General features: G+C 35.4%; 4 protein-coding genes, 1 long non-coding RNA gene and 1 other non-coding gene across 6 annotated transcripts in view; 3 read left to right on the forward strand and 3 right to left on the reverse strand.

Moving 5' to 3' along the window:
* Positions 1-4,493: 4,493 nt before the first annotated feature.
* Positions 4,494-39,633, reverse strand: LOC145695144 (uncharacterized). The gene is made up of 3 exons (XR_014133117.1): positions 39,508-39,633; positions 5,624-5,765; positions 4,494-4,949 (listed from the first exon to the last, which is right to left on the reverse strand). It is a non-coding gene; the product is annotated as an uncharacterized LOC145695144 (long non-coding RNA).
* On the forward strand, positions 11,592-42,873 carry LOC145695143 (uncharacterized). Its single transcript, XM_081772079.1, has 4 exons — positions 11,592-12,043; positions 34,042-34,255; positions 35,128-35,405; positions 42,401-42,873. The coding sequence occupies exons 2-4, from the start codon at positions 34,043-34,045 to the stop codon at positions 42,546-42,548; spliced, it is 639 nt and encodes a 212-aa protein (XP_081628205.1). The 5' UTR covers positions 11,592-12,043; position 34,042; the 3' UTR covers positions 42,549-42,873.
* Positions 42,874-65,289: 22,416 nt separating this feature from the next.
* TRNAP-UGG (transfer RNA proline (anticodon UGG)) lies at positions 65,290-65,361 on the forward strand. The gene has a single exon. It is a non-coding gene; the product is annotated as a tRNA-Pro (tRNA).
* A 34,663-nt stretch (positions 65,362-100,024) lies between these two features.
* Positions 100,025-203,919, reverse strand: LOC145695145 (uncharacterized). Its single transcript, XM_081772080.1, has 20 exons — positions 203,351-203,919; positions 194,131-194,205; positions 193,145-193,266; positions 188,237-188,319; positions 182,203-182,323; positions 178,022-178,150; positions 174,956-175,017; positions 173,307-173,480; positions 168,302-168,403; positions 164,090-164,216; positions 158,421-158,622; positions 136,606-136,750; positions 134,378-134,542; positions 131,657-131,721; positions 125,700-125,851; positions 118,135-118,360; positions 115,218-115,308; positions 105,714-105,827; positions 105,283-105,458; positions 100,025-100,853 (listed from the first exon to the last, which is right to left on the reverse strand). Exons 1-20 carry the CDS (start codon positions 203,376-203,378, stop codon positions 100,753-100,755), a joined length of 2,460 nt encoding a protein of 819 aa, XP_081628206.1. The 5' UTR covers positions 203,379-203,919; the 3' UTR covers positions 100,025-100,752.
* Positions 203,920-228,755: 24,836 nt separating this feature from the next.
* The window catches only part of LOC145694188 (homeobox protein unc-42), a 291,671-nt gene continuing 232,068 nt past the window's right edge, over positions 228,756-288,358 (reverse strand). Inside the window, exons 5-6 of the mRNA XM_081770301.1 lie at positions 270,274-270,364; positions 228,756-230,182 (exon numbers count right to left, since the gene is read on the reverse strand). Of these exons, the coding sequence (XP_081626427.1) occupies positions 230,076-230,182; positions 270,274-270,364 (198 nt within the window). The 3' untranslated portion in view covers positions 228,756-230,075. The remainder of the gene's footprint in view (positions 230,183-270,273; positions 270,365-288,358) is intronic.
* Positions 239,771-240,817, forward strand: LOC145694187 (uncharacterized). The gene has a single exon (XM_081770300.1). The coding sequence runs from the start codon at positions 239,807-239,809 to the stop codon at positions 240,518-240,520; it is 714 nt and encodes a 237-aa protein (XP_081626426.1). The 5' UTR covers positions 239,771-239,806; the 3' UTR covers positions 240,521-240,817.

Genomic DNA, 288,358 nt, shown 5'->3' on the forward strand with positions numbered 1-288,358 from the left:
ATGTACCGGGGTATTGTATTCCCACTTCTTTTCGAGTATTTGGCGAATGGTAAATATTTGGTCGATAGTTGATCCATTTCGTCTAAATCCGCACTGATAATCTCCAATAATTTCATCTGCGTATGGGGTCAATCTTGCTAACAGAATATTTGAAAGGATTTTATAGGATGTTGACAGAAGAGAAATGCCTCGATAATTATTACAGTCAGTTTTGTCGCCTTTCTTGTGAATTGGAACAATGATTGACTCTTTCCACTCTTGTGGCAATTCTTCCTTGTTCCAGATAAGGAGAATGAGTTTGTGTATCTTGTTCCACAATTTTTCGCCTCCAGCTAAAATTAACTCAGCCGGAATTTCATCTACACCCGGAGATTTGTGTTTCTTTAATTTCTTTATAGCGGCTTCCACTTCTATTCGATTGGGTTCTGGAATATACGGTTCTGCGGTATGTATCTCCTTTTCTCCACGCACATTAGTTTTTGGCTGCGTGTTCAGCAAATCGTCAAAGAAATCTTTCCATCTATTTAAGATGCTATCCGTATCAGTGAGAACTGTCCCGTCAGATTTCTTTAATATATAGGCACGAGGTTGATAGCCTTTCTTAAATTCGCTGATCCCCTTATACATGTCCCGAATATTTTTATTTTTACTATTATCTTCAAGTTCCTTAATTTTAGCTTTCAAAAAATCCCGTTTCTTTGTTCTAAAAGTTTTGGAAGTTTCCCGCCTGATATCTGCGAAATTTTGTGTAGTTATTTCATTCGGATTTTGTAGCCACCGTAATTTTGCCTGTTTTCTCTTCTCTGCTAGTTTAATGCATTCTTGGTCGAACCATGGTTTGTTCCTACGTATTTCCGCGTGTCCCAATTTTTCTATTGCTGAACTTTTAATGCTATCTCTAATTTCAATCCAAGTATCCTCAACACTAGTGCACTCCGAGTCTTCTAAAACCGCGAATCTATTCGAAACTTCAATCTGGTATTCCTCTCTTACCTGGCTCTCTTCTAATTTCTTTAAATTAAATCTCTCCGTTTTCGGACATTGAATATTCCCTTTATTCAACGATAATCTCTCCCGTATTATCGCTGCTACCAGGTAGTGATCAGTGTCACAATCAGCCCCTCTAAACGACCGGACGTCAATTATGCTAGATTGTCTTCTTCTATCTACTAAAACGTGATCAATTTGATTATGTGTTTTTCCGTCTGGTGATGTCCAAGTGTATTTATGAACGTCGCGATGTGGGAATTTTGTACTCTTCACGATTAGGTTTTTGGATGTTGCAAAGTTCACGAGTCTAACACCGTTGTCATTACTTTCCTTATGCAAACTTTCGTTCCCTATAATCGGTTTGAAAATATCCTCTCGTCCTACCTTCGCATTGAAATCCCCTAATAGAATCTTCATATGGTATCGCGGGAGTTGGTCAAATATCCGTTCCAGTTCTTCGTAAAAACTATCTTTTATATCGTCATCCTTATCTTCAGTTGGAGCATGTACATTTAAAACAATAATATCACACCACCGTCCCTTAAGAGTAATAAAAGAAAGTCTGTCAGTAACAAATTCAATCCGTTTAATTGCTGGTAATATTCGTTTGTGAACGAAAAACCCTGTTCCTAACTGGTGATTTTTATTTCCTTCCCCGTAAAAGAACGTAAAATTTCCGGAATTCTCAGATCCATTTCCTTCCCACCTAACTTCCTGAACTCCTACTAAGTCCATCCTGTATTTCTCTAACTCACTCGTTACAGATTTTAACGCGCCTGCCCTATAAAGACTTCTAATATTCCATGTTCCAAATCTCATGTCCATTTTCTTTTGCTGATGTCGTGCCAAGTTATCAGTCCTTGTCCGAGGCTTTTGTGAATGTTTCTGAACAAGTACCTTTTTTTACAGGATGAGGGTGTTAGCCTTACCCAAACCCCCAAGCTGGAGGACCACTCCTAGTCGTCTGTCCGCGACTGCTTATTCAGTATATTCGCAGCTAACCTCTATATCTAGAGGCCTTCTCCTCGATCCGCAACCTGAGGACGCGCCATGCCGTGGTGACAGGAACCCACGTTAATTACGTTATGGAAACTGTTACGAAATACTTTATTTTTAATAAAGATGTGCATATTCTGGTAAGAAAAATATTAATTATTTAAATTCTTCTTCTTCTATTATTATTATTATTATTATTATTATTATTATTATTATTATTATTATTATTATTATTATTATTATTATTATTATTATTATTATAGTCAAATCTTCGAGTCAAGTTTCACGATCTTCGCTCCTATCTACGGCTCTGAGATTTTGAAATTTTGTACAGATTTTGTACCCGATGACAATACAATATTCATACATAATTTTCGCTCTACCTTACAGATTTACTATAAAATTGAGTTGTCAATTGAATCGGTTATTGTTAAAATGAAATCCATTTAAATGCATTGCATATATTACCTTTTAATAGTGACCGATTCAATTGTTCCTCTACTATCAATATATCCTACTCAATTATGCAACCAAGAATGCTCTGAAGTTGGTATAATATCTGTACAGTATAGTATCCAACAGAAAATCGCAATTTATTGATAGTTTTGTTTATCACTAGCAGTTTTCTTACTATTATCAGCGAGTTGCTTTGGGAAAAATTCATCAGTTCCTTCTTTTTATTTCTCCCCTAAACCATATTTACCTATGATTTATTTTTATGTTCTCGTAATTTTCTTCAATTGAATAATTTATTAGTTCCAAGTTATAGGTGCTAGAAGAGGTAAAAGTTGGAAATGCTTACAATGTAGATCAAAGATGTAGATAGGAAAATATAATATCACGCATCTCTCTCTTTTTATTTTATTTTAGCCAATTGATTTACAATAGAAATAATTTTTCTGTTTTCGTTGAAATCAAGTGAAATTTTAATGGTTTGATTTTTACTGATTTCTAGTTAAATATCCCTTGCTTTGTCAAAACCAATTTGTATTATAGACTATATAAATTTAATAATATTAAATTAAATTAAATTCATAAATATTAAAATTATATAACTCAAAAATTTAATTTTCATAAAGTAAGGGACATTTAACTAGATTTAAAGAAGAAATCACTAAAATCAAACCATTAACATTTCACTTGATTTCAACGAAAACTGAAAAATAATTCCTCATGTGAATCAATGGGCTAGAAGACAAACAAATATAGTGCAGGTATTCAACATCGTTAATTAGTAGTAGATGTGTATTGCATTTGTTATATTTTAATGATACATTTTATTGAATATTTTTAAAAATATTATGACATTTCCTGTGGCTATACCCACCTTTGGCGCAGGAGTTCCGGCCTCGATTCCTGGTATGAACTCAGATGGTTTGGATTCCACGTGATTCTGTAGGTCTACGTCTCACGTATGTATCCTCGATGCTGAAAGAAACGTTCAACTCCGAACTAACTTAAAGACAATAAGGATAAAATAAAATCAATTTACTAAGAAAGATACAAAATGGAGTCAAGAAGGGAGATTAAGTAGATGGTTTAATTACAAGCAATGTGTTACATAAAAAAAAAAAAAGCATTCATTTCACTCTTAGGAAAAGGCAAATAATAATCTGCCAGCTAATGGCGTATTTTGGTGCTATACAATACCGTACTCACATAAAATAATTTGTTCCAGCAAAATAAGCATTTACAGGGCCGGATTTAGGAGTGTGCACTGATGCATCTGCACCCCCTTCGTTGTAAATATACTTTATCTAAAATGTGAAGCTATCAGTGAAAACAGCAGCATTTTCATACGAATTATGTACGATACAAGTATCCATCATGTTCCAAGTATCCATGATTAAAGTAATTCCTGATCTAAAGCAGCAAGCTAATTATTACTGAAAATTATACCGATACAAAGCAACCGTCGCTCAGTTGGGAAAGCGTTCGCATTGCTTTCGGGAAATCGTGGGTTCGATTACCAGGGCCAGACACTGAGCATTTTAAGGGCAATTTTTAATTCACACTACAGATGCCTAAAGACATTTGAAAATAATTCAAATTTAATTCAAATGTACTGGTAGTTATTGGTGCACTCCCTGTCAAAAAATTCTATGCTTGGCCCTGGTTACTTTGTCAACGAATTATCTATACTTTTTAGCGCCTCAAAAGTTTGTTTTCGATTTTCTCGAAAACTACGCATAAAAATTTATTCACAAGCATCTAAGTTTGTTCAGTTCGATGTGATCCATCGACTGATATAGTCTTATCTTTGAACAATCTTTTAATTAATAAGAAATTCAACTTTAACTCTACATTGCATGGATTAACGTACTTAAGAGAAAAAATCAAACGATAGCTAATGATATCAATATTTATGGTCTAAATAATTAGTATCGGAAAAATTATCCTACCTTGTGTATGTTACGGGGAAGGGGGTTGTGACTTCTAGGTAACATCATTCAATAATAGAAAAGACGTGATTTCTTGTCTTATTACTTTAATATAGTTATGTAAATATAAATCAATATCAAATGATAGTTTACAAATGCATTTATGTTTTGAATTGACTTCTTTCAACATGTGTTGTTAGTTTGCATGTTTATTTGAAACTTTTTTTTTTTTTTTTTTTGTTAGAGCAAAGCACAAGAACACATTACACCTTAGCACTTGACTTTTGGTAGTTTTCATTCTTACACATCCCTGTTCCTTATACAAATTCAAGCCAATGGTGTAGACCGTCCTTTCGTACTGCAGGTATTGGGTTATAGTTGTGGGTCTTTTTTCTTCTTTGTGGGAATCGGAATGTCTGTGCTGAAACTGAGGCGCCCTTGTTTCCTTTCCTGATACTTGTCTGAAATACATAGCCCTTCTGCTATCCCCAGTCGGGGTCTCATCTCATCTTGAAGATCGTCCAAGCGATGTCGACGGTTCCACTTCTGTTCCATTTCCTTCTTCAGAACAGGTATTAGACTCTACAGAAAAGGGAAACAAAATTGATGTATTTTTTGTTTTTCGATTTTAAAAAAACCTTATCTATGCACTATAGCTCATAATGTGGCCAAACCAATTGTAAAACTTCAACGTATGTTGCATGTAATACATAGGTACAAAATCTGTGCAAAATTATAACATTATTTCATATTTAATAACTCACGCTTAAAGGTTGGTATGATTTATCATATTACAGCAATTTACTGTTATTTTACAAAACTTTGAAGTATATACCATTGAAATACACTAAAACACCAGCCAATTTTTCCTCTAAGACATCATCTCAAATGAATGGCCACAAAAAATAGACTGATCTTCAGATATATTTGGAACATACGTATCGATAGAGAATATAATGGACGGTCACTTGACAAAGCCTACTAACTATATTTACTGAAAAATTAAGATAGTGCTATATTTATGTTCAGAAGTATTTCTCCAATTCCAAAGCAAACTATGACTTCAGTTTCATTGGTTTATGCCATTTCTTGACAAACCAATGAAACTAAAGCTTTGGTATTGGAGGAAAACTTCTGAATATAAATATAGCACTTCCTCAATTTTTCAACAAATATAGTTAGTACGCTTTGCCACCCTTTATATCTGTATTTTACGTGTAAAAAGAATGACTAGAACAAATGAAATTAGAACGAACTTGAATAGCTTTCGTTGTTCTCATTACGTGTCCATTCTTAATCGCTAGAAGATGAATCTAGCTCACTATCTTCACTTTCCTCGGGTAGAGGTCGCACCCGTGTTTCTCTTCATCTACTACCATAAAATAAAGATGCGTCCATCTGAAAGTGAAAAATACGTTTTTATAAGACAATATATTAATATAACATTTCAATAGGTGTGCATAATTCATTGAGCATAATAAAACCAAGAAAACATGTAGGGTACAGCGGGGTAATTTGAATAATTTCAGACATTTTCTCATATATCTCAGAAACTGTAATTGGTATTCAAATACAAAATTGTGAACAAAAACTTTGAACCTTGCTATTACTTAACAACTTTTCTTAAGATAGTATCTGAGATACATCATTGTGAAATTTGGGTATTCAATTTCCCCACCGAAAATTTCCAAAAACGTAAGTGCGAGGGGTAATTTCAATAACGAGTGGGGTAATATGCATAACCAACAAAATAAGCAAGTCTTATGGAAATAATGTATAAACTATTTAATAGTTAGATTGCAAATTCTACGGTAGTTGAAATATGCCAATTTTGAATTAAAAGAAGCACATAAATTGTAAATATGCGTCACCTGTAGCTATCTTTTTGAATGTAGGCCTACACTAAAAAGAAATGTTAGGAACACTGTCTAAGGCAAAGAGCCGTAATAGGTTAATTCCTCTTCCATAGCTCGTATTTAACGCCAACGCCAACAGATAAACTGTTTTCGACCTTCTGTACCAACACAGACTTCGTGGAACCATGCCTTACAACGCTGGCAACGAATTCAGTCTCCCTTTCTAGCAGAACGTTCTGAATAGTAATTAAGAATGCAAAAACAGCAATTCCATATTTGACTTTCATTGCTTGCAAAACCATCTTTAGACTTAGGCCAACATCTTCGTCACTGGAAGGGGTAGAGGATATCAGTTTCTTTCGAGCTTTCATTTGTTTTATTCTTGGCAGGTTCTTGTTTGTTGCACCCGATGCTTGCGTCTTTCCTCGGAGTTGTTTTATTCTCATTGCCCGAATATTTTCAGAAGTTGAGTGACGTGATTTTCTTGTAACACGACGTCTATCTTGCACACAAACTTTTTTGGGGCTGGGAAGCACTTGTTGTATGGGTTTATCTATAGGCTTCGTTGGGACAAAGTTTTGAGAGCCATGACCGAAAGAAGAAGGCGCGTTGTTAAGATCTTCTTCCCGAGAAGACTGCTTCTCAAAATGTGTAACAAGGCCATACGTTTCCAAATTGGCAAATTGAAATTCTTCAATAGCTTGTGGACTAAAGGGGTATATACCGGTACATGAAAACCCATAACTGCCAGTCCAACAGAAGCTGTCCGCTTCCAGGCTTCAGTGAACAAAATGAAGAACTGAGATTTAGTAATCACTGAGCTCGAATCCAGATAGTTGCCGCTTGGTGGTAATTGCTTTAAGGGCCTTAAAAACAGAGCGATCGAGTGGTTGTAATACGTGTGTTGTGTGTGGAGGTAGGTAAAGCATTTCGATGTCATGACTCTAGCAGAACTCTCAGGACAAAAGTTGTGAGTGGGACTTTGGGTTTTAAAGTCCGGATTTTGGAGTACGCATTTAAATATTACTACAAGAGGTATAAAAGACCCTTTGGCATTACAGCATTTTACCGTTACATTTCCCCCCGCTCAACAGATGTTAACTTATCACCTCTTTTCTACCCTTTTCTGCAAGAATTTTAGGTGTCTGTTATTTAGAGAAAGTCTACTTTCGTCCATATTATAAATACGGTTAGGATGGTTTATGGAGATCATACTTGTTCATTAATTTTCCCAGTAAGTCAAAATAAGAATTCGCGGTTTCCTTGTTAACTCCAGAAGCTCTCGCTTTTGACAAACAAATATAAAATAGTAGGCCTATAGTTCTAATTGCACTGGTATTTAAATTGCCCCGTTTTAAATTATCCAAATTGTCCCGCAGTCGAAGAATATTCTTTTCATAACGTGGTATGAAAACTGCTTATTAATTGACACCAGTGTACAGTATATCAATGCCAAACATGCTACTGAAACGATTATAATCCAGAGTGATTTCATTTTATCCAGTTAATAATGAGGAAAGCTTAAGGAAACAACGTTGAAAATTATAACGACCTAAAAATAGATATATTCGTACTTACCTTGCAGGAAGCAAAAAATCGTGTAAGCCTTCCGAACCGCAGGAATAGTTTGTATTTCTGAGAGCGACTTCTACAGACCATCACTTACAAATCCACCACAGGTTCACTAACAGGGCGAGCCGCGTTTCACTCCAGCTGGCAAAATGTTTAACATTTTTCAAATTCCCCGCCTATTCGATAAACCCTGCTGTACCCTGTGACTTAGACTGGAATTCAAGGACACGACTGTCTTATAGCTTTATCATGTAAGTATTAAATATGCATTGATATTCTCTGAAATGTGTAATCAAAGAAATCCATATGGCTAGATCAAATAAAGCGTTTCACAGGTTCAACATAGATAAGATGGAAATCCGACAGAAGTTTGTGGTAGAAGACCTTATAAAGAAGTAGATTAATACCGTGAGTCATTCTATGCAAAAGGGGTAAGTATGAGGACGACTCAACAAGTATGTTTCCTTATAATTTGTAGATCGTTTGTATATATAAGGTGCAGCAAACACGAATTGAAATATTAATTTTCCTCCTTCCCCCAAATTTAGGTACATACAACCAAGGACGTACGCAGGAATTTATTTCGGAGGGTCCAAACTCCATATAAGGGTATTTTATATTAAAATTCCTAAAATTGCCCCTAAAATTAGGCTAAATTTACACAAAGTCGAAATTTCGGGGAGTCCGTACTCCCAGGACCCACCCCCTCCGTACGTCCCTGCATATAACCCACATGAAACTTATACTGTAATTGCACAGTTTCATGTATATTTGTATTCCATAGATTTACTATTTACCAACATAGGCCTATTTTTCGAAAAAAAAAAAAGTCTTGTAATCAGGGCCTGCCGTAGGCAATTTGCCGCCCCGTACAATGGCATCATTGTCCCCTTCTTTCTCCAGAAAGAACAAATCTTAAAAGCCGCATTTTAAATATGCTATTCCATTATGAACAACGAAAGGGACGGAAAGAGCACTTGCAATCAGAAAGGCCTAAACACTACAAATATAAACTCGTCTTGTGTGGTTTTACCTTTAAATAATAATCTATTATGTTAGTAAAAGATAAAGCAAACACACCTGTAGAGGAAAGATGGTATTCCTTTTTATAGAATTCAATATCGAGCTTCAATCTCAATATATCAGTTTGCAATTGCTGTGCAACTACCTCTTTTATCTTTATTTCTTAATTTTCCTTCTACATCTGTTAATTTTTTTTTAAAAAAAAGTTTCTACTTTAAATGACAAAGAACTTGTTCGTGACAAAGACAAGACTAGTTTTTTATATCAAAACTATGATAACTAATTAAATGGAACACGTGTCTGCTACTGTTCAAGAATTGAGTTCTTGTATTTGACAACAATAAAGCAATTCATGCTGGGATTTGTTTGACCATTTGCTTTAGCATTGTCCATGTCATCTTAAACTAATGCGACCTAAACATGATTTATGAATGTAGTATTCAAATAGGTCACCTTAATAAACTTAAGTACCATCATTATGAAGTCTGTTTCCAGCAAGAAATATTAATTTTAAATAATATTCTTACGACAGATTTTGCTGTCCCTGTGAACTTGTCGCCCCGTGCAAATGCACGTGTTGCACATATAGTAGAGCCGGCCTTGCTTGTAATATGTTTTTTTCAAGTTGTAAAATGTCACGAAGGAGAAATACTAGAATAATAGTAAAAATAATTTCTAAACACTAATGCTGATACGTCTTATTTGTCATGATTTAATGGTATACACAATTGTACAGTATTTGATTTTCGAAACATTTGTACTTGTTTTATAATACTAGTAGTTTTGACAAATAGGCCCTAGGTTGCGCGGTGGCTCAGTGGTAGAGCGTTCACCTCTGGTGCTAGGGGTCCCAAGTTCGATCCCAGCCCCTGCCAAGTGAACTTTGTGGTGGACAAACACCGTGTGCATGGGTTTTCTCGGGGTTCTGCCGTTTCCTCCTACTTTCTTCATTCCACCATTTCATTCATTACTCATCATCACCGTCTCCTTTAGCCTAACCGGCATAACTGTGGGTCGTAAAACTCAAAGAACAAATAGGCCCTAGACATAACATTTAGTTTTTCTTCTTATTTATTTTACAATCTAGGGCAGTGCGTCTTAGCACTGATCTATTTAGGATTTTTTTTCCAGGGGTAATGAAGAGGGCAAAGAACCTACGCACTAGCGCAGTCGCCAATATATACAACTTTAATACAAGGGTGCACATAATACATCACATAAAACAACTATAGCTGAAATGCCTATTCTTTTCACGGGGACAATAGATATATTGAAAACATTTTAAGTTCTTGCCTCATTAGGGTACGCATTAAATGAAAATGTATTTATAAAAATCAACAAGATACTGTATTTTTGTCATAAATTTTGAACCCCATTTAGGATACGCATTAATTGAAAGTGTCTTTACAACAATCAATAAGATACTGTATTTTTTTTTTTTTTTTGCCTAAATTTGGAATTCCTCTATTCCTTAGAATACGCCCGTTAATCAATGCGACATGATATAAACCTTGAGATAAATACTATTTCCAAAACTCATTTCAAAGGGGCAAGCAGTTTTCCGTGATGCGATTGATCATAAACAATGGACAACATAGCTTCCAACAAGGTGAAAAATGTTAAAAAAAAAAAAAAGCCCCAGTTAAGCAAATCATCAAACTGAACACTTTCTCAATAAAGAAAGGAATATTTGGATGTTATAGAAATAAACCCCCGTTTCTCCCTTAGGAGCGCAATTTGAGGAAATCCTGAAACGCGTGTTTTATTATTTTTATTTACGAGTTCATATAGATACTCAATTTCATATCTTCAACTTGAAGTGAATACATAGATTCGGCACTTTATGAATAAAAAAAGGGAAATTTGAAATAGCTTCCTCTTTCCTCTTAGGAGCAAAATTTTCAGAAAAGGCGAAATACGTACGTGCTTCCTCATTTTTAATTTAAAGTCTATAAACCGAATTTCAGATCTCCAACTTAAGCGAGTCTCATTCAGTACTTTCTGATTATACAAAGGGAAATTTGGGTATTTTAGAAATGTTCCCGTTTCTACCCTTAGGAGTGAAATTTTCAAGAACATTGAAACACTTGTTCTCTTCTTTTCAATGAAGAGTTTATATGCTAAATTTCATCTCTCACACTTTTCTTGGGGAAAGATTTGCACCCTCTTTACTCCTCTTAAGTAGCGTGTTTCCAATAATCTTTCCCTATCCCTTACTTTCGTGTAGTAAAAGGAGTATTCTATCCAGTGGTGGTTGTAGCCCAGGGCAGGGGGACCTAGATCCCCAATTTTTTTTAAGTAGCTAAAATTATTTAAGTCATTATTTATATATTTTTTGAAAGTTTATAATAAACTCATGATATACTTATCATAGTCTGGGTTCTGGCTGCCTCTCCCCCCAGTTTTTACCTTCTAGAACCGCTACTGATTCTATCAAAGTTTCACATTTTTACCAATAGTAGTATGGTGTGGACGATGATAGAGTCCCTTCTTTTATTTAATAGTTTATATACACAATGTGAATTTTTACAATTGACTTCATGATAATAGTTAATCTTATATTCATCAGCTACTGGGGAATATCGGATTGTTCTTCAATATAATTTTCAGAAATGAGATACTGATATTTACTATAAAAGCGTCGATATAAACAAATGTTTTCGTTATCAACAAGCCAGAGGAAAATTGGACGTACAGACTGTCATTATGTATGCCTTCTTACTATTGAATAGATGTAGGTAATGTTAGCACGAGCAAGCCCATTGAAAAAAAAACATGGTACAGACTTTCTTCATTGAAGAAAAAGGTGGGGGAGGGGAGACGCCCTTTGTGTATGTGCATAGAGACCGAGGAACCGTGTCGTGCTATATAAGGACTCTCTCTCGGCGGCCGCTCAAATTCATTCCACTCAGTGCAATAATCTCGCCTGTTGCAGCAGCTCTCTAAAATATTCTATAGACTTTTAAAAAATCCTGTGCAACTCATTTTTTGGTGTGTAACCTGAGAAATTTGTGTGACTCAGGTAAGGATAGTTCGTGAGATTTGCCTCGTGTGCGTTAACAGTGCAAGTTTCCCTGTCGACCACTAGAGAGCTGTTTTTGTCTTTTGACTATATATAAAAGAACTCTAGTATTTCTTGTGAAGTGTTATTTCTTAACCAATCTTATTTATTAGAAGGACAGCACTTTCATCTTTCCAGATTTACGTGAAAAACAAAAATTACAGGTAAGCTATTTGCAGTTTTAATATTATTTGTAACATTTTACCGTATTTCAGAACTTTATATTATTTATTTTATAATTTAAGACTTTAAAAAAAAATCTAAAACTTGATCCAATCTTTGTTAAGGATACATACTCTGGCAAATCAAATATGAAAGCTATCTGACTAAAGTTTATGTTCAGAGGTCCATACTCCCATTCGTCCCACTTTGTGATTGACAAACACCGTGTGCGTGGGTTTCCTCGGGGTTCTTCCGTTTCCTCGCACTTTCTTCATTCCATCATTTCATTTATTTCTCAATATCACCGTCTCCTTAAGCCTAATAGGCATAACCGTGGAACGTAAAATACAAAGATTTCATTTCATTTTTAGCATTCGTCCGGCGAGAGTTAGATAAACCAGAAAACCACATTTTCTCCGTAGTTGTCAGTTCTCAGAATGTTCTCGAAAAAAAAAAGAAGAAGAAGAAGAATCTAATATAAATGTTACAGAGCTAGTGTAAAATTTATCAAATATTATTTTAAAATCGTTACACAATGAGGAAATTTTCTTTATCTTCTTTACAGTAGTATAAAATACTCTGCTTTAAAATAAACATCTGAATTTAAAATTCTTGCTGCTCACATTACACACAGAAAACACTTTGCTATATATATACAGTGGCGAATTCAGGATATGATCAAGGGGGGCTAAACCATAGTTTGCAGCTTTATCCAGTGTAAAGCAGGATTGAAGTCCATTTTATCCAGTGTATACCTGAGCGTCAAGGGGGGCTATAGCCCCCTTGGGTCAGCGCCTATATATATATATATATATATATATATATATATATATATATATATATATATATATATATATATATATATAATGGAAATGTAATAAATGATCGCCATAATATTTGAGTATGAAGGAATGAATAATTTTACTGTATAATATGATACACTCGATATCCGTTTTTTATCTATTGGAAATAGTTAATTTGTCGACTCGATTAGCATTTGTGTGTTTGCCTGTCCCACAGAAACTTTCGTAAAACTCACTCTATTTTAATTAAATCCTCCATACATAGGTTCCTCCAACCTTACCGCATCATTCTATTTTTTGGAGTTGTAATCCATGAGGAATAAGAGAGTTGATTTTACCCCATGTTGCGCGTCTAAACATACGTACATGAAACAATTTTGCAGGTTAATCTACGTAAAAATTATTCGATTCCATCAAAACATATTGCATTTTTTTTAAAGGGGGATTGCAATGAACTGCAAAGCTTGGAGTTAAAATCTGCCAATAATGAAAGGGTGAATTTACCTCCCTCCAATTTAAGAAATATGCTAGACAATTATTATTTTAAAGTTTGATTTTGATGCAATAGCCTATGACGAATAGTTTTTTTTGAGACTTCCAATTCATTCTCTCTGGAGATGGACCTAGACCACTTCTCTTCTGTCCCTTTCCAGCTTTTTTTTTTTTTTTTTTAAAAAAGTTCCCGATTTTTTCGTAAAAAAATATCCCCTTTTCGTAGAATATTATGAACATTTTCTTTAAGGCTTTCCCACAGTCCACAGAGATTGGGATTAAAAACGGTGAATGTAAGGTAACTTTCCCATTAAAACCTATATTCACAACAACTTTAATGAAAAGAAGAAATATATATACTTGGTGTAATATGGTGCACATTTTTTTGAGGCTCCACAATCATTCCCGCTACATGGATTTAAAATCAAGCGATGAAGAGAGAATGAACTCTATCCCCCCGTTCTTGCTGTAAAAATATGTTCTACGATTACCTACGTAATAGTTATTCCATTTTGATACCATACAATGTGTATGTTCATTCAGGTTCTCCACAATTCCTAGTGCAAGTCGGTCATAACTGAATAGTCACTTTATTCACCTCCTCACACGCACATATAGTAAGTTTGGGTGATTCCGGACAATCGCTGAATCCTGACACCCTGAGCTTACTATAATACTGTTCTTCGCATGTGTAATGTGGAGACTTGTTGGGATGCCTATTTGAAGCACCGTACCTTCCTATAGTTCAGTGTTATACGTAGTTTCGACGGTGGGAAAAAAAAAAGAAGAAACAGGAATGTTCATGCACTTTTTTTGACCTGATGTAACTTTTTAGTGGAATATGTTACGGTTTTACACAGCAAATGGTTAAGTAAGACATATATCGAAGCGAAGACCCTACTTTACTCGTTGAATAGGCCTACTGGAAGAATTATATTACTTTGCGCGTCCCTTCTTAACGTGTGCACAAGTTTACAGCGCTCAAAATAGGCGAATCCGGACGTTTAGGGAAGGGTGAATTCGGACACGTTTATTACGTTAAGCTGAATCCGGACAATGTGATTAATGAACTAAAGAGGATGCAGAACACTTTTCCCTCTCTTGCTTTTCACGTTTATGAGTGTGAAATAGTACGTGAGGTTTATTGCTTATATCTAGCATCTATTCATTTTTGCCATTAATGGAATCCGAGGAATCATCAGAAAAAGCTATAAAATTATCTTCGGATCTACAAACACGACTAAATTACAAAATGCTAATCATAAGGTGCTCAAAAATTCTACACTACTGAATGGCTACATAATCTGGTAGACAAAACGCCGAACTTGTTGCGGATCTTACAATCAGATTTTGAAAACAACTCCAAATAGGTCCTTTGTTATTAGAAGTTTGAGGTTCATTGTGCAGACGAAGGGAGATGTCTTGTCTGGCCAAGTACAACGGAATATCTATATTCTATTTGAAGTACCCACACAGTTTTCTGAAGTAACCTCTTTCTGTGATATTTGTGTTGCAACTGTCTGTTTTTTTTTTTTTTTAAGTTAACCTATTCCACCATAGAAAATGAGTGACTGTCACTAACTCTTATTTTTTTTTTTTCAATATTTCCCCAATCTTATTACAGATCCGCAAGCCTTTTTCAGTGAGTTTTCTTTATTATTAAAGGGAAATGTTCTACAAGCGTAACAAAACACAGCATCTTCCTTTATACTGTACTCAAGTCTATCAAATTTCTTAAAGTAAGCGGGTGTGAACGCTTATGCATTGAAGATTTAAACTCTGAAAGTGGATATGAGTCTAAAATTGGAAGGGATGGTCCCGTTACCAAATAACCGAGCAGAGGCGCACCCACGGGGGAAGGTCCTCCTCGTTAGGACCCACCAAAACTTCCTAACTTAACATATAGGTCTATTTGGACACTTTATTAATAAAACTATACTTGTTTAACAGGGAAATGATTGATGTAGCATGAACATTTGATTTTACACTTCATTTGTACTCTTTCTCTTATAAAAACAATCTAGTTCTATCACTTTTTTCTGAAAATGTAGGTGAAAGTATTTTACAATAACTAATCGGGTACAGAATAATACCCGTTCAATACTATATAGATATAGTGACTTGTAGTGTTGGACGCCCCACTCCCCCCAACAAAAATTTCTGGGTGCACGCCTATTACCGAGGTTCGATTTATGAGAACTATAAACAATAGCGAAAGTCTCTTGAACCAATTGAAATGAAATGAAATCTTGAAGTTTTATGTCCCACGGTTATGCCGGTTAGGCTAAAGGAGACGGTGATGATGAGAGATGAGTGAAATGGTGGAATGAAGAAAGTGAGAGGAAACGGGAGAACCCCGAGAAAACCCACGAAAACCCTCCAGTGTGTGGGTTTGTCCACCACAAAGTCCACACACCGTGAGCTGGGATCGAACCAGGGACTCCACACACTGGAGGTGAACGCTCTACCACTGAGCCACCGCGCTCCCCTTGAACCAATTGAGTTCCTTTATTCAACTCACCCTGCATTTTCGGCCCCTTTGGTTGAGAAGTTGTCAGTTCATTTTTACAATCGAGCCTCTTGACAGTTGCCTTTTAAAATAAATAAATAAATAAATAAATAAATAAATAAAATGAAATCTTATGTCGCTGGACTTCCTATTCATTGTTCCAAAAGTTTGTATTCACTCGAGAAAGCACGCATAAGAGAACCGCTGCAGCACACAAAATGCATTCACAGTTGCATGCTTCCACGTGGATTAAGGTTAAAATATTTGACGTGTGACTGATCGTTGATTGGTTAAGATAAAGTATTAAGGGGAAGCATAATCCACACCTCAAAGTGTTATTGTTACATGTATATTTATACGACAGGATCATTTGAAACAGAAAATCATAATATAACCAGAAATTCGGTAGCATCCACACAGAAAATGTCAAACATCACAATTGAAAAACAAATGTGGTATAAAGCGAGGTAAAAGGATATGGATTTTGCAATATGATATTATTTGTTTCATATGCGGGCCATTATTATTATTATTATTATTATTATTATTATTATTATTATTATTATTATTATTATTATTATTATTATTATTATTATTATTATTATTATTATTATTATCCTATATTAGGGTTTCTCAACCTGGAGGTTGCGAAGGTAGGCGGAAGAGATAAATATAATTAGAATCTAATACCGGAAAATATTTTTAAAAATTATTTTGAATTTTGTTCTGATAGACATATTTTTTTATTTTTATAGTACTGTTAACAAAAAAATAGGCCTACTAAACATTTTCAACAGGTGCAGAGTTGTTTAAAATTCAATTTAAATGAAAGAGGTACAATATGAAACTAATGAGCACTGCATATTGAAATACCAGAAAAATACAAATGTAACAAAACCTGCATATTGAAATACAATAGCAATTTCTTTCATTTTAGGAAATCTAATGAGATACCTGAGCATGCTGTGATTTCACTAGTGCTGCAATGCCCGGTTCAATCTTTGTGACGCACATTATCAAGTCATTTTCAACTGATAAGCGAAGCGGTTTCTTGTCTTTGTTTTAATGCTTATCATGAAAGAAAAAAACACTTTCGCAAAAGTACGATGTAGCAAATAGAATTATTACTCTTACAGCAGCAGATACCAGACCAGGATATTTTTCTCTCCTCTTCAACCAGAACTTGTTCAAGTCTTCGTTACAGAAGACCAGTTGCAAGGACTTGTCGCACGATAATTCTATTAGTTGGTCAAGAAGTTGTGGGCTTAAATCAGCTACTTTTATAGCCCTTTCAATTAAGGGGTTTAATATCCAGCTCGAACCAGCATTTTCATCGTAGGAAATATACTGCATTACTGTTACTGTATCCAATATATACAAGAAATGGATTCTACTATTACAGAAATAGATGGATATCGTGAGATCTCCGCAATAGCTATATTAAAATCCCACACAAGCTTATTATTACAAAGCAGAAATTATAAGGGGGTCGCTGGCAAGAGAATGTGATAAAATGGGGGTCGTGATAGGAATTAGGTTGAGAACCACTGTCCTATATAATACTTGATAGTGGGAGCAATTCTTTTTCAAATTTCTTTTCAGAAAGCTGGGGCCCTAAAGCCCCCATGCCCTCCATAACTCCATTCACATAGAGCTAGGAGAGCGGATTAATTTATCACGCATAAATCACTCATTCATCTGCAAGTACTTTGCCTCCATTTTCAATTTCAATTGCGAATACAGCTACTTGACTTAATGGGTGCTTGGCGAAAATCTGCAAAGATCAATAGACTTCATCCTCTTACTCAAGCGGATGCATACACATCCAAGCTTATTTATGTATGAATCCAGTGTTTTCTTTAATGGGTTGTCTACGAGACTAAGATTTTCATAGTTACCACGATTTTCATAGTTTGCTGACTTTCGTAAAAAGAAAACGTCAGCAAACACTAAAGAGTTTTAATGAATTTATTATTTATAAGGTAACAGTTTATTACAGTTTGTGAAGAAACAAACTCAGCGAATCTATATTTGTTTATCGCTCTCTCTAGAATGTCTCTTGTGTTATTTAGCTGCGTTTGTGTATTTCGTTTAAAATTAGTTTTCATTACATGAAAACAAATTGCCAGATACGCAATTGTTTTATAAAACTATTGCTGGTATTTATAAGACAGTAGAATTGTGTACAAACAAATTTACTTTGCCATTCATTATTGTAACAATGGTGGTTGTTTGAAGTCACTGAGACTTAGGAATGATCTTCTTTGCGAATAACAAAAAGAAGTGTTTCTGGTGTCAAAGCATCCGCCTATTTGTTGTGAGTGAATGTCAACTGCAGGGAAGTTCCACGTGGACGCTTCTTTTGAGTATAGTTGTCAGAGACAAAATGAAAAATAATGTAAAATAATACAGGTATAATTTTAAAAAAATATAAGTAGAGAGATTATTTAACACCACGCAAATATAGTAAACTCTTACCTGCTATTATTATTATTTTTTTCTAATAGTCTGCAAAATGCAGTTTTACTTTCTCCTTTGTGTGGCAGTTACTTCCAAGTAGTTTATGTCTTCCACGAGGCATGACATTACGTGGGTGTGCCTCTCTACATACATAATTTTAAGAATACAATAAAAAGCACGTGCAGAGGTCAATGTTGGTGGATCTTTAAAAAATAAAGCGCATAGTGTACAGTTATGTGTCATATTTTTTTCTTTCTCTCTCTCTCTCTCTCTCTTTTGATCCTATATCAAGTCTTTTCCTGAAGATAACTTTTTTTTTTCTTTCAAGTATCAATGTTCTCAGGTCGAAATTTTAACTTTTATCCCGACTTCTGATTTATTCATTTATTAGCTTATAGGAAAACATATTCTGTCAAATAAATAAAATAATGGAAAGCAATGTTACACTTAATCATTTTACGAGATTTCTGTGAACTCACTGTTAGTTTTACATTCTAAGTAGTTCTACAATATTATTGTTATTTATAGTGTTAACGAAAAAAATATCCAAAGATGAGATGTACACCAATCAATAGATTTTATTGAATTCAAAAACATTATACAGGGTGGCCCAAAAGTAGGTATACACCCCTGCATTGATCAATTGAGTTGAGTTAATTTTAGTTTGGCGTCCCTTTCAGCAGCAAGGCTATATGAGACATGGGCCTACTGTTTAACGTGGAATCCGAACCACATGAGCTCCCGCCAGGAATCGAACTCTGGTCTCCCACGCCAATGTATTGATCAAGTATAACATTCTAGCTTATAGGTTTATTTACTTTGGCTGTTCCGAGTTTAAGATAAAGTAAAAAGACATTAAAAACAAACAATAAAGAAACTAAGTCTACCTAATGGATAACAATAAGAAATGATATAAAAAGCAATGAGTTGATCAGTACGGGAGTGTATACGTACTTTTAGACCATCCTGTATGGGTGAGATTAAATTCTCATGTGTAGTTTTTGAGAAGAAACAATGTATTTGTAAACCTAAAATTTGATCTTGTACAATAACCACGCCACCAAATTAAGATGACATTGATCCTGAATTATAGGCCTACACTAACCAAGTTTTTAATTTGATTTGAGTTTAGCGTTCCTTTCGGCAGCGAAGCTATATAAGATGCGAACCCACAGCTTAACTGTCGGATCCGACCACATGAACTCCAGCCAGAAATCGAATCTGGGTCTCCGACGCCACAGGCGCGTACACTAGGCGATTAATCACGAGTGAGCTCTAACCAAGTTTGTTATTACGATATAAGGAAGATGGCAGTATACAGTATGGTTAATGATTGGTTAAGTGAAGTTTAATGATTTTTTTTTTTAATATCACTGAGACCACGAGACAAGATGTGTATATGTATATACTTTCTTCAATACAATGGTAGATTGCAAATTGGAAATCATTCTGAATTTGTAAACTTCGTTACATATAGATCTATATTGAGTTAAAGTTCAGTCGCTTGAAAATACATTACTAATGAAATGAAACCTTTCATTGTAACATCCAACGATTATGTCCTTTAGGCTAAGGGAGACAAACAATTAAGACAAGTGAATAATGATTAGAGGGTTGGTGGAATAAAAATATGGAAGCAAACCGGAGTGACCTCAGAAAACACACGAACACGATGTCGTCCACACAAATTTACTTGGCCGGGAATCGAACCAGAGATCCCCACACACAAGAAGTAAACACTCTACCACTGAGCCACTGTGCCCTAAAAAATCAGATTGAAAAAAATAAACATGCAGCACCTGCAAATCGAGTGCTTGTCGTCACTCGGACATGATTAATACTGGACTTTAAACTGTATGGCACAATAGTTAGTTACAATTATAAATAAGCATCTACATCTTTTTCTATAAATCGACGGTACTTTGCAGCTACCTCGTACCTACAAAAAAAAAAAAAAGAAAAAAAACTTTACAGGAGAAGAATAAAACGTTTGAAAAGTTTGGAAATTAGTTAAAAGTCAGTGATTTTTTATTTATTTATTTATTTATGACTTCTTTTACGTGGCGAAGTTAAAGCTCTGCAGCCTTCTCCGAGCACTTAACCACGTGCATACATTAGATATATTTTAAAAAAAAAACAATACATAGAAAATATTAACAATTACAAAAGAAGAGTATTGAACCATATATAAAAAAAGAATATACTACTTAAGTAAAAAAAATGGTTTAGAGAAGTGAATTTGTTATCGTAATTGACTTCTCCATCAGAAAGGTTGCTGACTTTCAACTAATCTCCAACCTTTCCAAACTTTTATTTCTTCTGTAAAGTAGTGTTTTGTTTTTGAGATACGAGGTAGCTGCAAAGTACCGCTAAAATGTATTTGATGCACAATATTACGTGATATTCTAACTTGTTTTGGTCCCGTGTAGTTTCTATCTCCAACACATGTAATTTCCTTAACATATAGCAGCATTAAAAAATAATTGTAAAAGAAAAAAGACTAGAACATTTGCTTTTCATTGATTCTTAGTCCAACTGTAGTAAAAATCCGATAAATTGCTATTCGCTAACAAAAATTTAGTACATGTGTAGTATTTTGCTACTGGTTATTCAGGGCCGTCGCATGGGCGGGGAGACCGGGGCAATCGCCCCGCGCGCCGTGACTAGGGGACGCCGGGACGACAAATCAACAAGATTTTTTTTAAAGTGTTAATTCAGGATCAGGTCACGGTTAAGTAAAATTTATTTATTTTATAAGAACAACACAACAGACTTAATGCCCAGTTATAGTGTCGTATATATAATTATCTGACATACACTATTATACATACATTATTATACATACACAAATATACATCGTTTAATTATGCAGAAGTTATTGCCTGACAATTGTTTTGAACTTGCTTTCGGACATATTAAATACATCCTACATGAAATCTAATCATTTCGCGAGCTCATTCATGGCTAAGTAGTTAGCGTGGGAGACCTGGGTTCGTTTCCCTGCAGGCGCTCATATGGTTCGGATTCCACGTTAATCAGTAGGTCTCATATAGCCTCGCTGCAGAAAGTGACGTTAACTCAAAATCAACTCAACTCAACTAATCATTTCGTGATATGAAGCACACATTCTACACAGAGGAGACTTGTGTAGGCCTAATATGTTAGTTTTTGCTTTTCTACAATAGAATGTCCCAATGTTTGTTGTTCTAGTCTTACCTATTGGGGCAGATACTAATGCTTCTGAAACTAATTCTGGGCAGTCAATTTTACCGTTTAATAATTTATGTAAGAACAACAGATCAAACACCTATATCCTGTTTTCTAATGTTTGAAAACTAAAATTCTTACTAACAAGCAAGGGGTGCGATATCGAGACTCGAATTGCGCAATAAGAGTTACATATACTGAAAGAGCATCAGGTAGTTAGTAAGTTACCAAATTATTAGCTGCAGTCCGCCAGTAGGGAAAAAGTTATGGAACTTTAAAGTTCAGAGCCTGGCGTACGAAAACCACACAAAAGTTAGCATTTGGCTTGTTCCTCTTTGTATTGACAAGGGATAATGAACTCTAACGTATTCACATCACAGAACATGATGTTTGACATAAGAAAATCTGTATGAGAAGAATTGTCAGTGTTGCCATCCATAGAAATTACAGTGTTGCCAGAATAAGAATACCTCGAAAAGCTTGGTTTGCAGCGAATGAAAGAGTGAGCACAACGGTGTTTTGTGACATCGTGTTTTCGTGGTTCGCACGGAACTACGTTTTACATAATACGTTATTTAGTTTGTAAGAATCAAAGTAGTTATAATATACTTGTATTAACATTACAGAATATTATTTAAACAGAAATGCAAAAGCTACCAAGAGAACACTAGTATGAAGGTGCTTTGCAAAGTAAACCTCACGATAAACCTGTTAAAATGCCATTCGGGTTCGAATCGGTTTGTTCGTTGGGCATTCATCGTGAGGCATACCAACAGACAAACAACACAAATGCCGAACATCGCGAATCGTAAAACTCGGTCGCTGGCTATCGTCGAATGTGCATATTGTACTAACTGTTTTTGTTTGAATCACTCGATACTTTCTGCTCTTCATATCAATTGTGTGGCTTAACACTGTCATTTACATAGCTATTTCCCCTTTCCAAACAAATACCATTTGCTATTGCACACACAAACAGGTTATTTTTTCTGTTTGCCATAGTCTCTCATGTTCATTTTGTAGCCCCATAATTTTGCCCTACTGGTGGACTGCAGCTAATAACGTGGTCACTTCATGATTGATGCTCTTTCAGAATATATTTTATAATCCGTATTGTGCAACGCAAGTCCCGAGCACGTACTACTTGCTTGCAAGCTTTCAGAGGTATTATTCTAGCAACACTGTAATTTCCATGGATGGCAACACTGACAATTCTTCTCATACAGATTTTCTTATGTCAAACATCATGTTCTGTGATGGGAATACGTTAGAGTTCATTATCTCTTGTCAATACAAAGAGGAACAAGCCAAATGCTAACTTTTGTGTGGTTTTCGTACGCCAGGCTCTGAACTTTACAGTCCCATAACTTTTTCCCTATTGGCGGACTGCAGCTAATAATTTGGTAACTTACTAACTACCTGATGCTCTTTCAGTATATGCAACTCTTATTGCGCAATTCGAGTCTCGATATCGCGCCCCTTGCTTGTAAGTATTCATGGGGGCATACTTTGGGCAGAAACCGGTTTTCTTGTACGCAAGTACTTTTAAAAATTCAAACTGTATATTTTCTATTGCATCAGAATATTTAATGACATTTGGTGTCCAAACAGTACAAAAGTATTTTAATTTTGACCTCACATATGAAGAATATAACCTTATAACTGTTGATTCTTTGTTGAAATCCTGCCCTATCCTATAAGTTAAACCTAGATTTCTACATGTTGTAGACAGGCACTACTCGTTATCGCGTCAATGTGTTGAGCAAAGGTTAATTTGCTATCAAATATAACTCCTAGATTTTTGATTGTATTTGTGGTAGACAAGGAAATGGCACTTATTGTGTAGGTAAAGTTAATTGGATTTGCTTTTCTCGTGAAAGATACACATTTACATTGGACACATTCAGAACTAATTTATTATCACACTATATTTTAACTCTGTAGATCCTATTGAAATTTGACGCAGTTATCAAGTGAACTTACTTTGGAGTATAATTTGAGATTGTCGGCAACATGAAGCACTTGAGAAGTTTTAATTAATACACAGAGGAATAACATTAATAAGAAGAAACAACAAGGAACCTAGATTAAATCCTTGAGGGACTCCCGATAGAGTATTGAACTTGAAAATTACCGGTAATGTAAAACATCGTCTAGGATTATTCAACTGAAACTTTCCAGCAATCTTTGAGAAGAGTTGTATTTATTTTTTTTTAGAAAATAATCTTGGAACTTAATATTTGTATATTCTGTGCTATTAATATATCGATGTGTATCAAGTTCAAAATAAACAAGAATAGCACTCGATTTCAATAATTCAAAACTATGTTTTCATTAACTTTTATGTTTTAACTACAAAAGTCATTCACTTTAAAACATTGACATAACACCAATTTCTTTAATCTTTATTTATGATCTTACATTCCATATTTAAGGGTCTTCACTACAGCGAAATTAAAATACCGCTAATTTTAGAGTTTTTCTGTAATATCTTCAAAACAAATACAAATATTCAAAAAGCAGAAACGTAGTGAACTAGATAATACGATTTTGCATATGATATCTTTACCACAATTCATCTCTCTGGTTTTGGTATGGCGCTATTTAAAGAACCCGCAAAAATGCTTAATCTATCTACAGTTTCAAATCGAAAGCAGAAAGATGAGTTGTGTTAACGGTATCACATGCGAAATCGTATTGTCCAGTTCAGTATGTTTCTGCTTTTCGAATATTTTTATTTGTTTTGAAGATATTACAGAAAACTAAAATTAGCGGTAGTTTAATTTCGCTGTAGTGAAGATCCTTAAATGTAGGAGTACAGAATAAACTCTGGTTGTTTATCATAACACGCTTGAGGGGGCGCCTAGGAATTCTTGCCCCGGGCGCTTAGAATGCGCGCGACGGCCCTGTGGTTACTTCTAGTTAGGAACCTATAAAACAATTTTATATTAACGACAAGCTGAAAAATATGTTTTAAATGTATACCTTTTTCATGGTTTTGGGTAAATAATCGTGTGTTAATATATTCTCCGTAGATGGTACACTTGAAAAAATACATTCTCAAAAAAAAAAAAAAAATTGAAATTAGTTCCGGCTTTGCCTGTGACTACATTTAACTCGAACTTGTGGAACGCTCGAAACGAGTGTTGCTGAACAAGAAAAAGTGAATAAATATGGTTCCTTGGGAATTGAACTTATAACCACAAACAGTAGCGTACCCAGGAATTTATTTCGGGGGGGGGGGTTCAAACTAAATATGAAGCTATTTTATATTAAAATTGCTAAAATTGCCCCTAAAATTAGGCTAAATTTTTAAAAAGTCGAAATTTCGGGGGGGGGGGTCCGGACCCCCGTGTCCCCCCCCTTCCGTACGTCCCTGACCACAAACATAAAAAAAAATTCTCACACTAACCATTAATATAAAAGATCATGACGTCCATATTCCTATTGAAAGTTCTTATTGAAAAACTTCTTATTAAAAGACTACAGATTCAACGCTAATCTCGCATTCAAGTGACACTACTTCTGTATTATGCGCGCGTCAAACACTTTTTTTTTTTTTTTTTTTTTTAAGGGAGGGGATCAAAATATAACATGTCTACAATTATTATGTTTCCATTTTCCACTAGATTCGAATATTAGCTTCTCAGGATATGCTTTTGTGTCTGCAGTACATGCTAACAGAAAGAATGACTAAATTTCTTTCCGTTATGTTGGTACTTCAAAATTACAGTGTTACCGATCAATGGCAGGCAGATTTAAAACCACTGATTAAACCCCTAAATCTATATTAGGCTTCTATTTTTTATCTTCTCCATTTTTTTTTTTTTTTTACAAAAAATAAATAAACACAAATACACCCAACCAACAATGGGTGCAAATTGTGCTACTTTGAACACACACACAAACTATTGCTATTATAGTATTGGTTTATTTGTAATGAACAAAGAAAGATTTAAGAATTTATATTGGTCAATCAGTCAGGGCAATAATTTCTTGTATTTGTCAATCAGTCAATCGAATAATTCTCGTTTTCCCTTTTTGGTAAATTTACCTACGAAATTTCCCTCAAACTACGAATACTACGCTTCATGCAGATTCAGGTATTTAAACTTTTTTTTTTTTTTGAAACACTCCAATGCTTGTTTGAGTATTTATAATATACTAGCAGAAGTTCCCGGCTTTGTGTGGAAAGAATAATGTTTAAGCTTAATATTTGAGTTGAGTTGATTTTGGTTTAGCGTCCCTTTCAGCAGCGAGACTATATGAGACGTGGACCTACTGATTAACGTGGAATCCGAACCACATGAGCTCCCGCCGGGAATCGAACCCAGGTCTCCCACGCCAAAGGCGCGTACGCTAACCACTTAGCCATGGATGAGCTCAACACAATATTTGAAAATAAAGAACTGATTAAAATAAATAACGATAAACAATGACTTTGGCGTTGTCCCTGTCAAAACTAAAGAATTCAGTAAAAATAAATAACCAGAAACAACGCCTTCGGCGCTGCTCCTATCAATTTCTGACATGCACATTCTTGACTAAACTTATGTTAGACTTAAATGTAATTGAGACTGTCGCCAATCACACTGAGAAAAATCCGTTCTCCGGACAGCGGTATATTGGACAAATACGTATAAGGAGCCCCCTTGCTTACTACACAAATCAGTACGGAGCATACGTTATCCATATGCTACATACACACTGCCCTTAGATGTTACATCATGCCGTTGCAGGATGTCTGATATCTAACAGTTTTCCGTATGTTACATACATATATGTGTTACCTTCGTCAGCTATATGTTTTGTACCTCCATTTGTATGTGAGATCCTGACCGCCTATATTGTTTCATATGGAAAGTACGTATAAATGGAACACTTATACGGAAAGTATTATAAAACATGGGTTTTCATTTATACATCTGCTGTACGTTGAGCAAAAACTACAGGAATTACGCATGTAACCTATCTTTTTAAGTACGCCACCTACTTTTTTTTCTCTCAGTGCAGCTTAGCGACTCCTAACAGACTACAGATTCGACGCTAATCTCGCTCATTTCGGATTTTTTTTTTTTTTATTTCTCACTCCCTCTTAGCCTCACCTCATGCAAATAGGAGCTGAACTTGGATTTAGGTCGCATTAGAGGTGTCACTATTCATCGCAGCGATCCCGAAAACTATGGATTCGACACTGATATCAGTCGTGTTCGATATTTTTACATATCATCCCTTCCTACCTAGGAGATCTTACCACACAATATTTTTTTTTTTTTTTTTTTAGTTGTAGACTAATTCATAAGTATATGTCAACTTGTTTTTAGTAAATGAGTTTACATACTGAGTTTCGTATTCCTAAAACCAATAGATTCCTAGATTATTTTCTAAACGTGAATTTTTAATCACCTTTTTCCTTTGAAACCCTTTTTACCCCTTAGTATATGAATTAAATTCCAAACTGTGGCCTCTTTAACAAAATTACCTTAAATAATACTAATTCAACAATGAGGATTTTTTATCGGACAAATACATACACATTAATTTGTATGTAAACTACTGTATTCCTAATAGAAATAAAAGTATAATTTCAAATTTCATGCCTTGAAGATGTTGTCGTTCTTGATATATGGGAGAAGATCATGCCTGATTCGCCAAGTAGGGGTCTCTGTGGGTTATTTCATAACAGGGAAGTTCTTAGTTCGAAATCCGTATACGAAGGCTGATTTTTTTTTTCAAAAAAATCTTTATTCTCCAAATGTAAAAATCTTTCTCTTTCTGTGCGGTGATCTGATATTCTAAAAATTGTTCTTCACCTTCATTCCACAACTTAGGGTGTGATGGTCGTAGGTTCAACTTGGAAACTTTCATTCTTCTACTTGACAAAATCACAATTTTCCTCAGAATATGGATACTGTCCAATCATTTGTTTCTGCAATTCTAACCTTGCGTGTGTGAATGGACATCTCTGTCCCCATACTTGAATCTCTCTTCCCTCCCTTTCTCCTTCTCTCTCTCTCTCTCTCAATGTTGTCCACCATGAACGCACATGACTTGAAATCAAATCTCAGATTCTTGAAATCAGATGCAAGCGCACCACCAATGATCCATCGTGACTTCCTATAAGTTTGTTGTTGGTAGGCTGTAGATATTTAAGGACTTCTAATAGGAAAAATAGACACAGAAATCAGTAAAAGAGGAACTAAAAATTGGCATATAAAATAGACAGTATTCAATAACTATATGCACGTTTACATGTAATTACAGAGAAAGAAAGGGCATTAATCATTGAAGGATACTATTCGCTTCTTTCAGTAGTTTTTCAGTAAATTAACTCAATACCGATCCAGAGTGTAGCTATAGGCTTCACACGCTAACCAATTCATACACAAACAGTAATAATAATAATACATAAAATAAAACAAATTATTTTCGCGTTTCTAAACAGCTGAAAACGGAAAGCCACTAGGTGACTTGTGATAACGGTACCTCACGCAAAATAATATTGTCTAGGGCGCTCTTGTTTCATATTTCAATTATCTTTTATTTATTTGAAGATATCACATAATTACTGTAAAATTAGCGGTATTTTAATTTCGCCGGGATGAAGACTCTTAAGAAAAAACTAAAGAGACATCTTTAGGCGTCATAAAACTGGTAAACATCCTTCGTTTTTTTTAAGGTTTTCCATCCCTTTTTAGCAGCAAGAATGTATGCACTCCCACCAGGAATCAAACTAGGGTCCCCTGCATTGGAGGAGAGTATACTAACCATCTCGGCACAGGAATCTAAAGAGTGTTCATTAATGACCCAAAACGGATTTATTACCAAACAGCCTAAGTTTATTACCCTTGGAACAAACGACGCATTTTCGAAACAAATCAACAGTTTAGATATTACACAAACCTCGTTAACATTGTCTTTATTCACTGCTGTCAGAAAAGTGTGAACTTTTCTTTCATACTTTGCAATTATATTCATGTTTTTGATTTTTCACTCGTGTCTTTGTTTAGACATCATTTAGTAAGTGTTGAGAGTAACGTACGTTTCTTCTCGAGTTTGTACTCTAGGTAATACTGCTCTTTTAAGAGAAAACCTTTTTGTTCGGAAACAGTTTCTCAAACGCAACAAAATCACTTTACATTTAATTACGTGCAAATCTGATGAACACATTGTAACGCTCGATTCAAAAATGTCTCCAAGTGAATTTCTCTCTGAACTGAAGAGGTACATTACATCACAGCAACAATGAGTTGTCAAAGTCTGCTTTAGATAAGAAAGAGAATGGGAGAAATTGATAACCAGACGTGACTAATCATTCGAGGATGTAAGTTTGCTTGCCTATGCACCTGTGGTACAACCTGTTGCAGCAATTTCAATGGCAAAGTCTTGTAGCATTTTCAGTGACGTTTTTCGTACATCTGAAAGAGGATGATATGAGGACAATCAAAACAAATGCAGAGGTTTTATGCAGAGAAATAGAGGAAACTTCATAATGAGATACTGTATAATTACACCATTTACCTGATATTTTTAAGATCATGAAGTCTAGAAAGCTGAGGTGGACAGGCCACTGTAGGCAGAATGGAAGAAACTAAGGACGATTTCAAAATTTTAACTGCAAATCCAATTTGAAAAAGACCATTAGGAAGACCTAGGCGCAGATGGGGGACAATATTAAAATGGATGTCGTGGAAATGGGAACACAAAATACACTGAGGAAAAAGATTATGTGTGGCGTACGTAAAATCGTATGTTACTTTGTAAATCCTGTAGTTTTTGGACTTAACGTACAGAAACGTTTAACTGAAAACGCATGTTTTATAATACTTTCTGTATAAGTGTTCCATCTGTACGTACTTTCCATATGAAACAATATAGGCTTTCAGGATCTCACATACAAATGGACGTATATAACATATAGCTGAGGAATGTAATATAAGTATATGCATGTGATACACGGAAAAATGTTGGATGTCAGACATCCTGCAACGGTATGATGTAATAGGTAAGAGCAGTGCCTATGCAGCATACGGATAACGTATGCTCCATACTGATTTCTGTAGTAAGCAAAAGGATTCCGCATATTTGTACAATATACCGCTGTCCGGATAATGGATTTTTCTCAGTGTAAAAACTGGAACCAGTTAGCCAAGAATAAACGTCAGTGGATTTTTTTTTTTTTTTTTTTTTTGTGAATACGGGATTAAACTTTTGAGTTTCATAGGTTATGGAAATTAGTTAATAAATATATTAGCAGCACATTTCACTAAGTTTAGAGTTTATTCTAAATGTCATAAATGACATGACATGAATATGATATAAATGAACGTTTATCATCTGTTATTATTTGAAAATCAATGGGTTACCAACAAAGGAGCACCCATTGCATATAATTAGGTCTGTTGGATATTGTAAACGTTTTTATATATGACTATGAGCGTACATCATCCATTTATATGTTATTTATGCATAGAAATTAGCCAGAGGTATGCAGCGCGAATAACAATCTCGCATGGTCCAGTCTCCATCGGCTGCGGGCCACAGAATCTTCAGTGTTGAATCAGCAACGTGAATCAAGTTGCGAACTAGAGCCCAAGCACAATGATTTGATATCTGAAAGCAAGAAGTTATTATGTTTGCTTATTATACCCGAAGCTGACACAAGACTGAATTAGAATGTATGTACGAGTTACAAAAGTCTATCTAGAAAAAGTCACTATTGCGCTCAAGACTCGATTATGTAATGTTTAATTATTGCATTTTTTTTATTTTATTTTCTAACTCTGTCAGCGATGAAATCATTGTGGTTGAGCTGTACTTAAGGCTCCCAGATTTTCAGACTAAGAAATTGGGACACCCTATGAAAATTTACACTAAAAATCAGAACAACCTATGAATATTTTCAGTAGTGATGAGCAAATGCAAGACCAAGACCAAGACCCGGCTGGTCTTGGTCTTGGTCTTGCACACCCAGTCTTGGTCTTGGTCTTGCTGCAAGAGTCTTGCAAGTCTTGCTTTTTAGAAATCTTACGCTTTTCATAGATAAATTTTACTCTGGATAAATTCTACAATATGCCAACAGTAACGGAAATACAATGTATGTTTCTAAATGTAGTAATATAGTTTACCATCGTGTAAGTATGATGCTAGTGTACAACATTAGCAATAACCTTTATTTTTTTCAATGGGTCCCCACGCTTCACTACTTATAAGATAAATTACAACGTTTTTGTAATCCTTTTATATTTTTTTTAACATATCCAATACTCCACTGGTTCCCAAAAATTGGAGAGGCCACTCCTAAGACGCATGAAAGAAAATCAAGACGGCACAGATTACTGAAATAGTATGAATTGCTAAATTATTTTTACACTCTAAAGACATCAGATAGTTTTTATTTTCAACCAAGATTAGCTAATCTTTGTATTGAACAAACTTCCAATTAAATATAGAGATTTAGATTTACTGATTCCAATATGTACTCTATGGAATAGGAACATAGACATTACGCAAAAGCGATGAAAAATATATTGGAGGATTTCGAAAAAAGGAGAGAATTAGCTGGGTTGAACGGAAAACGAATGAGAAGGTGTTAGAAATAGTAGCAGTAGGTGGGGAAGAGAAGGATTTTAGATATAATTAAGAGGAGGAAAAGGAACTGGTTCGGACATTTTCTGAGGAGGAACTTTATTATGAGGGACATGTTAGAGGGTATGGTGGAAGGAAAGAGAGGGAGGAGACAAAGGAGACTGTAGTTGAAGGAAGGTATTAAAACGGAAAATTGCTACGTCAAGACGAAGAGACTAGCTGAGGACCACCGTACATCGAAGCTTCTGAGTTGCAAGTGACCTGCCAATAATGACAGAATAGCTATGATGATGATGATATGTTAGCAATATTGGCCAAAAAAGAAAGAGAAAAAATAAAATAATAATGATTATAATCAAACTTCTTAATATTTTAAAATAATTTGAGTGAAAACTGAAAATGACTCAACTGTCCATGTCTTTTGTGTAAACTCAATTTATACAAATACTTTTGACCTATATTACAAATACAAAAACACAGCATCAAACTCCAAGTTATTTGAAATAACGGTACAAAATCACTCTCACATGTGAATATGGATTATTATTGTTGTATAATGTTATGTCGCTCAATCGTCGTGTGCCATATACTTGAGAAGGCTAAAAGTTATATTGATAAACAATTATTCAACGTATAAGCACTTGCCCATGAAAATCAAACTTGCGGTCACATACACTAAGTTTTTGTCAATGTCATGAAAATGTTATTTCGATATTAATTTTTTGAGCACACATTAAAATTCTCTAACGGATGCTTGATCCTTGGAACCAAGGCCATACCCATGTAGTCGGCACCTATGGTGTACGGAATTACCGATGTTTAATACTACATTTCTCTTTAGTTTTGGAAGAAGAACACCACTAATATGTTTTGAAATGATATAATATCTAGTTTTACGTGCCACGGTTATACATCGAGGAGGCCTACACACACGGTCTCTATCCACCAAAAATGCTCACATGGTTTCAACTGGGATCGAACCAGGGACTACAGCACCAGAGGTGAACGCTCTACCACTGACCGGTACTTGTGCAAGGCTCTTGCGCAAGAGTCTTGGTCTTGGTCTTGGTCTTGCAGGTATGGCCTTGGTCTTGCACCCCTTGGTCTTAGTCTTGGTCTTGCATCGGGATTCCTGGTCTTGGTCTTGGTCTTGCATGCAAGACTCTTGCAAAAACTGCAAGAGAAAGACTCTTGCGCTCACCACTAATTTTCAGAATAGTCATAACTATGCAGTTTTTTTTTTGCTTAAATATTAAAATTAACTAAATGATACGTCAAAATTCGTCAAAAGTGAGTAACAGAGATTATTCCTATTAGCTGAATATCGATGACTAACAAAGTCAATACTTAAAAAAAAAAATATCGTGTGAATGACATTAACATCTGTTTGGGAGATTTACATTTAAAGTTCGATACATTGTATTAATTTTTAGAGGGACAAATTATATGTAAATCCAACTATGTCCCGGCTGAATCGGGGCTTGTAGCAGCCCTACCCATACTTGAATTTAGAAATAGTGTACTATTATGTCAAAGAAACTGAAAATAATGGTGTTGGGGAGTAGTCAATATACTAAACACGCATGAACTAAGTGAATATAGCTATAATTTCGGCAAGAAGCTTCCTCGGTTGGAAATGTCATAGCCCATGACATTATTATTATTATTATTATTATTATTATTATTATTATTATTATTATTATTATTATTATTATTATTATTATTATTATTATTATTATTATTATTATTAATGGTGGTGGTGATCTAGGAACCCATACATTCTACATTAGGATTTCACAGGGAACATTTTGTCCAAAAAATAAATAAATAAATAAATAAAATAAAAAAATAAAAAAGACATAACTTTAATGCCACTCTCAATAGAGCTACCCATGCTAAATAAAATTATATGAGCGAGTGCAAATCTTTATGTGTAGTTTTAGAGAAAATCTAAAACGAAAAATTTTGTACACCTAAAAATTAATAAAAATTAATAGGTGCACGATAACCAAACTACCTATTAAGATGAAGATGTCATTGAAGTATACTCTTATCAATTTCTTCATTATAACACGAGCAAGATGATAGGACATAGCATGGTTAATTAGATATAAACCAAAATTAACATTAACTCTTTTACTTCAGTTTTAGTTTAGCTATAACATTATTCAACTACGAAGGATATATCAATTGATAGAACACATCCAGCTAAACAACATGACATGATTAAGGATGAATTCTCATGCTTAGTTTTCGAAAAATATACAAAAATGAATTTTTCTGGTGTTAAAGGTATGTCGTTCGTTGTCAATAATAAATAATGGATAATTTTTATTATGCTAGAATAGACTGCTTATTGTCTTTGTCTTCTTTGATGCACATGCTCCTAACAGTGACACTGAGTTATAATCAGGGGTAAAAGTACGGGGGACGCCGTCCCCCAGTTTCTAAAAAAATACAATGGGTAAAGATAGTTTGTGGGGACGACGAGACGTCATGCCGCTATCTAGCGTCCCCCTACCTTTTCAGATCCACTTTTACCTCTGGTTCTAACAGTGACACAAATAATTTTAGCAATGCTATACATACTACTTGTAGGAGCCGATGTACAACTAAAAAGATACACGGCCGGCCATAACACTTTATGAGCTGTAACGAACAGAGTTTAATTTTACTATGTACGACTAGTATGCTAGTTTATTGTTAGTAAATGACATTTTAAAACATCCATTGAATATGCTTTTGTTCATGGATGTCTGTGCATAAACGTTCATTGACATTGTCAAAATATCCTCATCTAATTATATTGTCCTACGAAGATCCTGTGAATATGATATAGCCATTCACTTAACGTTCTGAATGTTCATTGTATGTATTGTTTAGTAAAGTTCTAGATTATTCTAACTACTTGCCAATATGTTTTTATTTTTCATTGTTTCAGGATGAGATCATACTTGCTGCTTTCGCTACTGGTCATATGGGTATCCTTAGCATTTGCTGCTCCAGGCGCTCAAGAACAGGCTCGCAGCTATGACTCCACTCCTCCAGACAATCAACTAGCAGGATCAAGTAAGCCATCCTTCGCCAAAAATTTTAGAACGGCTCTTCTAGACATTGCCAAAGAGATGATCACACGATCGACTTCCAGCAGCCAAGTAAGTTCTGAATTGTCTATGTAGCGATAAATAGTTCAAAGCCATAATTAATATTAATACCAGCAAAAGAAAAAATATGTCCGCCATGTCATGGAAATGAGTTCTATTATTCGATCCAATACCTTTATTAAGTTTCCTATTGATCGGTGTTTTCTTAGCAATAAATAAGTCTTTAGCTCATTTTCATTATAATAGAATTCATCGGCATAACAATAATGTGTCACACCTTTAAGGACAGTTAGTTATTCTGGTCTCCTAATGAGCCATGGTTCTCCCGTCTTGTTATACATATACAAGATAGTATCCCTAATCTGTCCTTTCATTTCTGTTCCTCAATTTCCAGTTAGATAAATGAGCTAATACAATCACTCCAGTTCCCTTGTTTCCTGTTGCGTAAATTGAGCAAATTCCTGGCTTTTCGAAGATAATCACTCCAGTTTCCTAGTTCGATAAATAAGTTAAGACTCTTGCACTTGCACTTGCTTCTTGCAATTTCTTGCATATAATCACTGCAGTTTTCTAATTTCCAGTTAAATAAATGAGCTAGTAGCTGACATTTTGTACGAGTAGTCTCATACATACGTGTAATCACATCAACTGGAATGAATCCCTAAGTTTCAGTTCGACAAATAAGCTATTACCCGGCTTCTTGTAGTCCTTTGTACATAATAACTCCAGTTCCCTCATTCGTAATCAGCAAATGAGCTAATACCAGGGTTCTTGAACTCTCTTGCCTATAATCACTCGTCTCCTGATTTCCAACTCGATAAATGAGCTAGTACTTGGCTTCTTGTAATCCTTTGCAGATAACAATCTTGTCTAGTAAAATATTTGAATCTAATGTGTGTATCATTTAATAATTTCCGTTACAGGTGCTGAGTTTGAACTTGACTAATCTGGTGATCCTTTTAGTGCTGAAGGCGTTGCTATTCGGCGCAGGGCTATTCTCTTTTGGTTATTTCAAGAGGAGTTCAGATGAGAGTTTTATTTCAGAGAGTGAGACATTGCTTCTTCTCAGCTACCTGCTTAGCGATGCTTCCAACGACGGCTATCAGTGCATGTATCGTGTTGCCTGCGAAGACCCTGGAAAAGCCAGAGAATACCTTACTGCTTCTAAGATGGTCATGAAAGGAGCCAAAATGCTCAAAGAGTAAGTTCTAGTCTTCGCAATTTTATCGAATTTCCATTGTGGAAGTGAGATCAGATTTGATCAATATCGCTTTGATTAAATTTAATTCACCTGGGTAAAGGTATAAGTATTGCAAATGAACTTATTTTCTTTCGTTTTTCCAGTACTAAAAGAAAAAAAAACTTCATTTTTGAGAATATACCTTCTCCCATTCGAGAGTATAAATTTAATCCAAGACTGAGAAAACTTTGCTTAATTTTGTACAAGATCTAAACAAACTAGCTATATTCGACCAGAACATTTGACCCTACAATTTTTATATTAGCTAATGAACGTCGAAAAAATTTATAGATAAGATGGCCGGGGGGCAAAACTTAATGATGAATTCCAAATCAAGCATTTATCAAGCTTAAGGAACAAAATAGGAAAATTAACAATAGTTTTTCAGATCATTGTTTTCTTTTATTAGAATTTATTTTTGAAATTTCAGTTCGAAAGATACAGTGTGGTGGATAACTACAGGATGTCATTGAGTGAAAATGTCTTACTTATTCCGAGACTGAGGGGACAAATGCTATATAAGTAAAATATCCTCATTTCTCTATCTAGAATTTCTTAAGTGAATAATTTTTACCATCATGAGACACACAGCTTAAATACGCCTCTTTAAAATAAATTATTATAATTTAATATCTTTGCTTGTAGACTCAATATTAAAGAAGCATTAAGTAAAAATCATTAAGAGAAAATAAACATAAACAAATATTAAAACAATAGACATTTTTTATGTTTAGTGTTATTGCAGTTTAATTTAGTTTTGTTACATCAGAAAAATATAACCTCACACTGCAATAAACTATAGATATATTTAATTATTAATCATTGGCTTGTTTCTGAATTTTTACTCTCGAAAAATGTAATTCTGAAAGAAACTAATGAATATGTTCTCGTGTTCTAATACGTCTAACCAGTGAAATTAATCAGGCTCGGAAACTGTTAGCCTAGCAGTAAGCTGATTGGTTCTCAAACAGTAGACTTTTTTTTACTTCAACTTCTCCAGTTACCTTTTGAAATCAAGTAAGCTTCTGTTTCTTTCAACATGAGCAATAAAACGAAACTTGAAGTAACTTCCATTGTTTCAATATGTGAAATATACGAAGAACGAAGACCCAATAATATCAATTCTAGCAAAAGCAAGTTTTGTCTGCTATTCCCAACTATGGCAATATTTTTGAACTATTATTCTTTTAACCATCCTCTACAAATCTTATGATTAGGGTTCGGAAGATGAAGACCTAAAGAATGCTAAAAAGGACCTATAAAAAGACGTAAAAATATCTTTAAAACAAAGACCTAAAAACTGAAAAAAAAGGATGTAAAAATAAGACCCAATTTAATTAGAATTACATATTTAATGAATATAATGCTCAAGAAATACAAGCTTCTGGAAGGTTAATTGTCTGTGCTTCTTTCTCACGGCTCTGTTTTCCCGGCCAGAAGGCAGAGAAAAATGAGATACTACAGGTTAAATTGTGTCTAGGGATTTAGGGATCAAGATACACCCATCTGGTTGTACCCTTCACTGCATCAGTAAACAAACACTGATGGCTTATATTCTTCTATGTCCTGAATTCTAAAGATCGACCAAGCATCATCGTCTAAAGTCTCTTTTTCAACATTGTTGTTTGTTGGACTTTGTGATTGTTTATCTTTCATCTGATCTTGGGTAGACGTGTAATCCCTTGACTTACTCTGGGTTAGACTACTCCTCGAATTTATTTTCCGCTGTGGTCTTTGCCATTTATTTCCTCTTCTAGTGGAGTTTTTGGTTCGATTCCTACTGGTGGTGATCACATTGGAATCATTGCGTGCATTTATGTCAGGAGGTCCCCGTGGTAAACCTGAACGTGTGAAGTAGTAAACACGTGATAAGTTTAACCTGGGTCTAAACCTAGACTTGGTACATTTGCGGTTTGTCCAGAAATAAACTCGTCTCTTGGGTTGACCTGCAGGGGTTTTCAACAGCAAATAGTTTGGGTGGATGGCAAGTGAATACTTTTGGATAAAATCATTACCTAGAATAACACTATGTTCGTTTTGGCGACCTTTCAACAAAGCCATATTTAACCACATACGGTTGGTATAGCCTTGATGATCCTTTAAATAGAAACATAACCGAACAACTGGAAGTACTTCGGTCAGGTTTCCACCTATAGTCTGGATTCGAACTGTGGATTTAAGACGATTTGCTATAGAAAGCTTGGGTGATATTAAACTTTCGTGACACACGGAGACTTCACTTCCCGTATCCAAAAGAGCATTTGCCAATCGCCCTCCTAACTTAAGACGAACCGTGGGGAGTGATGTACCTAATTGTGGACCTTTGACAACACCAACGGCAGATAATTTAGTTTTCGTGTTAGGACTACCATCCCTTATCGAGGGAGTCAACGTACTACGTGTTTTCAGATTGTCAACACTTTTTAAAATTCGTAATTTCCTAATAACATCCTCTACTGATCTCACTTCAAATAACATAAGAGTCTCAGCATATGGGAGAGGGAGAGCTCGAAGCAAATAAAGTAGCCATTCCCGTTCGGTAATGTCAGGTCTTACTAGCAGCCAATCTCGTTTGTAAGTGTAAACGAAAGAATCCACTGCATCATCGGGTCGGAGTTTTCGCTTCAGAAGATCCCGATGCAGATAGGATAAATACTGGTCGTCTGGAAATGCTGTTATCAAGAGTTTTTTCAACTCTGCAAACGTTTGCATTTCTGCTATGCGTGGTCGTACTACGTACTCCCATGCTTGAGCACTTTCTCGAAGACATGATGAGAAACAGGAGAGTTTCTTTTCTTCAGACCATTGGTATGCTTGAGATAACAGCTCATAGTCTGCCAGAAAACGAGTAACTGATTCACCTTTGGCTCCCTTAAAGACAGGAAAGTTTAAAGTAGGAGCCCACACTAACTTAGATTCCTGGGTACCTAACTCAACACGAGGTGTGAAAGGTGAAGCCTCAGGGATTTCTTCTTTAGGATGTTCATCCTGATTGGGGATGTCACCTGGTTGTACTTGTATCTGTAGAGGAGATGCAACTTCCTCTTTTAGTATTTTTAGAGGGTCCTGAGGAGTTGAAGTAGCCATTGGGTTATGAAATTCATAACTACTTGACATGTTCCCAGGGGAATCCGAGGATGAATCTGAGAATACGGTGCGTGGTTTCGGTGCGGGTTTCGACACCGTCTTATATTCAGTAGTGTCCAAAGGTTCCTCATGAATTGCTTGAGGGAGGAATGACCCAACCATAGGCCTTCCTGGGCATGGCGTTCTCTGCAATTCCTCATCATTCTTAGCAATAGCTCCACATTGCAAACAGTGCACTTGTGAACATTGCGGCCGAACACTCGATGAATGTGAGGTTTTTGACTTTTTGACCTTAGTCCGCTGCATAAAGAAAGACATGACCGAAACAGAATGGAACTTCAAATTCTAGTGACAAAAATACAGCCCATATGCTGAATAATGATTAACATATTCTCACAAAATATTCATGGAATACAATATGGATGGACAATAACATTCTTACACTAAAATAGAGGCAGGCATACTCTAAACAAAAACAATTAGGCAATGGGAAAGGTACAAGGGCGTAATCCCGGACGAGCCCCCAAAGATCTCACGGCTCTGTTTTCCCGGCCAGAAGGCAGAGAAAAATGAGATACTACAGGATAAATTGTGTCTAGGGATATAGGGATCAAGATACACCCATCTAGTTGTACCCTTCACTGCTATCCTAGAAAGGATGGGTTTAGATCTAGTATAAAGGAAGAACTCTCCTTCTTCATTTAACAAAATACAATTTATTAAAATAAAATAAAGATAACAAGAAAAGAGAAAGAAGAAAACATAGTTTGCAAAACTCAGAATATATCAAAGGAGTACTAAGACAATACTGTGACATCCTTGACAAATTATGACATCTTGTCTGTCTTCAGGTTTAAGTTATAACAGAATAAAATAAAGATCAAAATTACCAATTACAATGACAGAAGGCAGAGAAAAATGAGATACTACAGGTTAAATTTGCATAAAAAATTACTTAAAACAGAAACATATTTACCTGAAAAACTGATGGTAGGCTTCGTACAAGGTGTTGACACTTGACGAACACTATACTTTCAATCGCACTCAACTATATCACTGTTTCACGGGTTCGGTCATTTTATTATGCCCGACTCCGTCACTGGTGACGCAGGTGGTGGTGTGATATTCTGGATTTTTCCAGAAAGAAGGATGAGTCTCCTCTTCACGTGTCAGTGTGAGGAGGGAAGAAAGATAGGACAAGAGACATATGCAATTGCTTATCCGGAATATGTTTACTGCAACAATCAAAATAAGTGATTGACTAAGGAGGGAGAGGGAGAAGTCGGATATTAGGGAGATGGTATCTCACTTGATCGGAAGCATCACATCACTCCTCTCCCAAACTCTATGACATTATCATACTGATATTTCCTGAATTGTGGGATTATTTGATTCATATCGAGCCAATGTCCTGTTTCTTGCAAACTAGGTCACGTATGCACTGGTCGTGCAACATAACCTTGAGTGGTTTGTTGTTTGCGTTTTCTTGACTAATCATCCGATGTTTTGCGTCAAAAAGAAAACGAAGTGTTTACATAATTTCCAGGTTTTGATGAAACTAGAATGCATTAGTCAACCAATCGTTATCTCTCTATTTCCTCTCTCCTTGAATCACTCACTCCTTGGAGGTAAATTGGACAATTTAAAGGAAATAGCAATCAAACATTAAGATTGTTGTTCCTATAAGCAATGCATATGTAGAACAAAGAAAGAAATTATAAAATTTTTGTTTCCAAATAAGTTAAGGAGAATCGAACTAAGGACCTAGGGGTATATAGAATGGTCACGAAATATAGCCCGTGACATCTTCCACAAATTGAAGTACAAACTACAATAATAAAACTCCCCCCTTGCTGGAGGACATTGTTACACCTCCTTATCTGACTTGTGATTGTTGCATATCTGGTCTTATCAGTTCAGTTGTTGAAGAATATCTTATCTTTTGAATTTTCTTTACTAAAGAAGAAGTGTTTAAGAGGTGGTGGTGATTCGAGTTAATGGCCAGTAAATTTATTGTCGAAAGATGAAGTGAAAAAAGACGTTAAGACCTATGAAAAGTTTTTAAAAAGACCAATAAACAAAATAACGCCGAAAAAGGCAAAGCAGGACAAATAAAATTCACCATTTTCTGGTAAACAATGACCCAAAATGAACATATATTATGTTAAGCCTCGTCTTCGGGCACTCGTAAAAAAGAGGATTTTTTCCCCCAATTTCCGGACCTTACTTATGATATTTACAATAACACGTACTGTATCTATTAATGTCAGAAGACAATTAGAAGATAACGCTGATAACATGCATTGTTGTTAGAAGTTCAAGGGAATGCATCGGTGTAGCTTTATGTCTCGTGGAATCAAGGGTATTTCACAACGGATCGATGTCCTCACCTCTTTGGTCATGTGCAAACCAATTTCTGCCTTTCAAATTCCCCCAAAATAGACAAAATTTCCGTAATCAGGGATGGCAATTGGTAAATACCATGACGACATGAGAAATTTTGCATCTGTTTCGTTCGTATTTTCCAATAGTTTGATCTACAGTTTTGTAACTTCACTTTACATCTCACTCCTGGATTTAACAGGTCCATACTAATTCCTTCTTTGAAAACTTCACTGCTTGCACATGGTCTAGTTGTGGAGATCATGATCCCAGCCGATTCTATAGGACATGATATTAGCATTTCCAATCCATTTCCAAAAATGCATCCATGTCTGCAGGGGACGTTTAGTGAACATTAGTTTCAAGGTTGAACATCATATTATGTGAATGCATATTACCCAACAAAACTATCACACGTTCTATCGTTCTTTAACCCATTTGGGACGGCAATTTTAAATAAGTCTTTCTTCAGGGAAGAAATAAATAAAGAAATTAAATAAAAATTTGAAAAAAAAATCAAACTGGTTTTATTTTATATTGGAACATATAGAAATACTTGTTTCACAAACTGAACGTAAATGATTTTTATAAACCACGCCTGTCCTCTCCGTCCTGATGAGTTTATAAACTACAGTCGTTATCAACAGAAGATCAACTGTGTGTTCATATGCCATACCTTATCTAAAGAGTTAAAATATTCTGAAATTAATATGACATGCGTAATTATAGCTAGATTTCGTACTGTCATTTAAATAAAAATTAGACCTACATCTTTATTTTCTTGTACTTTTCAATTCCTTTTAAAATGACTAATATATGTGTATTTGTATGTATACGTGTATATATATATATATATATATATATATGTGTGTGTGTGTGTGTGTGTGTGTGTATGTGTGTGCAATGTACTATACTTGACTTCCGAGTTAACATTTGGGGTGAACCAATGAGTTTGTATTATCAAATCTTCTGTGAGAAATTCACTTTCAATGAGCGAATATTGCAATATGTCGATAAGGTTCTCTACTCGCTAAGAACATATCGCATGTCAATTCAATCAGATTTTCATATTGCAACGCTGCGCTGACAACGTCGCTGTAAGCAGAGTCAGTGACGGGCGTAAAGGCAGCGCTCAAGATCAAATCAAATCTCAATTCAGCAGCCATGAACAATAGTATTATACAGGGTGGCCCAAAAGTAGATATACGCCCCTGCATTAAGTATAATATTCTAGTTTAAGTGTTTATTTGCTTCGGCTCTTCCGAGCTCAAGATGTAAGTAAAAACACATTAAGAACAAATAATAATGAAACTAAGTCTACCTGATGGATAACAATAAGAAATGATATAAAATGCAATGAGATGATCAGTATTTTACTGTATACCTACTTTTGGGCCACCCTGTACAAATGTTTGACTATTTTAATTCTTCTTAACATACTAGTAAATATGGACGAGATAATAATTATTATTTTTCTTTCATTTCAGTATTGTTCCATTTGATTCAAAATATGAAGGAATAGTGTATGGACTACAACAAGCGGTAGAGTATAGTATGTCTGGAGGAGATTGTGCCAACAGATATACGTGCAGGCACATAGGAGCACAAAAACAACCAGAACCACCTATTTCGTAGAATTGAACAAATGTTCATATACCGAAATGACATCACGTAACTAAATTACACATTGTACTTCGTTTTGAACGGAAAACTCATACTGATTTCATTCATTAATCGAATTTGGACACTTTTCAAATAACCTAGATAGAGTAATGCGCTTGAAATAAATTTTCACTCTTAAAGCCAAAATCTCCATGGAAGTCATATTATTCCGCACTACTAATAAATAATAGCAATAACATATGCTCGTATAGGACGTGGTTCTAAACAACGTGGCGGTCAAGTTAACGAATTTGTCTATATTTAAAAAATAAATATACTAGGTTTTATATATATATATATATATATATATATATATATATATATATATATATATATTACATAAAATAACATCCAATTGGTTATTATCTGTTAACAAGAACCAGAGTAAGAGCATTTTATTTACCTTTTAATAAGAAAAAACTGTTTACAATATAATATGTGCCTTAAAATATTGTTATCTGTATATAATTACACATTTTTTTTAAAAAAATATTACCATAGAAATAACTTATATAATGTAATTTTGTACTGAATTTTGTTTTCATGTTGACTACATTACTTATTGTCCTTTTTGTACTATTTAAAGAAATCATGTATTTAATTATATATGTTTACATATCTACATAGGTAAGAAATGCATTTATTATATATGTTAACTAATACAAATTAGTTTGATCATAAATATGTCTGCAATACATCGTTAAATTTGATAATATCCATCATATTTCAGTAGATATCTTTAGAATGTTCATGAGGTTGTATATGAAGTATTAATGTACTTGCTACCTGGTCATATTTACCTAATGTTGAACGCAAGTACATCTCAGGTAGATGTTTTTGACCTTCCTGGAAAAGTGGGAAATATAATACGGTATATTGATAGTTTTTAAAATCTAAAATATCGGTTCACATTACTACGTTGCAATCTCCCTGAGAACAAAGTCTGAATCCAACATTCCAAGAATCTGAAAGCTAAACACAAGCTTTGGTTAAGTTCCTCATGTTCAAATTATTTTTTAATGAAGGAGTTAGGGCAAGTATTTACTGTGGTTATTTCATTCATTCTTTTTCGATTCTTCAATTCAGTGATTTGTTTCTTCGGTTCCGTACAATTTTATAAAAACGGGTCAAAACTTCCCTAACCTTAAAGTAAACCGTTCTTACCCCTACCCTACTTATCTCTAGCTTGCTCTACTCTATCCTATTCTAGTACACTATACCCTTTTAAAGCGGTCCAATTTATCGATGTGGAGCTGGAGCATCGGAACCGAAAGAACAAATCACTGAATCGAAGAAGCTGAATAATGAATGAAAAATTGCCGAAGTAAAGACTTCCTCGGAGTTAGTAAGTCAGCACAAATTATTATCAAGGGTTATAAGATTAATCACAGCAAGAAAATACTAATATCAATGAAAGTTACAGGAAAGAAGTATTTTTTTAAAATCAAAAATGAGCATTCTGTAAGTGGCACTAGCATAAAATTATTGAGCTGAGCGAAGCGAAGCTCTTATACTCGGGTTAGCCGTTTGGTTGTCCGCGAACTCCTCCTAGACCGTTTGGCCGATCTCAACCAAACTTAGCACGCTGATAGAATATGTCGTGCTGAGTGACAACATAGGTCGAAATCAAAAATCTGATGTACCATCGAGGAATAATGACCGAAAAACGCTTGCATAGACTTAACATGGGGGAAAAGTTTTCACGCGAATTTTTTGTCGACAATTAAAAATGACATTTATTGGGTGATATCAATAAAAATAAGTAACTACTCCTGAGAAGTCCTGCTCGAGAATCGGAGTAACTACGCCTGGAGTAATCTCCTCCCTCAATTTCGTATCAATAAAACAAGCCACTACTCAGGTCTAGTCTGCTTCAGATTTATGAACGTTTACTCGCGCTTCCTCTGCACGTAGCACTGAGTCGTATCAATAAAAGAAATGATTACTCATTTCTTCCATTCATCGCGCAGTCATTTCGTTGTTTTTAACCTATGGCGTAGTATCTTAAAAGCCATGAAACGGGCAAGTAGCAACGATAGCTTCAATCAAAGTGCATTTGTGGATATTGTAAAAGAGTTTCCAGTGGTACTTTCAAAGTCACAGTTACCAGAAAGTAAACGAAGGAAAGCCGAAACTTTGAAGGTAATTACAGTGAAATTCAACGAAATATCAAATACATCTACGACTGAGACACAAATTCAAAAGAGAATCTTTAATATTCGAGCGAGAATAAAACAAAAATAAAAAAGAAGAAAGTAATACTGAAACCACGGGAACGAACCTCTTGGAATGATGGATGTTGATTGGAATCCAGCAATATCGAGATTAACACGACAAGCGCATATCACGTGTTGTCCAAGGTCTTTGTAGATTGTTTGGCTTTAAGAACGAAATCAAGACACTTGGCTCCTTTGTTTTCTTTTTTAAAAAGTCCAGCCACCCACGTCATAAATCACGTCCATCTGATTGCGTTTTCCACACCATACGTGTCCCCTTTCGCCTTGACATAAACAAAATACATTCTCATGTATACACCCTTTCTATCAACGTTGAGTTAAGTTGATTATTAGTTTAACGTCCTTTTCAGTAGCGTGCCTATATGAGACAGAACCCACTGATTAACATGGAATCCAAACCACATGAGCTCCTGCCGGAAATCGAACGCGGGACTCCTATGCCAAAGGCATGTACGCTAACCGCTTAGCCACGAAATAGCTCTTCCTATTAACGTATTACTCTCCAAAATACTAGGTTTCTTTAATGCCACTTGTATATAGTCAAGTGTTCCGATAGCACCCGGAAATGTATATTGTTCTTGCCACTCTGCCTTTGCTGTTTGTATATTACGCACACTTCCGGAAACAATCCATTTTCAGGTAGTCATAGACAGTACTTTGAGCCACACCAGAATCCCCTGACATTCCGACCTGGAATCCCGGATCACTCACGTAACGCAAGAAAACCAAGGGCACCGATTTCTCTGTAAATTTGGGGGGAGGGCATTCAGATGCAGAAGATATATATATCAGGATTTTAAGACAAATTGCACTCTAATTATGCAAAATATTGTATATTCATAAATACAATAGGAGGCCCACATGAACTTTGGGGGGCCCGGGCTCCCACAGGATCGGCGCCCTTGAAGAAAACCCGCATCTTTTCAGTCCAACACCCCGAATTTCGGTTGATTCTCCTTTAAAAATGTTGTGCTAATCACTACATTTTCTTTCATAAACTTATAATGCTTTTTGTAATCTCCATTTCCAACATTTCTATGCAGTTTATAAGTTTTTCTACGTAGTAAAACAATCATATACTCTGCCATATTTCGCACGGAGTCACCTATTTAGCTTGCTCCACAAATTTGGAGAAGTTACTAGCATCACAGAGGAGTCTTTGATTTTTATTGATATCAAACGCGGAGTAGTTACTCGGCTCGAGAATAGAGGTGTGGTTACTTCAAAAGGGCGGGGCTTCTTCGAGGTCAGCCGAGACGACTAGTGCTCAGTTCTCTTTTTATTGATACCAATGCGAGTAACTACTTCAAAATTGGACGTAATGAGTAACTTCTCCGTTTTATTGATATCACCCATTTATTATTGCATAATGGCCAGGAATGATTACGTAGTTTAAGCTCGCTCAGCTCATTTCATTGCAGTCGGGTACATCCATTGCATTCCTAGTTTGTATAATAATATCACACATTAGTAAATTATGTAGTGCACAGTTAATTGTTATGAAGGTAACATCTCCAAAATGTTATGGTCAAAGAAATAACATTGGGAAATTACTGACTGAAGAAATATAAGTCATCATAATGATAAAAACTCAAATATCAAATGCACATTATCGTGTTTTATGGGAAAATGTCTGAACTCTCAGTCTTCCTTAGATTTGACTTTGTACCGCCGTTTTCAGTTTCGTTCAATATTGTTTTATACATGTTTGTTTTTAAATGTTGTTAACGTATTGATAGTTTTGATGTGACCGTTGATTTTTATAGTTTTGTTATAAACATTTTTGTAACAGTTTTTTTGAATACAATAAATCTAATATATATATATTTATATTTAATATTTATGAATTAATTTTCCTTTCAATTTATATATTTCTTTATTTGAAGCATTCAATCTTTAGCTTTAGCTGGGAGCCATGGAGGCTCAGTAGTAGAGTGTTTATCTCTGGTGTGTGGGGTTCTTGGTTCGATCTCTGAATAAGTAAGTTTGTGCTTCCCTCTCACATTTCCATTCTCCACCAATTCTTCCATCATCATTCGCTTGCTTTAATCTCCCGTTTCCCTTAGCCAAAACGGACATAATCGTAGGACGTTAAACTGAAAGGTTTCATTTCATCTTTTCTCAAATTTAGTCAGGCTGGTGGCATGATCATATAATCTAGCTCTGTTAGAGGTGAGATAGTATGGTAGGGAATGTTCTTGAGAGTTGATCTTGTCACCCGCTAACGTCTTCTCCACCACCATCAGTTTCCTTTAGTATGACCAATACGGCTTCATCTTCTGTTCGCTTCCCACATTCTATGTTTCTTATAACGCATAGCTCCCTCGTAGCTAGAGATGCAAAAAAGCCGGCTTTTTTGAATCGATGGTTTTTTTCACATAAAAAGCCGGCTTTTTTGGGAAAAAAACGAGAATTTTGGAAATTTTGGCTTTTTTCATTTTCATGATTTTTCTATCTAAATAGCTTTCTTATAGTATATTCTGTAGTTAGATAAGAATTCCATGACCTAAATGCCATATTTCGCTCTGAAATTCACTATCAAGATGGATAGAGCACATGTTTTACGAATTAAAGCTAACATGAAGAATGTAGTATTTGAGGGCAATTTTAGAGGCTATTTAACTTTTGAGTTATCGACATTTTTCTTCTCTAGATCATTATAATTTGCCATCCGTGTTTCATTTCTAAGAGCTTAGTACTCTAGCTTCTAGTGCAAAAGTTAAACTTATGTTTTTCTATATATCCGTCAAAGCGCACGTTTTTCAATATATCCGTCAAACCGTACTTCCACATTTCTGTTATACTGTAATTGTGCAACGATTTAGCAATAATTTTCCGGATACAATCTTGAGTACTAACTTATACAAATAATCAGTAGCGGATTTTGAGAAAAGTACTTTGGGAGGGGTTTCTCTGTTTCGTTTTCTAAAATGTCCTAATTTTATTTAGGAGGAGCTTGAAGTTTATGAATACAGGCATAATATTTCGTTTCGTTGATATATTTAGCGATAATCTTCCGAATACAATCTTGAAGATCATTTTATACTGAGAATCAGTGGCGGATTTAAAAGACTATTTTGGGAGGGTTTTTTCTTACTAATGTTTAGTTTTTCTAAACATTCGTAATTTTTATTTGACGGGAGCTTAAAGTTTAGGAGTAAAGGCATAACTAATAGATATTTCCTTTGTTTTAGACATTCTGTAATTTTGGGGAACAGGCTTCAGTCCGAAAGACCGCCCCTATAACCTTCGCAAAACCGTCGCTGCTGGTAATTAATAATAACGATTTAAAAACAATAAGAAAGGAAGTCGGCCAACTCACAGTACACGCACTATTTCTACTTCACAGATGGAATGAAGAAAAGCTTTGTCAGAATGGTCGAATGCTGGGTTGAATCCCGAACTTCCCGATAGAAGCGTAAAAGCTCCACTCAGTCATATTTGTTATGCAGTTGTATTTATCTTAACTTAAATATATTCCGCAGTCCTTTTTTTTATATTTTTTTTGGTGCTGGTGGGGTGGGGAGAGTTCCGTAATGATATGAAGGGTGTGAGCCAAGAACATGGTAACCAACAAATTTTCAATTGCTGAGTTATGAGTTATAGACAGCAACGCATACCGCTTTGTTTCATGTGTACTCTTATGTGAAAAATCAGCTTTCCGACTTTCAAAATGGATTGTGCAGCAGAAAATCTCTAATTTCTTAAAATAGTAAAATTGTGGGTTACCATTTTCTTGCCTCACACCCTTCATATGATGAATCCCTCTTCTTAAAAGTTCAGAAAACTTGAGGACTGAGTAAACCGTGATGGTGGTTATATAAAACTATAGAATTTCAAGAATATACAGAACCAAAAGCTCTAGATGTGCAGCCTTTAAGTGTATCATATGAATCTAAGTATTTCTCTTATGTTTTATTTTAATTTTATTTTGTTCCAAAAAGAGGGTATGGAATATTTTGAAGTAAAAATACTACATAGAATTTTGCTAGTTATTTGTGTATTTTTTTAAAGAAGTATTTAATTTTAGGGTTGGCTGGTTTACACCAGCTGTTTTCTTTTCTTTTTTTAAAAAATAAACAACTGATTTAACCCCCCCCCCCAAAAAAAAGAACGAAAAATGCGAATCGTGTGAACCTCATGGTGACGTTTCCACATATCAAACAATCTGCATTAGTTTTATTTCCTTTTCACCTTTTAATCAAAGTGTCCCATGTTCAATTCTCGGTTGAACCACAACCCTTTTTTCATGCGTAAACAAAGTAGCGGTTCGGATGTAACTTTAAGCGAGTCCTCTCCTTGATAGATAACCTCGGTATTACGTAAGAATGTTAAGCCTGAACATACGAAACGAAACCAAATTGTATATTTCTGCATGCCTGAATGCCTGTTTTATAAAGAAGCCAAGGTTGCTTAAATATATTGATAGAAATTGGCATAATTTATCGATTGCCTACGTAGCTTCCAACATTAGCTTGGATTGTATTTTCAATGATATGTACGCACTACGCACTAAATTTGTAATTTAATACCTCAGTTTTAGCGTACTGATTATGATACGTTGACCTTGAAATTTTACATGAAAAGAAATACCAGGATTTTTCCGTTATTGTTTTACATTTAGAGTAATGGCGGGATTTTCCCGATGGCTAGGGCGAGAGTTTCCCAATTTAAGAAATTTACTGACCGGACTGCTTTAAGCTTATTTGACCTCTTCCAGTATAATCCCGTTGTTGCATAATAACACCAAGGCGAAACCAACTTATTTCTGTCCATATGTAATATAAATACATAAAGCAAAATATCTAAACCCAAAAAAACTGGTTTAAGCCAAAAAAGCCTAGTTTAAACTTCCCCCCAAAAAACGGGTTTTTGGCATTTTCAAAAACAACCATGGTTCTTCCCAACCCTGCTTACTTTGTATATAGGAGGTTAAAAAATCTTATTATATGCATTGGTTAATCCTTTGAAATCCATAATGTAAATATGTTGAGAAGTAAAATTGTTTGCAATATCTTTTCGAAATTCATGGTTTATTTTCGAGGTTTTATATTATTATCGGCATCAACCACTAATTAAATGACTTTTTGTGTTATAGAGAAGAGAAACAAAAACTGCTTTATCAATTTAAAGCAGAATTTTGAAAAAAGCCCAAAATTTCCCAAGCAAAAAAGCGAAGCAGAAAAAACCGAGTTTTTTTCCAAAAAGCCGGTTTTTTCCGAGCCCTTGCATCTCTACTCGTAGCTAAGCGGTTAGCGTACGCGCCTTTGGCTTGGGAGACCCGGGTTCGATTCCCGGCGGGAGCTCATGTGGTTCGGATTCCACGTTAATCAGTAGGTCCACGTCTCATATAGTCTCGCTACTGAAACGTACGCTAAACTAAAAAAAAGTCAATCATCATCGTCTTATATCGCATGTTTCGTTTAATTTCTTACGTGTTTTGCGAGGGTTTTTTGTATTCTACAGGATGGTCCAGACTAAATTAGGCACTTTTGAATAGATTGGTTTCGATTTTCAACATAGTGATCGACCTGGATACCACCTAAATCAATGTAGGCTTGCAGACGCACAGAAACATTTTGACATGCTTTCCCACACATATTCACCGGAACATTGTTGAACTGCTAAACTACTGGTTCTCAACCTAATTCCTATCACGACCCCCATTTTATCACATTTTCTTGCCAGCGACCCCTTATAATTTGTGGTTTGTAATAAGCTTGTGTGTGAGATTTTTAATATAGATACCTATTGCGGAGATTTCACGATATCCATCTACTTCTATAATAGTGGATACAGTAAATTCATTAAAAGCGAATGGATTAAAACCAAATTTGGTCAGTTCATTCATATTACAAATATCGAATCCGATCCGTCATACTATTTCAAAATGGAGGCCGTTTGAACTTTATAACTCCCTTAATTTTGGGTTATATGATTAAAAAAAATAAAGATTTCTAATTTTGGTTAAAAAAAAAACTTGGACAGTTGTTTAAAAAGTTATTGGGCATTTTAATTTTCGAGAGGCTACCACTTTGAGTTACTTCCTCATATTGTTGTAAATATGATACATTGTTGTTCATGTGTTCAGTATTGCCAAAAACTTAAAAGCAAGTTGTTTACAATTAAAATTTAGGAAACAAATAAAATCCCACACCAAAAGTGTACCTTCATTGTGGGCAGCTTGCCGGAAAAAAGACTATTCACTCATCACATACGTAGACTATCTCACTAGATTTCAATTTTAATTGTAGGCCTATTTCAATATGCATATTTTGTCGTATTTCTATTTTCTGGTATTTCAAAATGCAGTTCTCATTAGTTTCATATCGTATCTCTTTCATTTAAATTAATTTTTAAACAACTCTGCACCTGTTGAAAACGTTTAATAGACCTATTTTTTGTTGTTCTTAACACTATCTCTGAAAAATATGTAAGTCAGAACTGAAATTCAAAATAACATTTAAAAATATTTTCCGGTACTAGATTCTAATCATATTTCTCTCTTCCGCTTATCTTTGCGACCCCCCTGGGGATCGCGGCCCCAGGTTGAGAAACCATGTCCTAAACAATTACTTCACGCAGATGTTACTCAATTCAATAGGATCAGCATAAACTTTGTTTTTGAGATGACTAAAGAAAAAAAGTAAGGTGGGGTTATGTCGGATGATCTGGTTACCTACTTCACAGACCCTCTATAGCCAATCCATCGTTGAAGAAAAACTTCTTGCAAGAAAGCCCGAATAATTTTTGGCGAACAATGTCACTCAAAACTCTACATAGAGTTGTCCTCGAAATGTCCAGCAGGTCAGACAAACGGCAGGAAGACTTCGATTTGTGAGGAAATGATGCCAGTCTCGCAGCAACACATGCTTGCATCTCCGCAGTTCGCATAGTTTTCAGCTGACCAAGGTACTTGGGACTCAAAGTATTGGCAGTTTCATCGAACTGTTTATTTATTTGAGCGGTTGTCTGCTTGGGGATTGCTGGCAGTTCAAACTCTTCGATCATTATACGCTGGGCTTCTGACACTTTGTTAATACGGTAACAGAGAACAGGAGCATACATTTTACATGCTGCTCTATAGACAATTGCGTTCCGGGCATGTTTTCCTAATGGTTCTAAAGAAGTAGAGAATTGGTCTCGTTCCCAGCCTTGGTTCCCAGTATATTGTATGATGGTGCCATCTATCGACAATAAAAGTTACTTCCACATTTTTTTCGTGTGTTGCTGAATTGATTGGTTTATCAATGATCAAAAACTGCCTCATCGAGTCTGGTTCAGCCGATCTTGCATCGTTTGGCCTAATCCTCGTTTCGCCTAACCAATTATCTGACATTTTTATGGCACATAAATGATAAGATTTGTGTCCGCCATTTTAGGCGAAATAAGTATCCTCGTTTGGCCTAAAATGGCGGACTATAAAAAAATTCGCGGAAGTAAGACTGGAGGTAAATTTCGAAAGATTATTCCCTACTATATGAAGAACTGAGAAATATTTTATTTCCCCAAAACTAATTTGTAGTACGAGCATTTGCTTTAGGGAAAATGCTTCGACATTTGTGTTATGGTTATTTTTCCTTTTCATTTTGAGAACATTAACATTCGATATACCTTTCATATAAACTTAACGCCCTCACAGCATCTATAGTGGCTATATTTCAGATGAGAGAAAAACAAGTTACACATACTTTTTCCCTATTATTAATTTCTTTTAAAGGTGTGTGTTTTAGTTTGCAGTTTGTTTCCAAATATCTGATATTGTCAAATGGTACTGCTAATAGGCATCTTAAAGGAAATATAGTTTGCGTGAGTATTACGAAAATATGGATTTTATATTTCTGTTTCGTACTAATGTGGATACACAAGTTATATTATTGTAGGTTTTGCTGCTTTTTCAGAGGATTTCATTCCAATTTCAATGCTTTTTTAAAACTGTTAATCCATTATAAGAGATCCTATTGTGATTCTATATTATTTTAATTAATATGAAATTTGTAAACATTTCGAGCTAGATCTGACAAGTAGAGATGCAAAAAAGCCGGCTTTTTTGAATCGATGGTTTTTTTCACATAAAAAGCCGGCTTTTTTGGGAAAAAAACGAGAATTTTGGAAATTTTGGCTTTTTTCAACTTCATGATTTTTCTATCTAAATAGCTTTCTTATAGTATATTCTATAGTTAGATAAAAATTCCATGACCTGAATGTGATATTTCGCTCTGAAATTAACCATCAAGATGGATGGAGCACATGTTTTACGAATTAAAGCTAACATGAAGAATGTAGTATTTGAGGGTAATTTTAGAGGCTATTTAACTTTATTTTAACTTTTGAGTTATCGACATCTTTTTTCTTCTCTAGTTTGTCATCCGTGTTTCATTTCTAAGAGCTTTTAGTACTCTAGCTTCTAGCGCAAAAGTTAAACTTGCCCGTTTTTCTATTTATCCGTCAAAGCGTACGTTTTTCAATATATCCGTCAAACCGTACTTCCACATTTCTGTTATACTGTAGCTGTGAAGTGATTTAGCAATAATTTTCCGGACACAACCTTGAATACCAATTTATACAAATAATCAGTAGCGGATTTAGAAAAGTACTTTAGGAGGGTTTTTTCTGATTGTTTCGTTTCCTAAAAAGTCCTAATTTTATTTGGGAAGTGCTTGAAGTTTATGAGTACAGGCATAACTAATATTTCGTTTCGTTTATATGTTTAGCAATAATCTTCCGGATACAACTTTAAAAATCATTTTATACTGAGAATCAGTGGCGGATTTAGAAAAGTATTTTGGGAAGGGTTTCTTACTAATGTTTAGTTTTTTTAAACATTCGTAATTTTTATTTGACGGGAGCTTAAAGTTTATGAGTAAAGACATAAATAATAGATATTTCGTTTGTTGCAGACATTCCGTAACTTTGGGGAACGGGCTTCAGTCCGAAAGACCGCCCCCCTAACCTTCGCAAAACCGTCACTGCTGGTAATTAGTAATAATAACGATTTAAAAACAATAAAAAAGGAAGTCGCCCAACTCACAGTACACGCACTATTTCTACATTCACAGATGGAATGAAGAAAAGCTTTGTCAGAATAGTCGAATGCTGGTTGAATCCCGGACTTACCGATGGAAGCGCAAAAGCTAATCACTCAGTCATGTTTGTTGTGCAGTTGTATTTAGCTTAACTTAAATATATTCCGTAGTCATTTTTTTGGGGGGGGGGAGTTCCGTAATGATATGTTGAATCCCTCTTGTTAAAAATTCAGAAAACTTGAGGATTGGGTAAACTGTGATGGTGGTTCTATAAAACTTAACTGTAGAATTTCAAGAATATACAGAACCAAAAGCTCTAGATGTGCAGCCTTTAAGTGTATCATATAAATCTAAGTATTTCTATAATGTTTTATTTTAATTTTATTTTGTTTCAAAAAGAGGGTATGGAATATTTTGAAGTAAAAATACTACATACTATTTTGCTAGTTATTTGTGTATTCTTTAAAAAGAAGTGTTTACTTTTAGGGTTGGCTGATTTACACCAACTTTTTTTTTAAATAACTGGTTTAAACCACAAAAATAAAAAGAATGAAAAATGCGAATCGTGTGAACTTCATGGTAACGTTTCCAGATATCAAACCACCTGCAATAGTTTTATTTCCCTTTCACCTTTTAATCAAGGTGTCCCATGTTCAATTCTCGGTCGAACCACAATCCTTCTTTCATGCGTAACCCAAGTAGCGGTTCGGATGTCAGTTTAAGCGAAAGTCTTCTCCTTGATAATCTCGGTATTTCGTAAGGATGTTAAGCCTAAATATACGAAACAAACCAAATTGTATATTTCTACATGCCTAAATGCGTGTTGTTTTATAAAGAAGCCAATATTGCTTAAATATATTGATAGAAATTGGCAAAATTTATCGATTGCCTACGTAGCTTCCAACATTAGCTTGGATTGGACTTTCAATGATATCTACGTACCGGTACTAAATTTGTAATTTAATACCTCAGGTTTAGCGTACTGATTATGGTACGTTGACCTTTAAATTTTACATGCAAAGCAATAACAGGATTTTCCCGTTATTGTCTTACATTTCAAGTAATGACGGGATTTTCCCAATGGCTAGGACGGGAGATTCTCAAGAAATTTACTGACCGCACTTCTTTAAGCTTATGGGAGTTCTTCCGGCATAACCCCGCTGTTGCATAATAACATCAAGGCGAAACAAACTTAGGCTATTTCTGTGAATATGTAATATAAATACATAAAGCAAAAAATCTAAGTCAAAAAAGCCTGGTTTAAACCAAAAAAGCCTGGTTTAAACATCCCCCAAAAAACGGGTTTTTGGCATATTCAAAAACAACCACGGTTCTTGCCAACTCTGCTTACTTTTGTATATAGGAGGTTAAAAAATTCTTATTATATACATTGGTTAATCCTGCGGAATTCATAATGTAAATATGTTGAAGAAAAATTGTTTGAAATATTTTTTCGAAATTCATAGTTTATTTTCGATGTTTTATATTATTATCAGCATCAACCACTAATTAAATGATTTTTTGTGTTATAGAGAAGCGATACAAAGTCTGTTTTATCAATTTAAAGCAGTATTTTGAAAAAAGCCCAAAATTTCCGAAGCAAAAAAGCAAAGCAGAAAAAACCGAGTTTTTTTCCAAAAAAGCCGGTTTTTTTCCGAGCCCTTGCATCTCTACTGACAAGAGATATCTAAATTAGCTCATAAAAATGGACAACTGTGATTGAAATGAGTGATTTGGACAAATCGCTCTACTGGCAAGTTGATCTTTACATAATTCCACAATCCAAATATCTCAATGTGTTACTAGAGGGGCGGTGGCTCAGTGGTAGAGCGTTCACCTCCGGTGCTTGGGGTCCCTGGTTCGATCCAAGCTCACGCCGTGTGGACTTTGTTGTGGACAAACACCGTGCTCGTGGGTTTTCTCGGGGTTCTCCCGTTTCCTCCCACTTTCTTCATTCCATTCATTTCTCATCATCACCGTCTCCTTTAGCCTAACCGGCATAACCGTGGGACGTAAAACTTAAAGATTTACTAATAAAGAAAAAATAAAAATGCATTTGAATTCTAAGTAACCATTAGCAAATAGCTATTGAAAAAATCTGTTAAGGAAATAAAATTGTATAAACAACTAGCAGCGTTCACCCCGCTTCGCTGCGGTCACCCCGGAACGCAATAAACTTTGTTACTTAGATAATTTTTACTTTTTCGCTTTCAAGTGATATGATAAAAACCATAGAAGATTGCAGTAAATGTTAACATTATATCGCCTGTCATTTATGTTAACCCGCCCCGCTTCGCTGCGGTCACCCCGGAACGCAATAAACTTTGTTACTTAGATAATTTTTACTTTTTCGCTTTCAAGTGATATGATAAAAACCATAGTAGATTCCAGTAAATGTTAACATTATATCGCCTGTCATTTATGTTAACCCGCCGAGTGACACGGTCATGCGGGTTGCATATAAATACGTTTATTTTTATACCTATGATGAACTAACAAAGGATTTGTACGTTATGGACACTTGAATGGTCAATTATCTCAAGACACTGGTAATTAAAAATTAAAGTGATATGATAAAAACCATCTAGGGTCCAAATCCTAATAACCCCCCAAAAATGAAAGAAATTGGTTCAGCCGTATTAGCGTGATGAGCTAACAAAGGATTTGTGCGTTCTCTTTTATATAATATATATAAGTATTCCTAGACATTCCCTTCAAATATCGTGAAAAGGCATTCGCACAATCACAATTTCCAGTTTTGGACAATCAGAAGTATTTGCTTACATCTTTCAGGCGTGTCTATCATGTATTCAAGTAACTGTCCTTTTCGTTTTCTATAAATAATCAATCTTAATTACTGTTCTTGGGATCTATGAAAAATATTTCTTATATATTGTTATTGTATAAATTGTTGTTTAAAATAATATTAAGTTTTAAAAGCAATATTATCAATTACTGATGATAGTATTATTTATTTTCTTATTTGGATGCATGTTTAAATGAATCCCAAGGTGAAGTCCGGGAAGGAAAATTTTTGTCCACGAGCTTTCACGTCGAAAATGGCCTGAAACAAGGAGATGCTCTTTCGCTATTATCATTCAACTTTGTTCTGGAATAAGCTATAGGGAAAATCAAAGATAGCAGCCAGAGCCTAGAGTTGAACGGTATTCACCAGGTTATCGCATACGCTGATGATATAAATTTAATAGGGGATGAATAGAAAGGAGGGAACAGACAGGACAGACAGACAAGGAGAACAATAGAAAGAAATGCAGAGATCTTATTAAAAGCTTGCAGGAACATGGGTTTAGAAGTAAATGCAGAGAAAACTAAATACATGGAAGTGCGTCGCGACCGTAATACGGCAAATTATGGATGCGTTAAAATATTAAATAATACTTTTGATAAAGTGGATAATTTCAAATATCTAAGATCAATGTTAACAGAGGAAAATCATATTCACGGAGAAATTAAATGCCGATTAAAAGTAGGGAATTCGTGGTATTATTCAGTTCAAAATCTCTTGTTGTCGCGAATTCTGTTTAAAATATATAAAACGACAATCATACCTGTTGTTCTATATGGTTGCGAAACATGGTTGCTTACTCTGAGAGAAGAACATAGACTGAAAGTATTTGAGAACAAGATCCTGAGACGAATATTCGGACCCAACAGGAACGGAAATGGGGAATGGCGGAAACTTCATAACGAGGAACTACCTAATTTATATGGTTTACCCAACATTGTTAGGATCGTCAAGTCTAGGAGGCTTGGTCATGTAGCTAGAATGGATGAAAGTAGAAACGCTTTCAAAGTCTTAACTGGAAGACCAATCGGAAAACTACCATTAGGAAGACCTAGGCGCAGATGGGAGAACAATATTTAGATCTCGCAGAGATAAGAATACAAAGTAGAAACTGGATTCAGTTGGCTAAGGATAGAGGTCGGTGGAGAGCTTTTGTGGACGAGGCATTGAACCTCCGGGTTCCATAAGCCATAGAATTAGTTTCTTATTTGGATACTATGTCGTATTGCTGTCATTTAGAATGTTAGATGACTGAAATGCTAAGTTGTATTTCACTTGTTTACTTTTAATGCAAACTTTATTTTTTAGTTACTCATTTTACATAAAATTTTGGGAAATAAAAGTAACGTTCATTCTGAAAAAAATAATAGGTTTCTCATTTTCCTTTCAACATTTCTGAGAATTCATTATTGAAAATAAGCGTAATATTTTATTTTTTCTTTTGGTTTAAATCTCATTTTTATGCTCCAAGGCTAAAAGAGGCGGTGATGATGACAATGAACGAAACTGGTGGGGTGAAGAAAGTGGAAGGAAACGCATGAAGCCCAAGATAACCCTTAAACAAAATTTGTAACGTGCATTTAAACATGGTATTAGTCATATGATGTCCCATTATAGATTTATTTATTTTTTTTTTTGGTAGCAAGTGATTTCAACATTTGTATTTGTTATTGCAAAATGTTCTGAAGTACACTAAGGTCAGATATGCAAGAACACGTCTGAAAGAAGCTCAAGATAAACAAGTATTCTTTATACTCTAGCAGTTTTTTATACGTCTCTGCTTCATTTATAGTTTTGTCGTCCCAAGACATTACAATTTGATTTTTCTCAAAGAACTTAATCAACTAGTTTTTTTTTTTTTATATATATATATATTTGCATTGGTGAAATTATAACTTTTGAATTCAAATTTCACTCGTTTGACATACTACCGGAACGTCCATAGCATAAGTCTCTGATTAAGATTGCTATGTCTCGGAGATGGTGTAAAAATTGAACAAATTTTAATGATACTAGTTAAGGATAATCCGGAGTTGAAGACACGCATGATACAACCAAATTTAATTGTGTGCATAATAGTGAATCTAACATCCTTATTGCATAGTAGTGATCTTTTCGTCTCCCGGGCGGACTCACTCTCTCTCTCATACAGATACACACATACACATTATATATACGGACATGGTAAATACATAAAGGAGTTTTGCTAATCCTAACTGCTTGAAAATACTGACCGCGGGTTAATATAATATCAATATTAGTTTTTTAAAAAATGCATTTCTTTCTAGGGAATTTTCTTTTGTAATTTCCCTCTACTTGAATTTCCGTGATTTTTTTTATTGTCCGCCATTTTAGGCGTAACAAGGATTAGGCCAAACGAGGATCCTTTTTTCGCCTAAAATGGCGAACTGAAATCCTATCATTTATCTGTCATAAAAGCGTCAGATAATTGGTTAGGCGAAACGAGGATTAGGCAAAACGTGGCAACACGGGTTCAGCCACCACAATATTTTAGTTACTACATTTTGACATGGTTATACCTTACAAGTGAGATCATTTTTCTAAATAACATAAATTTGGGTATTTAGTACCAAACTCTTTTGAGAAACAGATAATATTGAGTTATATAATGGGGTGAAGTTTTTGTTTCATAAGACTCGCTACTAATACTTTCAACTGTATCTTTAATTACAAAGTAGAAAACCACTAGAGTTGCAATATATTTTTTTCGCTATACTTTATGCACAGAGACACCTTTCCCTTGCTTTTGATTTTTGGACTCCTTTTAGGATCTGACCCCAAAGAATTTAAAAAAAAGATTTACCAATTCGAGTCATTATACTGTAACACATACCCAGGGCTGGCTCTACCATATGTGCAACACGTGAATTTGCGCGGCAAGTTTCGAGGGGCAGCAAAATCTGTCATAACTACATTATTTAAAATAATTATTTCTTGGTGGAAACCTACTTCATGATTATGGCAGTTTATCTTACTAAGCTGACCTATTTGAATACTACATTCATAAACATGTTTGGGCCGCATTAGATTAAGGTTACATGGACAGTGCCAAAGCAAATGGTCAAACAAATCTCAGCATGAATTCCTGGATTTTTGTCAAATACAAGAACTCGATTGTCGAACAATAGCGAAAACCTGTTCTATTTAGCTAGTTATCATAGTCTTGATAAGAAAAGTAGTCTTGTCTTTGTCACAAACAAGTTCCTTATCACTGAGAAGGTGGAAACAATTAAAAAAAATAACAGATGTAGAAGGAAAATCAAGGAATAAAAGATAAATGAGCTAGCTGCACTGGAATTGCAAACTGATATATTGAGATTGAAGCTTAATATTGAATTCTATAATAAGGATTACCATGTTTTTTCTGGAGGTGTATTTGCTTTATGTTTCACTAACATAATAAATCATTATTTAAAGGAAAAAAGAGACACAACGAGATTGTATTTTTAGTGTTTATGTCTATCTGAGTGCGAGTGGTATTTCACTTTCCTTCGTTGTTCATGATGCGGTAGCTTAGTTAAAATCGTGGCTTTTAAGATTTGTTCTTTCTGGAGAAAGGGGGCGGCAAATGATGCCATTGCACGGGGCGGCAAATTCTCTAGGGCCGGCCCTACATATCACATATTTTTTAATCCAAGACGACCCCATATTTTAAACAAAGGATTACAAAGAAATGCGTCTACAGCACACACTGAGTATATTTTCAGAACTCATTGTAAAATTACGCTAAAAATCAAATCAGGAACAAATTCATTAGCATTCTTCACTGAAGAAATCCGCTGAATCTGAGAACGCTCAAAGCTAAAGCGGTAGGCGAGGAAGAAGGTACAATCAGGGGATTCTGTTTAATAAAGAAAAATTCCACACCATACGACCCCATAGTTTGGGCACGAAACTGAAAAAAAAAAAACTCGTCTTGGATTCAGAATTAATAAAGTGTGTGGTCGCCGCGACATCACACCAAAGCAATTACAAGAAACTATAAAGCTACCTCTATTTGCATTGCAATCCCGTATGCACACAATCACAATTGGATTAGCGTGCGGCAGACAGGGGCGGATCCAGGACGGACTTCTGGGGGGAGGGGAAGGTCGGTAGCAATACTGCTACTTAGAGCTACTTTTAAGAGCTCCAAACTTTTTATGGATGGGTTTATTTATATATAAAATAAAAGTTTCCTCTTCTGGTGGGGGGGGGGGGAGCGATCGCCTGGCGGCAGATGTGATGAAGGAAAATTGAAGGTGTACCAAAATATAATTTCTATCGACAAAATCACATGGCCACGGAAGATCAAAAAAGATCGGAAGAAGCGAAAAACCAACACAGAAGTTGAAGAAGTAGTTTAAAGAAAGCGAGAAAAATTTGTTCATTGAATACAACAAAACTTCATTTTGAGCATACAATACAATAAAAGACTAATCAACATAGGCAATGTTCATTCATACGTGTAAAAGTGTACTATTTCCCACCCTGCAGGTAACATTGGCAGAATCTTCACATGAATTTGAAATTAGAGTTCCATATAGTATGCCTCCCTTCCATCATTTGGATTGTTTCTTTACATTGCACACGTTCTATATCCTAATGCATTCAATGGCTGTCAACAAAAAAATTTCACATGCATAGAGTCTACTAAGCAGGTCGAGGTCTACAACATAGCTGACTTCGATCAAAATTGGATGAGTTTCTTCTATCGCGTGTAAGTGAAATTGCTTGATGTCGTTGAGTTTAAACCCAAATTTGATGGCCAATAACTCGGTAACAAAAGTTCTGCACACCCTAATAATTTATATGCTTACATATCTTTTCAAAATCTACCATCGTGCCAAGTTTGGTCAAGATCTACTGAGTTTCGATTACAGCATGCGATATATACCGAGTGTATGAAAAGTCCGAGGCCAAAGCTAATTCTGTTATGAGTAAAGATATGAAAAAATGGAAAGAAATGAAAGAGGTGAAAAGTGTTTTTCCAATCTGAAGTGGTTAAATTTTTCCAATCCCCTGGAGAACAACGTTTCCAGTTCAGCAGACTCTTCGAACAGAACGTAAGGGCACTCGGAAATAACACTATAAATGTGCACATTGTAAGGTCAGGGGGATCTAGAACACCTCGAATGCTATTATGAACAACGCTGTATTGTTGCTATAATTAGGGCCCCAGGAAACCACCTCCTGGACTGGCAACGATTCGTTTTCATTTAACATAGGGCACCTTCCTAGTGTGGAGACCAAACGGCTGTTGCGATTGAAAAAATTCCACCATTTTAGATTGAAAACTGTCTATTTAAACAACTTTCTTCTATTTCCATTTTGGCGTGGGAGACCCGGATTCGATTCCCGGTGGGAGCTCATGTGGTTCGGATTCCACGTTAATCAGTAGGTCCACGTTTCATATAGCCTCGCTGCTGAACGGGACGTAAAACTCAAAATCAACTCAACTCAACTCTATTTCCATTTTATTGTATACTTACTTATAATGAATTGGTCCATAGCCCCCTCCTGACTTTTGATTCACCCGATATAATATACCTTTACTAAGTTCAAATCCAATTTTCATGGCCAGTAACTAAGCAACCAAAGATTTGCACTTCAAACTAAACGCTCATGCGTACTATGCTCGTTAAGGTCTACTACAAGACCAAATTTGGTCGAGATAGGGTAAGTTTCTTAGCTCCTTCGTGGCTAAGCGGTTAGCGTACGTGCCTTTGATGTAGGAGTTCATGTGGTTTGGATTCCACGTTATTCAGTAGGTCCACGTCTCATATAGCCTCGACTCGACATTAAACTCAACTCGAATTAAATGAAGAACAACTAACGAAATACAACCAGACAATAAACAAAAAGTCAGTACACTTACACTCAAGCAAATCTAAGACAAGTGCATGTCAGGCGCCACCCATTTTTTTTTTCTTTCTTGGGAGGAGTCTAAAGTTTGTGAGGTCTAATACTGCAAGATATTACTTCTAATCTACATCCGAAGAAACCATAAGTAGCTAATTGTTAAATATTACCACCTATATTCCAGGCACGTAGCCAAGGGGGGGGGGGTCCGGGACCAGAAATAAAAAAATTAAGGAAGGATAAAACAAAATGAAATGACGAAAAGAAAGATCAGCGTTAAAAATTAAAAAGAAAACTACAGGAAGCTTCTGCTTCCTCTTTCTTATGAGGAGATTTGTATACTTGCAATATGGTAGCGAGGTAAGCGAGATATTCTGGAGGAGTCAGAGAATTTGAAATTTCTAGAAAAGTTATGGGATTCTCGGAATTCCTGCTACTAGTCAGGGAGATTTCAAGCTTTCGAAAGCATAATGGCGTTGTGTAACAGCGTGGACATTTTAAATCATATTTTTTCGTCATCGCATCCTTGCAGTATCAAACATGTTATTTCAAGGACAATTTTCTATTGCTCCTTTAACCTGTCATTTGGAACCGACAATAGTTGATGAAATAATAAAAACAAAAATTTATGTTGAAAGAAAGTTCTGTTAGCATTTGATTCAACAGAGAAAGGAACGTATATATTGTAAAACTAGTTGAACATACACATGCTTCGCCACAGGGGCAGTATTTGGAAGTCAACGCCTGTGGGAGTATCACCATGGATCTCAGCGACTGCGAAAACTATGGATTTGATACTAATATCGGTCATTTTGGGCTATTTTTTTTTTTTTTTTACGTCTCGGTATCCACACCCTTCTGACTCCCAGCCCGCATACAATTGTAACTAAATTTGCAAGTCATCGGTAATGGAAATGTCACCATTGATTTCAACGACCGAGAAAATATGAATTCGACACTAATAGCTCAAGTGGTAGAGCGTTGGCTTCGCATTCGAGAGGTCGTGGCTTCGAATCCCGCTGCCGACCATCCTGACTGAGATTTTCCAGGGTTTCCCTCAGTCCTACCAGGTAAATGCCGGAATGGTACCTACTAAACAGCCCCTGGCCGATACCTTCCCAAATCCTTTCCATTGTTAATGTTGTTGGATATCCAGTGTAAAATGGCCTCTGAGCTGTATCTGGTGATTGTTAAATAAATAAATAAATATCGGTCATTTTCTACTACTTTTACATGTCCCGGTAAACGCCTCCCTGAGACCCCCCTGGTTCGAATTTCGACAAATCGTTTAACTCTAGTCTGGAGCCTGGACCAAGGTATTCGTGACTAAAATTTGGTAACTCTCGGTCAATATCTCTGGTTCCCAAGCCGGTTCCGGTAAACGCCCCCTGAGACACCCCTGTTTAGAAATTTAAAAGAAAGCTTCGTCTTAATCTAGGGCCTGGGCCAAGGTACCCCTGACCAAAATTTGGTAACTCTCGGTCCACTCGACTGGTCCCCAGGCCGCACACAGACAGACAAACACACAAACAAACTCCTTATTTTATTTATATTAGAAGATAGTTTACAAGACAGTATTGAGTATGTACTTTTTATAATAATTGAGTCATAACGAAAGGAAAATTGTTATATTTGAATAAAGAGGGGAAGGACGTAAATATTGTAAAATCCTTTTCAATACTTTTTTTTCATTATTTTGCTCGAAATTTCTTCATAGTTTGTTATTAAAATACTTGCCAACATATCCTCAATTTATTGTCCTAAGAACTCAATATATGTTGATAGTAAAGTAGTTTAGATTGATCGAGCTCCTGTGCCTTCAGAATTTCATGTCACTCTGCTCCCCCCCCCTCCCCGTTATGAAATCCTGGCTAAACGAACCAATATATGTTCCAGTAAAATAGTTTGAGAATGATTGAGCACCTTTTGGGGTGATCACAGTATTTCATGTCACGCCCCCCCCCCCCCCTTCACGAAATCCTGGCTACGTGCCTGTATATTCTCAACAAAAATGATAAAATTAGCTTGTTTAGTAAGGAAAGAAAGAGTACAAATCGTCGCATGAGAATCAGAGGAAAGATTTCATTAGGCCTAACTCCATTTTCGTAGGTTTTGCAGGCGAGAGAACAAAAATATTAGTTTCTGAGAAAAATATGTTTTTAATAGCATGGTAATTGAGCTACATTACAACAGATGATCGACAAGGAGAACAGATGGCGTTCCGTTCCATTTACACCAAGTAGGGCTTTCATAATTATATCCAAACATAAAGAACACGAAACCCGCATTTTTGGAGTAACGTACCTTTGGTTCTCATGCGACGAAATGAAGTGTAAGATTAACATCTTTAGACTACTACATCAATCATTTCTCTTCTAAACAAATGTCGTTTTATTAAGAAAGAGTGCAAATAAATGTCGAGTTACCAAGTTGTGGGGGAAGGACATCCCAAGTGGATACGCCCCTGTGAACACGGTTGTGGTTAGGAGCCCACGTTAGCAGTAGGCGTGGTCCTTCCTAACCTCGCTGTTGAACGACGTAAAACACAAAAACTGATATAACAATAATAATATCCAATTTTATTAAATAAACATCATACAAATTTGTTTCAGTTGTAATCCATAAGCAGTTTCAGTTCTATCCGCCAGAGCGAGTCACAGTTACTGATGTTGATCGCTCTCACTTACTATTGGAATGTGTGACGTCATTGCACGACAAGTTATTATCACCTGTCACTATATTGCTCCCGTCGAGTGAATAGGATGAACACCATCTTACATATTGGCTCGTTGGTCTAGGGGTATGATTCTCGCTTTGGGTGCGAGAGGTCCCGGGTTCAAATCCCGGACGAGCCCGTTTTTCATATTTTTTTCGTAACTTCTTAACTGATACTACTATTTTTACGTAATTTATACAAACTTGTATAATAGGGTCGTCATTTAAGAAAAGCATGGGGATGCAATTGTCCCCTTTGAGTTTGGGAGATACATTATTTTAAATTTAAATTTATATTTCTGAATTTAGCGTCCCTTTCAGTAGCGAGGCAGCCTTCTTCCTCCCCTGGCAAAATCTGACATGACGCTACTGTGTAGTAGAAGGTTGAAGGAAATCACATCGGTAAAAATTACAGTACTACTTTATTTCTACAAGGTAAGAAAGGAGAACTTACCTAATTAAATGTAATTATTGTGTACAAGAATATAGGACAGTTGGTTAGAAAGAAAAAGGAAGACAAATGTTGAAATTGGTGAACGATGTTAAAAAGGGCATATCATTGTCAAAAGTCTGAACACACGACTGATTTTTTTTTTTATTTTTTTTTTTTAGAATTTTCCCAAAAAAAGTCATATCTATATACCTATTTTTAATTTTTTTTCTTGGACTTGTTCAGTAAAATAATCATCATTGCTCATATAAAAAAAATAAAACATATGGTTCTTTTTCCACTGTGACAACTTTATTGAGTATGTTTCCGTCCAATGAAATGCCGACCCTTAGCATTGATAAGGGCTTTACAAATTCCAAGCATTTGTTTCATTAATTTATCTAACTTTTGCGAAGTTGCGTGATTCCAGTAGATCTGATGAGCCTTCCAAGACGTTCAGCATTCCTTGCCATCTATTTACGGACTGTCCTGTCAAATTCATCTTACAAGAGCTCGCTGGGTAACAAATCCGGTGACTATTCCACTTGTTGGTGATGTAAGCGTCTTCTTTGCATTCTAGATAATTACTGCATAGCTCAGAAGAATATTTGGCATGGCAATCCTGTTGCAATATGAAGTTTCTGCCTCAAAATTTGCAATCCTGATAGAATTCAATATTTCAATTAATCGTTGTGAAATATGCTCTGTCCAATATTTCATTAATTCGAACTAAATTATCAACTTAATAGGCTGTAAAGCATCCTCAAACAGCGACGTTACTTTCTCCATAATTTGCTTTAGGTAGGATATTACCCTGTGAGGTTGAAACTGTAATTCGGGACGACGACACACAAACTTCTAGCATTTGAAGGTGAAAAGTTGGAATTTAGATTCGTCAGTCCAGAGTACCCTCTTCCATTTTTATTTATTTTATTTTATTTTATTTTTTTTTTATTTTTTGGTCAAGAAATCTCTTTTCGTAATGTTGAAGAAATTGTTTCTTTACCGCAATTCTACCCCCCGAGACTTTATATCTGAAGGTGCTGGACCACTGTCCTACATGATACCGAGTGGAAATAGCTCTTCCATAGCTGAGGGCACCCCTGAACAAGTATCTTTCATTAGTGTATACGTACAGATTTATATTGTTTTTATTTAATATCAGCACTCGCGTTATTAGAAGTCAGCCATCCTTTCTCTAACAGCACAATTACATAGCAGGCATATGTCTATCATGTTCCCTGAGGTACTAGTACATGGGCATGTGTGCAGTATGTGCCTTATATACTTCTGAGAAAGAAATCACATAGATGACGAGTGATAGTCACAGTCTATGTCTGCCTCTAGGCACATGCCTGACATGTTCTAGGTATGTTCCCCATGCCGTAAGCGGCAATGAACCACAAAATTACTCCCCCAAAATATGTTAAATCGCCTCTATGCGTAACGTATTTACATTAGGATCAGTCTAAACAACGCTTTAAACAAGTAAAAAAAAATGCAGGGCTACCCTACAGTGGATGCGAACTACCAACCTTTGAATTATTAGCCGTGTACCCTTCTGACTTGGCCACAGAGGCGACGAAGAGAATAATGCTTGTAGAGGGATAAATTATTGACGTCTTTTGCATTTGGCTAATCAGAGTGCTCCTTTAACCGCATATATTCGACTATAAACGATAAAATCTGCTCACCATGTAATTTTATAACAAATTGACGAGTGTCTATTTACTTTATTTCATGATTCTTCCATATTCACTTTCAAATGATCGGCGACAGTTGCCATCTAATAAAGTTGATGCGTTTATTGCTTCTAGTACACAATCGCTTAGAAAAAGAAGCAACAAATGCATAAAACGTGGGAGATGAATTTAGAACTCCTAAATGGCGAATGCCTAACATATCTTGTGCTGTTAGGGTATCTGAAACAATGTGTACCTAAAGGACGTACCTAGGACATAACAGATATATGTCCCAAGTGACGACATAAAAACAAATGACTGTTAGAGTGCGAAACTGAGCCAGGTATAAAATGCTATATTTGTGGTACGTAGTTGCAAATATCAATTAGGTGTAACAAGTACCTAAAACTGTAGGTAGCTGAGGTACATATTTAGCACATGAATATCATATGTGCTAAGTGTCGGGTACCTAAAAAGTAGCTGGGACACCTAAATGGCGCATGCCTAGCACATCTTGTGCTGTTAGGGTTCAACTTAAAAACAGAATACAATTAAGCTGGAAATCTATAATCATACAACATACACATAATATTTTTATTATTTCATTGAGTGTATTTGATTACAATAGGCTATTGTTACGTAAATTCGATCTCATTATTTTTCTACTGCCTTTCATTATATTGTTCTAGTTTCATCAGGATTCCCGGCATGATAATGCGGATAGCGACATCTATTAGCGTTAAGCAATAGCATCAGGTAGCGACATCTATTAGCGTTGTGCAATAGCATTAGGTAATGACATCTACTAGAGTCAAGCAGGCTAATTAGCAGACTTATTTAGCACTAACGTTATATGAGTACCAGCCTTTTTAAAAAGTTGATTAGAGCTCCTTCATGGCTAAGCGGTTAGGTGTAGGGATGCGCTCGAGTCGAGACATGTCTCGAATCTCGACTCGACTCGACTCGAATTCGAGTCGAGATTCGAGTCGAGACACACTTTGTAAAATTCGAGACGAGTCGAGACAAACGTATTTCTCGACTCGAATTTTCGAGTCGAGACACGAGTCGAGTCGAGACGGCTCTTAAAAATCTCGGCTCGACTCGAATGTCTCGAAAATCTTTCTATAATTTTTAATATTATTTTGAAGAAAGTATTCACTCAGAAACAGCCTTGAAACCAATTCCAGCTTTTATTCCTTCAGAAAGGTACAGAACGCATAAAATTAATAGTTAATCTTTAAAGATCAAGATTTAATTTTCAGCTCAATTCAGTTAATTAGAACTAATAGTTAATGTCGTTGTATTTGGTTGTACTGCAAATATAATGATAATAATAATAATAATTGATTATCTAGTTTGTATAAAACTATTATCCGTAGTCTAAATCTAGTTTGTATAAAACTATTGCGATAAAGTTAACTTCATAAATTCTCTGAATGAGCAGTTGGTAGTCTATAGTAATTTAGCATAGTTATAATTATTGTGTTTTCGTTCCCATGAACTCAATAGGGTTACGTAACTTCTGGATTATTCGCTTGCCCAACTATTCTGAGGCTTTAATATGTTGCAGCATATCACGAGCTAAGGATAATATATAATGTAACATTTGTTGTAAATCACATATTATGATACGAGACTATTTTACATAGTATATCTTATCTAATATAAAGAAAATAAAGAATTTGTTTGTGTGTTTGTCTGTCTGCCTGTGTGCGACCTGGGGACCAGACGAGTGGACCGAGAGTTCCCAAAATTTGGTCACGGGAACCTTAGTCCAGGCCCCAGATCAAGACGAAGCGTTTTTTTTTTAAATTTCGAACCAGGGGGGGTCTCGGGGGGGACGTTTACTGGGACCGACCTGGGGACCAGACAAGTTGACCGAGAGTTACCAAATTTTGGTCACGGATACCTTGGTCCAGGTCCCAGTCTAAGGCGAAACGTTTGTGTCAAAATTGGAACCAGGGGGTCTCAGGGGGGCGTTTAGCTAGACATGTAGTAAAAGTAATCCAAATTGATCGACATTAGTGTCAAATCCATAGTTTTCACGGTCGCTGAGATCAATGGTGACACTTCCATCAGCGATGACTTGCAAATTCAGCTACTACTGTATGCGGGCCGGATGTCAGCGGATGAGGAATACCGAGACATGTATAAATAGCCCATATTGATTGATACTAGTGTCAAATCCATAGTTTTCGCGGTCACTGAAATGAATGGTGATACTTCCACAGGTGTTGATTTCCAAATACAGCCCCCATGCGAAGAATGGGTATATTAAGCTAGTATTACAATAAATGGACTGCTTCGATGCCAAGAACTAGTACAGATAAGTACCATTCACTTCTATGAATAGGTATTTTTTAAAAGGATTTTTGTAAACACTAAGTTATAAAACAATGAACTACATACAGTAGTTATAGTTTTGGTTCCCAACATAAAAGAAATATGGATTGTTCATGAGATATTGAACTTCAACTTTCACTCCTGGAAAATTTCAATTTTGGAGTTAGGCCACTTGGCATCAAAGCAGTTCACTGTAAGATAAATACATTCCGCACATTAGTAACATAGTTGTTCAGGGGCCTTCGATTTCCATCCTCTCGAATGAAAGCTGAACAATTGCTTGATACATGGTGACTATATAGGAGAAATAGTGTATTAAGTTTTCGAGCTTTGGTGCGTATCCGTATTTACACTCTGATATAACTTTAAGTTCACACTCAAATCGAGCTAATTGTTTAATGCATTTCGAAAGCTTTTGTTTTTATGCAGCTCATTAAGGAAAATCTATTTCATAATCGTAACATTTATGTACTAAGAAACTATGAACGTAAAGTGGACTCGACCTAGCCTCGTGGCTGCTGTGACTCAGTGGCACAGCTTTCACCCTTGGTGTGTGAGGACTCTGATTCTGTGTGTGTGTGTGTGTGAACTCCGTGGCTAGTGTACGCGTCTTTGTCGTGGAAGACTCGGGTTCAATTAACGGCGCGAGCTCATGTAGTTCGGATTCCACGTTAATCAGTAGGTCTACATTTCATATATCATCGCTGCTGAAAGAGACGGTAAAGTCAAAATCAACTCAACAATATATATGTGTGTGTGCTTATGTGAATTTCCTCGTGGCTGTATGGTTAACACATACGCCTTGATCGCGGGAGACTCTGGTTCGATTTACGGTGGAAGCTCATGAAGTTGTTCCGGTATCCCACTTTAAACTGTAGATCCATGCCTCATATAACCATAGATATAATATATATGCCTTTGATACACTTATTTTCCGACTTGGAAGCCATCGAAAATTTCCGGACACAGAGTCCCGTGGACCGAAAATGAGAAACATGGGTACAGAGTAAAACAGCCATAGAAATTTAAGCTTTTTAGGCTAACTTAATCCTTACATATAATGCAACTAGCTTGGCCAAGTTATAATGGAGGAAATGCTATCATTGCAACACTCTGAGAATAGAAAATGTTCGTCAGGTATTACTATCCCCCCTCTCCTGCAGAATGAAAACCCTGTCTAAAACTCAATATATATATATAAAACTATTTTGTGTAATGTAACAAACAGTGGCGGATAGTATTCATGTTTCCTTGCAGAGGTCCTTACGAGGGTTCGCTTCCATCTTCCTCTCCCCAAGAACTAAAATAAATTAAAAAAATGCTATTACTTGTTAATCTTGTACAAAGGACGCAATTAAAGTCCCAGTGTAACACCCCTTCACATTTAGATTTTTCCCCTGGAAGAAAACCAGTTATTATTGTTTCTTGATTTCTCAGTCTCACCTACATAAACATACGAATAGAATTACAGGATAGGACATGTTTAGAGTGCTTGCACGTGACATCTAACTATATTTCTCATCAAATGTGTCACAGATGAAAATTTCCGTTTGTACTGCCTCTATTTTCTGGTACATATGTTTCATTTATGTTATGTTGCTAAAATTTGTTAGGAAACAAGTACAGACTGCGCCTGTGTGACTGACAAAACGTAAATGTACTGGATAATTATTTCTTCACTTTCTTCCAGAAAAAAAGTAACCCATCTCATGTCGGCTAACAAAAGGAGGTAGCGGACCAAAGATAGCCGTTGTTTACCTAAGGTCGTTACACAGCAGGGGTTTCATTCAGTCAGAGGGAAAAGAAAAAATAATTTAAGGTTTCTACATTTGTTTTGAACTGCAATATACTTTTTCCTTTTATTTTAAGAACCATTTCCTTCTCATTTGTCTGCATCAGAAAAAAATGCAAAAAAATCACTAGAATGTTTCTATTTACCCAAAGTACGTACTAGATCACTAGTGCAATAGTAAAATCACTAAATCTAGTACGAAATCATAAATGCGTTCTGTTGTTGAATTCACAGAAATGTTCAAAAATAAATTCAAAAAGAAAAACACGATCCTACAAAAGACTGTTTACTTGCTCACTGGTTTTCGTATTGTGAACTGAAACTCAAGTACGCAGTCATGTTGAATACTTCTGTCCCTTTCTACTTTACAACTTGAGGTGGAATGAGGGTCAGGATAGATCTAGTGATATACCGCTAAAGGAAGTGCTTCAGTACAGAGTCGGAAGCGGTATGTATTGTTTATACTACTTACAACGTTACCCCCACATAAAATATAAATTCACCCTTTCTCCCTTCTCTTTTTCGAATTGACTATTTCGAACCGACCATTTTGCTGAAGAAAGATGCTAAAAGAAAATTGAAACATCTGTGTCTAAACTTTCTTTGAAGCGCAGTCTTTTGTATTTGTAAGGTTTTGCGAGTGTTTTCGAGATAGCCAAATCTTTTACCATGGACTCCTGCTGCGAACTGACCGTGAGTAAACACCCGATCTCGCTGAGCTCAATTTCTCTCGCACACGTGAAATGGGTTTGTTGTTTCCAAACCAAATAGGAAGTTACCTTGTGCTTTTGCATTTCTGCACGCACACAGGTACCATTGTTGTTTTAATGATCAGAAGAAATATCAAAACCATCGGATATATACGATACAAAACAGCTAACAGAGGGAGGCAAAGATAAAAGTAGGCCTATACCAAGTTTTCCGCTTGGTACCATTATGGAGAATAAATATTTGATAAAGTCACGTAGATGAGCTTAAACCTATTCCATCTGTCCTTATAACTTTTCTGGTCTCAACAATTTCTCAGGAGAATACGTACAACACATGTCCAAATTCCATATATACTCTTTCTAAACTAATGAGTAAACTCATTAAGAACACCAACTGATATCAATAAACAGGAAAGAAAACAATGCTTTATACTTCTATCATTTGGTACACATCTCTATGAAGCACAGCTTGTTTCTTTTCGAAATAGCTCCTTCGTGTCACAGCTGTGGTTAGTTTTGTTTTGTGTTAGGATGAAAGAGAGAAATGCAACATTTGCTTCGCGGTGAAGTTATATATATTATTAAGATGAGCGGTGATAAGCGAGGTTTAACAAAGAGTGCCTTTCGGATGCACAATTTAACGGGTAGTTGCAGTCCGTGTTGAGAATCGAACCAAAGCTATGTAAGACATGTTATGACAAATCCAAAAGGTGTGTTGTATCGGTGCAGTACCAGTTTTTCACGTTGTTCAAAATGTTCCAAAACCCAAAGAATAATCTTTAATTTCTGATATTTTAGTCGTCACAAATTACAATTTTATAAAGTAGTCAATGTTTATAATTACTGGGCAGTTGGGCGTTTAAACTAATGACATCATAATAAAGTCAAAACCATAATTTTGAGTTGAATTGATTCTGAGTTTAACGTCCCGTTCAGCAGCGAGGCTATGTGAGACGTGGACCTACTGATTAACGTGGAATCCGAACCACATGAACTCCCACCGGGAATCAAGCCCAGGTTTCCCACGCCAAAGGCAAGTATGCTAACCGTTAGCCACGAAGGAGCTCCACCATAATTTTAGTGGGCGATAAGAAATATCTCGCCAGTGCTTTTACAATAAATAAAATTTTATAAGTATTAAAGAATAGTGGTAAGAGATTTTATAATAGCTCTTTTATTTATGAGATATGAGTATTTTGAAAAAAAAACAACTAAAGAATAGGTTGGCGGAACCACAAAAGACTCGTAAAATAAACTTTCTTATAAATACATACGCACCTTACTCACATTTTATAATTGCCATGCTTACGTTCTCCATAAAAACAGAAATTCTCTTTTAGTGATACTTTATACAAGATCATGAAGTGGGTTCAAATTTAATTAAAGGCAAAATACAATACAATAATCTATAAATATTGTCTCAAGTGAGTTTAAAGATTTCTAAACACTAGTGCGAAACCGGGCTCTGCCGTTGCGATCGATTTACAGGTCTTGAGACGAAAGTAAGAAGGGACTTACGCACACTTACGTAAGTAAAAACAATTAATATGCCTGTAACTTTCCCCCAAATGGGTGTATCTTAAAACTAACCTCACCATTATTTTTCTAATTAAATTCTAGCCCGAAATTATGTATCATATTACCCTATTCCCATTTTGAAAACTTGACCTTAATTCAAAATGGCGGATTTCAAGATGGCTGCCATCAAGGTCATATCTACCATACTACTTCCCCCCAGGACTTACATGTGTCCACATGGTTTTTCTTCACTTTTCTTCATTAACACTCCGTTTACAAAGGGTAGTAAGGGACTTCTGTAGTAATCTCTAATAACCACATCACAATTCTTAAAAGTTATTTTTAAAAAAATAGAAAACATGCATCATGGCAAAAATTTGTCATCACAAGTAATGATGCATACATGCCTTCTATCAGCAAAAAAAGTTTCATTGAAATTAAAGCCGGACATTTGAGTGGTGTCCCTTGTGGGATGTGATTGAACGTGACGTCAGAACACATCGCCCCCCTTCCCGGAATTTACGGGAATTAGGTGACCTGAGTGAGCACATGTGGTGCCAGCTCTCTCCAGCGACCTATCAAGGATCATTGCGTGTATGCCAAGACGTGTCGAACATTTTTTTATACATGACAAAAGTCGGAATACTGACAATTAGGTAGGTGGTCATAATGGTCTGGGTGATGTGTGCGTATATTTTAACTCGTACATTTTGTCTCGACTCGAATTTCGAGACGTCTCGACTCGAATTCGAGTCGAGTCGAGACAGAGACTGTCGAGTCGAGACAGAAACATATTTTCGAGTCGAGACAACATTTTCTCGAGACGAGTCGAGACAGGCTTAAATCTCGACTCGACTCGACTCGAATGCATCCCTAGTTAGGTGAAGCCCATTGGGGGTTCGAGTCCCTCTGTAGTAGCAAGGGTGGAATTTTAACTGTCCTCAATGTTTCTGTGTTCGTGTCCCTGTCGTGTCTAGTAGTCCTGAACAGTAGTTGCAGTAGAAAATAAGTCAGGAAGTTTAAAAAAAAGCGGTTAGCGTACGCGCCTTTGGCGCGGGAGACCCGGGTTCGATTCCCGGCGGGAGCTCATGTGGTTCGGATTCCACGTTAATCAGTAGGTCCACGTCTCATATAGCCTCGCTGCTGAACGGGACGTAAAACTCAAAATCATTCAATCAAAAAAGTTGATTAAATAAAAACGAAGAAAAGCAAAATGGCCATATAATAATAATATCCCAGTGGTTCTCAATCTCGTTGTCATTGTGACCCACGTTAAATAATAAAAAGTATTTTGTGGCCCACCTACTTTTATTCAAATACACATTGACATTCTATGTAATGGTGGTGTATTTCAAAGCAGTTAAATTTTGTAAATCATATCTCTAATTCCAGTTTTTCATAATAGTTCGTGTGAGTAATTAATATGAAATTTATCAAATAGCTTTGTATCCTTTAGCCTAATCGGCATAATCGTGGGACGTAAAACTCGAATATTTCATTTCATTTTTCTTTACCTTGGCACAAATGACAAAAACTCACAATAACTGTTTTTTTTCTTTCTGTATGTTAAATTCCGGAAGATACTCGGGAACCGGTCAAAATCCCCACAGCCAAAACCCCCACACTCAAGAAATGTCAAAACGCCCACACAAACGGTCATAACCCCCACACAAATGGACAAATCTCCCAAACACACGAACGGTCATAACCCCCACAGCCAAAACCCCCACACTCAAGAAATGTCAAAACGCCCACACAATCGGTCATAACCCCCACACAAATGGACAAATCTCCCAAATACACGAACGGTCATAACCCCCACAGCCAAAACCCCCACACTGGTAATCGGTCATAACCTCCAACGGTCATAACTCCCACACAAATGGACAAAACAGCCACACATAGCAACGGTCACAATCCCCACATAAATGGACAAAACCCCCACACAAATGGACAAAACTCCCACACAATCGGTCAAATCTCCCACACTCTGAAATGATCCTGGCTGTATGTTTTGCCCTTGTACTTTTTAATAACATTTTTTATTCCACTTAAACCGATGTTGCAACTATTCTTCTTGCACTGTTTTGTAATGACAGAAACACTAAAGTGGGCGTCGTAAAGAGCCGCAACAAAGACGTGCAATTACGGTATTTTCAGAGTGTGGGGGATTTGTCAGATTGTGTGGGGGTTTTGTCCATTTGTGTGGGGGTTTTGTCCATTTATGTGGAGATTGTGACCGTTGCTATGTGTGGGAGTTTTGTCCATTTGTGTGGGAGTTTTGACCGATCGTGTGGGCGTTTTGACATTTCTTGAGTGTGGGGGTTTTGGCTGTGGGGGTTTTGACCGTTCGTGCGTTTGGGGGATTTGTCCATTTGTGTGGGGGTTATGACCGATCGTGTGGGCGTTTTGACATTTCTTGAGTGTGGGGGTTTTGGCTGTGGGGGTTATGACCGTTCGTGCATTTGGGAGATTTGTCCATTTGTGTGGGAGTTATGACCGTTTGTGTGGGCGTTTTGACATTTCTTGAGTGTGGGGGTTTTGACCTAGACCCAGATACTCTGGTGAGAGTTTTGTCAGGGATGTGATTATGTAGTACTGAAAACGACTAATAGAGGGCACTGAAAGACTGGAACATGAAAAGTATCAAGATAGTAATTACTCGTGGCACTACACACAGTTTTCCTCATTCAGAACAGAAGGTTGTCTCACTAGTCAGTGAAGGAGCCTGGTTCGGTGGTTTAGAAATATTTTTAGAGTGTGATCTGGGTTCAAATCTGGGACGAGACCATCAGTTTAAATATGTATATCGAATCAAATAGCTTTGTATCACCAACAACGTATGTTACACAACACATTTACGTTGTTTATAAACAGACATGATTTTCTGACAAGTTTGTGACGTAATTAATAAGAGAAAGTTTGATTCCTTCTATGCAGATATGACACCAGAGGCGGATATAGGAGGCGAGCGCCCCCTGATCGCTACACCTGCTCCCCAGACACGTTGTAGTGAAAATGTAAGTTAATCAAATTTTTGAGAAACATTTTATATGATATATCTATTGTTTGAAAGTATGATGAGAATATTCTCACTCAGATTTAGAAAAAAAATCTTGAAATTTTGTATCTCGGCAGCCCCTGTCCTTTGAGCCAATATTAAACTCAAATATATTTCATTTTCTTAACTTTAATAAGTTAGTGTTACTCTCTCACATTAAATTAACATAATAATAATACTACATAATAGTTACAAAATCTCAATTTTGATATTCAAATTACAGTAGGACGTCGATAACCCGAACGTCAAAAATCCGAACGCGGTCTCTAGACATAGTGTGGTATGTTAGCGTAAGTATCCTGCATTTCCGGTTACCAGCACGAAAGTTCGCCATTTTGTTGCATGTCCAATCAAGGTTGGAAAATTACCGGGAGACAGTTCGTAGGATCATTATGGTCGACACTAGACGCCATATTGGAAAATGACTAACTTCTAGCAACTGAATCTAAATATTTACATGAAAACTTTAGAAAACACTTCTCTTCTTCTCCAGTCTGCTGCCAAACGGAATAAGAAACAGTTAATAGCAAAAATTTTCCGATTTTAGTCATTTAACCCTTTAGGGACCGATGGAACCTAGTGCACCGATGTACCCTACTTTACCATAGCGTTGACCTTTGGAATTTGCATTATAAGTCTCAAGTTAAGCTTTTCACACCATTTTTTGCATTTATTTAAGCGTGGAAGCATGAAAGAACGTGTTTCATGGGCATTTTCCAGTCACGCGTGCGATGCTTACGGGTGGTGACGTCACGAACATTGAAGAAGAAAAAAATTGGGTAAATTTTACAGCTTTTTTTGGGAATTTTTTAACACGTTCCTATTTATTACCATGGTTCGTACGTCGTTGTGTTCGTAATGAAGTACTGTTTCCAACGTACTATTACAATTTCCCTATTGTGTATCAGAAGCGAGAAAATCGCGTCCATTTTTTTTTTAAATTAGATTTTTCAGGAAAAAATTTCCCTTTTTCTTGATTTTCCCCCCTCAGGGACGTGTGAGTGGTACCATTTGACAGCTACCCTAATTTGACACGAAATCGTTTTCGAATTATGATCCTCGGATAGATAGGGACGTGTCAGGGATTTTTTTGATTTTCCCTTAAAGTAGTACGGGTTATGCTTTCCACGTGGGGAATTTTCTTTACCGCCCTTAGTTTTCAAGATATGAGATTGATATTTTCCACAGATATTACATACACCACGTAGTATGTTTTAGGCGATTTTGAGAACCAAACGTTAACACAGGGGGGAGAGGGACCCAAACTTGAAAAAGAGTGATTTTTCTGACAAAATTTCCCTTTGGAGGTAATTTTCCATGCATAGGCACATGATATCCATTCCAAAGCAAGTACAGGACACATGTGAAGAACCTAACTGATGTACTTTGTAATACTGGTAATCCTTTTGAAGAAGAGCATCTGTCTACAGTTGGGTTCACCAGACGTATAGCGCCAGAAGATTAGTGCCAGTCTGTCCGCATCGCAGCTACCACAGGAGCCAAAATGTATGAGGACTTCGTTTGTAACCGTCTAATGACATGCAAGCAGTTCATACACGATGCTATAAAGAAAGTTAATATGCAGCTTTTCAACTGTAACTTGTTGAAAGTTCGTTGCAAAGATAAATTGAAACTTGCTAGTGCGCACAAAGATTCTAACCTATTCTGCAAGATGTTCATAGCATGTCAGGAAAGGGAAAGCGATATCAGAGAATTCTTTTCTCATGAGAACACAACTTATCCTCCATCAATATCTGAATTTGGAGATCTCAGACTTCCTACCTCTAAATCAGATATTTTGAAATGTTTTGAAAAATTTGATGGGTGTACAAGTACTATCATCCCCCAATCCTCTTGTCTTGTCGTCGATGGAGCTATGCTGGTACACCAACTGCAACCAGGAGTAGCGAAAACATTTGCAGAATATGCCGCAGTTGTTAATAACTGCGTTTCTTTCACACTGCGAGACACTAAACGCTTAGACGTGGTCTTTGACCGCTACATTGAAAAGAACTTGAAAACACAGACGCGTCAGAAGCGTGTGCAGGGCGACCGCTTTGTTGTCAAGTCAACGGGACCGCTTCCAAACAATTTCCAGAAGTTCCTTGCAAACGATGACAACACGGAAAGGCTATTTCATTACCTCGCCGAAATAATAACTGCAGCTGATACTTCAGAAAGAGAAATATTCTGCACAAGAGGAAATCAAGTCTTATCCTCTTCCTCAGACTTAGATATTACTGGTATCTCTCCCTCATCCCACATAGAAGCTGATGGAAGAATCCTTCTGCACGTCCGTCATGCCGCAGAGAAGGGACACAAAAGTACAGTTGACTTTATTTGCGTTTCTGTATCTGTCACCTACTCTGGAGAAACTATGGATTGATTTTGGTTCTGAAAAAATGCGACGTTTCATTCCTATACGCACCATGTGCACGAACTTACCTTCTGGAACGATAGATATACTGTTGTTTTATCACAGTTTTAAGGGCTGTAACACAGTGTAAGCCTTCCTTGGCGTTGGCAAGACAAGTGCATGGAATACGTGTATGGCGTTTAGAGAAGTGGATACAGATTTCCGGGAACTGTCAGTCGTTTATTCTCACGATGTTGTAAGCTACTAATCTCGTATGCTAATCCAGCGATTTGTGACGCTCATGTACGACATATCAAGTACTAGCGAGGAAGTCAACGAAACCAGACGTATTCTATTCAGCAAGAAAAATCACACAATAGACAGAATACCTTCAACTGAAGACGCATTGAATCTCCATACAAGAAGATCAACTCTTCAGTGCAAGATGTGGCGACAGTGCCTCGAAAAAGATGTGCATGATGTTGAACCCCTCAACTGGGGTTGGAAGGAAACAGATGACGAACTCAGTTACCAACCTGTGTGGATTACGTTGAGGAGTATGTCTGATAATAGTCGACAATTAGTGACATGAAGTTGTAAACTGCGCTGTATTGGGAAATGTACTTGTATTAAGAACGGTCTCGTCTGTACGTTGCTTTGCGAATGTGAAGGACAATGCTCACAGTGATATCACTATGAACGCAGCAGCTGAACTTTTTTTTTAAAATGTGAAATGTATATGAGTTATGTAGATATGTAACATTGTAGCAAACGTATTAAAGTTGTATAATTATTAACTGTATTAGATTGTACTTGATATACAATACCTCTACAATAAAAACTCACAGTGAGGTCGGGTGACCGGGGAGGCCATTCATGCAGTTAACCCTTAATGGACCTTGCCTTTTTAGATAAATTTTAGAGTTTTAAGCAGCTATTGCAACGAGACTATTTATCGTAGGATGGTCCTGGTTCACACCTCGTTTTTTGTAATAAAGCTGCGTTTCCAACTGTACTAGTCAAATTTCCTTATTGTGTACCTAAAGCGGGAAATTCCCGCCCAAAGTGGGAAAAACGGAAATTACAAAAAAAAAAAAAAAAAAACAAAACAAAAAAAATTGGCACCAATATATGCCCTTGAACATGCAAGTGGTACATGACACGAACATGCAAGTGGTATCAAAAAACTTTGCTTATAGTGAATGGAATGAGGTATGAAGAATTGTGCTCCCAAAATTAGAGTAGATGCTCTAGCCGATTTGCCAATTTCCCCCAAGAATACATTGTCAGTCAATTGTTTTTCAATGAGCTTCAGCATAAAGACTATTCTTTGCAGGAACATGAATCGTACCTTGTTATCTTTGGAGTGAATCAGCCTTTCGAGTGATCTCGATACGTGCAACTCAGCAGAGTAGCTATCTTCATACTCAGCCAGTAAACGAGCAACTTCGGGACAACTGACTATTTTCTTCAAAAGAGTAAATGGGTTATCGGAAGCTCCCCATAGAGAACCACTTTTTTTCATCAGTTTGTTGTTCTGTTCGTGAAGCTGGTCGTCTGACATACGACCGGTGAAAAGTGCCGGTAAGATTTCCTACTGGTGAAATGTCCCTTAGTGAATTCCTTAAATACATCAGGATGACGAACTGGAAGTTGCTTCAGAGTATGAAGAAAGACTGGTAACCATCGCCCGTAGTGTACGTGGTCCAAAGCTAAGTACCAAGGACACATAGACTGGAGTACTTCTACATAAAGCATGAAATTACCATCACGCATACTTTTCATAAACAGTAATAACAGTGCTGTAACAGTAACAACAGTAACAACAGATATTAACTGTAATATCTGCTCTTGCAAGCCTACCGTGAAAACTTTAGGGGGCAGTAGAAATTTAGGGGGTGACCCCCATGACCCCCGTGGATACGGGCCTGTCGTGAGTCCCCTTCCCAGAGATGCTGACTTGATATATAGGTCAAGTAACACAATAGTCTTATTTTTGGTGTACACAAAATAACTGCCCCCCTCCAGAATACCTGTGCCCTTTCACTAGCCCCCCTCAAGAAATTAAAGTTCTTGCCGTTATTGTCTAGCAGTTCACAGTCTTCTATAGTCGTTTTGCCTGTGAATTTGAGCCCAAAGACAGTGTAAATCGGACAAAATTTGGGGAACTTGTGAAAAGTAGGCCATTTTTCAAGATGGCGCCCAGAGTCACACGAAACATATTGAGAAGCTGTCTCCCGGCTTTTTTCTCATTTACATGTCACGTTAAACGCTCTGACCAAATTTCGTGCTGGTAACCGGAAATGCACGATCCATACAAATTATTGCACTTACGGACCGCACTAACAAGGTTACTAGAGAACAGAAGCTTTTTACATTTTGTCTTAGCGCTAGCGATAAATTAATAATAGGGTTGCCCATCGGCGTTGTGTGAAGTCAGTGTTTTTACAAAAGCTCATAATTGTTTATCATACTTATTTTTCTTTGTTTTTTCTTTAGGCATATTCAAGTTAAGTTTTAACTGTGAGTTACAAGAACAGTGTAATTTAGTGTACGAGCAGTAAATGTAAGTAGCCTTATGTACGGTATTGTAATTCCTGTAGGCCTATGTATTAATACTGTATAACCACTGTATCGATAAAAGAGCATACCGTGGTATTTTCTTAGTCATTTTCGAAAATCCTAACTACATGTGGTTCCAATTAGTTCGGATTTTCGACTTCCTACTGTATTATATAGGAATATTACCAAAATAAAATATAAATTTCCATATCAAAACGTAAATTAGGCACAGTATAGGTACTATACACCGGTGGCGTCGCCTTGTGCAGTTCGCAAGAGCACGTGAACCACCAAGTATCGTGGGCTGTTTGTTACTCCTTAAGATATTTAATAATATTTAGAATATTATTATATTGTCGTTTCGTTTCTATTCTTAGCTTGCTTTACCCCTTGCGTATATGCATTCCATCATAACACCACGTTCACAAGAGAGCAGCGAGCATAGACTGCTCTGTGTGTAGTACAGAAGGGAAACGCGGGTAGTTGAGAGGACGAACTGCGGTGTCCTGAGGTTCAAATCAAGATTTGCACGAGCAGCGTTGACAGTACTGTTACTGACTTATTTGCAGTAAATAATGTGGCGCTTTAAACAGAATCAAAGAATAAACTTCTGCGTTGACAGCTGTTGTTGACTAATTTCCAGTAACGTGGCGCTTTAAACAGAATCAAACAATGAACTACAACTTAAAATATATAGAAGAATATAGTAGTACTATATAACTCATTCTTTCAGTTATCTACATTTCTTTTTATCTCAATTTCTCGCAATGAAAATACACTAATGGAATAAACAAAATTACGGCTTTCCGGGCTCATACCAAGGGGAATGGGAGGTTTAAAGCCCTTCTCTAGAGATTTTTAAGTTAATGCAGAATAAAATTAAATTTTAATTTATTTAAAAAAAACTTTTTAAAATATACGCTGATTTAATCTCTGATTTTTCTTTAGGCTCCGGTTTTTTCTACCTAAATAAACTATCAAAACATGCTGTACATAGTAATATTGCTACAATGATAAAATCTTACCTTCTGTATTGTGGGAACGTGAAGGAAATTTTGGAATTGATTTTTTTTTTAACATTCATCTTTAACACATGCAAAATAGAAAAAGACGAGTATTGAGATTTACAGTAACGTACGTTCAGCTGTAACCGGAAAGTTTTTTTTTTTTTCTTTGAAGGAGGACGGAACAGTAATGAAGTGTCTTGAGATAACAATAAAAAAAAGCACATGGACAAAGCGTTCCTAATTAAAGGTGATTCTGCAACTATTATAATTTGATACATTCCATGCTTCGTGTATACTGTTGACATTTCACTAAAGAGTATACATGGCAATTCAAATATACGAGTAGCGTTGAGTTTAATGTCCCTTTCAGCAGCGAAGCTATATGAGACGTGGACCTACTGATTAACGTGTAATCCGAACCACATGAGCTCCCGCCGGGAATCGAATCCGGGTCTCCCACGACAAAGGCACGTACGCTAACCGCTTAGCCAAGAAGAAGCTCTTCAAATATACGAGATAGCAGACATTTACAGTCTTGATACTAATGGAGATTACATTTAGTATATTATGAGATTGATGGTGAGTCTGTAGAAAGAGAATGGCATACAACAAAATTCGTGAAATCATAGCAAATAATCCGAAATTGACTTCAGAAACTGAAAGTTGTGTTACCATATTAAAGAATATGAAAGCATTTAAAGGAGTACGGTAGCTCAAAATAGTCTCACTGTCAGTGCGTTAGCTATAGTATCAACAGAGAAAAAAATGAAAAAACTAAATTTCAGAAGAGTTATTGACAAGTTGATTGCCCAGAAGAACATGAGAAGTAATTTCATATACGAATGAAATGGAGCATTTGTTTATAAATTGGTACTTTTCACTATGTGTAAATATATATATAGTTACTTTCATTGATTAGGCCTATTTATAGTTTTTCTTATTTAGAATACTGAAAGAATTCTAGAATAGAATTTTCTAACGACTGTGAACTACCGAAAAATTGTCACGAGACGCAACTGCTATACACCACTTTGTATAAAAGATATTTGGCAAACCAAGCTTCTTTAAAATTGTAGGTTCAACATGTTAGAAGTACGTAAGATGTTGTAGTTCAGATACGTGTATGCAATACGGTAATCGTTGGTGGTACGGTATAAAATGAAATACCTTTGTGATTTTCATGAAGAACTAATTGTGGGTGTGTTTATTGGAGTATATTGTATATCCAAGACTATCAATATGTTAGATGTATCGAGAGTAACGGTGTTTAAAGTGGTGACTGCATAAGAACTCATGGCAAGGCAAGACATCATGATAGAAGAGAAATAATAGACGGAAACCAAGGTAGGTGATAGTGAGTGAATAACTGAAGCGGTTCGTTACAAAGCTAATACGGCACGATTGACGATAGAATAGAATTTTCTAACGATCTGAACCCGCCCTATTTCTACACAATACGACGAGAGTTGCATCACTTAGGGCAACCAGATTTAAAGTTTTTTTTTTTTTTTTTTAAGAGAGAGACTCGGAGAACTGGCATAATTTGGCAGTCTATCTAGATGTAGTTATCGTTATTATTTATTATTATTGTCATTATTCATGCCAGTGAGGTACAAGTTTCTATCTTTTCAAAAATAACCAGACTTTTATTTTTAAAACCTTATTCCAATTTAAGTTTTTATATTACCTTTCAACATTTAACAGGAACGAGGATTGGTGGCATTGAATTCACTTAAGTATCATACATTTTTGATTATTGAATTTCTGATCGAGGTCCTCCCTAAAATGATATACTTTGTGATTATACTAGTAACTACGATCCAAAAGACCAACGCAACATTTTGCGTTCCGTTTGCATTCTTCTCGAGACACCGGAAGACTTTTCTGAAAAAAGGTAACAATACGCGATCAGAGATCGATTTCGAAACCTTTGATCTCTACGGAAAATGCGAAAACATAGGATGGATCACCGAGAACTGGAAGAGGTTAATATCGCCAAATCAGTGTTCTTCTTATTTCCAATGAAAGATTAAATTTATTTGGCGAACTCCCAAAGACATGTATTTGTTCCCAACTAGTGCTTGCGGGCACTCAGTCGAAAAGGTGTAGGAACGCTTTCTCAGGCCTGCCACACTGAATGAGGTTTTCCTCATTCACACCAGGCAAATGCCGGGGTGGTACCTAACTTATAGGTCCCAGGCCGCTTCCTTCCTTCCCCAATCCTTTCTTCCTTCCCTTTCCCCTGGTAGTGTGCTCGCCGAGGGACGTCATCCCTCAAAACGTGACGGGCTAAATGGCCTTAGATGCCGAGAGCCCAGAAATCTAAAATCCTAATCCAACTAATGCTGTTAAAATTAGCCGAATAGTATTCGGATATTTTAATTGCTATTCGTATATATTTATTTTCAATATTCGAAATTATTCGAATAAATTATTTATTATTCAAACAATCGTTCGAATCTTTAAATGGAAGAAATCTTCACTGACTGACTGATCAATGCTCACGCCAAACTACGTAAGCTAAAAATTTCAAATTTAAGCAATGAAGCAGGATTTTTTTTTTTACGAAATTCGACGAGGAAGGAGGGGAAATAGTGGTGGCAATTATTGATTATATTAAAATATCTATTATCTCAGGATGTCTCAAGGTTACAAAGATGAAGTTTGGTTCATATATGGACTTCTCATTCAAAATAATTACACACATGTAACAGAGTTTTTTTCACATTTAATCTAGAAAAGAAAAAAAGGGTGGGGGAAACTGGGAATCTTTTAAGGTCAGAGACATAAAATTCGGTTTTTAGAGTTCTTATTTAAAATAATTAAACACGTGTTTCATTATTATTATTATTATTATTATTATTATTATTATTATTATTATTATTATTATTATTATTATTATTATTATTATTATTATTACATTTAGCCTAGATGGGAAGAAAATGGGATGAGCAAGGGAAAAGGATGGGATTATAATTATAATTATTATGGAAAAAGGATTATAATTATTATAATAAAATGTCAATATCTCGAGGTTCTTTAACGTCTGATACATCAAATTTGGGATTTGGAATTCTCATTTAAAATAATTAAACACCTGTTTCATTTTCTTAATGATTTTCCTTAATAAGGGGAAGAAAAGATTTAGAAAGAAAGAAGAGTGAAGGTTGCAATTATCGGAATTTCTTAAGGTTAAAGGTATTAAATTTTGCGTTTGAACCTTTTATTTAAAATAATTAAACATGTTATTCATCTTATGAGAAGAAAAAAATGAGAAGGAAAAGGTATGGGATTGAGATTATTACAATAAGATGTCCGTATTTTGGAATCTCTTAACGTTAGAGACATTAGTTTAGTGTCGAACTTTTCATCTAGAATAACTAAATAGGTATTTTTGATGTTTTGCATAGAATGGAAGAAGAATTGATAAGGCCTCCATAGATGCCCATAGAGGCCACGGTGGCTCAGTGGTAGAGCGTTCACCTCTGGTGTTTGGCGTCCCGGGTTTAATCCCAGCTACCGCCAAGTAAACTTTGTGGTGGGCAAACACCATGTGCATGGGTTTCCTCGGGGTTCTTGCATTTCCTCCAACTTTCTTCATTCCACCATTTCATTCATTTATCATCATCACCGTTTCCTTTAGCATAGCCGGCATAAACCTGGGACGTAAAACTCAAACATTTCATTTCTTACATGCCCATACGAGACACTTGCATTTATAGCGCGACTTCGTTTCAGACAAATTCTATATGAAAGGCGCAGAACGAAGAACGCAACATATTGGCCACAGTAACATGTGGAGGATTTGCTAGCAAATGTTAGTCTGAATTATCAAAAATATGCCTTTTTATTGGCCAAAATTTGTCCTTGAAGATGTGGAGGAAGCAATCAGCCCAATATTACTAGAAAACAATAATCATGAACGATCGCAGCGGGAGGCAGTTGCCCGCCCCTATGTTTTCGGCACGGATTCGGTTTTCCGAAATAAATGTCAAAACATGTTAGATTTGCTTATTCATCCACTACAGTACTTAATATACTGTATATTTACTATTGTGCAATGTGCAACAAAAATAATTGTTTTACATAAAGTATTGTGTGCATCAAGGTGTTTCTATTCGCGAATTTGCTTGTTTCAAAAGATCCTTTCTGTATGTATATAAAAATCGTTTCTGATAATATTACTAATAATAAATTCATGGCTACAGAAGGAAGTTAACGAAAATCAGTGTCGTGCCGTGAAAAATCAGTGCCTGGGGCGAGAGTATATGGCGGCGCACCCGTAGTGGAGTTATGACGGGTCGACAGATCAGCCGCGAAGCGCCACCATGGTTGGCGCGGAACGTACTAAAATTTTCAAAAACAAACCCTGCTTTTCCTTGATTTTGAGCACTTTCTATTACTTTTTCTTTACATTTTATATATGGGTGGGGCACTTTTAGCAAGTGTCTAGGGACGCATAAAGTATAAATCTGACCCTGGTCAAATTAAATATTAGATTGGAAATCACAGCTGTTGATCTAAAATATTCCAAGTAAATTGTCCTCTCTCTTTTTTCCTTCCGAATTTTGCGCCCGGGGCCGTCGCCCTGCTTGCCCCCAAGCACGGCACTGGCAAAATAAACTAACAGGCCGTATTCTTAAATAAATAGCACATTCATGTAAACAATTTTGGTTGGACTCAATGCATGCTGTTAAGGATATTATTAATAGTTGCATTCAAAGAACTGCTTAGTTCTCACTTGGTGCTACCACAATAATCTGACATCATTTCCCTTTATTTCAGTGTTTGTAGGACGACATTGTTATGTACTTCTGTTCTTGAATACAGTCATTTGTTCACTGCACTTCCAACATCAAGCAGGAGCATAAACTTTTTTATTATTATTATTTTATTATTTCCCTCTGTGCATATCATAGAAGCATTCAACACGCCCAGACACAATACTTCCGCGTTAACACCCAAAAATATTATTGTGAAAAGATCCGGTATGTTATGTTTTGAAAAGCACACGTGCATCCAGCACATTTCGTTTATTACGCTTTAATTAAACAAAGTTCATGGTATTGTTATGCAGTCATTTCTTCATTACTCCATACATCCTGATAGTGTTGTTTGTTATATGTTCCTTAGATGGATTACCGTTTTCAATAATAATAATAATAATAATAATAATAATAATAATAATAATAATAATAATAATAATAATAATAATAATAATAATAATAATAATAATAATAATAATGATAATAATAATAATAATATTTAAGATGCAACAACGAATTGAGACAGTTTCCTATAGCTCTCTCCTGCTAATGTATGTTAGACTTTAATGTCTGATGAGGGTGTTTGTCTAGGATAAAAATCCAAATAACGGTTCGAACCACACTTTAGGCAGAAATCTTAGTTTCATCTAACTTTGATGCTAACTGTAAGACGAGACATTAAACTTAAATCAATTCACCTTCATCTTCAAGCTTAAGAGTTCAGAAATGTTCTGTTCTTCAGAGCAGAAATTTTAGTCTGATGAGACAGTAATTTTCGCGCACGTTTTACAATCTTGTTTTAGTGTTGATTATTTTTTTCTTATTGCATTATAAAATCTGATTGAAGACTTTTCTTATGCATTAACTTTACATCGAATATATTTTGATCCGAGAGCACATTAAAACCATTTACTATAAACACAAACAGTCATTTATCATATTAAGCACGAACTCATAATTAACTTCTAATAGTAATTAAAAAAAACAGATATAAAATTGATGAAGTATCGCAGTCATGTAATAACATTTTAATTGGAATTTGCAATAATTTTACTTAATATCTTTCAACAAATTACAATAAAAGCATTATACCAAACTAAATAAACATTAATGAAACCAAATGATGCTTTACATTTCAAAGATTTCCTTACGTTTCGATCACAACTTATTCTACGGGATGTAAACCGAATTGAAATTCTGCAAAACAAGCAATAAGGTTCGATTCCATCGTTCAGTCATTAACACAGTATAAGATCTAACTAACGCTGTGGCCTATGGAACCCAGAGGTTCAATGAGGTGTTCACAAATGCTCTCCATTGACTTAGTCAACTGGATCTAGTTTCCACTTTGTACTCCTATTTCTGCGAGATCTATCTCCCATCTGCGCCAAGGTCATCCTAATGGACGTTTTCAGATTGGATTTCTAGTCAAAACTTTGAAAGCTTTCCTACTTTCTTCCATTCTGGCTACATGACCTGCCCACCTGAGCCTTCTAAACTTGACGACCCTAATAACGTTGGTGAACGGTATCAATTATGCAGTTCCTCGTCATAAAGTTTCTGCAATTCCCCATCCTCGTTTCTCTTGGGTCCGAATATTCATTTCAGGATTTTATGCTCAAATATTTTCAGTCTGCGTTCTTACCTCATAGTAAGCGATCATGTTTCACAACCATACAGCGCAACAGGCATTATTATCGTTTTATAACACAGTATAAGATTGTCTGACATTATCATCCCATTACATGTTTCTCAACTTTGGCGCTACAATTGTAAATATGAGTTTTAGTTCTTCCGTTACTATATGGCAGTTAAAAAGTAACTCCACTTCTCACTTTATCGAAGTAAGCTGAAAAAGCTTTCGTAACATCAGCACAGTTTTGAGGATTAAAAATTCCATAACAGATTAGTGACCTCTTCCTGAGTGCAGAGTGCATCAGAGTTCGTAGACCCTTCCCGTAATCAAATGACTAGATCGGTCTCATTCGGTATGTTTTCAAATTCAAGTCTTGCTGTGAGTTAAAAAAAAAAAAAAAAAAAGCCTCGCATACAAACCCAAATAGTGGTCCAGATCCTATTTTCCCATAATTCATGACCTAGTCATTAAACAAACGACGTAAAATCAAAGCCTCCCAAATTTCTTTGAGCATTAATTTTCCAGCGTAAAAAGTATTTAGTTTGTGCGTATTACTATTTTTCTCCATTTCACTAGTACGATCACCGATCGATTTTACTACCCAATCACCGAAAAATCTGACGTGAAGGATTATTTGTGTGTGTGTGTGTGTTTTTTTTTTTCCTGCAAGATCATTTGATTAGAAGTAACACTTGACGATTTTTTGCTCGTCTGTATAAGCGTTTCTCGAACTGTAGTCCGCTTAGAGATGCAAAAAAGCCGGCTTTTTTGAATCGATGGTCTTTTTTACATAAAAAGCCGGCTTTTTTGGGGAAAAAACGAGAATTTTGGAAATTTTGGCTTTTTTCATTTTCATGATTTTTCTATCTAAATAGCTTTCTTATAGTATATTATATAATTAGATAAGAATTCCATGACCTAAATGCAATATTTCGCTCTGAAATTCACCATCAAGATGGTTGAGTTGAGTTGAATTTCAGTTTAGCGTCCCTTTCAGCAGCGAGGCTATGTGAGACGTGGACCTACTGATTAACGTGGACCATCAAGATGGATGGAGCACATGTTTTACGAATTAAAGCTAACATGAAGAATGTAGTATTTGAGGGCAATTTTAGAGGCTATTTAACTTTATTTTAACTTTTGAGTTATCGACATCTTTTTTCTTCTCTAGATCATTTTAGTTTGTCATCCGTGTTTCATTTCTAAGAGCTTTTAGTACTCTAGCTTCTAGCGCAAATGTTAAACTTGCCCGTTTTTCTATTTATCCGTCAAAGCGTACGTTTTTCAATATATCCGCCAAGCCGTACTTCCACCAGCGGCGTAGCATAAGGGAACGCCGGTATGTCCGGCATCCCCTGTTAATAAGAAAAAGTACGTATCATTATATATAAATTGTTTACTTTTAATTATCACAAGTATTTCCACTGCAATTTTCTGAATGCCCTCTCTCGCCTTACTTTGATAAGCGGAACCTACGCATGCGCGTCATTCAGCTGCACATTTTCTGTCTTTCCTCCTGTCGTATGCTATGTTCCTTGGGCTTCCAGGCCTACTGCAAACATCGGGGTTTTCGTCTGCTTTCTGTCGAATGCGCATGCCCAACTACTTACTTTCTCACTCCTCCTCGCCCCTTGCAACTCTACATTTTGCTTTAGATATAAGCTGGCATATTCTCAAGTATTTCCAACTCCATCTGTTTTGAACTAAGCCATAGTTTCCGTACGAGCGCTAACGTCAAGGAAATAGAACAAAACAGAAATGGCTACTTCAATGCCTCTTTGAAGCATGTCGGTTATGTAAATAATAATATTAAAATAGTTATGCTTTAACCATAATTAAATGCATCGTAATTATAATCGTAATTAAAGGCAAACTTTTAGTCTTCATCATAAATAAATAGTATGCCCAGCGGCGTAGCCAGAAACTCTTTGAGGGAGCTCACACCAGCATAAATATAAAGCATTCTGCAGAATCACTGTCACCGATCTGGTAGGTCATGAGAGCCAGCACTCCCTACTCCTCGCAAAAATTGCTTGGGCCCTTCAATCTCTGGATATCTGGCAATGAAATAGACATACAGGAACAGACTCCCTGAGTTGTTTTAAGTGTTTTCTATTTGCATCTTCAAATGATATACGTATACACTCAGGCCATATTCACGAACGGGCGTCTGAGTTCCGGACCCAAGATGACAAATTTCTAGGGCCGATATATCTTTAAAAAAAGTAAATAAAAAAAGAACGAGATTGAAGTATGGTATGCGGAGAAAGAAGCTGCCCACGAGAAAGAAATAAAGGGAACTATACTGAAAACAATGTTCATAAAGCAGTGGGGCGGAATTTTCTCGTCACAACGGTAGTGATAAGAGGGGCCTGAGACAATTGCATATTTGCTTCTAACATAATCCTTGCAATTTGTTCTGTATGCTCCACTAGGCCACCAAAGAGGGTGGCCTGCCCTCCCTAAATCTTTTATAATCCTATATTTCCCCTCGTAATAGCTATACATTACTGATTTCAGCACTATTATATCACACAAGTGACTAACTTTGGCATCCCCATTTCGGAATACTACGCTACGCTACTGACTTCCACATTTCTGTTATACTGTAGCTGTGAAGTGATTTAGCAATAATTTTCCGGACACAACCTTGAATACCAATTTATACAAATAATCAGTAGCGGATTTAGAAAAGTACTTTAGGAGGGTTTTTTCTGATAGTTTCGTTTCCTAAAAAGTCCTAATTTTATTTGGGAGGTACTTGAAGTTTATGAGTACAGGCATAACTAATATTTCGTTTCGTTTATATGTTTAGCAATAATCTTCCGGATACAATCTTAAAAATCATTTTATACTGAGAATCAGTGGCGGATTTAGAAAAGTATTTTGGGAAGGGTTTTTCTTACTAATGTTTAGTTTTTCTAAACATTCGTAATTTTTATTTGACGGGAGCTTAAAGTTTATGAGTAAAGGCATAACTAATAGATATTTCGTTTGTTGCAGACATTCCGTAACTTTGGGGAACAGGCTTCAGTCCGAAAGACCGCCCCCCTAACCTTCGCTAAACCGTCACTGCTGGTAATTAGTAATAATAACGATTTAAAAACAATAAGAAAGGAAGTCGGCCAACTCACAGTACACGCACTATTTCTACATTCACAGATGGAATGAAGAAAAGCTTTGTCAGAATGGTCGAATGCTGGTTGAATCCCGGACTTACCGATAGAAGCGCAAAAGCTAATCACTCAGTCATGTTTGTTGTGCAGTTGTATTTAGCTTAAATTAAATATATTCTGTAGTCCTTTTTTTGGGGGGGGGGGGAAGGGAGAGTTCCGTACTGATATGTTGAATCCCTCTTGTTAAAAATTCAGAAAACTTGAGGATTGGGTAAACCGTGATGGTGGTTATATAAAACTTAACTGTAGAATTTCAAGAATATACAGAACCAAAAGCTCTAGATGTGCAGCCTTTAAGTGTATCATATAAATCTAAGTATTTCTCTTATGTTTTATTTTAATTTTATTTTGTTTCAAAAAGAGGGTATGGAATATTTTGAAGTAAAAATACTACTTACTATTTTGCTAGTTATTTGTGTATTTTTTTAAAAGAAGTGTTTACTTTTAGGGTTGGCTGGTTTACACCAACTTTTTTTTTAATAACTGATTTAAACCAAAATAAAATAAAATAAAATAAAATAAAATGAAATAAAATAAAATAAAAAGAATGAAAAATGCGAATCGTGTGAACTTCATGGTGACGTTTCCAGATATCAAACCACCTGCAATAGTTTTATTTCCCTTTCACCTTTTAATCAAGGTGTCTCATGTTCAATTCTCGGTCGAACCACAACCCTTCTTTCATGCGTAAACCAAGTAGCGGTTCGGATGTCAGTTTAAGCGAAAGTCTTCTCCTTGATAACCTCGGTATTTCGTAAGGATGTTAAGCCTAAACATGCGAAACGAAACCAAATTGTATATATCTGCATGCCTAAATGCCTGTTGTTTTATAAAGAAGCCAAGATTGCTTAAATATATTGATAGAAATTGGCAAAATTTTACGTAGCTTCCAACATTAGCTTGGATTGGACTTTCAATGATATCTACGTACTAAATTTGTAATTTAGTACCTCAGTTTTAGCGTACTCATTATAATACGTTGACCTTTAAATTTTACATGCAAAGCAGATTTTCCCGTTATTGTCTTACATTTCATGTAATGACGGGATTTTCCATATGGCTAGGGCGGGAGATTCTTAATTTAAGAAATTTACTGACCGGACTTCTTTAAGCTTATGGGAGTTCTTCCGATATAACCCCGCTGTTGCATAATAACACCAAGGCGAAACAAACTTATTTCTGTGAATATGTAATATAAATACATAAAGCAAAAAAATCTAAGTCAAAAAAGCCTGGATTAAACCAAAAAAGCCTGGTTTAAACATCCCCCCAAAAACGGGGTTTCGGCATTTTCAAATACAACCATGGTTCTTGCCAACTCTGCTTACTTTTGTATATAGGAGGTTAAAAAATTCTTATTATATACATTGGTTAATCCTGTGGAATTCATAATGTAAATATGTTGAAGAAAAATTGTTTGAAATATCTTTTCGAAATTCATAGTTTATTTTCGAGGTTTTATATTATTATCAGCATCAACCACTAATTAAATGACTTTTTGTGTTATAGAGAAGCGAAACAAAGTCTGATTTATCAATTTAAAGCAGAATTTTGAAAAAAGCCCAAAATTTCCCAAGCAAAAAAGCGAAGCAGAAAAAACCGTTTTTTTTTCAAAAAAGCCGTTTTTTTTCCGAGCCCTTGCATCTCTAAGTCCGCGAACCACAAGTGGTACTTGAGGTCTGCTCCTGTGCTCCTCTTAGATTCAACATTAGTAAAAAAAAAAAAAAAAAAAAAAAAAAAAAATCCAGTGAACTGTATATCACAGACTATATCTGAGAATATCAGACAGTTATAGATTGATAAATATAGGGTATATCGAACATTACTTACCACCTGTTTTCAAATCCACACGGATGTACGTAGTTTCATTTAATGTGAGAAGAGCAATACACATTAGGCCCAGGGGGACAATTTTTGGGATATGTCAGGCGGACGGCTGCCACCTTGGCTTTGAAATTTTTATTATGATCGATAGATCGTTAGCGTGATATATGATCATGGACTAAAATTTTCTCATGATGTCAAATATGCAATCAGATTTCATGTAACGCAATTTGGTGAAAAAGTAATGGCAACTGAAAGTTGTTTGTTACACAATGTGTTTCACATGTTGTGCGTGCTGAGCAATGCACTTTTGCAGACACTTTTCCCAATTACTGTGGACGCGAAGTAGGGTATCAGGTGAAACTTGTGCACAGGCAGCGGCAATATGTTGTTCCAGATGACAAAGATTACCTACAAATTTTCGTAACATAAACCATAGCTTTAACATATTCCTAAAGGTAGAAATCAAATGGCGTTGGGTCTGGTGATCGGGGAGGGCATTTAACAGTCCAATGTCGAACAATCCATGTCGCAGGTAATTGTTCATCCAAGTAGTGACGCACCACGTCATAATGGGAGGAGAGCCATCGTGTTGAAAAAACCGAGGGAATATACCATTTTCTGATATCGCAGCGGGCAATATCTGTTCCTGTAATAGCGTGATGTATCGTTCCGCAGGTAAAGTTCCCGAACTAAAAAAGGGGCTGATCATTCGTGTTTTCCATATGCCTGCCCACATCATAATCTCTGCATCGGTCATTTTGGAGGGATCTCAGGTGACTAATAGCGCATGTCCTGCCTATTAACCTCTCCATTTACGTAGAAGTGAGTTTCATCTGAACGGAGTATATGCATACGGAAGTTATGGTTTAGCCATAATTGCTCGATAGCCCATTCACAAAACTGCACTTGGCGATCAGGATCGTTCTCGGAGAGATGTTATTGCATTTTCACCTTATACGGATTCAACTTATACTTGTACAGCAGACTGTGCACTGTACTATGACTCACTTCACATTGCATTGATAAACGACGTGTGCTCCTCTTGGGTGACATCGAGGAGGCGGCGGCCAGCCAGTAGAGACCTGCACGGGCCGGGCTTGGGCGGGCCGACTCTGTTATTCTTTTGGGCCGGGCCGATACTGATTTCTCTTCAGGTCGGCCGGGCTGGAGCCGATTAATTGCAGTTCTTTAATAATTATTGACTTTCGTTAAACGATAATTGGAATAAAGCCAAACGTTGAAGAAGTGTGCCCGTGAAAAATGTTATAAAGAATGCAATAGCTATTTACACTTTGTGTTGCTTAGCGGCTCCACTTTCACTATAGAGGACTGCAGGCTTTGCGCGGTAAATTGAGCTCTGACCTTCATCTTCACTGAACCCAAAATATGACAAGAAGGGGTGGGAAAGTTTTGCCTGTCGCTAAACAATATTGCTATCTTCACTGTATGCTAAAAATCAATTAAGTTAGATTTTTGTTACAGGAAATGGAGTTTTTGTTCTCTCGATGACAGGCAAAGTTCTAGGAGGCAATGGTACAATTCGGGAGGCAAGCGTCAGGTTGTGAACCAGAGTTTAGAAAATGTTTCTGAGAGTTAGGTCAAGTTTAATACTAAATTTTGAGAAAGATTAGGGCTCGAGCTAAATTTTTTAAAAAAATTTATCGGGCCGGGGTCGGGCAAAAAACTTTTAAAATTTATTGGGCCCGGGCTGGGCTTGGGCTAAGAATTTTTAAAGAAATATTGGGCAGGGCCGGGTATTCGGCCCGTGCATGTCCGCGATCGTCCGCTACGAGGTCTGTCCACAACCCTGCCCGTCTCCCCAATTTGATTAACGCGACACTGCAACATGTGACACAGATCACGTCGGGGATGGCGCTTGTTGAAATCGGCAGCCACTGCACAGGCATTCCTTCCACTCCACAGTGTGATTATCTGGATGAGTTTCTCATGTGTTAATGGCATGGTTCCACACAGTCGTTCTTTCAGAAAAAAATGTTCCGGGGGTCATACTTAGTATTTCGGGAGCACTGCTGGTACTATTCTATTTATTATTATATTATAGACGTATTATTTTGGTCTCCTACGGGGGACCACTCTTAGAGCTCCGGGGGGCAATGCCCTCCAAAAAAACATGTCTGGAAGAAACACTGGTTCCACACCTGCAAGAAAGATGTTAATACAATTTTCAGTTGCCAATAACTCTTTACCAAATTAAGTTACATGAAATTTGATTGCATATTTGATATCCTGAGAAACTTCTAGCCCATAACTATATACCACGCTACCCACCCATCGTTCATAATAAAAATTTCGAAAATTCAAGATGACGGAAGTAAGATGATGACCATCCGCGGGATATACTTGAAAAAAAAAAAAATATCCCTCTGGGCCTAATGTGCATCTCCCATCTCACATTCAATGAAACTACATCCCTGTAGATGTTTTTTAAAAAAAAGGTGCTAATAGACTTTTGATACACCTTGTATAGAATAATACAGAGTGTTTTAAAAAGAATCACTCAATTTAAAATGTAAATAGTATTTACAGTATAAAACATAGATACTTGACGTATCCTTATACATATGGTAATCAATTTCGCCTCCAAACTTCTCCCATCATTTCTGGATCCATTGCTTCAACGGCTGCTGTGACGACTGAAGTTCCCTGTACAAAAACAACCCGTGTACCATTACCTAATACTCTGAGCAGGAGACACTTTAGCACCAGGGTATTGTTGACAATTCATGTTAAAGAGCTGTTACAGACTTACACCCACGAAACGTAGAACACAAAATGATTTCTGCTATGCAGTCACCACCCTGACACAACACTTGAAGTCACCGGTGAAGGAGACGCGCTATTGCGACCAACCATCAACTGCGTGAAACTTAAGAATTCTTTCTTTGCGATAGTTCATTGTTGATTCAAAACGGATAAAAAGCTGCATAGTTACGACTGTTTGAAATCGAAAGATACTTTTTGAAAGGTAGTGTATATTATACAATTTAATAAGATAAGGATTATACGAATTCTAACTATTTACATATATCAGGGTGCCCACTAAAATTTCAAAATGAAATTTCGTGTCTTTTTCGTGCCCTTTTCTTTATTAAACTATAACATTTCGTAACATTCTCAAGAGCAAATTTGAGTACGAATTAGGCCGAATTTTCATGCATGCGATAGAAGCGTGCTTTGCTTGCGATTTGGTAGCGTCTAAAGCCGACCATATACACTTTTTTGTTGTGAATTTTGACGTTTTATAGAACAAAATTTTCCAGTCTGTACTTATATTTGTAGAGATAAAAAAAAAATGTGACACAAAAGCTAAATTTCTTGATTTTCATGGCTGTTTTCTGATTTCGTGACTTTTTCATGACTTTCGTGATCGATAAACACCCTGATATATGCATTTGTTGTAAAATATTCTTGATAGGCTTCAAGTATTAGAAAAGAGAAGAAGAAAAAAAAACACTTTCTTCGACTAATACTAATACAAAATTAATTACGATGAAATTTTAATTACCATGACAATTTCAAAAATAGAGAGATAAGGTGGCTTAGTGGTAGAGTGCTTATCTCTAGTGCGTGAGGTCCCTGATTTGATAGCCAGCCAAGTAAGTTTATGGTGAACAACATTGTGTCCGTGGGGTTTTATCGGGTTGCTCCCACTTCCTCCTACATTGCCATTCCACCATTTTTTCCCATCATCATTCACTTGCTTTAATCATCCGTCTCCCTTAGCCTAAAGGGCATAATTGTGGAATATTAAACTGAAAAAATTAATTTAATTTGAAAAATATAGGTAATTGGTATATACTCAAAACTAAAAACGGTAAATTTGCTATGGAAGGGGGCAAGAGTATGGGGATGTATAGAACATTCTGACTAATACAACTTGTTCCTACTTTAAAAAAAAAAAAAAAAAAAAATGTAACGCTTGTCTAGACTATAACGGAAGCACATTTGAACTCATGCTTAAGCATTCAACTTTTATTTTCAAGATATATTGTTTAGTTTATTTTAAAAAATAAAAAGATCTCAAAATATATTTGACTAGTTTATTACTACTAACATCAATATACAAAACATCACTGTGATACAATAAGTAATTTATTATAACCAATATACAACATAAGAATATTTTACAAAAACGTATTACTGGATAATTACCAAAAAAATAGACCTAAAAAATATGAAATTAGTTGCACTGAAAATGTCTTTTCGTTTTGTCATAATAAAGCTGCTCGTAATGTATTAAATGAATATACAGAAGTTTATAGACTTAACATGTAATACTAAATGCCATAATTTTTAATAATAAATATTCACTTACAACTGCAGGCTTAAATACTTGTTTATTAAAATTGATCAAAAATATTGAATAAATACCCAAAAATTTCAATATTAAATATACAATGTAACTAGAAAAAATATATAATATCGGCAGTTCCAAATCTGCACACTTAAGTATGTATATTAAAACTGTTCAACAATATTAAATAAATGTTGGAACACTTTGACGTTAATATATGGTGCTACTAAAAATATATATATACTGGTAGTTCCAGGTAACAGTGAGTCTACCCAAACCCAATACTAAATAACAGCAACAATAACAAAGATGATAATGAAGAAATAAAGTCTGGAGAGGCGAAGAATAAGAACAAATACAGCGTGATCATGGAAACTTTAGAAGTTCCGATAAGGTAACTGTCTCACCAAGAAAGATCGATTTTTACGACTATTATTGTATATAATCTAATTTGGGGTCGGCAATATGTGTCATTACATTGCCCTTTATATTACTTTAAAAGTATAAAATACAATATATTATTCCTTAGTCGCTGTTCTCTATTACGCATAATCAGATTAACTGAAAATGATTTGGACGAAGTGTAGGCAACATTTTACTTTTGTGATTTTGAGTTTAGCGTCCCGTTCAGCAGCGTGGACTACAGTTTAGCGTGGGATCCGAACCACACGAACTCCCGCCGGGAATCGAAACCGGGTCTCCCACGCCAAAGGCGCATACGCTAACCGCTTAGCCACTAGAGAACCTCACATTTTACTTCTGTTTTCATATATTTGGCTGTTTCACATATTCGCTTTTAGGCCGCAGCAAGTTGCAGAATATTGCGAAAATCTTCACCATGAATGTTCTGTGCCACATTCTTTGACATATCCTGCCTTTTATCATATATATATAAAACTGTCAACATTTGTTCAGAATGTCTAAGGTGAATGTTGTGCCTGCAATATTCTGTAATACTTTACGGTATTGATACAATAAACATAAGCTCCCTCGTGGCTAAGCGGTTATTGTACGAGCCCGTGGCGTGGAAGACCTGGATTCGATTCTCAGCGGGAGCGCCTTTAGTTTGAATCCCACGTAAAGCTGTAAATTCACGTCTAATATAGCCTCGCTACTGAGAGAGATACTAAACTCAAATCAAATCCAAATACAAGGAACACACCCGATATTTAAAGTTACCTTCCAATTTTGAAAATGGAGCAAAAACGAATCTAATTATATTACCATGTTTGCTACTGATCCAAAATTAGGCTATAGCCTATACGCTTTCCACGTGAACAATTGCTGTCCAGCGCCCCACACTGTTGGTGTGAACAATGTTATCAGACTCAATGTGGAGCTTATTTATGGCTGGTCGCAAGACAGTCTACGAAGATAACAGCTTTCTGTGTTGCTATGTTTTTGACATCAAATTAATTTCTGTCGTTTGCATGTATGCAGACCTGAGGTTTTCATGCATTCACTTGGTTTTAGTCTGCGAAAACAGAACAATGCATTCTAAACACAGAAGAAAAGGAAGGAAAAGAATGTTTCGAACTTTTTTTTTATTTTGAAAATTTAACAAGATGGTAAAGGACACTGTTAGATCGAAATAATCTTTAGAAGTTGTGTAATTTCAATTCTTTTTATTTTTATTTTTAATTACTTTTTTTTTTTTTTAAATTCCAAAGATTGCTTCGGGAACTTTCGGACAAGGTTAACGTCGTCGAAGGAAGCTGGAGAGCTATGCTGGCGGAAGGGTCAGTTGTTGGCATTATTTGGGTGCTATTTTGTGGTCACAAAGGAAGGGAACAGCCTCTGAGCTTCTGGAACTGTAAATGTGGAAAACGTCTCTATTATAATTATAAATGTTCGTGAAAATCGAGCTCTCTCTCAGGTAAGGCAGTTTCCTTATCAGTTAACAAAACAGATTTAGTTATGGTTTAATACCTTAGAGAACATTTTATTGTATATACAATTCTATTACCATTTAAATAAATGCACCACTGTTAAGTATTATATATTTTTGAACAAAACTATACATAACACAAAAGAATATACACCAAAATATTACACAGAAACATAATAAATGCAATTATTTGGTTAATGTTTGTGTTTATGTAAGGTTTGATACTCTATGAAACTTTACAACAAAACTTTTGAAATTTTTGGATTAGAAAAATGTTGGCTAGTTATGATAAAGCCTTTTTGATCTCAAAGGTTCTACATTACAATCAAATTAACAAGGCCTAAGTCATTCTTTTACACTATTATGTCATTCTTATACACATTTAAAGAAAAAGACAAAACATCCCTGAAATTACACGGTGGCGACTGTTATCCCTGATATCCATCGTACCATTGATGGAAATTAATTTACTGCTGCATTATGTACTTCTTCATATGTAATTTCCTCTTTATCGAATTCATTCTCAAACATCCTTTGCAGCAGTCCTTCTACATTCTTAGCACCTGTAAGAAGGAAATCACATCACAATATATTTGAACAAACATGTAAGTTTTGTTACAACTACTATATAGGCATTCACATTTAAAAAAATGAGCTTCCTCGTGGTATATTATTGATTCTCGTAAATTATTGTATTCTCGTGACTATATGTATATTATTGATTCTCGAGACCTGGGTTAGATTCCCGGACGTCTCATATAGTCTAGCTGCTGAAAGGGACGCGAAACTCTCATCCAATCAACATTACAAACTTAATAACAATAGAACGATTCATATCTTTTAGCAATAAAATCAACTGAGCTTGTAATGTCTAACCTTTACACTTAGCTATCATTATATTCTATCAAATGGATTGCTGTCATGAAATTATACCGGTCAGTGCCGCCTCTCTTTCGAATTCCATCGGAGTCCTATGGTAAACAGTATAAGTTATGGTATAATAGCAAAGGAAACTAAGATTGTCTGTATGAAATTATTTAAAAATACCAGTAGTATACGAGTTACTGTTACGAGTATGTGCGTCATTGTTAAGAATGTCTTGTAACTGTTCGAGTATTGCGTCATTGTTAGAAGTGTCCATCATTGTTCGAGTATGTGAGTCTTTTTGTTAAAAGTGGGAGGCTGCAGTGGCTCATTAGTAGAGCTTTCATCTCTGGCACATGGGGTCCCTGGTGCGATCCCAGCTCATGCTAAGTGAACTTTGTGATAGACAAACACCATGTGCGTGGGGTTTCCTCGGGGTTCTCCTGTTTCCTCACACTTTCTTCATTCCATCATTTCATTCATTTCTCATCATCACCGTCTCTTTTGGCCTTGCCAACATAATCATGGGATGTACAACTCAAAAGATATCATTTCATTTCATTGTTAGAAGTTTCTGTCATTATTATGAGTATTTGCGTCACTGTTATAAGTGTCTATCACTGTTCAAGTACGTGAGTCGTTGTTAGAAGTTCTAGCATTGTTACAAGTAGGTGCAACACTGTTAGAAGTGTCTATCACTGTTTGAGTATGTAAGTCATTGTTATGAATTTGTGTGTGATACTGTCAAAAGTATGTATATTATTGGTACCATTACAAGAAGACAAATGACAATGAATACAATATGCTATTTAACAGTATCTAACTAAATAATCTTTATCAATATAGTAAAAACTAACAATTATTACTGGCGACGAACGACATCTTTTCTAGCAATTTCTCCCTCGAAAACTACCCATGAGAATTTATCCTCAAGTATCTCATACTGTCTTTGAGCAATATTAGTTAAACAAAAATTAAAGTTCAAGCGTTAATCATAATTTTGAGCTATACCGCTTTAACCATACTGTACACTGTTGTCATATGCTAAAGTTATAATGAAAGGATTGACGAGGATATACTTTAGTATCAGTTTCATTTTAATAGGTGGGGTGGATATCGTACAACATCAATGTTTTAAATTTACAAAAGAAAATGTTTTTCTGGCAAAAAATGCACGAGGATTTACACTTACGAATATGATTGTGTTTAGGTCAATGAAATACATCTATTAGTTCATGTTTCATTTTTGGATATATATATATATATATTTTCGTTAAACGCTAATAATATATCAAATTATTCACCTAATAATGCTCCTAGTCAATTTTTTCTCCCATATTTCAAGTGAGACACTCGGCCACTCATCTTCAGAGGTACACAATTGTTATGTTTTCCCATAACACGATCTTCAAATTGCTTTTTGTGCCTCAACAATCGTTATTTATGAATGTTGCGTAAAATTTTATCGATACCTATGGTTGCCTATCTTTACATAACAATATATGTATGCAGTCCTATTGTTAGTGTACTAATTAAATTTTCCCCTGAAGATGAGTGACTGTCACACTCGAAATATGGGAGAAAAAAAAAATGGCGAGGAATATTAGTAGGTGAGTAATCTGAAGTATTATAATGCATTTCATACGCTCAATAAGAAATTATGATCCTAATAATACTGTTTAATTTACTGGCTGCCTTCTTTGGATACCATTTGTGCTAAGCGGCGGAGATGATGTGAGAATGCTCAGATTTTGACTACTGGTGTAACTTAATTTTCTCCTTCTTTCAACTGCAATCACGCCGCCAGTAGAGGCGGAGGCGGGCATTCATATATCACTTTATTTACCACATATGGTAGTTTAAAAGAGGGCAACCTCCTTTGGCAAGTTGATGTACAGTTATTTTGTTGTTTTACTATACTATTTATCGTAATTACCATTCCTGTAACTTAATACCTTTCAACAGAGGACTCCTACGAATTTCGAAATATGAAGATGGCACCAAAACTATTATGTCGCAGTAATTAGTTTTATTCTTTGTTTGTTAACGATATACAGCGCAATATACTATATTCCTATACAGGAAGATGTAACGTAGAAATTTCATAAGAAGAACTTAAGGAAGAACAACGTGGTAACAAGGAGTAATAACAAATCCCGTAAAAAGAGGTAACTCTGTAGATACTAGAAGTTAGCACTGGGAGTCAGGATTTGATGTGTAATGAAGCGAGTTGAAGATCAAACTGAGAATCATCACCACTCCTAATATGTGCATATCTTACATTATCTCTGCTATGCTGAGATAGCTATAATAGTTAAGCTTTGTGCAATTAGAATTAGAAAGGCCAATCTAGTCTACATAATTTGAATCCTGCTGTAGAGTAATGTTTGCTCGTTTCTCAAGTATGTCTAGACTAATTATTTTATTGCTAAACATTCATAACATTGTAACGTTTCAATGATACAAGGGTCGTTCAAGGTTGACCGGGACTTTTATTTCTGCAGAGGAAACAGATAGCACAAGAAGCACCAAACTATGTCAGCTTTTCAAAGTATTCTCCGTGCGCGTCGAGGCACCGTTGCCATCGTTGTGGCAGCTCCCCGATTCCTTTGGCGTAGAAAAAACTTGGTTGTTGTTGTAGCCACTGGAGGACATCGTTTCGCAGTGCTTCATCTGTCGTAAATTTCTTCCCTCCAAGATGGTCTTTAAGGGATGCAAACAAATTATAATCACTGGGGGCTAAATCTGGACTGTAGGGGGGATGGGGCAGAACTTCCCAGCGCATTTCGGCCAGAATTGTTGTTGTCACATTGGTCGTGTGAGGGTGGGCATTGTCATGGAGGACAACAACATTTCCAGACAACATTCCAGGTCTTTTCTTGCGAATGGACTTTCGTACACAGGGTGTCTACCAAGCAAGCATAATCAAATTCCCTGACTTTCCCTGACAAAATTATAATTTTCCCTGACTCTGTCATTCTTTTTTTTTATTAGTATAACTCATGAAAAATAACTTATATTTAAAGTGAACTGCAAGTTTTCATCATTGTTTGTATGCTTATACAATATTCTACAAAGGTACAAACGAACCAATTCATTTACCTGTAATTTATGACTATTTTAGTGGCATTCCTTCACCCCTCACAGCCTGGGGAAGATTTTTCTCTAACACAATGAAATTCCCTGACATTTTCCCTGACCCTGCAAATTCCCTAACTGGTAGACACCCTGGTACAGCACCACTCAACAATATGCTGTAATACTGGGCATTAATTGTGCTCCTTTTGTCCACAAAATCCACATGGATAACACCCTTCATGTCCCAGAAGACACCCTTCATTTGTCACCAGCTCCCGTCCTCCGCGAAACTGTTCACACCATTCGTACACTTGTCCGTGACATCGTTTGTTCACCATACTGTGCTTGCAATCTTTTGAAAATCTCAGCTGGTTTAAATTTCTCCTTCACAAGAAATTTGACTACACACCGCTGTTCCACAGCTACAAATACACTGTTTGCCGCCATGTTCGCTCCGACTGCTGCGCATGCGCCAAATACGTCATGCCGGGTGCTAGTTACTCGAGAAGCAATACATTACGTCACCCGCAAGTTTCATCATGATCCGGCTATTCATCGATTATTTACGTACGAAAATCCCGGTCAACCTTAAACGACCCTTGTACAAGTTGTCATATTTTGTTGTGTTACGAATTTCTGGGGAGCTACGCTCATTCCACAAAATTTAGATGTAGTTTGGCATTACGCCAGTTTAAGTGAAATGTGTAGCACACAATGCAACTAAAATGCTCACCTTTATATTCCCTAAAGCAGAGTAATATACTTCATATATTTCAAATACATCCTCGACTATTCTTTAATAAGGATAAAAAAGGGTTAATATATTTGAGTCTTTTACATGGTTGTTATTTTGCATATCAGTGGATATCTGGAACTGTAAATCTACTAATGTATTTTATGTACCGTAAACCCAAACACTTGGCCCCCTAAGTTAGTGATTTATGAAGATGGATGATTTACGGTAAGTGTTCTACTACTAAATATAATAAATAATATTAAATGCTATAGGATTAGAAATTATAATACAAAAAGTACAGAGCTGTAACTTACCCGTGGTTAAATGGAAACGGATATCGGTCTCTTTGGCTAAGTTTGGATAAAGACCTTCTGGTGTGTAGCTTGGGTCCAGTTGTCTCATATTATGGTCCGAATCTAAAACGTCACCTTCTGTATTGTCTACTAAAAATTGTTTATCTACCTTTTCATCTTTCTGAGATCTTGGTTTGCTGCGAAAGAAGTCATATGAGTTAATTAATTAGACATACTGAACACTATGTATAACAGTAACTATTTTAATAATTTTATTATTTATTTCTTTATATTTTACAAGTGTTGCAAGTTAAATTAATTTAGAATACATTTATAGGGTGAACTTAAGATTTGTCTTTGTTCCATAAATTGTCAAATTACTTGATCCTATATTTTGATATTATAAACATAGAGAAGTTGTAGTTTCGACAAATATAAATCGACAAACTCACCTTCCAAGCCCAAGTCCTAGTTCATTGATTTTAGTTTCCAGAGCAGTTTCGAAACGACCTTTGGACAAAGTATATTCCAAAATAAATGCCTCCAATACAAAAGCAGTGAAAATACTTGGTACCATGAAAAGAAAGATATATACATGCATAATTAGAACCAAGTGATTAAACAGAATATTTACTGTTACAGATTTGATTCTACAATTAAAAAAAAATAAATAAAAATAAAATAAAATTTTAAAAAATCTTTTGTTGCATAGATTATTCTTATATATTTCGCCACCATTTCTCCTGTGGGCTTCATCTGAGTTTCAAAATTCTTAAAGGATGGAAACTGGCTAAAGCGGAATTAAAAGATATTAAACAGCAAGCATTTTTCTTTGTATCGGTTGTGGCGGTTAGTTAATATTTTCAGTTCTTTCACACAAGAACTTCATATTTTAGGTCCAATTTAAAGAATATAACTGAATATCAAGCAAGAAGTGTTCGTGTCCCTCATACATACATACTATATATCATACTAATATGTAGCTTAAAATGCTTCGAAAACACAGTAATTTCAATTTCAACCAAACTTGGTACACATGATCTAAAAGCTGAAAAAATACTACGGAGGTAGGACACTCCTCTGATATCAGTGCCAAAGCTATGTTTTTAGGATCGCTACGATAAACAGTGACACTCTTGATGCCGTTTATGTCCAAGTTCAGCCCTCATCGGCATTAGAGTTGGGAGTGGCTAAAAAATAAAATGTCAAAATGACCGAGATGAAGAGTCGAATCCATAGTTTTCGGGGTTGCTATTATTTGTGGTCGCGTCACATGAAATTTCCTGAACAGTTTGAAATTAATTTTGTAACATCGTACCTATCTTGAGCTAGGTTTTTACCATGCCACTTTAATTAAGGGGCACATCCTAAGGAATAGGGGGGGGGGGTCAAAATTTATGCCAAAATAGAGTATCTTATAGGTTTTTATTATTACAGTTTCACTGAAATGTGTATTCTAAGTGGGGGAAGAAGGTTCACATATTTTCCATAAATCTACTCTCCCCGTGCGACGAACAAGCATTTCAGCTAGTGATGATAGACGAACTCAACGTCGGAATAATTTATTTTAGGTAGGCTGTATTCGTCACGGAAATGAAGCATATAAGATCGTGAATAGTTTCCAAAGGAACAGTGCATTGTTCATGTAGCGAAGCCTTTTGTTGCGTAAGCGATAATAGAGGAGAAATCTATGCCAGACTCGCTTTTCGGACCAGCCAGATGTTTAGTAATGTTTAAGTTGGAGAATTGATCGGGCCAGAGGTGCTGAAATTCATCCTGACGTTCTTTAACCACGCCTAAATAGCTCCAGTTATGAGATTAGCATATTGTTACCGTGGAAGAATGTGTCGTTCTCAGGAAGCATCATCTCTATCATAGGATGCATCTGATAACCTGAAGTATCTACATAACTAGTGGCAGTAATTAATCTTTTGAATAGGGCCAACAGAATACCACGAAACTGCGGCCTAATCAGCACAAATCCGCTGCCAAGTTTAACGATAGGATGTACACAATCTGCAGCATACGATTTTTTTGGTGTTCGCAATGCATCAAGCCAACATGATGATGACAAGATGATGACTCATGGGACCATATTACTTTCATCCAATCATCAGTGATCCATATTTTTATTTTCTTGGCATCATCATGGCGCTACTGTGGTGCAGTAGTAATGAAGTGATTCGAAATTGTGAGCCAACCGCAGATGTTGAGGTAGTGCAGCTCTGAATATAGAGAGAAGCCATTCAGATGCTGACTGATTTGCGTGGTCATTTGTGTCACATTAGCTCTATGGTTCCTTGTGATAATCCTATTCAACATTAGATCTCTTTCACATAGACTTGAATTCTATCCATTATTCTTTTTCTTCGTCATCATGTCCTACCACGAGTTTTTATGCCGTCATTCCTCAAACACTGTTGCTGTCGATGTAACACATTGACAGTCTCGAATAAGCATCTCCTAAAAGCATGCATCCATAATTTGCCCTCTGAATATTGGAGTCTCCCTTACTGTTTGGACCACCAACATCTGACCTATCGCACACACGTATCACTACTATATCGCCTCGTGTACTATTTATCATCACTCAACAAAGCACTAACACAAGACAGGATTAGTATATAAATGTTCAATGTGACGAACTTACGAAACTATGTTTTATAGTACATGGGTATTTCCATTACTTTGATAATTATATGTATACCAATTACCAAGCTGATCTGCAGTAGCCATACCTTATGTCCATATGTATAATATACGAAACTCGTTCGTCCTTCTCATTTTTCATAGATAAATGCCGAAGAAAATAAATGGATGTTGTCGACTTGTGCCGCACACTTGTACATACGTTTCTTTTTTCTTTTTAAGAAGCTTTTACTGACTTTACCTTATTACCCGAACGCTTCAATTATTTTAAACATCTTGCTTTCAATTACAGGATGAAAAACATGAAAGAAAAGATTATGAAAACAAAAAAAAAAAAAAAAAAAACGGTATACTTACACAAAGAATCCATACACAAAAGCATAACAGGATTCAGGCGAGTGAAGAATCTGTCAATAGATATCGAACGTAGACTTAGATGAAAATGGAAAATAGTAGCATACCTGAATATTTTGGATTGATATAGAAGATATTTCAGTACGATAACATTTGACTGCACAAGCATTTGATTGTGTCCTAGGACGTATGAAAACAGGGAATTCATGGCTATCTCAAGACAAGTTGATCTATGTTGTGAATGAATCCCAGATAGTGTCGAATCCACTGACAAAGTTGTACGCATGCCAAACTTCTTTAACACACTAAAGCAACTACGTACGTAAAATGAGTGGATGGACACTTACAAGGGAACTACTTGAGTGCAAGATTGGGATAGTAATAAATCGTCGTGGCACATACAACCTCAGTCCATCAAACAGCCCCATACAAAATATTTCCTAATGGCTACCACAGGTTTAGCCAAAAGGAAGCTTATCTCAAAAACAGGAGAATTTGGGATAATGTCAGGAGGACGTAACGAACACCCAGAATGTGGAAGGAATGTGACGCTTTGGAAATAAATAGACAAGACGAAAATAAGGAAAATGTGTACAACGAGCGGAGGCGGGTTCACATGTGCTCGAAGTGCGTCGTGCGAAACGAAGTACAGGAATGGCAACAGGCGAAAACAGACATCGCATAAATACAGTACCTTCTCTGTGCCATTCGACAATTTCAGTATCAGTGAGCTGCTAATGACTTGCCTCGTACACATCTTACCGATGCACAGTGGTCCAGAGACCCTCAAAACCTGGCCAAAATTACATGACGCAAATCTCGGAACTAGTAGTAGTGCTGGATAGGCATTGACCTTGGGCAGTCATATCGACATGGGTGTTTCAAATAATAACGTCCCGCAGTCTGTGACTGGCGTCCAATGTAAGAGGCTGCCTGTGCACAAAACAGCAGTCGTGTATCAGCTAGATACAACAAAGTTGCCAGTGTTGTGTTATGTATGTCCTTCGTCAACTGAACAAGGGGGTCAGGATATATTATATATGCAAAGCTTATACTTGCTGTTGGTGTGCGTAGATGTGTGATGTGATTGCAGTGTCCTGTTGGAATGAGCGTTAAAGGTAAGCGTAGCAAAGGAAACAAAAGTATGCATGTATTTTTGTGTTTCTAGACTTTTCTTTTGAGTGAAGCCAAGTGAAGCTCAGACGTTTCTCGTACATATGAGCCCAATATCCTCGGAGTTAGACACTACAAATAAACTTTGCTCCATTTTGCTCGGTTGTGTAAAATCGAGGGATGTTTGTGGGAAGCTGATAGTAAACAAAAATGTACGAAGTGACTGAACAACAAGGGTAAACTGTCGTATATATGGAAATATGTTGTTCTAAAGCATTATGTCATGAGAAGTGTAAATCCGAAACCAGAAACATGCTAACAGGATCAGTTTGTAGTTGAAGTAATGAAAATAAATGAAAGTAAGGGGTGGCCGGACCCTCTGGAAGGCAAACGTTTGATATTCATTCGTTTGCTATTGTCTCATAAACGAATAGAGATAATGAACAGTAACGTACTATGACCATAGATAATGTTAGTCGACACAAAGGCGATGGAAAAAGCACCTTCAGTATTGCCATCTGTAGATATTCAGTGTTGCTAGACTAAAGATTTGCAAAGAAAGCTGGAGTAAGGTATTGAGTAGACAAATGAAACCAACGGCATTTCATAACATTATACGTCGAATGTGTGTTCGACTTTGCAAACGATGCTCTCATTGTGTTTGTAATAAAATAGTTATGACATAAAAGCTATTCAAACTAACTAAAAGCATGTACAATTGAAACGATTGGAAATTGAAACCCTAATGACGAGAAATTGTGCATGAAGGAGTAAATAGAAGACTAAATGCGATGTCAGCACATACATTGCCATACAAATCACAATGACAGACCTCAGCAATACAACAACAGTGTGTTGTGTGTATAACAGAGTTCTGACTTACAGTATCAGTAATTATGATAATCGTAATGTGACGAACAGTATAGGTCATTAATGCTGAATGGGCATTTTCGTTTCGTTTCAGACATGGCGTATCACACATCAAGACGAAAACTTGTCCACGTTTTACTGCAGGACGCAGGTATGCAAAGGAGAAGCACCTTGTCGCGTTCCTGAGGGAGGAAACAGCAGCGGAACTAGCAGAAGAAGCGAAGCGAACTGTGAATGAGTTTTGCTACCAAATATTTCAGAAGCTATATCAGTGCAACAGAAATTATGAAAGATTAGAAGCGGAACATGGAGAGTGGTTGAACGATGCGTTAGTGTTAGTGCTTCGACCGGACAGTGCAGCTAAGCCTGAACCTTCATCGTCAATAGAAGGAAGGGGAAGGCCGCATACAGGCTTCGCGGCGAGCAGCGAGCGCTCGAAGCGGAGAAAGACGGAGTCATTACGATCGTCGGCAGAAAGTGGTGAGTGGTGTCTCGTATATGCGGCTGCTATGAAATACAGAGAGGAGGGTGAGTTGGAAAAGACCAAACTGCTGCATGAAATGAAAAAATCACCAACCAGGGCTGCCAAAATGAGAAGGGCTTGGAAGCAGTCAAAACAGACAACTGCAAAGTGTTATACTGCGGACGAAGCTCTGGCGTTGCTCCTTGAAGGAAATCTGACATGCCATCAGTACCAACTGCTGTGAAACGGCGCAAAGAACTTATCATGTGATATATATCCTGCATATAATCGTGTGCTTGACGCAAAAAAAAAAAAAAAAAAAAAAAAAAAAAAAAAAAAAAAAAAAAAGCGTGCTACCCGGAACTGATCTACATTACCGAGTCCTAGGCCGAGGTGTCCCTGCAATCGCTGCTAGACCACACAGCTGTACGAATTGTACAAACACAGGAGCCTATGCTAGAAAGAATTCCAGCAAAATATAGTATGTCACTTCAACTCATCACCAAATGGGAATGCGATGGTACTACTGGACACGCTGAATACAAACAATTTGCACAAGAGGAGGTCTCTACAGACAGTGACATTGTGTTCACGTCAATTGTACCAATTCGACTGTTCTATGAAAGGAAGGGATTACGAGTCGTAGTGTTGCAGAATCAGCGGCCATCATCCCCGAGATTCTGCCGGCCCATAAGGTTGCAGTTTAAGAAGAAAACAACTGAACTGATACGACAAGAATTTGAATGTATGCAGGGACAAATACGAGAACTGACGCCTAGCCAAATCACCATCGCAGGAAAGGTATTTGAAGTCACACACAGCCTGCATTTCACAATGGTTGACGGCAAAGTCTGTAACGCGATTACGCACACAAAATTAGCACAGACCTGCTATGAGTGTGGCGCAACGCCAAAGGAGATGAACACATTGACAAAGGGCCCTAAGCCAGTAAAACCTGACAATCTTGGCTTCGGACTGTCTCCTCTTCATACATGGATCCGTTTTATAGACTGGCTGCTTCATGTTGCATACCGCTTGGATCTTCGAAGATGGCAAATTCGTAAAGAACACAAACCGATCATGAAGAAGAAGCAGGCCGACGTACAAAAGGCCATGAAGGCCCAGCTAAGGCTGATCATCGATGAACCAAGGCAAGGCGGAAGCGGTACTTCAAATGACGGAAACACTGCCCGTCGTTTGTTTCAATATCCCGATAAGGTTGCATTCATAACAGGTCTGAACCGGGATCTTATCGAGAAGTGTGCTGTGTTGCTTCACGCCTTATCTTGTGGGCTGGAGATAGATCCACGTAAATTTGAAGCTTGGTCAAATGATATACTGGAACTGTACCTTCAACACTATTCGTGGTTCTACATGCCCGCTTCAGTGCATAAAGTTCTTGTTCATGGATCAGCAATTATCAGTCATTGCATATTACCGATTGCGCAGATGTCTGAAGAGGCCCAGGAGGCCCGAAACAAACATATCAAACAGTATAGGGAACATCATTCTCGTAAGTGTACACGAGGGGACACGTTGCGAGATGTATTTCTGCGACTCCTGGTCACAAGTGATCCCAAAATCTCGACGCTTCGCGAACCCATGGCACAGAAGCATAGGAAAAAGCAACTGTCTCCAGCTGTACTCATACTTTTGAAAGATATAGAGGCTCCGCACGCACAGTCTTCTGATCATCAGTCCGAATAACTGTATTAAAGACTATTAACTGCCTATCTGTCACGTTCGTTATTGTTCTGAACAAAATACTTGTGTTGTATGTACAATGCAACACGGACTGAAGAGTGTGCACAGTTTGCAACCAACGTGGTACATATTTTAGTTAGAAAATATATATTTGTTTACTTTATATATATATATTGCATGCTATTATACAAATTTGGTGACTACATGTTTTATTTGTTTCCACAATCCGCCATATTGGATCCGCAATTTTGCATTTTTTTCATTTGGATATCAGATTCGTATTCAGCGACCCCCAAAACCTTTATTTACCCAATTTCAGATCAATGGCTTGATTTGTTCTTTTTTGTCCGCCATATTGGATCCGCCATTTTGAAGTTTTTCATTTGGATATCAGATTCGTATTCAGCGACCCTCAAAACCTTTATTTACCCAATTTCAGCTCCATGGCTTGATTTTTTCTTTTTTCTGTCCGCCATATTGGATCCGCCATTTTGAAGTTTTTAATTTGGATATCAGAATCGTACTCAGCGACCTCACAAACCTTTATCTGTCAAGTTTCATAAACATGGAACCACATCTTCGTATTTTGGCCACATTTTCAGGGTTTCTGGACCACTGTGCGATGGAAAGGCAAGTCCTATTAGTGATGCAAAGTGCAACTGCCTACGGAACTTAGGTGTAGCACGTCATAAAAGGACACCTGCCATGTTTACAAAATGGTCCAAATATACTGGCACCTTGCAACATGAACAACGAATAAAATATAACAAGCCACACTACTGGTAGAATGTAACCTCGGCGAGATCAAAAGCAAGCTCCTCGGGAGCTTAAAGCGTTTAGGACGATCACATTGGGAGCCTCTTCTACGAAATGCATACAGTCATATTGGTATACCGAAATGAGGAGAACTGATGAAAGGTGACAGCATGTAATCGAATGCGAAACAATCTGACACGGAGTTAGTTGTTCCTGTAAACGGACATCCCGAGTAGCATAGCTATAAAAGATGTGAAAATGCACGTCTTGTAAAACGAAAAAAAAAAAAAGTCTAATCTCTGAATCTGTCCTGTGGATCTAGGTGGAATGAACTGCAACGTCACACACTTTCCAGGAGGGATAGTTTGATCCAGAATATCATGATTTTTATATAGATCAGAGTCCAGTAGGAGCAAATTATTTTCACACATATGGACCAAAAACAGTCTTCATACCACAGATGCAGTTCCAGTAATTCCATTTTACCACTCTTGTGGGCTGTAATGAACACATCCCTAATGTACGTGAAAGTTCTCCGATACAGGACTGAATGGTAGCCGAAAGAGAACCTCCAACTTCACGAAGAACAATAAATAATTTTCCCGTTAATGTCTCATTCAAACTAACAATCGGCATTATAGTGTAAAATGAGTCAAAACCTTGATGGTTGTTGCTCGTGCCATAACTGTCTTGCTACCACGAATAACCAGGACGCCCTTCTTATGCATTTCCTCTTCAAATCTTGATTGGCCTGCATTGAAAACATATTTCCTGGTGAACGTGGGAATCAGACTGTCAACCTCATCTACAAATCCTCGTTCCGACTCTGCACTTTGTTGTTCATCGTCAAGTTATCGTCTTATTTGAAATTTTGTGCACTTGCATCTGCCAATTCTGTCGGGGATTTAAAATTTTGCAGTTATCCATGCTTGCTTGAAAAATAGTGTACGGAATATCACGTGCCCATTGATACTCATATCGCTGTATGTCACTATCATGGACATCGTGTAATTCGTACCAAGCTTTCTTGAAATGCATGACATTAGTTTTCGTATTATTCTTCTGACTCTCTGGATTTTTTTAAAAAATAAGTCATTCGTTCATTTTACCGTGGACTAATGCGAAATCTCTTCATAATTGTCTTCTTTTTGTGATTAGAATGTTCATTCATGTAGGTTATTATTGCTTGTATTTTTTCCACTGGTATTGCTTCTTCTTTACGCCGCTTACTTTGTAGGGAGTAGTTTGTGCTATGTGACGTTGCCGATGATGACCCCGTCTCGACATCAACTGCCGTATCACCGTCACTAACACACTCCTCCTCGTCTTCAAGTGCATCAGCCTCTACGCTGTCATCACAATCCAGGTATATGTTATTGTGCAATCCACTGCACTGTTCAGCAAAAATGGTAGAACGTACATTGTCACTTTCTTTCTCCCTATCGGATGTTCCTCTCGTCCTTGGAAAGCGAAATGTCAATTGTAGTAATTGTTGTTGTAGGTACCTCCCCCTTCCCCAACTGCTCGTTCTACACATTTTTCCGTAAAACACGTATATCTTATCTTGTCTATTCATTTCTAAAGAGTCATGTTCTTTCCACATTCCGGGTGTTTGTTATGTTCTTCTGAAACAACCCAAATTTCGCCTGTTTTTGAGATGAGTTCCCCTTTGGCTCAGCTAATATTCTGTATGCAGTTGTTTGAAAGATTGAGGGTTCACATGCTGCAGACGATTTCTTGCAATCCCGATCTCGCACTCAAGTAGGTTTCTTGTTAGGGTTTGAGGTGGCGCTCAGATACAGCAAGATAGTGCAACTGTTGCTCTTCCAGAATTTTGCTTGGCTTGGCATTGTCCCATGAAGTCTTATTCTGGTATTGATTCAGGACTTTTATTCCTTCGTTACAACCCTAAAATTATTTTCCTGATAACGTCACTGTTTATGGCAGTCTTTTAAAACTGTTTACTTGTACATAAGTAAATATATGCATAAAATGACATTTATATTATGAATATACTAAAATTCCTTCAAATCAAATCAATACTTACTTTAGTATAATTATGACACAAGTTATGTGAAAGGAGAAAAAGAAGAGTCTTGCCCATTTGCTTGTCACCAGAACAAATCCTGAAGTAATAAGTGCAATCGAATTAAGGAAAACGAAGTAGAAATGAAATATACTTAAAAAAAAAAAAAAAAAAAAAAAGAAAAGTTAACTATTACAACGTCCGTTAACTAATTTAAGGATAATTCCTTAAAGTACGCAAGGGACATGTATTTAAATTTGTCACATTTAGCTCCATGTTCATCAAGGCAAATATAGTGCATAAACATTTGTAATATTTCAAAAGCTACTCGGTATTTCTTCCGGCAGTAAAATTTGCTACTATTTTCACGTTCTTTACACATTTGATTTAGAATCCCTCGATCAGCTTATCTTCTATCAAGCGCAGGAAATTTTTGTAACTTGAAAAATACCTGACGTAACTAAGTCTATGGAATATACTTACAGTTTTTAATTATTTCAATTCATATTGTAAACCTTTTTTCTTCTTATGTATATCTAAAAACCTCACCATTTTTTACATTTAAAACACACTCTTATTTACAAAACTATTTAATTGAACCACTTCGTACAGGGAATATGGAGGTGAGTCAAAATTTTAATTCATGGAATGTTTATCTCCGATTACAGAATTCAGTTTATTTATTAAAGCAAGAATAGGCGAGATTCAAGTATTATTTATCTGAACACGCATTTGTCTCCCTGTTTGTCCGTTTGTCTGTTTGTTCCAAGATAATTTTGGTAAAATTTGCCTTTTTTTTTAAGAGAAGATTGGCGTGTGCTTCTTTCAGGTTTATGAAATAAGCCTATTAACAGATTTCTTATGTTCTATTGTTTTCTCCCACCAACTCTTCTATAATTATTCACTTGCATTCACCATCCATCTCGTTTGGCCTATCGCTTAACCACAATATGTTATTTTACGGAACATACGAAATTTTATACAAATAGTAACAACAGGATATTTAAATGAATTTTGATTATGTATATATTAAAGTGAAGAAAGTGTCAATCTTGCAAAAATAGAGCTTTTTTGAGCGAATCTACTACACTATAAAGTGATTCTAGCTTTCATTCAAGGAAAAATAATGAATATTTTTGTTTAAAGAAAGGAAATCACTACTTATGTATTATATATAAACAAAGGCAAGCTATTTCGGAGGGTATAATATTCAGTGTAAACGATGATCTAAATCTAACATTAATGAAATGGTGCAAAGTGATGGTACACACGAAGATATTTTGATCTCAAATGGGAAAAATATTGTCAATCACAATATTTTTTTTGACTGATTATGTGAGGGCACACACATCATTACTACATGTCTACTTAGGTCGAATCATGAAGTAAAAACAATACAGTATAAACGGTAAAATAACGACGAAAATCTTCATGAAGAATTTCGGCGTTGTTATGATAGCAGTATTGAAGGTAAACGACACTTAAAAGATCAAAGTAAGTGGTTTTTTAATGTTCATTATTATACTGATCTCGCTTCCCTAGTGAGAAGAGTATTCAAACTAGACTGAATTCCCAAGAAGAAGAGAGGTAAACGCCAAGATGAACGCTCAATTGGGTACTGCGTGAACAATATGTATACTGTCAATCTGTACTGGCTCTCTAGATTGTTTTTTTTGTACCACTTAATTCAAGTAGTTCCCTCAAATGCCTCACACTTACTAAAAATGTTAATGTGGATTTCAGTTTTCTTAAATACTTCTCACTATATTTAATTCCTTCTTCATTAAGAACTGAAAAATCAATATACGAGGGTTGGAACTTAAATAGTGGCAACACTGCTGTGGAGACACTATGCAATGAAATGTGCTAGTGGCGCTGATAGCGCACGTTGTTGACATACCTACCTAACCTCCGAGCAAATTGAATCGCCCGTCCCACGTCACCGGCAGGCGCACAAGCGAGGGAAGCACAGTCACTTGTGAGCGAGCGGTCTAACGTAAAGGTGTCACTATGTTTTCGAAACAGGAACAACGGAGTTGGATCAAGATTGAATGTACCAGAGGTCGTACAACACGACACTGTCATCAAGGGCTTCAAGAGGCGTCTGGGCATTGACGGTCTGCCCTGGAGGAACGTAATGCGTTAGGATAACACCATTACAGTCGTATACGAGAATCACCATAACTTTCACCACACTGGGGCTCTGACGCACTTTCGACTGGGGCTCTGACCCATAATGACGCTATTCGTTGGATTGGAGTTTCAGTGTTGGCTCGTAAGATCTGGCCCATGTCTTATCCAGTGTTACGATACGGAGTAAGAAAGCCTCGCCTTCGCGCTCATAGCGCTCCAAATGCGTCTGAGCAGCGTCGTAATCCATTTCTGCATTTCCGTCAACTCATGCGGAACCCATCGTGACGCTAGGACGACCTGCCCGATGCATGTCTGCCACAGTTTGCCAACCTTCGTTGAAGGCTTTTACCCACCGTGCTACTGTTCTGTACGGCAATGCCGATTCCCCACACGTCTCTTGAAGCCCTTGATGACACTGTCGTGCTGTACGACCTCTGGCACATTCAATCTTGATCCAACTCCGTTGTTCCTGTTTCGAAAACATAGTGACACCTTTACGTTAGACCGCTCGCTCACAAGTGACTGTGCTTCCCTCGCTTGTACGCCTGCCGGTGACGTGGGACGGGCGATTCAATTTGCTCGGAAGTTAGGTAGGTATGTCAACAACGTGCGCTATCAGCGCCACTAGTACATTTCATTGCATAGTCTCTCCACAGCAGTGTTGCCACTATTTAAGTTCCAACCCTCGTATATCTAGTTGAAAACAGAAAACTACGACCCACACAAATCCAAAGAAAGGATAATATGTGTAATGATCACTAAATTCAGTGCTACGTAGATTAGGAAACTAAGCACAAAAGGATATCATGCCATTGGTTCACAACAGTTAGTTCAAACATGACAACCATAGCCTGAAGAATATTATTGAAGTTGTTATTGCAGTAATGATTTCTCCAGAAATCTGATCCATTTAATTTTACATTTCCACAATACAATTCACTTGGTCTTAATCTCGTTGTATCATATCCATAGTGATTGATAAGTCCACTAAACAATTCCATTCCAACAATTGCGTACACATAATAAAACACCTGGAAGAAACAAAGAAAATAAAAGGGAAAAAAATATTATCACATTTATTGAAATAATAAATAATTATTATTTGCCACTTCATTATAAGTAACAAACAAAACAGTATCAGATCATGTGGCAGACTGTTATATTCAAAATTTCTTCTTTACTGTGAATAAATCATTTCTCATAAACGTGAAGAGTTACTTTAAATGATCATTCTCTGCATTTATTAATTAGTCTATTGTAGTGAATTAGGGCTTGCTCAAAAGCTATATTAATTGTAGATTCATAATTTATTACTGCTCATCATGTTGGAAAATATTATAATGTGTTACATGTAAAAGATAAAGAAATTGATGAATTAATGAACATATTGTATTCGGCATCAATTGACAACAATCTTAAAACAGGGTGCCTACTGAGTTTCATTTTTAAAATTCTAGTATATTCAGTATAACTATTGGCAAAATTCGTACCTAATACAATGATTATTTTTTAAAAAGTTTTTAAAGGAATAATCACAGTCTTGATGATTTCAGGTTTGTAATTGTTTTACCATCAAAAGAATATTTTATTTTTAATAGAAAAAGGGCCTCCCAATTCCACTCCACCCACTGTTTTAAGTATCTAATTACAAAATGTATTCAACTTTTGCTTCAGAAAAATTTACAATTACAATGGATACAAAATTGTTTCTAAGACTATTTAAACAATTACAGAAAAGTATTGTTGAGAAATTACCAGTTTCATGATATTTCCAGTATGTGGTTCAAAATTCTAGCATTTCCAGTATAATTCTTATTTCCAGTTATTACAAGCATAGGGGCCGCGGTGGCTCAGTGGTAGAGCGTTCACCTCTGGTGCTAGGGGTCTCGGGTTCAAACCCTGCTCCCGCCAAGTGAACTTTGTGGTGGACAAACACCGTGTGCGTGGGTTTTCTCGGGGTTCTCCCGTTTCCTCCCACTTTCTTCATTCCACCATTTCATTCATTATTCATCATCACCGTCTCCTTTAGCCTAACCGGCATAACCGTGGGACGTAAAACTGAAAGATTTCATTTTATTTCAAGCATCAGTAGACACCCTGTAGAAGGAAAAATTCTAGCTACGAGTAGCTTATAATTGTACTTGGTTTGTCTCCTGTCAAAGTGCTCAAATAATCGCAGAAACTCACAGATTCGATTATCTACTTAAACAAAAAGTTTCCATTAAAAAAATGATCATGTAAAAATACAGTAGAGCGTCGATTATCCGAAGTAATTGGGGGACATGGGTGTTCGGAAAACTGGTTTGTTCGGATAATCAAACTGTACATGTTTATTTGCCATGCGCGGAGCGGCACGCCTCAACTCTAAGCTGGCGCAGCTGTTGCTGTGAACAGCTTTGATACTGCCACTACTTCTACAGCCAGTGCCAAACCGACAGAAGTGTGCTGATTGTTGAAACACAGAGACTGGCGGCTTGGCCGGGCGCAGCTGTTGCTGTGAACAGCTTTGATACTGCCGCTACTTCTACAGCCAGTGCCAAACCGACAGAAGTGTGCTGATTGTTGAAACACAGCGACTGGCGGCTTCGCCGGTCAGCAGCGCCTTATGAAGGCCCTATTAGAAGCAATGTTCCGCCAGCGGTGGCTCAGTGCGGCGACTACTGTGGGAAACTTGGTTTGGGAGTGAGGGGGATGATGGACGGTAGGGTGGGAGAGTAACAGGTGCGAGCGAGTACACAGTTCGGTTAAGCGGTCGTTCGGTTGACCGACGTTCGGATAATCGACGCTCCACTGTATTTGAAAACAAAAAAACACTTGGCATAATAGCCCAATTGAGGGCCTGAGCCGCTCCAACGCCATCTGTCAGCGATCTGCTGAACTACGTCCAGCCTAGAGACGAGCACGTGTTGCCCTGTCACTAACCGGGAGCGTATCAGGAGCTTTCTAGACCTAGTGGCCGTTACGTCTTTCATTCATATGACTCCCCAGTTTGCCTCACGACGCTTGGTGGATGCTGAAAATTGGGAAGCACCGGCCGGGAATCGAACCCGGAACCACGCAGACGTGACTCCAACGCTCTAACTATTAGACTACGGTGTCCCATGTAAAATATATATATATATATATATATATATATATATATATATATATATATATATATAAAGTAATAAAAGAACAAATATTTCATGACACAAAAGTTATCAATGGATATACACTGCTTCTCAACAAATTGAAAATAATACCTTTGAAAGTACAATATAGGGAAGAGGAAACAATTATATTTTTTAAAGTGAGTTTTCAATTGCACTAGCGCTTTAGAAATCGAACTTTAGTGATTGTTTTAATGATGGAAAAAATCCTGCAGATAACTGGAATATTAATATATAGGCCTGCTTTGCCAAGTTAAAAATAGAGGCTGATTCGTGCTGAGCACTCCATTCATTTTCACTGCAATGCAATCCTTTTTTTTTTTTTTTTTTTCAGCAAAAATTTTGCTGTTTTCACGAGCTGGTAGAAGTCTTCAGCGGCCTTTATTATTTGCGTACTTTCTTTTCAAAGTCCGAAAGAACATCATGTTTCTTGGTTAGTTCCTTACTGACTCGCACAAGATATTTTGATATTTACAGTTCCTTGCAAACTTTAGACTTCGGCCAACTTTACGGCATTAAACTAATAATTTTAACTTGAATCATAATATTTTAGGACAAGTGTGTTGCAATTCCCTTCAATACTACGAAGGTTGGAAGAAAGGGGGGAAAAAAGGCTATGTGAAAATCACACGTGGTTATCTGAAAAGAAAGAAAAAGCAACCGGTGGAATTTATTCCTGACAAGTCTCTTTATCCAACGTGCTACAAATCAATATTTGTTTGTGCAGATGTAGACAATACGGAACCAGAAAGTCACTCAAAGTATATACCTGCAGAATTTAACCTCAAAGAAGTAGATGAGATATGTTCTCTATTAGGTATATCACCATTATCAAAACTAAAAATACTTAGTGTTGAAAAACAAGGGTGTATTACGTAAAAAGTATAAAAGAATAACAAACGCATTGCAAAGAAACTTGAAGCAATCGTTTTCAGAAAGTGTGATCGTGGATAGAAGACGGAATTGTGCTAACCGTCTGTCCAAAGAATATGATGTTCTTAAAGTTAAAGTTGTTAGTTTAATGCCGGAAAGTTGGCCGAAGTCTAAAGTTTGCAAGAAACTGCAGATGTCAAAATATCTTGTGCGAATCAGTATGGAACTAACCAAGAAACATGATGTTCTTTCGGACTTTAAGAAGAAAGTACGCAAATAATAAAGGCCGCTGAAGACTTCTACTAGCTCGAAAAAAACACTGCATTTCAGTGAAAGTGAATGGAGTGAAGGAAAGCAGACAAAAACGAGTGATTTTGTGTAACCTGAAAGAACTGTAGTTTCATTTCAAAATCATGTCTAACAACACAAATAGGTTTCTCCAAATTCTGTACCCTGAGACCTAAATGGTTTACCCTTGTTGAGTCCGCAGATACTCACAAGTTGGCATGTCTGTTTACCCCTCAAAATATCAAACTTATGTTAGAAGAAGCACATTTAAATGTTGACTTTCAAGACTTGTTAGAATTAGTGACATCTGATATACGTAGGTACGAATGTATGATGGATATGTGTTCTAGCTGCCCTGATGTAGAAATTAGTGATGATACGCTTAATAATGAAATGGGAGAGAATGGATGAAACTGTCAATGTTAAACAGTGGGTGAATACAGACAACCCCACCTTAACAAACATTGTTTTGAGTTTCAGTGAATTCATTGAAAGTTTCGTACAGAAATTCTTTGCCCTCAAACAGCATCACTATTTATCAAAAGCTCAGTCTGCCTATTTAAAGGAAACGATAACCTCGATGGTACTGATTGAATAGTGTTGGCTGATTTAAAAAAAAAACACGTTCGTAATTCAAGATGAGATACAAAGCTATCACTGGGTAAATTCTCAAGCCATTTCATATCCTTTCGTGTATCATTATATATTACATGATACATTATTGAGTCACAGTGATCATTTACAACACGACACTATTGCTGTGTATAAATTTCAGACGCATTCTTAAGCTATCTGAAGAAAGTTTTGCTATCGGTCAAACATTTGATTTATTCCAGCGATGGGGCAGCTGCGCAATACAAAAACAAAAAGAATCTACTAAACCTCTGTAACACAAATCTGACTTTGGTCTTTCTACTGAGAGGATTATTTTTCGTCTGCTCATGGCAAAGGGCAGTGCGACGATGCGGATGGTACAGCGGTGGACACTTCTAAATGGTACACTTTAGCCGTAAATTTCCATATGGCTGTACCGTACAACCAAACGAGAAACGTCAAGAGATCTTCAAAGAAAATACACAAACCAGATCATGATTGCTCGAGATTTGTACGACTTTTGTAAAAAATAAATAAATAAATAAAAAATAAAATTTAAAAAAATCACAGGAATTAACTACATATTTGTGTCTACGGAAGCTGTACACGCTAATGCTCCTATCCTTAAGAGAAGGTTTGCCAAATGCAAACCAGTACCTTACATTAAGTCAAAACAGATTTGTACCACTTAGCACAAATACACTGCTATATTACAGAACATCAAATTGAAGAATATGAAGATGTACTGCTAACATCAATTCCCACGGAATTCCACTGTTCTTATTTTCACATCCAGGACTTTGTTGCGTTTATGATCACCACTGATGGCCAGTAGTTGTTGAAGATGTCAGTCGGAGCATAATGATTTGTACATTTTTTTTTTTTTTTTTTAAACCAGCAGGACCAAGAATATCATTTGTGAAGTTAATTGATGTATCCTGGGTGCCTGTCCCATGTTTTGCGAATATTTACATAACCGTCATCAGGTTATAGAAGTATTTTTTGCGGACGCTCTGTATACTTCGTAAAGACAGTAATTATTTTTCGATTTATACTTTATTCTGCAACGCAAATAAGTTATTTCTTCGATGGGAACTGTTTTTCTTCCCACGCAACAGGACAAAGAAGTCTTTATCGTTTATTCATATATATATATCTAAAACGTGATTTTGTGGTGAGAACATTTTAGTGAGCGACGAAGCTTCTCAGTGTTTCTCCCTGACTTATTAATATGTGAAGAGTATGTTCTATGGTTATTTGGAACTGAATTAAGTGTATCTTCCAATCATTTATGGAAACACTGCGATCTAAAGCAAACCACAGATGCCAGAACGACGCCAGCCACATCGCTTTACAAGTTCGTTATTTAAACGTTACCCAAGTTATCGCAATGTCTCGTGCGTCGTGACCAGTGGACTAAAATTAAAGTCAACTCTTTTTTATGTTCTATTTTCATGTACATACAGGTGATTTAACCTGAGTGCTTTTGAGAATGAACTGCCAACATTGATCAGTCGATCAGTGTAGCTCGTATCTCGAACCTCTGAGTTCGAGGAGTGTTATTCCATATATCGTAGCAGCAACTACATTCGTTGCGTCGGGCATTGCATTATATTCAGGAGCACAATTTATTAGCCAGTGAAGGACTTAGTTATGGCTAGCCCCAATCAGTGAAGTCCCAGGTTCACACACTTTGTGCATACTAATTATAAACGCGCCCTCCAACATTATCATTCCAGTTTGGAGATTACATATTTTTGCTGAAGGCTGATGTCAACTCTTAAGGATTCTTTTGGAGCAGCAACTATATTACTTCGTGGGACTATCCCGGCGACATTTCCCCAGTGCTAATCCCCCAAGTGCATTAATGATGTGAGAAAAGCATATCTAGTGGAATCATAATCATAATCTTTTCTACCAATATATAAGAGTGATAAAGGGCTATAGTGTAGTGAAAAAGCAAAGCGTGATTTTATTAATGAAAATAATTATACATATTCAGTGTTGAGTGTTGTGATTGTTTCCTTCTACGCCCTTTTTTATATAGTATTTTAATAAATAAGCATACTGTCATTTAATCCAGTGCGTTTTTGTTGTATGTATGAATAATGTTTGTATGCGTTGTGGTCTGGGTGACCGTTTGATCGTCCGTGAGGTTTCCGAGACGCAACACCTGAACCTCTAGACGCCTAATGCTCATCTCGTTATTGAGACCGGTGGGCAATTTAGAAATGATTCTGTAATCCTCTTTTGGAGATGTCCTTCAGCGTCTTACCCAGGTAAGTCCAGGTCTCCGGAAAACACTCATTGGCAGGACAACGGAGGACAGAGCACGGAAAGCGGTTACATGAAAAATGACGCCCGAACAGCGACCCGATACCTCACGATTACATAAATAAGTGGCACCCAAACAGCGACCCGATACCTGGGCGATTACATTTACATCTTTGGAACTGACAACTCCAACAGGGAGAAGCTATCAGAAAAACTGTGCAACGAAATTCCTCTATTACAAATGTAGCGTTATTAGATCATTGCATGTGTTTCTTAGGACCTGTTTATTATTATTATTATTATTATTATTATTATTATTATTATATATGCTTTGTTAGTAACACTATATTTTACTGTTCTAGTCATATTTAGTTCTAGTTTCACGCATTGTGCATGTTATAGCTCGGAGCAATAAATAGTATTGTTCTGTATTTTGATATTTTACACTTAACTTGCCAACATTGCAGTTTGTATGCCTGCCGATTCTAACAAACTTTTTTTTTTTTTTTTTTTTTTTTTGCTATAAGTACATTATGAACTAAAAGTCATATAGCGTAACTCAGAATTTTCACACTTACCTCATCGGAGTTAAAATGCAAACATTGGCAAAATTTCGTTTGTGGTAATATTTGATGACTTATAAATTCACACTTATTCATTTTTACGATCTCGTATTTCGTCCACCTGTATATTGTGTGGAGACAAATATGAAGGCTACATATGGGAGTTTTGGCTTAACTCCTTCCCAGAATTCTCAGTTTAAAGATGGTAATTTGAATGATCCTTGCTTAAAACTTTGTGCCATTTTTTGAGGCATTTGAAACCGGATGGTAAGAAGTTTTTAGCATTGTATTAGGTTAATTTATAACCTGTATGCAGGTGTTTCTCCCATATATCTATTCCTTTACATTTCCGAGATATTCTATTTCGTATGTTTCCTGATTTTCTCATGATTTATTAGACGCCATATTGGAAATATGACCACCGTGGACATACGGAATGGAATCCAATATTTCTAATCATACCATTGTGTTTACGAAACATATACCAGTATATGTGCAAATTATGAGAATTTTCAGAAATGGTCGTGAAACTACTTCCTTGCGATTTTCGGTGGAATGACCCAATATGAAAAAAAAAAGAAAAAGAAAGAAAGAAAAAGTAAGACAAAAAGAACAGAATGTTTACTTACGAATAATACTCCAATATATGTAATAATGGACGGTCCAAGGTGCATTATTGTAGTTATAATTACTTTGAAACGGTTAATATCACCCATGATTTTCACCAAACGAAGAACTCTCAATACGAGAAGAACTTCAAGCGTTATTCTACTATCTTTAGCTGAAAACAAGAAGAAATTTATATTATACTTTTGAAGTCTCAAAATTTTGTTAATAGATATGGCAAATTCAATACATATTTAATATCTTTGAGTGGTACTTTACATATACATATGTACAGAAATAAGATTTCAACTCCAAGAAATTTTAAAATTTTAGACGTTTTAACTTAACTGCTTGTATAGTGAATCAGCTAATTTTACATCATTTTTTAAGTGTGCTTTCATAGGATAATTGTAATATTTTGGTATTATCACAATATATGATATTCAAATACAGAGAAATGAAATCAGCCTTTCTGATTTCTATATTCCAAGGTTACAATACCAGATTTTTTTCAGAATTGTTGCTTCAGCATAAATTAGGTTTATATTACATTAGTAATCCAAATGGCGTACGCAGAATTTTATTAAGGAGGAGGAGTTGAAACATTCACTCTCATATCCTTTCAAATCACGCGTGATATATATCTTAACATAGCAAACATTTATTTTCCACGTCTTGCTGAAGGGAGGGGCTTAAAAACTCGAAACCATTGTGTACGCTACTGATAATTCAATATCTGTTAATGTTTACCAAATATGCTAATTGTAGCCGAGCAATCTTGGTATACATCACATAATTTGAACACCCTCAACTTATGTAGTCAAAGTAAACAACGGCACTAAAGTAAGGCATTAAATACAGGGTGGCCCAAAAGTATGTATATACCCCTGAATTGATGAAGTATAACATTCTAGCTTATAGGTTTATTTTCTGTGGCTGTTCCGAACTTAAGATATAAGTAAAAACATATTAAGAACAAATAATAAAGAAACTAAGTCCACCTGATGGATAACAATAAGAAATTATATAAAAAGCAATGAGTTGATCAGTACGGGACTGTATACCTACTTTTGGGCCACCTGTATTTCTACTATATTGTAGACTTCTTTGTACCAATTTCAATCATCCAATAACAGATTCAACAGAGTAACTAAAGTACGTAACTATCAAACATAGACGGAAGTTGATGCTAAACACAATATATGGTATACAGTCTGTATGTTTAGACTACTGATTGCTAATTGCACTATTTCCGTTCCATTCTTCAACAACTGCATTTCCCATCACCCGAATAACCTTAAAACTAACGAAACGAACACACACAGACACACAAAATCAAATAGAGATTAAAAAAAAAAAAAAAAAAAAACTTAACAAAGACTATCATTAGCACTACGATCCACGTTTTGATTTGGACTACATTTTCAAACTGCATGACATAGATTTGAAAACATATTAATATTTATCTATAAAACAAACATCTAATGATATATGATACATGTTTTGACAAAAGAGACACTGACCAAAGCTTAAAACTTTAATTTAATTTAAATTATAATTTGTAACTTAATTGGAAAGTGAACACGAAGACTTATAGGATGGGCTGAAGGCCTCGGTAAATAAGAAAAATAAATAAATAAATAAAAATAAAAAGTACAACAATGACTCTATATATGACTGTTAAAAGAATTTAAATTTTTTATAACAATGAATATATATATGACGGTTAAAGAATTTAAACTCTGTTATAACAACATTTATATATATGTCTGTATTTTCATTAATTTCGATCGTGTCTGAAGAAGGATATGCTAGATATCCGAAACAGTTAAAAATTATAATTTAAAATAAAGTAAAGTTTTAAGCTTTGGTCAGTGTCTCTTTTGTTAAAACAATTAATCCAAAGCCATGAATAGTCTTACTAATGATACATGTTATACACGAAATCATCCTGATAGCTACATGATACTAGTTGTACTTTAATTAAGTCACTACATTAATATATTAACAAAAAGAGAAGAAAAATTACGCCCGTGGTCTGGTAGGGAATTATGCCGAATTATTCCGTTTTCTCCTACACAATGGTGTGTACACACAACTTTGCGATTCAGCCTGATCTAATTTTACGACCAACGCCTAAAAAATAATTTTGAATCTAAATGTGCCAAGTTTACTATATATGAAATATAATTTTCATAATCTTTTCCAGGTAATCATTGAACGGCAATGAATCCAGGGAAATCTTTCACTGATCACAACTTCAATGGTGACAAAGTTGATGTAATATCTCCTCACGTCTTAAAACATAAATGTCTGAAGTTGGGAACAAATGACAAAATACTAAACGTTACGAGAACGAAACTATACGTAATTTTTTTTTTTAAAAAAATGTATATGATCTTGATATTATGGTTGTCATGGTATGAACTACAAACTTACGACAATAGCAATCACAATATATCGGCGTGTTCTCAAAATGGCGCCCACAGAAAACAGAATGCTATTCTACAAATCAAAATAGAGCGAAAATGTTATATAATGGTATAACCTTCGGGGTTTCCTTCAGTCGTTATGGAGAATAAAAAGAATTCATTACTACGTGGCAACGTCGTAAATTTCACTATGTGGTTAATTTAGTTCTGCTCTACGAATCCATCGACTGTTACAATAGATGGTGCTAGTGTCAACATCTATCGACTATAACTCCTATCCTTCTATAACTGCCATCTAGAAAGAATTGATATAACTGATGGATTGGTAGATCTACTTTATGATTGTTTATCTACGACGTTGTCACATAGTGCAATTCGCGTCTCCAGACGAGGATCCGAAAAGTATACACTTATATATATATTTCTTTATTTTGATTTTTAGGATAGTGCTCTGTAGTCCGTGGGCGCCATTTTGAGAACACCCGATATATATAAAATTACACTGACAAGCACAAACCAATAGCCTTCCTCTTCCTCGTTTCAGACCTATCCTTTTATTGATACCATCTGTTCACGTAAGAAGATATATTTAAAATAATGAAATCAATAATAGAGGAAATTAAGTAAGGTATCCTCTATTATTGATTTCAGGTAAAACACGGTGATTCTTTCTCAGTGTGCTAGCAAATAAGGAAGAAAAAGTTTACAACGCTAAACTGTTAAGAGACCATTAAAATGAACTGAAAAATTTTGTGCTTTACGCTCTTATGCAACACGAAGAACAGAAAACCTACTATTAAGGTGAATTTCTAACCACGACAGTAGTTTCAATTCAGTGCAGTCGTAGGGTACACAAACCATCATGCAAAGGCCAATCTTCACAGTTGAGACTGCGCCCCATCACACTATCTCGCTTCAAAGAGAATTCAATAAGAGGACCACACTACCAGACCTTGCTTCCGTCAAAATTAACCAGAAAATAGTAATGAGATTATGTTTTTTTCTATAATAATGTAAAAGTTATTTTTCTATCTCTGACCTGAAAAATCCGAAGATTCGTCGCCACAGAAACGTTCACCCCTTTTCACTCCGAAATATTTTCCTCGAAATTCCGTTGTCCATAACTATTAGCCCATGTTTATCTGTACGGATCAACGCGCAACTTTCACAAAATGGACGAAGATATTTTCACTTTAGAAGTCATCCATGTCAGTTGAAATGGCAAGATTCAGTGCGGAGTGAAGCACAGGTTTCTCGCCAGTACTTTTCTGTAATTTTCTCGCAGATTTCGTTCTTACTTAAAATGCGCCTAGATATTACCGTATTGCCTAGACAATAAGTACTATGCGAAAATTGTTGTTTGTTTACACTTAAGGTCCCTTTACAGAACCAAGATTATATGAAATGTAGAGCTACAATTTAAAGTGGAATGCGAACCACCGTATTGGGTTTAAATTTCAATGATCTCTCAGTGGAAATCGAACCCGCAATCAATGGTATAGGCTAGCGTCTTTAACACGCATGAAGAAATTTGAACTGCGAAAACTTAAAGTGCGCTTAAAATTCGTTTCCCCACAGAAACAATTAGTTTTTAACTTTTTTTTTTCGTATCCCACCTTCGTACATCACACAGAGAACTTCTGAACCTCAATTAATTAACTGAAAATTAATTGTATTTCAAAACGAAAGGTAGATAGTTTCTCTTTTGTTCATTAATAAGTACAAATCTTGAACATCAGAGAATCACTTACCACAATTTAATGATCAAAAATTTACATTTTATTGGTATGAAATGTGTAATCAAAATCTGAAATGCCTTTCCAATGTTAATTTACATACGTATAACTAAAGACAATACATTTAACAATAGAACTGCACAAGAAATGCAGTTTATAAAAGTTCTGAAATTTCAAGAATAGATTCGATGCCTGTCATAGAAAGAAATGTAGTTATTTATGTATGATTTAAGAAAATCACGCACAGAAAAACCACCGAAGAAGTTATATTTTCGTATAGTCTTTTATTTGTCCGTTTGAATTTAAAAGGTGCTGGTTACTTTCGGGACATTATGGTTACATTTCTGTTTATTTCTGTGGATATTATCAAGTACTGTATTTTCATTGATTTTGTGATTACTGTTTCAATACGTTAGTATTTCGTTTTTTTATATGCTGACAACATCAATCTCCTTACGCACTTTCAAATATATTCATTCGTGTTTCTTGCACTGATCGCTATCATCTCCTAGCATCTGTGTTGTTACGTTTTGGCCGAATTTTGACGCTTTTCTTCCTCGTGTGTGTGTGTAAAGAAAGGGAAAGGAAAGGATGTTCTTAATTTTACAACCTTGAAGTTTTAACAAGATAAAAGAGGACTATGTTTCCATTCGCGTTAGGTCAAAATGAGCTTTGAAACTTGTGTGATATTTTATTTATTTCTTTTAAAGAGCTTCAGTTGTTTTGGGAAGTTACGGACCCAACAGTCTCGAAGGACACATTAACAAATACATTGTGCTGGTGGAAGTGTTGACTGTTGACATCATTTGGGTGCTGCTTTGTGGTTACAAACTAATTTTTTGCTCAGTTAATTTACAAAAATGAAATGAAATCTTGAAGTTTTCCATCCCATGGTTATGCCTGTTAGGCTAAAGGAGACGGTGATGATGAGAAATGAATGAAATGGTGGAATGAAGAAAGTGGGAGAACCCCGAGAAAATTCACGCACACAGTGTTTGTCCACCACAAAGCTCACTTGGTGCGAGCTGGGATCAAACCGATGACCTCATGTACCAGAGGTGAACGCTCTACCACTGAGCCACCTCAGTTAATTTAGAGTTTAGCGTTCAGTTTAGCACCAAAGTTGTACGAGACGTGGATCTACAGCTTAATATAAAATCTGAATTAGATAACACCCTACTGGGAATCGCACCCGGGTTTCCTGTGTCGAAGGCACGTACAGTAACTATATAACCACAAGGGAATTCCTTGAGTCAGAGTTTCTTCAATCGTTCAAAGGAAAATATCCTAACAATATCAACAATTGAGATTGTTCAGTACTTAACTAATTTTCTTAAGCGAGTATTCTAAAGTGAATGTAATAAGTAAATGGGATAAGGAGTTCGAAAGACAGCTTTTTTCTTATATGCAAAATATTACATCTACTTGATTTTTATCACTAATTCATCAGCGCTTTCGTTATTCAAGAAATTAAGTATTGTAATCAAGAATGTTTTCAAACAAAATTTCAAATAAATAGAACTCTACAATTTGCTATAATTAAGTATACTATAATGTGCTATATTAATAATGGAATTATAAGTTTTCTCACAATCAATGACATTCTTCAGAAATTATGGGAAATTATTAGTAATTACAGGATAGTAAGTAGTAATTATAAGAAATTATTAGTTTACCTTAAAAATGTGAACCACATGCCCCTCGAAGTAATATGTACAAATCAAGAGTGCTACTTTGCATGCCTTAGAGACAGAACGGTGAGCCTTTAGTTAGCTTCAGAAGAGGACAGGCAATTGGAGTCTGTTTACTCACCATTATTTTGTATTACTTCTATCACAGCTACTAACAGAGCTGAACCAATTACTACAAAGTCAAATCTAGAAAGAAGAAATTAAATGTAACAATTCAATATAAGATTTAATGTAAACTACTTGAAAAGCTGTTCTCTAAATAAACCCAAAAATACTCATCTTGCTCTTCTCTGGTAGGGACTGATTAAGAATCACGAATAATCAAACTTTCGCGGCCTCAGACGTTTAGTACGGTTACGACGAATGGGAATTAATTATACACACAGTAACACAATATAAAAGTCTTAAGGCATCTTGAATATCTCTGTACAGGTTTCCCCCCTCTGTGTAGAATTCTTTAGCAATTGCGCTTCTTCTTTTGTGATTGGTAACTATAGTGTAGGTGCCAATGATGTTATTCAAATTCCTGTCCTGGGTGCCTACGCCGGAGTTTAATTTTGGTTGCTTCGTTCGATTGAAAATAATATCGTATACCTATCTATCTATGGGCGATGAAGGTTTTTTTGATAACTTACAACTTTCAATTCAGTAACTTCTTTTTTTCTTATCTGTGTCAACACTACTGCCAGCAAACATTCGACAATAAGTATCAGGATGGAGAAGAGCAAGCTAGGTACCTAATTAACTAGGATCTACATCCAGCAATGTAATTACAATATTACATTGACCAAAACTTTCATTCGATTTTAAAATCAAATGAACACTATAAGAATTCAAAACACACACATACTTCCAGAACATCATAAACTGTAAAATTGCAAGTAACTCATTTCTGTGCCCAGGAACTGTAACAGTGACTTCTAATATCGATCTCAACTCGTCGCATCATTATTAAGATTATTTAATTTTTAAGTGAATTTCGTTTATGCCATTTAAATACAACAGAGCCAAAGGTGACCGCAAGCTGGTAAAATATAGTAATCAACTTTCCGAAACAACATATAGCAAAACAAGTTGATATATTTTGGCAAATATTTGTCTACATTTACAAAAAACTATATATTATTACTATTATACTATCACTAACTAGTTCTATCGCCTATGGAACCCCGAGGTTCAATTCATAAACTCTCCATTCATTTCTGTCTTACTATTATATTATATATTAAAAAAATACTGTAATACATAATCAACACAAGCAAATGAATATTTAGGGATATGTAAATCCTAGTCTACTGTATTTACCGAACATCTACAAACCTTAATACTTTCACTGGCCTTCTAACAGCAGTGAAATACCATTATATGTATATGTCTAATTCTGTTAGCATTCTCGCTTTTGGTGCGGGAGATTCGAGTTTGATTCTCAGTGCGGGTACGTGCTGTTCGGATTCCATTAAACTGTTAGGTTTATGGATATCTCGGTGTTGAAAAGGGTTGATAACTCCAACCAACGAATAGTAGCAATGGGTTATTATTGTTAACCCACTGTTATCTTGAGGACACATTTATGCACAAAGATATTTTTGTAATCCTTTTTCTCTGTTGGAAGTTTTTTTTTTTTTTTTTTTTTTTAATCACATGTTTGCTTGCTTAGGGGTAAATTATGATCGTTACCATAGTAAGGACGCTAAAATGACATGAATCTTTTACAGTCTTATGGATCCATTTTATGCTACAAAACTGAATATAAGTTACAGTCTCAAAGATTACAATATTTTAAGTGCATTCAAGTAAATCAAACACATCTTAAATTACTAATTTTGCATCCACCTTACTGTATATTATCATTAAAGATCGGTAGCTGTAGCAAAATAAAACATCAAAAATGGCGGGAAAAATGACAAAAATAAATTTCAAAAATGGCAGTTTATACTGCAAAAGTGAATCTATTTATTGTACTTTATGTCACCAATTTACCAAAAAATTGCATTAAATGCGTTAATTTACATTAAGAATTGTAAGCAGCACTAATTAATAAGCATGCCTTTCAGAGTATTAGTAACTAGAGCCCATCAAAACGAAGAAAGAAAGAAAGAAAATTCAAATTACAGAAATATTAATATCATTTATCATAAACTGCAGAGAAAATACGCTAATGAATATCGCAGTCAAAAAATTCGATTAAAAAAAAAAAAGAAAGAAAGGAAGGAAGAACTCAATTATATTAAATAACCCTACCTGTCACTTGAAAAACAAGTCATGCCATACAGCACATAGTTCACTTCTGACTGCAAGCATAAGTATTTTTTTTTTTTAAACTTTATCCACACACACTAGTTATTTCATCTGTCCGTTAAGATATGATGTTGAAAATAGCCCCTCAATATCAATCAATGTGACAGGATCATATTGGAAGCACGTCTTAACCTTGGGTATTCATAGCAACAACAGAAATATATTCTGCCCTTTCAATATATTTAAGTTTCTCAACAATGATTAATCCTCTCGGGTGAGGTGCGTTTGAATGCTATATCTCGCAGGCGAGCTTCCTTCCACGATAACGGAGAGCAATTTGATTTGTATTTCCGATACTAAAATGAATAAAACTTTAAGAAGCAACCGTAAAATAGAAAATATGGTCATAATGATCACATTAAGTGACATTTATTTACGATTTCTTGTAGAAATTGAACTTACGGCATTTTGTCACAAGTGCCGCTCTTTAATTATCACATACAATATTTTCTTTACGAAATAAACTCAATAACGTGTACAAACACGACCAAATAAATAAACTAAATTAAAAGAAAATCCTTGCCCAAATTTTCATCATACTTACACATTCCAAAATCTTTTAAAAAATTCTATAATTCCGAAAGTATACATTTTCAAGATAATTTCTATACTGAATACTATAAGGAAAAACCATTCTGCCATGTTGTAATCCAATGCAATAAACACAGCATTAAGGACAATTATTGCGTCAAACAGAAAACGAAAATACCTGCAAAGAAATTAAAATTTTGTCAGTGCTGTTTATCTGAAGATAATAATAAAATACTTTCACAATAGACAGAACTCTGAAAGTGTATGCTTCTCATGAACTACCTGAATAATAATAAAATTAAAGTTTCTTTTCACAATATAGGATTATATTCTTCTCTTGTAAAAAGTAGCACAACTGACGTCCAAAATTATAACTAACTAATCGGTTTTTATTTTGCTGAAATTTTAATGCTATCCTTAAATTTCAACCTACGTATCTCCAACACTAGTGAACTCTGAGCTTTCTAAATCCGAGATTCTATTCGACACTTCAATCTGGTATTCCCCTCTCACCTGATCCCCCTCTTATTTCTTTAAATTAAACTCCTCTGTTGTCAGGTATTGATTATTTTCTTGTTTTCAACAATAATCTTTCTCTTATAATCACTGCTATCAAGTACTGGTCAGTATCATAGTCGGCTCCTCTAGACGAACGAATCAATTATGCTAGACCGTCCTTGATCTACTAAAACGTGATAAACTTGATTTCATATATATATCTGGCAAGGTCCAAGTATATGTATGATTGCCATGGTGAACCTGGTGGTCGCGATATGGGAATTTTGAACTCTTCACGATAAGGTTTATCAATCTTGCAAAGTACAGAGTTTAACACCATTGTCATTATTCTCCTTATGCAGTCTTTCGTTCCCTGTAACCGGTTTGAAAATATCCTCTCATCTTATCCTTGGATTGAAATCCTTTAATAGAATTTTCATTGAGGGGGGAGTTGGTCAATTACATGTTCTACTTCTTCGTAAAAGATGTCTTTTAAATCGTTCTTCTTATCTTCTGGTGGGCCATGTAGATTTAGAACAATATTGCACCACCGACCCTAGAGAGTAATAAAAGAAAGTCTATCATTAACAAATTCAACATGTTTAATTGCTGATATTCGTTTGTATTCCTAGCTGGTGATTTTTATTTTTTCGTAAAATTTCCAGCCTGTGCCGCTCTCTTTCTTTCCCATCTAACTTTCTGAACTCCTACGAGGTCATTCTATATTTCCCTAACTTACTTATTATGGATTTTAATGCGCTTGTCCTATAAAGACTTCTTATATTCCACGTTCCAAATCTCATGTCTATTTTACTTTGCTGAGGTCATACTAAGTTATCAGTCTAGGAGTAAGTGTTCTAGTATTTTCTCTCGACAGTGATTTCTGAAGGGAAGAAAACTGGCCTCACCAGAAGAAAGAACCCATCCATCATACTGTCCATCTATCTAGTTGAACGATTGATATACAAATGCTGGTGTTATATGTGCGGGCTACATCCGTCAAAATGTCTAGAATTTTATGTGCTTCCACGTGAAGCCACGGTAACTCAACTATGTAGGGATGAGGAACTTCGATTGTCATTTTATAACTTCGTACATGAGAGTTGAGGGATTTATTTTCCAATATAATGCCCATTCCCATAAAGAACTTTAGATGACCGTTAACTGGAATAAGAATGGAATGTACAGCACTGTCAAATAACTTTAATCCTATCTAGACTTTTGTCTTTACAATGTTAAAATCGACCTGGATACTAATAGAGTTCATTTTTATCCTTATTGAATGATTCGTGCTTTGCTGCTGTCAGTGACAATATTCCTATTAATCCCCTATTAATCCTTGATACTAGGTGTTTTGTGCATCCTTAAGATTGGTCAGTTCGTTAGTCAGGTTAACCAAACAATCTTTTCTCTGTAAAAGAGTCCCAAGGGTCTCTTGGTTTGGCGGTTTTCGATGAGTAATTGACGTACTAATTTAATTACACAAACAATGATATTTGTGCACCAGCATTTGTTGATTTTTATTCTACTTTATGGTGCCCACCTATTCGTTAATTATTTACCAGTAGATTTACTGAATTAGAAAAAGGAGATCCTCACCCACAGACATTCTCTCTCTTTCCTACTCTGAGCATTCTACGAACCGAAAACTATGTTCTTATTTAATGCTTTGAAATATTGTGTGTTGCAAACATCTGTATAAGTTTTATGCATACAACAACCCATTTTTTAAGAAATACTTACTTGTGTTTAACGCAGCTCTGAATATATTTTGATGGTAAGGAGTTGTATATTGTCGGCATAGCAGTTTGGCATGCAATGGTTCGATCCTTAACTTCCGAGATCTCCACATTTAATAGATCAGCTAGTTGCAAAAATTCGGAATGACCTATAAGAAGTTTATGAAAATTATACATACAATTAAGAACAAAATGAAATACATTTGCTCAATATTCGTAAAATTTGTACTCCGAGTGATAGAAATGGTAACCTTAATCATAGATGCTTCACGACAGTTTGTCACTTTCATCATTACGAATCCTTTAAGGATCAGAAGAATCACATAAGAAGAATCAGAAGTAGACGGAAAACAACAGGAAGAAAATAGAAACGTGAAATGCTTTCAATTGGGCACCGTGCTGCAATGCAACACTGGTCTAGTAACATTATCAGGTGACCTTGCATTCCAATATGCACCCACTTGGACGTCTCTCACACTTTTCTCTGGTTTTTAATTTCTTTTAATACCACTTCTCCTTTTCACCGATGAAGTGATTCTGCCGAAAGTACCTATAGATTTTTTTCCCAAGTGTGAGTCATAAGGTTCCTCCGTCTTATACTTTTCCGTAAGTTTTACGTTATTCGGGATGTTTACATTAGACTTTTTCATTTCCCCCGTAAAATGATTTCTTCCTTTTTTTTTTAAAGAAATCAAAGAAATGATAGTTCTGAACTTTTAAAATGTTTTTAAAAGTTAGAGCGAAACAAATATCTTTTAGTTAGAGGCACTAATTTCTCACACTCTTATAGCGCTGCCAAAATGTTTTGAACAGTGGCAAAAATGCGAACTAGAGCTCACACCTACGCGTTGAGCCAATAAGGGTTCAGCTGTTGCTAAGCAAGAGAGCGGATGACGAAAGAGAGTAGAACTTCTTCAGCCGCTTGGAACAGAAGACTAGGTGTCAAGTCAACGTGGTATATCTATAACAACGCAGTCCAGCGAAGTAACTCAGAGAAAATTCAGCAAGTTGCGAAACCCAACTAATATTACTTCTGGCACCTCAACCTTATGTTTAAGGATAACTTGGTTTTAACATCTTAGCCTTCGTCTGTTAACATCACCTCGAACAGATCGTGATATAATGATGCTAGAAACAGAAGCGACTGTGAACTAATAAAAACGTAACTCCAAGTGGTTGTGAATTTGAACATGTCTTGTATTGATTTCTTTAAGGTATAAACAAGGATGTGGGACTGTTAAGAAATGCAAAAACTTCGTTAAAACAAAATTAAAAGGTAACAACAATTTTTGCAATATACTTAGTTGGTAGGAATTGATTTTACAGTCCCTTTTAGCGCCGAAGCTATACGACACGTAGGCCTCGAAGCTATACGAGACGTAGGTCTGCATATTAACGTGAGATCCGTACCACATGAACCTCCACTGGGAATTGTAATATACATTTTCTGTTTTGCCAATTAAAATTATTATACGTTATTATGTAAAACCGTGTATGTGTTTGTCATATATAAACTGTGAATATCATATATCTTCCTTTTCCCTTAAAAACCACGAAAATCTTCCTTTTAGCCCCCTCCCAAAAATCTGGTAAACTCGTGTCTAGCCATGCTTTCACAACTTTCTAGCAATTAATTACGAGGAACATTTGCAAAAATCATGGCAACTATATTTTTCTCGAAAATGTTAACGAATTAAAAAAATTGAAATATGCAAATGGAAGGTTAGTTCATAAGTAAACATTACATATAAGAAGAGGGACGAACACACACACCACCATAAAGATATAGCACGAGAAAAAAGACGAAAAAAAATTGTCGTTTCAAACGTGTTTTACTGTCAATTGTAACAATACACAAGTACATTACAAACTACGCGTATTCCATGGCATCAGGAGTTTCCCTAGGAATCCACAAGATGGCTGGCCATCATGACACAGTAACATGACATGACAGTCCTTTCCAACAGAAAGAAGCGTGAAAAGAGACCATAACTGTGTTGCCACACTTGATACAATTGTACCAGATTCAGCCCTTTTTGTCATTCATCGGCCCGTTGGTACCACGCTGGCATTTAGAGCTCCTTTTTTGAAAAAGTTGGTACAATTCTACCCAATTCAGCACCATTTAACAAATACTGTCACGTTTTCAAAAGTTCACGTTACTCATACTGTGTTGGACTCTTTAAGAAATGCCGGTGAACATTCATTCTGTGACGTTGCACCGCATAACGCTACAAACTTCATGTGGAAAATTCGTAATTCGAACTACACCGGGAAACAAATGACGCTAGGTGGGTGCATCCGTGCCGCGCAGGAAGGAGACGAGAAAGAAGCAGTGTGGTGGAGAAATTTTAGCTTGAAATCTTTTTAAGTGCACACACGTTGAATCAAGCGTTGCATATTCTGAAGAAGACAAGCGGGTACTGAAGTAAGTCTATAATTTGTGTCGTTGAAAAGATTATGCAACATCAAAACAATAATAGCACCAGTGCCGTACCGTGGAAAATCAGCGCCTGGGCGAGAATATACGACGGCGTCCCGTATATATGACTGAGGTCGATAGACCAATCGCAAAGCGCCACTATGGTTGGCGCGAAGCGTAATAAATTTTTAAAAGTAAACCCTGGTTTTCGTTGATTTTGAGTACTTTTTCTTACTTTTTCCTTCAATTTTATATATATATATATATCTTTTCTTTTTCTTTCCGAATTTTGTGTCCCTTACTACGGCGCCCGGGACCGCCCCCTCCCCTAACGGCATGGTATAGGACAAAAAAATACATTGACGTAGCTGCCGGCTTACCGGGCTAAGTTGTTTACTAGTGACGCCATATTGACGAATATAAAAATACCAGAACATTTCTGCGTTTTAGAGATCTATATCGACGCGTTGTAACAAACTTTATGTATAGGCCTAAAGTTAGATCAGGGATGATCATACGTCGGCAAAAATATTTTACTTTTTGACAAAAAATGAATTCAGCCTTTTTGTTTAAATTTGGTACTATTTTTCAGGCCAATCTAGAGCTAGGACTGTGGCAACACTGGACCATAGTGTGAATTGAGCAGCCATTCAGGATGGATGTTACCCGACTTGAACAGTGATGATTGCAGTGGAAGGAATGCGCGACAATGCCACAAGGAGCTTGTGGAAGCGTTAGGAAATGCTGCTCTACAATACAAAACGATTGCTCGGTGGGTAGATGCATTCGGGAGTTGCAGAGCTGCAACGGCCGACACGCACCGATCCGGGCGGCCTGTCAATGTGCGTACCATGATCGTCCAGTGAATGGAGAACGACAGAAGATGGAAGCTGTAGGAATAACAGCCCATACTGGTATTGAGAAGACAACAATCTACAGGATTTTACGCGACGACCTACACATGCGTAAAGTTGCTGCAAAGTGGGTGAAAAAATGAAATGAAATCTTTAGTTTTACGTCCCACGGTTATGCCGGTTAGGCTAAAGGAGACGGTGATTATGAGAAATGAATGAAACAGTGGAATGAAGAAAGTGGGAGGAAACGGGAGAACCCCGAGAAAACCCACGAGCACGGTGTTTGTCCACTACAAAGTTTACACAGCGCGAGCTGGGATCGAACCAGGGACCCCAAACACTGCAAAGTGGGTGCCTCATGAACTAAGTGAAGTGGAAAAGTGTACACACTAAGAAATTTGCCATGTGCATCTAGCGCGTTACGAGGAGGAGAGAGACAATATGCTTGCGAGAATCGTCGTCATAGATGGGCCAGGGTCTAAGCCAGAACTGAAATGCCAGTCCGCGGAATGGCGTCATCCAGGTTCACCACTGTGGCGTACCTTGGTGGCCACAAGAGGTTAAAATAATTGTGGACGAAGTTTGGAGAAGAAATGTTTGTATCCATGCAAATTTCCTGGAAACCCTGCCGACGCCCATGAACGGGGGTGAAATGTAAAAACATAAAGAGGAAGAAATAGTTCTTTGTTTGTTAAGAGAGACCTTTAAATAATGATGTTAATTTTCTTCTTCTAAATCATTGTGTAATTTTTTTGTTCTTTTTTTAGAAATGAAAATAGGAGAATTGAAATAATGAATATTTAAATGTTTAAAAAGAATAAAATTGAATGCTGTTTGTAATTTGTTCAGAGCGTAAGGCAAAGAGAAAGAAAGAACGATTGTATGTATTACGTCAGCACTCAATGGAGTATCCGTGCGCTTCTGCCTTGTGACTGAAGGTCGTTTCGTGTAGCTTCAGTTGCAAGCCAGAATGGGAAGGAGATAGTTAGGGCGTCAAACGGAACCTGTGATTGATTCAACCGTGAACGTTCGTTGTCACTGTCTGGACTTAGGTTGCTGCCGAGTCGAGCTGAGAAGCGTTGATTTGATAGTGGAGGAATTCAAAGGCGATGTCGGAGTTGTTATTATCGTAATCTGTTTGAGCCGTATAAAAGGACGAAACTTTCTTTGCTGCTGAGGTGTTGTTAGTCTTCGTTCATGGAAGATTGTCTGTTCGAAGTACCCTTTAGTTGAATGTTACAGTTGAAGCCAGAGAAAGGGAAACCATTGGGAGCTGATTACGGTAAGTGTAAAGTAGTAAAACCCGTAGAATATTCCTTTGTCCTTGTCCAATTTACGTTTGTGAGGTCGTTTATTTGATTTCTCGGTTTGACATAATTTGCAGTCCGATTTGTTCAGCAGTTTTCTCCTTTGAATGAAATTGAGTTGCTATTTAACGTCCCAATTTTGTGCATCGAAATTGAGTTGCTATTTAACGTCCCGATTTTGTGCATTAATATTGAATTGCTATTTAACGTCCCTATTTTGTGCATTGATATTGAGTTGCTCTTTAACGTCCCAATTTTGTGCATTGATATTGATTGGCTATTTAACGTCCCAATTTTGTGCATTGATATTGAATGGTTAGAATTTTGATCTCGTTATTCGTTGAATTGAATAATTGACTTAAAACTAGAATTATAATCATAATAGTTAAAGATCAAAGAATCAAATTTGAGATTTTTGAAGCTTCCCTGACGTTGAATTTACTAAACGTGATTAAAATAAAAAATTACTTCTTACCTAATTTGCTGAGTAATTTTGCATAGAATCTTGATTCTAAAATCAACTTGGGTAACCATTGATTGCTGACTTTTGGTTGCTTTTGGTTATATTGGTTGATAAATTAAAATATAATTGTGAAAGGGCAATTTGCAATTACTAGATTATTGTGTTTAGAGTTGTTGAACTTAATTAATCAGAAGTGTTGGAATGAGAAAATATTTAACTTATTGATTTTTTTAAAGAAATTTCAAGTTGCTTGTTGAATCTAGGATTTATATTCGTTAATTGAACTCAAAATTATTATTGTTGGATTTCTATTTAATGTTAATGAAAATAAATTTATACAATTGTTTATGCGAGTTTACATTTCTATTTTTCAACCATAAAGACTGTTTTATGCTTGAATTGTTAAGTATTACTGGAATAGTTCTGTTACGTTATCAGTTGAATTGATATCAATTGAGATAAAGGTAAGAAGTATAATTGCTATTTCTTTGGTACGTTTGACCTCTCAGAAAGCCGCCCGCTGTGTTGGATCTGAAATACTTCAGTTTAAATTGTCCTATTGTAGATTGGTAAAAAGTCGTAATATTGCGGATTCCAAATAGGTGTGGTAGCGTTGCTACAAGATTCTGGCTTGCAACTCATTCAACTCTAAGTTCAACTCATTCAACTCAATTCTATTTAATTGCAACTTAACCACATTAAACTTAATTTTGACTGTAGATTTTTAACTGAGGTAACTCAGCGACTCACTATTTTTGCATTTGAAAAAAAAAAAAGAAGAAAAATTTGGTTATTAAACTTTTCAACGTTGTTTGTATTGAGTCAAGTTTTTGCTTGTTCACGTTGTTACTTCCGGGTTGTCATTCGGAAAGAATCATTAATTATAAACTATTGGAATTTCGTGAAAAGTCGAATAGATCTATTGAGAAAATTTTGTTTGTGGAAAATTTATTTTAGTTTAAATCTGAATTAACCAAAAGTCAGCGTTTCTGTAAATTTTTTTATGAAGGATTCAAATTTAGATTTGGTATATTGCGATTCTTGGTGGGTTGTTACCCTTTTCTCTTTGTGTAGTAGAACGTAGTGGAGTAGTGGTAGAGTAATTGTCATTATTAAGATTTATAAATGTTGTAGAAATTTATTAAATTTTGAATTTATTTATGAATGTATGTTTCGGTGAAATTAATAATTATAGTGTTCTGGTACAGTTGTGTTTTAAATAATTTGGCGCAAAAAATAAATATGGCGGAACGAGACGAAACGGTGCGAATAGATATGGATGACATAGAAGATGGTGTATATACCTTAGATCAAACGGGATTCGTATCTGGAAATAGTTTTGCGAGCATTCCTATGAGTTTGACCCCTCCCCATAATTCATTTTTTCAGATAAATAATAGAGAAGAGAATTTAATATTTAATACATTGGAATCTTATTCTAATAGTAATAGAAGCAGTTTAGAAAATCCATGTTTTCCCAATTTTAGTCGTGTTTCTCAACCTCCAACTTCAAGACCTTCAGAAAATTCATGTTTTCCCAACCTTAGTCGTGTTGCTCAACCTCCAACTCCGGGACCTTCGGAATATCATAATGAAATTATGAATAGAGATAGATTTAGAGTTGGTAACTGTGTTCCTAACGTAACAAGGCAGGTCGAGTTTCAGTTATCTGATGAAAATCCTGAAATAGTTTCACAAAATAGAACTAGGCCAAATTTTTATCGCCTTTCGGATTATTATAAGAGGGTTTCGGCCATTAAGAACTCAACACCTATAGGAAGGTATAGGACTGGAAGGCATTTACCTCAAGATTATAATTATTTTAGTTCAATTCCGATAAATAATTCAGATACTAGGAATTGTCAAGGGAACGTTGCGAGTTCTGGAGTAGCGTTGAAGTATATGGATAAATATACTTTTCAGAAATTATTAGAATCATTGGAGAACAAGATTAAGGGATTTACCAAAATAGATGGAAGAAACAGTAACTTAATATTTGAAATTTTGAGGGTTTTGGAAAAATTAATGGAACAATGTAGTTATCCGGTTGGAGTTTTGTATGGAGTTTTGTTATCGAAAAGTGAGGGTGAATTTCAAATCGAAGTTCAACATGCAATTAGTGCAAATATTTCTTAGGAGGATTTTCGGAACAGAATAGTAGATAAGTTTATATCAAGTACTGCTAGACATTCATTAATGGCCGAGAGAATTTTTAGAAAGCAAAAATTAAATGAAGGGGTTGATATGTTTATAGAAGATGTTTATTACTCTTCAGTGGTTTTGAATTTCAGTTGTAGTGAGGGGCAGATAATCCGAATTATATTGGATGGGATGAATCCCTCCATAAAGTTTAAATTGTTTTCTAATCGATTACCTCAGTCTTTGAGTGAATTGATAGAAGTTTGTAACACATATGCGAATCAGTTTAAAGAACAATTAGAGTATATGAAGAAAGTGGGGGTTAAATCTGGTGCATCTGCTTCAGTAATGACAAGGCCATCCTTTAAATCTGAAAATAATAGTTCTTTGGGATTTAATATAAAGAAAATTAGTACGGAGGTTAATGAAAATCGAAAAGAAATTAGTACAAGTCGAATGCCATTGACGATGCCTGAACGTCTTAATAGATCGAATAATCGGGTAGTTCCTCCGAAGACGAGTGACTCTATAGCTTCTTTTGTGGATGGAAGAATTAATAATAGAAGGGTGATGATCTGTTTGGATAGTGGGTCCTCCTATAACCTAATAACCGAAGAATTTGTTCGGAGATGTGAGTTGGAGCATCAACTTGTAGAAACTTTGCCTGAAATGATTCGTGCTCCTTTGGGATCAGAATATCATGCTAGCAAGGAAATTTGTGTTATGGTGAATTTGTCAGGGTGGTTTGAATTGGTAACCTTTAAGGTAGTGGCCGACTTACCATGTGAATGCATACTTGGTGTACCCTTTTTGAGAACAACGTTTTCCGTCATTGATTATTCTAGAAATAAACTTTTGTTAAGGAATAACAGGAAATCAGTTATTATTTTTTTATGATGATAAGATGGAAAAACATTTAGACAGGGAGTATGGTGGTGTTTCAAGGTTTAGTTCCGGAGACCGTGTTGGCCAGTTTGGTAAACATCGTGAATTAGATACAAAAGGGGGTCAGAAGATGGCTTCTTTGTTTTTGAATTGGAATCCTGACAAGTCTAGTAAGTGTGATCGTTCAATTCAATGCGATATTGAAATAAACAATATCGAAAAACAATTATTGGAGATTAATGCTCCTAATGAAGAACAGTTGAGGAAACTTCGGACAATGTTTGACAAAACCGTAAAACAAGAATTCGGGTCGACTTCTTTTAGAGGTGAATCAGGTGGTCATCGTTTAGATGGATCTTCTGTTAAGGACAGTTTAGTGGGTGTTCCTAAACTGGAATTTTCTTTTGTGAAAACATTTTCGGATTTGAATGGAGACTTTGATTATTTAGTTAATCCAAACCCAGCGACTAATCTAGATTTAGGATATGTGCGCAATGATGATCGAATTGAAGTGCAAAGGGAAGATTCATATGAAAGAAAGGATGGACATTGTTCGAATAAGAAAAAGAAGAATAAGAAAAAGAAAAGAACAAAAATTAGAAACGATCAAAAGGATAATTCAAATCCAACTCGAGGTCGGAGTGAAACTGAAGAAAAGGATAAACATTTAGCTGCAGTGTTGTTAAATGGTGAATCAGTTCAGGGAAATTCAGGAAACAATCTTGTGAATGTTATACAAAGAGTGGAAAGTGATTCAGAAGTTTCGGATATGGACCTTGAACAATCTAACAAGCAGCGGCGTGCCGTCAAGGGGACTAGGGGACTAGGCTAGTCCCCTGGCATTTTAATTAAAGCATTTTGTGATAAATATATACCAAAGAAAACGAAAACATTGTTTGTATTTCTCTATTTCCGTAAAATAACACTATTTCAATTGTTCTGACACAACTTTAGTCAGCGCCCGTGTGCTGGGTGCAACAACGAAGTGGAGATCGGAAACGCTCGGGTTTTAATCGGCTTTTCTCGGGAAAGGGAACAGGGTCCAGAGAGCTAGTCCTCATATTATGTTGTCTAAGCTCTAAGCACGGGCGTTCTGTCGTAAGCGAATTTAATGCTCGTTTGCTTTTTACAGTTAATAGTTTTAATGCAATCAAATTTACAGTATTAATCTTGACACTTTAAGAGATCTAGTGAAGTGTGAACTTTTTAGATTATCAATATATTTTGAAAATGACTCGAAGAATAAAATATGGAAGGGGACTCGTTTGAAAAACCGAGTCCCTTGCAGCAAAGCGATGGCGCAAGCAGCGATATTACTTCAATTGGTACGGGAGACAGTAGGGGTGGGGATCGGCCGTTTCAGTGTTGTATTCTGGACTAATTATTCATCGTATTATTTGGATTCCTTAATTTTCAAGAAAAGCAACAAGTAATAACCAGTGGTAGAACAACTCCAAGCATTTCCATTCAGACAAAAATGAAAGATTATATACATATCAAAACGAATTATTTTGCTTCTTCAAAATAGTTAACTGCATGTAAGACAAGAAACAAACTGTATTGCTGGTCTTGTATTCTGTTCCACATAGAAAAGGACGTGTGGAATAATGATGGCTTTTGTGACATGAACAATTTTCACAAACCCAAGTTGCGCCACGAAAAGTGTTATTCACACCTGTCCACAATAACTAAATTGAAAACTTTCGGGAAACCAGAATTGATTTTCAATTGAGCGAGCAATGCAGAAGTTGATTCAAACCGAGAACTAATGAACCGATTGATTTATGCCTCTTGTTTTATGGCTAAACAAGAGCTATCATTTAGAGGTCATAACGAACAGGAAGATTCTGTCAATTAGGGAAACTATATTGAAATAATTCAGTTACTTTTTAAGTAAGATACTAAATGGACTTGCAGGGGCGCCCGAAGAAAATGTTCTAGGGAGGAGCCCATCTCCATAGATGCTATGTTGCGTCTGGTATTTCTGGTATTTAATATACGTGGTTTGCTATATTACGTATACATTTTCGTGAGCCAGAGGAAGGCCCGGGCCACACCCTGCCCTCTCCCTCGGGCGCCCATGTTGACTTGTCATCTTCACAGCACAGAAGTCTTTAAAGGAACATCAAACAGGATTCAGAATGATATTATTAAATGTGTTGGTGACGTAATTCTGGATAAAATTAAGTTCGAATTAAACAATACACTTTCTACAGTAATAATGTTGGACAAAACTACGGACATTGCAAAGATCTCTCAACATTCATTCGGTACGTGAAAGACGGCAATATTCATGAAAGATTTATTTGTTTTGCGGATGCTACTAGTGATTGCACTGCGACTGCTCTAAGTGCAGGGGCGTATCCAGGGGGCTGATCGGGGCGATTGCCCCCGCAGAAGAGGAAACTTTCTGATTTTATATATATAAATAAAACCCATCCCAAAATTTGGAGCTCTTAAAAGTAGCAGTATGGCAACCCATCGTCCCCTCCCAGAAGTCGGTCCTGGATCCGCCCCTGTCTAAGTGAGCATGCTTTCCAAGTTCACTCTCACTTTAATTGTAAGCAAAAGCTTGTAGCACTAGGTTATTAATGGAGCTGCCACATTTTCTGGACATTTGAACGGTTTACAATGTTTTGTGAAAAGGTGTTTGAGTGCACTCACCATGCACTGCTATGCTCACAGACTCGATGTCGTTGATCCACAGTCTGTTAATCACATCAAGGAATGTAAAATATTTTTTAGAATAAGTGGCATTCCAAATTTCTTTTCATATTCATTGAAACGCTGTAACGCGCTTGCTGAATCAGAAGTAATTAAGCGATTTCCAACAGTTGCCAATATAAGATGGAATTACAATTCCAGAATTGTGAATGCAGTAAATGAAAATCAAATACAACTCTTACGGTGTTCTGAGAAGATTGTAGAGGATTCAGATAATTGCGACATCGAAGCTTTCATGACTACAAAAAAATGTGTGAGTTATCATTGAAGGATTTTGATTTTGCATTTCTACTAAAATTTTTCAGTCATTTTTTTCGCGCACGGATATACTATTCAACATTCTTTAAAGTAAAACCTTGGATGTGAAATATTGCATCCAAAAAGTACAAAAGATGGTATCTCAACTTAGAAATGCAAGAAACGATTTTGAAGAGACTTATAGAAAAGTAGAATTGGATGACAACGGGAACCTTCTAATAAAAGACGTAGACTAAAGTAGATGACTCAACAGATCCAAAAATTAAATATATGCGTCTCTTCAATGACATTATTGATACTGCGATTGGACAAATGGAGGTGAGATTTCAAGATCTCATTGAGTTACAATTTCTTGAGCTGTTAGATTTAAAGAATTTTCAGTGCTTCAAATCACGATTTCCTGATTGTTTTTGACCCTTAAATCGTTACAGGAGTTTTTTTTTTATTTTAACAATTTGCGGAGTGAATTAATATAGGTTTACAGACTCTTAGATTTTTCAAATAAAACTGTAGCTGAAATTATCCATTTCTTGAAAGAAAGAGGCTTGGTAGAAGAAGCGTTTACAGAAACATATAAATTGTGTTATTTGGTGTCAACAATACTAGTCAGGACCTCCACTGTACAGCACACATTCTCTTCGAACCTAGTCCCCTGTGAGAAAAGTCACGGCACGCCACTGCTAACAAGTTCTATGAACTTGTTAAGAAAAATAAAAAATCATTTGCTTCTGATTTTGAGGAAAACTTAAAGAAATTAGAACAGAAAGATGAAAGGTCACAAAGTAGGGAAAATTCGAATGGTTTAGAACAATGCGTGGATAAAGACGTTCAGGAATTCGTGAATGATATTCGAAAGGAATTTAGTGATGTAATTTCAAACAATATAGGGTGTGTAAAAATTTTGTTGCCAAATTGTACCTAAAGGAAAAGAAACCTTTTAAGGAAGCTCCGTTTCCAGTACCAAAAAATAAGGAAAAAATTTTTGATGAATGTATTAAGGAACTAGTTTCACAAGGAATTCTGGTTGAGGTAGATCACTCTAATTTCGGAAGTAGTTGCTTTCTTGTAAAAAACAAAAATAATACGCATCGTATTGTAGGAAATTTCTGCAAAGCTAATTCTTTGATCATAGACGATGTGTATCCGTCTCCTAATATGGAGGAGTGTTTAACGAGCCTTGCAGGGAAGAAAATTTTCAGTGTCTTAGACTGCCGTAAGGCATATTTTCAATTGGCCCTCCATGAGGATTCGCGAGAGATTACCACAATCGTAACTCCGAAGGGATGTTACCAGTATACCAGAGTTCCTGTTGGAATTAAGACTGGGAGTAGTTTATTAACTCGTGCGATGGAAAAGGTCTTTGGAGATCTTAAAGATGAGGGTGTAAGATGTTATTTTGATGATCTCCTTATAGCTAGTAGAAATGTGGAAGAACATAAAAGAATTTTGCGTTTGGTATTGGAAAGAATGAGGGAAAATGGAATTACCATTTCGCCGGATAAAAGTTTATTTTTTATAAGAAAATTAAGTATTTAGGGTTTGTGGCGGATGGTGAATCCATTGAAATAGATCCATCGAGAATAGCAGCCATTAAAAACATACCTCCTCCTAGAAATAGGAGAGGTGTTATGAAAATTTGTGGGCTATTCAATTATTATTCCAAGTTCGTAAGTGGGATGCAGGAAATCATGGCTCCCATAAGTGAATTACGCTCGGAGCGTAAAAGATTTGTATGGTCAAGAGAACATCAGAAAACATTAGATAAATTAAAAGAAATTTTGATAAATAATGTAATATTAAGAACTCCGGATTTGAATAAAACCTTTTATTTGCATTGTGACGGAAGTGGGAAAGCGATTGGAGCTTGCCTGTCACAATTAGATAGTGAGAATCGACTCGTTCCCGTATCGTTTTATTCTAAAAAATTAACGGAAGCCGATAAACACAGGAGTATATACGAAATAGAATTTCTTAGCTTGGTTAAGTCAATAAACAGGTTTAGACATTATCTCAGTAGGGAGTTTGTAGTCTTCACGGACAATAAAGCTTTGTCTTGGATATTGGGAAACTCTAAAAGATTGCTTAAATATGGACCATTGGTAGAGACACTCTGTCAATTTTCTTTTACAGTTCAACATGTTAGGTCGCAAAATAACATTGTTGCGGATTTTTTAACAAGAGTATATGACCCATTTGAATTTGTTCAGGTTGATGGGCCAGTAGGAATGGCTATAATTAAAAGAAATATGAAGATCGCAAATACTTGGAATTTACCTTTAGTAAAAGAACCTATCGATGTTCTACAGAGAAAAGATCCGGAATTATTGAACATTATAGAGAGGATAAATTATGGAGAAAATGTGCGAAATTTCATCCTGAACAAAGGTATATTAATGAAGAAGAGTAGAGCATTTAATTGTCCATATAAAATATATATTCCGAAGGACTTACAACGGTTGGTAATAGAATATTTTCATGATCAAGTTCTGTCAGGTGGACATTCTGGTACATATCGTACTCTTAAGAAAATCATGAAAAAATACACGTGGGATACTATTGTGGAAGATGTTAAGGAATACGTAAGATCTTGTGTTCAGTGTCAGAAAGTTAAAGATCAGAATAAAAGAAAAATGGGTCCTTTGATATCAAATTTTTCTGAAAGAGTTTGTGAGAACTACATGATCGATATTATTGGACCAATGCCTGTCTCTAATGGCTATAAGTTTGTACTTATAGGAGTCGATAACGCGTCTCGATTTGTTTTTTCTAGAAAAATTGAGAGTATTGAATTCGCAAATTATTTGTAATAAGCTACTAGAAGTGTTTAGCAGACTAGGTTTTCCGGAGACCTTGTCCACAGACAATGCTTCTGTTTTCGTATCGGAGAATTTGAAATTATTTTTGTTTAGTCTAGGTATTAAACATATTAGAATAAGTCCTTACCATGCGGAAGCTAACATCGCGGAGAGATTTATCAAGACTCTAAAATATTCATTGAGAGCTTATTGTTATAATAACCAAAACATCTGGTCGAAATATATTCCGGAGATACAGTTTTCTCTGAATCTCTGTGAGCATTCTGGTCTAAAAGCCGTACCGGCGGAACTTTTTTAGGACGTCCGATTAACACCCCTTTAGAAAATCGCTGGCAGCTTAATAGTCCAGAATTGTTTAAATTTGATAAATCAAAAACTTGGGAAAATGCTCTCAAAAATATGGAAATGGCATGGATTAAAAGAAGGAATGTACTCTCTAAATTAAGAAGCCCAGTGGTGGTTCAAGTTGGTGATGAAGTTCTCATAAGATCTCATGGTAAGTCATCGTTGACAGAGAAGATTACAAAGTCTTTGAGTGATAAATGGGATGGGCCATTTATTATTCGAAGATTTTTAACTCCAAATACTGTTTTAGTGTCGAATCTGAATAATGATCAGAATTCTTTTAAAAGAGTTCATGTGACCGATCTAAAGAAATTCTTTCCGAGGCGTCAGAATAATTGAATCTAAGTTCGATCTAAGTTTGAATCCATTCATAAAGAAATATTTGAATATGTAAGGTTGTTAATTGAGAAATCAAGGTGTAATTCATGTGTTATTATTAGATAATTGAAAAACAAAATTTTTATATTTTTATAGATTGTAATTTGTGTTTCTTTTAGAAATTGATTATTGTAAATAATAATTTGATTGAATTTTAGACCATGGTCTTATGTATTCAAAGAATGTATGAAAGGTAAAGGATGAAACAAATTTTTAATGAAAAATTTTAGGCTAGCCTATAATAGAACTAAGTGATTGTAATGTTATGAATGTATTGTAATGTTATGAAAATTTAAACAAATTTTAATGTATTTTCCTTTTTTATTGTTTGTTGTGAGTTTTACAGTATGGAGGAATGTTATTTGCCCGAAAAATTAAAGAGAATTTTTCTCCTTCGGCCAGGGAGGTTTGTGGCGTACCTTGGTGGCCACAAGAGGTTAAAATAATTGTGGACGAAGTTTGGAGAAGAAATGTTTGTATCCATGCAAATTTCCTGGAAACCCTGCCGACGCCCATGAACGGGGGTGAAATGTAAAAACATAAAGAGGAAGAAATAGTTCTTTGTTAAGAGAGACCTTTAAATAATGATGTTAATTTTCTTCTTCTAAATCATTGTAATTTTTTTGTTCTTTTTTTAGAAATGAAAATAGGAGAATTGAAATAATGAATATTTAAATGTTTAAAAAGAATAAAATTGAATGCTGTTTGTAATTTGTTCAGAGCGTAAGGCAAAGAGAAAGAAAGAACGATTGTATGTATTACGTCAGCACTCAATGGAGTATCCGTGCGCTTCTGCCTTGTGACTGGAGGTCGTTTCGTGTAGCTTCAGTTGCAAGCCAGAATGGGAAGGAGATAGTTAGGGCGTCAAACGGAACCTGTGATTGATTCAACCGTGAACGTTCGTTGTCACTGTCTGGACTTAGGTTGCTGCCGAGTCGAGCTGAGAAGCGTTGATTTGATAGTGGAGGAATTCAAAGGCGATGTCGGAGTTGTTATTATCGTAATCTGTTTGAGCCGTATAAAAGGACGAAACTTTCTTTGCTGCTGAGGTGTTGTTAGTCTTCGTTCATGGAAGATTGTCTGTTCGAAGTACCCTTTAGTTGAATGTTACAGTTGAAGCCAGAGAAAGGGAAACCATTGGGAGCTGATTACGGTAAGTGTAAAGTAGTAAAACCCGTAGAATATTCCTTTGTCCTTGTCCAATTTACGTTTGTGAGGTCGTTTATTTGATTTCTCGGTTTGACAATTTGCAGTCCGATTTGTTCAGCAGTTTTCTCCTTTGAATGAAATTGAGTTGCTATTTAACGTCCCAATTTTGTGCATCGAAATTGAGTTGCTATTTAACGTCCCGATTTTGTGCATTAATATTGAATTGCTATTTAACGTCCCTATTTTGTGCATTGATATTGAGTTGCTCTTTAACGTCCCAATTTTGTGCATTGATATTGATTGGCTATTTAACGTCCCAATTTTGTGCATTGATATTGAATGGTTAGAATTTTGATCTCGTTATTCGTTGAATTGAATAATTGACTTAAAACTAGAATTATAATCATAATAGTTAAAGATCAAAGAATCAAATTTGAGATTTTTGAAGCTTCCCTGACGTTGAATTTACTAAACGTGATTAAAATAAAAAATTACTTCTTACCTAATTTGCTGAGTAATTTTGCATAGAATCTTGATTCTAAAATCAACTTGGGTAACCATTGATTGCTGACTTTTGGTTGCTTTTGGTTATATTGGTTGATAAATTAAAATATAATTGTGAAAGGGCAATTTGCAATTACTAGATTATTGTGTTTAGAGTTGTTGAACTTAATTAATCAGAAGTGTTGGAATGAGAAAATATTTAACTTATTGATTTTTTTAAAGAAATTTCAAGTTGCTTGTTGAATCTAGGATTTATATTCGTTAATTGAACTCAAAATTATTATTGTTGGATTTCTATTTAAAGTTAATGAAAATAAATTTATACAATTGTTTATGCGAGTTTACATTTCTATTTTTCAACCATAAAGACTGTTTTATGCTTGAATTGTTAAGTATTACTGGAATAGTTCTGTTACGTTATCAGTTGAATTGATATCAATTGAGATAAAGGTAAGAAGTATAATTGCTATTTCTTTGGTACGTTTGACCTCTCAGAAAGCCGCCCGCTGTGTTGGATCTGAAATACTTCAGTTTAAATTGTCCTATTGTAGATTGGTAAACAGTCGTAATATTGCGGATTCCAAATAGGTGTGGTAGCGTTGCGACACCACGCAGGCAGAAATTTCGTCGCAATCCCTCTCCTGTCAAGTTAATGGTTCTCATAGCCTATGACATTCGAGGAGTGATTTTGTGACATTTCGTCCCACATGGACAAACTATTAATGCTGTACTACAGTCGCAATTTTCTGCAACGACACCTGACGGGCTATTCGGGAGAAACGTCCTAAACATCTTATCACCGACCTAAAGCTCATTTTTTGAATTTAAAAAGGACATTGGAACAGACAGATTTAATTTTGAACTTTATTAATCAACCCTCGTATAGATAAAAGAGAACACCTCTGATGCTTTCTTCATCGGTTTGGTATTTCGTACATCAGTGTTGGTAGGCCTCACTTCGACTTTTACGGCCATATATGGCCGAGGAACAAGGACTGTTCACGTGATAATAACGTGCTTAGTGAATGTTCCTTTGAATCTGATTTTCGAGTCTGTGTGTTTGGTACGCGTGCCTGTTTGGCATTTTCGAAGAACACCCACCAAGGCGAGTGGAGTGCATTACCTTCAAGAGTAGCATAAAGAAGCGCTTTCCTTGGAAGGGTTGAGCTAAAGTAAAAGTTTGATTTTGTGAGTTACATATAGTACGTGCTAACATTCTCCAGTTTGTCTGTAATATCAGTTTTTTGTAATGATCGAACCAGCGAGTAACAAGGAACTAAGAGCATCAGTTAAGACGATCACTCACTTCTATTAGCGGGAAGCTGAATTGGGATCCCGAAGTTAACCTACGCCGCCCCAAGCTTATCCTGGCCTCAGCCTAAAAACCTTCTGTGGACTTGTCGTCTCGTGGATTCTACCCCAAGACCCGAGTGACATCAGCTGACCGATCGAAGATTAACTGTGAGTAGTTTAAACACTGATTCGTTAATATATTTAAAAGCCACTACTTCGTTGTACGTACTCAAACAGAATTAAAAGAGGAAAGGTTAAAATGATCAAAGAACGTCAATAATAGTTACTCGTTCTGCTTGTAATTTTCTGTATCATTTTAATTGTATATTTCATATCTAGTAACATTATACTTTTACATAGTTTAACTAGGTTTTTTGATTTATATTGTATAGTGAATTCTCGTCCGTTGATACTTTTGCCAAAATTCACCATTTATACATATTTTACTTTACGGTACTTATGTTTTATTGATCTGTGTGCCCGGCTTCGGTTTCAATAAGATATAAGTGCGGAAGTGATCGTGACCTGCCGTGGCAAAGCTGGGTAAATGCAAATGACCGTTTAGGCTTATAGAATTTCAACGCCGGCAGGGAACACACGATTACAGTCTATACGATGCACTAATTCTTCATGACAACGCGACAGCCCATACGGCAGAGTATGTGCGGAATCTGCTCGTGCTATGGGGATGGGAAGTATTGGATCATCCACCACATTCGCCAGACTTATCACCTTGCGATTATGACCTCATACCAAAACTGAAAGAGAAATTGCGTCGAACACGCTTTCGAACACATGAAGACATTGCCACAACAGTGACAAGTGAAATCCGAAGATTCGCTCATGATGAGGCCACGAGTATTCGACGTCTTCCACAGCATTGGCAGTATGTAATGGATTCTTTGGAAGACTACTTCGAGGGACTCTAAGATGTCACAGATACGTGTTCCTGCCCTGTACTATTGTGTATTGTTGCAATTGACAGTAAAACACGTTTGAAACGACAATTTTTTCGTCTTATTCTCGTGCTATATCTTTATGGTGGTGGTGTGTGTGTGTGTGTGTTCATCCATCTCCCTACATGTAATGTTTACATATGAATTAACCTATCATTTGCATATTTCAGAATTTTTTTTGTGTGTGTTCATCCATCTCCCTACATGTAATGTTTACATATGAATTAACCTATCATTTGCATATTTCAGAATTTTTTTTACCTGTTACCATTTTCGAGATGAAAAAAATAGTTGCCATGACTTTTGCAATGACCCTCGTATATATATGACATGTTCGCGAACTAGTTTCATAAATTGTGCTTGATATCTTATTGCTGCATATTGGTGCGATCTTCGAAGTACACCTCTTGGGAAGCTATACACTTATCCTAGCGCCTACTTCAGCTTTCCAATCATTTTTGTAACTTTCTGGACTGGCCATCAGAGAAGCCGTTGTATTAGCCTTAATGTCACCTTAATGCTTTCCTTTTAACTTGTTTTGATCCTCAAGTAAAGAAAAAGTCAATAGGGGCGTGATCAGATGAGTACAGCAGATGGTCTACCACAGTTATTTGTTTCCTATCAAAAACTCCCGCATTGGACTATGAGTGTTGGCAGATGTATTGTCATAATGGAGAAACCATGAGTTTCTCGTGAGAAATTCCGGTCGTTTGCGTTTCACCTTCTTACAGTCTTTGCAGCACTCACAAATAGTACACTTAGTTGACTGTTTGAACTCGAGGTATAAACTCATGTCGTGTGATCCCACGGATATCAAAAAATATTATCAACATTGTTTTGATTTGGGATTTTGATTGCTGAAACTCTTTCGGTCGTGGGGAGTCAGCTGTCTTCCATTCAACACTTTGTTGTTTTGTTTCAGGGACATACGCGAAGACCTAAGTTTCATTGTCTGTAATTATTAGGCCCAAAACTTTGTTCTGCTTCTCCAACATGCCTGTACACACTTCCACCATTTTTTTTTTCATCAGTAAAAAGCATGGTGCTTTTTAGGACCATTTTGGACCACACTTTGTGCATGTCAAGATCTTCTGTTAAAATCCTGCGCAGAGTTTCTCTATCAATGTTCACTTCATCTCCTATGAGTCTCAGTCAGTCGCCGATTTGCATGCACAATTCGACGAACTTGGGCAATGTTTCTGTCTATTCTACTTGTTACAGGCAGCCCGCCCTCTCGTCATCAGTTACTTCTTTTCTCCTCTCCGAAAATCATTTAACTCATTTATACACTGCTGTTCTCTTCATGGCATTTTCTCGCTACACACCTGTATTTCACCGCCCCTTTTTTCCCCACTTTCACCGAATATTTCACGTTTGTTCGCTGCCCCAATTCCAGCTTAGACATTTTCCCGATAGAACAAATGCACAAGCACAAACAACAATGTAAGCCACTTAGCACAAAACTGTCACGCGTCAATGCAAACACTGTTGTGAGACATTGAAATCAATACCTTCTGGAAAAAATATACAACTACTTGTGTAGTGCTGCCCTCAGTCATACACGGTGGCGAGTTCGCAAAATAATTGTCAGACCTCGCGAACTTAATATATATAATCTACTCGTCAGAAAATGCATATATAATTTATAGATGGTTATTAAATTACCTATTAGTTTAGAAATTGAGTTGAATTATGATTGCAATATAGTAAATTGGGTATTTTACAATATAGTATGGTGTTTTTTCAACACTTGTCGGCAGTCTCATGAGTATGACATATGATATATCGCCTATGATAGTGAAATAAAACTGCCGATATACGCTTGACATTTGAGGAATGGGAAGTCTATTTGAAAGCTGTTTTTCAAGTATGAAGTTCAACGCCAGTGGATGCGTAAATTAGAAACAGAACCAACCTCTTACACGCTTGACAATTACACGGCTTTACGCCAAGTTCCAAATACACGGTGGTACCATTTGTGACGTGCACACGGGAAAATCTGGAAGACTTCGAACAGCTACAAGTGCTGCTGCTTTGATTATGACTTTAGCAAAGTTTTATGACCACTTTGTGCACCTTCAGTAGCTTTGTAAGAGCAGGACACTTGTTTTGTACTTTACTGTAATATTTATAAATCTGTGATGTATAATTAAATTTAGCATTAATGCATAATATGGTGTTTTCTTTTTTCTTTCTTTCTTTTTTTTTTTTTTTTTTTAATTTCTCTATATTCACATGGAGTAGATCACTAAGATATGTTTAAATTTTCAGGTAATTTCTCTTAGGACAGCCAGCAAAAAATTTTTATGTGAACATACACGTTATATCGGATCTTTCCGGAGATATACAGGGTGTTCGAGAATATGCTGAGTAGATGAAGGACGTCCATCGTGCAGGAAGCATGACAGACATAATTCAAATGGCAGACATTTTGAACACTTCCTCTAATAAGTTGTGCCCAGAGCGGGGTTATAACCATGTTTCCTCCCAAAGTCGTCTGTCAATCCGAAAGTTACCATAATTAAATGTTGCTCATAGTAGCCTCTCAGGCCTACCGATAGTCTGTCCTCCTCTACTTCCATCCCCGAAGTAGTACGATATCATACGTAAATAGATCATCAGTGAGTCTCAGAAACACTGACCGATTTAGGTTTAAGATTTCTAGGCTGTTGGCATCTAAGACCATTTAACCTGTCACGTTTTGAGGGATGACGTCCCTCGGCGAGCACATAACCCGGGGATAGAGAAGGAAAAAAGGATGGGGGAAGGCGGCCTGGGGCATTTACCTGGTGTGAATGAGGAAAACTCAGGAAAACCTCATTCAAGGTGGCGGGCCTGAAAATGCGTTTTACACTTTTTCGACCGAGTAACCCCACCGGGAATCGAACCCCGGACCGCCCGCACCGAAGGAGGGAGCGTTAGCGACTACGCTACGCGGGGCCACTGAAACACTGACAGAAACAGATATGCTTGACTCAGTTGAACCAATCATCTGTGTACTGTAGGTGTAGTTCAAGAGAGCAGGTGCAAAGATGATAATGACTACCAGAGGTAACGTTATTGGAGGAAGTGTTCAAAATGACCACCACCTGAACGATGACCGTCATATTTCTTGCACGTTGGGCGTCCTGTTCTCTAGTGAGCTTATTCTCGAACACCCTGTATATCTCCCGAACATGCAGTATTACGTATATGTTCATACAGACTTTCTTTGCTGCCTGCTCTTAGATGAATGACCTGCTGATGTTTGGACATACATTAGCGATCTACCCGTATATATATAAAAAATTTCAATGCATATATATATAATATTAAAACTAACTTACCTATATAATTATTCCCGTCTGTATCTAATACTTGCCATAAAATATGAGCATACGTGTGACTTCTTTTAGGTACTATTTTTTGTACTAAAAGACAAAATCTACTCTTTGGCAATATTGTTAAGCCATCCTTATTTACTTTTAAGATTTCATATGCCAGAGACAACATCTTCCTTTTCATGGAAATCATCTTTTTAACATCATTCTGCAAATTTAAATAATTCATTAGAATAACCAGAAACAAATGTAATTTATTAGTATTAATTTACAGATAACTTTCTTTTAATCAAGATTTTGGCTTACCGAACTTGTAAACTTTATCTGTGTTTTTATAATTTTCTATATTAACAGTCAAATATTTTAAATGAGGTTATTATCTTTAATCAATTACGGCTAGAGGACGAATTAGTAGTATTAGAATAAACCAGCAAAGTGTTCTTTATTTTAAAGAAAAACAAAATAAGCACACTAAAATTTGTCAAGTCCAACAAGGTGTTAATAACACTTGAATAATGAAATGAATAATCCAGAAAAGCCTCGTTCTAACATTAAGAAAATTAATGCCAAAAGTTTGTCTTCGGCATGCATGAATGATGAATGCAAAGTCGCTAAAGGAAGGATAACAACTCGGGCACCGCATAGTTACATTTCCCTTATGTTTCAATCATGCAACCGACACCTATATTCAGGGCCGGATTTAATGTTTTGTCGCTCCTATCCTGAAAGGTGATCGCCATCCCTCATCCCGACATACAAAAATTTAATGAATTTTCATTTTGTATCTTCTGTAAACGAAGATTTAAGTAGTTAAAAATTTACGTTTTTCAAGAACAAAGTTACTGAGAATGACATACAATATGCACTAGTGCAAAAATTCGTGTAACGTGGGTTCCTATCACCACGGCATGGCGCGTCCTCAGGTTGCGGATCGAGGAGAAGGCCTCTAGATATAGAGGTTAGCTGCGAATATACTGAATAAGCAGTCGCGGACAGCCGACTAGGAGTGGTCCTCCAGCTTGGGGATTTGGGTAGGGCTAACAACCTCATCCTGTAAAAAAAAGCACTTGTTCAGAAATATTCACAAAAGCCTCGGACAAGGACTGATAACTTGGCACGACCTCAGCAAAAGAAAATGGACATGAGATTTGGAACATGGAATATTAGGAGTCTTTATAGGGCAGGCGCGTTAAAATCCGTAACGAGTGAGTTAGAGAAATACAGGATGGACGTAGTAGGAGTTCAGGAAGTTAGGTGGGAAGGAAATGGATCTGAGAATTCCGGAAATTTTACGTTCTTTTATGGGGAAGGAAATAAAAATCACCAGTTAGGAACAGGGTTTTTCGTTCATAAACGTATATTACCAGCAATTAAACGGGTTGAATTTGTTACTGACAGACTTTCTTTTATTACTCTTAAGGGACGGTGGTGTGATATTATTGTTTTTAATGTACATGCCCCAACGGAAGATAAGGATGACGATATAAAAGACAGTTTTTACGAAGAAGTGGAACGGATATTTGACCAACTCCCGCGATACCATATGAAAATTCTATTAGGGGATTTCAATGCGAAGGTAGGACGAGAGGATATTTTCAAACCGATTATAGGGAACGAAAGTCTGCATAAGGAAAGTAATGACAACGGTGTTAGACTCGTGAACTTTGCAACATCCAAAAACCTAATCGTGAAGAGTACAAAATTCCCACATCGCGACGTTCATAAATACACTTGGACATCACCAGACGGGAAAACACATAATCAAATTGATCACGTTTTAGTAGACAGAAGAAGGCAATCTAGCATAATTGATGTCCGGTCGTTTAGAGGGGCTGATTGTGACACTGACCACTACCTCGTAGCAGCGATAATACGAGAAAGGTTATCGTTGAATAAGGGTAATATTCATTGTCCGAAAACGGAGAAATTCAATTTAAAGAAATTAGAAGAGAGCCAGGCAAGAGAGGAATACCAGATTGAAGTTTCGAATAGATTTTCGGCTTTAGAAGATTCGGAATGCACTAGTGTTGAGGATACCTGGATTGAAATTAGAGACAGCATTAAAATTTCAGCAAAAGAAAGATTGGGACACGCGGAAATACGTAGGAACAAACCATGGTTCGACCAGGAATGCATAAAACTAGCAGAGAAGAGAAAACAGGCAAAATTACGCTGGCTACAAAATCCGAATGAAATGACTACACAAAATTTCGCAGATATCAGGCGGGAAACTTCCAAAACTTTTAAAACAAAGAAACGCGATTTTCTGAAAGCTAAAATTAAGGAACTTGAAGATAATATTAAAAATAAAAACATTCGGGACATGTATAAGGGAATCAACGAATTTAAGAAAGGCTATCAACCTCGTGCTTATATATTAAAGAAATCTGACGGTACAGTTCTCACTGACACGGATAGCATCTTAAATAGATGGAAAGATTTCTTTGACGATTTGCTGAACACGCAACCAAAAACTAGTGTTCGTGGAGAAAAGGAGATACACACCGCAGAACCGTATATTCCAGAACCCAACCGAATAGAAGTAGAAACCGCTATAAAGAAATTAAAGAAACACAAATCTCCGGGTGTAGATGAAATTCCGGCTGAGTTAATTTTAGCTGGAGGCGAAAAATTGTGGAACAAGATACACACACTCATTCTCCTTATCTGGAATAAGGAAGAATTGCCAGAAGAGTGGAAAGAATCAATCATTGTTCCAATCCACAAGAAAGGCGACAAAACTGACTGTAATAATTATCGAGGCATTTCTCTTCTGTCAACATCCTATAAAATCCTTTCAAATATTCTGTTAGCAAGGCTGACCCCATACGCAGATGAAATTATTGGAGATTATCAGTGCGGATTTAGACGAAATCGATCAACTATCGACCAAATATTTACCATTCGCCAAATACTCGAAAAAAAGTGGGAATACAATACCCCGGTACATCAACTATTTATTGATTTTAGAAAGGCGTACGACTCGGTTAGGAGAGAAACATTATACAACGTTCTTGCAGAACTTGGAATACCGAGAAAGCTAATTAGATTAATTAAGATATGTTTAAATGAATCCCAAAGTAAAGTCCGGGTAGGAAAATTTTTGTCCACGAGCTTTCACGTCGAAAATGGCCTGAAACAAGGAGATGCGTTGTCGCCATTATTATTTAACTTCGTTTTGGAATACTCTATAAGGAAAATCAAAGATAGCAACCAGGGCTTACAGTTGAACGGTATTCACCAGGTTATGGCATATGCTGATGATGTAAATTTAATAGGAGATGATAGGAGAACAATAGAAAGAAATGCAGAGATCTTATTAAACGCTTGCAGGGATATGGGTTTAGAAGTAAATGCAGAGAAAACTAAATACATGGAAGTGCGTCGGGACCGGAATAAAGCAAATTATGGATACGTTAAAATACTAAATAATACTTTTGATAAAGTGGATACTTTCAAATATCTAGGATCAATATTAACAGACGAATTCTGTCGAGGAATTTGAAACTTAAAATATACAAAACGATAATCATGCCTGTAGTTCTGTATGGCTGCGAAACATGGTCACTTACTCTGAGGGAAGAACATAGACTGAAAGTATTTGAGAACAAGATCCTGAGACGAATATTCGGACCCAAGAGGAACGTGAATGGGGAATGGCGGAAGCTTCATAACGAGGAACTACATAATTTATATGGTTTACCCAACATTGTTAGGGTCGTCAAGTCTAGGAGGCTTAGATGGGCGGGTCATGTAGCTAGAATGGAAGAAAGTAGAGACGCTTTCAAAGTCTTGACTGGAAGACCAATCGGAAAACGACCATTAGGAAGACCTAGGCGCAGATGGGAGGACAATATTAAGATGGATCTCGCAGAGATTGGAATACAGAGTAGAAACTGGATGCAGTTAGCTAAGGATAGAAGTCAGTGGAGAGCTTTTGTGAACGCGGCATTGAACCTCCGGGTTCCATAGGCCATAGAGTTAGTTAGTTATTTAGTTAGTTTACTAGTGCAAAAATACAAGAAATTAGTTTTGAATTTTTGTCTGTAATAATGTGAATATTTCAACATAAAAAATATCGCTAAAACGAATAGGATAATTGTTTTGTTTGTTGAAATTTGTTTCTACTGTGATACAAAATTATTATTTTGATTCTTTTTATTAATCACACTAAAATCGTAAAAGTAACTGAAACAGGAGAAAAGAGTATTACGAAACAGACTAAGAAAATTTATTATTTTAATCATGTTTAAGATTGATATTATTATTCAACTTTTGCATTTTTCTTGCCTTGCTTATTAAATTATCCCCTACGCCCAGTCCGAGTGGTAAATCCGGAAATGCCTATATTTTTGCTACGAGGAGCCAATATGTAACATTTGTATATCTAAAGGATAAAGAACTAGTCTATCTACAAGTCCATCTTTTTTCTTCCTTCATCACAAACGTACGGGCGTAAGAAAACAAGGATAAAGAGGTAGTGCCACTAGAAAAAAGAAAGAAAGAAACCGAAAAGTGGAAAGAAGTAGATTATATTTCTTTTTTAAATTGATAGTTACAAAGAAAAATCAGCAATGTGACAAACAAAGAATCAGTTTTGCCATTCTTCTCTAGTTTCTTTTACCACTCAGTGCTTTTAATTCTTATTGGTTTGAACACGTCTTTCAAGATTTGAATCATACTCGCCAATAAAGTGATTTCCAATTCTGGTGAAAGGATGCGTTGCCTTACACGTTACGCCGATACTATTTTGATTCATCTTAGCATTTAAATAATGACATTCAAGTACATATGAGGGACACTCTGAATCATACATTGTACAGTCCGCAGAAAAAAAAAGAAAAAGAAAAAAAAACCCTGCAACATGAGCATGTAAGTCTATTGTGAAAATACGCTAACAGTGTAAGAAATCAACATAACGTCTGTGGCACGAATCACGCCAGGAGAAAGCTCGGCGTCCTCCCCTGCACACTTATTTCGGAGCAAAAGACTTCGTCGTTTCACGATAAACTTACATGCTCATGTTGCAGGTTTTTTGCTGCGGACTGTACAAGCTATTATATTACCTTGCAAATATCTAGATTAATTTCACTCTAACTTAAAAGCTGTGTTGAACTACTTCTTTCTCGTGATTTTGACAATTGTTTACAATTCTCATGTAATACTGGTACTCAAGATACTCAGCTCAATCTGGTTACTTTTTTCCTTTATTTAATTATTTTTAAATGCTCTTGCAAAAGTTTTTCGTCATACGGCCATGCCCTTTAGGCTAAAGCAGACAAAACAATTAATGAAAATGAATGGATGTGAAATAATTGGTTGAATAATTATGTAGGAGAAGACGGAGAACCCCGAAAAAAATCCACGAACACGATATTGTCCACTACAAACCGACATAAACTGGGATCGAACCAGGTATTCCTAGAACCACAGGTAAACGCTCTATTACTGGTTTATCGACCCCCCAACAAGTATTACTTATTCTAGTTAGTGAGATGAGATGCACTGTGTTTCAATCAGGGATCGTTTTTTTTTTTTTTTCTTTCTTTGAAGAAATGAAAGACTGATGCCTGGTTGATAAACATTGCATTCCCATCTCATTAACAAGCCAATGGTCATTTCAACCCTACTCACAACTCATATATATCGCCAACTTTTCACATGTAGAGACTTACCTTTAAGTGCTTCCTGTAATTGTTGTATATAACAGCCAAGAAAATACTCATAAAGATATATAAACACACACTGATGAAAATTATAAAGAATATAACAAACCATTTGTTGGAATCGTACGCAGGCATCCTGTGAGAAAAGAGAAAGAAACATTATCGATACATACAGAACCGGACACAATAAATACATGTAAAAGATAAACTCGGTCTGTACTGTTCTAGTTTTACGTCCCACGATTATGCCCTTTAGGTTACGGAAGGCGTATGATTAACGCAAGTGAATGATGATAAAGTAACTGGTGGAATGAAGAAATGGGAGAAATCTGGAGAATCCCGAGAAAACACAGAAAAGTCCCACCAGAAGTAAGCAGTCCACCGCTGAGTTACTGTGCCCCTATCTATACAACTGTTTTAGAAGTTCTGTTATCCATTATACTACTTCACAGAAGGACCTTACCTCAATTTCTTTAAACATATGGACAGGGTGTTTGATGAGTTACTCTCTATTTTTTAAATTATTATAACTTCTTTATTTATGAACGATTTTTTGTGAAACTTGAATATTTAGAAAGAACAGACTCTGATATCTTTTGTTGATATCTTTTCTTTCGTTTCTTTGCACTTTAAGTTGAATACTACTTCTGTTAAAAGTGGAAAGGCAGGCCAGAATAGTGGCTTGACATGAGATCTGGGATCTGCTGTTTGAATACAACGGTAGTGGAGGGGCAGAAGAGGAATCCATGCAACACTGGATTAAAAACAATTAAAAATTATCACCAAAAGTTAACAACAACAAGCAGTATCACTGATACAAGGAGATCAGGAAGATCATTCACCAGAGAACATTGCCGAAGTTAGTGAAATGTTCATAAAAAGTCCAAGAAATCAGAGCGTCAGGGTGCTTCTGAAGAACATGTTACGTAGTTGCCATCATTCTGAAGAAGGATCTCTTTTTTTAAGTAATGGAAACTGTTTTTGTTAAGTAACAACTGTTTTTTAATCACTACAACAGGTGCATGGAATTTGCAGAAATATTTTTGAGTTGGTATGATGACTGCCCCAAACTGTATGACAACATTTTGTGGACTGATGAGACAATGATTCATGTTGGAGGATTCGTGAACAGAGCCATTCTGGGCGTATGATAATCCAAATATATGTGTTCACATAGGACAGGAGCGTGCGAAGGTAATGGTATTACGTGGTTTGATGTCATCTGGAGTTATTAGTCCTTTTTTAATGCGAAACACAATGAATATCGAAAGATATCTGTGGACCTAATTTCAAAGTGGAATAAACCCAAAGGAAACGAGGAAAAGCTTATTCATTGAAAGTAACTTCTTCAAATATAAAAGAGTCAGTTTTACTGTTTACTGCTGTTTATCCATTGTCGGTGAGAGCATCCACATGTTACACTGCAAAACACACAGCAGGCCAGAGCATACGCACTTACGAGTTACTGATGTCCTTTGTCATCAGGTGTTCAAATCCTTCTTCTTTTGGTTAGCTTGCAGAAATGATCGGATCATGTTGCAAAGTGTAAAAAGGAAAGGAAAAAACATAGCTGGACAAGTCTTTGTTCAACTCCTCTTTCAACAACTTTTTTCTCTTTCCATTCTGTCTTCACTCATAACTAACTTGGCCAATGGCAGCGAACTTTTGATATACGTGGTATATACATATACTGTATATAAAATGCGTTAGTACCGGAAAAAAATGCCCTTGACGTTTGAACCAACGCATATATCAAACTTAACTTTTAAATGAAAGTAAAGCTGTCTAATTGATTCTCCGAGCAATTATCACATGACAGTTGTTCCAGAAACAATCCTGTGTTTTCTTTTTCCTCCCTTTTGAAATCATTCGGCAGTTCTAACAAAAGCGAACTTTATTATTATTTCTAAGAATTAGCCAGTTATCTCCCATTTCACGGAGACTTCAAGAAAGTGTGGTAGTCGGTTAATTCTTTCAACCGTTACCGTACCAATAATCACTTACGCCAAAAAGTTAATTTAAACTAATCTGAATAAAGGTAACCAAGAAAAAAATTCTGTCGCACTTTCACCCACCAAATTCGAACATCGATATGTCACCCAACACGTACCTGGAAGAGCAAAAATAGTCCCCATCAGCATTGACGACCTTCTGCCAACGTTCTGGAAGGCCATGACTTCCATTGCGCTAGAACTTGGTCGGCCGTGAAGTGAAGTTGGATTTGCACTTGTGTCCTCTAAGGTGATTGACCAAGGAATGGAACAGGTGATAATCGGACGGTGCAATGTCCGGGGAGTATGGCGGATACAATAGTGTTTCCTATCCAAAGCGTAGAATGGTGTCCCAGGTCATCCCAGGTCATCCAAGCCATGTGGGGCTTAGCGCTGTCCCGTAACAGGAGGATCCTTTTGCGATTCAAAAGTGTTTTGAGTTTTTCTTGATCACGGCTAAACTGCTGACAATACACACTTGTATTGATGCTCTGACCAGCTGGTGACAGTTCCCGATGCACGATGCCATGAGCAGTCCACCAAACACACAGGAGAACCTCCTTTTGGTGCAGTGCTGGTTTCCGGTGTTTTAGAACCGGATCATGGGATATTAATCAATGATGACGGCGCCGTAGAACTTTGTACAGGATCCATTTCTCATCACATGTCAACACCCTGTCCAGAAATGGCTTTTTCCTCAGACGAGACAGCAAAGAAACAGATGTCTGCTCGCGTTCCCTTTTGGTCTGGAGTCAAATTATGTGGGCCACATCAACCTAACTTGTAGTGCTTCCCAAGTTGATCGAGGTGCTGCTGAATGGTTTCTCCACTCACACTGAATTATAGTCCCAGTTCCTCATATATCTGGCCACTGTTCGTCTCAACTGCTGCCCGGAGATCTTCATTTTGTACATGAGTTGGTCTTCCGGCACGTGGTGCATCTTCGAGTGTTTCGTCACCGTCCTTAAACTTGATAAACCACCGCTGCACTGTCCGCGTAGTTACGACACCCTCACCAAAGGCCTGGCATATCTTCCGCCCTTCTGTAGCGGCGTTTGACCCCAGTATGAACTCATACAGCATACACGCCCTTATGACGCTCTGTGGAGGTCCCATGTTCACTCTGTCCTTACGCAAGTTTACGGTGTAACTGAACTGCCACAATCAGGTAGTATTGGATATACCTACACCAACAACTGACCTTCGCCTTATCTCCATTCGCATTCAACTCAAAAGTGTGAGGGCCAATTCAGCACTGACCTCCACAAAAAGCGAAAGAACTTTCTCGGTTATCTTTATAGGGCACTGTAAATATCGCTTACTTATGTAAAGATACAAACAGTGGGTTTATTGAACAAAATTCCTTACATTAAACGTCTCTAGTATTTCGACCCTTATTTATGTATTTTACACAAGAAACAAAGATATGGTTTAAAAACACAGATAAGGCAGGTAGCATTAAACGAAGGAAGGAACCAGTCCTTAAGACACCAGTTTACGATACCTCAAAACTAAAATCGGAGAACAGGATCTAATTCTCATCTCTTTATCCTGTATTATTATTATTATACTTCAGAGTTGGCTGTTCTTTCCTGCAATTTTACGTGTCTTACCTATATTTATCCTCATTTTCGCGTCTTCAATAAAAGTTTTGAAAGCAATGAACACAAGTCACTATCTCTGAAATAAGTAAGATGAAATTGTTCTTTAGCTATGTACTAACCTTATTACGCCTCAGCATCAACCAATTGATAAGTTACAAGTCACAATTATTTTCTTTCTTTAACCCAGTCGTAGTTTTTTTATATTATTATTATTATTATTATTTATTTTAGGCAGCCTTAAGGCTGTATTTCCTATTACACTTTGTTTGTTATACTTGAGATGAGTTGACTGATCTGCCTTAATAATCCAAACTTTGAGTGATAATCCTTGTCAATGAAATTCCGTGTACTCTCCTATTCAGTTCTTATTACCATACTTACCCAATGTGATTATGAAAATGATCCTTTGTTGTAAGTTAACAATAATTATATAACAAATTCGACTACATTTTCACTTAGTGACAACATTACAAATCCAATCTATTTACAAACTCAAGACCTATAATTTTCATTTTATAAACATTTTCTATGGGACTGTTGAATGTTGATCTAACATAACTAACAATTTTTATGAAATACGACAGATGAGAGAAAAAAAAATTACAAAAAGAGAAAAATAGACTTACATGACATCAGGATTGTTTGCTGTGGTCACCAACACATAGAGATCAAAAAAACTGTCAGCTAAATTCTGGAAGTATGGTCCCCCATTTGGGTATTTTAAGTTTCTGCGGTAATAAAGAATAAAATTAATCAACAGGGACAGAATGGTGAATATATAAATAAAATGTAACGAATGACTACAGAAAACTCTTAGAAACAATTTAGATAAAATTTAGTACTATCAACCTCATTAGTACCTAATAAAAAAATCAACAGTAGTTACTTAAGTGACAGCTAGAACCACGAAATTTATTTTCAACAACACAACAAAATCACTTGTGTACGTCAGAAGTTGATAGCTACTATTGTGATACTAGTGACAAGAAGTGGCGTAGTCTGGGAAGTGTTGATCCGGCTCAAGTCCTCCCTTTAAAACTGATGACGAAAATGGATCTGCTTACATGCAATACGTTCCATTTTCGATCCTCGATCCTCGATATTACAAAAAGTAACTTGTTTTCAGAATTAACTGAGGAAAGAAAAAAAGAAGAATTGTAATCGATGATAGCTTATCTCCAATGGCGTAGCCAGAAAAACATCAAGTAGGAGCTCATAATTTATTATTAGAAAATTATGGTGCTCCTAAGTAATGTTTTTCTGGCTACGTTACTGGCGATACGCTATCATCGATTGCAATTTTATTTTTTTCTTCCCCCCTCCCCCCTCCCGTTAATTCCGAAAACAAATTATTTTGAGTATTCTGAAACTTTCATTAACTCCTCTCTCAAAGATATTGAGTTCGAACTGTTATATGTATTGAGGTATATGATGTGTATTAACAAAATGATTTTACTTTTTCATCACAATTATTGTAATAATAGCTCCGGGCAAAATTGGTCCATGAATCTCACCAAATTCAGGCTCACTTTTGCCATTTCAATCTACCGACTTATTATTTATTTACTTCGAACATTTTATAATTTATTGATATATTATCCTATTGGCTATACATCATATTTCAAGTAATACGTATATGTATTATATGATCTTATAGTATTCAATGACATTCTTGGTAAAAGTATTTACTCCATCAATACATTGGTTTCCTTCATGTGCTATTATATAGAATATATTTTCTCTTTATTTAAGGAAATTATCATGCTTTGCAGTTATATAAGCAACCTAGGTCACCACAACCATAGTGCTGAAACCCTCCAAGCGGCTTCAGAAAGGAAAATCATTCTTTTCTTTTCTTCTTTTTTTAACAGATATGAGGAAGCAAATATTTCCTTCACAGCAGTATTTTCAAACACACACACAAAAAGAAAAGCTTTTCTCTCTTTTCTCAAGATTTACCTTCTCCTTAGTACAAAAATAATGATGTAATGATGAAATATTTCCAGAATTATTCTTGCTATATTGTGATTATCAGAATTTCTTTATTGATGTTCAACAAAAAAGTATGTTTTAATAAAGCCCAAAAGCAAATTCAGTTTTCTTCAAAAATGCCTCATATTATTATACAATGGGATTGCATTGCCATCCGAAAAATTTCGTGCTTGTCTACGATGAAAGACAAAATATAGCCAGTTGTTCTATTTGCCATGTACGTTCGCACCACTTACATGAAACATTTTGAAGAGAAAAGAAATAAAACAGTATCTGATTTAAAAATGTAAAATCGTAGTAAAACTTTCCATGAACATTCTTCGACATGAGACAATATTTACGAAATATTTTATCAAGAAGTAAATTATTAATAAATTTTAATTAAAAGTGGGCAGAATCACTCCAGCTGAGAGTACGTTCGTAACAGAATTAGTGTGCGCTCTAAATGATACCGCATGTCTTTGCTGTGCATAATCGCGGGTTCGATTCCCAGTGGGATCACAATTTTCGGTACGGATCTAGCATCGTGAAATAATGAGTGTGTTACCTGAATAGAGAGATAGCATATTTCGATTTCGAAAATTGCAAGTACGTGATGGAAGCTGATATGTCTACTACATATATGGTCGCCATTGATCTTTTGTCGGCTTTAACGCCGGAGAGTCTTGTTTTAGATTGCAAGAGCTAGAGAAGCTTTTCTTTTTTAATACAATTTTTCTGACCGGAAGTTGTCAACACACAATATAAAAAGAGTTTTTCTTTTTGTTTTAACCTCTGATTACAGATACGACTTTATAGTTCATTTACACGACTTTAGTTGGTTTAAAAATTATGGTTGTGCTTTTTGCATTTTCCTCTTAACGATTTTTAAAAATCTAAAGAACAGGTTTGTTTCGGTAACGCAACTGAGCAACGTTTTTCTTTCAATTTCGAAAGAGTATATTCAAGCTTGGATATTATAATAGCTAAATTTGTATTTCAAGAGAGTTGTACTGAGACTAAAGTTCAGTGGACTTATAATTATATAGCATATAATTAATCATATTCCTTTCTTTTGTAAATAACACAGGTGTTCATTTTACTCCGACCCCCCTCGCCCTTGCAGTGGCAGTTGGCCCTTGCCCTCGTTCATCCTCGCCCTCGCGAGCTGAGTAGTCCATCGCCCTCGTGCTGGAAATTTGTTCTCGCCCTCGCAGTAACAATTGGTCCTTGCCCTCATTCATCCTCGCCCTTGCGAAGGAAGTTGTCCATCGCTCTCGCTTGCCCTCGCTATCGTGCTGGAAACTTGTCCTCGTCATCGCAGTGGCAGTTGGTCTTCGCCCTCGTTCACCCTCGCCCTCGCGAGCTGAGTAGTCCATCGCCCTCGTACTGGAAATTTGTTCTCGCCCTCACAGTTGCAATTGGTCCTTGCCCTCATTCACCCTCGCCCTTGCGAGCTGAGTAGTCCATCGCCCTCGTACTGGAAATTTGTTCTCGCCCTCGCAGTTGCAATTGATCCTTGCCCTCATCTGAAACAGTAACTTGAGTATAAATTTTGATTTGTATTATGTGAAAAATTGAGAAATCAACCGATTTTTCATTACACTGTACCCTCTATGAATGAAGAGCTGTGTAGGAAAAAGAAAAAGAAAGAAAAAAGGAAATCGCGACTGGACTGAGAATCGAACCTAGACTCTCGGTCTACCATGCTGATGCGCTTACCACTACATTGTATTTTCTTCCCTAGAATAATCGAACTTTTTCACTATTTGAATTTCAATCAACTCGCAACTATAGAAAACATGGTGGTTTCATTCCTCTATTTCTCACATACTTAATTCAACTGTCATCGATGCTGATTAACGTAGACAATGGATTGAAAACACAATAGTTGTGGTACAGTCGATGTTGCGTGAATGGCTAAGTAGACCGATCTCAACAATGAAAACGTACAGGTAGTTAGAGAGCAGACTTGATATTATAGTGTTACTGCAGAGATGTAGCATCGATATTCGGTTTTGTCGACTTATTTTATAGTCTGATTCAGAATTTTCTGATTTGTACTTTTGCTCCAAAATCTATTTCTCGAATGTCTTTACATTCTGAAGTTTCTCCAAAATTATCTAGGAGAAAGTCCGCACTGAATATCATATTTCGTTATCTGTACTATCAAGGAGTAAAACCTCTCCTTTTAAGTATCACACACTGAAAAGCCAAAGGGATTTATTATTTTGTACATAAAAGAACAAAGATCCAATCAAAGGTATATCCAATAGGATTGTATACAATTTATTTTCTGAGTTCCAGTGTGGTTGCACAATTCTCAGTGATGAATTTCGTGAAGGTCGTCCATCCATGTCTGTTGTTGCCAGTAAAATAACATTGATGTTGTGGGTAAAATGATTGAGAGAGATCAGGATGTAACATACATGAGATTTAGGCATCTTTGAACATTGACATGAAAGCAATACGATTTTGAATGGTCAAATGAAAGTAATAAAAAAAACTGAAGCCACTGAGTTTCTTGTAATGAGAAGTGGTAGTGTGGTGTGATTTTATTATATAACTAGTACAAACCACCGATTATGATTACCTCAATTTCTAAGATTAAATGGACACAATCCGAACTTTAAACGTTAACAGTTTTATTTCGTTACAGAAAAAGCGACAAAAATAATATTAAATTATTGTCTTCTAGCTTCTGAAGTGACCATTGTCATAGAACGGACCAAGAAATATTTCTAGACAAAACGCAATAGCTGCGGGTGCAAGGTGAGTGGACTTTTTAAAAAGGATATACTTGTTGGAAACGTTACTTGAAACACTTCCATTCGCTCTGCATCTAATTGTTGTAGTTGCTAATACATATATACTTTTAAAGCTGCAGTATAACGTAGAACCGTTGTATTAATCAGACATCACTCCAAAGGCATTAGTACCAAAGCCACTTGGTTTGTCCCTAGGGCTATTGCGCAGGGAGTTTAGTTTAAATGAAAATATTCCTTTCATGTGAATATAGTTGCTCTCGGGTGATAAACCAGGTGAATTCTACGTTGTTCAACGTTTCGAGAACTGACAACATAGTTCTCGTCTTCAAGGTAAAGTATGAAAGATCAAAAACAGAAGCCTTTATTATATAGGTGCTGGCAGGGATGGGCGGAGTTTGATTGGTCAATGGCGATGTCTAATGAACGGCAGTGTGTGGCCTCAATTTGATTAGCTGGTTGACTGGCTTGGTTAACAAGCCCGATTGGTTGTTTTGCATACGTTTTCTTCGAATGAGAGGAAGCCATGTTTGGCTGAGTTGAAGACCGACATCCCTATTGAGGTTGCTATTTTCTTCTAGCATTGCTATTGTTTTGGTCTCTCATACTTTACCCTGAGGACGAGAACAATGTTGTCGATTCTCGAAATGTGGGACGACGTAGAATACACCTGAGTGGCGATTGTCCGAGAACAACTATATTCATCACGACACCAGGAAAGCTTCAGTTCTTATCCCTCATGTGGTCTAATACTCCATAATTCTATATTGTAAATATACAATCAATTTTCAAGATAATTTTCTAAGCTTTAATTGTCGCAGCATTATAGTCTAAGTACTCTCTCTTTTTGCAATGGTTTTATCATAATTAATGTAACATTCAAGACAATTCTTACCTTCTTCCGAATAACTTCACTGCCATTAGAGCAAAAATAATCAATGTCAATAGAAAAAGAAACAGGACATTTAAAATATCAGGTAAAGTTCTTCGAATATTTCGGAATGCTCTTCTTATCCGCCTAAATTCCATAAAATTAATCAGGAATAGAGGACGCAAAGGTCTTGACCACCTGAAAATAATAATAAAATCAAATAAGAAAACAATATTTGTTCAGGATTTTGTTCAAATCAATTAACATAATTATAATTATGTTATTAATTTAAAATTTGTGAAGCACAGAAATCCTAATTCAAAATACCTATAGTGTAATGCATTACTTTCACAAAATGCATTACTTCCACAAAAAATCTGCTAGAAATTATATCTAGTTAATTGTAACTCGCTAAATTGATGCCTAGCTAGTAGCTAAAGTTGTAAATAATTCACCCGACGAGTTTGAGATGGGAATTAAAGTTTCTCCCAGTCCAGTGATCAAGTTTTCCCTGTTTTTCTAATTTCTCTCGACATTTTCTAGCCTGGTAATTGGTAACTAAAACAGGATTAGATAAAATCAATAAAGCCATAACAAAACATACTTTTCATGGCAAAATTAAAAATGTAACGTACTATATAAATATATAGAATTTCATTTAAAGCAAGAATAACATGCTTTCTCTGCCAAAGAAGTCAATTGCAGTATGTTCGGGTATTATAAATCACCCTATACAAAGGAAATTACCATACGTAAAACGACTGTCTGTATGTATACCACAATTACGTGCCGTTTTCCCATAACTTAAACAATTTTTATTCGAGTTATATATTTTTGTCATTTTGCAACACCTGTCCATATCCACATACAATTGCAAAATTTCTACCCTACTATGAAAAACGCCTTAGAAGTCTTTCTGAGAGATATATTTGAGACAGTAAAAATTAAACTTCCCAGGATAATTTTGGACTCGAAATGTCTGCCTTGCAATGAATCCTTAAGTTTTGAAAATAGACAGTGGGTGAATGGGGGATAGTTCTTGGGAACAGAATGGATGATGGACATTTTCGATGTTCTTATCCTGTAGAAAAAGCCTCCTACTTATCCAGGAAAACTTGTTCTCTTCATACAGCCGTTAAAGAACTTAATATGAACTGACCTTGAATAACTTTAGATAGTATGTCAAAATTCTTTCTATGACACAATGAGAGAATCCTGTAACGTTACAGATATCCTCAACACTTAGCCATCTGTCCTTCATGACTACGGCCTAAACAGAAGCAACGTTCTCTGGGGTGTTTACATAAATTGGGCTTCCGGAACTTGGTAAATCTTCAGTACCCCCTTCCCCCCAACACACACACAAATTTACGCTCACACTTCTGGAGAGTACAATAAGCAAGGGAAATGTTCCTGCAAATATCCTTCAACTGCCGATGAATGTAAACACTTTTCTAACATGCAGACAAAATCTTTATTAGGTAGCTCTATGATCACATCCTCACTTCAGGTCAGTATCAAGAAAGGCTTTTTTTTCACATGTGAAATTATTAAAAACGAACATAGTTAGAATTTTGAAATTTTGCACAGTTAAACGTTCGAACTATGGCAGAACGGCATATAATTTTGGTATGCAATTCGTATACATATGCATATATTTTAATTGAACCTACCTTACTGTATAAACATTATTGACAGTAAAGCCAATGTAACAAAAGATATCACAGAACGTTAACTGAAAAAGAGTAAAATAAGAAACAAGTTAGTATTCATACTTTTTATATTCTTTATATATTTCAATTCATATCTGTTGATTTTAAATTTCATATTTTCAAGTTTTTAAATGCTAGCTTTCTGAGGTTACACATTAAATAATATGCCAACTTGTTCTAATTTATTGTATATTATTATAATTCACTTAGGTCCAAAATTAAATAACTTAAATTACAGAAAGTTTTACTGGATCTACGATTTGTGCATTTTTATCGATATACAGGTATTAATAATCTTGAAAATCGTTTTCGCTTTATAGTTTAATATAATTTTGTAGTTCTCACACCAACTACAGTTTCAATGATATCCGAATCACTCTGGAAGTGTTATTAGTAGCAGAAACAATATTTCTTAATTGAATCCTAGCCTCTAGCGAGCCAATCCTTTATTAATCTGCATCAGGTTCTACAGGATATAGAATATTCATGTACCACTCACTCACTGTGGGTTTATCGGTATCCCTTGAAAACGAGCATGCTATGTTGTAGCAAGAGAGGTGCCATTTTATTAGCAAAATTGTTGAACTCGAACAGATATAGCTTTTTTTTTTTTTTTTTTTTTTAATTAAATGGAATATGTTTTAAAAATAATGACTGTATAGTAACAGTGGGCTACAGCGTCAATTCCGACAGTGCTTCAAAGTTGGGATATATGGAAGAATACCAAGTTGGCACACAATATGAAAATTGATAGAGCAATTTCATATTCTGTGAACAATTCTGAAAGAAATCGAGGCAATCCCACTCAGAATGCTGGTGTATCTGTAATGGATAGTTTCATTCGACGACCTTGCAAATATACATTACAAAATTGGTTACAACCTAGTGTTACTTTCAAGGATAAAATTAAAAGAAATAAACACATGTGTTATCTTAATACATCAAAGTAAGCATTTCAAGGCACTAATTTACATAAAAGAGAGCAAATATTGTTTACCTGTGTGGTTTACCTTCGTATTATTTTTCTAAGATATTTCTCAGGAGGTTTGTACTACATGAATATGCAAAGAGTGAGGTTTACGAAATACCGTAGAAAAATAATACCAAGATGTACCACACAATATTTGCGTATGTTATTTGATTGGTGTTACAAATGGCATAATGTGTTCTACTAATTACCATTGTCTATCGGATATACTGTTGATAATGTTACTGTGAGAAATATATTAAAATGCTTTATATATTTTGCTGGACCCTGTATTATTCACTCACCATTTTTCTTGGTCTACCCAAACGCCTGTTTTATCGAGGTTTCCCAAATACGAATATAAGAAATCCATGACTCACATTAGCGATGTTTCATCCATTTTAAACGCCTTGATGTTATTATTCGTATACGATTCAGTGACATATGCATTGAAATATTCTGTATCTTATAATTTTTTAAATTCACCCATTTATTCGCCTCTCGTCCTCCCAAATATTTTTTCTTAAATCGATGTGTCCTGCCTATTTTTTATGTCTCGGAGACCAACTTTCACATGCATAGAATATGATGATCAGAATTGTTAATTTATAGACTTAATTTCTTTGATATCAGTCGCAAGGATAGAAAATTCTGAACGCAGTAATAACGTTTATTTCCAGCATTTTAACCTAATTTTTATTTCCTTATTTTGCAAAAGAAAAATTACAAGATATAATAACAAATAAATTTAATATGGAAATATAATGAAAGATATCAGATGTGGAAGATCTGTGCCAAATCTAAATTATTATCTGACGATTTTCCTATATTGTCATTGTCGATTGCTATAGTGAATATATATATATATATATATATATATATATATATATATATAACTATTATATTCTACTGTTTAGGACATCTTGCTTTGTACAAAACATACATCAAGAACAAAGTTGTTCTTCGTATCATTATAACGTATTTTTTAATACTAATCAAACAGCATTTCATAAGTGATCCTGGAGTTTAAAAAGAAAATTTATGGCAATTTTCCATTCCATAAAGCTTTTTCCAATTGTCAGTGGACAATTGTAGTGCAATAGAAAAATGGTTAATTTTTTCATTGGTTTGACGCATCATCTTTTCATTCTTCTCTATCCTGAGCCAGACTTTTCATTTCCTTGTACGTTTTCTTCCCTACATTTTATATTATTTTGCCTGTATATATCATTTACGACCTAACTCTGGATATTTTTCATCCACCATTCCTTCCATAGCCAACACATGGCGTGATTCTCCCAAGTCCCATAATGTGTCAGATGATCCCATCTGTTCTTCTCGAAGTCTTCAACATACTCTTACCATTTTCAACACTCTTTCATTCAATATCTTACCCATTTACATAATTTTCAATGTTCGTCTACAACATCACGTTTCTAAAGCTCCCACTTTCTTCTTTTAATTCTCCTTCGCTTCCTAACATCAATACACCGCCACACTCTATACATATAACTTTTTTTCTTGAGTTTTATGTCGACATTTCTGGTTAAAACTTTTGTTTTTCTTTAGAACACCTTTCTGGTCTAATTTATTCTAGCTCCAGATCTTGTCTGCAGATATTAACCCTTATTATTTTACTCCCTAAGTAATAAAATTCCTGCATCTTTCCCACCAGGTAATCTATTTTAATCCTTATTTTTCTTTTCTTGTGCATTCCGTAACTTTTGTATTGTTCATGTCGATCTTCAAGTTAAATTTGGTGCTAAACACTTATTGCATTCCAAAATAGTTTTCACAAGATGTAGAAAATTTGCATTATATAAAAAAATAAATAAAATAACACTTTACATACATTAATTACGAACTTATTTCAATCCCAACTTTCATTGCACAAACCATACATTATACATTTTTGACTTGACAACTCGATCTTTCTTCTCAGATTGGAATCGTGAAATCAGAAACAAAAGAATATGGTTTTGTGTACGACAAGAATAGTGAAAAATTATTGAAAATTTAATTAGTAAATCTAAAAGCAAGAAATTCTAAAGCACACTTACACAAACAGTAACAAGTAGAGTGAGATTCTTCTTGTCTGACCAGAATGTTAAAGTATCACAGAAAGATGCTGCGTGAACAAATCGCACGAGGTACAAAATCAAAATAACCGTTTCCATAAGCATCGTGGCCTGTAAATGAATAAGAACTACATTACTGAGAATACTCAACAAATATAAAATATGCACTAAAATCTTTCTTGTAAAATCTTCGAAGTATTGTGGTCGATTTGCTGATCTTTAATTGTTGTTTACAGGTACTATATCTAATTAAATTGTAATTGCTGTTTCGCACCAGTCTCATTCAGAACTTTATATATTACTGCTTACATAAGGATAACACACAATCATAATAGTTGTTGTGCTTGGTTTGAGAAAACTTACCTTTGTGTTTACTAACGATATTTCGATGGAACTTGGCAAATAGGGGAAGAATAAGAACATGTAGTTTTAAGGAAATTTTATGCAGCTATCTGAATCTGGGGCACTGACAAGGGCACTAGACTAATTAACTTAATTAACATCTCGAATTCCTCCTGAGTTAATGAGTATATGGATGGTGTCAGTGACATGTGCTTATGGTATCATTTGAAAGTAAGATTCATTTTAAACGTACGAAAATAAATCTAAAATAATTAAGGTACGAGCAGCAGTTTCTTATGCGATTTTCTAGATCGTGACACACACGTGTAGTTTAATTCGAAAGCCATTGATTTTGTAGACAATGTGGTAGGAAGCAAGAATCTACGGTAATATTAAAACAGAGTAGCAGCTTCTGAAGTGCACGTCTACGTTTCTTTTTTAATGGTTTTAACAGGATTAATTCGTGTGCTGAGTACTACGGTAATAACTCTAAGACCTATGTATGCACACATTACTATTTTTCTTTTTTCAATAATTTTAGATTGCAATACAATTATAAAAAGATATAAATTGACATACGTATATAATTTTAAAACGCACTCATTTACTTACTGCGTCTGATATTCAATGCAATTCCTGCACAATTTCGGTGTTCCGTAACACCTTCCTCAACGGATCTGGGCAACCTACATTCAATTGGACTATAGCTTCTAAAAGTATTTTTTTTCCTGGATGGAGGGAAGGGGAATGGTGCCGGTACTCACTATGAATAGGTTACTACAGACACTTCTAAATTTTCAACATGTCCTCTGACATGCCCTCATTTCTCATTTCATTTGCAATATTGTTAATGCAGGCATTTAGAAAATAGAATACATATCATATTTAAAAATGGCTAGAAAAATCACAATAATAATAATAATAATAATAATAATAATAATAATAATAATAATAATAATAATAATAATAATAATAATAAACTTCAAGAAAAGGTGTTAGCCAGATGAAAGCACGATTTATTAGTATTACAGAGATTTCTTTTTAATCGATTAAAATTAGTCGACTCGTCCTGAAGTTCTGACAAAAAGATGTAGATCGTGTAAACCAATTTTTGCTGATTAACTGTACCACTTGCGGAAGTCCTTACTCGACCGAAATGATGGACACAGGGTCGCAATGCAACAGCCACAACGGGTTTTTACACGAGCGTGTCAAACGAGATGTACTTAACACACAGTTTAGTAAAAAAAATTTAAGTGGAACATAAATCTCTCTCTCTCTCTCTCTCCCTCTATATATATACACTGCATATCGGGCGTTCTAAAAATGGCGCCCACGGACCAAAGAGCATTATTTTACAGACCAAAATAAAGCGAAAGTGTTATATGATGTTTTGCCCTCCGAGGCCTCCTTCAGCCGCTATGAGGAATCAAAATTTCACAATGTGGCACCGTCGCAGATTAACTGAAACCATTAGCATTGCTCTACAAATTCATTAAACAGTTACATCGATTGCTACACTAATAAGTGATAGTGTCAATCAATATCAATTTTAGCTGCTATCTGGAAAGAATCGACATAACTATTTCATAAATTGGTAGATCTAATCTATGATTCTTTATTTGGGACGCTGCCACATAGTGCAATTTGTGTCTCCGGACGAAGATTTGAGTTGAGTTGAGTTGATTTTGAATTTAACGTCCCGTTCAGCAGCGAGGCTATATGAGACGTGGACCTACTGATTAACGTGGAATCCGAACCACATGAGACGAAGATTTAAAGCTATACAAATATATATATATATATATATATATATATTGTTTTATTTTGACTTGTAGAATAATGCTCTCTAGCTCGTGAGCGCCATTTTTAGAACACCCGATATATATTTTTCATGATTTCGCTCTCGTGAGTTTGACATCTACGACTGAGGATACAATAAGACTAGGGGGTTTATGATATTGAGTTATGAATGTGAACAAGCGCATGGTGGGAATATATAAAACAACGGAATGGCTCAATAGTTATTTAACAGAACATAATGATTCCACTGGAAAAGAATGCGAAGTTGCCACTAGAATGTCATGGGGAAAGTTCCACCCGCCTGGATTCGTCTTATGATGCTGATAGCATCTAGCATAGGATTGTAGGACACGGAGGTATCTGTCGCCGAAAAATAATGAAAGACTTGACTAACAAGGGTTCGAAAATGCTTACTTTAGACACTACAGGCGAAATAATAATAATAATAATAATAATAATAATAATAATAATAATAATAATAATAATAATAATAATGACGACAGCTTCAAAATGAATTGATGTATAATTGTCAGATATTCTCGAATTAGAATAAATTCTATCTATCAAGCCTAAAACTAAACACCTGGCGCAACACCCCTTAGCGCCACGGCCTACCAGTCGGCTTGTGGCATAAACTTAGGAAGATGTGTAGTCAGCACATCAACTCTCCTCCCCGTTAAATGCTAATTTTCTACATCAGAGTTCGTTACTTTTTTCTTTCTTTCTTTCAAGTACCTCCCCAATCGTCCTCACCACGCTGAAGGATGCTGCAATGCCAACGTCATTTTGTGAATACGAACGGTCACCCATCTTTTTTTGGATCAAACTCAACACCGTTTGACTTTGCTGTTCTCACGAGAAGCAGTATTCCAGAGCAGCTAGGGCACTGGCATCTATCAAACCTACGTCAGCTGGATTATTTGATAAACAAGGACTGCGAATTTCTTTCCTTCTTTCTTTTTCTTTCTGAAGGTAATGATATATTAATCCATGCAGGAAAGTAATATGCTAAACTATTATTTTTCTCCTTTGTGAAATTAACAAAATTATTTATCATGTTCTTTCCATGGTTTTACTTATAGTAATAATTACCTTCCAAACGTATGTTAGAAACTATCTTCTGTCATTATTTTATGAAAAATGAAATGAACTATTTCAGTTTAACGTCCCATGATTATGCTTTTCAGGCTAAGGAAGATGAAGAATTGGTGGAATGAGAAATGGGATAAAACGGGAGCACCCCGAGAAAACCCACGAACAAGATGCCCACCACAAACTTACTTGGCCGGGGATCGAATCAGGGACCTCACGCACCAGAGGTACGCGCTCTACTACTGAGTCACCGTGCCTCTTGTCATTATTTTAAATGCAATTATATATTATTTCTGAATTTTATACATAGAGCGATGTACTGAATATTCTACTGAAGAAGTCGTTACGAGAAGTTTTATCCTCGCATGATTTTAGCCCGTGATGTTTTCAATAGCGAGTTTTTGGTCAAGTAAAAATTTGGCTCGCAGGGTTTTTGATAGGTGATGTTTTGGTCAGCGATATTCTTGCTGCAAGGTGTTGTACCCAAACCAGATCAGAACTATTTATTCTCAGTGGAGAATTGAAAATGGGGTCGAAACAAACGTAGAGCTAATATATGAAAAGATGGGTGTCAGTATCATCACAAAAATAACATTGGAAGCCATGTAAATACTAGAAAAATATATGGCTGTCAGATTTATCTTCTGATTAAAAAGTGAGCTTGGAAAACACCGTGTCAATGTTATCCAATTTATTTACCTTTTGCTACTGATCAAATATTTATTTAGGTGAACATAGTAAAAATTAATTAGAAATAAATAACATACATTGATTACAATTTCGATGTGCGACCATTTCAAAGACTTTAAGACCTTTAAACACAAATAAATGCAGTAGTTTTATGTATCTTCAGCAGTGATTCATAATTGTTTTGGTTAAGCTGAATAAAAATCTAAAGAACTTATAAGAATTTCATTTACACTTACCCAATAAGGCAATCCATATCCTCGGACGGCGGGAGCTTCAAATACAGCAAGAAGCAAATGGAATAGAATAACGAATTGAAGTAATGACTTCAAAGCTGAATTATTATACAAGATATATGATCTAAAAAATAAAATAAATAAGTTTAACAATAAAATAAAATAAAACAGATCTAATTATAAAAATGTCATCAAAAATTTACACTTATGAAATAAATATGTATATGAAGCTTCTAGAAAGTTATGAAAACGTTCTAACAATAATAACGTTCGTTTGAAGATTATTTTTCTTTTTTTAAGTATTAATCATTTGTTTAGTAGTTGTAAAATATATTGTAGTAAATAGGAGACAGAGTCAAACATGAAGTGCGCATAATTAGCTTTGAGCTTACATGAAGTTAATATTCCCAGTTCTCATGTTAGAAGTTGCGAAGCTGATTTGGTGGCACTGTCCAAGATACAGGCTTACAAAGCAAATTACGGAATAAGTACCAAGTTCGTGTACGACCTTTCTAGTCCGGCGATGTGTAGCAACTCGATGTGGCAACTGATTCTACAAATAAGTAGAAGATACCTGGAGAAACATGAAGCGCACCACAGTTACATTGCATTTATACGTGTATGGTCTCAGACGCGAATGACCTCTCTGTGATTCCTTAAGTGCTCCATTGGGTTTTGTCGGACAAAAGTGCTAGTCACATCATCCATCGGATGTCTAGAATATTCCTCCAACCAATAAGGACAATTTACTTGGTACAACAGCATGGTTGTGGGGTATATAAAGTTCACGAAAAACTCCATAGTCACCAGTGTAACGTAATGGTAACTAGGTAAATAACGTATTTATCAGATCAGCAAACCAACTCATGGCTAGAATACACTCCATACCAATATGAAGCCACCATCCACCTTCATTGGTGATAATTGAAATCCACATGATTGTATCTTCTAATTTTTTCTTTTCTTTTTTAATTTCTCTATCTATTTTGAAGTCTTTCGGTTCTATTTTGGTTACTCATTCTTTCGTTACATCATCTAATATGACTACAACCGTACGTTTCGTGCTATTTTCTAATTCATTTTATTTTTCCTTCTATCTGTCTTTTTGTCCATCTTCTCCATCCACGAGACAGCCTGTTGCACCACAAAAGAGGACAACACGGCAGACAAGGAAAATATTGCAGTTATTCCATATATGGGAAAAAAACCTCCAACTAACTAGCAAGACTATTGAAGAAATTCAACATCAAGACTGTACACTGCCCTCCACCGAAGATCAGGAGTTTACTACCAACTGCAAAAGACTCATTGGGATTAAAGACACCGGGCATCTATAGAATCACCTGTGAATGTAACGCTACTTACATAGGTGAAACGGGAAGGAACATTGAAGACAGAATGAAAGAACACCAGCGACACACCAGTCTTAAACAACCTGAAAAATCTGCAATAGCTGAACACTGCATACAATACAATCATACGGCCATGTGGGACCAAATTGAAGTACTAAAGAAAAGCAAACAGTTCTGGGACAGGGAAATACATGAATCTCTATTCATCCGTACATACAAGCCATCCATCAACAGAAACTAAGATTATCATCTACCTGACATCTGGATCCAGCTTCTCAGTACAAAAAGAACCATCAGCCAATCAGAGAACAGTTTCCACCAGCAAAATCACAGCATGCCATTGGCCAACAAAAACAACCAATAGAAATACAGCAATTCCTAAAGACTACAATATAAATTGTACGACCAGCACTCTCCAACACATAGCTCTGAAGATGTTGCCGCTGTATGGTAACGAAAACTCAGCACAGCAACACACTCTGGCAGCAATTCCGAGAACATTGGATTAAAAATTTTGTTTGTTTAATCTAAGTATGCTTTATTGACTATAGATTATATTGCCCTGATGGCAGAAAATGAAGATAATACGAAGGATTTGTTAACAACTTTTAAATAAATTGTTAAATGAGAAATGGAAATTGAAAATAAATAAAAATTAAAAAAGTAACAAAATTAAAAAAAATATATATAAAAATGCTGATGTCTGGCTAGATGAGGAACAGTTGGTCCAAGTTAAGACATTCTGCTACCTAGAATCTATCTCATAGAATGGAATAAGTGAGAAGGAAGCCAAGAGCCAGACTGGCACAACCTAAAGAAGCTTTCAATAAGAAAATAAATTGCTAACGTAAAGCTATCAGTAAAGATATTGTAATATACTACATGCTTTTGTGCATAATCAATGTCACATGCTCATATTTGTAAACATTACCACATGTACAACATCACGTAGGGATACTACAAAAAGCAGACGACGAACTACCAGCATCTTCTGCAAGTTATATGACGACAGGGCAGCAGCAGCGCCACTGCTGCTTTGGTATGTCTATATATTGGATAGCAACTAGCGGACCGCCATCAGTTTTTTTTTTTTTCTCTTCTTGCTTACCTGAAGCATGAGGAGTAACCTACTTTCAAAGCCTTTATTCTGCTTCGAAATTCTTGGCTATTTTTTAATTTTGACTTGGCCTGCTTAGGGGTTTTGTAACTTTTATTTTCTTCATTGCTTGCTTTGAAGCATTGGAATTTTTAATGCTACTTTGCTTAGCTTGCTTTTGGGCTTTAAAAGAGATTTTGTCCGCGACCGCATGGTTAGAAACTACTTAATTTCAACCTTACGAGTTAAAAAAAAGTATTTCATAATATTTTTTTTATAAATACTATTGTTATTAAAAGAATTTTTATAAATAAACCGATAGTGGGAGTCAATTCTAAACTGTAATTTTATTAACCTAACTCTACATATCAAAAAGTTTTACAATATTAAGATTTTTTTTTTAAGTCTTTGTGTAGACCATCGAAACATATGAATCTTAAAGCTTGCCAATCCAGGAAAGTAACAAGAAAATGAGAACGTTCGAAATGTGGCGCCGCACGTTTACAATTTCCTGGATGAGCAAAGTGGCCAATGAAGAAGTGCTGAAGAAAAGGAGGGAGGCAAAAATCAGCTGATAGAGGTAGTTGAAGGAAAGAAGAAATTCACTGATGACCCATCTTACAACATTCAGAGATCGGTGCACAAACTTAGCTGAAGGGTCAAGATGAAGAATACTCTATATATATTCAAGGCACTAGTAATTATTAGTTTGAAACTGAGAAGAGATTAGCATTTATTCGGTTTAAAAAGGAACTGAGGAGATATATTGAAGTACGTTAAGATCAAAACAGGCAGCAAGTGCTGTAATAACGTTATTTAAAACTCTCAAGTGAGTCAATCATATCTTAACTGTATTTAAAACATCAATGCTTCACAATTATATTTATTATACATACAACTACCACAAGACCTCCATTGTATCAAGAATTCACAAATAATATATTTACTCTATATTAGCCGAAACATTTGGTCATACACTTAATCCAACTCAAGAAATCAAAACCTATCTTGAAACATCTGAATACCAATAAGTAGTTTCACTCTCAAACAACGGATTCGTTTCAATAAATCACATTTTCATAACATCATTAACAATATCGATACTATTTCCATCTTCAATAGCAATTACAATTAGTAAGCTTAAAAATAACCTCACTGACACGTTTTACTATCACTATTATTATTAGTAGTAGTATCAGGGACATTCAACATCCTCGCCGCCTCTGGGCCATTATACAAACGTCGCCCCCTCAATACCAACGAACACCGGGGTAGAAAATTTGAGACAGTGGAGTGAATAATCAATATTTACGCGGGAAGTGGAAAAATAAGATTATATATATATATATATATATATATATATATATATATATATATATATATATATATATATATATATATATATATATATATATATATAATCTGATTATACAACAAATAAAATAATATATAGCCATTAGTTTCAGTTAATAAAATTATGGTTGATTTGAATACTCACCAATACGAGGTCACTGCTGAAGAAAAGACTGAAACGAAACTGTTCGAGGTCATTTGCTGCCCCGGGCCATGGTCCATTTGACCCAATATGCTCTGCTTCAGTGAGTTTCGATTTCAATGTCCTTTTTACTACGTTTGTTTACAGGTTTAAATTTACGATTTATGGGGCGTTTACACTTAGTCGATTTGCGTTCGATTCAGTTGAATTGACGTCACTTTCAACTTAATCGACCGTGTAAACAGGACTTCAACTTAATCGCTTGTTGATCGAAAGCGACTAATCGACTAGCAACTGAATTGAAAGACGTTCTATTTTCTGTGGTCGATTCTATTTTCTTCTGCTATAACACCGCAAATTGTACCAATTACTTTTTGCTTGGACATCTTTAAAATTGCCAGTCGATTTCGAATCGACCAGAGGAGAGCGAGTCGACAAGCAGCATTCAATTTCGGTTGAAACAATTGAACATATCCATCGATCTCATTCGGTCTAGTTGCTTCGATTTAGTCGCAAATGCAGCGAGTCGATTTAGCCGTGCGACTAAATCGACCAAGTGTAAACGCCCCATTAAAGTGTGATCTCCATCAGGAATCGAATTCGCCTCTTCCCACCAATCGTACGAATCCAGACTATTTAACCATGAATGAGCTCTTTTATATGATTCATAAATCTTATATATATATATATATATATATATATATATATATATATATATATATATATGTAATATTATACCTAGGTAGATACGAGTCCGAAAGTTTGTGAACTGGCAATATTACATTGATTCTGTGTAAGGTTAGACTATGCTTGTTGCACATGAAGATAGCCTATAAAGTGCTTTGTTAATGTAAGTAAAACCAAAGCGTAGTTGTCGGTAGTATGCATTACAGTGGCGGATGAGAATGATATACCGTCAATTACAAACAGCAGACAAAAGTTCGTTATTAAATTATATAAGAAGCTACGCAAAAATGGCTAGGAAACGTTTCAGATGATCAAGCAAGCGTACGGTCAAGAAGCAATGGGCAGATCGGCCGTTCTCAAGTAGCGAAAGTATTTTACGGAAAGCAAACGCGATTTGCAGGATAAAGTGAGAAGTGGGCGTCTATGAACATCAGAGAACGATAAGAACATTGTAAAAGTAGAAACATTGTTGAAAGAAGACAGGCGTGATTGTAAACTTGGGAATTGGGAGCAAAACTGAATGTTAATATAACAAGATGTCAAGAAATTGTTAAGGAACGCCTGAGAATATCTCGTGTTTCAATAAGAGCTGCCACTTTTGCTGAGTGAAGAACAGAAGCTAAGGCGCATTCAAGGTTGCCAGACATTTCATCAACGGGTGGAACAATATCTCCAATTTTTGAACAGCTGCTTAATTATCACTGGCGAGTTCTGGACCAGCCATTATGCTCCCAATTCAAAGTATGGAAAACAGAGAGACTCGCCGTCTTAAATAAATAAATAAATAAAAAATAAAAAATAACGGTTTCTGGTTCCTCAAAGACGTTAATTTTGATTGTTTTTTTTTAAATCCGTGGAATAGTACTGCAGCATTGGGTTCAAGGGAGTGAAACTGTAAATAGAGATTATTCTGCTATTGTTTCAAAGGTGTATTTGAAGGAATCAAATAGCAAAAAAGACCTGAACTGCTTCACGAAGAATGCTTCTCCTACAGAAAACGCCTCCACGTGGCGCGGCAGGCTATAGACGCTTTGGAGAAAATTGGAGGACGATCTTTAGACCATCCTCCATATAGCCCAGCCAGACCTAACACTCGGCGATTTCTGGGCTTTTCCAACACGTAAGAACTTGCAGAAGGAAGTTTAACACCGGGCAGGAAATGAAAGCTGCCACATTCACTACCTTACATCGATCCTCTAACAATGATCTGCATCATGTGTTTAAAAAGTTAGAAGCTAGTGCATCGCTGGAAATGGGATATAGAGTGTAAATACTATTTTAAAAAGGAAATCCCCTTCCTAGTGACTCGGAATAGTGATCTCAGTCCACAAACTTTTGGAACAACCTCGTAATAGAACAATGACAAAGAACAGAAATATTAATGAAAACAAGATTCCTTATACCTACCTAATACTACTTTCTTGTAATTTATACACACAGGGTCTTCCTTTACGGGCATCATTAACGTATGTGGCTGCAATAAGAAGATCCTGAAAGAGCATACAAGACTTGTATAAGACTACGAATACATTACAAATGGTGTATGTGTCACTGTTAGGCGTAGAAATTAGATTTATAGACTTCCGGCATTTATGGCCACGTCAGCCAGTCACGTATAAGGGATGACGTCCTTCAGCGATTACACTACCCGGGAAATTGGAGAGGAAGAAAGGAAGTGGCCTGAGACCATTATGTTTTGGTTCCATCTCGGCAATTGTATGGTATGAATGAGGAAAATACAAGAAAACCTCATATCTAGAATGGCTGGCCTGAAAAAGCTTTTTACACTCTTTCGGACGAGTGTCCCCACCGAGAATCGAAGCCGGGACCTCTAGCACCAAAGGCGAGACCGTTAGAAACTACACAACGCGGGAACTCGTGTGTCACTGTTAGGAGAAAACAAATAACAGTACCATCTCCTACTTAATAGTATATTTTTTACAAATACAATAAATAAATAAATAATGTGTTGGAGGAGAATTTAAAAAAACTATCAACTATTATTGGCAATGGTCGACAAATTTCAGTGCCATAAAAATTTGTTTTTCTCGATTTTCTCGAAAACTAAGCATAAGAATTTGCCCTTATGCATCTTATTTTGTTCAGCTCGATTGATATGTCTTATATTGGAACAATAATAAAATAAAAATTAAAGAATTAATAATTTTAGACTATATCTCATTTAACATACTGAGTTCTTTCGTCTCCCTAGTGTTCGTGAGGAACTACTTCAATATCAGTTTCATCTTAACAAGTAGAATAGCATTAATTTTTAGTTTTTTTTAAATGTTTTTCTCGATTTTCACGAAAATTTCGGATAAAGATTTACACTCACCTATGCCACTTTGTTCAGTTCGATTAGATCTATCGACTGGTGTATATCTATCTATCTATCTATCTATACATATATATATATAAATATATCACCTTCGGACAATTATATTCCATTAAAAGTTAATAATACAGGAAAACTCGTTAACTTGACCAGTTTTTGAACTTGTCCTCTTTCCTATGGAGCAGGCATACCATTAGACGGGGTTACTTTGCACAAAATATGAAAAGAGTTGCACAGTCCCCTGTCGGTAAAACCATGAACTGCAAAGAGAAAGTTTCAACTGACACCGTACGATAGAACATCTAACTGTATTTTGGCTATGATGTTGGCGGTTAACTTGTTCTAATTACCGGGAGGGTTTGTTGTTGTAGAGGTATGGAAAGCAGTCACTGGAAAGGCTGACAAAATTTGAAAGATACCACGTACAAGAATTTGCGTCAAAGTTAAGTCACTTTCGTAGAGTACTACTGTATATAATGGAACTTTGAGACAACAGTTGAATTTGAAGTGTGAAACGTTTTAAAGTCATAAAAAGAATAAAACTGGGAGAAGGCGATTTCAGCCTCTAATCGGGGTTACTTTGCACCGGTCCAAAGTAATCCCTTAGATAGGAAATTACTACTACTGGTACATCCTGATTTCTAATTTTAGGTAAGTTTCCTACTTAGGTAGATGCCGAAATGAATTTCTTGTTAGAAAATAAATTACGAATAGTGGCGGATCCAGAAAATTAGTTTGAGAGAGGCTTCACTCAGAAAATGAAATGAAATGAAATCTTTGAGTTTTACGTCCCACGATTATGCCGGTTAGTCTAAAGGAGACAGTGATGATGAGTAATGAATGAAATGGTGGAATGAAGAAAGTGGGAGGAAACGGGAGAACCCCGAGGAAACCCACGCACACGGTGTTTGTCTACCACAAAGTCACTCAGAAAAGCTTAGTTTCTTCACAAATCACTAGACTTTTGGGGGCTCTTGAAGCTTATACGCATAGGAATGACTAATATTAGATTTTTTAAAAGAAAGAAAAAAAATCATGCAATTTGGTTGGGCTTCAGCCTGAAAGTCCCAAACCTCGTAAATATTCCACTGATTACGTTTGGGATTATATTCTCGGACATAAATAGCAACCAAGGCAAATCAGTTCACGGGGATTTTTTTTTTTCTGTTGAGTTTGCACTTTTGTGGGGCATTAGGTAAACTATTAGAATGTGGTTGCTGTGCCGGTACCGGAAAATACATAATTTTCTTAACAAATATCGATAATTCACATTAATATTGGTACTTGTACTATTATTCTAATATCAATATTTGTAGACTGCATGCAGTTTTGTGTAGGAAGTGAAATGCATAAATACTGAAGGGAAAAATTGCCAGAAACATTATGTTCGTATGTTGAACATACCTTTTTGTATGTTGTGCAAAGTAACCCCACCTATGGAGTTACTTTACACCAAAGTTTATATTTCAATAACTATGGTCATACTAAATGTTTACTAATGCACTTGCACAAATAATTTCCTTTTATATCTAGCTATTATATGTTTAAAATACAGCGTTCTAAATTATTACGTTTGTAAGGTACATGCGATTTTCTTTAAAATTTCTTAATTCTGGTGCAAAGTAACCCCGTCTTACGGTACTCTATAAGTTGACCACTTTCTATTCTGGAACATGTCCGCATTGGAGCAAGTTGTTCTATGCTGTTAATATTAAATTCATCTCTATATGTTGGACACTTATGTGATCATAATTTCTTAAAAGTATTTTTACTGTCAAGTGTTTCAGATCAGTAAACTGAAAGGAAAAAGGGGTTAAACTTGTCCATTAAAAGTAACTTCTCCAAAAATACAGCAAGCAGTGGTAGTCTATTGTAAGCAATTTAGCTACTAGATTGGTTAAGGTTTCCAATTCATATTCTATATTGCGAAACCATTTCATGGTTCAGTTCAAATGGATTAAGATGTCTTCTGCTTTCGTCACATCTTCCAATCCTTTTTCCCTTGAGGACCATGCAGGAAATTTAGAACAAATGATGATCCAACACACGCTGAAAAGTTTTATAAAGAAAGACATTCAAGATAACAGAACAAGTGTTTTTCTTCTTTGCTTGTTGATTAATATCTGTTTTCCACATGCATAATAAGTCGCTTTGAGTGTTTTACTGTCGAGGGCGGAAGATAAAGCAGTGTGGATGTTTTGAGCATTTTCTAGAACTGACATTTTATCTTATCTCGTCTATCATCATAGGTATTAAAGGGAAAAAAAAAAGTCTCATAGCGTTTTGTATGTTGAAATTAAATATGAAATAGTGTGCGGACGACGAACTAACATAGACACAGTTCTTTCTTTCTTTTTTTTTAGTTTAACGGGAAAATCCACGCAGACGGTGTTTGTCCACCTGAAAACCGACTTGGTGGAAGCTAGAATCGAACCAGACACCCTACGCGCTAGGCGTGAGCAATCTACCACTGAACCACTACTTACAGCACATTGTTTCATAGGGTACTTTTATATTAATGAAATAAATTTTACCATATATTAGTTACAGAAAATACAAACTAATACATAGATAATAATTAGTAACTGCATTAGAAGGCTTCTTAAGGACCTATAGTAGTTTATGTATCAAAAATAATTTAGTTTCTGTAAATTGGCCACTTTCCAATGGAACCAATGATGGACAAGTCTTGTAGAACTATCTTTTAAATTACATCGATTACTTAAATTTATTAGCAGAAAGTTAAACATAGGTAAAAAGAAAGAAAGAAAAAAAAACTTAATTCATACAACACTTACCCAAATACTGATCTTTCCAATTGCGTTTCCTTCCTATATTTCAAGTGCTTCGCTCGGGCACTTTTCGTCAGAGTCACAAGGCTTAAGCCATCATTTTATTTTATTTTATTTTTTAAATAAGGTATTCACATTTTTTTTTTATCTCAACAGTGGTAAAATAATGAATATCGTGTAATATATTTTTAATGAAAATGTTAGTAGGTGTATAATCGGCAAAGATATGTAAAAGAACAGTAAATAAGAACAATAAAACAAAAATAAAACTTTCTTGTCTATTTAGCTACATTTTGTTTTACTCGTTCTAATTTTCGTATTCGTAATTCTTTTCCTATGAAATTGACCACAAATATACATTTCCTGATTTACACATAGTATCAGTATTAAAAGTACCCTCCAAAATTATTATCAAATTATATTCTTACAAGAAGATAGTTATAGATATGCGACAATCAGTTTGGACGTGAGTGTACATAAATTTAATGTTAGTGTAACTTATAACTGAAACCTGTAATTTTTATTTTTAGGAGTCCTTTACCTGCAACCATCTCCCATCAGAACCACCAATTACGTGGAAATCAATTTCTCCCTGACGATAACGTACCATGGTACGCCCAGCATGGGTGACATGTTCTCTAGCAAGTCGGCATACCTAAGCTCAATCGTCTGTCTTTGAGCTTCCTCGTGGCTAAGTGATTAGCGTACGCGCCTTTGGCGTTAGAGACCTGGGTTCGATTCCTGGTGAGAGCTCATATGGTCCGGATTCCACGTTAAACTGTAGGTCTCGTCTCATATAGTTTCGGTGTTAAACAGGACCCTAAACTCAAAATCAAAGAAAATCAAATCAATCGTCTATTTTACTTCCCAAACTTGGCTCCTGCTACTTCCTCCTGTTCTCCCATAATACAATTTTGTTGAAAAGATCATGATTCATTAATGTTCAAGAATCAAGAAAATCGTGACCATAGGACTTAATTTAAAAACTGAAAGAGAGACCGAAATTGATCACCGCGAAGGTCTACTACTTGGAATAATCATGGCTATAGTTAGCCTCAGAAAATTCACCTTCATTATAACATTATAACTAGAAATTTTATCGTCAGTCAGTGTGTATAGCCATTACTATTAAAACTGGTAACAAACCAAAGAAATTAAAAAGAAAAACACGTAAGAGAAACAACTTACCGTTTCAGATAGTGGAGCACGTGATTCATTTTCCAGACAGGTGGGAGGTTCAACATTTAGCGTTATATTTTGAGTTTCCTTACTAAATGCAACCTTTGGGTCTACACTTTTGGTATGGTTTCCTGGAAGAACAGTTAGAATATAATTATTAAGTCAGTCATATTTCCGGGAAAAAATAAAAAAAAATTTTTGTTAAAATCTTTTTCCTAAAATTAGTATCTGCTGAAAACCAGTGAAACTGTATTACAACTGTGTAGTAAAAGCCAGAGCTTGGCTCATCCAATTTACATATCCTGCAACTTCCTATAGTTTTAGCTTGTAATATTACATTTAACCAGGATGTATTTTGTGCTTAGTAAGTTAAAGTAAAAAGCTTCTAGATAAAACAAGTACAAAAACGTACATTAAATAAAGTTGTAAAATAAATTTCCTAACTTTTGCAAACTATTATGGGCTATACCTTTCAGTTTGAACATTACCTAGAAGTATGTTATAAGGGTAAAATTGATTCATTAATCGGACTAGGTGCTGAGGTTTGTAGGAACAACTGAAGTACGTAACTATGGATTTTTGTCCATGTACTAGATGTTTTATGCATGAAATGGGGTCTTGGAATTGCAGGTTATTGGTTATTGGAATAGCTCTAGACGCCTAGTTATGGTACGATGTAAAACCAAAAATCTACCGTGTGAAGTAATTAGATTCAGATAACTGTTGCAATATAAGATACGACAAAATAAGATGGTTAAAGATTACATATCCACGAACCTTAGTGGTTGGTATACTGGATGTGGATATATCAAGAGGTACTTAAGTGTATTAAAGTTTGAAAGTAGTCTGCGAAGAGTTACTAAATTTCTTGGTAGTTAGTTAAGTGCAAAACAACATAATATAAAAGAATTTATACTTAAGTTATATTTACGTACAACATAATAGTATAAGACTTTTATTTTCGTATAAGGTTCATATCATTTCTAAAATCTTACCGTCAACAACATTATTCACTTCACCAGCCACATACGAATTACTACATGCATTGTTCTCTATGCCTGAAGACATTCCTAAAAAATAAATAAACAAAATAAAATAAAAGAAAATAAAAACAACAATTTGAAGTGATATTAGAAGAGTGGAACCATTTAACAAATATAGAGTGAGCCATTTTGATGGAATATATTTATATTTTGAATACTGCAAGCAGTAACAGTCACTCATGTTTTACTTACGGCTTAACAGGAATTGTAAAGATGGGAGTTACTAATTCATGTTTCTTTCATCGTTGCAGGGAATTATCGTAATGCGGACGCCGCTGAAATTTCATACATCATGGAGGCGTTCTTCCGTAGTAAAAGCTCCATCATCACAGCATAACGGAGTTTCATACATCTTAAGAAACGAACCATCTCGGAAGGTCATACTGCATTCTATTCACAATTTTCTTGAGATCGCAAAGACGTACAAAAAACGGTCCCCTGGGAGACCTCGAGTGTCGCGTAGTGCAATAAACATTGAACATATATCCAATGGCATGGACGTTAGTCCAAAGAAGTAAACTGGCAATTGTGTCAAGTGCAATATCCACGTATCAGCGTTCGGCGAACCTTTAAAAAGGACTTACATTTGTTCGACCAAGATAAGGTTCAACGAACCACATTCTGTGATTGGCTAATCAGCAAAGGTGACTTTGTGCAATACTTTATCACGTCCGACGAAGCTCATTTCCACCTCAGTGGTAATGTCTATAAACAAAACTGTCGATTCTGAGCGAGACAAAATCCGCAACTATTGCATGAATCGCCACTGCACAGTGATAAGGTTACTGTGTGGTATGCGTAAGTCAAGCCTGTGTGACAAGTCCTACGTTATGATCATTTTTCATTTCTAAAATGAGAATGTTTGGCCTAAGGGATGGTGCCACTAGTCATACTGCAGTAGTGTCAAAGACAACCCTTCGACAATACTTCCCGGGAAGTCTCATTTTCAGATTCGGTGATACCTACTGATTAACCAGATCCTCTGATCTAACTCCATTGGACTATTTCTTTTGGGGTTATTGGTACACCATAAAGCTCAATACCATCAATGAACTGAAGAACAGCATCCAAAGAAAAACAGGAGGCATTCCTGCCGAAACCCTGCGCCAAACTATGCTGAACATAATTGTTAGGGCCAAAGATTGTTCTCGTTAAGGTAGTGCCCATCTAAGGGATGTAACCTTCAAACACTGAAATCAGTCCAAAACTCCCGTTCTTTTTCAATGTGTTCCCCATAGCTTGGTAATGAATGTTGTGTTCAATATACTCCACAAATGCATTTTAAATGTGTCCCATCAATATGACTTACCCTATACTAACGAAGAACAAAATCTTAGTACGTTATTTTGATTTTTTTAAAGTGATAGTGTAGAGTGTACAGTAATTTATTTGATACTAACAAGAATGTATTTGAAACATTCCTCAAAAGCAAACAATTAGTTTCACCAATAACAATGGAACAGAGTATTTCGTTCTGGACCTTACTAAAGAAGTTCAAACATAAAATTACTCACAATCATAGCAAGTTGTACTACTAAAAGAAATATTGCAAACCACAGAAAAACTATATGATTTGATTTGATTCATCATTCTGTAGATATTATTACGTGTACGCTTGTATAAAATGTTATAGAACATGTCAATGCTTATTAGAATAGATAGAACAAACACAATGTTTCTGTTTTAATAACCAATAAAAGAAGACACAAATTATTTTATTTATATGTATACTACATATGTAGTTATTAGCTAATTTATACACGAAGTAATTTAACCATTTTTCGAAATTAAACAACGAAAATTATTCATCTACCATACACAGTTGTTAATTAATAGTAGATTGCATGTAATAGTCACTAAATATAGGAAAGAACTCCTTTTATAATCACTCTTTTATATTCAAGTAGTTTGATAAAATTTTACATTCATAAATTATTAATATCTAACTTTCCATATGCAGATGTTCGACTATACACAGTATATATATATCATTCACAGGATAGTTGTGAGTATCGCTATCTCTTTTAATATTATTCAAGTGATCCAATATAATATTAGATAGTTCAAACATGTACAATGAAGAAGTTGTTGCCGGATTCAATGACGAAAATAGTTTCTTTTATAGCTGACGTATTTCGGTGAATTTGTAATGACATTTTTCTTATTTGTTGTGGCAAAGATCGCCAGAAAACAATCTTGTATTTAACACGAGAGCAGAATAACGGATACTACAGGGACACAATTGAATGTAGATTTAGAATTGGGACTAGAGTTCGTATTATGTACGTAGTTGGCTAATTCTTTGCTTAGCTTTTTTACTTGTTGTTGCCATTTCTTAACTAGATACATGTAGGGTTGAGTGATTTAAATCAGAATGTTTAAGCCAGTTTATATATATATATAGCCGCGGATCCAGGATATGATTAAGGGAGGGGTTAAACCATAGTTTGCCGCTTTATTCAGGGTAAAGAAAGTAGGATTGAAGCCCATTTTATCCATTGAATACCTGAGCGTCTATAGCCCTCCCCTTGGTTACGCACCTGTATATACAGAATGTCTCAAAAGTTCCCTGACATAGGATAACTCTGTTATTATCAGAGTTACAACTAAATGTAAGAGGGGAAACAGCCTCCAAATATGATGTTTTCAGTCTAAAGTGAAGGAATTTTTAAAATCGGACGAGCCGTTTGGGCTGCACACTTTTTATGCTCCCAATGTTAAAAGATGAAAATGCAACGATGCCATTTACCTGAATCCTGAACATGAATAAAGTTACAGTTTGAAATGGGGGCTGGCCATCGGCATGTTAGCGCAAAACACAATAACTCTAATCATTTATGTTGTGGGTCCAGGTAAACGGCAACGTGGCATTTTCATTTAACATTGGGCGCATAAAGAATACAGCCGAAACGGCTAGTCCGTTTAAAAAATTCCTTCACTTTAGATTCAAAACATCATATTTGGAGACGGTTTCCCGACTTACATTTTGTTGTAACTCTGATAACTGAATTACCCTATGTCAGGGGACTTTTGAGACACCCAATATATATCTATCTATCTGTATATATTATATATATATATATAAGGGCCCTTGGCGTGGGAGACCCGGGTTCGATTCCCGGTGGGAGCCCATGTGGTTCGGATTCCACGTTAATCAGTAGGTACATGTCTCATATAGCCTCGGTGCTGAAAGGGACGTAGAACTCAAAATCAATTCAATATATTTAAGGGTAATGTTTTATAAAGATGAGCAAGAAATAGAAGAGACAGGTACGACATGTTGTTCAGCTCATGTCTTAAACTAATCTGCGTATGATATGCAGTACTGTTTCCTAATATAAAGGAACATATAATCAATTTTGTAAAATAATTCACGTACAATTACTTTGCGAGTGCGATACATGCAGAAGCTGGAAGAACCTAACCCGCTCTTCTAACATAGGTATGGACGAATAGTTCTGTAAATCGCTTGGAAAAAGTATTGAAGAGTTGGTCAAAACTTGGGAAAGTATATAAAGAAAACTGACAAGTAACTGATTCAACTGTATACACTGTCTCCAATTTTGTAATGAAGCGAAAAGACGTCTTCTTAAACGTATAGCTAATGCACTTGCTGAAGTGCAAGAGAATAATTGCCCTATTTAAGACTTCAAATATGGAAAAATCATGAACTTCACTAGCAGGAGGAAAAAAAGGCAGGTATTTTTAAAATTCAGATATTATTACAATATGGCTCCTTCTGTAGCTCATTTCTTGGCATTCTTGTCAGATTCAAAATAAAAACTTAAAGGAATTGATTTAACACTTAATGAAAAAGATGCTTTAGAATTTGAAAAAAAAATAAATAAATAAATAATAATAATAAAATAAAATAAAATAAAAATAATAATAATAAATATTCTCAAACGTTTTTTCCTTTCATTTTCAACTTTGAAAATAAAAGCCAACTATTTAATGAGTCATATTTTGACTGTACAATAAGACAGCTGTTTCAGTATATGAATGGTGGAAAAGTCACAAATCTCAAATAGAAATAACATTATTTATTTCCCGTTATCGAACAGTTACTAAATGTACAAACCTCTACAGCTACAGTTGAAAGGATTTTCTCCTAGTTTGATTTTGTTCAATCATTGCCATGAAACCGTTTGAGAACCGAAAAGGCAGAAAATTTGGTGTTTTTATAAAGTAGTTTTCGAAAATAAGCATTAAATTGACAGCTAGCTGCATGCACGGCATATACGATTAACTAACAGGTCAAAGTGAAATTTAATAAATAAATAAATAAATAAACGCTATAAACGGTTTACGAGTGGCAGCAGAAAGGAAGGGACTAAAGTTTAACAATTATAGTTTGTAGCTTTTAATAGTACGAGTGACTGTCAGTATTCTTTGATGTATTATAACAACGTACCCGATGACCAGGGTTGGCAAAAACCATGGTTTTTATTAAAAAAACCGGTTTTTTGGTTTAAACCAGGTTTTTTTGGTTTAAACCAGGTTTTTATGGTTTAAATGATTTGCTCTATATATTCATATCATATATGGACAGAAATAAGTTTATTTCGCCTTGATGTTATTATGCAAGAACCGGGTTATGCTGGAAGGGGTCACATAAGCTTAAAGCAGAATAAAAACCGCTTCTCGAGTTACATCCGAGAGAAATTGTCCTCCATTTGAACTCAGATCCAGGACTAATTGGCCACAAATGCGATACGTCTGCCGACTCACTCACGAAGGAATCCTGATTTAAAAAAAAAAAAAAAAAAAAAAAAAAAAAAAAAAAAAAAAAAAAAAACGTTATACTGATCTTTACATGCTTCTTAATATAACTGTCAAGAGTCATTTCAGAAGGACAAAAAGATAAACAGTTGCACAAGTGAAACCATTACACAGAATTACATATGAACAATTTCAAAGTACTACGGAGTACAGAAGAACTAATTAGTTCTTACTTAACAACGATTTTTATTGGTCCAAATTAAAGAAATACACCGACTTAATCTGCATATCAATAAGAAAAGTGAATAAAGATACGAATTATTTGAGTCCACTTTGGCTCAAACTCATTTATACATAAATAGATACCAAAGATACTTATTTCACTAAATGCCTCTCGTGGGGTCTGTATGACCACCACCACCCCCCACACACACACAAAGTACGGCATTTTCGATGTATTTTATCAATAGTAAACGTTGAAACGAAACAATATTTAGAATTTTTCTTCGATTGCAATTACATGACAATAACAACAACTACAAAAAAAATCACAAAATAAACTTGTAAAAAGAAGTTGCTTTTGTAGTATAATCTTTTTGAGTAATGAATGGGGAATTTAAGTCTGAACATAATACGAATAATATACGGAGTGAAACGTGATAACCCACAAATGTGTGTTTATCAAGATTTTACAAACACTTACACTTTTACGAACATTTTTTGTTTTTTGGTTTAAACCAGCCAACCCTGCCGATGACAGAACTTTCTTTGTCTTTCTGCGATAAGCTTTAGTACGTCAAAAATTTTCTGTAGGAATTCTTCAAAAATTTTCTGCAAGAATTCTTCAAGAACTTTCTGCAGGAGAAACACTTGTAATTGTTAAAAATACGCTTTACGCGATGCAAAAAACAGTTCAAACTATATTTGTGTGAGTCGTCCGTGCATTGAAGACATCTACACATAGCAGGCATGTTTTTACTCTTTTCTGTTGGCTATATATATTTTTTTCCTCTAGCGACTTTTCTGCACAGGCGCGGCAAATTTTCTGCGATTACATCTATTTCGTAGGTCCCTGAATAAATAGCCGAGAAAAAGACTCATAAAATACGTTTGTGGAATATTGTACTGTATGAATCAGAAACACGGATATAAAGTAAAAGTAATGAAAAACGGCTGGAAATTTTCTAAATGTGGATGTGGAGAAGAATGGAGAGAATTAGCTGGATCAAACGGAAAACGAATGAGAAAGTGTTAGAAACGATGGAGGATAAAAGAACAATTTTAGATGTAATTGAAAAGAGGAAGAAAAACTGGTTAAGACGTGGCTGAGAAATTACTGTTTTATGAGGGATGTACTAGAGGGTATGGTAGAAGGAAAGAGAGAGAGAGAAAGAGAGGGCAAAGAAGGCTACAGTTGATGCATGGTATCAAAACAGAAAAATTCATACGTGAAGACGAAGAGGTTAGCTGAAGACGTGGAGCATAGAAGCTTCTCAGTTGGATAAGAGACCTGTCAATGATGGTAGAATACTTATAATGATTATGATTATGATGATGTGGTAATGATGATGGTTCACTTAAAATACGTTGATTTCTATTACAGCAAGTGAATTATACATTTGTGTTCTTAATGCTGTGTATGTACCGGTATGTCATAACGCAATTTCAGAATAGTTTACAGGGAAGAAAAAATAAAATTTAACAATTCATATAGAGTAAATTTGAAATGAAAAATTCTTATTTTTTATTTATTTATTTAATTTGCAAAACTCACTTATTTGTGTAGTAGGCTGTACATATGAGATATTGTTTTTTTCTCGCCTTGTAAAATTACGAACGGTTATTAACAAATTTATTTAGTTTTCAATTTACAATAGAAGTTTAGCTGTGGAAGAAAGTTGAGATATTGCATAAGTTGAGATACTGTAAGATAAACAACTTCTTGCAAAATTATTTGAATATTTCAGCTACAATTAGTGTTGTTATCACCAGTAAACAAGGAGTTTATTCTACTTTCCTATATTTAAAAAATGATTTTTTTTTTTTTTTTTAGTTTAACGTTTCATGATTGTTCTTTAGTATAAAGGAATTTTATAACTAATGAAAGTCAATGATTGCTAAGTTAATTTTCTTTATGTACTTTCACAGGAATCGAATCCCTGACCACGTACACTAAAGGCATACACGCTAGCCACTAGACCAGTCAGGAGAGTTTTTTCTATATTTAAAGATGATCATTAAGGAATAGAAAAAAGTACTGAACTGACTTCTCTAATATATTTTCTATTTATTTGCATATTAGAGTTTATTTTGCTCAGAATTTTAGTTGTTTCGTCCATACGAAGAAGTTGCACAGTTTGTGTAGATTGAACTGATGATTTGAATCACTTCAAAGCAATTCCAATAATACCGTATTCTTGTAATTTAGTAACGAGTATAATGGATGTGTGTGTGTGCGTATGTCTGGAGCAATTTTAACCAAATTTGGTATATATATCACTTACAGTCTGGAAAAGTGTACTGTAGCGGTAGAAACTCCTAGCCCACTAAGGGGTGGGTGGGTGGAAAACATATATAAATGATCGAAAATGACCGGTAATAGTGTCGAATTCAGACTTTTCGGTGACGCTGAAATGAATAATGACATTTGCAGTGACGTTAAGTCCAAGTGTATCCCCCATTTGCAGAAAAATAAAATGTCAAAAATGACTGAAATTTGTGTCGAATTCACAGTTTCCCGGGTCGGAAAACCGACTGATCCGTTTGAAATGATTTTTGGAAGATAGATAGTACCGACTTCAGGCTGGATTTTTTTTAATAACATCAATTTGATTATAGACGTATTCTATTGCTATAGGGTGTTTCAATATTTATGCGAGAAGAGCGTCTTTTGTATTTTTATGTACTACTGCATGTAAAATCGCAGAAGACATTAGAGATAAAGCACATATGAACATCGAAAGGTAAGGGAGCGCGCGGGCGCACCAGCTTTGCCATGCCCTGACTCGGTTAGTATTCGGGCTTTTAGTGACCACCTAGCACAGGTTGGTTTCTGTTCTTTCCATTGTAGATGGCTTATGTTACATACCTGGAAGCCGTATTTGTACGCAAATCGTAAAAGAATTGTAACTTTTAAACACGTACTTCTTGTGACCCCTGCGAATTTTATCTATGCCAAGTGAGATATTTTAATGTCACCCAATGGAAACCTTGGCTATTGTTTAGCTTTGCGGGCCAGGTTTTTAACCGACTTTTTTTCTTTTTGCGATATTCTATTCACATTCGGTTAGATTAAGTTAATAACATTTAATTCAGACAGTATTACCGAGCGAGCGTTAGCGAGTGAAGGCGGGTTAGAGCCCCGCAGGGCACGTTGTTTTGTCTTCGTTAGTGCTGGTCCCTCATTGCTAAACAATTACCGAAACCTTTTAGGAGTTAATGAGTAGGAAATTAGTGGAAGTATTATAATTTTTCAACAATTCTTTCTAGTGGTGTGCCAAAAGTAAACCTGTACGGAACACTCTACCATTGAGCCATGGCGGTGGTCCTACTTTGTTTTCGTGTATATATTTTGCATTGTTAATTTATTATGGTGAATTATGATAAATACCGATACATAATGTCTTATTAATACTTATTTCTTTGCGTGCTCTCGGGTTATCGAGTACAAATAAGACTGTTTAGATGCCATTATCTTTCTTTTCATGTATTTTAACTTAAACATGTAGCCTATATAAATTTCATTTTCTTGTTGGAGACTTCACAATCTACACAATATTGGGAATTATACCCGGACCTTCCGCAGCAAAGGCGAAGTAATCATTTTTGCACGGGAAAGTTTAATGTCTGGAAATATATTATGGTCACTACATTTAAAGATCCGTTCAATTCCAAGTATTGTACTTTAAATTTAGATGCAATTTACAATATATACGCTTTTTTATATAGGTGTTTTATTTATTTAAAAAATGCATTATAATATCGTAATACCACAGAGAAATCTGTGGTAATACATCACACACTCATGCACAACGTCCCTTCATAACAACTGACATTACTCAAAACAATGCCCTTGGTTGATCTAGTTTATTTTTTGAAGCTGGCAGCTGACTTAAGCATCCTGCCATACGTCACAGAATGCGACAGTTGTTACTTGACGTTGTTTAAAGTTTCATACATTTTGGGGCAAAATAAATTAATCTTATGGCTTTAAACCAGATTACTCTTAATTACAAGTCCCAAAGACCGGCATTAGATCAAGCATAGGATTACAGATTGTTTAAATATCGTCGAAAACATCATTATTATTTAAATTCTGCTATAATGTTTACTTTTATGAACTAATTTCAAAAAGCACTATTTTGTATGTATTTCACAAGATCAGCTAATTAAAAAATAATTAAACTAATAAGCATTCTATTCAGCGACTACACAAGTAAACAGTACTCACCACTATGTAAATAAACACTTGACCACATTCCAAAAGAGACGTTCTTGTGATTTCTTTAGCATAAAGACGTTGCTTAATTCATTATCCTACATGCCAATGAAAGTAGAAAACATCACAAAACAATGTGATTAAAAAGCGAAACGAACTTTCTCTGTCTTCACAAAAATAAATAAAACACTACGATACCACCTGTTGCTCGTCTCCCAACGCAAATTGTATTCCCTTAAATGTCACTGACATGTGTGTCCTTGTATACAAAGTGGGCGGATTCGGGCACTTCCGAAAGCATCCGACAACTCTACACTGCACACAATAGTAAACAGACAAAGCATTGTATTTTTATATCGCACACTCTGGCAAAGTGAAGACAGCATGATGATTCCGGGTTAGTGTTACATGTTATGGACTCCTGTTTCTCCACATTTTTTTCTTCCTTACACTTAGTCGCAGATTCTTTTATGTAGCAAGATCCTACCCTGGCAAATGAAAATAAGCTCGGGAAGTCTTTCCCAATCGGTGATCCGCGAAACAAATTGAGGGAGTTGGTGGCATTATTTTTATCTTTTAATCATGGGCGTCTCTGTCATGTAAAAATTACAGTGGACGATTTGAACAAAGAATAATTGTAGACCCCAATCCAATTTATATCAAAATCATAAGGCAACTGGAAAGCTACTTCTCTACCACTACAATTAATTATGATATATTCTATGCCATTTGTTACGTATTTAAAAGTTTCTATTGTAATAGCCTAGATCATTTTGTTTTTATTGCTTGTTTAGTATAAACAGTGGCGAAGCGTAAACCCATAAGTAGGGTAGGCCCAATAAACTAATAACACAAATAACATTTAATGTATCATGAAGTGTTTAAAATTATGTTTTTCTTATTAACTTCAACAAAAAAAAACTATCAAATCTATCTATTTTAAAGAACTTTCTTAGCTGTATTTCTAACACTGTTTATAGTTAAATTTATGTGCATGTATACATAGTAGTTTTTTGTTTAATTTAACAAGAAAGAATGAATATTTATATAAACAAAAGTAGACGGAAAGAAGTCTATTATTATTATTGAACAAATATTTACATGACAAAAACACGTAATACGTATTAATGAAACATTCCCATTTAGCTCCACTACAAATATTTTGAAGTGCAGTTCATATTTACTTCTGTCTGGGATTTGCAGGGGGGATAAGGGGAATTTCCTGCATATTTGAAAATGGAGGGGAAGAAAAAGTACATTCTTACAGTTAATTGTCAAATGTCTTGGGTAAGCGTTTGTTACTTGTATCTCCCACTTTAAAGTAAGTAGGGAGTCTACAGTACTGCATTTAATTAATCCATTACATGATAATGACTTCACTAGAAATGTTAATGCTCAGAAGGAACTTCATTTGAATCATCGCAAGATATTTAATATTTTATTCTATGCAGTGGCATGTTTAAACGGGTGGCTTCCGGGCTTAAACACTTACCGAAATTTTATCCCAACTTTCTATTGTTACATATATAGCAGAATTTTCACATTTACAGGAATAAAGTTAGGCAAAGCCCCTCCTGAAACAAGCAAAGTACCCCAAAATCCCCGAAAAAATCGTAAAAACGCCACTGATTCTACGAAATGGAAAACAACTAAAATTACACATGAATATTATTATTTTATCTAATTATTTTATCTATATTATATATATCGGGTGTTGCAAAATAAGTGTTACAACGCTTGGGAGGAAACTCCTACCACTGAGACAAGAAAAAAAAGGTTATCGGACATAATTTCGGATCTACAAGGTGCCGAAAGCGTGGGAAAACGACTTTCGGACGCCAATAGTTCGGAAACTATCCAACATAAAGAGGGTGGATAAAAAAATTCACTGAAGGTCATACCTGCTGTATTGAATTTTGCATGTTTCACAATCCTACCATGCACGCGCAAGGGATTCCCCCCCCCCCCAAAAAAAACGTAGGGAGTCCCGGATAATCTGCCAAATGAAAATTGGTCTAAATGGATATGAATTGGATAGGGTTTCTATCAGGTAACAATAATTCGTTTGTATTAAGTAGATATCTGGAACAAATACAAAATGGCGGACACCTTCATGCCCGTTGTGTGTGGTTGCATAAGGCCTAATCGCAAGGTACGGATGCTGGCCAACAATGACGTTCTGAGTATTAAGTGTAGCCAATTTGTACTCAAATGCTCTAGAAAGACATCTGGAGTGTCGGTAGAGCACAAGAGATGAAGCAGGGTGATTCACATGGGTGGAAACACTTAACGAAAAATGTCCAGAAATGCACTCATATTAAGTAAACGTGAGTTCAAAGCGACGGAAGTGTAAGGAATAGCATCAAGGACATGAGAGCCATTGCCAATTGACCAATAATATTCCCTCAATCCGATGCAATATGGTCTGCACGGTTGCATACCGATAAGGATGCAACAACTGAGGCCAAGTTGAAATTGTCCAAGGGGACTCACAAAGAAACTGGGTAACTAAATAAATGTCACTAGTGGGATCTCATGATCGATATTGAAATGTGACCAATGTGTGTGCTGATATCAACATGTAGCTAATGGACAAATGTCAACATGTCCCATCACCGCTGGGACACTTTCGCAAATTTCATTTTTCGATTTTTCGAATTTTTGTTTTTCGAAAAATTTTCTGTTTTCTGAAAAGAATTGTTTTTCCTTTTTTGTTTTTCGAAAAAAAATTTCGTTTTCCAATTATTTTTCGTTTCTCGAATTTTCGTTTTCCGAAAAAATACATTTCGGTTTTCGATGCTTTTTATTTTTTCGATAACTTTTCAGTTTCTGCTTTTCGAGAAACAGTTTTTGGGAAAAAAATCTGAAAACTTTTTCGTTTCTTTGTTTTCGTCCTTCATTTGGTTTTTCTTTTAAAATGTCAATCACAATCCTTTATTCGATTTTTTAAATCAAAGATAGTATATATCGTAAGCGAATATCGTAAGCGATCGATGAAACTTACTCAATCTTGACCAAAATTGACCTAGCAATTGACTTGGAGAAGATTCGTAACCATGTGTAATATTTTAGTATATAGGTGTTTGGTTCCCGAGTTATTGGCCATGAAATGTGGGTTAGGATTTCTTTGAAATCTTTCAGTTTAACGTTGCACGTTATACCCGTTAGGTTAAGGAAGGCAATGATTAAGGCAAATGAATGACGATGGAAGAATTTGTGGAATGATAATATGGGAGGAAACGGAAGTACTTCGAGAAAACCCACGGACACGATGTTGTCCACCACAAACTTACTTAGCCGGAGATAGAACCAGTGACTGCACACACCAGAATTAAGCGCTTTACCACTGAGCCCCCATCCCCTTGGGTTTGGATTTAATGAAAGAATATCGTACAACGCATACTGTCGACGAAACTAATCCAATCTCGACCAAAATTAGTATAGTATGTATTTAGTAAGCACATTAAATATTATGGTGTGTGGGATTTCGGTTCCAGAGTTATTGTCCGTCAAATTTGGGATTTAACTTAGTGACATCAAGAAATTTCACAAAGACGCATTTGATTAAACTCAAACGACCCTGATGAAATTGGTATGATGGCAAATGTTGACGAGCTTGGTATGCATGTTAGCTCATTGTTAAATATTATGATATATAGACTTTTGATTTCAGAATTATTAGCCATCAAAGTTACCTTTGGACTCACAGTCAGTGAAATCAAGAAATCTCATTCAAGCGCGTAAGATGAACTCGTAGAATTTTTGCCGAACTTGGCATGGTGGTAGATCTTAACGACCATATGCAGTGATGTGATGCTAAAATTTTTGGTGGGTATGCCTTGACAGTTTTAAAAAATAATAGTGTATACCCAGTCCCATACGCTAGTACTTTTGTAAATTTAAGGTGAGTAAGCGCTGCACTTGAAAAATATTAGGTGGGTATACGGCGTATACTCCCGTATACGCCCCATTACATCCCTGACCATATGTATATTATGGTGAGCAGACCTTTGATTCCCGAGTTATTAGCCATCAAAGTTAGGTTTGGGCTTAACGAATGAGTATTGTTTAGCGTATACTACCGACGGAAGTAATCTGATTTTGACCGAAATTTCAACGTTGGTACATCTTGATGTACTTAGTACACATGTTAAATATTATAGTGTATGGGCTGCTGGTTTCCGAATTATTGATTATCAAATTTGGGTTTAAACTTAGCGAACTCAAGAAATTTCATTAGAACGCGTTCGATTAAACTTAACCGATCTTGACGAAAATTGACATAGTGGTAGACCTCATGCTGACTATGTGTGTAAAATATCATGATGTTGAGGCTTTTGGGCTCCAGTAATTGGCCATTTGTTTGGTTTTGACTAAAATGCGATTAACTAAAATGCGATTTTGATCATTTCTTATTGTTATCCATCACATAGACTTAGTTTCTTTATCATTTGATTTTAATATCTTTTTACTTATATCTTAAGCTCGGAACAGACGAAGCAAATAAAACTATAAGCTAGAACAGAGTTATCCAAATGGCGGCCCGAGGAACGCATGCGGCCCGCCAAACCATTTTCTGCAGCCCACAAAGCTCTCACAACATACGATTGTTATTACTGATAATATTTTCATTTATGTTCATTCTTTTAATGTTTCCACTCTTCTTTCGAAATAAGGCATCCATTTAGCGCTTCTGTACAACAAAACGGCCCGGACATCCAAGGCAACACTGGAGTCAGTAATGTAGCTATAGGCAAGGCATCGTTGCTGAAAGAACGATTACTTCAATTAACCAAACCAAATCAACCATACCAATTCACCATGAAAATGAAGAACCGCTTCAGAAGCTGCCTTGGATATTCTTTTCTTTTACATCTTCTGCGGCTCGCAACAACAGGATTGGATGTAAATATCCCAGCCCTTGTAAACTCTCCTAGTCATCCTCATTTATCACATTGAATGTAATATTTCAAATACATTTTTATATTTTTCTTTTGTATAATACTACTACTACTACTACTACTACTACTACTACTACTACTACTACTACTACTACTACTAATAATAATAATAATAATAATAATAATAATAATAATAATAATTATTATTATTATTATTATTATTATTATTATTATTATTATTATTATTATTATTATTATTATTATTATTAGCTGCGGCCCTTCACCTTGTTAGCAAAGACGGTTATGGCCCTCAGGCTCATTATAATTGGACACCACTGAGCTAGAATGTTAGCCTATACTTGATCAATGCAGGTGTGTATACCTACTTTTGGGCCACCCATGTATTAGCTAGAAGCGGTTTTGCAGAACCAATTCAGTGTACCAAGAATATATTCAATTTTCACTCTTATTACACTCCAGCTCATGGTATCCAAGCGGCTGACGTCTTATAGAACGGCTTGATCTGTTCATCTGTTGATAGGTACCAGAGCAAAAACGGTGACAGATATCGAGAAACGGTTTCTTTCAGTTGGTTCAGAGCCCCAAAAATAGATTCCACCTTCTTTGTTAACCCTCTATTTGAATCGGAAGTATTCAAATTAACCACTTTCAGATTTGTCCCCATAAACAAAAATGGTAATAGATAGCTAGAAGCAATTTTTTGCGATCGATTCAGGATCTCAAAAGAACATATCGTCACAACCCACACTACTCTTCCGAAATCGGAAATGCTTGAAATTTACTACTACTTTCGGTTTCAGTACTTATATTCATAGACCAAATACTAGAGACCTGCACGGGCCGAATTTTCGGCCCGAGCCCAATCCAGCCCGAACGTACCTAGGCCCGGCCCAGGCCGGGCCCGAAAACTTTTGGAGATTTTCGGCCCAAGCCCGGCCCGGCCCGATAAGATTTTCAAAATTCTTGGCCCGGGCCCGATAAATTTTAAAATTTTTGGCCCGACCCCGGCCCGATAATTAAAAAAAAATTAGCTCGAGCCCGAATCTTTCTCAAAATTTAGTACTAAATTTGACCTAACCCTCAGAAACTTTCTAAACTCTTGTTCACGACCTGACGCTTGCCTCCCGAATGGTACCATTGCCTCCTAGAACTTTGCCTGTCATCGAGAGAACAAAAACTCCATTCCCTGTAACAAAAATCTAACTTAATTGATTTTTAGCATAAAGTGAAGATGGCAATATTGTTTAACGACAGGCAAAACATTCCCACCCCTTCTTTTTATATTTTGAGTTCAGTGAAGATCAAGTTCAGAGCTCAATTTACCGCATAATGCCTGCAATCCTCTATAGTAAAAGTGAAGCCGCTAAGCAACACAAACTGTAAATAGCTATTACATTCTTTGTAACATTTTTCACGGACACACTTCTTCAACGTTTGGCTTTATTCCAATTATCGTTTAACGAAAGCCAATAATTATTAAAGAATTGCAATTGATCGGCCCCAGCCCGGCCCGACCTGAAGAGAAATCAGTGTCGGCCAGCCCAAGCCCGGCCCGGCCAAAAGAAATAACAGTGTCGGCTCGCCCAAGCCCGGCCCGGTCCAAAGAAATAACGCAATCGGCCCGCCCAAGCCCGGCCCGTGCAGGTCTTTACCAAATACTGTAAGACATATAGAGAAGAGATTTTCTACACGAAGATTATGCTTTCTTTGGATCCAAATGAAGCAGAATGCAATTTCCAAGACACACCAGCTTCCTCATCCAAAGACAACGCATGATTTGTAAACAGAACCATGTTGGTTACAAATGTAGCAGCTTCCATTAACACATTAAAATAACAACGTTTAGAAATGAGAGATGAACTATCTCCTTCTTTGTCGAAGGAAAGCTTGAATTAGCTCTTCAAAAGAATCCGAATGTTGTGAATTTGGAACATTTACAGTGTGTTTCGAGTGAATATGAAATTTAATAATAGATGTTTTATCTTCAAATACAAAGGCACTTGCACGTTACAACTTGAAGATGCTTCGTCTTAAGTAACAGTTTTATATTTTTTTCCTTCCTGATAGAGGAATGTGTTCTATCCAATATTATAGAGATACATATACTAGTTTATATATTAAATTAGATTTAAGTTGATTCCAATTATGTGAAAAGGCAATTGGAAAAATAGTTGAGGGTTATGCCCTTTCTTGTCCTATTTTAGCACCTTTTCCCTTCTTTTTTCTTTGAAAATTGCTTCTAAAAGTCTTAACCTTGGCAATTATTTTCTAGACTAGCTTCATTTCTGAAATGAGAATCATAAACCAAAAAAGAAACTATGTTTAAGATCTCAAACAGAAGGAAGTATTAAAAGAAATGAAAACAAATCCTTAAATCAAAAAAATATTCTCGGGAACGATTTGTTATAAAACGGAAAGATTCCGAAGAACTAGGAAAAGCTTAAATTTTTCGAAAAACGAACTATTCTCGGTAAACGAAAAACGAATATTCCTTCCAAAAACGAAAATCGAATAATTCTTCCAACAAATAGGTTTAACGCAAGCGAGAAAATTCGTCCTTAATTGATTATAGGGAAAATCAACACAGTCAATTTTCATTAGTATTCTACTGTTTTCTACTTGCAGATGCATTTGGGTGGACCACCTTCAGAAAAGGAAATTAAAGTTGGATTTAGTACAATATGCTTTCTCATCATTTGAATCATCTCTGCACATTTCACATGTTATGTATCCTAATTGATGCATTGAATGACTGTCAACAATAAAGATTGCATTGCGAACTCAAAGTTCAAGATCTACAACTATGTTGAGCTTAGTCAAAATCGAATTCTTTGATTGCTTTAAACTAAAGTCAAAACTCGAAATCCGATGACCAATAATTCGAAAACCAAATCATAGAATAGCATCTCATATGAATACTAAGCTATCATTGAACGAATTCCATCTTTAGTGTTAATATGAAATTTCTTGATATCACTGAATTCAAACAATTTTGGTGGCCAATGGCTTGGGAACCAGGAGGACTGATAGCATAATATTTCATACTAAACTCGCATATATACTAAGCTTGTAAAGACCACCTAATCATACCAAATTTGGCAAAGATGAGATGAGTTACATCAATCGCATTTTAGTCAAAACCAAACAAATGGCTAATTACTGGAGCCCAAAAGCCTCAACATCATAATATTTTATACACATACTCAGCATGAGGTCTACCACTATGTCAATTTTCGTCAAGATCGGTTGAGTTTAATCGAACGCGTTCTAGTGAAATTTCTTGAGTTCGCTAAGTTTAAACCCAAATTTGATAATCAATAATTCGGAAACCAGCAGCCCATACACTATAATATATTTAACGTATGTACTAAGTGCGTCAAGATGTACCAACGTTGAAATTTCGGTCAAAATCAGATTACTTCCGTCGGTAGTATATGTTAAACAATAATCTTCTAAACAAATAATTCCATTCAGTTCTTCTCTTTTTTATAAATAAATAAATATGTCTAACATTTTGGGAAATTGCGAACATATTCAAATGATTCACGCACCAGGGATTCGAAGACGCTACTAGACACCAACATGACTGGTGACGAACTCTGCGTGTATTACAATACATAAAACTCCGTTTTGTGACTATCGCCGCATTGTATTAACAACACATAAAGCTTTTCTGGAATTAGTTGTTAGTGATCATAACCACTGCTTAAAAATGTCCTCTCATTCCCACTCGTAATGCTATTTCTGAGAACATGATTCAAAACTTCTAAAGAATTTCACATGTGAAACAGAAGAAACTTGTTCGTGAAATATTTTCCGCGACGGAACAATCCACGATTTACAGAGCAAAATAAGATATTAAAGACAAATATCGTCTGATATTCATCTCGTACTGAATTTTTTGCTCTTTGGATTTGAATTTTCCTGGAGAAATCAAGTTTATTCGCATTCTTGTTTCAAAGGCTAGTTTTGTCATATAAAATTGCACAACTACAGCATAGTAACACTATTTTCTGGTAAAGTAACAGTTTCTTTCAATTTTTCAGTTTGAGACCTGGGTTCAACACTAGCACAGATTATATATAAAACCCAATAATACATATTTTATTCAATTAGAGCTACCTTGTGGCTAACATACGCGTCTTCGGCGCAGGAGTCCCGGGTCCGATTTCCGGCGGGGGCTCATGCGGTTCAGATTCAACGTTACGCTGTAGATCTACGACTCATATAGCCCCGCTGCTGAACGGGACGTCAAACTACAATACAACTCAATTAATCAATCTAATAACTCAAGAAAATAACTACTTACACTAACGCTGTCTTCAAAGGAAACATCTTACTTGTTGAGCTCCTTTGCAACCAAGCGGTTAGCGTACGCGCCTCTGACATGGGAAACCCGGATTCGATTCCTGGCGGGAGCTTATGTGGTTCGGATTCCACGTTAATCAGAAGTCCCGTCTCATATAGCCTCGCTGCTGGCTGAAAGAAATAAAACCATAAATCAACTCATCTTCCTTGTTGCTCTTCATTAGATTCCTCAAGTCCATTTTCACTTCCTTCCTTCAAGAGAGTAGATAAACACAACGAGAGCGTCTATTAGTTCCTCGTTGCTTTATGGTTACCGTACGCGCCTTTGGTACGGGAGACTTGTATTCGATTCCCGGAGAGAGCTCATGTTGTTTGCATTCCGCATAAAATTGTAGGTGTACGTCTCCTATATAGCCTTGATACTGAAAAGAAACGCTGAGCTCCAGACCAATTAAACAAAAAGAACGTCCCAACGTCAGTCAGAATTCGCAGGTTTTGGCACCCGGTATGTGTTCTTCTTTTTTAAAAAATGTGTGTACTCCGCGCCATTCCGTTTATTACTATTGTTTTTATTCAATTCCATTTGCTACATTTTATCTATGATGTCATTGAGGAGTTGCCATGGGTGTAAAATTTCACTGAAATGATATGCATTCTCCGTAGCAATGCTACATGTTATTTTCTGCATTTTTTTGATGAAAAGATTAAAATAAATTTAAAGTAAATCACCTCTTAAATACACCTAAATATTATTTTTCATATTAACCCCTCAAACTTGCATTTAAATTCATACTCTCTTACCCCACTAGTGGGGTACCTGTTTCGATCTCAGCTTCCGTTAAATGAGCATTGTGATGGACATACACTGTGTCTCGGGGTTCTCCTGTTTAGTCTCACTTTCGTCACTCTACTATAATCATCTATTTCATCATCATCTTAGCCTCGGTGCACAATCGAGGGTTGTTAAACTATAAAAATGTTAGTTTTTTAATATATATATTTTCTCTAATTTTATGCCTACTACAGAACATTCTAAATCATTGTTGATAAAATTGTAGTTTCTGTTCTTGTGCTTAGTGTTGTCGTTGCTAAGAGCAGGAAAATTTAGTGGTGCGACTTAGGTATTATCGAAAGGACATGTATAAAAATAGCTCGTAAATAAATATGGAGAATTGATTTGAAAGTTCTTACATTGCAAAGTACGAAGCACATTTTCCTTACATAGACAATATTATCGATACCATGAGTTGCGATAGAAGGTGCACCGAATACCAAAGTAGGGACAGTAATGGTAATACTGTATGGAGCTTCAAATTCGATGAGGTAGTAGTCACAAAATATTTAATATTGAGTCTGTGAGCGTATGCCTTTTTCTGGATTTCTCCACAAGAAATGTCTGTGATTGGAATGCTTCCTTATGTTAGTATTCGATCTGACTTGAGATCTTTTCTTCAAATACATAGACTGGATGCCAGTGACAACTGTTTCGCTTTACACTGCGATGAATCTTCGAGCTCATCAATTACAGATGAAACAGGTGCCGAAGTTGAAGAAATTGATGAATTACCGTCGAACAACACCTTCTTATACTTTCTGCACACTTCTCTCTCACCACCCTTGTTTCAGATGATAGCAGAACTGTAACTGATAGCGGTTCTCAACCTCGGGTATCCTTGAGATACGCGCCGAACCGTTCGGTTCACGTTAATTAGTAACGAGAGAAAAAATGACAATCTTTGCTTACAGTGTAAACAATGTACACATATATCAAAAAACCTTAACACAAGGTACACTAGATAGGGAATAGAAGAAAGGTGTACAACACTAAGTACGAAAGTGCTTAATCAAGTAACTAATTTGTATTCGAAGTCTGCAGAATTGAACGGAGTAAGTTCACAGTAAATAATTTCGTAAGTAAATGAATAATTAGTAAAGGTTGGGGGTAATAGTTTATTGTCCCTTTCAGTACTGAGGCTATATGCGACGTGGATCTACACCTTAACGTGGAATCCAAATAACATGAATTCTGACGATCGGACCCCTATTCATCTCGGCTAAGGCACATACGCTAATAATATAACCACGAGAGAGCTCTGTAATTAGAAAACAATGAACTGAGATGACTTATTAAAATTTCTGAAGGGATTTTTGCCTAGTTTTTATATAATTTAAGATCAGTATAGCGATGTAAAGACAAAAAACTCAAAGGTTTATGTTGTCAGCGGTCTATCCAATCCAATCCATTTTTCATGAATTTTATGGATGCAGTAATAAGACATTAAGACAACATTATGTTTCTCATCAACAACATGTAGTGAGCTGTCGCCATAGTAGTATGTAGCTGCATTTGCTCCCTAGAAAAACGTGTATTGATTGTATACCAGGTATATCAAATTTGCAACCAAAATTTTCTAATATCTCAGTTGAGTTACATAATTATTCTAAATTGCTTGTAAATGTAGTTACTTTGAAACCCATAGATAACATCACGCTGTACTAAATGACAGAATTTCAGAGTTCTAGAACAAATGATGGGAAAGGCATTAGATTTCTCTGCAACAATTGAAAGTTTGCAACAATGAAAAGAACAAAATGTCGAAAAATTGTCACCTTGGAACACATAGATTATATCACGCTGACTAAAAACCAGAATTTCAGAGTCCTAAAACAAATGATAACGGGATAGGCATTGAATTTCTCTGAAACAATTAGTTGAAATCAACAATGAACGAGTCAACAATTCGAAAATCTGCACGGGACAATTCTTGCGTACAGTCATTATCTTCAAACAGACTCACCGCGAAGAACATAATTCAGTATTCGTAGAAGTTGTTAGTCATTTTTTATGCACATTAATTTATATTGAAAAGATAGAGCGATAGCAACGCCATCTCTTATCACAGAAACAAACTTTTTATGGCTTTACACTATCCCATTTTGTAAAAGACGTCTCCCATTTTGTATCACCACCATAAGTCTGCTTCAACACATGTCTCCGTTCTACCTCGCCTGATGTAGTACAGACGATTACCTACCACGCTACTAACAATGGGCCAGGCTCTGTACATGTATGCTCAGTGTTACTGTCTCATACCTTATGTGTTGCAAACTACAGGTGTTTTCATTATTTTTACACTCATCTATCTACATCTATTTAGGACACAAAGGAAATCATCTTAGCGAATTAGAAACGAACAAAGAGAAAATTGATTAAATTCTGAAGTAAAGAAGGCAATTTTCAAGCCCATCCGAATATGGGCAATGAATTTTGTTAGAACTATTAGTATATCTCTATGATATATATATGATGTTCAGATATACACTGGATAAAATGGGCTTCAATCCTGCTTTACACTGGATAAAACGGCAAAATATGGTTTAGCCCCTCCCTTGATCATATCCTGGATCCGCCCCTATATATAGGCCTATATATATATATATATATATATATATATATATATATATATATATATATATATATATATATATATATATATATATATATATATATTGTGCAGTTTTACTATACAGATCCATAGTATAGGGTGTCCAATATACAATGCAACCCGGAATTTGGGATAGTAGAACTTTTGAACCTGAAGTGATACACAAATAATGGTTGCATCAAAATGAAGCTTTGTTCATTCATATATTTTTAAACTAGGAAGCAACGATTGAAGTACACTAGGAACCACACAGTGTTGCCAGATGTAACCAAAGGTGTAAATCTTTTTTTTTTTTTTTTTTTGCAAAACACGTAAATTGACTCATAACTCATACGTATGGATGTTCTGTCGTTAATTTTCAGTTCGTTAAGTTGGAGTAGCATAGAAGGTATGGAGAAAAAAAATTGATTTTCACCGATAACTAATCGGTTGAGGCCTCTGTAAAAGGGAACTAGGGAAATCGTAGTATTCATAAATTTCCACTCTGAATTGGCAACATTGCTGTTGTTTCAGTGCATCAAAAGGTGTGTTAAGGATCTGTTTACATTATGAAGTTCCTGAAAACAATGAAAAAGAAACTTTGAAATTATCATGACAAAACTTTTACTTACATGCACCCGGTCAGGGCCGCCCACAGGGGGGATGTATGGCGCAAGCTGCGCCATTGAGAAAAATTTTGGGGGGGATTTTACTCTACTTTCGAACTAGCAATTTTACTGTCGAAATAGCATTAAAACACGATTTTGAGAAGCTAATTTTCAAAAATTTTCCGGGGTGAACCCCCTGCTTCGATACTCGATGAATGAAGTACCGCGCAAGTAGCCGTATGAAAGGAAAGGTTGGTTCGTTTTAAGAGAGAAGGGCCGCCCACAGGAGGGATGAATGGCGCAAGTTGTGCCATCGAGAAAAAAATTGGGGAAGAATTTTACTCCAATGTCGAATAAGTAATTTTGCTGTCGTCAGAATAACATTGGAACACGATGCGATTTTTTTTTTTTTAATCTCGAGAACGAATCCCCCTACCCCCTGCTTAGAAACTCTATGAATGAAGTACCGCGCAAGTTGCTATATGAAAAGATGGCGCCAAGTTCTGGTGAACAACAGTTACAAACACTCAAGGAATCACTTTCAAATTTAGATTTGAAACTTGCCTATGTTGTCTGTTGAAAATTATAAAGTAGTTTGACATAACTGTGAGCTAGTGGTAACCATACAGACAACAGCCAAGTTTCAAATCTAAATTTGAAGTGAGCCAGTGAGTATTTGTAACTGTTGTCCACCAGAACTTGGCGCCTATTTTTGTGATTTCAATTCTTTTTAAGGCCACTCGTACTTGGCTCTTTTACAGGAATGTTTTTTGTTAGATATCACTTCTTTTTGTAGGCTAATTTCGAGGATAACATTTTCTTTTGGTATCAAACTCAATAACTTGTAACTTGCGTCTTACTTTTCATGTACAAGGGAATTATATCAATATTTTGTAAAGAAAAAAATAATACTACTAATTGTAAAAAAAGAATACCTGTGCCATACACAGTATATAGAAGTTTTTATACCCTTCAATATCCTTATAGAACATATTTAGTATTGTACACTACCAAGAGTACTAATAAAAGTAATGCCATTTTTATAATTACTACTGTCCCTACTACTACTACAAGCATTCTACAATACTACTACAGGAAATAAAAACAACAACAAAAATAATAATTACTAGTACTATAAAAACTACTGCTACACTGGGCAATTGTTTTTAGAAGACTTGAGTTTTGAGGAGAGAAGAGATTATTAGTTTTGGGGGGGAGTGCGCCATCAGCTTTGGGGGGATGGGCACCCCTGCACCCGGTAACAGTGGTATTATCACGAAATGAGTTATCAGCTGTACAGCAGATGCTGGAAGTTCCCCCTGTTTTGAGTCAAACACTGGTTCACACGTTTCATCATGTTGGCAGCAACTTTACGAAGAGTACAAGTGGTAATGTTCTCAATGGCACTGCGAATATTCGTTCCCAGGTCTTGTATAGTTCGAGAATTGCTCTTGTGTACCTCTTCCTTTAAGTAGCTCCATAGAAATGAATAGCAGTGTTGCCAGGTGCATGAAAGTAGAAGTTTTATCATGATAATTTCAAAGTTTCTTTTTCGTTGTTTTCAGGAATTGCATAATCTGAACAGATCCTAACACACCTTTTGATGCACTGAAACATCAGCAATGCTGCCAGTTCAGAGCAGGGACGGATCCAGGACGGACTTCTGGGGGGTGCGGGCGGTAGTAATACTGCTACTTAGAGCTACTTTTAAGAGCTCCAAACTTTTTATGGATGGTTTTATTTATATATAAAATAAGAAATTTTCCTCTTCCGGGGGGGGGCGATTGCCCCGATCACCCCCTGGATCCTCCCCTGGTTCAGAGTGGAAATTTATGAATACTACGATTTCCCTAGTTCCCTTTTACAGAGGCCTCAACCGATTAGTTATCGATGGAAATATTTTTTTTTCCATACCTTCTATGCTACTCGAACTTAACAAACTAAAAATTAAGGACAGAACATCCATACGTATGAGTTATGAGTCAATTTACGTGTTTTGAAAAAAAAAATTTACACCTTCGGTTACATCTGGCAACACTGTGTGGTTCCTAGTGCACTTCAATCGTTACTTCTTAGTTTAAAAATATATTCATGAACAAAGCTTCATTTTGGTATAACCATTATTTGTGTATCGCTTCAGGTTCAAAAGTTCTACTATCTCAAATTCAGGGTTGCATTGTATATTTGACACCCTGTATAAGTAGTAGTAATAGTAGTAGTAGTAGTAGGAACGGGTTAGAAGCCCCACAGGGGTTCGTTGAGTTCTGTTCTCGACATAAAATAGGCAAAGTAAAGACTTCCCACGTACATTTTACAATCTGTGGATCCGTATAGTAAAACTGTACCAAAAACTGTTAAATTGAATGAGCGCTAATTTAAATATGCTGAAATGGAATGGAAATCAAATATTATATTTTCATGTCTTAAAATATGAATTTACACTATCACGTTATATTGTGTAATTATATGATTTTGAAAGGATATGCAAACTTTTACTTTTACATTTTACCTAGGTAATTCACGTCACTTCAAAATCACTACACAATACAATAAACACTTTAAATTATAAATTGGAATATGTATTTTAGCATACGAATTTGAATGACTTTGCGGTAATAAAATACTAGTTGTAATAGGCCCAAAAATTACGTTTTAAATATCACTCACGGAAGAACCAGTTGACTGATTTATAGTCACTGTTTCGTTAGTGATAATTATTTCATTTTCCCAAATAGGCCTAATCCTTGACATTTTGAATTATGTATTTTTATTCTCCTGAAGATGACTTCAATAACGTATTATTTCGTGTCGTAACATATACTTATTTAGTTCCAAACATCATCATCATTATTATTATTATTATTATTATTATTATTATTATTATTATTATTATTATTATTATTATTATTATTTTCACTCTAAACAACTATTGGGCCGCGTTGGCTCAGTGGTAGAGCGTTCACCTCTGGTGCTTGGGGTCTCGGGTTCAAACTCTGCTCCCGCCAAGTGAACTTTGTGGTGGACAAACACCGTGTGCGTGGGTTTTCTCGGGGTTCTCCCGTTTCCTCCCACTTTCTTCATTCCACCATTTCACTCATCTCTCATTATCACCGTCTCCTTTAGCCTAACCGGCATAACTGTGGGACGTAAAACTCAAAGATTTCATTTATTTTCTAAACAACTATTATTTATGAGATTTTTCTCACAGTAACATCACTATTTATAAACGGTATTTTGACATTAACTTTTAAAATGAACTGTTACAAATAGTTTTAGTTTTGCGTCTATTTTGGGTGCGCAATTTATAACGCTATATTATGCACTGACTGTTGGTCACACAGGTGCTGCAGGTCGACTGAATCTTGCTTCTACAGCCTATCTTGTTTTGCTTTGATCAAAGGGAAATTCCCGATTTAACTGCCAGTGTGACCTGAATAATTAAATCACTGATGTAATTGTTAAATTTAGCTATGATTTCGCCAGTTGAGAGTAGAGTGACCATAGTACTGTACTGTTTTATCAAAGAGCTGTCCTGCGTGTTGCAAAGATACCTAGAAAATCGAGCAATGTCTTTTTCTTTTACTTAGAAAATCCAGAGAAATGTCCTAATTTAACTTATTTGCAATACTTGAATATTTTATTCTTTATTCACAACAATTCGAATCAGACACTCTTTTTCTGAATAATAAACCACTGTGGTTTCAACACTCCTCGAAAGATTATTGTTAGGAAAGGAAAATAATTCAACAAATCATTCTTTTGCAATGCATTATCTTTTACTGAGATGGTCTTGTTGAGATGTCGGTAAGGTAGGAAAGGTTTCTTATTGCAAATTACGACACTGATGCCAACCAAATTAAGTAGAAGTTTCCGCGTGACAGTCTAAATTTTCCTTCATTCCTTAAAATAATCCCACTCTTTGAAAATCGATTAAAAAAAAAAGGGAAAGATGTCTTTTCCTTACACGAAATTTTACTGCACGTTCATAAAAATAAACCACAAACACAAATATTAATTGCGTGTGTAATAAATTATAATATTACAAATGAAATTATTTGATTATAATATAAATGAATTTGATTCGCCCATTTGTGACATGCGGTGCGGAGTATTTTCGCTTCCTTTAGTGGTGTTATTTGTCTAAGTACCTTGGTGTGAACAGGTAGAAAGGACTAGGTACAGTCTGCGAGAATTCTTTATAGTTTAATTGTGACTTTTTTTTTTCGAGATGCCTCCAAGACGGAAATGTGTTCTAAATTCAGAATTACAGTCTCTCTACCTATTTATTAAAGAGGAAAGACAGATAGTGATTTACATTGTGAAAAATGTTCAGGTCAGTTTTCAGTGCCAACAGTGGAAAAACAAATCGAACGTCATGTAAAAATGAAATAAATAAATAAATAAATAAATCGGCGGTCAGTGCAGCTGCGTACAGTTGAACAGTTTCGTCATCTTTTCGAAATAAGAATTTTGGACAGATGGAGCAAATGCTCGAGGCAGCAGAAACATGTTTTGTATTCCACACAGTTATGCATAATCAGTCTTTTCGTTCAACAGACTGCGGTTCTAAGCTCACCAAGAAATGCTTCGAATTCCAGTATTCATGTGGAAGAACAAAATCTGAAGCTAAAATATTTTAATGAATGTGATTAGCCCTTAAGCGATTTCAGAAATGTTGAAAGACTTGGATCAAGTAAATTATATTACAGTATATACAGATTCTTCAAATCATAAATGTTTGAAACTATTTTTATTGTTGGTTTAATACTTTCGTCCTGCGAGTACAGTGCAAGTTGAAGTTCTCGATTTTCAAAATCTGACACTGTGTTTACATATATTTTTCAGACATTAAAAGAGTACAAAATTGAAAAGAAAGTGGTAAGTTTGTGTGCTGATAATATCAACTGCAACTTTGGTGGTGCAGCAAGGAAAGATAAGAAGAATGTTTACAGTAGTCTTCACAATTCGGTAATCAAACCAATTGTGGGTGTTTGGAGTGTTTGTTGTGCTGCACACATGATGAATAACTATGTACAAATTACTCTAGACTGTATACCAGTTTGGATACGTAGTGTGGTTCAGAAAATATTCATACTTTTATATATACTGTACGTGAAGTTACATTGCGTGAATTTTGTGGCTTCGTGGCAGTTGAGTACTTGGAACTCTCTTCCTTCAGTAAAACTAGATGGATCTCTTTGTTATAAGGTATAGAACTTAAATTTTGTCGATCTTTAAAATCTTTCTTTCTAAGATAAGTGTCACACAATCACTGAATTTTTTTCAATTATCCTTTGTATGAAATATGGCTCTATTTTATTCACAACCAGGCATCAGTTTCTAGTGATTTTGTTCATTTTCTTGAAAGTCAGCATGTTCCGATGGTTCAAGGTTTCAAAATTGGTCGCTGAACTCAAAGCAAAACTTATAGACAAATATAACTGTGTTTTTCTCCCTCTTGTAGTTCAATCAAAAAAAAAATCAATTTATATTGAGTATGTTGAGCAGGGGTCCACACTTTTCGCAGACATTAACATTCTGAATTGGACAAGACTTAACTCAGTAAATGATAGGGATAATGCCCAGAACAGCTTGAAGTACATTAATAAATTGTCAGAAAAAGAAAGAAACAATTCCTACCTGTTCGTTGATATTACAGATATAAAGAAGTTTGCTACATCTGAAAAAATACTATAACAACAACAACAACATCAACAACAACAACAACTACTACTACTACTACTACTACTACTATTAATAATAATAATAATAATAATAATAATAATAATAATAATAATAATAATAATAATAATAATAATAATAATAATAATAATAATAATAATAATAATAATAATAATAATAATAAATTCTTTTGCGTTAGTTCTAAACTAGTAATAATCCAAGTTTATAAGTCCAATATTAGCTTCAGCTCTGAAGAAGGTAGAATTAAAGCCACCGAAAATTAGTTGAAAAAGTTGAATAAAGATGTTATTTCCAAAAGTGTTCAATTCTTGTACATACAGTAAACCTAATCGTAATTTGCAATCTATTTCTCTTCTCCATTCGTTAAATATCCATCTTCCTATATACATTTTTTGAACCATGAAGTAGAGGATCTGGCAATCTTACCCATACTAAACTGGCTTAATGGTCCCTAGGTGGGACAGACCCTGCATTTGAGCAAAAGACATTTACAAGATTATTTCTTTAATTTTTATCGTTTCATTTAACTTGAAAGTATTCATCAGTACTAGATTTGAAAAGAAAGCGAATCTTTGGGTTACAAAATAAAACAAGAAATATACATGAAAAATGTTTTATTTCTTTTTAACTAGTTACTAATATTTACATTACATTTATTACGGAGAAAAAAATACCTTGCTTCTTTATTCTTTGGTTTCTTTTTAATTTTCCCAAATGCCATTCATTTTTATATCTATAAAGTATATTTTTGGTAAGACCAGAGCGTTTTCAGTATTCTGGCAGGTAAAAAATTAATTTGCTAAAGAAAATAAATATATATATAGTAATAAAAATAATAAATAAAAACAATATTTCAGCATTTTATTTATTTTTTTCCATATTGATTGATAATCATATTATATAGCACTTAGTAGTCAAATTTTGTTTGAATAAATAATTTTAAGGAAATAACAGCCACATCCAAATGTTTTGTTCCAACTCAGCTATAGTTGCCAGTAATTTCTTTCTTATCTTCTTTTCTTTCATTTGTTCACTGAGGTAGAACGATACATCACTTGAAGTCGAAAAAAAGTCATAGAATTATTAACTCTATATTGTCCATCAGTGGCATATCCCTTACACTGTCAACAATAGCCAGTCATAACTGTACATAGAAATCTTCGAAAGTGACATAAGCAAACTGATATGGACTCTTGTGTTTGAAGGTAAATGTGTTTTATTTTTAAAGTAAGCCTGTTCATTAAAGCTGCATAAGGTAGATTAAATAACTAGTAGCATTACAATTAAAAAGTTTAGTATTCAATACGGTAACCAATGTTGACAATTTAATCTGATGAAATAAGATTTTATTACCTTTCATGCGAAAAGATAATAATCAAACATCAACTGGAAACCTGTTTTATTTTACTTCGGATTTGATACTGTTGGGCCTTCAACTTCATTCGCCTATCACTTAAATTTACCCAAAATAAGCCTTCCAGCTAACACAAACTTTTAAAAGATATAAGAGCGGATATTGTTATTATTTTTAAAGGAGATTGCATACAGAAATCGATTTTTAGAAATTAGTAATGGCTTTGTAGATATCACAGCATTTCAGATTATGTTTAAAATAATATTGGTGTCTGAAAATTTGATAAATGACAATATTAAAGATATAATTAAAATGTTTAGAATTTCATTAAAAAAAAGATTTGCTATCAACAATATTCAAGTTCCAAATGTCTTCTACCATTTATTGCTAGTAACTATTAATTAAAATGTTACAGCAGATCCAAAAGCTAAAGAAAAATTAACAGAGTTTGTCATTAAATTTCACTCGTAAATTCCTCAAGAACAATCTTACACGAGAATAAGCAGCCTTAATGAACAAACATTTCGTATCTCTTGTACAATCATGATCTCAAATCTTTATAAACCTTTCAGCTACATGATATTATACAGACCCTTAAAAGACGTAAGAGATAGTTCCATTACTGTTTTTGAATATGATTGCATACAGAAATTGCTTTTTGAAAAGTAGATAATAATGCTGTAGATCTCACAGCGTTTACAAATATATTTCGTAACCGCTTTTTATTTTCGTTAACATGTTCTGAAATCGTATTAATGTTTACTTTTTATTTTTATTAAAAAATAACATATAATTTTGGTAACCAAACAATACCTTTTGTTCCAATATCGCAGATCATACATATGGCAAAGACAAACATGAATAGATCTTTCTTTAGATTCATACGTACGCAATCAAGCATACACGCACACAACATACATGCACATTCAATCGTTCATTTATTCATTCTTTCATCACAATTATAGAAGTAAATAATCCACAAATACACAACGTTGTACATCTTTCGTAAACAAAATACACTGATGAAACTTATAGACAATGAAGAAAGATTGATATTTACAGAAATGAAAAAAACATTGCACATACATTATATTATTAGTAATTTATTAATTATTTATCTAAGGTCATTTGGAATATTTATGTGTGCTAAGAAAATTTTAGAGGATCTTGTTCATGCTTAAATTATTATTTTATTTATCAATTTAGGAATCCCCCTCTGCTTGCAAAATATGTATTGGTTCCTTGTATTAAAAAACTATATCAGATTTGCAAGGAAAAGTATTCTTTCTACTATATTATCGATACGATTCCAAGGACGTTAAGGAAGATCTTTGTTTTATTGAACTTTTGATTTAGAGCACTCAGAATTGAAAAGGTTTATATTGTATTTAAATATATTAAAATACTGTAAAATTTATAAGGAAATAAATAAAACTAGAAAAGAGTCAATTGTTTATGATAGGAACAAAATGTTTTTTTGAAAAAACAGAACGAAATCTTAATTACTACAATGTGAATTTCAATATTCTTTTTCACTATATTTTAACTAACTGTAGAAGAAGAACAAAAAACATTAATCAAAGTGAAAATAGAAACCTGTTTCATGATAAGAGCAATGCTTTCATACCAATACATTCTATTCGTTCATGTTGTTTCTTGTGTTAAATTATGTAATATAAGTAAATTGTGTACATTTGTGAGAATGTTTTGAATGCATTTACTAACATTGTCAATAGTTCTTAAAAAAATAAATAGGACAAGTTTAGGTATTTATTTTCGATCAACCTCTGCTCGTGATATTATGATTTAAGTACTCTGAACTTCATAAAGTAACTCAAACACATCACTAACCAAAGGCTTACAATTTTAAGAATTTAACAAGAAATGAAGATAATTTTAATAGTTTATAATTTTGATAGTTTAACAACAAATGAAGAAGGTAATACTTCATGACCTAGTAAAGCAAATACAACTTTTAAATTTGAATGTCAACCATTATTTACCAATATGAACTATGTACATTTATTCTATTGCAACAAGTTAATACTGAAATACAAAGATTGTTTGATAAAGCAAAAAGAAATAAATGTTTGTGAAAAAACATTTTCAATAAATGGAATAGTATAAATCCCATTTTTACCTGTTTGTTGGATATTGTTATTTAAACAATATCAACCTGTAGGTTTAAATTTCATAGGTAAAGAATTCATAAAGTCTGTTTCTATGATACAAATCATTCAGTGCTTGTAGTTTTGATCGATTATTGTCTCGTCATTTTCACCTTTTAATTAAGTTATTTATGACTATCTGTATGGATGGGAATGGAAGTAATACTTCTTACTGGTCATAGATGCATTAACTGATATGCGTTTAAACACATTCGTTTAACATAACATAACACTATTACAAACAATTGGTGTGGTATAGTCTTAAGAATTACATTAAAATAACACAAAAAAATTAACTTAACTTGCAAGTACATGGAAACTCAAAACAAAGGACGTATAACTGACAATACCCATAAGTAGTTAATATATGATGCATTGTTATTCTAATTTCATTACTGGTAGAAATATAGAAAAATCAATAAGAAAGGAAAGGAAATATGAACATCATGTTACAAGTTGATATTATCAAATATCTTGTGCGTTCACTTAAATGCGTCTATAATTGTAAGGTATTTATCCTTTTTTAAAAAAAGAAAATTAATTTAATTCCTACAAAATTTACAGAAATTTTATTTTTTAAAAGAATAAACACTTAAAGGATAATACAGGAAAATAGTTTAAATATACTCCAGGAAAATCATCTTTTATATACATAAAATTATTTTTAAAAAGTGCTTAATTAAAAGAAAATGTATAAAGACAAATTTATCAGAAATATATCATATCAGCTGTTCAGTATAAAAATGGGATGTTTTGTGAAGAGCAAGAATTTATTTTTAGTACGAGATGAAGTATAAGCATGAGAATCATATATCTCTTTTCATTTCAGAACAAGACTACGTATATTCTATCTTTTTTAAGACTGGAATATAAAGGTATTCAATGTACTGAATAGGTAACATGTTTAAATGTGTATTAATAGTAATTCTAAACCAATTTCGAAGTTTAGAACTACTGTATGGTAGATATCGTTAGTAAAATTGTATTATACAAAATAATAATCGTAAAATTAAAGACGAGAGTATGAAAAGAATATAGAATTTCAGATCTGGTTAGTAGAAAAATGGATTGATTTCGCGATGAAAAAAATAAAGAGATATATATGGTAAAAATGATTGTTGAATTGAAGTAAGACAAATTATGTAATGAAAATGAAAAGTAGAATATATTGATATACGAATCATAATCATACATAATGTATAACAAGATTCAGAAACCAGTAGATTTTGTAGAGAACATTGCGTAAAATTTTAGATTATCTGTATCACGCTATTAACTTGTAAACTATGTTTAAAAAAGTTTTTTATGTTATTTATTACGAAAATAGAGAAGTCATTTCAGAATACTACTAAGCAAGATCAGTATAACTTATAGTTCTACAGTAGTCCTGAACTTTCTCGAATTAATATTTACCACAATAATTAGGGAATTTTTAGGATTTTCTTATGAATATGTTTATTTGACGCAAGAAATGAAAGCATAATACTTGTTTGTGAGCGTAATTAAAAATAAAATGAAATAAAGTCTTGAATTGGTGTTTGTATTCTTTTAAAATAGGCTGGTGGTTGAGTTATTCAGAGATATTATTAAAAGTTTTAAATAGTGAGTACAATGAGTTGAGTTTGGTTACTAATTAGTCGTTCATATTTGTTATATTGTAATTTCAGTACTTAAAGTATATTTTAGGTTTAAGTACTGTGATTGTCACAAAAGTGTGCACAGTGTCGAATTTTCCAGGTTACAAAGTATTGAATATCTATCTGAAATTGAATCTCATTTGATTGGACTTCTGTATAATGTAACAGTAGAAGTAGTATCTGCTCCACTCTGTTACATCTATATAATAGACATTAATCTTATATTTCACATATTTTAGTTTTATGTGTAAATAGTCTACGGTACTTTAGTATGTAACTTTCGAAGTTTCCCGGACTTTTCCTCCGAGAGTTTCAATACAGTGATGATACTTTTTATACAATTATAAATATGAAATAACAGTCCATTCCTTTTTTGTTTCTTATATAAATCACAATAAATAGGATTTGATAAAATGTGAACAATTATTTACTTTTCTTGTTTACTTTCTTATATATATATATATATATATATATATATATATATATAGTCTTAATTTTTAAGTATCAGGTATCAGTTATCGCATTAAATTTAATATTTGCCCTTCGCTTAAACAATGAAATTATAACTAATTATCTCATCCATTTATAATCACTACCTTTATTTCCTTTTAAAAACCCGAAAACAAATACAATTTCATCATCTTAGCTGATAGAAATGCAATATTTTACATTCAGCCATAATTTATATACGTTTGCAGATAAAATTGTACACATTTTTAGTGACATTGACAACTATAGTCTTGCATAATATCTTAAATTGTATGAATGTTAGCGCAAATCAATGTAGAAAGGAATGTAAAAACTATTATATATATTTGGACTATTAAAATAAAAGTTGTCTTTATTAAATAAGGCTAAAACTGAATTCCAAGTCTTGTCAACTTGGTTGCAATAGTACTAAATGTGAAATGAATTGCATCTATCTACATTTTCAAAATTGAAATGTCATCAATTGAGATCAAATTTATGCAATTCAGCCTGGTATTCGCAATTATCTTCATAGTTTCCTTTGTGAAACTGCTACAATTTTATAAAATTATAATTTTAATAAAATATATTATATACTAATTTTCGTGATTCTTTTCCTTAAATATTTTCTCATACAATTAGACTTTACCTGTATTTACTGGTTACACTTACAATTATTCCTTCTTTTTCTAGTTTGAAACGTAGCATGGTTTCTTTAAAATATTTAAAACAAAATTATTATATATATATATATATATATATATATATATATATATATATATATATATATATATATATATATATATATATATATTAAATACTCTATCACTCACAGATAAACATAACTTTGAGTCAAATTTTCACCATACTGAGGATGGCATAATCAAGAGGATGAAAGAGATTATAAAGAAGAAGACAAATGTAAGATAAAATGCGAAAAAGTAAACGGGAAGAGAGATATTGTCTTAATTTAACTCAAATTCACATCATATATCTAGCTCATATTTCCTATAAACAGCAATGTGAATAAATAAGTTAAGTAGAAATACTATGTTTATACAATGATCTTTTTCTTCTTTCCAAAACAAAGGTGCAGATGGACCTAGTTCTTATCAAATAATATAATTTCCGTATTTATATGTATTTTGTTTCATCTAATAAAAATGATAGTGTCTTGACTTTCAAGTTTGGAATAGAAATACTTCCTTTTTGTGACTATTCCCGGTTTAGTTTCCACAATTTCAACACAGTATACCTTCCTTTTTCTCCCATCTCCTTCCAACGACAAAATTGAGAAAGATTTGACAGAGTACAAAGGTTTCTTTACAAGTTCTTAAAATACTTCTGGTATATATGAAATCGATTTTTCATGCCATGAAACACATTGGTATGATCAAAATAAGTTTAGCACACAAAAATATGAGAATACATCACAGTCAGCTAATACAAGATATTTCAAATCAGGATTGTCAAAAGACATAAAATAAACTGTAGATGAAATGAATAATGAACACAAATCCTCTTTACTAGATAAAAAATAATAATAAATTAATAACGTAAATAAATGCTGATATGGATCCCCGTGATAAAAACTTGTTCCGCACCATTGACATTTTTGCCTTTACTTCCGAAAAAACGCAAAGACTACCATATAGATATAGTACTTCTATTCAACGTATCAATTTCCATTGTCGTTTTTAGGAACTAGTGGGCTAAACATTGTGCATATATTTTAGTTGAATACAACGTTTAGTCTACTCACTTTTCCAGTTATGTTTTACAATACATTTGTTGTTTTCTTTATCACCTTGGTAAGTGATACTGCATTTAAATGTTTTCAAACGTGGAAAGTATTAAATTAAATAATTACAGTATAATTATAAATTACATAGTTACAAACTCATCAGACTTAAAAGTAATCACAATTTTATGGAGAGTGTGGTTGTTTAAACTTATTTTTTTAATTTTTAAGCTGGGATGAGAGGAATTCATAAGGAGATGAAGGCGCCAATCTTATGAAAGATCCTTGAAGAAGCCAAAATGGAGAGGGACGTGTCCCAATGAAGGTGAGAAAGGCGCCACGTAAAGGTTGGTGTCTATGTTCGTTGGCGTCGGGGTGGGGCAGAGGGGGCTATAGGCCAGGCTTACGTCTGATACTGTAGCATTGGAGTGGACAAGTTTGGGTGATGCGTAGTGTTCATGCGCAGCGCCGACAAACTCTTATTGTACCATTCATCTTCAGGACTCATCCCTGCAACGAGGCAGAAAATAAAATCTATTATCAAAATTGTAAATCTATTCTATAGTTGATATTACTTTATATTATACTAAATCTATTTTTATTAATAATTTGAGCATAAACTGTGAAAAGTCTAACTTTTGGTGTGGTAACTGCTAACTAATGATAGATTATTGTGCGACAACCATAAAGATTATCTTAACCAAAAACTAATCACATATTATTAATAATTTGCTGTATTATTCCAAGTTCTATTCACATGTTAGTCTTTTTAAGGGTTCAATACATTCAATCATATGTACACTTGTATATATGAGTCTATAATTTATGTATGAACTAGTTGTCATTTATTAACACAGATACATGATATACAGGGTGTATCTTTAGTGATGGGTCAAACTTTAAGGGATAATGGAGAATGACAAAAAAAAAAAAGTGATTTAAGTGAAAAAGTGATTTACTATCCGAAAAAGCGTCAGTTCTGAGCTATAGCCCGCTGAAAATGTACCAAGATAGAATAAACATGAATAGAACTAGAGAACGAATTGTCAAAGAAAGGTCGGGTCAAAGGAAGTAGTGCATTATTTGACCTGGTGATTCGATTCATGTACAAATCGATGAGGAACAGTGGCAGCGCAAGAGGGGGGTCATATGACAACACTGGTTGGGATCGGAAACATTGGGTAAAACATACCGGGATGATGGAAAGGGACACATAAAGCAAATCGAGAGACGGATCCCTATTTTGGAAATGCACCAATCCCGAGCCATAGCCCGCCGAAACTGCGATTGACTAATACAAACGAGCGAGAACGAGAGAACGAATTGTCGGAGAAACGTTGGGTCGGAGAAACGAATTGTCGGGTCAAAGAAATAGTAAATTATTGGACCTGGAGATTCGATTCATGTACAAATCAATGAGGAACAGTGGCGGCGTAAGGATATGTTCACAGGAAATTGACATACTCTTCGTGCCGGAGGCAAATATCCGACTTGGAAGCTGAGTTGTAATTCTCGTACGTAGAACCGTTTGAAATATCGGGAGCGAACAACATAAATGCACGATGTACACAGTGGTATTTGTTTGGAAAAGACATGGCTGCACTAGCATTAAAGTAGGTTGCACTAGCTACCGATAGTACAAATAGAGGTGAGTTATCAGCATCATCATCTACTAGACTTGGCGACTACTAACCACAAGAGAGCTCCTATACCCCACATCTCAAACATTGTTGATATGTAAACATTACCTTTTAATATCATTCTTGATGCATCGTGGTTGCGTGGTAAAGCACTCAGATCTGAATCCAGGAGTCCTGGAGTCAATTCCAAATCATATAAGGTTTCTTGTTCGATGACATCGTTGTATTGGTGTCTCCAGATTTCCCTTAGTTCCGTATTCCACCAATTATTGTAAATATCAGCAGACCTGAGTTTCAATAGCCTCAAGTTGCGTTTTATTCCTCTTTCGTGGCGCTGTGACAAGTACAATAATCCACACACAATCTTGCATAAATCTTCTCTTGAAAGCCCTATTTAGCAACCCACAACAAAACACGTTTCTTCTTGTTAAAAGCATCATTCGACACCTATCCTTGCTTGAATATCATACGTTACCTACGTTGTTTGCTGCACACCAACAGAGGAAACAACAAGAGTTTCTGTAGCCGTAGGCCCGCTGTATTACAATATTCGGAGGTCATTTACGTCATCGTTTGGCAGGCGAGTGTTTCGTTCACTAAACTGAAGAAGGCGTGTTTCTATTCCGTGGGTAGTCTCTCAGTATCTGTACCTGTGGGCCTCTCAGTTGTCTTGGTCGGTAGCGGGATTAGTGTGTGAGTGAAATGGAGTTCACGTTTGAAGAACTTGCAGATATGGTTATTTTGTATGGACTAGCTAATGGAAACAGTCATGCAGATACAAGGTTGTATCACAACAGGTATCCAGACAGGCAACATCCGAAGTACTCCTTGTTTCCGAGGTTATTTCGGCGTTTACGGGAAAGGGACATTTGCTCCCATTACATCACGACCGCGGAAGGAGACGAACAACCAGGATTGCAAACCTTGAAGAAGAGGTTCTTGATCGTGTGACAGAACAACCTTCGACAAGCACTAGAGCATTAGCACACGAAGTGCGGGTTGATCACAGTATTGTTTAGAGAGTATTCCGTGAGCAACAACTACACACCTATCATCCACAGAAAGTTCAAGACTATTCCTATTTCCTATTTCTTGGCCGGCAGGATCCCCTGATCTCAACCCAATTGATTTCTTCTTGTGGGGTTATGTAAAATCTCTCGACTACGACACAACTGTACAGAACGAAGAAACCCTCCTTGCACAAATCCTCACTGCCTGTGATATCATTAGCACTAAACCAGGCATCTTCGAAAAGATGAGACAAAACTTATTACGGCGATGCCTTGTCTGCATCGAAACCAGGGGACGCCATTTTGAGCGCCTGCTGTGAATGTAAATACATTTGCTCTTTTTCCCAGTATAATTTTCAGTCTTGTGAAGTTTTAGTATTTGTCTTCCTCCATTACCATACACGCAATGTATGATTGTTGCACCCGATCTCATATGTCACTCCGTTGTCGTTTATTACGTACATATTTCCTGCTCCATGAATCGCTCTCAACCTTCGGTGATATCCGGGGTTTGAGATCTCACATTTTGCCACAATTTATACAGCTTTCATGACGCCGGCAAATCTCCTGTTTTGTTATGTCCTCTTGAATCACTGTCAACTCTCCTAGCCCTTTTCTCAACGTTCCGATAGTAATACAGTACATTTCTGTGATTCTTCTCTTGCGCCGCCACTGTTCCTCATCGATTTGTACATGGATCGAATTTCCAGGTCCAATAATGCATTATTTCCTTTGACCCGACCTTTCTCCGACAATTCGTTCTCTTGTTCTCGCTCGTTTGTATTAGTCAATCGCAGTTTCGGCGGGCTATAGCTTGGGATTGCTGCATTTCCGAAATAGGAATCCGTCTTTCGAATTGCTTTATGTGTCCTTTTCCATCATGCCGGTACGTTTTACCCAATGTTTCCAATCCCAACCAGTGTTGTCATATGATCCCCCTCTTGCGCTGCCACTGTTCCTTATTGATTTGTACATGAATCGAATCACCAGGTCAAATCATGCACTATTTCCTTTGATCCGACCTTTCTCCGACAATTCTTTGTCTAATTCTATTCATTTTGTTCTATTTTGGTACATTGTCGGCGGTCTCAGAACTGATGCATTTTGGGATAACAACTTCTTATCTCAAATCACTTCCTTTCTCATTCTCTGTCATTCCTTGAAGTTTGACCCATCACTAAAGATACACTTTGTATATGTTCTTATAATTGAAGAAAAAACAATATAATTGCACGGTCGAAAGAAACATACGTCTACTATACGTATATGAAGTATTAAATAGTCTACCATATATGTAGTTAACTTCACTCTATGTATTATAATCTATATTGTGTATGTATACGAAAATACACGAATACATGTGTTCTATGTATCTGAATTACTTTTTGGGAGAAACATTTATACAGTTAATGAAATGAGTATTGCGCTTTAATTTAATGCTCGGTGAATACGTCGAATTTGTATTTGTGGGGCACGTGTACCACCTCAGTGGTGCACACATCTTACTCTTCTAAACTGCATGATCCACCAGTGGACATGTATTCAATAAAGTTGAGGATAGACTCTAGTAGGAATGGCCTCTCCATGAAACATATAAGCGTGACCCACGGCTACTTGGGAAAAGAAATGATTATTGCTTTATTGAAAATGGAGTTGCACTGCTGGTGTTGGTCTGATTGCAACATTCACTATAAATTGGTTTGGCAGAGAGAGCGTTAAAACTAAACCTGAGCTATTTCTAAGTTGGATCTATAATGCAAAAGCTGGGGTATTATGGTAAGATGGCTTTGCTCCATGTAAGGTTACTTTACATGATGGTTTGTATATCTGTCAGCTGAATCAGATTCAAGTTCCAGCGTAGTTCGAGCTCATTCAAATAATATACATACTCTGGCTTAATTTCAGTTTTGCATAAAGAATTATGAGGACAACAGTAAAGATCTCACCAAGATTATTACGTAAACATAATTTATGTAAGAATCAGTTGTCATGTATTAACTCAGATACGACATACTGTATCTCTGTATCTATAATACTATATAAAAGGGTAGAAGTGGGCGACTTATCATTGCTCATGCCGTACTACTATATGTAGAAACGTTAAAATCAGTAAGACTAAATGTTCCTTTGTCACGAAAGTAAGGGGTAAGGAAGAATTTTTGGAAATTCTTATTCTAAGAAGGGTAAAGAGGGATTCAAAATTTTCCCTAAGAATAGTATATCTCACCAATTCCTGGAATTAGCGAGATGGAATTCGGCATATGAACACTTTATTAAAAATAAAGAAACATAATAAATGTTATGTTTTTGAAAATTCCGCTCCAAAAGTGGAAAGGTGGGGCATTTAGAAAAAACTCAAAGCTCCATTTGTTTAAGAAAGTGCTAAATGTGAGGACCCTCTTACATTGGAGATCTGAAATTCGGTATATAGACTTGTAATCAAAAATAAGCGAATACATGTTTCAACGTTTCCTTCTAAGGGTGAAAAGTTGAGACATTTCTATAATATTCAATTTTCCCAAATAGCGTTTTATAGTATAATATCCAAATAGCATTTTACATAATTCGGTTTTAAGGAGGGTGAAGTGCAATTTCTATATCTCTTTGCTACATAGTTGTTTGTGATCGCATTACGGGAAACGGTTTACTAGTTTGAAATGATTCTTGGAACATAGATAGTTCTTGCCTCATTTTTTTTACCACCCACATTGCTTAACGGGCAAATCCTAACGGGGTAGAGGAATTCAACATTTATGCCAAAAATAGAGTATAATATGGAATTTTATAAAATACGTAAAATACGTATCCTAAGAGGCGAACGAGGTTCAAATATTTTCCATAAACTTATTCTCCTCGTGCGAAGAATGGCATTGCAGCTAGTGTTTTTATAATACTAGACAAAATACAATATATTCACTCCACCAAAAGAAATGTATATCAAATAGTCTATATATGTTTCAACGTTCTCTGTTGTCTTCATCGGTAACACATCTTCTGGTAACGTAAGGTTCTTTGATTTGTGTGTGTGTGTGTAGGTATGTGTATGTGTGTGTGTGTGTGTGTGTGAGAGAGAGAGAGAGAGAGAGAGAGAACAACCTAGAAGATTTAAAGAAACGAGAATTATTAAATCATTAATATTGTGTATTCTTTAACCTTAGTTGTTTTGTGATGATTTGCGTTTCTTTAAATCTACGACATTGTTTACCATTTAGTGATCTTCGGATCTCTAGGGATTCGTGGAAGAAAAGGAAGTCCGTGACTTTACAGTATTTACATCTTAGAATACTTAACGCACTTAATTTGGCAAAATCAGCACTTGTATAAGCTCTTCAGTAGTACAGACAAAATAATACCAAGATGTAACCTATCTGTTGGTAAAAATAAAAACAAAGTCTGGAAGTCTGCATTATCGTCAAGTAAGCTACCTATAGATCTAATATGTAACTAATTCTAGATTTGTTTTTTCCTGAGTCGTCCTGAACTCTGTTGGTGGTTATTTAAGTATGTCAACGTTCAAGCCAATTCGGCAAACTTATAAGGCATTTATAATATCGAATTTTAAACGCTTATGACGGTTGTCTCAATACAGTTTTGTTACTTCTGTAGCCTTTTTATCACATTTATTATGCAGGCAGTTATGTTTAACATTTTGTTAAAACGAGAGTATGGTTAATGACCGTTTCTTTAAAATAACAAAGTGATCCAGAGCAGAAAACAGAAGGTCGTGAACTGGTGTCTACAACTGTTGATTCGGATTGCAGTGCTTGTCTTAGCGTCAGAACATCGACTTCTGTTATACACATTTAAAAAATAAAAATAAATAAATAAATCGTAAGGACAGTTACAGTATTGCTTTAATGAAGCTAAACGACGGTCACTTTTGGAGCCAAAGCTTATGTGTGTTTTATGCTATGATGCTCTTGCTAATAAATTCATCAAGCCAGCCAGTTAGTCTCAAGCGATCTTTGAGAACTAAATATTCGCAACACAAAAATAAGTTACTAGATTTTTTCAAGATTTTTCAAGAAATCTTTGGTTTCAGAAAGGTCATAAAAACTATAAAAGAAATTGCTGTAAGTTTTCAAGAGAATCTGATATTGGCTTCTTATGAAGTTGGAAAAACATTTACAAAACAGGAATGGTTCATAATATAAGCGAGGAACTGATTCTAACTGCCTGTGTGCCATTCTGCAAACGTGTACTTGGCTAGTTTAGTTTATACATATTTCTGGGCATTACCAGCATTTACGGTCCCGTATGAAGGATGACGTCCTAGGTGAGCACACTACCTGGGAGGGGGGAAGAAGAAAAGAATGGAAAGGAAGGTAGTGGCCTGGGACTTGTATGTTAAGTACCATCCCAGCATTTGCCTGGTGTGAATGAGGAAAATACAGGATGGCTGACCTGAAAAAGCTATACACCTTTTTGACCGAGTCTTCCCACTGAGAATCGAACCCAGAACTACTAGTACTAAAGTCAGGAGCCTTAACGACTACGCTAGGTGTACTTGACGAGTCGGAGCCTTGTGAAATCAGCAAAGTGTCTATATCGATTAATACAGTGAAACGACAGGATTGAGACAGCAATTAAAAATAAAAATGGCTGTGGCAAGCCGAGCTGAAGGAAGTAGTCTCAGCACTTCTCAACATTGCAATTATTTGAGAAATTCACTAATGAGGTACTGCCATAAGAAGTTCAATATTACGTCATTGAGCACCTGAATGATTAGTGACTTGCTTCAGATATTACTTCCCTCCATCAGCTTTTAAAACCGCTTGGTAAAATTAAAAACTTTGTCTAAGGAGGAGCGAGATGAATTTGTAATGCGAATGGTTCATTTAAAAATATGTTTCAAAGAAGATACGCTTGATCAGTCTCGTATGAAAGTATTTTCTGAGAGTAAGAAAATTAGGTAAAAATGCATTGAAACACTCAGTTCCATTTTGTAGCAAATATGTTTATGAATAAACTTTTCTATTGCTTTATTTCCCGAAAAACAATAGTAGAAATCGCCTCGATGTTAAACCTAATTTACGGCTAAGAGCACAAACATTGAACTAGGTAAGCTTTCATCTATTAGGATAAAGTAATTTTAAAGTGTACGCTCGTTAATCCGATACCGACGAGACCACGGGAATACCAAAGGCAAATCATTCTAGACAGAAAAAATGCAAACGATTAAAACGTATTTTGATATGTTTACACACGTTCTGAACCTGTGCAAACGATATAAATATCCTATTGTACAAGCATTTCATTTTTTTGTATCATAAATTGTCGAAGAATCAATATTGAAATCACACATTACGAATTTCTTGTTTTCGCCTTTTTCGAGACGATTAATTATCTCTAGTTTTGGCAGTAAGTGAGAATCACATGCTTACGCTTCTTAGGTTTTTATTTATTTATTTATAGTACTTGAAGAACTCGTGCTGGGCTTTGAGAACATTTTACAGTACAGTTCACTGTATGTACACAATTGTAATATTACGCAAAGGTGATACTCGTATGTAACCCTCTAGGAAACAGGAAACATTGTACTGAAGTGAAAGCTGACAGTCACGATAAACGACTGAAATGAAAACACAGGCATCGTAGTAGCTTGACCTGGTGATCAAAGTCAAGCGCCCGAATCCAAACCCCCTCCCCCTAAAAGAAAACTTGAGGAGCTGGATCAGTCCCGGATTACAGAATGTGCCGAACCGTAGAACGCCGGTCTAAAGAGCACCTACTATAGTTTGTTCCAATGTGACTTCCCTGTGGGACTCAGTAGCTGTCATTGACTTAAATAGCTCATGAACTGTTAGGTTACTCTTTCGTTCTCCATTTCTTTCCATCAAACATAGAAAGTGGGCAAGTAAGAGAGAGAGAGAGAAAGAAAGAACAAAATATTTTCCCTTTAATTTAGGAAAAGAAAAGAATTCCCATAATAGATCCCTTCATTCGAAAGTGATCCGTAGACCTAAACCTAGAGTAAACAAAGAAGCTAATAAATACGTCCAAAGGCTAATGTAATTGGATTGCCAGGTAAGTTCATTCAAATTTTTAATTTTTATGATTCAGTCACTAGTTACTCTCTTTCATTATTCTCTATTATTTCAGCTTCTTGCAAGTGTTCTATTATCATAATAGTGTATCGATGGCAAAATTAATCAAAGTTTGAATCAAAGAAATCGTCGATCTTCGTTTCCAGCCCCACTTTGCTTCTGATATGAGTGTAGTGTCTCACAAATTGTTGGGTAGAGGATGGAAGAGGAGATAATCCTTCAGAAGTAGACCAAGACAATACGATGAAATAGTGGATGCAGTAGGACTTTTCAATCGAACTCTTGAAAGTCTGTCAGATTAACAACATTTCAGGATGAGCGTTGTTGCATTGGAAAAATGCCATATAACTGGTTGGGTTATTTCAACTTGTTCATCCAGTTGAACCGGAACATTTGCTTAACATAAAAGTCTATGTTATGCATGGCTGCGGCTTTATCTTGTCTCGAAATGTTGCTAGTTGAAACTCAGCCATTTTTTCGTATGTTTCATATAGACGCAAAGGTATCGTTTCTCGTCACTGCTGTCTATGTAGTGAAGAGATGAGAGTACCTCTATTTGTGTCCATGCTAGCCTGATCTGGAGCAAGTAAACTGGTAGCGGTAGAGGAACACTAGACTTTGTTCTGAGTGTATGACACATATGCATTGAATTTTAAGCCCTTAACACCTCGAATGAAAATGGCAAGCGATTGTATTACTAGAGTATCCCATTTGATTAGATGATTCTCTAGTGAATTTACCCGGATGCTCGTAGATGAGTTTGTCCAATTAATCCTCATGGCATTGTCCAAAGGCGGAAAGTGTGATGTCAAGTTGCCCTTCTTGGAATGTGAAAACTAGTTCTTTGCAGTTATTTCAATAATAGAGCAGCACAAATTGTCTCGATTATCTTTGCCAGCTTTGGAACCTTTATTGAAAGAAAAGATACTAATCATACACTACTCATCATTTACAGTCATGTGCTTGAGAAGGTAAAATGGTAAACTGATGAATGAAAGTTGTAAGTCATCAATTTTCAAAACTGATGAATGAAAGTTGTAAGCAGAGCGTCATTTCAGGTTTTGAGTTGAAGGGGAAGCCTCTAACTAAATTACACATTTTTCATTGGTATATTATTATACTATTGATTAAAATGTATATACATCTGTGCCTCCCCCAAATTACGCACCTGGTTGTAAGGAAGAATATAGTTACCCCCCAAAAGAAAAAGAAACTAAATAAATACTTTTCGTGTTACTTAAACTAACATTAAAAAACTAACGAATAAGCTTATCTAACCATCCAATAGTTTGAATTATGTGTTAGATGGACTTTACTAGTTTGGCGTCAACAATATAAATTGTATTTTTTTAATCTATTTGAATTTTACATATTGTTATGCTGAATAAAATAAGAGCACCATAGTAGTGTTGTTAGGCAACCTTATACAACAGAAAAATGGATTTTGATATGGATCCTGTTGAGGAAATGACATTGGATGATACTAAATTGATAAGTAACGTGACAGCATCAATAGCTAAAGAATTTGTCAAATCCGTTGACTTTGAGGAAAACAAAAACGTAACAATGTTATTAGAGGACAACATTTCGAACCAAAACTCACCAAATTCCCAAGAAGCAAACTATGTTCAACCACATTCGCTAGTAAATACTATCAATGATCAAATGGTGGAATTACTAGAATCACTCCAGCCATCTTCTGCAAGCAAAGCTCCCACCGAGACCAATCAAGCAAGAAAGTCTGAGAAACCACGTTATTCCCAACCTTTTCTGATATTTTGTGCTGAAATGCGCGAAGAACTTAAGGCTCAACACTTAAAGTCCACAGATGTGTCAAAGCTAGCCAGCAAACGATGGAATTCGATGACTGATGAAGAGAAAAAGCCATACCTTGAGTTGGCTCGAGAAGTGAGAGCCGCAAAGAAAGCTAAAGCAAAATCGCTTCCTAAAGTAGATAATGCTGTCAACAGGACCTCTGAAGATACACTGCCTGATTGTGGTGACAACTTGGAGAGTAACAATCTGAAGATATTTTTACAGTCTGACTCTGATTCTGGACCCGAACCTGTAGCTGAAATGTCAGACGACGATAGCGACTCTGATTCAAAAGAATATGAGTTCCAAGTGCCCTGCAACGAATTGTTCACTTAAATTTATGAGGTGGCACCGTAATGCTTATTTTCTGTTTTATAAAATGAATTCAATAGTTAATGAATGAAGATGTTAATGACTGAATAGGTTTGTCAAAATTCAACCTCAAAGGGAAAATAATTTGAATGTCGGTGTCGAAATCACAGCCTTACTATAGCATATATTACACATGAAAATATATAAATATTTTTTAAAAAAATATGGAAGTATTAGCAATATTCCTGCTGTAAATTGTTGTGAAAAACTTCTGTGTATTTTTTTTCTTTCAAGAAAATCTTTCGGCAATAAACAATAGAGAAATAACTTGAGTTTCTTAATTCTTAAAAATACATTATATTTTTGAATATGCTCGCAAGAATTATTTGATTTGTGGTTAACCACATCTTCAAAAAAAAAAAAAAAAAAAAAAAAAAAAAATTATTTCACATACTATCAGAAATCCTTATTCTTTACATGGCAAGAATAAAATTTAATGAATATAATAGCCTACCGATATTCTAATATTATAGAAAATTACAGCTTTTTTCTCTTTAGGAGCGGGATTTTCGAAAATGCAGGAACATGTATCGCCTTGTTCTTGATTAAAAGTTTATATATCAAATTTCACACCTCCAACTTAAACGAATTTTGACATTAGACATTCTCTGAATAGAAATGACTACCTTAGGAGTGGAACTTTGTAAAACGCTTATGGATATATATATTGAATTTCACACCTCCAACGTGAGGGATTCCTCACATTGCGCACTTTCTGATTTAAGAAAAAGGAAAATTTGAGCATTATAGAAATGTTCCCATTTCCCCCCTTAGGAACGGTATTTTAGAAAACACTGAAACGCTAGTGAGAAGTTTGTATGCCGAGTTTCATCTCCGTAACTTTAGGGATTCTGTGAAATAATTTCGATTCTTGAGAGCACAAATGTCATTATGTCTAATTGCCTAAATTTTTCAGGAGACTGTTTCGAAGTTTCAAAATATTGGCAAAAATCAGGATCGTGACTGAAATAGTTGAACATGGGAATTAAGTTAAAATATTATTGGTCTTTTGATGCATGCTAGCATACCAAGCTATCGTAGCGGGTATCAGGTTATAAAAATAGCTGACCAAGTCAATATTGAGAAAAATTGGACATATAACATTTGTTCTCTCAAGACTCGATTTATTCTTTTTTTTAACCGCCTCTTACCCTTTTTAGGATATACATCTCAAACCATCCTTTCTTATCCATTGCTTTCGAGACAAAAGGGTATTCTGTCAAAATTTAACTTTCTTAGCTGGAGTAACATGCCTGGGCGTTGGTGAGTGTCACTTTTACTCTTTCATACAACAATAGTATTGATTTTATTTATTTATTCATCTTTTATGTTGAAATTGTTGCGAGGCAGAGGATCAGAAGGTGCCAACAGGGGACCTTTAGGGCACAGATTGCGCTCATGAGATTATTTGGATGAACAATTTTTCATTGAAAATGGTATACAATCAAACTGTAGAATAGTAAATTTGGGGGAAAATGATAAATTTGGGAAATAGAATGGTAAATTGGGGAATAGTGAATTTGGGAAAAATTATAAATTTTTGGGGGAAGGATTGTATATTTGGAATGAATTAGGATCCATTTGGGGAAGTTCCGCCCAAGTCTTTGGGAAGATGAGCACACTGTAACAGGGGCGTTGGTCAAGACACTAGATGCAGATTGGGGAGTCGTGAATGGCTGGGAAAGTGGTAATGCATAGCTAATGTGGTTATTATACTGTTCTGATCGTGGTTCATCTTCCTAGTATGTTGATTCTGTATATTATGCTATTTAGATTTTAGAATGCCTATATCATATTGAAAGTGGTTTTTAGTGAGCTTTCAGGCCTGAATTGCTTCATTTTCTTGCGGAAACCATTACCAAAAGAAAAGCAGACTAAATAATAAGATTCCAAAAATAGGTAAATAAGGTGCTTAAAAGTCAGGCCCGTATCCACGAAGGCAGGGTGACGCCCACCGCAATTTTTACAGCCTCTCTAAAATTTTCACGGTAGGCTTCAAATGAACTGTAATATGATTGGATCAGGCCTCCCTAACTTCTAACGCCCTCCCCTCTACATTTTGGGACTGACTACGGGCTTATGCCTAATCTGCTAGCATCAGACAAAGCAATCGCACCAAGCAGCTAAAACAAGTTATTTTGTTCAAATTGTCTGATGTCTAAAAGGTTTATTTACATTTATTTATGCTACCTTTTCCTTGATAATCTTTGCCTTAAGAAAACAAAGTAATTAATTTAAAGCAGTGGTATTCAACCTTTTTTTTTTTCGCTCGTAAACTAAATGATACTTTGCCATTCAAGTTTGTACCCACACATTTTGATATAAGAAATTATATCAAAAATAAATCATAGAACTTATTCCTTATTATAAACAGGAGAATTATGTTATAAATTTAATAGAATTACATACTTCTGGGAGTACGTGTACATACGAGAAAGAAAGTATTTGACAGTTAATAAATTTTCATTTGCCAATAACTCGGGAACAAATGAATTAATTTGGATCTTTTTGTTGCTATCCTTAAAATAGTTATACTTGATAACTTGCCAAAATCGGTACTCTGATAGGTTAATTTGTTGTTGAGTTATTAGGAAAAGAAATTTTGTCAACTGAAGAATACTTTCTTTCGTGATTATACCACGGGCTTATAGTACGTATTTTGGTCCTGAAGAACAGAAGAGATACCGCACTAAATATCTATTGACGCAACTTCTGTGATCGCAACGCACGTAAAATATTTACTTTTAAAAATTGTAATAATGAGTCAGGGAGAGTGAGGATATTGAGGATAGATGCTCACAAAACGCAAAATTCGCGTCCCTGACGTCATAGCGCAAATTTACAAAATCATACGTAATACCGTAATAGCAAATTGAAACGTAAATTTTACATTGAGTTGACGCAAACGCGTATAATGAGACCCCTGAACAAGGATGTTATCAAACAGAGAATTTGCTCATAGCTATATTTGGCACAATAACTCAGTTAAGTCACAAAATAAATAAATAAATAAAATCACTAAATTTGATTGGTTTCTTTCTTTTCCACAAATAATTTTCGCTTAAAACATTAGCTTCTTCGTATGTGAACATGTAGTGTTTAATACATTTATTCTTATTTATGTTTAATGTTCAAAATGGTCGCTGGGTCACATGTTCAGCTTACGGGCTCGTGTTCATTATCTTCAATGTTGCTCATGTTTCTGTTCCTGTGAGGCTCAGAACTCTCACAGAACAGAACCCTCACTAATTGGGAATGAAACTTCTCTTCTACACTATATCTAGAGCTCGGACTCACATCTTCCAATAAAGATCGCACTCACTAGCCAACTGGGAGCTCGCGCTCACTAATTTCGTTAGGGCATGCGTTCACTTGGGCTTCGGCTCACTATGGGTCTCGCGCTTATTATTCTCGTTAAAGTTCATACTCATTAGGCTCCTTAAAGCTCGCGCTCTCTAATCTCTTTCAGGCACGTGCTTACTTGGACTCAGACTCCTACACTCAGTGGGATGCGAGCTCACTTGCGTCTATCGGGCTTGTACTCACTTGTTCTCAGACTCATATCCTTCGTTGAACCTTGCGCTTACTCGAACTCGGGCTCACATCCTTCAATTAGGCTCGCGCTCACGTCCTTTCAAGAAGCTTGCAGTCTCTTGCCTCCTGGCACTCGCGCTCACTAATTTTGTTCGGGCACATGCTCATTTGAAATAAGGCATACTACCCTTCAATGGGGCTCGCCCTCACTAATCTCGATTGCATTCGCGCTTGAATTCACTACCCTCAGTAGGGCTGAGCTCGCTGGGTTCATGCTCGATTTCATTTGGACCTCTGGTCACTACCTTCAATGGAAGTCGGGCTCATTGCTTTTCGTCGGGTTCGGGCTCACTTGGGATGGTGTTCATTAATTTCATTTGTTCTCGTGCTCACTTAGTCTCAGATTCTGTAACTTCAAATTTAGCTCGCGCTTTGGCTTACTTCCTTCAACTGAACTCGGACTCTCTACCCTCAACGGGACTCGTGCGCACTATCTTCAGTTTGCCTTGCTGTCACTTGAGCTCGCGCGTAATAAGTTCGTTCGGGCTATGAATCATAACCTTCAATGGAGCTATACACATTACTTTCTGAGACTCACGGCTCGGCTCAGTAACCTCAATTGGTTTTGTGATTGGGCTCACTTTGGATTGTTTGCTTAATTTTCAAGAAAAAGCATCGCAGTTTCTAACTTTAACTTACGGGACATGGATTATAAATTCGGCCAACAAAGATGGCGTGACGAAGCTGTGACATATGGCTTCACGAATTTGTAATATGGTGCAACGAGAACGTTTGTATAATGTTTGTGTATAACAAGCTTTACGGCAAAACTGCTTTTAAATACAGCACTAACTAGAAGAAAAAGAAAGTTAGTTTTAAATGTACAGTACTGATTTATACAAGGATCTTATAAAATAGAGGATCTGCCCATATTTATCTTCATCCTATTAAATAATGAAGCCAAAACACAACCGAGCATCAGCACGTCTGATTGGCTATTCTCGTTTTCGCCATCGTCTGATTGGCTACTCTCGTTTCCGCCATCGTCTGATTGGCTACTTTCGTTTCCGCCATGTTTGTCGGCTCAAAACATTGCGATCCTATTGGGTGGAGTGGGCAGAGTAGGGGTGGTGAAACTGTGACGTATGGCTTCAAGATTTTGTTGAAAGGGCAGATCCTCTATTTTATAATATCCTTGGATTTATATCGATTTGTTTGTTGATAATTCCAAGTTTGTATGTTGACTTCTGTATTATACTCCTTGTTATGGCAATGAATAGTATCTATGGAGTTGTTTATTTATAATAAGGAAGATATATCGAGTTTGAACGACGAACTACAAGGACCTGTGTAAGTTTGCTGTGGTATTTATGACAAATATTGATAATGTATTGGATATTTAAGATACTCCAACTAATGTGTCATTATTTATACCTAGGTACATTGAATAGTTCATATTACTTACTGTACTAAAATAACGAACTGTGTGGGTAAATATTTGCTTATAATAGGTACTTCTTCTATTTAATAACATCATTGTCCCTGGATGGGATTTTCAAAAGTATTTCCATTACCTTCCAGCGTAACAATACAGATTATGGTTTCACTTCAGGTGTATGTCTGTGTGTATGTTGTACTCTATTGCCCGGTAACTAATAGCCAGATCTGAACCAAACTTGGCGGGTAAGTAGCCCATCGTCTAAGGAATAAAGATCGCTGTATTTGGTGGCCGAATTTGGACAGGAACAGAGTCTGCTCGGCAACAGAAGTTGTGGTTCACAGCTTTGCACGTCAGTAGCTTCAATGACATTATTATTATTATTATTATTATTATTATTATTATTATTATTATTATTATTATTATTATTATTATTATTATTATTATTATTACAATCCTACTCACCCGCTGATATACAAATGGTATATCTTCGTAGAAAAATGTTAGTGTAATCAACATACAAAATAGGCAGGCTTTATAAATTTATGGAAGTCATTTGTACACATCACAAATAGAAGAGACTCTAACATAAAGTTTTGTGATACTCCAACATCTGCGTGTACCTGCACTCAGTTTCGATTGGTAAAGATGTACGTACGTATCTCATTTATAGAATTTAATTTTAGTACTGTAAATGTCTGTAAGTTTATCTTATCCAGTCACAAGAGATGCTTTGTTTAATAAAAATCTTGATTTATCGTATCAAACAAAGATTCTGTTAAGATCAAGAAAAATAATCGAAATTAATTTTGTTGCTGCAGCTGGCCTTCTATTATCAGGTTGTCTAAAGAGCGTTGAAGATTTTGTGCACAAAATAGCGTTAGTGGCCCAAATCTTGGTGTGTTTGAGTCGCAGTGGATCAGGCTTAACGTCATTTGAAAGCTGACACTTGAAGCTATTACATGTGCAAAAACAGTAATGGAAACCTTATAATCAGACATAACATTACACCGTAAAGACGAGTGAATTTTTCATAAAACTGAGATACAGTTTAGAATTATTTTTCGATAAAGGCACAGGCTTGAGAAGAAATTTGAGTTGTGTATGAGCAAGATAGGTTATCAAAAGCAACAGCCACATCGAACGTCACACACAACATCGAGCAACAGCCACAAAAGATGGTTCAGTCGCTTTCGTTCTGAAAATCTCGATGTTCAAGGTGCTCCTCACAGTGGGCGACCAATTTCAGAATAACACCTTGGGAAAAGTGGAGCAAGATTGGCACGTAAGAAGTCATAACATGACCAAGGACCTAAACATAATCACTAAACAGTGTTAAAATATTTAGAGAAAGCTGGCTACCAAAACAAACTTGACGTTTGGGTGCCACACATCATTTTATTCAAAAACATTTACTCAATCGAGTTTCGATCTGCGAATCTCTACTGAATCGGAACAAACTCGAGCCGTTTCGGAAGTGGTTGATAACGAATGATGAAAAGTGGATAACCTACGACAATAATGTGCGAGAAAGTTCGTGGTCGAAACGAGAAGCTCTACAATCTGTGGCAAAGCCCACACTGGCGCCCAGAAACATTGTGTTGTGCGTTTGGTGGGATTCAAAGGGCATTGTGCATTACAAGCTGCTGCCGCTGAGCAGAACGATAGACTCGGACCTGTCGACACAAGTGCACCGAGCAATTCAAAAGAAACGGCCGGAAGTGGTCATCAGAGAGGGTGTCGTATACTACAATGACAACACCAGGCCGTATCCATCAGAAATTAAGACAACTTGGCTGGAAGTATACAGGTTGACTGCCATGGGTATCATATGTGGTGCTCACCTTATGTTTCTCTGGGGCCATGAGCACCATATATGATGCTCATCATTGATATCACAAATTACTAACTTATCCAGGTTCTTGAGCATCATATATGATGCTCATTGTCACAAATTACTGTGAGACAATGAGAATCACATAGAGTGCTCGGTTTCCATTGGTACATTTTCGGGAGAAACAAAATATCGCGACAAAAATGTGATATAACTATCCATAATCGAGCCAAAGGTAAGATGAAATTTATGGCCTCCTGGGACCTGTACCCTCAAATCACCTTGGCAGTCAACCTGTTAATGCATTCACGGTATAGCCCGGGCCTGTCACTGTCACACTATCATTTGTTTCGATTTCTGCACAACTCTGTTGTTTTAAGTTAGTTTCAAAATAGCTCTGCGAAAACAACGTGTCACAACTTTTTGACCAGAAATCACAGAAGTTCCATGGCGATGGGATTGTTGTGTAGCCGGAAACATGGCAAGTCATCGAACTTTTTGAATTATGCCTATACCTATGTGTTTTCATAATATTATTTTCAAATCACAACAAATATATTCTCAATTTTGATGTCTAAAGGCTCAACACCTGTTAGATAACCTGGTATATCCATTCAAGAATTGCATTTTCAGTTTCTGTTTTTCCTTTTCAAATGCATGGTAATTAGCGTTTTAAAAAAATTTACTGAAGAAATCACTTAAAATGCCAAAAATGAAATGTTCAATGTCTCGTTTTCGACCATGATGGCTATTTTCAAACTGAGAGGTACGAGAAGCTAGAGGAGAAAGCAGAAGAAATTAAAAGGAAAAATGAAGAATGTCTATAATTTCTATTTATTCTTTCGGCAAGAACTCTGAAGAACAAAAATATATTACTATTTGTTCATTAGCTTATATATACCAAAATAGTTTGCATAAGAAATTTAATCATATCTACAAAAGCAACACTGTGGTTAACATTTTGGATGGTTTAAAAATAAAGTATATGTATATGTGTGCAGTTAGTGATTGGCAGTCATGGAAGATGGTGAACCTACGAACCCACAATGTTAAAAATAGAGTTTCTTCAGTCAAGATTTGATTAGTTTCTTCATATGATTCCTATAAATTAATATAAAATTAAATATTCATTACTGTTATGTGAGTTAAGTTACCAAAATCTAATGTGGGACCAAAATTCAGTAACTACATACCAGTACTGAATGTTCTCAGTAGATACAGTACGTTTGTTTTTTGTTTTTCTAAATTTGAGATATGGAATGGTGTCAAATGGATATCAAACTTGTAGGAATCTAGTGTTTATGAAAGTTACTTTGCCCAAAGTAATAAAGTCAAGAGAAGAAATACTGAAGCAAAAACATGTACAATGAATTATAAATTTACATTATTAAAATTCTAGGTTTTAGAGGGGAAAAAACTTCATTTTATTCCTTAGAAAATACACAAGACATGGTCAAATGAAAAAATGACAAGAGTCGCCGAGGTTGAGGTACAGTATATGTATAAGTTAACCATGTCGGTCCCGGCGTTCCCCACAGGGGACAAAATATGACGAAATTATTATTTCTTTACAACTGGCAACATTGAAAACTGTTTACAGGGGATGCTTATAGATGGATCATCCCTTGTAAACAGTTTTCAATGTTGCCAGTCTGATTTTAAAGTTGTAAAGAAATAATAATGTCATATTTTATGTCCCTTGTGGGGGACGCCGGGACCGACATGGTTAAAGAAAGAACATTTGTCATAATCGACACAGTCAGTGGAGAACTTCGTTGGAGAAAGGATAGGAGCTGTGAAAGGTGGCATCAAAAAAAAGTGGAGATTAACACTTTACGTCAACACTTGGGGTGTTTCTTGAAAAGGCCAAATATAAAGCTCAAGATGGAAGAACTGAGTTACAGAAGTTTTGTTTTCCAAAGTAACTTCCAGCAACATTGTCGAAAAAGAGAATATATTTCTTGAAACACTAAGAGGAAGTTATCACTCTCCAATGAATATCGATCGGTATCTGTTTCCCCCCAGTTAGAAACCATAACGCAGTTCACTGTTTTCTGTGAGAGTAATTTTCTAATCAAATGACTATAAAGTCTTAACGAATTCATTAGACAGTTGACTTTGTCCCACTGGAGGGCAAAAGAACTGCCATTAGCCTTCATAGCGCTTGCTATTTCCTGTCTTTAGACACACAGTTGTAATTTCTTTATGTTAATACTGATATCTTAGTATACTCAACTGATCTATGCATTGTTTAGAATGCATTTTACGCAGGTCGCTATCTCTTCACTTGACAATCCTTGTAGTATGTTTTCTACAATTTTGGAAAGAATTAGAAAGCTCTAAAATATCTAAGTCTGGAAACTTAGTTCCGATTCGTTGATAGTGTAGGTAATACGAACATAAAAAAAAAAAAAAAACTTTTCAGGTTATTAGGTTCAAACCTTTAACTTTTCAGTTTATTAGGTCTATAAAGTATCTTTGTTGAAAATCTCATACTTTTCACTTTATTATTTTCCACAGTTTCTGACTTTTGTGGTGTTTAGATGCTATTAAAGGTATAAAGCACATGAAAAAAAAAAAAAAACTTAACAAGACAGGTATTATGATTGTTATAGTCATTCTTTAGTTTTACATTTGAAACAAACGTTGTGGAGAAATCTCATAGTAGGAAAATTTGTAACAAAATATGAATCTTTTACGCAAGATTGATTAATAATAATACCAAATATAACGCAATTTTAGAGCAGTGACATCAAAACATGAAGATCCCCTACCACCTTGAATGGATATTTGAATTCAAAACACTTACTTTCTGATGTAAATCCCAGAAGACAAATAATTTTAAAAGCGTTCGTCTGTTTGTTTCCATAAAACAAAGACTTCATGCAACAAATGGCTGTAACGGAAGCATTCTAATGACTTGTTTCTGTGAGTTTCTTGTGCCGTCAAAAGACGCAGACGTCTTACCAATCATAGACGCATTGAAACTACTCCCTTTCAATTCTGAAGCATCATCACGTCAAGTGCTAAATGCAAACAAAGCTTTCGCCTCGATAATTCAATTCTCTTTTTCCTTGAACAGCGATAGAAGCTTAGTAAAGCTAAGATTTTTTTTCAAGTTTTCTCTTTGTTTTGATCTATTTTTAATGCTTTATTATTCTCTAATCCTTACAAGTGAAAGAGAAATCAAACATAACTTTAGAAATTATTATAGAAAGTGATTTTACTTTTGCTTTAAGAAAAGTCAAAAGAAGTATAACTCCTCATTCTTGTTGAAAATATATAAGGAACGTTAGAAAGTTTATAAGCTCAACTTTACAATATTATTTCCTAGGCTTTGAAAGGGGCGGAGGGCTTCCAGTCCTCAGGGCTATTCTCACAACTGCACTATATACTTGTTTAAACTGCTGCATCATTATCACTAGTCACAAATTAGAATTAGGTAGGAAATAAAGGATCTATAATGATTACATTCAACATTAGAGGAACTTCCTAAACTGTTTAGTGAGGAGAAGCAGATGGAAAATGTTTTACAGAACTACATTTAGATGTATGAGAACTCCATAAGGAAACCGATTTGCAATATAATAAATTAAGACTTTAATATACCCATGAAGCTTCCATCGGTACAACCGCATTAACGTTATCTGACGTTTACAATGAACCTTTGTACCATTTCTCCCTTTCCCGCCACCAAAAATCATTGACCCAAGATTTACAAGGAGAACCATTTATCTTGATACAACCTTGTCAGAACACACTGAAATTTCGTACCAGCCAAATATCGACAAAGGATATTATTCGACATACTCCATAATACCATTAGATTAACAGGATTGCCAAACCAACATAAAGTTATACGTTCCAATGTTACACGAAAACACTATTTACATATTATATGAAAACTTAGAATATAACTCTTATTATTCAGCGTTACAAACTAAGGACACTAGAGTATCACAAACATCGAAAAACAAACAAATTCCAGGCGCTTCCACAACAGTAATAACGGAGCTGAGAAGGATGGGACAATCCACATCCAAGGTACCTTAGTGTCGAATACTACGATAATCATATGATAGGCTATATTCGGAAGAAATAGAAAAAAAAGTTGCAAGAAATTGGATTTAAAAAAAAAATGCTTAGGTAAGTATCATTCAATTATGTAGATGGTTTTCAATAGACATTAAAATCATAATAGATCGCTTACATCAATTTGATATTTCAAACCGTTCCGGAGATATGCAAAACATTGGTAAAGATTGCTATATTGCTTAAAGTGACGTACTTGTGGAACTTTTTAAAATGGTTGATTTTCTTTGCTTCTATAATATTATAATAATATTTTCTTAGTGGGTGTAATTTCAGCAAATGCTCGGAATTACATAATTTTAAACAGTATTGCAAACTTTAACAGTGTATACTATATGTCCAGATCATTTTGAGATATCAAGTTGCTGTAAATGGCATTATAATTTTTGCACGTATGGGAAACCACACACGCAATTTGATGTAGTACTTATCTAAGCACTTCTTCGAAATAAAACCTTTTGAAAAAAAAAATTCAAAATGTTTAATCCTTTATAACTATATTCCTATTTATTCGAAATATGTCAAGACATCATCATAATATTAAACACTAAGGTATTTCCGATGTACAATGCCCTGTCCGCCTCACTTTCGTTGTTACTGTTACAGAAGCCTCCAAAATTTGGATGTATGTCATATTGTAGTGTCCTTAGTCTGCAACACTGAATAGTAAGTGTGATACTTAAGTTTTCGTTTAATATACAGATTGTAAGCTATGCAGCTTGAAATAGTGCTATTTGAAAAATAAAATATGTTGGGTTAGCAACACCATAAATCTGATGGTATCGCAGAATTTTAATATAGATAAAAAGGTACTTTTGGGGAGGACGAAGGTATTTTTCGACACAAAGCAATCCTCTTTTTTTTAACGGAAGTTTTCGTTTTTTTGACTTTTTATGACTTTCTTTTTCAAATGCCTCTTTCGTTTTCCTGTTAGTTGTCAGGACTATTTTCAAACTGACATTGCAAATTCTACCAAGTGTACATTATGCAACTACCATATCCCAAATGTCGTTTCGGTTGCCTAAGAATCTCATGAAGTTTCTGAAAGTTATATATATATAAATCTTGATATTTGGTTTACTATTTGCCTAAATGCAACCTGGCAATAAATAAATAAATAAATAAATAAAATAAATAAAAGATTTTTTGGGGTAAAAAATGTGATCTTCCTTATATGTCATTCTCTGTTTGGGGAACATTTTATCCTGAGCTTCAGAGAGTTCAGTTTACAAAATTAAAGTTATAAATGGCTATTTTGGGTGTAATATTAGTTTAATATCATTATTCACAGAATTCCTTTTCTCTTTATTGATAAATCATACCAAAATTTTTGAAACGAGAAATTTGTGGATAGTATTTAAACGTTCTCTCTCTTTTTAATCTACACTGCCACAATAAATGTTATATAATTATAATGAAGTTTTAATTTGTTTATTTTTAAATGATAATTTTGTTCCTGGAAATATACGACATTTTCAGAACAATTACTGCTAATACTATTAAACTTTTTAGTAAAACATTCTTGTCGTTAAACGTTAATCTAATAGCTCTATAAACTAGAGTGCGTTCATTGCTTTGCATTTTCTGTTCTATTGAATAACCGATTTGCTCTGATTGTTGGATTTTTAAAAGGATTTTCTCTTCAGAATGCAATAATTAATTTTTTTACTGTTATAATTGGAAAATCAGAGTGAAACGTAGTGTCATCCTTCCACTAAACTTGAAATATTTAGAAAAGCCGAAATTTCCCAGCCAAAAATGCCACGGAAAAACTTCGATTTTAAAAAAATAATAACCGTTTTCTTTCGAGCTCTTGTATCACTAATTTATAAAAATAAAAGTGACTATGTTTGTGACCTAATAAGTCTTAAACCACCCGACTGATCTCGATCAAATTTTCAACATAGATGAGGTTTAAGCCTGGGGTGATTTTTATTATTTCACTTTGATGATGCAACTTAGGGAAGGGGGGCGGGGAGGGGGAGATACATAAAAATGATCGAAAATGACCAATATTAGTGTCGAATCCATAGCTTTTGGGGTTGCTGAAATGAACAGTGACACTTCCGGTGCCATTTAGATCCAAATTCAGCCCCGCAACTTGGAGAAAGGGGAGAGAGCATATATATATATATATATATATATATATATATATATCGAAAATGACCGATATTAGAGAGCGCTTTAGTAATAGTAAAAATGTGACTGACTAACCAAACATATTACTATTTTTTTCTTATTTTAACCTGGCGAAGCAGGTAATTGACGCTAGTGTCAAATGTTACATGGAAGCTCTTAACTTATACTAGCTGCATCTACTAGTGCTCATTTTTAAGCCTGGTTTTACTTTACATTAAAAAGAAAGAAGGAAAAATGAGAAATTGCCCTTACTTCCAAGTTGTTGCACTAGAAGATACTTTTTTTTTTTTTTTTTTTCATTTCTAGCAACATCCAAAGATTAAGCAAGAGGCGGGAAGGAGTCTACAGGCTATGATAAACCTAAAGCTGAAGCAAGCAAGTAATTTCCGAGCGGTGAGTTTTTTCCCTTTCGTTTCTGAGACCCAGGTTTCTTAATAACTCACCAAGATGCGGAATGAAGTGACTAATTTCCTTTTAGATGATGATGGAACATCTTGGAAGACGCAAATATCGTTGCCGGAACGGAAATAACGAATCTTATTTCTGGAATAAGTCTGCAGCACTTTCTCCTTCTCTATTTTTTTGCAGATGCTCTTCTGGTAAATGAAACTAAGTTGACTACAAGTACATGAAAATTTAAGCAAAGACTGTACAGACAGAAACAAATGTTCTGTTTTGTTCTTTCAAAAGAAGTATGAAGAAATAATGAGGTGGTCCAAGTTCTGATGAAAAACTCCTTGTATTACCTATGGTTTCCAACTGTCTCAATCATCTCTATAAATAGATACTTTTGTCGGAGGCTTAGCATATTCAAAACTAAGCTCTGGAAACTACTGAAAACATGTGTTACACATGTTGAAAATTCTACATTAATAATATCAAAAAATATTTAAAACAATAATGCTATAAACCACTCTAAAAAGAAGGGAAACCTATTTTTGGTGGAGTAATTAAGTGTTAGTCTCAGATTAGCAAAAACTGGGTAAAACAAGTTTTGTGGGGTAAAATGAAGAAACGGGAACTAAAGATAAAACCATTCGTCGCTATTTAATATTTTAGCCATAAAAAACGAGTCCTTAATCTTGGGAGAGCAACCAATGATTTGTCATAGTCTCAGTTCTTCATTTTACACCATACACAAAAATATCCTTTTTAGTGTATTGTTTGTTATAAGACAATAATATTGAATTACTCAATCAAAAAATCGAGTATTTTCTTTTGTTTGGCGGTGAGCGAAACGGGGGGCAATTTGAAAGTTGTAGGACGCCATTACCCTTCACTTCCTCCCAAATTAGTGCCCTTATCTTGCAAAATACGTACATTTTTACCTCACTACTGTGTTGGGCACCCAAGAGAACCTCCTGATACTAAAAATGAAGCGTCTATCTAAAAGTTATTTACTTCAAACTTTTCGCAAAATCTGTTCAATTTTGAACTTTTAGTGCTTGTAATTCGATCGCGCTTGCGGTCTAGCATTTCTCCAGTTGCCTAGTTGTTTCATATGTAAAAAAGGAGTCGAATGAGCATAGCATCGATATGAAGTCAAAGTAGAGATGCAAGGGCTCGGAAAAAAACCGGCTTTTTTGGAAAAAAACTCGGTTTTTTCTGCTTTGCTTTTTTGCTTGGGAAATTTTGGGCTTTTTTCAAAATACTGCTATAAATTGATATAACAGACTTTGTATCGCTTCTCTATAACACAAAAAATCATTTAATTAGTGGTTGATGCTGATAATAATATAAAACATCGAAAATAAACTATGAATTTCGAAAAAATATTTCAAACAATTTTTCTTCAACATATTTACATTATGAATTCCACAGGATTAACCAATGTATATAATAAGAATTTTTTAACCTCCTATATACAAAAGTAAGCAGAGTTGGCAAGAACCGTGGTTGTTTTTGAAAATGCCAAAAACACGTTTTTTGGGGGATGTTTAAACCAGGCTTTTTTGGTTTAAACCAGGTTTTTTTGACTTAGATTTTTTGCTTTATGTATTTATATTACATATTCACAGAAATAAGTTTGTTTCGCCTTGATGTTATTATGCAACAGCGGGGTTATGCCGGAAGAACTCCCATAAGCTTAAAGAAGTGCGGTCAGTAAATTTCTTAAGTTTAGAATTTCCCGCCCTAGCCATTGGGAAAATCCCGTCATTACTTGAAATGTAAGACAATAACGGGAAAATCCTGTTATTGCTTTGCATGTAAAATTGAAAGGTCAACGTACCATAATCAGTACGCTAAAACTGAGGTATTAAATTACAAATTTAGTACCGGTACGTAGATATCATTGAAAGTCCAGTCCAAGCTAATGTTGGAAGCTACGTAGGCAATCGATAAATATTGCCAATTTCTATCAATATATTTAAGCAATATTGGCTTCTTTATAAAACAACACGCATTTAGGCATGCAGAAATATACAATTTGGTTTGTTTCGTATATTTAGGCTTAACATCCTTACGAAATACCGAGGTTATCAAGGAGAAGACTTTCGCTTAAACTGACATCCGATCCGCTACTTGGGTTACGCATGAAAGAAGGTTTGTGGTTCGACCGAGAATTGAACATGGGACACCTTGATTAAAAGGTGAAAGGGAAATAAAACTATTGCAGGTGGTTTGATATCTGGAAACGTTACCATGAAGTTCACACGATTCGCATTTTTCATTCTTTTTATTTTTGTGGTTTAAACCAGTTATTAAAAAAAAAAAGTTGGTGTAAACCAGCCAACCCTAAAAGTAAACACTTCTTTTTAAAGAATACGCAAATAACTAGCAAAATAGTATGTAGTATTTTTACTTCAAAATATTCCATACCCTCTTTTTGAAACAAAATAAAATTAAAATAAAACATAAGAGAAATTCTTAGATTTATATGATACACTTAAAGGCTGCACATCTAGAGCTTTTGGTTCTGTATATTCTTGAAATTCTACAGTTAAGTTTTATAGAACCACCATCACAGTTTACCCAATCCTCAAGTTTTCTGAATTTTTAACAAGAGGGATTCAACATATCATTACGGAACTCCCCCCCCCCCAAAAAAAAAGACTACGGAATATATTTAAGTTAAGCTAAATACAACTGCACAACAAACATGACTGAGTGATTAGCTTTTGCGCTTCTATCGGGAAGTCCGGGATTCAACCAGCATTCGACCATTCTGACAAAGCTTTTCTTCATTCCATCTGTGAATGTAGAAATAGTGCGTGTACTGTGAGTTGGGCGATTTCCTTTTTTATTGTTTTTAAATCGTTATTATTACTAATTACCAGCAGTGACGGTTTTGCGAAGGTTAGGGGGGCGGTCTTTCGGAATGAAGCCCGTTCCCCAAAGTTACGGAATGTCTGCAACAAACGAAATATCTATTATTTATGCCTTTACTCATAAACTTTAAGCTCCCGTCAAATAAAAATTATGAATGTTTAAAAAAACTAAACATTAGTAAGAAACCCTTCCCAAAATACTTTTCTAAATCCGCCACTGATTCTCAGTATAAAATGATTTTTAAAGTTGTATCCGGAAGATTATTGCTAAACATATAAACGAAACGAAATATTAGTTATGCCTGTACTCATAAACTTCAAGCACTTCCCAAATAAAATTAGGACTTTTTAGGAAACGAAACAATCAGAAAAAACCCTCCTAAAGTACTTTTCTAAATCCGCTACTGATTATTTGTATAAATTGGTATTCAAGGTTGTGTCCGGAAAATTATTGCTAAATCACTTCACAGCTACAGTATAACAGAAATGTGGAAGTACGGTTTGACGGATATATTGAAAAACGTACGCTTTGACGGATAAATAGAAAAACGGGCAAGTTTAACTTTTGCGCTAGAAGCTAGAGTACTAAAAGCTCTTAGAAATGAAACACGGATGACAAACTAGAGAAGAAAAAATATGTCGATAACTCAAAAGTTAAAATAAAGTTAAATAGCCTCTAAAATTACCCTCAAATACTACATTCTTCATGTTAGCTTTAATTCGTAAAACATGTGCTCCATCCATCTTGATGGTGAATTTCAGAGCGAAATATCACATTCAGGTCATGGAATTCTTATCTAACTATAGAATATACTATAAGAAAGCTATTTAGATAGAAAAATCATGAAGTTGAAAAAAGCCAAAATTTCCAAAATTCTCGTTTTTTTCCCAAAAAAGCCGGCTTTTTATGTGAAAAAAACCATCGATTCAAAAAAGCCGGCTTTTTTGCATCTCTAAGTCAAAGTGATACCCCGCGACCTTTCCTAGTAAGTATTGACCCCTATGATGGACACACGATGGACTATTGTAATTCTCTATAATCTCACATACAGGAATTTCCTGACATGTATCGAGTAGAGTGAGATCTGCACTATGTAGAGAGGCTATTCCATAGATCCTCGGTATCCAATCCAATGTTCGGAAAATTGTTCATTAAGGTACTTTTGCATCGTAAGCGTATAATGTGCAGGAGCACCATTTTGCTGAAACTATTCCTGAAAATCAACTTCTGTGTTCAGGAGGTTAAGAACAAAAAAAAAAAAAAAAAAAAAGAACATTTGTCATCACACATAACTTGATTTATTTGTATTGTAACAGAAGGAGTAACACACTTTGTCGAGATCCTGTGATTACATTACGGCTTTCTCCTATGGGTCCTGACTTATGGAGCATCTGTATCTCAGAAAGAAATAAATAAATAAAAAAATATTATTTCTTTGTGTAATTTTTAGTATGTATATAATGCTACTCAGTAAACGTGTCATGTTTATGAGGTAGTTCTCATTTTTCCCGAATCCATTGCTTAAGCCAAATGATGATTTCCGAAAATTTTCTCTTGGGAAGGGAAAACTTCAATATACTTGGGGTAAAACTAGTACTCCGAAAATACTTGTAACACACGTTGAGCACAATCGGAGATGTGTATCACGGGGAATTAGAAGTACTGGGGAGGAAGTCACTACCCAAGCCACCCACTGTCTAAACCTGTAATGTTATAATTCATTTGAATAGTATTGTGTCTGACAGTGAAGAATATGTCAAGATTTCCCAAGTAGTAAATAATTGCCAAGATGTTTGGTACTATTTTCTGATTTACACAATATCTTATGGAAAAATGGAGACAGAATTGATAGGGACCTTTAGGTCAAAGAAATTGAAATTATATTTATCATCAAATTTGTTTTCCCATAGTGATGGATCACATAACATAAAATAATATTGTTTTATGACTATTTCCCGAAATAGAAAAACCTCCTTTAATATGTTATTGGTCAAATGAGAATTTTTAAAAATGAAATTCAAATTGAGATTTTATAATGTAATGATTATGGCTCAATAAAATGAGTATTAACGAATTTTTCACAGTAAAACTTATAGAACTATTTTATAAGATTTTTTCTTCTATTAGTTTTCGTATAAAGACAAATTATTACAACTATCACTTTTGAAAATATTTGTAATTTTCTATTCACTAAAATGATTGTAACTAAATGCTCAGATTTTTAAATATTGTAATTGAAGGTACACGTATCTCAGAATGAAATTCGCTTCCTTTGAACAACCTGTTACAGTCATTTGCAGAATTCAAACAGAGCACTGTTTCTAAGCTCCTCGACGCATATGTAGTACCGCCAAATCAGAAAATTACGCTGTAATAACTTTTCTTCAATTAATACATAATTTTAATAAAATCTTTTGTAGGCAATTTCATGTAAAACTAATTTTGATAATGAACATTCAACCATCTCAGATTTTTTATGAAGCGTAGTAAAAATAAATGTAGCACAGATGTTAAATCAAATATATTTAAAATTTGGGAATGTTTTTTAAGATTTCCCTTCCAACCTGTGAAGTACTAAGACTTCACACATATCTGGAAAAACAAATAATCTAGTTTTAAACCTTACGGAGAAAAGGCAGACTGGTCAACATTTACTCATAGTTGGAATAATAATCGAAAGAAAATGTAGAATTCGTATATTGATGACATTTTTACTAAATTTATCCTAATATACTATGTGATAAGACGTATTGCGACAATTTTACGTCAGAAATTTTGTAATCAAATAACTATACTGGTATTTCAAAGCTTAACGTTGAAATCAAATACAACTTTGCTAAGGGTTTTGTGAGTGACGGAATTGCTATGACTACTAATTTTCACCTTTCCACCATTTAAACGACCTTGTCCGGATAACCAGGTCACGAAAGTCACTGAGATCAGTAATTATTCTACAGTTAACAGTACATGTCTGACACTTGGTAGTGGAAGTTGAAAGTAACTAGTGATGATTTCGCAAGATTCCCGGCGGGATTTCAATACATTGGGGATGAAAAGTAGTGGAATCCACTTTGAGGACAATAGAAGATGTAGCCCCGGGGGGAGGGATTTCGGAACACATTTAAGATGACGTCAAATAAATGACAGTCAGTTCTCCGAAGCTACATGGTACAGACAACACACACACTGATTATTATCTGTTTGCCTTACCTGTAGATACCAATAAACATACTATGAAATGAATGAACCATACAACAATATGGCGTTATTTTAAATCATAATAATATAATATAGATTTCTGTCTTATGGTATTACAATCTAGTGTAAGTTATTTCGTGATTTAATAGAAATATGTCAGTTAAGCATGAGCAGTGATTATAGCGCCAATTCAACTGTGCACGGGTAATCTACTTTTTTGCTGCAAGTATTCCACAAAACACAACATAGCTAGGTTTATGTATAATTTGCCCCTTTCTGTGAGAGAGTAGTGGAAATGAATTACTAGGTAATCATATTTTTGAACAGTAGATAAGAGGTAAGACTGTATACTTAATAGTCTGGTGCAGGAACAACTTGTATTGATGAATTTTTGGTAAAAGAAAATTCAAAACCCGCTTAAATTCATCGTGTGTGTTTGGAGAATTGACTGTAGCACGTTCGTCAATATTCAACTAGTGTAAACACTCTCTTGAAGGTCATGAGTCTATCAAGAATAACTCTCCATGCAGATTGGTCGAAAACTGTCATCCCATAGTAAAACCATGCACAGTGTCGGACAGACGTTTTTAACGACCAACGAGTTGCTGTCCGCAAAGTTGCGATCCTCATCGATGTAAACAATGTTCTGTAGACATTATCATCAGGGATTACTTCGATTTTCTTAAGGTTTCTGTCGATGGATATCGAAATAACTTGATTTTGACCCAAAAGGCTGCAAGAGTTACGATTTGTCAACGCCTATTGATGCGATACGAAAATGACGATTATTTTGGACACCGTATAACGACAACCGGTGCTTCATGGCTACACCACTCCATACTTAAATAAAGTTCTCCAAAAAGTTTCGCAGAGCGCCATCTGCCGGTAAGCTTATGGTAGCTCATTTTGGAAATACAAGGATGTTGCAAGTAATAATTTCTTGAAAATAAAATAGACTGTAAATACTGAGTGCTACTTCACGCTACTTTCTATTAACATTTGAAAGTACATACGCAAGAAATTGGTTGTTTACAAAAAGTATCATTCTCCAGCACGATAACGTGTACCACAGAGCTCATCAGAATTGTGACAGATATTATGAATTATATGACAACTATTCGCACTCCCACCTTTTTGGTCTTGATTTAACTCTAAGCAATTTTCATACTTTTGGCGCTCTAAAGAAGCATCTCGGAGGGCGAAAGATTTATAATGGTTTAGACATAAGTCAACACATTTCTACTTTTCCAAAATACAGGATCTAGTGGCCAGATGGCAGGGCCGGATCCAGGGGGGGCGATCTAGGCGATGTCCCCCCAGAAAAGGAAACTTTCTTATTTTATATATAAATAAAATCCATCCCAGAGTTTGGAGCTCTTGACAGTAGCTCTAACTAGCAGTATTACAACCCACCGTTCCCCCAGACGTCCGTCCTGGATTCGCCCCTGCCAGATGGAAAGAAGCAATAACTTTGTTGTAGCAGAGGACTACGTCAAAACATAGTATAGTTAAGTTCAGTTAATCTCTCATACTTACATTGACTTTCCAAATAAATTTTGCTTCTGTCATTTTTCTGTAGCAGAAGACGAATATTTGATACATCAATTAACAATTTTCTTCTGTAAAATAGACCTTTTAGTTGTTACTTCAGTGACCGGTTGACTAGCATAAAACCTAATTAATAAGACATGAAGATATGTATAGATGAGATCGAGCTTTGATTTTATTTTATTTGAGTTTAGCGTCCCTTTCAGCAGCAAGGCTATAGACCTACAGCTTAAAGTGGGATCCAAACCAGATGAGCTCCCACTTTAACCGAACTCGGGCCTCTTGGGTCAAAAGCATGTATGCTATCCGGATAGCCACGAGGGAGCTCGTGAGACCAAGCTATTTGGATCAGAACAATTTCCTAAGTCTTTACTGTTTCTCTCAACATCATAAACTTCTACTTAGTTATCAGATCGTAGTTGGATAGTTAAATTATTGTTTTTCAATAATTTTTCTACAAAACCGGAGTTGCAATACTTCATGTTTTGTCCTGATATAATGTAGTGAATACAGGGGAATCAGGTATTGAACCTGCGTAACTGCATAAATTAAAAATCTTTGTATTTCGTACGCATACAACAGAATGTCAACATACCATGGATGCTAGTTTGACGCTTTCTGTCCCCATGTTTATAGATGGTACTTCTCTAGTCATGACGTACATATCACGGCTATTATTTTAGTAAAAATAAATAAATAAAATGATATTATAGACTAAAAGTTCTTAAAATTCCTATTGCAATAATACAATAATTCGAACAGTCAGTAATTCAGAATCAATTCAGAAGTATAATAGTGTAAAACCTTTCATTGTCTCAAACTAGAGTGTAATTTTGATTAATTTTCTCTCTCATACATTATGTTATTTTTATTTTTTTCATTTTAAATTTTCTTTTGAGATGAATTCTCAGTGTTATTGTGGGATTTTTTATAAACTAAGAAAAATTGTGGCAGAAGAGAATTCACGATTATTTCTACAATATTTCCTAACTTTTTTATTCTTTCGAAAGTAAAAGAGTTTATACGCACCTCCTTATAGACTTCATAAGTGAATTAAAATATGTGTTCAATTTATTTTTAAACTTCCATTCATTTTCTTATATTTATTTGTTAACCTACCTATTTTGTATTTCAAACATAAATAGCTGATTAAATGAAACAAGTAAATTAGAAAAATAACTAAAATCTCTCTATCGTTATTTTCCTTATAATTTTAAAATTATTTTCCGAATTTTGGTTTCTATTAGAATTCTCTTTCTTTAACACGCAATATAATGATTTACCAATAATTTGATATAATGGTCGAACTCCTTTGCTCAATTGGTTTCGATAAACACTATTTTTTTTCTCCTGAACTCGGTTTTCTTAAGAGTCTTCATCCCGGCGAAATTAAAACACCGCTAATTTTACAGTAATTATGTGATATCTTCAAATAGATAAAAGATAATCGAAATGTGGAATAAGAGCGCCCTAGACAATATAATTTTACATGAGAAACCGTTATCACGACTCACTTATCTGCTTTCGATTTCGAGCCATTTTGAAAATCGGCATTTATTTTCGCGTTTCTAAATAGGTGAAAACGAAAAGCTACTAGGTGACTTGTGGTAACGGTACCTCATGCAAAATAATATTGTCTAGGGCGCTCTTCCATATTTCAATTATATTTTATCTATTTGAAGATATCACATAATTACTGTAACATTAGCGGTATTTTAATTTCGCCGGGATGAAGACTCTTAAGTGAAAATTATAAATACATTAATAAATTAAATGCATAACTTCTTCCGTATAACGAACCGTAGTATGTAGACTATATAGGAAATGGAAGAAGGTGCTCCTTTTGATGTATTTTCGTGTGTCACGAGCGTTTGAATGTATTTTTCTGTGTTATGGAATGGTTTCAGTTCACACATTAGTTCCTTTACTCATATTAAGTGTCTCCGCATAATAAGAAATGATATAGCACAGACATCACGTTGATTGTTCACAATAATAAGCACATGTTGCAAATGTAATATCTTTGAAACCGATAAAGTGTTGTTTTAAACATTGAAACAGGAATTACTTCAGCCATTACTTATTGTTCAAGGGTTTCTGTACAAAATAATTGGTTCATTTTTATAAGTTATATTTATATTTAATCAGAAATCCGAATATTAACTTATAGTTAACAAGACACGTGGGTTATATGATTTAGTATTAACTCCAAAGAAAGCTAGGAAGAGCATATCCAGATAATGTGTTATGTATACGAAGGGGAAATGCATGCCTTCTATCATCCCTTCCATTTACCCTCTTGCTTTCCGATTGGCTCCTTTGCCAACCCTCCGAGCGAAGGGCTCAAGATACAACATTGGATACTGAAACATTTGCCTTGTCATCAATACAAAGTTAATGATGTGGACGTCATCGGAAACTCACCAATAAAATGGGAATATCGACGACTGAACAGGATCGTTGAGAACTCGTAATTGCAGTCAATAATTCCTCGTCCATCGCTACCTCATTAACCACTCCTCATCATGAGTCACATTTCCACAGTGAGCGACAGTGTTGCCATATTTTAGGATCGTATTCAATCAAGCGAGAAAGAAAAAGAAGATAGATGATGATTCATTTTCCGCAAATCTAGCAGGAAACTAAGGACTGCCTTGTGGATAGAATGTACACAACACTAAGACTCACTTGTTTTTTATGTTGTAACTATGAGAAAATTGTACTAGTTAGAAATATTTATAGCAAACTTTTGATTACACTAAAATTTTGTGAGTAAAATTGCAACGAATCACTCGAAAATACACAACTAAAACTTCGCCATTAAAATACAATGCAATGTAACACGAAAAGGAGAGAGGTTAATATTCAAATAATTTGCTATTGATAATAAAGTAATAGGGTCTAATTAATAATAACAACGATCAAACTTCGTTCATTTTAATAAACCAATAATCACAACAATAAAATAATAATCAAGAATCTTATTGTTACCCTGGGTTGAAATCGAGCAATTGTGCCATGGCGGCAGATTTGTCAGTGATTCACTGAATAATCTTATTTTCTGTTAGTGATTGAGGAATGAGTGTGAATCAGGAAAGTGATGAATATTTCACAGTTGATCAAAGTATTATATATAAATGGATTCCATGCCGTAAACAATCAAAAGAAAGAAAAAAACCTGTAAATGTAGTTTTGAGTCTTACGAAACATATTGTTCTAACCACCATTTATGATTCCTGAGGTCATCTGTTGGGCTTCTTATCATATATACACAGTATTATAGAACTTTAGGGAAAACTGATATAGAACAATCTTTTACGATCTTCTGATATACTTTTGGCTTGTTACAGTAAGTGAGAGATAAAATGATGAAAGAGTTACATCTGGCTACTACTATTAGACGATGGTATAACAAGTACATAACTATCACTTGTCCTCTGCTAACCTTATCAAGAATCTGCCAAATCCAGTCCCGGTTCTTAGTGTCATTTCGCATGATACCATCCATTTATTTTTCTGATACTAGTTCATTTATGCCCTAACCTAACAGTATCCAACTAATACCTAAACAAATGCATTTAACGAAATGCTTTACCTAAACTATCTTCTTAAGCATAAAACTGCAAATAGTTAAATAACAATCACAAATTTATAAACTAAGAAAGGAAGAATATATGGTATAATTAAAAACTAACTAAAAGCAACTGAAAGGCAGTATGTTTTGTACATTAAAAATTCTGTCTTCTTACGAACCAGTAGTGTAACTAAAGAGAACGGGGTTACGAAGATTTCAAACTTCCTCTGTGGCTTCCAGAACAATGATTTTTCAAGTTTCTACATAATATGTGTTTCGTTTTACAATGAAAAACTACGATAGGCCTCCAATATATAGGGATCCAATATTAGAAAACTATAGTGCTAGATTACGGTTGAATTAGAAGAATATTAGCGGAAATTGAATCTATTCTTGAAATACTAAATCCATCTATATCCGTAATGCTAAATCCATGTCTATTATAAACATTTCCAGCTATCTGTTACCGTTTTTGTTCTGATATCTGTCGACAGACGAACGGACGGACAAAATATTCCTTCCCATTTTTATGTGTAACACAGTTTGGAAGTCTAAAAAGTTTGATGCCACATATATATTTTATTCAAAATGCTTCCCTATTGCTATTCAATTAAAATAATCTTATTCAACACTTACAGCTTGATTTTATTTTATTTTCGGTTTAGAGTCCCTTTCAGCAGCGAGGCTACAGAATATGAGACGTGGATCTACAGCTTAAGGTGGGACCCAAACCCGGGTCTCCTACACCAAACGCGCGTACGCTAACCGCTTAGCCAAGAGAGAGCTTTTCGAGCTTTACAGTATTGGACAAAGGATCCATGGTGTGTATTAAATTTTCGATCATTTTCAAAGTTTTGCATTTACCAATTAGCTCTAAGATTACAAGACTGTGTTTGCTTGCTTTACAAGTAGTATGTGCTTGTAGCGTTATATGCAATCGTTTGATAAAGGTAAACAGCAGTGGATATAGTTAGAGGTCTGCGCGGATGCGGATATTTGCGGATATATCCGCATCAAAATGAGTATCTGCGGATATATATTTCTTTTCTGTGCGGATAGCAGATAAAGTTGCGGATATAGTTTCCTAAATTTTTCCCTACCTTGAAAAAAACGCTATGAAATTTGTGATAATGATAGAAACGTTTGTTTGAATTAAAACTTAAAATCAAAATAAGTGTGTTTGAAACTTGTGACTCAGTGACAGCAAAAGGACAAGAAATGACACGAGAGAGTTGTCCTTTTATTGTTTTTTTTTTTTTCAATATTTTTAGCAGTCGTTTTGTAGGTGAATGACATCTCTGACCTAAACAGAACAAAACGATAGGCCCCTTCGCTACTCCTCAAGTACCGCTTTAAAATGTGTTTAAAAATATTTTCGAAATCATGACTATTATAGAATATGAAAGTTGTATATGTTTGCTACCTCATTATCTGCGGATGCGGATAGAGATGCTGTGGATGCGGATGCGATATTTTATATTCGCACAGACCTCTAGATATAACCTCCTAGTTAAAAAGATATTTTGCTGCATATAACGGTATATATATATTCTTTTTCTGGCAAAATAAAAGTTGCCAATTAGTATTGGGAACGAACGAGTGACATATTTTTTTAGCGCCTCAAAGTTGATTTTTTCGATTTTCTCAAAAACTACGCATGGTAATATACGTTCAAGCATGTTATTTTGTTCAAATCGATATCTATCAACTGATATCTTTTTAACAAATACAAAGATACGATGTACATTTTCTTTAGACAACGTTTTAATGAAAAGAAACTAAAAGTTAAAAAGTTAACGATATTAGGAGACAGAATTTTCTGGACAAAATTCGAGTCGTGACACAGCTCTTCCAATAGAGAAATACACATTTTTTGAGTCGCGTCATCACTTTTACAGCACATTTTCGAGACGAGACAGCTTCAAATCTTTTTCGTGCGCATCCCTAATAATTATTGTCTCGTTAACTATATTGTGTGGTATCATCTTGCTAATGTCATGATGAAGAGCTTAATGCGAGGACCTTCAAATATTAGCTTCATTTGAATAAATGGTATGATTCTCGTCAGCATTAATTTTTATGTATACAAACAAATTCTTTTTCTCCATTTTTCCCGAAAACTACGCATAAGATTTTGCATTCATGGATATCAATATATACATTTCAACAAGGTCTCATGTATAGATATTTCCTATTTTTGTTAAACGCTAATACCATTGGAAAACTTCAGAATCAGGTAGATATCCATAAAATTGTAACGTATTTATGATTTCCTATGTACTTAGATTCCTTTTTGAAATACCACAAGAACATTCGACGAAGTCTCTCTCTTCGCTGTCTGTATTTATTTTTATCCTCCATATTTTGATTCCCTCGTTCCCTAAGAAGATGGCAATCTTGTGTTGAAAAAAAAAAAATCCTCCCCATCGACCTTCTCCTTCGAAGGAGGTGCTTTCCGGATGTTGGTTTCCATAGCAACGGTTTGTCGTCGTCGTGTGACGTGTGCCGTGGCTCCACGAGGGAAGGAAGCCGTGGCGGAAACCCTCTCCATTAAGCCGCTCAACGAATTATCAGAAGACGAAAAATAACGGAAACTGCGAATCCGCATTTAAAAAATACCTTGCAACGCTACGTTTGCTGATAAAAGACGTAAGAAAGAAAAAAAATATTTAGAAGAAATGTGCGTATATGTATGTATAGGTTGGTGTAAGTATTTGACAATGTGTGTAACATACGAGTAAGGGGGAGGGATAAAGGTTAAAGAAAAGGCAATGGAGGAAATTCTCCATCAGGAACTAAATTGGTAAATCAACTGGCTCATTGAAAAATTCAACCAACATAGATAGATTCCATCTTCAAAGGATATTTTTATACCATTTTTTATACCCAATACAATCTTTTCTAAAACGAAAGAAAAAGAGGCACCATCATCGTAAAGTAGATTTCACCCAGGAATACCTCCTTATATCATGATCCATAATTTGCTCTTTCTTCTTTCCTCGCATGTTCTTCCAAAGGAAGTACGTGATTTTAAAATTGCTTAATCACTATTACGTCAAATAATTCCTATTCTGGATGTGCTTAATCAAAACACGTTGTTCTTGTATAAACTAAACAATTGTATACAAAATATTAGTTATTAACTGGTTGAAATTTTTCACAATTTTTTCACGAGCTCCTAAAGATTCAACAACACATTTTCAGTCATAAGACTTTGTGCTTTGTGGGATCTCTTGATATTACTTGATACCAAATTTCGATCATTTATGCTGGGAGATCAAGACCATTCGACTTATCTCCACGAATCTAACTCATTCTCGCAACTCAATGCGAATAATTACTCTATTATTATTATTATTATTATTATTATTATTATTATTATTATTATTATTATTATTATTATTATTATTATTATTATTATTATTATTATTATTATTATTATTATTATTATTATAAAGAGTTTGCATGATTTCCGAATACGCATTAGTTGTTATCAAACTGCTTTTGGAACCCAAAATATAAACTATTAAAAGAGGTCTATCAAATCTGATATATCAGTAGTTCGTGTTCTTACAATAAGCACGGCTTAGCTTTTAAAAAAAAAACTTTGCTAATTTCTGCCAGGACAAACAAAAGGAGTAGCAGGGTTGCTCACGAGACGAGATGGGACAGAATTTTCACAAGAAAACCGAAATCAGCTAATAAATAAAAATACACTTTGTGTGAGGTAAGAACTCCCTCCCACGAGCTCACTTCTTGTGCGAGGCGTCTCTGGTTCATCGATCCCAGGGCATGTAACTTTGTGGTCGACAACATTGTGTTCATAGGTTCACTCGCGATTTTCCCACTTCCTTCCACATTTCTCATTCCACATTTTTTCATAATCATTCGCTTTTGAATTACCCATTACCTTTAGTCTAAAGGGCATAATTGTGGAACGTTAAAAAAGAAAAGAACTTTCTCGAGTCCTTTTCAAGATGAGACATTGCTTTCACGACATCTTCGCGAGACAAGAAAGCCTCAATCTTTATTTTTTTTAGGAACTCTAGAACGCATGGCTGGATTTGAGGTCCTTGAACTTGGCGGAAATTTTATCCTCTAACCAAAGTCTGCTGACTAAAGTGTGTCTTTGCCTATTATCAAACTACCCTCAATCAGGGAATTGGAATACCTCGAAATATGAAATGAAATGAAATCTTTAAGTTTTACGTCCCACGGTTATGCCAGTTAGACTAAAGGAAATGGTGATGATAGGAATTGAATGAAATGGTGGAATGAAGAAAGTGGTAGGAAACGGGAAAACCCCGATAAAACTCACGAGCACGGTATTTGTCCACTACAAAGTCCACATGGCCCGAGTTGGAATCAAACCAGGGACCCAAAGCACCGGAGGTGAACGCTCTAGCACTGAGCCACTGCGCCCCCTGGAATACCTCGACTTACGAGTATGTCATATTTCTTTTTTTCATATGTGTAAGATATGAAAACTATAAATATAAAAAAATAATAATATCGAATAACTATACATAAGTATTTTTTTTAAAAAATAACGATCTTTAAAGACGTGTCGTCAATGGCGAGTTCCCGTATCGTTAACAAATCATTGACGGAAATGACGATTGCAATATGCTGTTCAGTACATTTTGGCAATGTGGGGAAATCATACGTTACTTTTCTCAGTATTTTTCTGTTTTTCTGCATTCAATTTGAAATTTACTATTGTACATGTAACATTAGATTATGGCGTTATGATTTGTGAACCAACTCTGATATTCTAAGCCTCAGCATTATTATTTGCATAGACGCATTTAATATAACAAGAACCATCCTGGGTTTAGCTGAATTGTTAGTGTCTTCATGATTAGTATACAAGTCATACCTTTGATTGCGGCGAGGGCACAACCTCTATTATTATAAACTAAAACTTATTCTATAGTGTTATAGCCCTCAGAAAGCAGAAAATAATCGTAAAATCAGAATACTGTATTTTTACTCAGACCTATACAAAACACAGAAATAAATCTTCATTTACAGTGTGTTATATGTGTATTTTGACTACACTTGATAAAACAAGATATCTTACAACTTACCCATTGTGTCTTGCCTCATGCCTGACATATTAGTGGCAGAATGCGTCATGGAAAACGGTTGCGTCATTGCAGGATAGGACGTTGAAGTCATCTGGAATATTAAAATAATTCTATAATGAATGGCACATGCCCTTCTGCAGAAAAAAATATGTATTATAAATTTATTACAGAGTATTCCTAAAATATGTCCATTAATTTCTTACAAAATATATAATCATATTTATTTAGCACTCAATCTGATTCTCTAATAACGCCAACCAACTGTAAACATCTCCCCTCCCAAAAAGTATATAAATTTATTTGTACCAACCAATATTGCGTAACCAGATATAAGTGGTATTTTTATTTAGGTTCGTACTGTGTTTTGCGTAGACAAATTGAAGAATATATACATATGAAGGGTGTCTCATAAGTTTTCACACATAGGAAAATTGAACATTTTGTTTTTTGTATTTCAGATATCCTTTTAAAAAATGTATTGAATAACGAGCAACGAATTGAAATCATATTGAGACTGGTTCAGGAAACAGTCGCAAGGCTGCAATCGAATTTAACAGAAAATATCGAACGAATATCATACACGACACTGTGGGAAAACTTTGTTGAAAGTATTGATAATAATTACGTAACGTATTACATACCAAGCGAAATCAGAAGTGAAATGTGTTTTCTAAACAATGGTAGTCATGTAGAGTATATTATATAAATAAAACTGTGTTTCATGAAAAGAATGTTTATTTTTCCCATGTATGAAAGCTGATGGGACACCCTGATGTGTAAATACGATAAATCTGTGATTAGTCCCACGTCAGTCCTTAGTTCAACGTCCCACGTTTATAGGTCCTGTTGACTAAATCAGATGAATAGTAATTTCAAATCATTAGGTATTTTCCTATTACTTAACCAATATAAAACTAACACTTTTGAGCAAAATAATTGCAATCCTTACGTAGTAGGTTCTTTCTGTAGGGAAATCTGCTGAAGAGATAGATGCAATAGTAAACTCTGCTAAAAGACAGTGAAGAGGAATGCGTGATACCATATCCTTTTATTATAGGCGACCAACATTTATTTGACACTGTGCAGATTGCATAGAAGCTAGGGGATGTTATAGATATTAAGCACAATATGGATAGCCACCATTACCATTACTCGACGGACGGACTAACACATTATAATTTTATAAGGCCCACTGTGGGATCCTAATAAGGGAATCCATACATTTAAGTGTTTCCTTTTCAAATATCTTAAATCTTGTTATACTTTTGAAATGTTTGTATTGATTAGTTGAAGTTTAATTGTTCAACACCGAGGCTATGTGAGACGGAACAACTATTTAAAGTGGGATCCGCACCATTACTTGGGGGTTTGTATCTGACTATGAATCATGAGACGTTACCGAAAATCAGACTTCGCACAGCGTGCGTGCTTACCGAAAGCATGCACATTAACCATTCGGTTACAAGGGGCATCGAAACGTTTGGAAGTTTGTGTTTTATTCCTTTGTAATTTCCAGAAAATATATTTTCTGTATAGCTGAAGTTTCAACATACTATTTTAAACAATACTACTACTCAGTGGCGTATTTACGATTTTGTTTCGGGGGGGGGGGCTTTGCCTGAAAATGTGAAAATTCTGCAAGATATTTCATATACTTCACTATAGTAAGTAAGATTTCGGGGGGGGCTTAAGCCCGGAAGCCCCCCTAAATACGCCACTGCTACTACTACTACTACTACTACTACTACTACTACTACTACTACTACTACTACTACTACTACTAATAATAATAATAATAATAATAATAATAATAATAATAATAATAATAATAAGGAACGCCTGTAGGATTTTTTCAAGAGCCAAAATACAAATTTCGAGGGGAGGATAAAAGACAAATTCCAGGGACACAAGCACAGATGCTAAAGCACGCGTGCACATAATACATAATATAGGCATAAAGCAACAATTATTTACGCAATATCCTCATTAACTATAGTAGATGAACTATAGTATCTAATATAAATATATTAAGTACTATCATTTATGAGAGCAAATTAGTATGTTTCGACTTGTATTTCCAAGAAATAAACACGCTTGGCAAATCCGGAGGGAGTAACTGTCCCCTTTTCCTCCGCTGGCAACCATGGTAATAATAATTGCAATAAAGAAGTCTTTTATAGTGTTTAACAGAAAAATCTGACTTTATTTTTACTTGAAACCACCTGCAAGCATAAATGTGTATATTTCTTTAAAGTCCTAAATGCAGTAAATTTAATATGTATTATTACTCTCTGGGGAAAAAAATAAAGAAAATATTTCATACTTATATGGTTCATAATTCTCCCTCCTCCCAAAGTTTTACTAGGAAGTTCTCCCGTTAAAAAATTGAGAGTCTACTTTTAAATTTACTCAATACTTTTGATCTCCAACAAACTTCTACCTGATGAATTCACCTTGGATTAAAATGCATTGCTCTTATAAATAATTCACGTTTCCTTTGGATCACGCAGTGGGATTTATAAGAATGTACTGTTAGTACGATCGTTCGTTACTCCACATGATGACTCTTGAATGAAAAGAAATTCTTAATTTTTTTTTGTTGCAATAAAAAGCTAGAGTTAGAGCTTGTTAATGGCATTTTCACGGGTAACATTTACTTTAATTAGTAGGGGAGCTTAAGGCAAAAAAATGACCAAACCCTGCACTTTGTGTTAAAAAGGTGCCACTCGGATATGTTGTTCCCCTGATCCAACTAAGTAGGAATCGAAGTGGCCCCACTCCGACAGGTTGCCAGAATCCAATATGGCGGCTATCAAAGATGGCCGCCTCTGCGAATTCATAGTGTTGGTTTTAGAGGCCTATATCTCCTTAACTAATAGTCCAATCTTTACGATTTGAAAACTAAATGACGTAGAAGATAACAGGGTCTAATAAATGAGCAAACGGTTTTACCTAACACTGAAATTAACACCTACAGAAATTATTTAATTTGGAACTTTACATTTTTTATGATGGAGTTTACTCATATTTTTTAAAATAACAATTAAACGGCTGGGATTATCGAAAAAGATGTCGTATAACTTTTTAAAGAGTGTTAAATTATCTTTCGTTTGGTGTATAGTTCATTCAGATTGGTTAATAAACAACAAAGTTATGACAATTTAAAGATTCACGTTGAGTTGACTGATTTTCCCAAATTTCGAACGAGAGTTCATTAAAACATCACTGATGGATGCTGCATTGTACGAAACGGATCGTTCTCTTATGATGTGTTCTTCATAAGTCCCATTTTCGCCAGAGCACAAGACAGCCTGACCGAGCCCGGTTATCTGAATCCAATATGGCGGCCATTAATTACCATCCATAAAGATAAGTCTTTTTCGAAATATTTATTGCAGTATCTTGATTTATAAACAAGTACGACAAAGTAATAACAAACATTTTTCTCTCCCCCATCCTTCTGCCCTTCAGAGTAAGTATGGGAAGGAATGAACTCCAAATCATATTTCGAAATACGTCAAAAGAATCGGATAGAACTGAGTGGTTAAAAGACTTGGAGTAATAACAACGGCACTATTCTCGAAGTATTCCATTGAAAGTAACAGTGGTGTAAATCCCGTGTAATGTTTCGGCGAGAATAGTTCGGAATCACACAAAAAGGCAAAGTTTGAGGCCGCTACGCAATTCTTGTGTTACCAAGAAGTCGCCGATTCAAAATGATCGATCTTCTTAAATTGTACAAAACACGGTTAATGACGATTATGAAGAAGTCTGAATCAGAAGAAACAGAAGTTCATAGTACAAGATTTCGTGAAAGAATTTTTCGTCACAGGCCTGAGCTAACAGCTAATCTGTCTGGCAGAGAATATGTTTTACTTTCAGAAGGATCTGATAGAATAAGTGAGCTGGAGAAAGACATTGATGAAGATGCTATGGCACTAAGTCGTGTTGTTAAGATGCTTCGAAAGGATATGGCAAACCACAAAAGTCATTTTGCAGGAAAATTTGAGAATCACTGCCACGAAGATTCTGTTCCTCCTTCACTAATAGCTGTTGTTAATATGTTACTTTATGGTTCATTTGTCACCCCTGATAGCAACGCAAGTCAAGCAACTTCAACTATTAGTTAACTTATATTTTATAATTTCCATCAGAAAGCAGGCGATATTGAAACAGAAGCAGCAAGGCATAAACGCAATCGTACTCTTTCTCTCTATGTTGGGCTGAGCGTGTATGCTAAAACTCGTAAAAAATCTCTCATAAATGAATTGCATTCACTAGGCAATTCATCTACACGTGAACAGGAAATATCTTGAAGTCTTTCTCAGTGCTTGATAAATCAAAGTGACAAAATGGGTGTGTCCTTCCACTCTTCGTCGAGGTGTTTTAACCGTTGCAGCATTAGATAATATTGACTACAATTCTTCTAGTACAACATCAAAGGATTCTTTTCATGGTACGAGCATTTCTATTTTCCAGCATCCTTCTAAGGATAACCCTAGCATTCGACGTGACCATATCTCACTGGATAAGTGAATATAAAAATGAGAACTGCTCCTGCTCTCCCCGATAATTATACTATAGTACCTCCTGCTATATCACTAATAAGGAACCAGTTTTACCTCAACAGAACCCGCAGTTTGTAGAGAAAGGTCTTCCACGAAGTGGATTTTTCGCAGAAGAAAAAAACTAGGAGCGTTGGCTTGAAGCATGCTTAAAAAATGACACTATTTGCACTTGGTCTGTACACCATGCCTCGAAAACTGAAACTCTGCAAATGCCAAGTAACTTTATATGCTGCCTGCTTTCGTTGTTTAAGGAAGACTCTAAATCTGTTGTTATGATACGGCACGAAATGAATGTTGTACGAGAACTTACAGACAAACTCAACAAAGGGCAAGTTCCGGTTCTTGTAACTGATCAACCACTATTTGCCTTGGGGAAACGAATTCAAAGGAATTGGCCAGAGTTATATGGCGAAGATCATCAAATTCTGATGCTGGGAGGATTACACATCGAACAAGCCTTCCTGCATCTTATAGGCAAATGGTTAGATGGAAGTGGTTGGGTAGAAATTTTATACGTCAGATGTAGCAACACCAGGAACCGTTGACAGTATATTAAAAGTAACTCACATTACAAAAGCTCGCTATGCTTATCAGATTACTTTAACAGTTTTAGATCATTTGCCGCGTGATGCATATCAGAATTCTTCATCAGGGCAATTTTTCAATGACTGGTGCACTGAAAAGAAGTCTTCGTGTCCAACGCTTAAGTTTTGGATAATATATTACCGTCTCGTGATTTTACTCTTAATTTACATCAGAGCTATACGTCAAGGAAATTTTAAGCTCTACGTTGAAACACCAAAACTAATGGCAGAATTGTTTTTCGCAATGGACCACCTTAGTTATGCTCGTTGGCTTCCCGTTCGCATTTTAGATTTGAAGAATTTGGAAGAAACATATCCTGAGATTATGAATGCTTTCGAAATGGGTTACTTTGTGATAAGAAAGACATCAAAACCTTTCTTTGCAATAGCTATAGATCAAGCTCACGAACAGAATAACAAAATTATAAAAGGGGAATGGCGAGGCGATTGGTTTCTTACACGACGACAATGCTCTTGTCAAATGGGTGACAGCGGGACCAGAAATTATTAGACTAATTAATGAATTCAAAATGCCATATAATGAATATGATCCTGATAATAAGCACCATGAAGATTACTCGTCGATGCAAAAAAGATTTAAATTGTCTGTTGAAAAGATGAAAGAAGTTTTCGTCGAATTGGGGAATCCGTTTGAAGAAAATAATGGACTTGTTAATGTTGCTTCCAGAATCATCTATAGCGGTGATATAATTGAATCCCTATATTTAGCAGAAGAAAAAGGGTCTAATATGTACAAGGAATTTGTGCAAGAAAAATTAGTAGAATGTACCAAGCCATTCTTTTCGCCCATGAAAAAATCTTCTCTAGTGCTTCATTCTTTCCTTCAAAAGATAAAACAAACAGAAATGAAATAAAATTACTTAAGATGGACGTTGAGTTATTTTGTCGCTTACTACGCGTCAGTCAAACAAGATGACTTGACTTGGATGAATTCTTTCAGCACGAGAGTCAACCAATTCCACCGTCTCTCTGCCATAATTCACAATCCTCAAAAAAGTCCGACTTAGTTATGCTTCTTGAGAGTGAAGCCAACATCAAAGAAGAACACTTTCCTAATTCTTGTGATGTTTTATTATTTGATGGAGCAGTTTTGGTTCACATTTTGCAACCAGCATCAGTAGAAACATTTTGTGATTATTTCCAGTGTAATTTCTTCGAATATATTCGAAGAGAAGCAGACACATTCCATGCAAAGCGAGTGAATCTGATATGGGTTAGATACTCTTCAAAGAGCATAAAATCTTCCACAAGAAAAAGTAGAGATGTAGGAATAAGGACGAAAGTAACACCAACTACACCAATTCTTAGGAAGTGGAATGATTTCCTTCGTAATGACGAAAATAAAGAAGAACTGTTCCTTTTTCTTGGAAAGTCTATGTGTGAAAAGGAAGGAACTTACTTTGAGGTAGCAACGAGCAATGGATATCACTTAGAAACTTCAAGAAATCTTCCAACATTTTTAAACAAATCATCAGGAAGTCATTTAGAAGAAGCTGATAGTAGGATCATGTTACATTGCTTTGATGCAGTTAAATGGACACAAGAAGATAGTTATCCGCACAGTAGATACAGATGTAATGCTTGCTGTATCGTTTTTCTACGACTTTGAGCGACACAGTTTAGAAGAATTATGGATATCTTTCGGCACCAAGAAATATCATTAATTTCTTCCAGTTCATCATATTTCAAAAGCACAAGGAAAAGAAAAATCAACTGCGTTACGAGGCCCCACGCGTTTACAGGATTGCGTTTACAGTGACATACTTTCTCGGACATGGAAAATTATAAGCATGGAAAACGGCTTTTGTATCCAGAGGTGACCACAGCTTTTCTAACAATTTCACACCCTGTAATCAACATAGGCGAAGATTGCTTTAATTCACTGCAACGATATGTTGTCCTCTTATATTCAAAAACAAATGAAAAATTTAAAGTTAATGAAGCCCGGTAAGAATTCTTTTTGGAAAAGGGCAGATCTCTTACTGCGCTTCTTCCAACTTGTGATGCCTTGCTTCTTCACACCAAGTTTGCAGCATACCAAGCTGGACAAATCTGGGCCCAGGCAATAAAGAAGACAGCACATATTCCTTCATCAGTAAACTGGTGATGGACTGACAATGGAAGTGAACTTTCTCTAACATGGGTTCCATTCCAGTTGTATACGAAGCATGTAGGAAACTCTTTTTGAAATGTGCGTGCAAGACATGTACCACAAGATATCGTTGTAGAAGTGCAAGCGTCCCGTGCAGCTTTTTTGTTCTATGTGTAGGGGGACATGTGGAAACGTGATGAAAACTGAAATCGAAGATCTAGACCAATAAAACTTTCATGTAAGTAGCACTCATTATTTTTCAAAATTCAGTTGATCCACAGTAAATTTACACCACGTTGGATACGTACCAATAAATAGATAAACTTAAATGTATGATTCTTTATAGAATAGCTTGTACACAAAGTAATATTAACTGTTCGTCGAAATCATAAAACTATTTGTACACATAGAAAATCCAAAAGATATATTGTGAATTTCAAATTATCGAACCAAGTGTTTGCGTTGTGTTTGTGTTCTTACAATACGAAAGAAATTATTTACATTCTAATTTATAACAATATATTGCTTTATGTAATTTCCTTATAATATTGTAAAGGATATAAAGCCAATGTCTATGGTTTAAAGACAGAACTTACTTCTTAGTCTTCCTGTGCAGTTCCTCTTTCAATTCAGAAGAAACCATATAACTTTTCCATCGTGACGCTACACACGTAATTTCTTAAGATATTCTTAAACTTGATTCATGTGTAAAAGTGAATAGCAATAGAATAGGTGATATTACTTTGTCCGTATTCGTTTACAAATCTAGATACTCGAGTCAATATTTCGAAAGAATATAATTTTTATGAATCATAATTAATGGCGCCATATTGGATTCATAACCGGGCTTGGTCAGCAGGCCCGTATCCAGCCCAAAAATGTAGGGGGGAGCAGGCTGAAGTTAGGGGGGGCGATCCAACCATATTATAGTTCGTCACCATATTATAGTTCGTCACCATATTATAGTTCATTTGCACGCCTACCGTGAAAATTTTAGGGGGGCAGCAAAAATTTATGGGGAGCCGGCCCCTAGACCCCCTGGATACGGGCCTGTTGGTCAGGCTACTTTGTGCTTCTGGTGAAAGTGGGACTTATGAAGAATACATCACAAAAGAATGATTTGTTTCGTACAATGCAGCATGCATCAGTGATGTTTTATTACTGTAAATGAACTCTCGTTCAAAATTTGGGAAAATCAATCGACTCAACGCGAATCTTTAAATTGTCATAACTTCGTTGTTTATTAACCAATCTGAATGAAATATACACCAAACGAAAGATAATTTAACACTCTTTAAAAAGTTATACGACATCTTTTTCGATAATCCCAGCCGTTTACTTGTTATTTTAAAAAATATGAGTAAACTCCATCATAAGAAATGTAAAGTTCCAAATTAAATAATTTCTGTAGGTGTTAATTTCAGTGTTAGGTAAAACCGTTTGCTCATTTATTAGACCCTGTTATCTTCTACGTCATTTAGTTTTCAAATCGTAAAGATTGGACTATTAGTTAAGGAGATATAGGCCTCTAAAACCAACACTATGAATTCGCAGAGGCGGCCATCTTTGATAGCCGCCATATTGGATTCTGGCAACCTGTCGGAGTGGGGCCACTTCGATTCCTACTTAGTTGGATCAGGGAAACAACATATCCGAGTGGCACCTTTTTAACACAAAGTGCAGGATACTTCCCGTAAGCTCCCCTACTAAATGTATTATATCGTTTAAAATCCGTGACATTCCTTAGCGTCTTTGCAACCTGTACAACAGCAAAGTATTGTTGGTTGCCTATGATAGAAGGATATTTAGCTTTGCTTACTGCCAGAAGTTCATTAGGTTTTAGTTTGGCGTGATCTTTTACTGTCTTTCCCCGAGTACTTTTCTGATTACTACGTGGTTTAAATGTTGGAACTAATTTTCATCGACGGTTCTGGAATTTCATTGACGTATTTCGAATTATGACTTAATCTTCTGTTGATTAGTTGGGATTACTCTGATTTAAGATCCCCTTTCAACACCCAGGCAATATGACATATGATCTACCGTTTAAAGTAGTAAGATCTGAACCAAGATTCGAATTTGTAACCGAAGCAGTAATCTCCACAAAGAATCATTCCCTGTGTTCACGACTGAACAGCATAGTAAAATAAACAATAGTTTTATACACAATAGAAATTAATGGGAACCAATTATTTTTAAACAGATGATCATAAAATTAATATATTATCCTTCTCATTTATTTATGTTCAAATATGAATCTTTTACGTGTACAGTATGTGAGAAAATTCAAATTCTGGTTTCAGATTTTGCCTATGTCACCAGTTTTATTAAAAGTTTGTTAATAGGTTATCATCGAATCAAATAAAATCGTATGTTTAAAGTTTATAGTATATTTGATGCTCGATTTTCGCTATCCACATGAGCACTTCGTGGTCCATGCAAATAGTTCGTTTTATTAATATGCAGTGCTATTGTGCAACAAGAAATATTAACTATCATTTAAGCTTGTTTCCACAACTGTAGTTTTAATGATTCCAATAATATAATCAAATTGCATAAAATGCAGTAATCACATAACTTAGGAGTTGCATAATACATACGATACGTATTTTCAAATAGGAATTGATAAAAAAAAAAGTATACATAAGTTTCATGAAGTTCACATGTAATCAACATTTACGGCGGACAGATGACCTTGTGTAATTAAGGAATGCAATGATAACACTTTCACTTTTCCCCATCCACTTCATTTTAGGGGGCGAAATGAGTTTTCGTTAGCGCTCACGGTGTTTGTTTTGTTAAGGGGTCTCAAAGCAGCGGACGGGAAGCGCTCGATGAGCGACCGGATCGGTTTGCTAATCAACTCAGTTAGAAATTAGCCACGTGATTAGGTTAGCGGAGAAGATGAAGAAGGTTGAGGCGTTGGCATTCGGCCAGCAGCAGCCCAATGAAACACTTGCACAAATATCCCCCTCTTCTTCTATACACACTGCACATAATAAGTGTTAGAGAAAATGGCTCGTTATTAAGACAATTGTTTTCATTTTAATGCTTTTGAAGTGTTCTATTTGTTTCCTAAATATGCCGATTACTCAAACTAGAAGAATATACTTTCTGTTTTGTTAGAAAACAAGGGAAGGTTCTTCGTTAGATTAAATGGTGTAGTGACTAATGTTTCTCTTTATAGTTATGTTATAGGATGTAAGGAGATGTCATATTATACTTTAGGATATTTATGGAATATTATCAGATATTATGGTTTTAGATTTCAATCTTAGTAAAGTTACAATATTTTATGTCATTTAGATTTAAGTTTATTCACATCATCATTTTACTCATTAAATCATGTCACACAAATATTAGGAATAACATTATGCCATGAAAATCATTTAGTTCGCTGACGCTTTATTATTTCATTACTAAAAAGCAAATAAAGCAACCTAGTTACATTATGTTAACGAGAGAATTTATACAATGTAGTTATTACGTTTGTCAGACAATTACAATTGGATCAGCGTTTTCATTTTCAAAATTGAGAACAAAATGTCTATGTTATTGTAAGAATTATGTATCTTTTTGTTTTTAAAAATTCTTGGATTGACAAAATTTAAATCATCCGAGAGATTGTGTCTGGAGATTCTAGAGATTTCTCTTAGTTTAGTTTGGTCTTCTCATTCTTGCTACTATCCCCACATTCGTCTCGTACAAGAGTAGACCAGGCTAACAGTTAGGGGGAACATGATTCCCAGTTTAAATTTCCTCGTGACTATATGGATAGCGAATTTATCTTAGACGCGGGAGGACCTGGTTCGATTCCCGGTGGGAGTTCATGTCCTTCGGATTCCATGTTAAGCTGTAGATCAACGTCTCAAATATCCTCGGTGCTGAACGGGTCGCTAAATTCCCAATCAACCAACCAATAATTCCTTGTTTGACTAGTATGTTTCCATATATCAGTCCGTAGAGCGTATGCCTCAGCACACTGAGAAAAAAAATTGTAGGTGGCGTACTTAAAAAGATAGGTTACATGCGTAATTCCTGTAGTTTTTGGACTTAACGTACAGCAGACGTATAACTGAAAACGCATGTTTTATAATACTTTCTGTATAAGTGTTCCATCTATACGTACTTTCCGTATGAAACAATGTAGGCGGTCAGGATCTCACATACAAATTGATGTATATAACATATAGCTGACGAAGGTAACATAAGTATATGCATGTCATATACGGAAAACTGTTAGATGTCAGACATCCTGCAACGGCATGATGTAACATCTAAGGGCAGTGCCTATGTAGCATAAGGATAACATATGCTCCGTACTAATTTCTCTAGTAAGCAAGAGGATACCGTATATTTGTATATACAATATACCGCTGTCCGGAGAACGGATTTTTCTCTGTGCAGGTTTTCGAGTGAGCCGGCTAAAGCATATAAGCTTCGTTAACACATTTTTTTCTCTGGCCCTAGACAACCCCATGCAGTAGCAACATATCTTTTATAAAATTTATTGAAGATTCGATTTCTCCAGCCATTTTTATTTTTATATTTAAGAAATATTTTTTCATTTAAATCTACTTAAAATGTAGAATAAGAGTATATTACACACACATTTAAAAGGTAAGAAATCAACAGATCGCAGCCCTACTAATTTCTTGTACTTGTTTAAATTTTGATGTTTACTTTCGCAACCATTTAGCAGTGCGCAGAATACCATATTCATCAGTGTACCCCCACGTTGCTTACCAGAAAAAAATATTTGTCATTATATTATTGTAATTATGGAATAATTCAATAATAATAATAATAATAATAATAATAATAATAATAATAATAATAATAATAATAATAATAATAATAATAATAATAATAATAATAATAATAATAAAGTAGAACAAATACAAAAGAGGTTTATTAAATACTGTACTTATGTTTTGAAACGAGATTTGATTTATAATTACGGAATAATAGACAATATTTTTAAAACTTAACTTAATGAAAAATAGACGGTATTTTTACATGATCGGATCCTAGTACAATACATTGAAAATAATCAACCATCCAGCACTTACGTAGTTCAAATATTCTTATTGAAAGTTCCTAATGTTAAAGCAAGACAGGAATAACATATGTTAGTAGGTATTATATTAGATCTATTTTAAGTACGTTATCTAGAAATTATAATTGAAAAAAGAAATCTCAAGAAAATTAACAAAAATAATGTTATCATAATCGTATTTGAATGAAACAATAAAGTATATTTGTATGATGTAGACAATATCACTGTTCCTTAAATAGGAATACGTTGTTCAATTTTCGCACCTTAGAAAAGTTTTGCACCATTTTTTTTTTTTTTTGCATCTAATTTTTAAACGTTTGCCTTTTGTACCATTTCGACATTCAATTTACAGTGCAGGATGCCTCTAAAGTATTAATTCTATTTCAAAGTGTTATAATTTTAATACAACTATTTGTATTTGAATGAAACGCCTACAGTTTGAAACATGATAATGTTTAATCAACGTTATACATATGTTACGTTCATACACATATCATCTGATTTCAAAGTTCTGTATTGGTTTTAGAGATACGGTATAAATTCGTTACAACATGGGAAATAATTGTAGTGAAATCGAGTTTTCAGTTCACAAATATTCAATGTGGCCTCCTCCGACAGTACTGCAAACGTAAAATGGAAAGCCGAACTTCTTCTATACCTTAAACACTGACGGGAGTTAGCAAGTAACTAATGGTTGCCTTAGTCGCTCCCAGAGTAAATTGAAGTTGTACAAGTAAAGCCAACCTATTCTCCAATCGAGAGCGGAATGACCAATCAAGAACACTGAAAACAGATGATTAGCCAATCAAAATGTCCTAAACATATTTCCAGACATCCACAAAATGGCTGCTACGCTATTACTTAAATAACTTTCATTTACGGTGTTTGCTCTTGCATACTAGTGGCATCGCCGGCCAACCAACTGGATCAGTCCCTGTTTCTAATTATAGGCGTTTCATTCAAATACAACTATCTATTTTCAAGCTATAACACTTTGAAATCTCTTGAAGATTTCAGAGACATGTTGTTTCTTATCCCACAATCAACAGCTAATGATCGATAGTTCAGGAAGATATACACATATGCATTTGTTAAATATCTTTTCTTGAAAATTTGACTTTTTGCCACTATAATACATTGAGTGATCAAGTAATTCGAATTTTGTGTCCTTTATCAGTTCCTCATCAGGAATCGAATCCGAAATCCATACACAGAAAGCCAGCATGCTAGCTACTTGGCCAATCCTGATCACTATAAGAAATTATTGTTCCTAATATCAGAGGAATATATTTATATGTAATTCAGTATCTGTATAATGAAGTCATAAGTATGCAGTTCTTGTCTGGTTCTGATCTGTAATCAATGGTGGTTTTAAGGATAGGAAAGACGGGATATAACAAACATATTGCTTAAACACGGTTCACTATGCACGATAGCTCTTTAGAATAGAAAGAAACTTATTTTTTTATTATATTTTGTAGTATATGCTATTAAAAACATATTTTTCAAAAAATGTTAAAAATGTCATCAATTTCATTGCGTAAATACAAGTATGATTCAAATAGGAGAACTGTTAAGCGGTAACACGATGAACTTACTTCAAATTTGAAAAAAAAAATCCCAATGTAAAGCAAATTTACTTAATTCAGAGCATTAGTAATATACTTATATTTAAATTATCTTAGTTGGACACATATTGAGAAAATTTATCGTCATTTTTAAATATTTTTTTTTATAAGTAAGCGCAGTAGACCAAACTGAGAGAACTAACTTTCTAGTTTAGTTCTCATTACAAATCCAAATTTAAATTTAAACTTATTGAATTGTAACTTACTTAATTTGTTAATTGATTTATTTAAACTTATTAATTTATTTAAACTTGTTAATTTAAATTTAAACTTAAAATAAACTGTTGTAGCATAATTAAAACGTTAATAAAAAATGACTTAAATTTTCCAAATTGTTTCTAATTTTTAGGTTTCAAATATTTATAACTACACAGATAAGTAATGATCTCAAGTACTAGTCAAGATTTGTTTTTTTACTTGATATGACATATTTGCCAATTTCAAGCTTTTTAACCGACTTCAAAGAAAGAAAAAGCAGATTCTCAGGTTCACTGTATGCATGTATATATCTGTTTGAAATTATGTCGAGAACTGTTGACATATTTCGATGAGGTTTTCATTAATCGAATAAGCTATCCACTAGGAAGGTTTTTACAAATAAAATATTTGAAACATTTTGATAATAATTAGTAAATTATTAAAAAGTCAAATCATTCCTGCAATGCTTCATGATTAAAATCTTATTCTAAAACACACGGCAAACAGATAAATCAATAAAGTAAGCTGGGTTGCATATAATCAAGGGGTTAAGAACCCTTTTATCATTCTAAGTTTTCCATTATAAGACGAATATACAGAGTGGCTCAAAAGTAGGCATACAGAATAGTACTGATCAGCTCATTGCATTTTAAATCATTACTTATTGTTATCCATCAGGTAGACTTAGTTTATTTATTATTTGTTCTTAATGTGTTGTTACTTACATCTTAAGCTCGGAAGAGCCAAAGCAAATAAACTCATAAACTAAAATGTTATATTTAATCAATGCAGGGGTGTATACCCACTTTTGGGCCATCCTATATCAAACTTTCCAAGAGTTAGACATTTCCTGTAGATCTTGGAGGTGTCTGATGCAGATTTAAAGATATATCGGCCAAGATTACTTCAAGATTGTTAGAGGATGATCCAAATAGCCGATTAGAATTCTGCGAGATAATATTGAATGCATAAAGACAGGTGATAGCATCATTTGGAAAGTATGTTGGTCACACGAAGATAATTTTAAACTTTCAGGTGTTGTTAATAGACATAATTGTGCCTATTATGTAAGTGAAAACCTCCATGCGGCACTTGAACAACAATTGAATCGATCTGGAATGACAGTTTGGGCGAGCCCTTCACGTAAAAGGCTAATTGAACCTATCTTTTGTAATGGAACTGTTATCCACGACTTGTATCTTAACATGTTATGGGAAACTATTATTTCACAATTATGGCAACTACATGATAATGATGGCTTTTATTTACAGCAAAATGGAGTTCCTCCCTACTATGCTGTAACAGTGCGAGAGTTCTTTAACAAGGAATTACCAAAAGGGCCAGTTGAATGGCCATCATGATCACCAAACCTAATCTCAAAGCCTTTTTTTAAAAATGTTGTCAAAGCTAAAGTATTATCGAGGAAACCATGGACTACTGATACATTACTAATTTCGTAAGAGAAGCGTGCCAAGACATTAATAACAATAAAAATCTCTGTGCCAAAGTGTGCTTGAATGTAGAAATTAGACTGGAAGAATGTGTAAATGCTGAAGGCCGGCACTTCTAGAATCTCAGAGATTGTACTTAATTATAATTCATCTGATTGTGATCTCGTAAAATTATTGTCTTTCAAATAATAAAGTGCATAACTACGTAGGTTGATCAATAAAGACTGATCGTCAGTGTTTATGAGGGAATACAACAGAAGGTACAGAAAGCAAAAAACGTCTGTGTAGTGGGAGAAACGACGAATAAATGGAGCAAGTTTGAAGGTCATGACATCAGTAATGCGACCTTGGCACCCGTTAAGCACACGTAATTTTAGTTTCGTATAAGGCAACATGGAAGTGAGACGCGAAAAACAGTACAGAAATTCTGTTGGCCATCTTGCAAAGATCAACGTTCTGTTTCTACCCCATCCTCCATGTAGTCCTGATTTAGCCCATTGTGATTTCTTTCTTTTTCAACTTTGAAGAAACACCTCCGAGGATAGACGGCGTTTCACATCTTTAGGGACAGTGGTGAAAGCTGCGGACGCGATTTTGAAGGATCTGTCCAAAAATGGCCTCCAGCATGTCTTTGATGATTTGCAAAAATGTTGGGACAATTACACTGTCTGTAATGGGAACTATTTTGAAAAAGACCATCAACATTGGAGAATTATAACAGGTAATTATGTTTAATTAATTTATGATCATTCTTTATTGATGAGCCCGCGTATACTAATAAAGAAAACAAGAACTCTTATAATTGTATACCTACTTTGCCTCCTAGTCGAGACGAGACAGAGCTCTTTAACTAGAATCAAATATACTTTTCGAGACGAGAAAGTACTTTTACTATAATTTTTTGAGACAACACAGCTTCAAATATGTTTCGTGTGCAGTGACGTATATACGATTTTGTTTCGGAGGGGGCTTTGCTAACTTTCGGGGGGGACTTTGCCTGAAAATGTGAAAATTCTGCAAGATATTTCATATACTTTACTATACTAAGTAAGATTTCGAAGGGGGGGTCTTAAGCCTGGAAGCCCCCCCCCCTAAATACGCCACTGCTCGCTTGTAATATTATTGATCATATTCCGATGTAATGAACTATTCCCAAGCAAGCTTTAGCTTTAGTTTTAGCAAGCAAGCAACTTACATATTCGTGTAATAAAAACATTTCAATAATTTTGATAATTCATTAATTATTATAACAAAAGGTATTCAATAATTTCTCTAACAGTTGATGAAAACAGTGAAATCGCAGGATGTCGGTTAATGATGATTTGTACATTAATAATTGTATGGTGTAAAGTGTATAGGTACTTTTTAATTCTGTAAAAAAAATAAATAAATAAAATAATAACATTGTTTAATAACGGATTTCATTTGTTGTTTCGATAGAAGGTTTGTAATTGTGTGGTTAGTAATTGACTTTTTATAAACGCTAAAAAGCAAACAATAAAAGATTTTATAAAAAAATAGTAACAGACTTCAGAAAGCGCTAAAAAGCAGAAAATAATTTTAAAAGCGCTAAAAAGGAGAAAATTATTTTTAAAAGCTCTAAATGGTTATTATTGTTAATCAAAAAGTTTGAAGTCTCTACCAAGTCGAGTAAATTAATGTCTTTTAAAATTACCATTCTAGCTTAATTCTAAGTGAAAACAGTGAATAGATTAAACCAACTTAAAAGAAAAATAACCGACTTAAGAAACTCACTGGATAGCAGAAAATAAAAAAAAATATAGCCACCGGCAAAAAAGCGCTTAGAAGGAAAACATAACAAAAGCGCTAAAAGCAACAAATAATCATAAAAAGTGCTTAAAAGCAGAAATCAAATTATTATTATTATTATTATTATTATTATTATTATTATTATTATTATTATTATTATTATTATTATTATTATTATTATTATTATTATTATTTATAAAACATTTTGAATTCCATACTAATAGGTATCAATATTAGGTATCAATTTATTTAACATGGCTCGAACTTTACAAACGGTAATAATGAATTGTTTTCTGTTTTAAACTCTTTTTTATTATTTTTTAATTTTAACGCTTTTTTTGAACTTGGTTAGTATTTTTACTTTTAAAGCTTTTATTTCTTAATGATATGTTCACATACATGAATTGAACGTATTTACGTTTTCGAGCGACATGCTCTACAGTCAATGTTGTAATAACTGTTTGTTTCGCAGAACAGTGGTATTAACTTTAACCCGGCGCACTTCTAACGATACATTTCCATTCAAGCATTCTCAGATAAATAAGCCTATCTTTAATCCCAATCATAGGTATCGATAGCTAAAATAAATTATAGCATTTATTACATATTAATTAACTCAATTTTACTATAAACCTATGAATTATGGCTATAGAACTATGTTACGTTAGCGTGGAATACCATAATGTATTATTTATATAATTTTTCGTACTCCAT

Source organism: Thermobia domestica, chromosome 9, assembly GCF_964235325.1.
Source record: "Thermobia domestica chromosome 9, izTheDome1.hap1.1, whole genome shotgun sequence".
NCBI lineage: Eukaryota > Metazoa > Arthropoda > Insecta > Zygentoma > Lepismatidae > Thermobia > Thermobia domestica.

Coding starts and splice junctions, on each gene's coding strand:
- LOC145695145 (XM_081772080.1), bottom strand. CDS start 203,378: ATGTGGTCAAGTGTTTATTTACATAGTG. Junction 193,267..194,130: donor AGTGAATAATGTTGTTGACG/GTAAGATTTTAG, acceptor CTGTTCTTCCAG/GAAACCATACCAAAAGTGTA. Junction 175,018..178,021: donor CTCTACTTGTTACTGTTTGT/GTAAGTGTGCTT, acceptor ACTCTTTTTCAG/TTAACGTTCTGTGATATCTT.
- LOC145695143 (XM_081772079.1), top strand. CDS start 34,043: ATGAGATCATACTTGCTGCTTTCGCTACTGGTCATATGGGTATCCTTA. Junction 34,256..35,127: donor GATCGACTTCCAGCAGCCAA/GTAAGTTCTGAA, acceptor TTTCCGTTACAG/GTGCTGAGTTTGAACTTGAC. Junction 35,406..42,400: donor GGAGCCAAAATGCTCAAAGA/GTAAGTTCTAGT, acceptor CTTTCATTTCAG/TATTGTTCCATTTGATTCAA.
- LOC145694187 (XM_081770300.1), top strand. CDS start 239,807: ATGGATTTTGATATGGATCCTGTTGAGGAAATGACATTGGATGATACT.